The sequence below is a fragment of the Sciurus vulgaris genome (assembly GCF_902686455.1).
Source record: "Sciurus vulgaris genome assembly, chromosome: 9".
Lineage (NCBI taxonomy): Eukaryota > Metazoa > Chordata > Mammalia > Rodentia > Sciuridae > Sciurus > Sciurus vulgaris.
The window spans coordinates 61,386,756-61,630,548 of NC_136469.1; the positions used below are offsets into that span (position 1 = coordinate 61,386,756).

Sequence of the window (243,793 nt, forward strand, 5' to 3'; positions counted from 1 at the left end):
TTACACATGTACCATGTATCTACATACTACTAATAAAAACTACCATTTAGTGAGCAGTGTGCTAAATATTTTTTATACATTATCTTACTTCATTTGACCTCATTTTGAATAACTTTGGGAGTTAGGTACACTGTCCTTATTCTACATGTCCAAGTTTACTGAGGCTCAGAAAGTCTGCACCCAAAGTTATATATTCATAAGAATATTTTGACATGATCATTTGAAGCAGACATTTTAATGTCAAGAATATTTTGGTGATCCAAGATGGTGGACTAGAGGGTGACTGCATCTCCAGTCATGCCAGTACCCAGGATTCAAGAAGGGGAGGCATTGAGAGACTCGGACTAAAATAGAGCCAGGGGGTGAGTCTCCCCCACCGGGTGAAGCTCGGCCTGGGTGGCAGGCCCGGATAGGGGTGGCTTATCAGAGTAGGGCAGGGCAGCTAGAGTCTTACCCAGGCAGCCCTGTGCACTCCGGCAGTGGCCTCCTCCTACATGGCCAGCTTCTCCAGCTTCTTGGAGCAGGCCCCCCAGTGAGAGCCTTTCTGCACAGAACCAGCTCCAAGTCTCGGAGCCTGCGCGGTGAGCTCTGGCCCGCAGGCAGCTTCAGGGACCAGGACAGGGCAGCCAGGGACTTCCCCAAGCAGCCCAGCTCCCTCCGGCAGGGGCACCTTTCAAGGCTAGCTTCTCGGAGCAGACCGCCCAGTGAGAGCCTTTCTACACAGAGCCAGCCACAAGTCCCCGAGCCAGCCAGCAGAGAGCTCCGAACCGCAGGCAGCCTCTGGGACCAGGGCAGGGCAGCAAGAGACTTCTCCAGGCAGCCCTGCCCCCTCCGGCCACAGACTCTTTCCATGGGGCCATCCAAGATGGTGGACTAGAGGGTGACTGCATCTCCAGTCACTCCAGAATCCAGGATTCAAGAAGGGGAGGCATTGAGAGACTCGGACTAAAATAGAGCCACGGGGTGAGTTTCCCCCACTGGGTGAAGCTTGGCCTGGGTGGCAGGCACAGATAGGGGCGGCTTACCAGAGCAGGGCAGGGCAGCTAGAGTCTTCCCCAGGTAGCTCTGCTCACTCTGGTGGTGGGCTCCTCCCACACAGCCAACTTCTCCAGCTTCTCAGAACAGGCCCCCCAGTGAGAACCTTTCTGCACAGAGCCAGCTCCAAGCCCTGGAACCAGTAGTGGGCTAGGGGCAGCTTTCTTCTGAAGCACTGCATTATCAAGTTAATCCAAGACTTCAGGCTACTGAAGGCTGGGAGGTGATACACTGGAAATCTACAGGGACACTATAAGCCAGGAGAGGAAATCTGCAATATCTCAGACTCCCACTGACATCTGACCAATATGAGAAAACAAGGGGAGAAAATGTCCCAAACAAACCTAGATACTATACCAATAAAACCCAATGACAGCACAGCAGAAGAAATGTCAGAAAGGAAGTTCAGAATGTACATGTTTAAAACAATCAGGGAAGCAAACGAAGAGATGAAAGAGCAAATGCAGGTATTGAAGGAGGAGAATAAAGAGCAAATGCAGGCATTAAATGATCGCACCAATCAACAGTTAAAAGAGCAAATACGGGAAGCAAGAGATCATTTCAATAAAGAGTTAGAGATACTGAAAAAAAAACCAAACAGAAATCCTTGAAATGAAGAAACAATAAACCAAGTTAAAAACTCCATAGAAAGCATAACCAATAGGATAGAACACCTGGAAGACAGAACCTCAGATATTGAAGACAAAATATTTAATCTTGAAAACAAAGTTGACCAAACAGAGAAGATGGTAAGAAATCATGAACAGAATCTACAAGAATTATGGGATATCATGAAAAGGCCAAATTTAAGAATTATTGGGATTGAGGAAGGCTTAGAGAAACAAACCAAAGGAATGAACAATCTATTCAATGAAATAATATCAGAAAATTTCCCAAATCTGAAGAATGAAATGGAAATCCAAGTACAAGAGGCTTATAGGACTCCAAATATACAAAATAACAACAGACTCACACAAAGGCACATTATTATGAAAATACCTAACATACAAAATAAAGACAGAATTTTAAAGGCCGCAAGAGAAAAGAATCAAATTACATTCAGGGGGAAACCAATAATAAATCAGCAGATTTTTCAATCCAGACTCTAAAATCTAGAAGGGCCTGGAACAACATTTACCAAGCCCTGAAAGAAACGGATGCCAACCAAGATTCTTATACTCAGCAAAACTTACTTTCAGATTTGACGACGAAATAAGATCCTTCCATGATAAACAAAAGCTAAAGGAATTTACAAGAAGAAAGCTGGCATTACAGAACATTCTCAGCAAAATATTCCATGAGGAAGAGATGAAAAACAACGATGCAAATCAGCAACGGGAAGAACTAGCCTAAAGGAATAGCCAAATAAAGGAGAAACCAAATCATGTCAAAAAACAAACATGAGTCAAATGACTGGGAATACAAATCATATCACAATAATAACCCTGAATGTTAATGGCCTGAACTCATCAATCAAAAAACATAGACTGGCAGATTGGATTAAAAAGAAAAATCCAACAATAAGCAGCCTGCAAGACACTCATCTCATAGAAAGAGATAGCCATAGACTAAAGGTGAAAGGATGGAAAAAACATACCATGCACACGGACACAACAAAAAAGCCGGAGTTTCCATCCTCATTTCAGATAAGGTGGACTTCAAGCTAAAACTAGTCAGAAGGGATAAAGAAGGACATTACATACTGCTTAAGGGAAGCATAAATCAGCAAGACATAACAATCATAAATATCTATGCCCCGAACATTGGCTCATCCATGTACATCAAACAAATCCTTCTCAATTCCAGAAATCAAATAGACCACAACACAATAATACTAAGCAATTTTAACACACCTCTCTCACCACTGGGTAGATCTTCCAAACAAAAATTGAATAGAGAAATCATAGATCTCAATAACACAATCAACAATTTAGACTTAACCGACTTATATGGAATATACCATCCAACAAAGAATGAATACACTTTCTTCTCAGCAGCACATGGATCCTTCTCTAAAATAGACCGTGTTTTATGCTACAAGCTACTGTTAGCAAATACAAGAAGATAGAGATACTACCTTGTACTCTATCAGATCATAATGGATTGAAATTAGAAATAAATGACAGAATAAAAAACAGAAACTTCTCCATTACCTGGAGATTAAATAATACACTATTATATGATGAATGGATAACAGAAGACATCAGGAGGGAAATAAAAAAATTCTTAGAAGTAAACGAGAAGAAAGACACACCATATCAAAATCTCTGGGACACTATGAAAGCAGTACTTAGAGTAAGATTTATTTCATGGGGCGCATTCTTCAGAAAGAGAAATTAGGAAAACTACCCCATTCACAATAGCATCGAAAAAAATAAAACACTTGGAAATCAATCTCACAAAAGAGGTGACAGACCTCTACAATGAGAACTACAGAACACTAAAGAAAGAAATTAAAGAACACCTTAGAAGATGGAAAGATCTTCCATGTTCTTGGATAGGAAGAATTAATATTGTCAAAATGGCCATACTACCTAAAGTGCAATACAGATTCAATGCAATTCCAATTAAAATCCCAATGACGTACCTTACAGAAATAGAGCAAGCAATTATGAAATTCATCTGGAAGAATAAGAAACCCAGAATAGCTAAAGCAATCCTCAGTAGAAAAGCGAAGCAGGGGGTATTGCAATACCAGATCTTCAACTCTACTGCAAAGCAATAGTAACAAAAACGGCATGGTATTGGTACCAAAATAGAAAGGTAGATCAATGGTACAGAATAGAGGACACGGACACCAACCCAAATAAATACAATTTTCTCATACTAGACAAAGGGGACAAAAATATGCAATGGAGAAAAGAGAGCCTCTTCAACAAATGGTGCTGGGAGAATTGGAAATCCATATGCAACAGAATGAAAGTAAACCCATATCTCTCACCATGCACGAAACTAAACTCAAAATGGATTAAGGACCTCAGAATCAGACCAGAGACCCTGCAGATTATTGAAGAAAAAGTAGGTCCAGATCTTCAACATGTCGCCTTAGGACCAGACTTCCTTAACAGGACTCCCATAGCACAAGAAATAAAAGCAAGAATCAATAACTGGGATAGATTCAAACTAAATAGCTTTCTCTCAGCAAAGGAAACTATCAGCAATGCGAAGAAAGAGCCTACAGAGTGGGAGAATATCTTTGCCAATCATACTTCAGATAGAGCACTAATCTCCAGAATCTATAAAGAACTCAAAAAACTCTACTCTAAGAATACAAATAATCCAGTCGACAAATGGGCTAAGGAAATGAATAGACACTTCACAGAAGAAGATCTACAAGCAATCAACAAACATATGGAAAAATGTTCACCATCTCTAGTAATAAGAGAAATGCAAATCAAAACCACCCTAAGATTCCATCTCACCCCAATTAGAATGGCGATTTCAAGAATACAAGCAACAACAGGTGTTGGCGAAGATGTGGGGAGAAAGGTACACTCATACATTGCTGGTGGGGATGCAAATTAGTGCAACCACTCTGGAAAGCAGTGTGAAGATTCCTTCGAAAAGTTGGAATGGAACCACCATTTGACCCAGCTATCCCACTCCTTGGCCTATACCCAAAGTACTTAAAATCAGCATACTAAAGAGATACAGCCACATCAATGTTCATAGCTGCTCAATTCACAATAGCCAGACTGTGAAACCAACCTAGATGTCCTTCAATTGATGAATGGATAAAGAAACTGTGGTATATATATACAATGGAATATTACTCAGCCATAAAGAATGATAAAATTATGGCATTTGCAGGCAAATGGATGAAATTGAAGAATATCATGCTAAGTGAGATAAGCCAATCTCAAAAATCCAAAGGACGAATGATATCACTAATAAGTGGATGATGACATATAATGGGTGGAGGGTAGGGTTAGTCTTAGGGTTAGAGTTAGAGTTAGGGAGGGGGGCAAGTATGGAGGAAGGAAGTACTGTATAGAGGGAAAAGAGGAGTGGGAGGGGTGGGGGGAAGGGAAAAAATAACAGAATGAATCAAACAACATTACTGTATGTAAATTTATGATTACACAAATGGAATGCCTTTACGCCATGTACAGAGAAACAATATGTATCCCATTTGTTTACAATAAAAAAAAATACATTATTAAATAAAAAAAATAAGTGTTGAAAACAATTCAAGAAGACAAAAGAATCACTCAATTTCACCACTCAAAGGCAGCCCTAGTTAATGTATCTGGTAAACCTAAACAGCAGACTCTGCTAATTGTCTAACAGATATCTATTCTCACCCTATTTCTTATTTTTTTTCAGTTAAGAACCTTTATTTTTTAATATTTTTTTTATTTTTACAGCCTGCATTTTGATTCATTGTACAGAAATGGGGTACATCATTGTTCCTATGGTTGTGCATGATGTAGATTCATACCATTCCTGTAATCATACATGTACACAGGGTAATGATGTCTCATTCCACCATCTTTCATACCCCAGCCCCCTCCTCCCTCTCATCTCACCCTATATCTTATTAGCAGATCCAAATTTTCGCTGGGATTGCATTAAAATACTAGACTCCCCAGATACACAGTGGCCCTCTTAACTAGCTCTAGTTAAAGATTTGCCAGTAGAGATAGCTGGACAGGCATTGTTGGAAAGGTGGCTGTCTTGTTTGGTAATCACCTTTTGCCTTTCTCCCCTTTTCTTCCTGTTTCGTACATGGAGTGCAAACATGCTAAGGGTAAAGCACACACTGTGCCCCAAAGGAAGAAAATTGCACTCAGTCTGGCATAAAGAAACCTGGGTCCCTGGTGGCATCATGGTCATTTGGTTGGTTCTGAGCTGCCTATTTCCATGCATTTTTGTTGTAAGGGAAAAACTAAAAACTCTGTGCTTAATCAATTTTAATCTTATTTCTTTTTATATATAACTAAATATAACCTTAATTGATGTACTATTTTTTCTGAAATAAAAGTAACTTTGTTATAACCTTATTATAATGCTTACTATAAAATGGTAACCTTATTATATAATTATAATTTTGCAGTAACTATTTAATTAACTATATGTCCTTCAGGAGGACATGATTATCTTCATGCCCAACCATTTATTCTAATTCTTCAATAGATTTCCAATTTTGTTTAGGTGGCACTTTGTTCAGTCCCTGGGATGAATCTTGATTGGTGCATATGTTAATTTTAGCTATCCATTCTCTTTGTCCATAATTTGTCTAGAAATGACAATGCAATGTCATTCTGGCTGTTTTAGTCAGATTTTTTGCTGCTGTGACCAAAAGACCTGACAATCACAATTAGATGAGGAAAAGTTTATTTTCGGGCTCATGGTTTCAGAGGTCTCTACACAGACAGCCAGCCCTATTCCTTGGGGCTCCAAGTGAGGCAGAGTATCATGAAGTGTGGCAGAGGGAAGCAGGTCAAGACATCACACCAGGAAGCAGAGAAAGAACTCATCTCAACAAGGACAAAATAGATACCCCAAAGTCAACCCCCCAGGGACCCCCGTCCTCCAGCCCCAGCCTACTTGCCTACATTTACCACCCGGTCAATCCTTATCACAGGATTAATTCATTGATGGGTTAAGGCTCTCATAATCCAACCATTTCACTTCTGAAACTTCTTGCACTGTCTCACACATGAGCTTTTGGGGGACACACCTCATATCTAAACCATAACACTGACAAGTGAGACCTACGACTAGGTTTACTCTACCATCCTGAAAAGAGACATGTGAGGAGACATTTTCCCGCTCCTTCACAGTTTCTGCTACTACAGAGTCTATTGCATGAAGACAGAATGTCTGGCACTATAGCAGCCACCTGGAAAACTAAGGGGAGATATCCCTGGAACTCTGATGATGAAACAAAGCAGAACATCTATGATGCTAACCAGGTTTTCCTACAACAAACCATAAGTGTATATGTTTTTTTTTTCTTTTTTTCTCTTTTTTTTATTGTAAACAAATGGGATACATGTTGTTTCTCTGTTTGTACATGGTGTAAAGGTATACCATTTGTGAAATCATAAAGGTTCTGTTATTTTTTATTTACAGACCCAACCATTCCTAATGATATATCTATTTAAAAGTATTATTATGTACCTTCTGTATGTCAGGTGCTGCACTGGGAAAGAATTAGCAAACAAAATAGATTCTTTTCCCTTCAGAGCTTACTTTTGGCAATACACATATGCAAACAGATAAATTATACCATAAGTAATTAAGTTATATTTTATATTAGAAAGCAATAAAGGCTAAGGAAAATGATAGAACAGGAAAGGTACTAAGGCAATGTGAGAATATAGGGTAGTCAGGGAAGGTTCACTGAGAAAGACACATCTGAGCAAATACTCAGAGTTGAAGAGAGAATGAACTTTGCAGATTTCTGGACAAGAGAGTTTCATGCATAGAGAATGGCAAATGCAAAATCCTTATGGTGCCGGGAATATTCAAAGAATGCCAAACTGTCCTCACTGTCTTGAGGAGAATGAATGGGATGAGAAATTAGGTTAAAGAAACAAGGGAGGACAAGGTTGTATAGCTCCATGTTAAGACTTGGGCTTTTGCTCAGAATGAGATGAATTTATTTAAGAATTTTGTATAAAGAAATAACATGATTCAGTTTATGTGAGGCCCTGGATTCAATCCCAAGCACCACTAAGGGGAAGAAACAAAAAAGAATTTTGTGGGCTGTTGTTTTGAAAAGACATGAAGGAAAATATAGTAGTTATGGTAAAGGATTAGCTGCTCAAACAAAGATAAATATAGAATATTAAATGAAATTTATTGGCTATATTCCGTGTGGTCAATCAGAAAACAGATTCCATTTAGTTTGTTTGCACCATAATTTAGGCATTATCTAAATTTTGCTTGTGTTCATGAGATTGTGACATCTTACAGAATGGGAAAAGAGTTTTCAGGACAAATTTCTTGCTATATAATACATCTTTTATACCCAAGATCAGCATAATATCCAATTACTTCCTTATACTACACTCTCAATACTAAAATTGCTGCCATTTTCAGTTTGATATATAATACTTATCTATTAAAATTTTTACCTAGGGCTGGGGTTGTGGCTCAGTGGTAGAGAGCTTGCCTAGTATGTGTGAGGCACTGGGTTCGATTCTCAGCACCACATATACATAAATAAATTAAATAAAGGCCTATCGACATCTAAAAATATTTTTAAAAAAATTTTACCTAGAAGGTGAAAAATGACATATTTTTGTTGTTTTAATTCCTATTTTTAATTTTTATCTGAAACCTTTTTTTCTTAGGTTACTGACCACTTTATTTTTAGCAAAGGAACATACTTTTTTCTTTTATGTTCTATTGGAAACTGTAATTAAAAAATTTAATCCTGCTATATAGTCTAATTTTTTTCCTCAAAGCTATTTAAGGCCCCCAAACCAAGTCAGAAGTCATTGAATTCTTTAAAAAATGCATCCCTTTATGCCTCTGGGAACCTCAGCAGATAATGAGCAGCAATTGAGGCTATCTATATAAGTAAGGAAAAGAATTATTAAAAAGCATAATATGTTAGAAATTTGTGAAATTACCAATTTTGCTTTTGTTTATATTTTACTGCCCATAACTAAATAAATCCTCAGATTTTCATCTTCTAAAAAGAAATGCCTCCCTTTTTGTTTATATCTCTTTATTAAAGAACTAAATGATAGGGGTTCAAGACAAGGTGGAAGTTTAGAATCTTCTGATGGTTAACTTTGTGTTGAGGAAAGAAAAGCTACCCACTGATTTAAAAATGGACATGTTACAGTGCAGAGACCCACCATGAAACTGAGGCAGTGTGGAGACCCTCTCTTCAGACCCTGATTCTTGCAATCATGTCAGAAAGATTTCAGACATGTCACTTAGAGTAAGAGGCATGAGTTTATTAGAAAGGTATGGAAAAGTAGAAGGGGGGTACTCTCAAGGGAAGGAGTGGGTCCTCTCAGAGAGGAGAGGGTCAGTGCCTCTGTCCTGCCCTCCAGGAGGTCCCAGATATTTTCCAGCAAGTCCCACCCAGGTTCATCTCTTGACTTTTGACTGACAGCAGGATGACATCAGACTTTCACCACTGCCAGAACAACTTTAGGTCACTTTGGCACATGCTGAACAGTTCTAATTGGAAAGTTTTTAGAGATTTTATGGTTAGGGGAGATTATCTTTACTAATGTGCATTCTGGGATCTGGTCTGTGTAAGTATCATAGTCTTCTCCCCCTTTAGCGTAACTTGTGCTGTTTTTATTGGCATTTTGAGTCTGCATTTCTTTGCAGACCAGTAGTCTGCAGAAGAATGTAACATACCCTGTTGACTTAAGCCAGGTAGGGATGCAGATAAATTACTTTTTAAAAAAGAAAGCATGTGGGGATCAACACAGTGGGCCCAGTTTAAGGAATTGTTCCCTTAACCTCATGTTCCCACCTCTCATGTCTCTGTTCCCTATCAGAATAGAACAATTTTCTGTGCATCTGGATAGTTGAAAAGACACAGGCATGCTCTTCAGAAATTCCAAGTGAAAGCGGAATGGAAATGTTTCGTCATGGGGCAGCTTTCCCAAAATTTTATTGCTCCATCAATATTTGCAAAGTGGAAAGTAATATACAGAAATTTGAACTATTGGTTTCAATTTTTAAAGTCTTTTGCTCATGGTGAGAAGATTACTCTTTTTGTCTGATCTGTCGAGAATCCTCATTTCTTAAACATGTTTTCCCTTCCTTAATTTTCCAACATAACCTGAGCTGTGAGTTTTAACATTTGACTTTGATAACAACATGGAGAACATAACAAAGAAAATGGGCAGGACTCAGAGAGAACAGGCTCAAACCCTTTCTTGGGAATCTCCTGCTGAGTTCCTTTTTCTCATTTGTCTTGCTTTATTGTGACAGAAGTTTGTTCTCTGCTTATCCTTTGCCTGCTCTTGTTTTACCTGGACAGTTTATTTCTCAGTGACAACCTCCTACTCCTCCCCAAAGTTCAGACTCCTAACTGCTCCTAGCTATAAAAGAAAAAAAACAAAAAAACAAAAACACTCCCCCCCCCCCCCCCCCGCATCTACCTAAGAACAACCTTTCAAGCCCTTTTTTTCTTTGTCATGAAGTCCTGCTCTCAAGCAGGTTAACAATAGGAACATGATGCAGTCTCATCAAAGTAAACCCCATCCTCTGAGATGTGGTTTTATCCTTTGGTTTTTTCCCCATAAGGAGTGCTCTGTGGTACACTAGGCAAATTTGGCTTATTCAGTCTTTACAAATGCCAGGTGTGGGCCACAGGAATATATGACATTGATAGCAGTCAAGGCCAATCTGGCTGCTTTACAGCTGCTTGGTGTAAATCAACCTGCACAAACTGCCAGTTCTTCTTTTGTCTTCCTGATTTATTTGAGCAACACAAGTTCACACACACACACCCTAATAGCAATAATATATTGTGTATAAATATATCTCATTGGAAACTTCATTTGCTGTAGATATAGATTTGGTAAAATATATACCTACCTCATTTATGTTACAAACAGAACTTCAAATTTCTCAGTATGAGGAGTTTAACTCTCTACCTTTTAGTAGGTGGAAACTTTTAAGTTTAAGAGTAAGGGACATGGTTTGGGCTATATGGTTCAGTGATAGAGTGCTTGCCTCACATGTGTGAGGCATTGGATTTGATTCTCAGCACTGCATATAAATAAATGAATAAAATAAAGGTCCATCAACAACTAAAAAATTTTAAAAAGAGTAAAAGAGAAATACTGGGGAATAATATCAGACAATTTATAGTTATATCACATGTATATGAATATGGGAAAACAAATCCCACTGTTATGTATAATTATAATGCACCAATAAATGTATGGAAAATAAAATACAAGCTATTCGGATATTCAGAAGAGTAAGAAACTTGTAAGTTTCAATGCAGCAATTGTCAAAGGGGGCCCTCTTAGAGAGTGTTCTGGAATTTGCGAGGTGCTTTTTTCTCACAATGATTGGGTGGCACTACTGGCATTCAGTGATTGGGAGCAAGGCATGTTAGATATCCGGCACTGTGAAAGACAGTCTCACTCAACAAAGAACTGCCCTGTCTTTTGCATCACTTTTAAATGTTCCACTGCATATTCATGAGTTGGAAAGCCTGCTTATAATTTTCTGAGCCTGAAATCCAATACCATTTTACATGTAAACAAAAGTCTTTTCAGTAGGTTTTTATGCTTGGGTTTTTCTTCAGGAATGCAACTACTGGGTAAATTGGAGGAAAACTGCTATTTTTTTCTCTGTAAACCTCACCCAGAATTGTTTATTATTGTGGAAAATCATGTCACTGACATCCCATACTCTTCATGCATCTAAATTGCTAGTATGACTTACTCTGATAGGTTTGCGTTTGTTGTTCTTTACATGGTGATTTCAAATGTCAAGCAAAAATAAAGGTGTCAACCATATTCAATTGAATATTTCCTTTGGTTTTTTTAATGGCAAATTATTCAGTGTAAGTAGGTATAAGCATTTATTTACTTTCTATGTGTTCTTGTCTAATGGTGTTCATACATTTACAACAATAAGACGTTATTATTTTTAATTAAATTCTTTTTTACTGCTTTTTTTTGGTGAAATGATGTATTTGTTGGTTATGCAACCAACGAATTTCATTTTAGATGATGATAAAGTGTTTATTTTAAAGTATTTGTTCTGAAGAATGAGTATTGATTATGACAGAACTAAGGAGTTCTAAATCACTGGGTAAAAGTTGTAGCTAAATGGTACAGTGATAATCTAGCATATGGGGCCCTGGGTTTCATATATAGCACTGCAAAAAAAATGTTATAAATTGTCTAGATATCCATTCTCAATTTAGGATTACTTCATTATGATATGAATAATGCTTCTTAAGATATTCTCAACCTAGTTGGGGAGGTGAAACAAATATAAGGAATATCAGAACAATGAGGGGCTTGTTGATACTTACTGACCAATGCTTTCTCCAATTTTTTGTTATTTCACAAGTATAGGAGATGACTATGCAACATGACCAAAAAAAACCCAAAAAACAAAAAACAAAAAAACACTTGACAACCAAGATTTCAGAACTAAGCTCCCATGGAATTTGCAAAAGTAAATTCAACACATACTTCATCATAATGTATAATTGTTATTGCCCAGGAATGATAATTAGGAATCCGTAGTTAGCAATTTTTAAAAAATGATTGTAATTATATTACTGTTATAAAGTCAAACTACTTTTCCCCTCTCTATTTTTTCTTATACAAAGTATTTAAAGAGACACATCTGTATAGAAAAATACTCAGCTTGTAGCTCATCCTTTAAAACCAGAATAGTCAAGTGAAAGTTAATACAGATTATTTTTACTTTTTTTTTTTTTTTAACTTAAGAAAAATCAAATGTATTCATTGGAGTTGAACAACTATGCTATGCTTTTTTTTTTTCCTTTGTAGAGATATGACATACATGTTTTCTGGTCAGTAATACTTTACCAAACATTGTCCTAAACCATTAAACACACAAATGATGAATAAAACTGTTCACTACCTTCTACTCATGCTGAGCTACCCCAGGTGGGATGCCATTTTGGCAAAGATTTTTTGCAGAAATTGCAGAGTCCTTATTTATCCTAACGGAAAATCAAACAATCTACTTCATACAAAGTGGATGGTAAGCAAATGTGCACAACACACCTAACATGCTATGAGAACTGAACAGTTTTTAGTCTGTTTCTAGGTCAAAATATAGCCTAGCACTAACAACTAAAAAGCATACAACATGTAATACTTCAATCTTTAAGTGGCATATTTGTTTTCCATATATATTTTTATAACTAATATCTGAGATCATCAACTTATAAAGATAAAATATTTATTTTGACTCACAGTTTTGGAGATTTCAGCCCATGATCAGTTGCTGCTGTTGCTCTGGGACTTGTGCTGAGGCAGCACATCATGATGGGGAGCTCATGACTGAGCAAAACCACTCACCTCAAGGCTGGGAAGCAAAGGGAGGAAGAGAAAGGGACCGGGATGCCACAATTCCCTTCACAACATGCCCACAAAGACTTCAACATCTCCTACTAGGCCCCACTTCTTAAAAGTTCCACCATTTCCCTAGAGTATCACCCTAGGGATCAAGCCTTTTGCACAGGCTTTGGGGAACATTTAAGTTCTGACTACAGCAGGTGGGTAATCATGAAAGTTCTAAGATCATATCTACCAGGTTAGCCTGAGTATCATCTAATATAAATATATTGTAATAATATATATGTATATACATATTTTAATAATGCTTAAAGCTGAGCACAGTGGCACATGTCTGCAATCCCAGCTAATAGGGATTCTGAGGCAGGAGGATCACAAATTCAAGGCCAGCCTGGGCAACTTAATTAGACCCAGTCTCCAAATAAAATAAAAAGGGCTGGGAATGTAGTTCAGTGGTAAAGTGCTTGTCTAGCATGTGAGGCCCTGGGTTCAATCCCTAGTACCACACACACACACACACACACACACACACACACACACACACACACACAAATGCTTAAAGAGCTTTCTAGAAATAGTAGGACTACATCAAGACCAGCAGAAGACATATCAATATAAGGACTGTGGTTGTAAGACTAATAGATGATTTTCAAACTTATCTTTTAGGTAACAGACAACTCTTCAGTTGATTCCTACAGGTAAGAGAAGCTATGATTATAGGTGATTCAGAAATCTTAGGACAGGCATCAGCCTTAAATGAGTGGAGAAGAGGAGCTCTGGGATTAATGTTACAAGAAGGTGTTTCAGGAGAAACAGATTTAGAAGAGCCAGGTCATTTTTTTTTTTTTTTTTTTTTTTCGGTGCTGGGGATTGAACTCAAGGCCTTGGCTTGCAAGCACTCTACCGACTGAGCTATTTCCCCAGACCTCATTTTGGTTTTGATCCATCAATACTTAACATGAAAGACTGAGGATGTAACTCAGTGACAGAGCACTTGCCTAGCACGTGCAAGGCCTTGGGTTCAATTCTCAGCACTGCAAAGATTTAAAACCAAATAATGTGAATGAAGTGAATGAAGAGTTGTAGAACAGAGTCATTCTTTCCAAGATGTGTTTTGTCATTCTCTGAGCCTACTAGGATGATAACATTCAAAATAATTCCATTTATTGCCTGGAGGTGGGAACTAGTATCACAGATTGTTCTGGGAAGCTGATATAGAAGATGATTTGCACAATGAACTCACTACTAAACCACCACTAAAGCCCTTCTTTTTCTGTCCTCAAGTCCAGATTTTTTTTTTTTTTTAAGCCAGAAAAACTATAGATGTGAGCAGTATGTCAAATATGTCATTGAGCTACCTCATCTTTCTGGTGGTGTAATGTTGTTGTGAAAGCCACCATGTTAAATCTGGGAATCTACTCCAGGTTTCCAATGTACTTTCTATCAAATATATATAGTGGGGTCTTGCCTAGCATTTGTGAGGTCCTGGGTTTCTACTCCATGCACCAGATTTAAAAAAAAAAATGGGGGCAGCAGGGAGGGAGGCATGTAGGTGAATTTATTAAATTCTGTGTCTTCAAACTCCTGAGAATACTTGTCCATAAAATTTATCTTTCATAACTGAAACTTGTCATCCATGACAAGGTCTCCTATATATCCAACCAAATTCTGCATCAGAGGCAGAGGACAATGGGAAGCTCTCTTCCTCTGAGGCTTCTACCGCAGCCTGCCACTTCTACTGCCTAGGCCAGCTGGTGAGGACCTTCTACCTTGCCTGTAGCCCCTCCCAGTTGGCTATGATTGGGAGAGCCACCACGTCATGCACCCAACCGAGGTCCATCAACTAACATTCAGGTCCAGAGGAGACCTCCCCCCCAGTGAGGTGGGTGAATGTGAGACCTGTCTCAGGTTGGGGCCATATACTGGCCAGGCCTCCAGATGCTGCCTGGCTGCCTCGTGCCAGCAGCTGCAGTCCCTGCCACCACCACCATGGATCCCAGTGTTGCTTTCGCTCTCTTTTAAAATCAATTTTCCTGATATTTTTGAATAAAAATAAGTATTAAAAGTTTGTCTGACCCTATCAGTAACTAAAACTTGATCACACTCACAATAACATTTCAAAATCTAAGATCTTGGATTCCTAATTTACAGACTTATGGGTATTAAGTGGGCCAACATCTCATTTGTTTTTTGAGTCATGTCTCAGGGCAGACAAAATGACATTGCTCTTATGTGTATCTACTGATAAAGGTGACCTCTTCATACAAAGAAGAGGAGCAGATGAAAAGAATAGCTCACAGGGAAAGACCAGGGTTGGGATACAAAGCATCAGGATTTTCATTCATTCTTTCATTCACAAATATTTGTGGGCCCTTTTTAATGCTAGTATTCAAGCATTTGCACATGTCTATTCTTTCCTTCCTAGAAGGCAGCACAGGTGGGGTTGGGAAGCTGTGGGTATACACCCAGAGTTTGAATATAGGTCTTGCTCAACTTTTCAAAACTACAAGTGCCAGCTATTGTTTTTAGCTGCCAAGTACATTGACCAAACCACTGGCCAACTCCAGTTCCTTCACAAAGGTACTATCCCTGGGGACTAGATTAATGAGGATACTTCTTCCTCTGTTCAGGTAGGTTATGTGACCCTGTTCACATTATTTCACCAGGATTATTGTAGATGGAGCTAGCAAGAAGGGCCTCGCTTCCAATACCAGAATTAGAAGTTTATAAAAATAGATGTTAGTAGTCCCATTTCTAGGTTTTAAGGAGAATGCTTGTTTGCAGTAGGAGATAATAAAGCCACCAGAGAGATGGCAGAGATTAGAGAAGAGAGGTGTTAAATGCTGTTTCCAGGTCTCAGGTTCTAAAAGCTAACAACACTCCTCAAGGGTGTTAGTTGATGAAAGATTCTGGGCAGAGGAGGCTGCCGCCTCAACTCTGCATGACACTTCACCATCTGGAGCTCAAAGCAGTATTGTTCCTGCTCCGGGCTCAGAATGTGTCTTATATAAAAGTTCCTTCAACCTCTGGTCCCAGGTCCTTATCTTATACTAGCCATGTCCTCAACACACCTCCTGAGAAAAGCAACCATATTCAGGCATAGAGGAGTCTTAATCTCTGGGGAGATGTTCCCAAAAAGGAACCAAATCTGTGGAAATGTGACTCTTGCCTACAAAGTAAATAATCTTTTATATCATTAAACAAAACCATTCTTTTTCCAGTATTTTCTGTATGCTTACATAACAAAAACATCCAAGAGGTTTAATCAGAACAAAGGAGTCTTTTGTCCCAAATCTGTTTCCATGTTTTTGTGGAAACAAAACAAAAGAAAACAAAACAAAAAACTCCAAAACTGCTGGCAGCTTTGAAGTGGCCATTTTTTTTTTTTTTTTTTTTTTTAGCTCCCACTCTGCTAAACCTAGGGGCCAAGATTCAGTGCAAGCTCAAGCTTAAATTACCCTGTACCTTTCTTCCTCCTAGTACTCAGTACAAAAAGCTCTTCACAGTTAATTCCCCACAAATGGGAACTGAGCCCACAAGGGTGGCGGTGCAGGTGACTTTCTTTTCCATTTTGATCCAATATCACTATAATGTTTCTGGGAAGATCATAAATTTCTGAGTGGAGTTACTGTGTAAGTAGTTAGAAATTTAAGACTGAAACGTAGTGAAATGCCAAGGAAAGAAATAGAAATTTTCCAATGGAGTTAGGAGTTGAATTAATCTGTTATGTGATAGGTTCAGAATACTGTGACTTTGAGAGCAACTGTGGCATGTTCTTGCAGGTAGGGACAGAAGCCTTCAAAAGAGACCAGGTTAGAGCCTAATGCAGTCAAAATAGCTCTATTTGATTGTACCTCAAGCATTCCTAATTCCTTGCCCATCTCTTTGCTTCATGCTAAAAAACAGCTGCAATGTCCATCAGCCCCTTTCAACTTGAGTTCTCATCATAGCTCTCTCCTTAGTGACAGTGTTTTGCCACTTGTCTAGATTCCTGAACTGACCCTACTCTTCATTTGACTCTTGCTATTGGTATCGATAGAATAAAAGGGACTTTGACCTACTATATGACATGATATATGACTTAAGACCGTTTAAATTTGTTTCTATGGTAAAAGTGTTTGGGCATTTTAAAAGAAAGTTTCATAATAACCCCAATTAAGTTTGTGTTGGAAAGTTAATAGGAAACTTAGCTGCTATCAGGGAGTGAGAATTAGTGGTTGGATTGGTTTCAGCCTTCCTCCAGTATCATTTTGTTGTTCAGTAAAAGGCTAGAAGCACACACTGGAAAAACTTAGGGTTGGGTGTATGGCATAGGCTTCTTGCATAGTTAGGGTGTTGAACTGTTAGAGATGGCTGTATTCAATATTGTCATCTTGGAATCTAGTTGTATCAGATACTAATTTTGGCTCACATAATGCTCAGTCCACTCCCTCCACTCTCCATCTGCCTTTCTTCTTCTTCTTTTTTTTTTTTTTTTTTTTTTTTTTTTTTGATATGAACCATATCCTCAGCCCTTTTTAATGTTTTACTTAGAGACTGGGTCTAGTTGAGTTGCATATGGCCTCGCGAAATTGCTGAAGTTGTCTTTTTTTTTTTTTTTTTCTTGCAGTGCTGGGGATTGAACCCAGGGCCTTGTGCTTTCGAGGCAAGCACTCTACCAACTGAACTGTCTCCCCAGCCCCTGAGGCTGTCTCTGAACTTGAGGTCCTCCTACTTCAGTCAACAGAGCTGCTGGGATTACAGCTGTGCACCACCACTCCTGGCCTGCCTTTCTTCTTTACCTGACTATTATTGTGGCTGTAAAACTTAATTCCTTTTTCTAGCCTCTTAAAATTAAGGCAGCCATGTGATATGATCCAGGGCAAGAAAATACGAGCAGATGTGATTTTGTGCCACTTCTTCCTCTTCTTTTTGGCTGGCTTGTGGTTTTGAGTCCTAGAGGCATTGATGCCATTTGGTACCATGACAGTTGGTACCAGGTAGGAAAACCATTGAGAGTATGGTAAAGATGGCAGAGCCCAATGGCATTTTAAGTGCCAGCTCAGGACTGCCTTCCCTGGACTTGTGAAAGGTGAGTACTCCAGTCCTTTAAGCCAGTGCTTCTTGTCCTTTTCCATGTTACAGCACATGTCTTCATATGCTATATGTAGGAGTGAAGATACTCTCCCATAACTCAAGTGGCCTACTCCAAGACTACATGATCAATGTCTAAGCTTTTAATCTTTTGCAGCACTCAGATAATTCGGATTTAAGCTACTTTTAAAAAGTATTTGTTCTTTTTGTACATGACAGTAGAATATATTTTGACATATTATACATACATGTGTGTATACATGGGAAATATAACTTCCCATTTTTTGTGGTTGTACATGATGAGGAGGTACACTGGTCATGTATTCATATAAGAACATAGGAAAGTTATATCCAATTCATTCTACTTTCCTATTCCCATCACCCCTCCTCCCTCCTTTCCCTTCATTCCCTTTTGTCTAATTTGGTGAAATTTTATTCCACCTCCCCACCCACGCCCATCTTATTCTGAGTTAGTATCTGTATATCAGAGAAAACATTTGGTTTTTGGTTTTTCGGGGATTGACTTATTTCACTTAGCATGATAGTCTCCACTTCCATCCATTTACCAGCAAATGCTGTACTTTCATTCTTCTTTATGGCTGAGTAATATTCCATATGTATAAGTACCATATTTTCTTTATCCATTCATCTGTCCAAGGACACCTAGGTTGGTTCCATTGCTTCGCTATTGTGAATTCAGCTGCTATAAACATTGATGTGGTCATGTCACTATAATATGCTAATTTTCAGTCCTTTGGGTATATACTGAGGAGTGGGATAACAGGGTCAAATGGTGGTTCAATTCCAAGTTTTCTGAGGAATCTCCATACTGCTTTCCATAGTGGTTGCACCAATTTGTAGTACCACCAGCAATGAATGAATGTACCTTTTCCCCCGCATCCTCACCAACATTTATTGTTGCTTATATTCTTGATAATTCTGACTGATATGAGATGAAATCTCAGTGTAGTTTTAATTTGCATTTATCTAATTTCTAGAGAAGTTGAATATTTTTTCATATATTTGTTGACCCATCTTATTTCTTCTGTGAAGTACCTGTTCAATTCCTTAGCCCATTTATTAATTGGGTTATTATTTGGTTTTGGTGTTACATTTTTTTGAGTTCCTTGTATGATCTGGAGATTAATGCTGTATCTGAGGTGCAGGTAGCAAAGATTTTCTCCCCTTCCGTAGGCTTTCTCTCTTGATTGTTTCATTTGCTGTGAAGAAGCATTTTAGTTTGATTCCATCTCATTTATTGATTCTTGATTTTACTTCTTGTGCTTTAGGAGTCTTGTTGAGGAATTCAGTTCCTAAGCCAAAATGATGGAGATTTGGGCCTACTTTTTCTTCTAGTAGATGCAGGGTCTCTGGTTTAATTTAAAGCTACTTTTAGATAATGTTTTCTCTTCTCTGAGGTTGAACACCTCATGGACCCTTTGGAGTTTGAAAAAAGTCTTGGGAGGCAAGGAGTTAACAACCTGAGAAGGAGGAAATGATTTGGTAACTGAAAGTCATGATAAAGGCACAAAGCAAGTCAGTCTTTGTGAGATTAAAGTGGGAAATGTTGGCAATTAAAAAGAAAATTCTGTTACAACAGGGGTTTCCAAGTTAAAGAATCTAAGGATTGGGCATTGTGACAAGATCTAAAGGCTCTGCAGGGGCCTGGCTAATGGAATGAAAAGGGAGATCTACAGTCAAAGAAGGAAAACAACATGAACTAAAGGAACTGGAACTGCCAAATTCTCTTCGGATGTAGCTGGTGGGTTAATCAGCTTTTTGTCACTTGTGACAAAATACCTGAGAAAAATAACTTAGAGAAGGAAAGATTTATTTTGGTGTACTATTTCAGAGGTTTCAGGGCATGGTGTAGGAAAGCTGCTCTCTTCATGGCAGATGGGAAGAATTGGGCCAAGGACAAGAAATACCTTGCCAGGACATGCCCCCAGTGACCTACTTCTTCCAACTAGGCCCTACCTTCTAAAGTTTCCACTACCTCCCACTAATGTCATCAAATTATTAATCCACTTATGGATTAATATTCCCATGAGGTCAGAGCTCTCATGATCCAATCATTTTCCAAAAGCCCCACTTCTGAACCTTGCTGTATTGGGGACCAAAGCTTCAGCACATGTGCCTTTGGAGGACATTCCAGATCCAAACCATAAGAGGTATTGGTGTACAGAAAAAAAATGTACTATTGTAAGTTGAAAATATAAAGGAGAAGGAATAGGCTTCTACTAGAGGAGAACTATAAGGCTGTGAATTGGAGGAAAGATGTAAACTAAGGATGTACATTTCAAGTGACAAGACTTGAAGGGAGGTTGCCGGCTCTATTGTCTGCAAGCAGCATTGGAAATCTAGGATAAACAGTTTTGAGGAATGGACCATATCTTTTTGTTTGTTTGTTTGTTTAATATTTTTAGTTGTAGATGGACACAAAACCTTTATTCTGCTTATTTAGGTTTTTTTTTTTTTTTAACCTAGTGCCTCACAAGTGCTAGGCAAGTGCTCTACCACCGAGCCACAACCCCTGCCCATGAACTGTTGGGACTCATGACACGTTAACTAACTCAGGCTGACTCCTTACTCCCCGGCGAGTGAACAAGATCAAGGCCTCAAAGGCGGTTTCAATAGTTAATGACAATAAATTGGACCACCGTCAGGGATTGGTTAACAACAGTTCCGGGAACGTGATCAGCTTGTGCTTGCCATATAGTCCTATGGGACTCTCACCTGCATGAACCTCCCATGCCTTGCTGACCTTTAAGCTGATTGGTTCCCGCCTAGCCTCCACCCTACATAAAAGCTGTGTGACTTCCTCAATAAACGAGATTCCTGCTGTGCCTCGTGCGCTGACAGACCTCCCGGCTCTGGTGTGTTTCCTTTGCCGCCACACTCATCATCCTGCTCGACCCTGTATTCTTCTCAGGTGGGCCCTGATGAGGTACATAGGACCTTGTTGCCCGACAGGGAGCAACAAGGAACCATATCTTTTTGCCTTCTCTCATCCTTGTTATATCCCTAGTCCTTCCCGCTTGACCTTTTCCTGCTCTTTCTTCCCTGATCAGATTATACTACTACAAATAAAATTAATACAGATAAAATAAAATATACTCTATAAAATATATAAAATAGCAGATTTCTCTGACTCATCTTCCCTGATTATGAATAAAAATTTAAAATAAGAATTACTATTGTTTTAAATTATAATATAGATACATAAGTACTATATATAATATATTATGTAGTACATAAATAATATAGGTACCTCCCAGAGGTGAGGGACCCACTTTCTTTCCATCCTTTTATGGGACTGATTAATGGCGTCATAAGTGGACTGGATCAAGATAGCATTGGTAGGCCAGAATTTTTTTTAGGGCCATAGATTACTGGGAGATGATAATGAGTCTTGGGTGAATAACAGGTCCATATAGTATCCTTTATGGCTGGAAACTGGTTTTACCTGGCTCCATTCAGTATCTGGTTTCACAACCACCTCAGAGATCCCAGATGTCTGCATGACTGGCTAGGTGGGGGTCTGGTATGGAACAGAACACTGGTTGGCAGAAAGGATTGTTTCTCTGGTTTTGAGAGGATGTTTGCCTGGTGACACAGATAATTACATTGTTGAATACATAATAGGTGTCTAACACAATCCAAAGTGCTAAATATGTATCAAGCATATAATCCTCATAAAAACCCAATCAACTTTGCATTAAAGAGGCATCAAGTATTATAATTTGTTGTGTGAAGGACAAAATGCTCTGAACAATTGAGATGATTTTATTTGGGCATTTGCAATGAGAAAAACAATGATTAATGAAGATGTCAGACACCTTAAAGAATAGCGAGGAGCTGGGGACTTATAGTGGCAGATAAAGCAAGGAGCCACAGGGAAGAAATGAGGAAGGATGGAGACACTTTGGAACATTGGAGGTCAGATTGTGCTTTGTAATTACGTTTCCCTGAACACAAAAGATTACAGGAATTTCTTAACAATTTCTGCTCAGAACACAGAGATAAGATAAAAGTTTAACACTGTCAGGCCACAGAATGAGAGGAGCATGACAACTTCCAAAATCTGTACCCCTAATTCAAACCCTTTGACATGAATTAAGTGCAAGGCCTATTATTCCACAAAGTCATCTAAAGTTTTCTGCTATTAAATTTCTGGGGACTGGAAACTTAAGATTATCCTCAGTGCTGTTTTTCTTTCTTCCCTTTTGCAGTACTGGGGACCAAACCCAGAGCCTCAGACCATGCTAAGCACTCACTCTACCACTGGACTCCATGTGCCCAGCACTCCGTGCTACCTTTGAAGAAAAGCCGAATATCTGATAGTAATTGGGAAGTAGTTATTTATGATACAGAGTGTTTGAAGTTGTGAAGAAGCCTCCCACTGATGTATTTTTGGTGTCAACAGTGAGAAGTTGGCCAAGAACTTAACAAGAAAATAAACATTGCCCTCTGGGAAAGCTACTATCTCTGTTTTTATGCTACTGAGAATTGGAAGCCAGGGGCACTCTACCACTGGGCTCTATCTCCAGTCCTTTTTAACTTTTATTTTGCGATAGGTTCTCACTCAGTTACTCAGGCTGACCCCAAACTTGCCATCTTCCTGCCTCAGCCACCCAAGTCGCTGGAAATACAGGCATGTGCCACAGTACTAGACAAAAACTATTCTTAATAGCATGAAACAACAACAAGAGACAGGAACTTTGCCTGTTTAGGTCATAGGTTATATTCCGAGCAACAAATAGTGCTTCATATAGAGTAAGTACTCAACTATTTGTGTAACTTAGGGACTTTGTAGGAATAAACTTGGAGATTGTATAGCACTGCAAGACCAAGCATTTCAGAATATCCCAAACTTCAATCAAAATAACTTGCATGTAGGCAGGTCTGAAATATAATCACAATTTAATAAGTAAAGCTCCATTTAGTAGTTTTGTGCCTTAGTTAGAAAAACCGTAAACAAAAAGGTAAGTTCTATTTGGAGTAGAGAAAATGGAAACCGAAAATGAGCAGTTGCTAATAGCCATTCAGGGATCTTGGAGGTAGGAATATTCAGACAGATGAAAATGGCCTGGGGAGGTGAGAGCGCCCAGCCTTAACCTGATTCCATTAACCATTCGAATTGTATAACTCATGCTCCTATTCGAATTCCATGCTTATTAAGCATTATTGTCATTCTAATTTGGCTTCCTGTGGCTGTCAGAGGAACAAATCTTGGATGTAGTCAAATTTGTATTGTCTGTACTAACCATGGCAGAATTGAACTGCAACCATGCATTTAGCTATTTCTTTACAGATATATCATTAACTACTCTACCTTGGAAACTGAGCAGCTGAGAAACCCAAGCAGTAATTTGACTGGAATTATATTTTAGAAATACATCTCAGGCTTTAGCGTGAAGACAGGATTTAAGAAATACAACACTGGAATCAGGCAAACAAGGTAGAAGTGAATTGCTGAGATTGTCCAGGCAGGAGATAATGAGGACCTGAATTAGGGGTGTGTAGGGCTGTAAGAATGTAGAATAAAAACAGGAAACATATCTCAGTACCCTTACCAGAACTGGGTACTATTTTCTAAACCTTCCTCTTATAGGTGAACAATGTAATCTCATTGAGACCTTAATGTCTCTCATTATTAAAAGATGATGAAAATATATTACTTGGTTAGTTATTTTATTTATTTTATTTTATTATTTCTGTGTGTATGTGTGTGTGTGTGTGTGTGTGTGTGTGTGTGTGTGTGTGAAGGGTACTAGGGATTGAACCCAGGGTTTCACATGTTAAGCACATGCTCTTTCACTGAGTTATATCCCTAGGCCCATGTTTAATTTTTTTAATTTAAATTTTGTTCCATAAATTTTTTAGACCTTATATTTATAAGAGGTTTAAACTACCAAGAACAATCAATACTGGCAATAGGAGCACTTAAACATGCAAAACCAAACAGAAAAATTGAAATGCAAAGCAATTCTATTTTCCTGTAATGTAATGCATTAACTTTGGTGTGACCTTCAGCTTTGATTTACACAAAGTTGCCTAGGAGACAGAATTTACTGACTCAGCACAGAATAAGGGACTTGTGTTGTAGGAATCCAAAAAAATTATTTCTAAGGAGTGGAGTAAGATCTTCCAGAATTCAGTTTTAAGGCTCAGGGGGAAAAAAAATTATTCAAAGAGACTAGAAAAGCAATACATAAACAAATTCCAATAATATTATTCTTCCTGGTGTTATTTACTGCAAATATTTTAGCAATCGTCAAAGCAAAGATAATAGCAATAAAGGACTTTTTTTATTGTAAACAAGTGGGGTACAGCTTGTTTCTCTGGTAATAAAGGACTTTTTTAAAACAAAAAATCTAAATCATCCACAATCCCATCACCATAATGCACGGCTCATTTTAATTTTCTTATACTTTAGCTTTTGTGTTTGTGTAGTGGTGTGAGTTTGATGCCTTTAACGATGTTTGGGAGTTTGGTCAAATGATTTCTTCCCTCTTAAATGCCTCCTAAATGCCTACCTCCACAGAAACTGCTGGATTTTCTGGAGCAATAATAGCCCCTATTCCATTATAACTATAATGATAGGCTGAACAATTTCTTTCCATGGACCAAAGATTTTTACAACCCGAATTTAAATTTGAAAGATGTGCAAATAACATCTTTTAATCACATTACAAATCATTTTGCCCTTAGTCATTTCCTTTTCTTCTGTAGTTCTCAATACTTGTATTATGAAAGTAATGGTGTAAGCACTGTAGCACTGTGAAAGTGTTGCAGAGGAGATCTGTCTGTAGAGCCAAAGGGAACCATGGGGATCCACAGTCACTGGTTCTTGTGATCCTGCAGAAAGAATTCCAAATGAGTCACAGAGTACAGGAAGGAGATTATTAGAAATTGAGAAGTGGGAATAATGTACAGAATAGGCACTACGTAGACTGCTGCTGGAGAGAACGTGCAAAGCGTTTACAGAGTCTGGGGTTTTTAAGGATTTTGGGTCCCTTTCTTCTTGTCCTAGTCTCTTATACCATCTTAAGTTTCTTAACCCTTTATTTAGCCCTCAGAAAAATTTTCTCTAGGAGGGTCATGATGACCTAGTCACAAGGGTGGGTGTGAATGGTTTCAGTGGTGACCCTTCACAAGAGGGGCACTGTGAAGACCTGATCACAAGGAGTGTGTGTGACATGATCTTGAAATAATAGTTCTCTTAAGGGGTTGTAATTAACTATGGCCGGGAAAGGTTTGGCATACTAGTTCCCATTTTCCAGATGTTTTTCTGTTTCAATAAAGTTCCTTGTGATTCCCAGTCCTGTGACCTATGGACATTCTGATGAAAATGTCTGACACCCTTCTTATAAGTTCCTGCCCTTCATTGTCCTTTCTCCACCCATTTGCTCATGGCTGACAACTTACCTAACAAAAAGAATTCTGGTATCAGATCTTAACCACATGATTTATAAAGCACACACTTAGAGTAATATTTAGTTTTCTCATCTGTAAATAAAAAACAAATTTTTTCTAAGGTTTAGATAGTGCCAAATCATGGCTTATATACTTAGTGAATTTTAATTCAATTTTAATTATGAATTGTTTTAAAACATGATTCTCTTTTATGAATAGATGTTATGAGTATAGTCAAAGAAATCAGTGCAGAAAAATCCATGCGTACTTCAGCTTTCCTAAGTACGTGTAAGACTGCCCTGTGATTAATGGCTACATTTGATATCTGAAATACTTTTACCTATTTTTTTCAGTACTATCTCCAACTCTTAGGCTTTCTTGATCGACAGGAAAACAAAAACAAAAACAGGGGTTGGGGTAGTAGCTCACTGATAGAGCACTTGCCTCACACGTGTGAGGCACTGAGTTCGATCCTCAACACCACATAAAAATAAATAAAATAATAAAGGTATTGTGTCCATCTACAACTAAAAATATTAAAAAACAAATTAAAACATAAATTTAAGCCTATAACAAAGAGGAATTTATGAGATTTGAAAATTTTTGAAAATTATGAATACAATACTAATTATCTTTAAAATTTCTTAAGGTCTTCTCGTTTATGTCATTCATTTGTTGTGAATATTATTTTTTTTCCCGCTTGGCACTAGGGATGGAATCCAGGGGCACTTTTTACCCCAGACCTTTATTTAATTTTGAGACAGGGTCTCTTACGGTGGGGATATGAGGTGAACCCCCAAAAGCTCACTTGTAAGACAATGCAAGAAGGTTCAGAGGAGAAATGATTGGTTTGTGAGAGTCTTAACCCAATCAATTAATCTCCTGATGGGATTAACTGAGTGAGATTGAAGGCAGGTAGGGTGTGGCTGGAGGAGGTGGGCATTGGGGTGTGCCTTTCGGGTATATATTTTGTATCTGGCAAGTGGAGTCTCTCTCTCTCTGCTTTCTGATCATCACGTGAGCTGTTTCTCTACCACAGTCTTCCACCATGATGTTCAGCCTCACCTTGAGCCCCGAGGAATGGAGACTGCTATCTATGAACTGAGAACTCTGAAATTGTGAACCCTCGAATAATGTAGACTTTTTCTCTTAAAGCCTGCAACTGATTGAATGAGGCCCACTCACATGCAGAATAATTTGCTTAACTCAAAGTCCACTGATTTAAATGTTAGTCTAATCTTTTTGAAAAACACAGAAACGTATAGAATAATATTGGATCAAGTACCTGGTTACCATGGCATAAGTGAACTGACACATAAAATTATCATCACAAGAATCAACAGAGAGCAACATATGTGCACAAAAATTATTGTAGTAATCCCCCAGGTTACACTTTCTTCTGTTTCAGTGACCTGAGGTCAACCATAGTCTAAAATTATTAAAAGGAAAATTACAGAAAGAGACAGAATGCCACATTCACATAAATTTTATTACAGAACATTGTTGTAATTGTTCAATTATTAGCTATTGCTCTCTTATTGTGTCTAATCTGTAAGTTAAACTTTATCATAAGTATGTATGTATGGGGGAAAACGATTGTATGTGTAGAGTATAGTACAATCTGCAGTGTCAGGCATCCACTGAGGGTCTTAGAATGTATTCCTGTGGATAAAGGAGGACTATTGTATAACTCAAGGTACAGACAACTGTATTAGTCTGCTCAAAATGCCATAAAAAATATCATAGACTCAGTGGCTTTAACAAGTGAAATTTTTCAGGGGCTGGGGTTGTGGCTCAGTGGTAGAGCGCTTGCCTAGCACGTGTGAGACACTGGGTTCGATCCTTAGCACCACATAAAAATAAATAGAAATTCTTCTCATAGTTCCAAACGCTGGAAAGTCAAGAACAAGGTGCCAACTGGGCACAGTGGTACACGCTTGTAATCCCAGAGATTCAGGAGGCTGAAGCAGAATCACAAGTTCAAGATCAGACTGGACAACTTAGTGAGACTATCTTAAAATAAAAAATAAAAGGTCTGAGGATGTAATTCAGTGGTAGATCACCCATAGGTTCAATCCCAGTACTGCAAAAAGGAAAAACAAAACAAAAACAGCTGGTTTTGTTTCCTGGTGAGGCCTCTCTTTTCATCTTGTAGATAATCACCTTCTCACTTCATCCTTATATATGGTAGGGCCTGGGGAGAAAACATCCTTAGCCCTTTTTTGTATTTAGTTTAGAGACAGGGTCTTGCTGAGTTGCTTAGGGCCTCATTTAATTTTTTTAAAAAATATTTTTAATTGTAGATGGACACAATACCTTTATTTTGTCTATTTAGTTTTTTTTATGTGGTGCTGGGGATCCAACCCAGTGCCTCACACATACTAGGCAAGTGCTCTACCGTTGAGCCACAACCCCGGCCCCTCATTTAACTTTTATTACTACTTAAAAGTCCTGTCTCCAAACACAAGCACATTAGGAATTAGGGTTTCAGCTTATGAATTTTGCAGGAACACAATTCAATCCATAGCAAAAGAGTACTATTAAGAGAAAATGAAAATGACTTCTAATTAATCAATAACATATTAACCTTTAGGCAGGAAGGAAGAAAATTAAAATCAGGTATTTGGAAGAACTTCCTACTGCTCTATAAATTTTCATTTGTATCTGTATTTTGCCTTCCCAACCAGTTTATCAAATTCCTTCTGGCAAGGAACCCACAGTAAGATTATGAAGAAAAAAGAAAATCACAACATCACTTGCTATGAAGAGGGATTTTTAACTAAACTCAAATAGTTTTACCAGCAAAGAGACAGAATATACCCTTTCCCATGATCAATTTGTCCCTTCACATGAATAGTATACTGTTTTCTTTCCTTAAAGACTTAAAGGTAGACATAGTTGATACCATATCACAGTCATGGGAGAAGTGTCTCCAAAGAAAGTTCCAAGGAGTTCCTGCAGAAAAAGAGGAACTCAACTGAGAGCTAGAAGGGTCCTTGGCATATGTGATGGAAAAGAATCTCAGGAGGCATCAGTCAGAGACACAGAAAGAGGTTTACTTAGAAAGTAAATACACATTCAAGGGAGAATACTGGCAATCTCAGAAGAGAGATACCTATGGGGGTAAAGCAAGGGATATGCATCCAGGGGAGAATACTAGCCATCTTGAGAGTGAGAGATGTGTTTGGGGGCAGGTTCCCAGCTTTTGTTTTAAAGGAAACTCGGCAAGAGGTAGATAATGGGAAGGTATATAAGAATAGAAGTCTTGTGTTCTCAAGATGATTTTTGGTTGTCTGGTCAATCTCCAGATCCTCAGGTTGATGTGATCTTCATTTATTGATCAGTAGATAGCACTTAAAAGTCCCCTATATTAAAGGTTTCTCAAAAATATTGCATATCTCTTTACTTAATTTGTTGGGGATTTAGTAAACAGTGCACAGGTAAATTTATGGACTTCCACAAAATTTGGTAATAAAAGGCCTATATATCTCCTTTTTACCTATTTCACATTTCTTCTATCCTACCTCTTTTCTGTCATATTTAAGGATAAGATCTTGCAGTCATGAAAATAAAGCAATTTGAATTAGGTCTTACTATCTGTGATAATCAAAGACCCAGAACTAAGATAGAGAGGGACCATCTTCATTAACTGAAAAACATGCATTGAGGACTTCCTGAGTGTTGGGTCTTAGAAGACATTGGATTGGAGATGCGATGATAAACAAGAAGACACCATCCTTAGTGTCAAGGCTCTTATAGTCTAGTCAGGGGGAGGCAAATGGTAGACATTGGATCAAATTCATTCGATGATCTCTTTTACCAATTGTCTCATTGTAACACAATCACACTCATTGGTTTTTGTATTGCCAAGATGATTTTCCAGTGAGAGTAGCAAGTTAAATAGCTACAAAAGAGACCACAGTGCCTGCAAAGTCTAAAATAAACCATTTAGCTCTTCACACACACACACACACACACACGAACCCTTCTCGTTCCTGGTTCAATGACTTATTGCTTCCATGCTCACCTAATGGAAATTATTGCTGTTACTTTTATTTTTTAAAATATCAATGTTATTAAGCATTAGTAACATATTTTTAAGTGTATTGAAAATATTAAATATACAGAAAAAGTTATAAGGACTACAAAAATCTCATAATTTTTACTCAGATACAATTTTTAATATTTTGACATATTTACTTTCTCTGTGTGCCTGTGTGTGTGTGTATATATATATTGTGTATATATATATTGTTATTGTGTGTATATATATATTGTTTTCATGAACCATTTGAGAGAAAGGTATTGGCAGCATGTCCCTTTACTGCTGAATGCTTCTCTATGTATGCATGTGTGCATGTTTACTTTATTGTATATATTTTTTTTCCCCTTGGGCTAGAGATCTACATCCAGGGCCTTCCACATGCCTTGTGAGTACACCACTGAGATATAAGCCCAGCCCTAGGTTTATGTTTGATTTTTATGTCTCTTTTTTCCCCTTTAATCTAGAAAAAATCATTAACCTTTCATGACACTGATATTTTTATAGGATATTCCTCAGTTTAGATTCATTTGATGTTTCTTCGTGATTTAATTTAGGTTTGCATTTTTGGCAGGAGTACTTTGCAATATTGTGTTCTTATTAGTATTTCTAATCAGGAGGCACTTGACGTCAATTTGTCTTATTATTGTTGATGTTAAATTTCATCATTCAATGAAGGTGATGTCTGCTAGGTTTCCTTGCCATATGGTTACTGGTTTTCTTTGTGTAATTAATTGGCAATTTGTGATTAGATACTTTGAGACTATATAAATATCCCCTTTTTATCAATAGAACACTTTTAGCTATAATAGTTATCTAAATCAATTGTTACCCAATAGACATTTTACTTTCCATTGCAGGGGAATGACTTAAGGGTCAATAATAGGAGCTACTTGGACTCATGCCTTATCTGTTTCTGATGACAATTAAGTTGAGAACTTTAGGAACCTTACATACCTAAAATGAGAATTATATTGGATATTTTAAAGGAAACATTTCACATTTAGAAGAACCTGCTGCTGTCATGGACTATATGATCACTAGTGCAAAGATGCCTACATATTAGTTTACAACAATTGATAAAATCATTGAATTCTACTCGAAAGAACTCACATAAACCAGTGGCAAGTAAATGTTTCTTAGACAAATCAAAGAGAATAGAAGAAATGTTAGGGCTAAGTGTTTAGCTTAAGATTGAGTCTTAAAATTTATCTGAAAGGAAAAAGAAGCCAGGATAGTAATCCTGGCCACTTGGCAACCTGAGGCAGGAGGATCATAAGTTCAAGGCTAGCCTCAGCAACTTAGCAAGACCCTGACTCAAAAAAAAGGATTGGGGGTATAGCTCAGTGGTAAAGCTCCTTTGAATTCAATTCCCAGTTCCAAAACAAAACAAAAAGGAAAAAAAAAAAAAAAAAAAAGGAAAAAAAAAAAGTGATCAGAAGTCCAGGGCCAACATAAACCCAACCCAAGATGGAAAGAGGCCCTTAGGTGGTTTGTGCTAGATAGAAAAAGAAGATGTTTGCAAGTTACTAGGCATAAGAACTAAAATCCATCCCAGCGTGCTAGAACCTAGTTTTACAGATAATGCTGGATATTCTTTTCCCTTTCGCTCTATGAGATGGGCTGCATATACAATATCTATAAGGCTCCTTCAAGTTATATCCAGTGTGACTGGGCACAGTGGCACATGCCTGTAATCCCAGCAACTTGGGAGGCTGAGGTAGGAGAATTGCAAGTTTGAGGCCAGCCTCAACAAGATCTTATTTTGCAAGACCCTAAACAACTTAGTGAAACCCTGTTTTAGTCAGTTTTTTTGCCACTGTAACTAAATGACCCCACCAGTACAATTGTAGAAGAGGAAAAGTTTATTTGGAGGCCTACAGTTTCAGAGGTTTCAGTCCATAGACAGCCAGTTCCATTCCTCAGGGCTCAAGGTGAGGCCTGAACATCATGGTGGAAGAGTGTGGCAGAGGGAAGCAGCTCACATGGTGATCAGAAATCAGAGAGAGAGACTCCACTTATCAGATACAAAATATACACTCCAAAGGCGTGCCCCCAATGCCCACCTCCTTCAGCCACACCCTACCAGGCTTCAGTTACCACTCAGTTAATCCCATCAGGGGATTAATTTGCTTATAGGGTTAAGATTCATAATCCAATAACTTCTCTTCTAAACCTTTTTGCATTGTCTCATACTTGAACTTTTGGGGATATCTCATATCTAAACCATAACAGTCTGTGGTCTACCTGGCAGATGTTGGACATGCCAGACCATACAATTTCTTAAAATATATCTCTCTCTGTTTCTCTGGAGACACTAATATAGGTTTTTTAACTAGCAGTACATGTTTACTTACCCCTGTGCTTGGGTGGGCTTTCATGAGTGATTATTCTTTCACTCTACTTCCATAGGAAATCAACACCTTTTTCTTTTTTTTATAGACACATTTGGTCTTTGCCTATGCTCATATATCCAATAAGATCTTGCTGACCTGACTGGGCAAGAATTCTGTCTTTCAAGCAATTTTGCCTATGAAATCAATCCTATGAAAGTGCATACTTTTATTTTGGAGGACAATCTTATTTACCCAATATTCAAATTCTTGTGAAACCACCCAATCCAACACTCTACTGACAAATGTACAAAGTAAATTAATGTTTTACTCACAGCTGCACTTGAGGTTTGTGCATCAGCTTTTTCCTGGACATCAACAGCTCTTCTGATTGTGTAAGATGGTGTTTTAGGAGATCTCTTAAGCATTGTTCTTCCTTGTAATTATTTCACTTTGAGCTTAGGTACCCTGCTGTTGTATTATTTCCATGTGCCCATATTTGCATATTTCTATTGTGATAAACATCTGCATGCATCCTTACTTCCTTCTTTCCTGTCTCATAAGATGAAGTGTCCCTCCTACTGCTCAACCCACTGCAATCTGGCTTTTGCATATTCCCCACCTGCTTCACCCTAAAACTGAAATTATCTTTACTGAAATAAAATAATATACTACACTGGTCAAACTCAGTGTAGCCATTAAAAATCTTTATCTTATGGCATCTCTCTTCTGCTTTTTATTGTTGAATAATCATTTCTCAAAATTCTATCTTCTCTACTCTTGGCTTCCCTAGTATTATCTATCCTAATTTTAATCACATATGCCCATACCTAACCAATTTTATTATTTTTCTATATAGGCTCCTCCTCTTTTGCCTACAAATCTTTAATCCTGGGTTCTTCTTCATTTTTTTTTTTTTTTTTGTCTTCAGCCTCTGCTTTTCTTTCATTATCTCATGTTGAGTGATCACTAAAATGGTTTTACTGACTTTTGTATGCAGACTTCCATACCCATATCTTAACTCTGATCTTTCCTGTACTCAGACTTAAATTACTTACTTGATCCAAATTCCTAGTATTGATAATGGAGATGAGATCATAGTTGGGCTCTTACCAGATTGCCTTGTGTTCTCAGGTGTTTTGACTTGGCATGGGAAGGTGTCAAACAAGATATGAAACTTAGTAAAAGTAAAGCAAAATTTTTTAGAAGATGAAGAAAGAGAAAACACTCTCAAGGGACAGAGTAGGTCCTCTCAGAGAAAGGAGTGACAACTCTTTCCTTGTGTCTCAGCTTTTATTGGGGTAGGAGGGAGATTGTTAGAAGGTCCCATGCAAATATCATTTCTTGGCTCTGGATTGACAGGCTACATCAGCTAACAACCTAAGGGCAATTCTGGGTCATCTTGGTCTAGCTGACAGGTCCTAATTGGAACTGGTTTTGGTCTCCAGTCTAAATGTTCCTGCTTTCCTAGGTCTGGGAATCTCTGATCGGTGTTGTTTATATAGGGTCTTTCTTAAGACATCTTAGCATATTAACCAGGTATGGTAGTGCACACCTATAATCCAAGAAACTTGGGGCACTGAGGCAGGAGGATCACAAAGTTGAGACAAACCTCAGCAACTTGGTAAGGCCTTAAGTAACTTAGTGAGACTCTATGTCCAAAATAAAAAAAAAGATTAAAAGGGCCAGCAATAATAATGTATCTCAGTTGTAAAGCGCCCCTGGGTTCAATCCTCAGTACCAAAAAAAGTGTTTTTGAAATTGGGACCTTCTGGGCAAACATATCTCGGCACTCCCCTAAATTTATCTATCTTTCTTGTATTGTAAGAGGACTAGTTTATAAGACTGAGATCAGGCAAGGGTCCTGAAATAGCTATCTTATTAGTCCTGGATGAACCCCTGAGACAGGACTGTTCATTACTGATTTACTGTGTATTAAGTATTTTCTCCTGATCCACTGCTCTAACTGCTACCTAACAATACTGACAATATTTTAATATTTCATACTATAATAATAAAACATCACTTTTGTTGAAAAACACTTTAAATTTCTCAACCATATGCATTGACATTAGGTAGAAATTCTTAATGTCATCACAGAGCTATCTGCCATATAATCTTATTTTGAATTTGTTCAATTTATTTAGGTATGTGGATTGAAAAAAGATTAGATTTTTTTTTTTTTTTTTGCATTACTAGATACTTTTTTTTTTTTTTTTTTTGCATTACTGGGTATTGAATCCTGTGGTGCTCTGAGCTACATCCTTAGCCCTTTCTATTTTTTATTTTTAAGAAGGGTATCATTACGTTACTCAGACTGGCATTAAACTTGCAATGCTTCTGCCTCAAGCTCCCAATAGCTGGGGTTATAGATTTGCACTACCGTGCCTGGTCTAGTTGTTTTCTTAAACTTGTGAGAAATAAAATATATAACCATAATTGGATGTATTTAGATTAAAATACATTTCCCAAGATAAAAGGAATAATAACTTAATTCAAGCACATACTGAGACTTATGTTTATTATTTTTGAAAAGTATCAATTTGATACTGTATCAAACACACCTGAGAATACAATTGATGAAATGTGACTACTTAACTTTATCATTATTATAAAAGCAACTTTTCCTTTCCTCTTAAATGCAGTTTATTAAATATAAGAATATAATAAATTTATATACCATATATTAGATTGAAAATTTCTTGAGGTCAGAGAATGTGTCTTTGGTAGTGTTACATGTTGAATTGTGTTCTTGATACATTGAATTCTTCACCTTTGGTACCTCAAAATGTGACTATTTGGAGACAGGGCCATTATGCAGGTAAATAAGTTAAAATAAGGTCATTAGGGTGGTCCCTGATTCAATGATTGGGGTAGTTATAAGAAGAGTAACTTTGGGCACATACACACAGAGAAGATGATGTGAAGAACCCAATGGAGAAGATGACCATCCTTAAGGGAAGGACAGAGGCCTGGACAATGGCCTTTCCTCATAGACCTCAGACGAAATCAATCCTACTGGCTCCTTGAGTTTGGACTTTAAGTCTCCAGAACTGTGAAACAATATATTTCTGTTGCGTCAGTAACCCAGTTGTGGTACTTTGTAATAGCATCCTTAAAAAGTACAACAATTGGGGTATATACAAGATTGGTTTTTGAAGCACAACAATTGCTTCATAACTGGTTATTTTTAAGTTGAAACATCTCTTTTTGTTCTCTAAACAACCATTGGCTTCTTTGAAAATTAAGTAAAGCAATCAGACAAGATGATGGGAAAAAAATAATCTGTCAATATAAATTTGCTCTGTTTTTGTTTTTGTTTTGGTGCTGAGGATTTATGCCAGGGGCACTTTACAACTGAGCTAAATCCCCAGCCCTTTTAAATATATATATATATATATATATATATAGTTTTAAATTTTGAGAGTCTTACAAGTTTGCTTGAACTTCATTATGTTTCTGAGACTGATCTCATATTGCGATTCTCCTGTCTTATTGAGTAGCTGGGATTCTACTGCCAACTGAGTAGCTGGGATTACAGATGTGCACCACTATGCCTGGCTCAATTTGTTCTATCAATTGATTGGTTGCAACATGAATTTATGACTGAGTAAATTATTTTATCTATTTCTTAATATAGAAATTTGATTTCTAACATAGCAAAGGTATAATACTTAAAAAGAATTCTCTTTTTGACAGTTTGGTGTACTTTAAGATTGAACCATTTTAGGTAATAATGTAACAATACAATTCCATTGTTTGGTTCTAATATTCAAAATTTTCAACATTTATCCCTTACTATACTTTAAAAAAAAAAAAAAAACTTTCCATTTTTTCTTGATTAGCTCTTTTCATCCTGAACATTGCTTCTTTGTTTTGTATTTTATTTGGGTTCATGTCCTCTTACTGAATAATTACTATATCTCATACACTATGTAATTTGTAGTATAATTTCATATTTTGTATCATATTTAGTCCTTGCTATAACCCAGATACTTGGTTATTATTATGGCCACCATTTAATTGAGGAAATAGAAGCAATGCTCTAACATTGAGCTACAACCATGATTGTTATTTCTAATCGCTCATTTCACTGTCTAGTGTTTTTTCAACTAAAATGTGTTGTTAGATATAATTGTACTAGTTTTAAATAGATAGCTCATCAGTTAAAACATCTTACCTGTAAATAACAGCAACCCTGACTCAAATAGGTATGAATCTACATCTTGTACAACCATAGAAACAAAATGATATTATTTGTGTTCAATGACTCAAAATGCAGTCTGTAAAAAATAAAAAATAAATAATTAAAAAAATAAATAAAATAGAATAGAAAAAAAGATATTTTTTATCTCACATATCAGTAATTCCAGAGGTAGGCTTGGCTTCAGAAGTAATCTCTTCATTGTCTTATGAGGATGTAGATTTGCTCCAATGTCTAACTGTTCCAATTTATAATCTATATGTGTCCTAAACATTATTACCAAGTAGGGTTTATTTTATGATTTGTAAAGCTGATTTAGTTTCCACAAAATCCATCAACATAATTCTTTACATTTTAAGTCAGCTTTAGCCATAAAGTCCAGACACAGCAACACCCAAAGAAAGAAGAGACACCATTTTATCCTGTGACTCTTTCTTAGAATTAAGTAAAATTTCCCCAGAAACCCTAACAGACTGTATTTTGCCACTCTTTTGTTACCGTATTAGTTTCCTATTGCTGTCATAACAAATTGCTGCAGGTTTAGTAACTTAAAACAACACATTTTTTACCTCACAGTTCCATAAGTTGGAAGTACAGAGGGGCTCCATTGGGTTCTCTTCACAAGTCAAGGGAGAGGTGAGACTGACCAGGGCTTCTATCTGGAGGATTTGAGGAAGAATCTACTTCCTAGTTCCAACAGGTTATGGACAAAATCAAGTTCCTTGTGGTTATAAGACTGATGTCCCTGTGTCTTATCAGTTGGTGTTACTGAAGGCAACTCCTCAGGGTTGCCTGCATTCCTCATCCAGTGGTTCCCTTGAATCCTTCTTGTGCTTCACCTCTGTCTGGCTTTCCCTTCCTTCTGCATTTAGCTAAAAAAATCTCTCTGCTTTCTAGTGCTTTTGTGATCAGATTAACCCACTCAGATATTCTCCCTACTTTAAGGGAAACTTTTCCTTATATCATAATCTAATCATGGCAATGACATCTCTTTACATTTAGTTTTCAAGGATGAGTGTGGGATATCTTCGTGGGGTGCATTTTAGAATTATCGCTACCACAGCTGCAGTTGAATCACATGTCCTTTTCTGAACTAATCACTGACAAGGGGAACGAATTATTGTAATTTGCTCAGATAGTCTTCTGGGATGGAATGGAAACACTGAGGAATAAATCACAATGTTCTTTATGTACACACATGAAAATGCTTCTCTTAAAGAATGCTGGCTTCTGGATATAGAACTCTATTTTTCCCTATATTTTTCTAATGCATAGTACATGCTACTTATGGTATTGGTTAAAAATTATTCTAGGGGAGACAAATAAGAGAGACTTTTTATTTTAAATCTAGTGTTTGAGAATGAAAAAAGTCTTTTTCCTGTCCTATACTGGCCAATTATCTTAAAAAGAGAGAGTATTGATAAACTCATTGATAAATGATAACAGTGTTGTGGCTACAATTTGAGTTTTCTTATAGGCCTTTGTGTAAAACTTGTAGTAGAAATACAGCAGATATACAGAATATTGGTTCAGCTGTTATAGGTCAGATGTATAATAAGGAGACATAGAGTAAGGGGATGTTTCCTATATGAAAATACTCTCCACTTAGCATTTCTAGAGAAGCACTTACAGACTTAGACTCAAACTTCAGTGGTCTTCAGTTCTGATTTCAGAGTTCCTCTGCAGGAATCATCCAACTTCTTTTTTCCCTCCTTCCCTGTCATGCTCTACCCTTCTCTGTCTAGTTTGTTGGAGTGTAAGGAAAATCTGACCATAGCACGTCACTCCATTAATATCCAGTGTAGCTTGGGAAGTATAGCTACCAAGAGAGATGCCATTTTTCCTCTTCACATATGATTTTCAGAAATTGTTCCTTTGCCTGACATGATGACTTTCTTCACCAGCCCAGAGTATATTTTCATCAGGCAAGAGCATCTAAGATTGGGCATTTCCCTCTTAGAATAAGGTTTCTACCACTGTTTGTTTTTTTGTCCCCCACCACTCTTAATTGCACCATCTGACAGGAGAGTTCACCAAAAGTGGTTAGGCAGGACAGCTTCGAGATTCTGAACTGGGGGCAGGATTTAGTATAGGTGAAGTGTACATTCTGCTTCTTGGGCTGATGTGCTATGACTTATATGCCAAAAGGTTGTTCAAGAGCCAATATACTTTTTGAAGTATAAGTAATTCCAGGAAATGATATGAAAATGAAAAAATTAGAACGATCTGGAACTTTGGCTATAATCATGGAACTTTTAACAAATAAATAAAGGTCAACTGAATGCTAAATCTGGTAGATCATTTCCTATTGTTTCTAGATTAATTTTTTTCATATAAGTTTTTGATTTGGGATATTTAAATTATTCACCCAGTGTTGGAGCTGTCATTACTGTGTTTGTGAATAAAGACATAAAACATTGCATATTAGAAGTATTACATCCTAGGGGGATGCTATAATGCACACCTGTAATCCCATTGACTCAGGAAGCTGAGGCAGGAGGATGGCAAGTGACAGGCCCACTTCAGCAACTTATCGAGAACCTCAGCAACTTAGGGAGATCCTGTCTTAAAAAAAAAAAAAAGAACTGTAGGTGTAACTCAGGGTAAAGTACTCTTAGGTTCAATCCCCAGTACCAAACAAATAAACAAACACAAAAAAGAAAGAAATATATTCTCAAGAATGCCTACTATTAATTGTTATGTCAAATTCTATTAATTATTATGTTGAATTATTCAGGTAAAACTATTTATGGGGCTTAATTATTTTGTATGTGCATTAATAGGAGGATGAATACTTTATTAGTATAAATTGGTGAAATTGTGCCATCTAGTGCCCTTTACTAAAATAAGTATTTTCTTAAGATTTGTTTTTCAGTTGCTAGAATCTTAAACATAACAGATTAAAATATGTCTAGAAATTTATTTGTTTTATGCCTAACGTTGCAGATAAATAATATGAGTACAATAATGAAAATAAAATTAGGTCATAGGTTACTGAAAGAGTGTTTTGGAGGGACAGGAGAAAATCTAGCCGATCCCTAAGAATTAATGTGGTCATTCCAAAGCACTTCCCAAGATTAGTTTACTACATCGAGTGTAACATTCTCTATGGACTGTGTGTGTTAGTGAGGAGAGGAGTGAGAAGATGTGATGAGACTGGATAACGATATTCATGGTGGTTGATGGTACAAGGGAAGGAAGATCTCCTAGTGGTTGAGGTTTCTTCCCCCTTATTGGCCTCTTCCCTGACAAATGTGTTGCCACTCAAGCTCTATCCTGAGATCTAGGGGAATCAGAGTTGTGCTGTGTTCTGATAGGAGGAGAAAAGAGGAGTTACAGGTTGCACTAGGATAAATGGGGGAATGTGAGAAAGAGTGTGGAGAAAAATGACTTTTATTTTTTGCGCTGGTAGCTGCAGTTGATTGTTAGAGCTTTATTCGTTTACCCAGGTTTTGCTTTGTGTGAATTTGAAATTACCTGATTACTTTTGGAGACCTATTTTCATGTGCTAACAAAAAGTCTATGCAGAAGAGAAAAGGGTAAATCAGTTACCTTATAAAATAGTTGTGCATAAACAAAATGAATTCTTCGTAATCATAAATATGTTAAAAATTTCTGCAGCTAACCACCTATATATATGGGATCTATGAACACCATTTGTGTTAGTCATTATGCCTGTTCATTTAGGCCTAATTAGGTTATCTAGTAACTTTCACAAATATTAATCATATACTATCTTGTGACTTTTAATTTTTTTAACATTGAATTATATAACTTAGATTCAGTGACTCTCCAGAACCTTTTCATCTTGCAAAACTGAAACTCTATTCTCCTCAGACAGCAAGTCCCTATTTTTCTCTTTTCAACCACAATTTTACTTTCTGTTTCTATGAATTTGACCCCTTTGGATACCTCATATAAGTGGCATAATATGGTACTTGTCCTTTTGGTGACTTATTTATTATACTTTTATTAGGATTAGTTCATGTTATATCTTGTGACAAGATTTCCTTCCCTAAAGCTGAATAATACTCAGGCAATTCATTTTAAGGTACTGAAGTTGCAGTTGGAAGACTTATTTAATCAATGAGAACTATAAATCAATTTAGTGTGGTGCACATACATACATGACAGAAAAATACAGCTACCTTTATTTACTAGAACTCAGCACAAAGCTGAGACAGAATTCCAACAATCGATAATCTAAAACTATAATAAACTCCTTTGGGACCATTATGCAAGACAATAATTTTTAAAAAATACTATGAAACATGTTCCTAAAATTTTTATTAACATTTTTAAAGCTACAAAATTTCAGTCACCTGAGATTTTTTTCTCAATACCCACTTAGTTTTCATTTTTTAGCACAAATACATATCAATTCACCAATTTTCGTTTTTAAAAGTACATGTCATAGTTTCAAAGTGCTTCAGTTAGTCTTTGTTTACCTCCTTTGAAAGAAAATTAAAATGCGGCACACTTTTTTTAAAATTTATTTTTATTTAAACAATGGGATACATGTTGTAAACAAATGGGATACATGTTGTTTCTGTTTGTACATGGAGTAACAGCATACCCTTTGCGTAATCATACATTTACATAGGGTAATGATGTTTGATTCATTCTGTTATTTTTTTCCCTTTGCCCCACCCCTCCCACCCCTCTTTTCCCTCTATACAGTCCTTCCTTCCTCCATTCTTGCCCCCCTCACCCCCCATTATGTGTCATCATCCGCTTATCAGTGAGATCATTCACCTTTTGGATTTTTGAGATTGGCTTATCTCACTTAGCATGATATTCTCCAATTTCATCCATTTGCCTGCAAATGCCATAATTTTATTATTCTTTATAGCTGATTAATATTCCATTGTATATATATGTACCACAGTTTCTTTATCCATTCATCAATTGAAGGACATCTAGGTTGGTTCCACAATCTGGCTATGGTGAATTGAGCAGCAATGAACATTGATGTGGCTGTATCTCTGTAGTATGCTGATTTTAAGTCATTTGGGTATAGGCCAAGGAGTGGGATAGCTGGGTCAAATGGTGGTTCCATTCCAAGCTTTCTGAGGAATCTCCATACTGCTTTCCAGAGTGGCTGCACTAATTTGCAACCCTACCAGCAATGTATGAGTGTACCTTTTTCCCCACATCCTCGCCAACACCTATTGTTGCTTGTGTTCTTGATAATCGCCATTCTAATTGGGGTGAGATGGAATCTTAGTGTAGTTTTGATTTGCATAAATTGTAGTACACTTTTTAAAAGAACTAGTACCTTTACTTTACCAATACATTACATTTGATAATGTAATACCAATACATTTGACATTGTTTCCCTTATAGTCATATTATAAATAGTAAATTACCAGTAAATTATGAATTGGAATTACCCATCCTAGGAAGACCTAACTCATGAAAAAGGACAGGAAGAGCAACCAAAGGATCAAGTTGTTGCATTTGCCTTGATTTCAAACACAATTTCCACAGAGCACCAGAAGAACAGCAGTTGACATCTGTTGGAGGTAGATGATTTACTATTTGCATTGGTTTTGATCAACGTTAGTAAAGAAACATTATAGCTGGCCTTTTCTGAGGTACTCCTAAGTGTACACACTTCAATGAACTCATTTTTTCATAACTTCAGGTATTTCCTTCTTAACTCCATGCATTGTAGTAAAACCTCTCCCAATGGCCTTTGCACATCTGCCACAATGAATTACATGTGACTTTGCCTTAATTATTGTTTACTTTATTTGACCTTGTTTTTTTTCCCCATTATAGTGTCATGAATCTGATGGCATGAGACCTTACTTCCCAAATCAACCCACCTATGTTTATATGGTACAACATTTATTGCAAATTCTACTGATTTAAGTCTTGCTATGTTCTCGCTTTACCTTCCTTATGGCAAGGAAACAATACTAACATTTCACAGCTGTAACTACTTTCTTTCCCTGTTTTGTATCTTTCAACCAAGGCTTCACACACCAAATTTCATTAATCTTGAAAAATTTCTCCCATTTTACAAGCAACACATAAATGTGATTTGTTTATTCTTTTCTCATGGTATCTTCCCCACCTCTATCTGTTTTTTATGTGTGTTTTAGGTAATGTATATAAAAGCTCAGCATGCATCCTTCTATACTTTTCTCCATGCCTCCTAAATAATAACTATATATCTACAATACGTTTGACATGTAGTAGTTGTTTTTTCTTTCTTTCTTTCTTTCTTTCTTTCTTTCTTTCTTTCTTTCTTTCTTTCTTTCTTTCTTTCTTTCTTTCTTTCTTTCTTTCTTTCTTTTTTGTAATTCCTTGATTCCAAAATACTGTATCATATATACTTTTCTGAATCTTGCTTTTCCCCATCATACATCATTGTTAGTCAGGGTTCTCTAGAGGAACAGAATCAACAGGAAGCATGATTATAAAAATGGGATTTATTAGATTGGCTTACACAATCAGAAGCTGAATAGTCCACAATGGCTGTCTGCAGCTGGAGAACTGGAAGAACCAGCAGCCGTGCAGTTCAAAAGGCAGAAGCCCCAGAACAAGAAGGATCAACATTGCTACCCTAGTTCAAGACCAAGGCTTCTGGAAACTCCCTGGAGAATCACTGGCAGAGTCCACTTTGGAAGAGTGGAGAAGCAGGAGTCCAATATCCTCAGAGGATTGAAGCAGCAATCCAGAACCCGGTCAAGAAGAGTCGAACTTGCATCTGCATCTGCTTCCTTGTTCTTCCAATGTTTATTCCATCCAAGCTACCATCCTATTGGGTGGTGCTGCCCACACTTAGAGAGGGGACCTACTTCAGTTCACTGAACCACATTCCGTTCATTCCTAGGCACACCCTCATTGATACACCCAGAAACCTCTTAATCATCAGCATCTTTTAATCCAATCAAGTTGACAATTCAAATTAACCATTATAGAAATCATGCCCATTAACTGGAAAGATGAATCTTTAAAATGTCTAGGTAGTGTTTTGTGTTGAGTCTTTCACCTTATTAATGGGCATTTCATTTGTTTCCCTTTTTGACATTTTACATGAGCAAAAAAAAAAGTATGTTTAAATATATGTGTATGAATATCACTTTATGATAGAGTACTGCTAAGGTGTATATAATTTTGAGTCGCTCTTTATGTATATGATATATAAATATAATATATATTTTATATATATATATCATATAACTTTCAAAACTGATAGCAAATGAAAGAGAAAGTAAAAGAAATGACTATAGACCTCAATGGATCAGAGATGCAGCAGAGGGGCACATTTTCAAGAGGAAAATGGCAACTTGCTACAATAGGGGTCTGAGTTTTATAGGGTTCAGTGAGACCAGGTCATAGTAGAACACATCAGTTGGGCAGTCAGGGGAACAGTCGTAGATACTAGAAATTGTGAAAGTCCAGAGCACATTGTTCTCTTTTTCTCACTGGTGGCTGTTATTTTTCATATCCTTCAAAAACTAATAACTCATGTTTCTATCATGTATAACTATGAATTTAAAATTTTCCTGTGTTATCCCAGAAAGTAGATTTTATTTGTAAATTTGTTGGATTAAAAAAAAAGTGACATTTCATTGTGATCCAGATATAAAGTTCTTCACTGCTAGTGGGACAAATATATATTTTTGGTTATTTCACTTAGGTTCTCTTTATATTCCTTTCCATTTTTCTGCTGGGTTCTCTTTCTTTTTCTCATACTTGTGAGAACTATATGATTACCGTGGCTTGTATATAGTTTGAGTGTGTACCTCAAAGGTACATGTATTGAAAGCTTAGTCCCCAGTGTGGCAGTGTTGAGGTGACAGAAACTTTAAGAAGGTGGGACTAAGTGGGAGGTGGTTAGGCCACTGGGGACAGTACCCTTGGAAGGAATTAATAGTTCTAATAGTTTCTACAAGTTTGGGTTGTTATAAAATAGCAGGTCTGGCCCCTGAATCCCTCTTGTTTTGTGTCTTTCCATGTGACTGCATTCTTCTTGCATGCATTTCCACCATGATGTCATCCGCCATATTGTGACAGTAAAGAAGGCCCCCACCAGAGGCAAGTATATGCTGGTAACCTGCTTTTAAACCTCCAGAACTGAGAGTTAATGAAACCTCTTTTCTTTATGAAGTACTGACCTCCAGTATTTTGTTATAGCAACAGAAAATAGACTAAGACAATGCCAGTACAGATATTAAACTTCTTTTGCCTGTTGTTGAGTGCAGTTTTAAGAACAGATCCATCACCACTGAGAAGTCCAAATATGAGAGTCTTTATTAGCCAACTGGCTGACTGCCTCACACAATGCACAAAATGGTTATTTGGAGAACAACCCTGACCATAGGGTTGTAGGGGTTTTTATACCATAAGTCATCAATCATAAGTGTCTGTTGCTATGATTCAAAAACTGCAAACTAACATCATGAGATCTAAAATCATTAACAGAGAGGGAAGTGGATCAAAATGACCTTTCTTAGGTACAAATTAAAGAATGGTTACTAACATCTAGACAGTCACTGTTGACATGGTATATTGTTTAGGAAAAATAAGAATCAAATAGAGAACAATTTTTCATTATATAAGAATTGCCATTTTGTGTTGCCAAACATGTCATGCTATGCAACTATGAGGGGTACAGAGGTGGGATGTTCCCATGGGAGAAGCATTTCCTGCATAACATGGAGTCTCAGGGTAAAATGGAGTCTGTTTAGTTATTGCCCATATAGTCCAGCCTATAACATTTCCAAGGAGTCAAATATGTCAGTTCGTCACACTTCCCACTGCATTCATGTAATTTTTCCAAACTTGCTGCTTATCTGTTGATTTTCATTTATAGCATTTATGTAATGCTAAATTAAAATTTTTTGATGTTGTCATAACTTTTCTCTTGAAGCTTCTAAGTTTCAAGAGTTAAGAAGCCCTTCCTTGCTCATACATATGATTTTCTAGATTTTTTTTGTGTGGCATGGGAGATTGAACTCAAAGGTGCTTTACCATTGAACTACATTCCCAGCACATTTTAATTTTAATTTTGAGACAGTGTCTTGATAAGTTGCTAAGATTGACTTCAAACTTGGGATCCTGTCTTAGCATCCCGAATCACTAGGATTATAGACATGTGCTATCAAGGCTGCCTTAATTTTTTAGATGTTATGCATGAATTTTATTGTTTCATTTGTTATATGTAAGCTTTAAAATATTTGGAAATTATTTTTCTAAATGTACAAAATTTAGATGAATTCTATTTTCTTATAAATATGCAGTCAGTTGTGTCAGCAGAGTTATGAGAGTTCATTATTTTCTAATGTAATAAAAGTACTATCTTTATTGGGAAACATTCTGGATTGTTTCGTTAGTACTCCTGATTGATTTGTCTATTTCTGTGTTAGTAGTGTATTGATTTGATTATAGTCACTTTATAGACTCTCTTCTGATTTTGGGAATGGGAGTTATTCCTCACCATCCTATTTTTTCATAATTATTTCCCCACATTCATTATAACAAAAAGTCAACTGAGGTTTTAACTGAAATTGTATAATATTGTATATTGATTCTAACTGGAATTTGATTATTACATTAAAATTTTTTAAATTGATGTTTTATTATGTTGTTTTACTATTTAACTTTGGTGTGTCTCCACTTTTTTGTATCTTCTTCATGTTTTTGTGTCTTTCATATTGCATAATTCTATGTAATTATTCTTATTACAATGGAATATTTTTCCAATTTCACTTTTGAGGTACATGTTAAGATAAATAAAGTTACTGCTTTTTATATATTTAAGTTGAATTTAGTCACTTCATTTAATTTTCTTATTCATTCTAAGGTAATTTGAATACTTTTTTTTGTGCTTTTTGGTATTCAATCACATCATAGACAAGAAGAAAAATTTTTAATCTGCTGTTTTTAATTTAGTAACAGTTATTCTATTTTGTTGTCTCCAGTGGTTACATTATTATTAAATTTGCTGTTTTAAATTCTGTAAGTATTTTTTAGTAAATAGTACTCTTCAATTTCCATTATATGTAGAATTCTTGTTAAGAACACTTTCAGGGTTGGAGTTGTGGCTCAGTAATAGAGTACTTGCCTAGCGTGTGTGAGGCACTGGGTTTGATCCTTAGCACCACACAAAAATAAATGAAGGTATTTTGTCCACTAACAACTAAAAAAAATTTTTAAAAAAGAATACTCTTTCATTATATCAAATGCCTTTTCTGCATCTATGGGTGTGAACATATACAATTTCCTCTGACAATTTGTTAATGTAGAAGATTATATTAATGGTTTTCTGAAATGGAATCATCTGTCTAAACAATATAGCTGTTTAGTTTTTAATGTATTATACTGTAAAATCATTGCTGGATTGTTTGCTATTATTTCATTAGAATTTTTGCATATGTATTTATGATAAAGATCAACTTTTGGTAGAATATTGATCATGTTTTAGTAGTAAAGTTATATAGACTCATGGAATGAAATGGAAGGAATGTATCTCTGTGATATGGAATATTTTGTTACGTTGGAATCACCTTTTTCTTTTAGGTTACCTAAGACTTAGCTGTGATTTTTATTTGGTGTTTATGCCTGCTTTTTAAATAAATTTTTAAAATTTTAAAATAGTTTTAGATTCCCAGAAAGGCTATTTCCCCTATGATTAACAACTTATTAGCAGGGCATATAATTAGTGAACCTATGTTGATACCTTTATTATTAGCGAAAGTCCAAATTATTTGGATTTCTTAATTTTTTAATTTATTATTCTTTTTCTGTTCCAGAGTCCCATTCAGGATACCATATTCCATTTGGCTGTTATGTCTCTTTAGTTCCTTTAAGTTGTGATAGTTTTTCATATTTTGATTATTTTTGATGACCTTGACAGTTTTGAATACTGCTTAGATATTTTGTAGGATGCTCCTCAATTGACATTTGTCTAATGATTTCTTCATGTTAGGATGTGTTAATAGATTCTGGGGAAGAAGCTCATAGGTGTGAAGAGACATTTTCATCATCTCATATGAAAGGCACATTCTATCAACATAACATCACTTTGATGTTAATCTTGATCAACTACAGTTGTAGTATTTATCAGGTTTTCTAGGATAAAGTTATTCTTTTCCTGTTTCAATAATGTATTCTTTGGGAGTAAGTCACTTTGTACAACTGGACTTAAGCAGAGGAGAACTATGCTTTCTCCCTTTGAGGATAGTGTGACTACCCAAATTATTTGGTGCATTGTAATAATTTTACATTTGAAAAATTCTTAAGGTTTCTTTGTGGTCAATGAAAATTTTTAAGTATAAAGTTTAGTAATTTTATTATTTAATATTTATTTTCTTTCTATATGATCTATCAGTTCTGGAAGAAGTACACTGAAATATCTATAAATATCCATTGTAATTGCCTTTTTAATCAAGTTCTTGTATTAGACTTTGCTTTATGTATTCATGTGTTATGTCATTTGATGCATACAATTTTATCATTGTTGTATCATTCTCATAAACTTGGTTTATGTCACAACCAGGTATCTCTCTTAGTCTTGCTTACTTCTTTTATTCTTAAATTCCCTATAGTCTGCTACCTTGCTTCGATTTTGTTTGCATTTTCCTGATATAATTTGGTCTGTTCCTTTATTTTCAACCTTTATCAAAGCGTTTTAGTGATCCTTGTGAAAAGCATCTGAGATTTTAAAAAGAACTCAGTCTGTAAATTTCTTAGGGTTTACCCAGTAATTATTATTCATCCTATTTTTTTCCCTTGTCAATGTAGAAGTTCTACTCTAAAGTTTTCATTCTATTGGTTACTTCTTTTCCTGTGCTCAAAATCAGAAACATATTTCTTTACTATTACTTGCAACTAAGATATTTTTTCTCTTACTAAGATTTTTATTTCCTTCTTAATTGTCTAAGAGTCTTTAGAATATTTTCATTTTCTCCATTCTCATCTCTTCTTCTTTTCCTTATCAGCCATTATGTTTGTGCCACCTCTTTCTGCAACTCCTTCACATTCTAGTTTTTAATCCAGTATTATTTATTAGACTATAATTAGTTTTTTATAGACCATGTCTTTTAAATTTTTTGAATCCTTACTTAGACATATTTACGTAATTTTGGTCCATCTGTTATCATATATTTATATTTAGATATTTAGTAGTGTGTATGTCATTCCTTTGCCCACTACCTTATAGTGTTGAAGGTGAGGACTCTGATTCCATTCTGATCTTTTCTCTTTATATGTAACTTATTCTGCCAGATTTTATATAAATTTTTCAGATATGTTCAGATGTATGTTACCTCTCAATAATTTCAACTCAATCTTGGTCACTTTAGTCTGAAGTTACAGATTTTGTTCTCAGAGATGTTTTTTACTTTTTTCTTACTCCTGCCTATCTTTTCTGCTTCTATCTTGCCTATTATTTGCATATTCATTCTTTTGGACCTATCTTCCAAGTCTGCTATTTCTTCCCTTAAATTTCTGTGTTTTTATATTTATTGCTTTCTATTTTGACATATTTCCTCCAACTAGTCTTCTAAGCTAACATGGGTCATAATGATGACTAACCTTCTTTCTTGACTAACTTTCCTTCACTTAGTGTATATAATTGTTCATCTGGGAAATCATGTTTAGCTCCAGAATCCCTTTCCTGGGTTGCACTGAAATTTCTTTTCTTTTTCTTTTTGGTACCAGGGATTGAATCCAGGGGATCTTAACCGCTGAGCTGAATCTCAATTTTTTTTTTATTTTTTATTCTGAGACAGGGTCTCACTAAATTGTTTAAGGTCTCACTAAAGTGCTGAGACTGACCTTGAACTTGTGATACTCCTGTCTCAACCTCCCACGTCACTGGGATTACAGGTGTGCCACTGTGCCTGACCTGCTGCACCAAAATTTCTTAAGTGCTCTTCTTATTTCGCTAGTTGTCATCTATCTCCTCTAGCAACTTTATTTCATATTCTGAATTTTATTTGTCAAAAATCTTCCTCTCTTTGGAAATGACCTTTCTTTATTAGCAATAGGGTAAGACACGCTTGTTGAAACATCCTCAGTGGCAGTAGTTTTGAAAATGGTGGAAGGTAAGCCTATTCCATATGAAGGGAAGCTTTTCTTTCATTGCATCTGTTGGAACATTTTGAGAACTTAAGGCTTCATGGCTCCCAAAGGCCTTGGAAGCAGTTTTAGAGGGTCAGATACATTAAAGTTGATAGGGGAGGGGAGGAAGCCACATTTAGATTACTGTATTCCCAGATTCTCTGTGTTAGACTCACTTTTTCAATTACTTTTTAAACCATATGATTTCATTGGATTTCCTAGAAATTCAATTTAATTTAATAAACATTTATTAAGCTTTCTATTACACTCATAAGACTCATAATGATAACAATAAAGTAAATTAGTATCATCAGCTGATTCTCTAATACATTTTTACTTAAGATATATGACCTCGTATATCTTCATATTAATAATCGGTAGTTAACTGGTACATGTGTACTTATTGGCATCGACATACTTGATACAGCTGGATAAGTAGAAAATGGATTCTTCATGCTACTTATAAAAATCTGGCTTCCTAAATTTCCAAACTTTTTTTTTTCTTGGTTTCTTTGTCTACGTTCATTAAACAGAACAGTATTTTTTTTAAAAAGCTAACTATCAGAAAACATGGATGATTATGAAGATTTCTGGGAGATGAATTAATGACTAAATATGATTTATTCTGTTTTTGAAGGAATAGCTACTTGTTTGATCTCAAACATTTTCCTTTTTTTTGCGGTGCTGGAGTGACAGAACCCAGGGTCTCATGCATACTAGACAAACATTCTACCACTGAACTACACTTCCAGCTCTGTCTCATAATATTTTAAAGAATTATCTATTTTTCTCTAGGTGCATTGGTGCATGCCTGTAATCCCAGCAGCTGGGGAGGCTGAGGCAGGAGGATCATGAGTTCAAAGCCAGTCTTAGCAAAAGTGAGGGATTAAGCAACTCAATGAGACCCAGTTTCTAAATGAAATATATAAAAGGACTGGGATGTGGCTCAGTGGTTAAGCACCCTGGGTTCAATCCCTGGTACCAAAAACAAATATATATAAAATTGTCTGTTTCTCATAAAACTTAAAGTACTAAGCTGGCATCAAAAGCAGTATTATTTGGCTTGTATTTCCTTATATATTTTGTTATACTTCTAATCATTAACTCAAAAAGCATTAAAAATAAACTTTTTAAGCTGTGCCATGCTAAATGCTATGAAGAAATAAAAAAATAATATTCTCTATAGTTAAGCATTAATAGATGACAAGAAGAAAAAGGGTACTTCCAAGCAGAGATTCGTCCTGGACAAAAGCACCTGTATGGGAAAAGCAAGGTTTACTTGACCAATATATAACTTGTATGAAAGCAGAATAGTGAACAATACAGAATAGAAATGTATATTGGCTTGCTTTAAACACCCAATGCTAAACTTACTTAGAGAGAAACAGGAGATTTTTGAGCACGAGAGTGACACTGTCAAAACTGTATTTAGGAAGATTAACCTAGTTGCATTGTGTGGGATAAAGTCCAGCAGAGAGATTGGGAGAAGGAATTCCAGTTGAGATATTAGAACAGAACAAATCAGGAGGGTTGAGCGCCTCAACAAAATGACAGTAAGAATGGGGTGAGGGGGTGGATTTCAGAAAGATTGCAGAGGTGGAAACAATAGAACTTGGCAGCTGTTTGGATATGGGAACAAAGGGAAGAGGAGTCTAAAAGATTTCAAGCCTTATGTATGGGAAGATGTTGCTCTTTTCAGGAGAAATAAGGGGATGAGAAGGAGGACAAGGCTTTCCTGAGAGAAAAGTAAATTAAGGTTTGGGCATATTCCATTTGAAATGATGGTAAAACACTTACTTTAGTTATTAATCAGACACTTGGAAATGCATGTATCTCAAAGGAAATACATGAATTATAAGAATGGCTAGAAGGTAGAATAGTCAGACTAGGAAACAGAAAGACTTCTTGAAAGGGAGGAGAGAAAACTTGTTCTCCCTTTCTGCTGGCTAGAAAGGCTAGAACTCCAGGAAATAGTTTTTGGACGATGAAAAGCTTTCAAGAATGGAAGCCACACATTAAGACATGGAGCACGATGATGGAGCATCCTGGTTCTCCACCACCAAGGGGTTAACACACCACTCTTGAAATGCTACCTCTAGACATTTTTGTTTTTCAGAAGAATAAATAAACATGAAGGAAAATCCAAATAAGAATTGAAGAAAAACACGATTTGGTGTTTAAGTAGAGCACAGGTGGAGACATTTCTCTTAACAGCTATGGAAATAGGTTCTGGAGTCAAACTGATGGGCTTTACATCCAGCTTCATTATTCATTATGCAACAATGGGAAAGAAAGTTCATGACTTTTACGGTTCAGAATCTTCCTAGATGGAGTGGAGATATTGATAGAATCACCCCACCCACTGTGTGAGAAATGAGTTAGATTATTCATGTTAAGTGCTTCACACAGTGTCTATCTCACATGTGTCCATAAATGTAAGTGAAAAAAGAATCAGGTGGTCATTGATAACATGGCATGTCAGGTGGAGGGTGAGGCTGTGGTCTGGGAAGCAAGGTTCAGGATCCAACAGTTGAAAGAGGATGGGCGGCATGGTTGGAATATTGGTCATCATTTATTCAGAGGCAGCAAGAGCTCCTAGCCAGCCCTGAGTCAGTTCCATTTAGCATGAGTCTTTGCCATAGGCCTTTTTTACTCTTTATATCCAAGCCAAAGAAGGCGCACTGTGAACAGGCCATATAAGTGGGTGCATGCTCACAAGTAAATGTTTGTATATATGCTGACTTAGCCTGTTTATGACCTTGACTACGTGCTACTCATAACATAGCCAATTCATGGCCTAGGTTACACACTAAAAACATAACTTAGCCTGCTATAAATCTCTGTGAGGGAGTCTGACTATAGTCATTTTGGGCCTGCCCCAACATGGTGTAATTAATTTGTAAAACACATTTTCCGATTTGGTAATTTTGGAGTCATTGAAAGTCTAGGTAAAAGAAACACAAATTTATATTGAACAAAATAATATATGTAAAATATATTTATAAACTTCAAATCATTAAATTTTTACCATTTAAACTGGACTGAATATCATTTTACTGTCACTTCTAGTAACATTCATGAAGTATATTTAGTTGATTTTGTTACATGCCATATGTTTTATTATCATTAATTTTTTTATAAAAAGTAAAACAATGGAAAATCAATGCACTGTAATGGGTCAAATAAAGTAGTTTTGAAATCAGTTTGGTTTAATAATACTTATAAAGTATTTAGTGACTTTTTAAGGCAGAATCCCACCCTTTGTTTGATACTTCAGATATGTTATTTATATCTTCAAAGAGTTAAAATGAAAAAAGGTATTGTTATGGTTTAGATGTGAGGTGTCCCTCAAAAGCTCATGTGTGAGAATGCAGGAAGGTTCAGAGAAGTGATTAGGTTGTGATAGTCTTAACCCAATCAGTAAATTAATGACCTGATGAGATTAATTGAATGGTAATCAAAGGCAGGTGGGGTATGGCTGGAGGAGTTGGGGCATTGGGGGTGTGTGATTTTGGGGCATATATTTCGTTTCTGGCTAGTGGTGTCTCTCTGCTTTCTGATCATCATGTGAGCTGCTTCCCTCTGCCACATTCTTCTACCATTATGTTGAATCTCACCTCAAGCCCTGAGGAATGGAGCTGGCCTTCTATGAATTAAGACCTTTGAAACCATGAGCCCCCAAATAAATTTTTCCCCCCTAAAATTGTTCTGGTCAGATATTTTAGTCACAGCAGTGAAAAAGCTGACTAAAACAGGTATTGATTGAGTTCTTCACTGCAACTCATTTAACAAATAATCAATTTTATTTCTTGAAGCTTTCTCCTATTCAAGTTTCATCTTAAGTTTATGCCTAGCTGGGAATGGTGGTACGTGCTTATAATCACAGTGACTCCAAGAGGATGAGCAGGAGGATTGCAAATACGAGGCCAGCCAGGGAAATTTAATAAGACCCTGTCTTAAAATAAAAACAAAAAGGGCTGACGATGTAGCTCAGTGGTAAAGCACCCCTTGGTTCAATCCTGATGCCCCCCGCCCCCCAAATTTAATCTGGAGGGAAGCAGCAGGTAGAAATGAAAATAACCCCAATTTTGAAGTCAAATAAAATCTTAGTTCAAATATATGTTCTATCTCTTATTAATACTGTGGAAATAGTCAGCTAATGTGTGGTTAATTAGCATTAAAATAGTTTTGCAGGAATTATGAAGTACTGAACCAAAATTTTTGTGTTTGTAGGTTATTATGTTTTTTAGGGGCACACTCATTCCAGAGTATCCAAAAGGTATTTACCACAATGAAAGACAATGGAAATGATTTACTTTTTCTCATTTAAAAATATTTTCCAAACTTGAAATACTGCATACCATTGTGGTTACTGAGTCATAAGAAGGAAATAACAGCTGGTAAATATGAAGAGCAACCACAGTGATCAAGTAAGTAGTTGTTTTTATAATATATATATATATATATATATATATATATATTTGTTTGTGGATTGAAACTAGGTCTTGCTAAATTGTGGAGGATGACTTTGAATTTGTAATCCTATCTTGGCCTCCCATGTCACTGGGATTACAGGCATGTGCCACCATGCCTGGCTCTCAAATCTTTAAAAAGACTTTTTGTTAAATCTCTTAGAATTCTATGTTCTTAAGAGATGATGATAGGCTAAGTATTACAAAATTAGATGTGTCTGCAAGTGGTATAATATTTCAGTTGTGTGATATTCAGATAGAATTTGCCCAGAGAATCCAGAATCACTGAAGTTCTGCCATTGATGAGTTACCCATTTCTGTGAAGTCCTTGAGGAAAGAACATTGACTCAGGAGGCAGGGAAGATGTAAAGAACCACTGTATTTCCAGTTGGCATTTCAGATGCAAATTTCCTTTTAGAAATCTATGAATGAGCTAGGAGAGACCCTATGAAGAACTCCCTTGTCTAAGTTAGCTTAGGCTCAATGGTCAAAAAATCAAATTAGAAAGCAGATAAAGCATTACTACTTCCATTTCTAATTTTAAACCCAAATGTATCAAAGGAAAGAGTAATCTAGGTTGAATAGCCAGAGAAGGGTGTTAGTCTGCACCACTGTTTATAGAAACTGTTTTGACATGAATTTGCTGAATTGATAGTTGTGTTTGAGTCAAGGGTAAATGAGGTTCTAAGGAATATCCAATAGTATAAAACAAGCACTACTGCATCATCCTCTAAAGCATATGGATTCTTCTCCTTTAAGCTCTGTGACTTTTTCCTCATATGTCATAGTAAATACATTCTAGATTTTCTCAGTGGGTATCTGGGGCAGCTTGGGAAGATAAGGTTAAAATAACATGGGAGAGAACTATAAGGGTTTCTGTAAGAATACAAGAAGAACTGAAGTCACTCACAAAGAATTACTGATCATTATCTAGCTCCTTAGTTGGAAGAGGTTTCTAAAATAATTGCGATACCGATTCTCTTACTATTTTATACACCTCACTTGTTACCTCTTCTTTTGGATTATTAAATGGGTTTTTCCTCATTTGAGAATGTCTGAGAACAGGGTCTTTCTTATATCTTTGTAACCCTATAAGTTAGCAGGGTATGGAACCTATAGAATACACCAAGTGTTTTTTAAAATGAGTAAGTAAATTATTCAGGTAGCTATTGAATAGGAAAATAGGTATTAAGAGACACATCTTTTAGAAGCACATAGGCTAGTATGTAGAGTATTCTAATACATGGAGAGTATTCTATATAATTGTGGTACAAATAAGCCACAGTAAATAAGGCACGGAATTGAGAAGTAAATTATGTATTACAGAGTATAAATGCATTAAAATTTGTAGTAAGGACAAATTAAAATATTATAGCTCTTCAGGTAGCAAGGCATGGTCGAGGGGTGTCTTTAAGGTATAAACCTTTAAGGATGTTTAGAATCGAGATTAAGAGCTTTTGGCGGGAAAACTGCTTGAGACAAGTAGAGGTGGTTTCTCACACAGACTTCTTAAGCCCTTTGCAGAAACCAGATTCCTTTCACTTAAGGTTGGGTGATTTATTGGTTTAGTGCGAGTGGACTGGGAGTTTTCTAATGGCTTCATTTTGCGGAGATAAGTCAGTGTTGCTATTGCCTGGCATTTGACAACAGAAAACAACTTTCAGTGGTCTGCGCTTGCCGTGCCTCAGTTGGTGAACTTTTTTTCTGGTTCCTGATTTCTTGTCACCCATCTCCCCCACCCCACTTCCCATCCTCGTCTCCCCGCGGGGGTTTCTCTTAGCAGTTTGGATTAAGGGTTAAGATCAGAGGTGCTTTTCCTCGGTGGGTGCAAACAGCTGTAGTAGGAGAGGAGGGCGATCTTGTGGAATCCAAGATCTGCACTGCGCTACCGCTTTTTTTCTATAATTTTTGACGAGTCTCTTCCCAGCCAGTCTTAATTAAGGAAAAATATGAAGTCCAAGCTAGCCCTCAACTCCTGGACTTTTATGCACACTGAAAACACCGGGACATACAGCACTGACAGTGGCAAGAAAAGCTCCAAAACTCCGTACGACCCCTTAAAAGAGCGGAAGGATCGGAGGTGTCGCGAGCGAGTGCGGAAATACTCAGTGCGCATATGCTCAGTGCGCATGCTCCCAGGCTTTGGCCCGGACAGTAGCGCCAGTCCTTTCTCCCGGAGTCGGGGCCCGCCCCCAAACTTCCGGGGCAGAGAGAAGTAGGCGGGACAAAGGCCGGAAGCACCTGGGTGGGCCCTTATTCCCTGGAGTTCTTCAGAGGGGTACTTGAGTTCTTGGCTGGTGAACAGACGCCTGTGTGGGTAGCCTAATCTGTAGTTGTTCTCCCCTCAACCTTACCATGAGGCTCGAAATCGACTTTGAGGAAATCTGACACCAATAAGCGGGTCTGGAGATAGCTCCTACGCTAGCTCCTTGGTTTACGTGATTTCTTCGCGGACCTCAGACTAGTGGCCGCCTCCTTTTGCTCCACACTTTAGCCAACTCGTTTTCACCCTCTGCAGCCCCGCCCACTCTCGTTATGTATGACCGGGCTCCCCGTTTGCTCAGGTTGGCTGAAGGTGGCAGCACTGAGGAGCATGTAGGTCCTGGATCCTACCAGGTACCTTCCCTGAAGCGGCAGGCAACAGGTAAGATATAGGAAAGGCCCATTTCCTGCGACAGCCAGCCAACTGCCTAGCCTGCTCGGCTTCTGTGTGCCTGTGAGTTAAAACAAAGCGAAATGGTGCCACTTAAAAAATGGGAGAAAACTTTTAAGTAAGCAGGGAAAATGCTACATGTAGGAGTTCGGTTTCCTGTCTCTGTTGATTATAAAATCCAAATCCTGTGTACACGCTCTGGCTCTGTTTTCTTTGAACGCCTGTGTGCCTCACACACCTTTACTTCCATTAATCAGATATTTACTTACAAAGATGTAACTTTTACATTCCTATTTCGCAGTATTATTTAAAGACAGTCGTATCAATTTTTTCAGACAAATTATCTGACCACCCTATCCTTTAGTCAAACATTTCATGAGAAAGTTTTTTTCTGTATTCTGTAAAGAAGTTATATTCTTGAGAGGTGGAGTGGGGATCGATAATTTAGTTGTTTGCAGTTAGTGACTTAGGCCACTTTTAACAATATATGTCCAATTTGCGTTCTACTTTTTCTAATTGTTGGAAGCCTGATACCCTCTAAATGGTTATTTTTTCCTTCGTTGACCCACATTTTTTCCCCGATAAATTCACTATACCTGTGTTTTTAAACAGATGCCAGAATCTCTTTTTCCTGTTGACATGAGTTGATCAGCCTGGGGTTGGTTTAGGTTTCTTTGGGTGCAGTAAAATTTGTCAGCTGTTTGTATTTTAAATCTTGAATTTTTCTGCTTTTCACCATCCAATTTCAGTATTTTTGGAGTTTGTTATGCCTAATATTTTAATGCAGTTGAGCTGTTAAAAACATTTACTCCCCAACAACCTACTGGTGACCAATGACTGCCCAAAATGCTTACTGCTATGATACTTTTTGACCCTTAATACAATTGATCATTTTCTTCCTAGAAACACTTTTTCCTGAGGCACCTCTAACAGCATTCTTTCTCTTGGTTCTTTTTCCTACTGTTGTTTATTCTTTTGTGCCAATAATTAACTTATCACCTCTCAGCTCCAAATCTATGGTTCACTGCCTTGCTTATAATAATGATGCCGAACCCTGTAAACCTTTCTTCTTTGCTAGTTGGCAGGAGGTTCAATTTAGTAGAAGGCCCTGGAGGAAGGATCTTCATTTCCTGACTACTGCGTTCTTGCTTCCAAGGTGCTCATATGTGAAGAACACCCAACAGTGCTCACCGCAACAGGTTTCAGGGGTCACTCCAGTGGGCACCTTCCCAGATAAGGTCTTGCTGTGCCCCAAAATCAATTGCTGTTAACTTAGTAGCAGCTCTGTGTATTGCTTCCTATTTGTTTACCTTGACCTTCAGCAGCTCTCCAAACACCTTCAACATCCAGTGGAGACCTCTTGTGTCATTCCTTTTTATGTTATGGTCACCATTGGTTGGCATGGTTGGTTTAGATGATGGAGTACCTTCAACTTGACTTGTATCTGAGCATGGTTTCTTTTTTGGCTCAAGAGTTCCCAGTTTTCTTATCCACAGCTAGGAGAAAAATAGTCTGTTTTCCCAATAGTTTTCTCTACAACATCATCAAAGACCTCTGCATCCAGTGTGGCAATGAAGTCTCACTTTATTTCTTGATTTCTGGAGGTGGCTCTGTTAATGAATCTGCAAGACCAAGGTCAGCCATTCTATATTGCTCAACTGTCCACGATAAGTTACTACTATTCACTTTTTTTCCCTCACATTTCTGGGAGGGATACAGTACATGTGATATTGCTCTTTTTATTAATAAGTAAAATAAGTACAGAAAATTGTTGACTTATTCAAAGTTACAGCCAGTAAGATGCAAATTGAGTTTTTTGATCTTAGGTCATACCCCCTTTCAACTAGCCCATACATCTTCATTTTCAGATCATGTCCCAGAACAGTTTTTGAAAGAGTATACAAAAAGAGGTCAGAATACTTTCCATTAAAAGATATTATCAGGCAAATAAAATCACCTGACTGAAGACCAAGCACATGTGTTTTCTTGAAGTGAGCACTGCTTTCATCAATCACTCGGAGATATCTCTGTCAACAAAACCACAACAGTTAGCACTGCTGGCATGAAAAATACAGACATTCCCTGAATTAGGTAGGGAAGGTGGCCATGAGCATTACCATATTTATAGATACATTGCTTTTAATTTTAAACATAATCTGAAGTTAAGAAGTATAATTGATTATAGGCAAAACTACAGGTGACTAGCCTAGAAAATAAAAAAAAAAATCATGTAGTGAAAGGAGCCAACATTCATACAGTCAATTAAATGCCTACTACTTAGAGAATATAAAAATGTTCAGAGTACTGTCCCTGCTTTCAAAGAGTTAAATAGAAACTCCAAGACACTTTTAAGGATAAGTTGACATATGAGCTATGCTGTTGACTAGGTAAATGTAAGTCAAATATCAGTCCTTAGCTGAATTGTGTAACTTCCCTTATTATTTTGGAAAAGTACCTGACATATGATTAAATAATGAATCAGGAAATCATTTTTCCCCTTTTCTTATCAATCCTTCATAGTCTTCTTTAAAAATTTTATTTTTTTCCAAATATATTAAAAATGTTTATATACTATACGTTTTGCTTGTTGCTTTTCTCAACATATTTTCTCATATCTATAAACTCAACTGCTGTTCACATTCTGATTCTGATCATTCAGGTGAAATTCTTGTGATTTAGATGATATAGCTGTCCAAGATGTGTTTTCTCTTGATCTTAAGGCCTTTAGCATTGTTGTTATTTTTCTGGACATATCAGTCTGGATGGTCTGTGGCATCTAAAATTCCAAGTGTCTGAGCTCATTGTTTTCCCCACCAATATTGGCCCCTTTAAAAAAGTTCCCTTTTTATTCACCTATTGTACACTTTAAGCTTTGGAACTGTTCTAGCCTCCTCCTCTGCCTGATCATTCCTGTTGATCATTAAGACCTACCCATTCTATTTGCATAGTCTTTCTGAAATTGGTTCCCTCTATTTAAATGCCCCTTAGTTCAAGTCCTCATTATTTCTATTTTGAACCAAACCAATACATTATTATGTGTTTTCTTCTATTTTAGTCTCCAATCTGTCTTCTTTTTGTGGCTAGAATGATCTTTCTGTGATATACTATTTATTTGTAAAAAAACAACCAAACCAAACAACAACAAAAAACCCAACTTCTCTCACACCAAGTTTAAAAATTAGAACTCCTTAATATGATAAGTAATGTTCTTCATATTCCTATCCCTGACCTGATTTCCCACTTAACCTGATATCTCCAGGCACCAATTCCTCCTACATTTGAACTACATTTCACCAGTTCCAACTTTTCAGTTTTCATAAGTTCATGTGTGCTAACTTCTGTGTCTTTGTACCTGTTAATACATATTCCCAGTATACTCTGCCTTCTTCACCTGGTTAATTCCTGTTTATTCTTTGAAACTCAATAGAAATGAAGTTCTCTGACTCTATTCCATAGTAATATTTTTTCTTCTCTGACTTCTTAGAGAAATATATATTTATATATTAGTTGTGGATAGACATGGTATCTATTTAATTTATTTATTTTTATGTGGTGCTGAGGATGGAACCCAGTGCCCCACATGTGCTAGGCAAGTGCTCCACCACTGAGCTACAACTCCAATCCCTTTTCTGACTTATTAATGACTCTTTTCATGGCACTTTAATTTTATGTTGTAATTTCTGTTAATATATCTGAAAGTTCCACTAAAATGTGTTGCTTGAGGGCAATATTCATGATCTCTACTCCATTATTCTCAGTTAAAACTGGGATAGTTGAAAAGCCCAATACTTTAACATAAAATTGCACAATTAAAAAACAAATGAACCACATATAGTAGAATTAAAAACTCTGATAACTGTTAACTCTGATAACTTACTGCTTAGAGGGCAGTAAGTAGTGTGTGGCCAGGCCCTTCTTATCCTGTTTTAAAAGATGTACCTTGTTGACCTATGAAAGAAACTAGGAAATTCCATGCTTGGGAACTGAACAGTTTCATTGTTTTAATGATACTCGGCGATAACACAATGATAATTGATTGGTAGAAGGAACAGATATCTTTTTAGTCATTTCTCTGCCAGATTCCTTGACAAGATAATTTAAAAGTTACTATTATCTCTTTCCTACGTATATTCATCTCTGCTGTCTTTAAGATCAGTAGCACACTGGACTATGCAGAAGTATGCTGTTACTTCATTAAGAATCAGATGGGTTTTCAGCATATGGTGTGAGAAAGACAGATACTGGAACTTTTATGTAATTTACTTCTTAAGTTAAATTTCACAAGAGGAGAGGATTTTAGATGAGGATTTTCAGAGAGGATTTGGAGATGCAGATACTCTTTGTTCCCAACTTCTTTCTCTCCTCACTACTGCTCTTTTTACTGTAGCCTGCTTTAGTTAGTCCTCCAGTGTAATGGCTCCACATTTTCCTCAGGAAATTCTTTCTATTTTAATTTGCAGACCCCATTGCCTTGGTTTTAGGCTAGTTGATCAGAGAGACTCTTCCATTTGGGATTTGCAACCTGAAAGGGACAGAACTGAACTGCTCTGCTTTCATGAGTAGAAGAGATGATGGATATCTGAATTCTAGATTAGTGAGAGTTGTGCCTGATTTTCTCAATTATCTGGAAAAGTAGTATAGCTTATGAAAGCAAATTTTCCTTCAGACAACTAGGCTAGTATGATGTGATAAAAACATATTTCTTACAATAATAAAAAAAACAAAAACAAAAAAACCCATATTTCTTGTAATTATGTAACTGCTCCTGGTACTGTTAAGGAGTATTTTGTTACTTTTAAAGTTTATTTACATATTAAATGACATTCCACATTGGCTATCTATTAGTTATCTGTATTAGTTCTGTTTTAGCAATCAAAACTGAGTGACATCACCTCCTAAATATTTTCTTTCCCAGATTTCTTCTTTGATAGTGGAGCTTTATTTGATACTGAAGCAAGAAGGATCCGTCGTCCTCTACATGTGCTTAAATGCTTTTTCCAAAAAGAATGATTTCATCTTATTAACCAATCAACATTTAAGAGAGGCCACATCAGGGAATGAAATCTATCTTTATTTACCTTGACTAATTAATTAATATGCAAGTGATTACTGTATATGTTTCAAAGACTTAGTTGTTTTTTATTTGTGAAGAATGTCCTTTGTGACTGTCATTGTGGGTATAGAATTTGTCTTTTAATCATATACTGCCCAGTTTCTTCCTCAGAATGGACTTTTATTGCTTCATGCCAGTTTGATTTATCTTTTGCTGTTGGCAATTCAAACTCAATATATCTCAAACTGAATTAATCTTTCCTCTCAGATCTTTCCTATATTCTTAATTTCTTCTTTCTCTTTGATTTATGATTTATAGTTGGCATTTCATGTGTCAGTTTATCTATATATGTGAAATCAAACTCCACCAACCCTAATTCCCCAGAACTCTTCTACATTTTACATGTTAATTCTTGGCAGCACTGTTTGTAGTATAGTTATTTGTCTAATTTCCTCATTTTTTCATCTTCATTATTGTACTTTTACTGTCTAATACTTGTACATCATAAGTAAAATAAAGAATTCAGTATTGTTGAGTAACTGACTAAAGGTGTAGTTTAGAATGTCAGTTATTACTTTTGTATTTATTGTTTATTATTTAGAGCACTGTGATAAGGCGATCAACTATCCTGGTTTGTTTGGAACTATTCTAGCTTTAGCACTAAGTCCTGTGTCCAGGAGAAGCTGGAACAGTTGGTTACTGTAACTGTAAACATTAGGTACACAGCTGCAAATTAAAAAAATAAAAGTCCTTTCCCTTGTGGAGCTTATCATTTTAAAAATTTTAATATTCTTGAATTTTTACTTGTGCTCAGAATTTTGTATGTACTTTCAGTTTATTGACAGAAGTCTTTGTAATTAATTTTGTATTACCTCAGTGAGGGTGTTATGAATATTGATTCTTTATTGATTGTTTCCCTCATATGTATATAGAGTATATTTATTCTGCCATCAATAATATGTTGGATACAGGAGGCTATGTGCTTATTTTTCAATGAATTTCTGTACTTTCCAATTAATTTTACATTTGTTGGGTATAATCAGGGGCTCTGCAGTATTCTGATTGACAATTGCCTCAGAACTAGCCTTGAGCTTAGCTTTCTTAGTTTTCATATTTGTTTATCTCATATTACTTTAATGAATGTAGGAACTTAGAAATATACCTTTAATTGTGAGATGTAATAGTGCTTGTATAGATATTTGCACAAAATATAGAGCTTTTTTGGTGAAAAGTCAAGATAAGAAATAGAATATTGCCAAACTTTCCTTTTCAGTCATAATCATTTTCTCTACAGGTAAGCACTATTCTACAGATAAGTACTTCAGGTAAGCACTATTTTGATTTTTATGGTATTGATTCCTTGCTTTTCTTTACTAATAGTTAAACCCTTTTATCATTATGAATCATTTTTCTTTGTCCTGAAACTCCTTGTTCTAAAATCAGCTTTGTTGGGTTTTAAAATAGTCACGCTAGCTTTCTTTGATTCTTGGATGCATGATGTATCTTTCCCATCATTTTTATTTTATTTTATTTTATTTTTTAAAAAAAATTTAGTTGTAGATGTACACAATACCTTTGCTTTATTTTTATATTTATTTTTTATGTGTTGCTGAGGATTGGACCCAGTGCCTCACACATGCCATGCAAGTGCTTTACCACTGAGCCACAGCTCAGCTCCTATTTTATTTTATTTTTGAGGTACCGGGGATTGAGCACAGGGCCTTGCACATGCTAGGTAAGTGCTCTACCTCTGAGCTATCCCCTATTCCCCCTTTTAAATTTTATTTTGAGATGAGAACTTGCTCAGTTGCCAGGATGGCCTAGAATTTGATATCCTTCAGTCTTAGTCTCTTGAATAATAGCTTGGATCACAGGTGTGTGCCACCACACCTGGCTTCCATTCTTTTATATTTTAAGAAACTCTGTGTCTTTATGTTTTGAGAGGGTTTCTTATTGATAGCATAAAGTTAGGTTTTAGTTATCCAATGTGATAATCTCTGCCTCTTAATTGATTTATTTAGAACTTCAACATTTAATTTCATTATCGATACTATTGGGTTTACAGATACTCTTTTACTATTTGTTTTCTTATTTATTCCATTTGTTCTTTGCTTTCTTTTCCTACCTTTGTTGTATAAATTGAGTTTTTAAACAAGTGATTCTTTTTTTACTCCAATTATTGGCTTATTTGCTACCTTTTTCTCATTTATCTATTTTAAAGTAGACAATATATTTCAATGTCACCCATTCCAATCAAAAGAAGGAAAGATACATAATTGACTAAATGGACATATAGCACCCAAGTTTTATTTACAGGAAAAGTTTCGTTCAGTTTATGTGCACACAACACAGAAATATTTTTAGAGATGTTTTTGAGGTACCTGTTTTTTCCCATTAATCCACTTTGCTTTATTTTTAAGTAGTTGCCTAGGGTTAAAATATGTTTCTTATATTGTCTTCAAATAATATTTTACTATTTTGCACAAGTACATGAGCTTCTCAACAATGTTTCCCTTTCCCCATCTCATCCTTTGGACTATTGTGATTGTACATTTTACTTTTACATACATTGTAATGCATATGTAATAATATGCATATGTGAATTTCAGATTATTTTTGTTTTAAAAGTTTATTTTCAAAGTGGTTAAAGATTGAGAAAAATGTGTTATTAACATATCTGAGATTTTTTGTTAATCTCATTCAGTGTATTTTTCACATCAGAAGAGTGATATGAGTCCTTTTTATATCTTCTCATCATGTTCCTCTTTCCTGTCTTGTTGAATATATGAAGAATATTTATAATAGATACTTTAATGCTCTTGTCTGCTTATTTTACCTTCAATTTTTGAATCTATTTTATTAACTCTCCTCCTGTGTATAGGTCATATGTTCCTGGACACTGATAATTTGTGTGATTCACGTTATGTAATCTGTATTTTGGTTTGTGTGTATATAAGTGTGCATTTGTGTGTGTTGGAATGAAATCTGTATCTTGATCTCTGATTACTTACTCTGATTTGTAATGTTCTACTAGTATGCTGGGGTTCTCAGCTCTACCAGAAAACAGTTGTCTTTTTAAGATGAACCTTGGATTACTTTTAAAATGTTCTTGTGGTCTTTGTTACTTAAGTTTATTTTTTTTCCGTCCACTCCCTTTTTCTTCGGTTCATCTTCTTTCTTTTCTGCTGCTTTGGGATAGTCATCACCCAGATGATTTTGTGTGCATGTGTGTGTGCTCGTGTGTTTGCATTGGGATTTGAACTAAGGGCCTTACATACCCTTAGTATATGCTCTACCGCTGAGCTACACCTCTAATGTCAGATTAACACTGAGTTTTTTTTTTTTTTTTCCCTTCTTCCTTTCAGTATTGAGGATTGAACTCAGGGCCTTGTGCAGGCTAAGCAACCTTGCTATCTTTGTGTTACATCACCAGTTCTTTTTATTTTGTTTTGAGACAGGGTATAACTAAGTTACTGAGACTAACTGCCAGCTTGTGATCTTCCTGCCTCAGCCTCCTCAGTCTCTGGGTTTACAGGCAGGTACCACTGAGCCAGTGGTACCCACTGATGAGCAATACCTATCATCATCATTCATGAAGATTTCCTAACCACCTCGATGTGGAGGAAGATGTCCCTTCTTTTTAAGTTTCTAGGAATTTGTTTTGGGATGCTTATCTTTGTTTTAAATTATTTTAATTTTTAAAAATGCTTGTAAGAGTTTTTAAAAACTTTTTTTAAAAGAATGATGTCTGTAGGGTGGAGGAAGGGGATCAGGGGAAGGGAGGAAGTGAGGGATCTGGAGAAAGTATTGGGAATTAAAATGGAGCAAATTGTTATATTCATTTATAAATATGTCAAAATGAACCCCACTATTACATTTAGATATATTGCACTGATAAAAACATAAAAAGATAAAAAGGTGTCTGTATTTTTCTTACATTATTTTAATGCTGCAAAAACCTAAAATAAATAATTCTTGATTCATTTGCATTTTAATACATGTGGGCCTCAAAAAATGTTTAAATTAAGGTATCTTTTACTATTAACTGAGAGTGACAGGATTTTATTATAACTAATAATCATAATAAATTCTTGTAGTAGCATTAAATTTTTCTTTAGTGTACCAGATTTAGTGTTCAAATTATGAGTGCTCACTATTAAATATAACTGTTTATTCTTTCTTATCTTTTAAAATGCACATGTTGCTTAAGCTATATTCTCAATACAGTTCATACATTTTTTATAAATTAATTTTTTAGTAGACTACACAAATTTGTCTGATTTTATGATTGCTTGTTCCAATGAAGTTTGCATCTTAGATTTGTAAATCTTTGTTTAGAGTCCAGGATTCAAAAAATATTACTGAGTACCAACTAGGTGCTAAGGCAAGGAGACAATATCAGTTAGCTGCTGTACATCTACTTGAAATTCTTTTCATATAGTCTGTTTCTATAAGTTTATATATGCTATTTTCTATAAATAGTATATTCTATTTCAGATAGAATCTGAGTGATCTTCTGAGGATAAAAATGTTAAATATAAATACCATTTTCATTCCAACCAAATATAATTAGAAGACAAAAAGTCTTTTATATTTTATTTTCTTTAGCCATTTTTTCTGTTGTTCAGTAAGAATCTTAAGGTATCTTATTTTAATATATTAATAAAATCTGATATTATATAATAACTTTTGTGGCTAGCCATTAGTTCTGAAAATATAGTCTTAATGTTAAGAGTACTAAATGATCATATGTATTTTCAGTGTTTTTTTCCTCCAAATTCTTTGGTGTTTTAACAAATTTGCCAGTGATGCATTTATTTTTTTAATTTATTATTTTTTAATAGGTGGCTGTGCACCATTTCTTTCTTCAAGTACCAGAGAAAGTACTTTTACTATTGCCTCTGACACTGAGAAAGCTGTTCCAGGTCCAGGGCACTATAATGTTTCCAAAGCCCAGGTATATTTATGAAGTTATTGTTACTGTCTTGGTTAATAAAAGTCATATTTCTTCCTCTAGTAGTATAAAATGTCATTTGACATATTTTATTTTATCCTTATCATCTTCTTATTTTTCTTTTCAATCTATATTTTATAATTCAAAGAAAAGAAATAATTGCATTTGATGTTGGTTGCCTGACTGGTAATCTCCATTGTTCTACATATTTTCTATAAGACACAAAATATTGTTACGTGCTGTGTGGTCCATGAGATAAAGAGATTGGGACTCTTGAGTGAATTATGACTCCTTGAAGAGGTCCTGGTCAGATTCTTGAGATTTTGCAGAACAGGAGACAGTGGAGACAATGGCAATGATGATAGTTTTAGAGTATGACACAAAAACCAAATTTTGGTGAAGACACATAGAAGAGGGATGGCAGTAGAGTGAAGAGGTTAGTTTTTGTGCCATAGTCTAAAGCTATAGTCACTGCTATTATCTTATCTGTGTCCTGTTTTTTGTATAGTCTCAATAGTCTATGACCAGAAAATCTTTGAGGGTCCTCATTCATGTTCATAAATGATGGCTGTAATGCCAGTATCCTCATAATCATGAATATCATCTTTTATCCTTTTGGAATTTTATTTAAATTAATTGTCTATTAGTTGATAATTCTGAAGAATCTGCATATGTTCCATGATGAATGTTCTATGCATTAAACAATGTTTAAAACTAATGTGAGCATAAAATCAAACTTTGCTGGAAATGATCATTATGTTATCTATGAAAATAACTGATCCTAAGCAAGCTTGGAAGGTTTGCTTTTTCACTGCAATATGAATGTCAGCATTAAATTCATTTCAGAAACATGTATTCCAGTGGCCTACAAAGAATATACTCTATTCCTTCTCTACAACTTTGGAAATTCCTGCTTTTGATTTCTGTTTTTAAAGTGCATTTTCTTGTATTGTCTTAGAGTGCTCTAAGTACAGTATATTTTAGTTTGAGTTCAAAGTTAAAATTTGACAACTCATTGTCCTCTTTTACTACAACTGTGTTTTTAATTGAAGGTCTTACCTTTCTCAGGGTGGGGTTTTTTTGGAGTTTTTTTTTTTTTTTTTGGTGTTAATAGGAATTGAACTCAGGACCTTACACATGCTAGGTAAGCATCTACTACTGGCCTATATCCCCAGCCTCTCCTCTATTTTCTGGTTGTGTTTAAAAGCTGTTTGTTTATAATATTAATACTTATCAAATAGGAATTAATTATAAAGTATTTCTTTTAATTATTTCATAAATTATTTTCTCTCCAATTTAGTATAATATAAAAGGAGGTCGTAGTCTACAAAACCGAGAGAAGCGTTTTAAGAAATTTATTTCAGATAATCCAGGACCTGCAAGCTATGATCAGTCTTACCCTGGAACATTAAATATCCTGAACAGAAAGGTACTGGAAGCTAAAATGAGTTTTCAATCAGTATGTTGCTATTTCATATTATGATTTGAATGACATTGCTTTTATTTAAAATAAAATTGAATAGGTTTAATGTTTTATGTGATGTTAAGTACATTTTAAAAAGATATACTATAAAAATTAGTAGATATGCTAGTATCCATATTATAGTTTGTAATTAAATGCTCATTGATGTTTGTAAATTTTAGTTTTCAAGAGTTTTATTATCTGACTTCATTTTTGCTCTTAATAAATGTGTAATCATTTCAAGTGGTTTTGGTGAATAGGAAGAAGGTGATTTTAAATATCACCTGTTTAACTATATATCGAATATTTATATGGAAAGTATTTACCTGTATATAGAAGAGACTGTTCAACGTACTGTTAATAATACAGAGAAATTAAGATATCATATCAATTAAAAAAGGTTAAGATTTAGATGGGTAGCTTCTAATTTAAGGCTAAATGAATGATCATATCATTAAATGTCACGGAAATTTAGAGAAGGATTACTGTGTCATGGGAAAGTATAGTTTGTAGAGAATTTATAGAGGAATTTGGTCTTGTGTTTGGCCTTGAAAAATGGAATTGGTGTATGGATTCCAGACATGGAGCACTATATGAATGAAGATACAGAAGAGGGATTTTATGAGAGGCAGTGGGAAGATTATTTTAATTGGAGTGGAGAATTCGTGTTAGGAGACTAGTAGGTGATATGTTTGGAAACATAAAGAAATATTTTATACCAGTGGCCTAACTTTCTGAAATAAATAATATTTTGTGGGTTTGGTCACAGTTTATTTACAGTGGTTCCCTTCTCCTTATGTCATAATATCTTTACATAGCTCACATTTATTATATTTTAATTGGTTCGCTAAGAGATTATATTTTAGGGATGAGTACTCATTTGAATATTGGCTATACAATAATAATGAGGTTAAATATTCTAAGTACTTAAATGTCAGATATTTTACATGTAGGGAAAAAAATGAATATTTATTTACTAATGTAAGGGTTTATCAAACATATACTGATTGACTATGCATATAGGACATAGTGCTAGATGCTGATAATACATAGAAGACAGATCACTGCTTCTGAGATTTATAATTTCAACAGGGAAGTAATGAATTACATTTGGTACAGTACAGTTTTTGAAATGATATCTTAGAGCCATAATACAATGTTCACTGGTAGCCTAAAATAGAGTCTTTGGAGGGACTAGGAAAAAGAGTTGAACCTAATTTTAAAGAATGATTCACTAAGAGACATATGACCTGCCCAAATTGAACCAGGATGATCAGTTTCAAGTAATGAAATTGAAGGTGCTATTGAAAGCCTACTCAACAAAGAAAAGCCCAGGATCAGATGGATTCTCAGCCAAGTTCTACCAGACCTTTAAAGAAGAACTAACACCACTATTACCAGTCCTCAAATTATTCCATGAACTAGAAAAGGAGGGAACATTCAAAACTCATTCTATGAAGCTAGTAGCACCCTGGTAGCAAAACCAAACAAAGATACATCAGGCAAGGAAAACTTCAGACCAATATCCTTGATGAACATAGATACAAAAATTTCTAATAAAATATTGGCAGACCACATACCAAAGCACATTTAAAAGAGTGCACCATGATCAAGTGAGTTTCATCATAGGGATGCAAGTTTGGTTCAACATATGGAAATCAATAAGCGTAATTCACTACACAAATAGATTTGAAGACAACAATCATGTGGTTATCTCAATAAATGCAGAAAAAGCGTTTGCCAAAATAAAGTATCCATTTATGTTTAAAACACTAGAAAAACTAGGGATAGTAAGAGTGAATTTTAATACTGAAAAAGTTGTATATAGGCCAACATCATTTAAAAGAAACTGAAAGCATTCCCTCTAAAAATTGGAATAAGACAGGGATGCCCCCTTTTACCACTTCTATTCAACATAGTTCTTGAAAATCTAGTCAGAGCAATTAAAAATAAAGAAATTAAAGGGATACAAATAGGAAAAGAAGAGCTCAAACTGTTTGCTAATGACATTATCCTATTTAGAAGACCCAAAAAACTACCGTAAAACTTCTAGAACTCATAAACGGATTCAGCAGTGTAGCAGGATACAAAGTTAACACCCACAAATCAACTGCATTTCTATATACCAATGATGAATCAGCTGAAGGAGAAATTAGGAAAACTATCCCATTCACAGTAGCTTAAAAAAAGAGTCTTTGGAATCTGGGAATCAGTTTTAAAAAAGAGGTAAAAGACCTCTACAATGAAAACTAGAGATCACTAAAGAAAGAAGTTGAAGGAGACCTTAGAGGAAGGAAAGCTCTCCCATGTTCTTGGATAAAGTGCCATATAGATTTAATTCAATTCCTATTAAAAATTCCAATGACATTCTTTCATTTAAAATTTTTTTTCATACATGTGTATAGGTAATGATGTCTGTCTCATTCTATTGTCCTTCCCATTCCCTACCTCTCCCCTCACTCCCCTCTCCATAATCCAAAATTCCTTCATTGTTCCATCCCCTCTCCCCCAACTATGCATCAGCATCAGCTTATCAGAAAACATTTGGCCTTACATATTTTGGGTTGGGCTTATTTTACTTAGCATGATATTCTCTAGTTCTATCCATTTACCTGCAAATGCCATAATTTCATTCTTCTTTAAGGCTGAGTAATATTCCATTGTGTATATGTAACCACATTTTTTTTTATCCATTCATCTGTTGAAGGGCATCTAAGTTTGTTCCATAGTTTAGCTATTATGAATTGAACTGCTATAAACATTGACGTGGCTACGTTACTATAGTATGCTTATTTTAAGTCCTTTGGGTATAAACCAAGGAGTGGGATAGCTGGGTCAAATGGTGGTTCCATTCCCAATTTTCTGAGAAATCTCCATTCTGCTTTAATGGTTGCACCAATCTGCAGTCCCACAAACAATATAAGTATATCTTCTCCCCCACATCCTCACCAACACTTCTTATTGCTTATATTCTTGATACATGCCATTCTGACTAGAGTAACTGGGAATCAATCTAACAAAAGCTATCTCTAATAGCTAGAGATGATGAATGTTGTTTTTCCTGTGTTTGTTGATTGATTGTATTTCTTCTGTGAATTGTCTGTTTAATTCCTTAGCCCACTTATAGATTGGGTTATTTGTTTTTTAGTGTTAAGTTTTTTGTGTTCTTTTTATATCCTGGAGATAAGTGCTGTATCGGAGGTGCATGTGGTAAGCATTTTCTCCCATTCTGTAAGTTCTCTCTTCACGTTATTGATTATTTCTTTTGCTGAGAAGAAGCTTTTTAGTTTGAATCCATCTCATTTATTGATTCTTTCTTTTACTTCTTGCGCTTTAGGAATCTTGTTGAGGAAGTTATGTCCTAAGCTGACATGATGAAGATTTGGGCCTACTTTTTCTTCTTTTAGGCACAGGGTCTCTGTTCTAGTGCCTAAGTCTTCCATCCACTTTGAGTTGAATTTTGTGCAGGGTGAGAGATAGAGGTTCATTTTGCTACATATGAATTTCCAGTTTTTACAGCACAATTTGATGAATAGGCTATCTTTTCTCCAATGTGTATTTTTGGCACCTTTGTCTAATATGAGATAACCGTATTTATGTGGGTTTGTCTTTGTGTCTTCTATTTTGTACCATTGGTTTATATGTCTATTTTGGTGTCAATACCATGCTGTTTTTGTTTCTATTGCTCTGTAGTATAGTTTAAAGTCACATAGTGTGATGCCCTCTGCTTCACTCTTCTTGCTAAGGATTGCCTGGCTATTCTGGGTCTCTTATTTTTTCAAATGAATTTCATAATTGCTTTCTCTATTTCTATGAGGAATGTAATTGGGATTTTAGTAGGAATTGCATTGAATCTGTATAAAACTTTTGGTATTATGACCATTTTGACAATATTAATTCTGCCTATCCAAGAGCATGGAAGAACTTTCCACCTTCTAAGGTCTGCTTCAATTTCTTTCTTTAGTGTTATGTAGTTCTCATTGTAGAGGTCTTTCACCACTTTTGTTAGATTGATTCCTAAATTTTTTTTTTTTTTTGAGACTATTGTGAATGGGGTAGTTTTCCTAATTTCTCTTGCAGTGGATTTTTTGCCTATGTAGAGAAATACATTTGATTTATGGGTATTGATTTTATATCCTGATACTTTGCTGAATTCATTTATGAATTATAAAAGTTTTCTGGTGGAATTTCTTGGATCTTCTAAATATAGACTCATGGCATTGTCAAATAGTGACGGTTTGAGTTCTTCTTTTCCTATTCATATCTCTTTAATTTCTTTTGTCTGTCTGATTGCTCTGGCTAGAGTTTCAAGGATGTTGTTGAATAACATGGTGAAAGAGGGCATCCCTGTCTTGTTCCAGTTTTTAGAGGGAATGCTTTTGTTTCCATTTAGATTGATGTTGGGCATGGACTTAGCATAGATAACTTTTACAATATTAAGGTATGTCCCTACAGTCCCTAGTTTTTCTAGTTTTTGAACATGAGGAGGTGCTGTATTTTGTCAAATGCTTTTTGTGCATCTATTGAGATAATCATATGATTCTTGTCTTTAAGTCTTCTGATGTGATATATTATGTTTATTGATTTCTGTATGTTGAACCAACCTTTTAATTTCAGGAATGAACACCACTTGATCTGTTGTACTCTCTTTTTAATATGTTTTTGTAAGTGATTTGTCAGAATTTTATTGAGAATGTTTGCATCTATGGTCATGAGGGATACTGACCTGAAGTTTTCTTTCCTTGATGTGTCTTTGTCTGGTTGTGGTATCAGGGTGGTACTAGCCTCATAGAATGAGTTTGGTAGGATTCCCTCCTTTCCTATTTCATGGAATAATTTGAGGAGTATTGGTGTTAATTCTTCTTTGGAGGTCTTGTAGAACTCAATTGAGAATCCATCTGGTCCTGGGCTATTATTGGTTGGTAGGCTTTTGATGGAGTCTTCTATTTCATTGCTTGAAATTGATCTGTTTAAATTGTGTATTTCCTCCTGCATCAGTTTGGGTAGATCATATGTCTTTAGAAATTTGTCGATGTCTTCAATTTTTCCTATTTTAATGGAGTATAAATTTTAAAAATAATTTTTAATTATCTTCTGTATTTCAGTAATATCTATTGTGGTATTTCTGATTTCATAATGAATTTTAATAATTTGAGTTTTCTATCTCTCTTTGTTATATTTTTTTCAAAGAACCAACTTTTTGTTTTGTCAGTTTTTTTAGTTGTTTCTTTTGTTTCAATTTTATTGATTTTTAGCTCTGATTTTAATTATTTCCTGTCTTCTGTTGCTTTTGGTGTTGATTTGTTCTTCTTTTCCTAGGTCTTTGAGATGTAATGTTAGGTCATTTATGTGTTGACTTTTGATTCTTTTAGTGTTTGAGCTCAATCAGTGAATTTTCCTCTTAGCACTGCCTTCATAGTGTCCCAGAGATTTTGATGTGTTGTATCGGTGTTCTTATTGACCTCTATCTATGTATTTTTTGTTTCTTCCTTGATCTTCTTTTATCCATTCATCATTCAGTAGCATGCTATTTAGACTCCAGGTGTTGGATAGCTTCTATTTTTTTTTAAGTTTATTGTTGATTTCTAATTTTATTCCATAATGATCTGATAGAATTCAGGGTAGTAGTTCTGTTTTTTTGTATTTGCTTAGTTGTTCTGTGGTACAACATGTGGTCTATTTTAGAGAAGGATCCATGTGCTCCTGAGAATAAAGTATTTGCGTGATGATGGATGAAATACTCTAAATATGTCTGTTAAGTCTAAATCACTGATTTTATTATTTAGTTCTACAGTTTCTTTGTTGGTTTTTGTGTGGAAGATCTATATAGTGGTGAGAGAGGTGTGTTAAAGTCACCTAGTATTATTGTGTTGTGGTTTGATTTTTGAAGTTAGAGGGATTTGTATGATCTATGTAGATGCTCCACTATTAGGGGCATATATATTTATGATTGTTATGTGTTGTTGGTGTATGATTCCTATAAGCAGTATGAAATGTCCTTAGTTATTCCTTCTGACTAACTTTGACTTGAAGTCCACTTTGTCTGATATGAGAATGGAGACCCCTGCTTGTTTACACAGTCCATGTGAGTGATATGTTTTCTCCCAACCTTTCACCTTCAGTCTGTGGATGTCTTTTCCTAGGAGGTGAGTCTCTTGAAGACAGCATATTGTGTCTTTTTTTTTTTTTTTTTTTAATTCAATCTGCCAGTCTCTGTCTTTTGATTGATGAGTTTAGGCCATTAACATTCATAATTATTATTGAGATATGATTTGTATTCAGGGTCATTTTGGTTTATTTTTGGGTTTTATGTTGACTTAGTTTCTCTTTTGATTGAACTTTCCTTTAGTGTAGTTCCTCCATTTGCTGACTTGCATTTTTTCATTTCTTCCTCATGCAATATTTTGCTGGGATTGTTCTGTAGTGCAGGTTTTTGAGTTATGGATTCTTCTAACTTCTGTTTATTGTGGGAAGTTTTTATTTCATCTTCAAATCTGAAGTTTAATTTTGCTGGATATAAAATTCTTGGTTGGCATTCATTTTCTTTCAGAGCTTAAATATGTTATTCCAGGACCTCCTGGCTTTGAGTGTTTGTGTTAAGAAATCAGCTGATATCCAAATTTCTTTTGCCCTATATGTGATTTTTTTTTTCTCTCACAGTCTTTAAAATTCTATTGTTATTCTCTGTGTTAGTCATTTTCATTATAATGTGCCTTGGTATAGTTCTGTGTAATTTTGAATATTTAGGGTCCTGTAAGCCTCTTATAGTTGATTTTCCATTTCATTCTTTAGATTTGGAAGTCTTCTGTATTATGTCACTTAAAAGATTGTGCATTCCTTTGGTTTGTATCTCCACTCCTTCTTCTACTCTGATAAATCTTAAATTTGGCCTTTTCATGTTATCCCATATTTCTTGGAAGTTCTCTTCATGGATTCTTACCATCTTCTCTGTGTGGTTAACTTTATTTTCAGGAGTATATATTTTGTCCTCATTGCCTGAGATTCTGTCTTCCATGTAGTGTAGTCTCTTGGTGATATTTTCCATTAAATTTTTAATTTGGTTTATTATTTCCTTCATTTCAAGGATTTCTGCTTGATTCCTTTTTTTTTTTTTTTAAGTTGTTGACCTTTATTTCATTCATTTGTTTTTATGCGGTGCTGAGAATCGAACCCAATGCCTCACACATGCTAGGCAAGTGCTTCACCTCTGAGCCACAACTCCAGCCCTGCTTAATTCCTTTTTATAATCTTTGCCTTGTTATTAAGGTGAGCTTTCACTTCCTATATTTTCTCTTCAATACCATCTCTTATTTTGAAGATCAGTCTAACCACGTATTTTCTAAACTCCTTCTCTACTGTGTTGTCTATGGATTCTATTGTTGGAACATCTTGGTTTGTTTGAGGCACTTTTTCCCTTGTTTTTTTTCATGTTGTTTGGGTGTCTGTCATCTTGCCTTATGGAGCTGAGGCAGTACAGTTTCTACCCTGTAGTCTTTTAGTGTTCCTGAAGGCTTCCAGTACCTCACCTTTAAGGAGGAGATTAATGCAAACTATATACCACCTTAAACCAAATGACTTCTATTAGGCATTTCAGTTTTGTCACAATAGACAGAAGTGAAGTGTTTTATTGTTGTCTACAATATAAACAGTAAGTTTGCTAAAAGGGTTTACCATTTCAAATAGTAGACAGTGAGGGAACAGAAGTAGTGTAAGATGTGATGTTTATGAGACAGATGGAGAGAAGATAGAGGTAAAAATTTATAGTAAGAGCAAGGGAGGAATTTTAGAGGATGGCTGTTAGTATGAGAAGTGAGAAAGAGAATCTAGGGAAACAGGTGGGTGAGATTAAAAAATGTACACATTTTTTGTAAAAAGTAAAATTATAAGAATACACAACGAAACTGTCATATAATATTCAGATATCTATTCCTTAATAAATTGATGCATGAAAACTATTTGGATTCAAAGATGGTAGAGGTGTGAGACAGAGGGTGGAAAATAAATAAAGGAGGAAAGACTCAATAGAAAATTGAACAATTGTTTCCTTTGGCTTTCAAAAATGTTCTCAGCTTCCTTTCTCCTCCAATAGGTGTGGTTGTCTGAAGTTTGATGTTAGCTCAGTCCAGTGGGCAGGTTGGGAGGGTTAGGCAAGATGCCCTCACACCCTCTTATAGTCTTCCCATCTTATAGCTGTCCCCTTCCATCCCTGCATACTTCAGGACTCACTGAGCTGGAGAGAGCCCCGTTTTTTCCAGTTTCTACAACCTGTGTTACCCGAGGGAACTGCCTCTAGTTTCTGGCTTTCCACAGGCTTTCCAGACCCAGACTGGCCCACACAAACTCACCCGCAATCTGATGGACCTAAGTTTCAGCTTGCCCAGACCCTGTCTTGCTGCAGTCCCAAGATCTCAATACCCTTTCAACTTGCAGAGAGACCACCAGGGATGCACTCACATAAAAGAGTGACCCTGCAAAGAGGCAGTCAGATGGCAGACACTACCACACTGAGTAGAAAGACCTCAAGTGCAACCAGACCTGCAGGTACCCCTATAATCTCCATGCCCTGGTCTGAGTCCCCAGACTGAGGTGACTACAACCCTAAATGGCAGTGGCCAGCAGTGGCGAACCTGTAGGCCCTGGCTATTGTCCTAAGATGGTGGCAACTGCTTATAACCAAACCTGGGGGTACTGTGACAATGGACTTCCAGGCAACAGTGGGCAGCAGGCAATCTGCTGGTGGTCTGAAGGCAGTTGCAGGCTAACAGTGGAGGATTATTAGATGGTTGTTGGACAGTGGGTGATGGGTAGGTGAAAGGTGGGCAGTGGGCAAATGGGAAAATGGCCAATGATAGGCAGTGGTCAGTGAGCGATCTGCACTCAAAAGTCTGTTAAAATGCTGGTAGATGGCAGCTTATTGCAGTGAACAAATGGAGTAAACATTAGGGGATTGGGCAGCAAAGACTGTCTTGAAGAGCAACAGTATTTTCTCTGTTTGAGTCCCAAGTTATGGAGCTACAAGGAATGCAGCCTCTCTCTAGTCTATAATCTTGGATCTCTTCCCAATGACATTTTTCACAGAAATAGAAAAAGTAGACATTTGGAAAAATAAGAGGTTCAGAATAGCCAAAGCAGTCTTTAATGAGAAAAACAAAGGAGGAGGCATCACAATACTAGGCCTTAAATTATACTACAGTGCTCAAGTAACAAAAACAGCATGGTATTGGCATCTAAACAGGCATGAAGACCAATGTGATAGAATAGAAGACACAGAGACAAACCCACAAAAATACAGTTATACTAGACAAAGGTACCAAAAACCCACTGGAGAAAAGATAGCCTATTCAATAAATGGTACTGGGAAAACTGAAATTCCATATGTAGTAGAATGAAATTAAACCCCTATCTCTACCCTGCACAAAACTCAAAGTGGATCAAAGACCTAGGTATTAGACCAGAAACTCTGCACCTACAGATTATGTAGGCCCAACACTCCAATGCGTTTGTTTAGGAGTTGACTTCCTTAATAAGATTCCTAAAGTGCAAGAAGTTAAATGAAAAATCAGTAAATGGAATGGCATCAAACTAAAAAGCTGCTTTCTAGCAAAGGAAATGAGAGTGAGAAGAGAGAGCCTACAGAATGGGAGAAAATCTTTGCCACCTGCACCTCAGATAGAGCATTAATATCCAGGATATATAAAGAACTCAAAAAACTTAAAACCAAAACAACAAATAATCAATAAATGGGCTAAGGAACTGAACAGCTATTTCACAGAAGAAATACAGTCAGTCAACAAATGTATGAAAAAATGTTCAACATCCCTTGCAATCAGAGAAATGCAAATCAAAACTACACTGAGGTTTTATCTCCAATTAGAATGGCAATTATCAAGAAAACAAGAACAAATGTTGGTGAGGATATGGGGGAAAAGGGTATAGTCATATATTGCTTGTGGAACTGCAAATTGGTAAAACCACTCTGGAGAGCAGTATGGAAAGTCCTCAAAAAAAAAAAAAAAAATAGGAATGGAATCACCATTTTACCCAGTTATCCCACTCCTTGGTATATATTCAAAGGAATTAAAATGTGCATATTACAGTGACATAGCCACATCATTGTTTATAGCAGCACAATTCACAATAACTAAGCTATGGAATCAATCTAGGTGCCCATCAACAGATGAATGGATAAAGAAATTATGATGAATAATTATGAATATTACTCCTTCATAAAGAATGAGCCAAGTGTTATGGTGCACACCTTTATTCCCAGCAGCTCAGGACTCTGAGGCAGGAGGAGTTCAAAACCAGTCTCAGGATCTTAGGCCCTAAGCAACTTAAAACCCTGTCTCTAAATAAAATATAAAAATGACTGGGGATGTCGCAGTAGTTAAGTGCCCTTGAGTTCAATCCCCGGTATAAAAAAAAAAAAAAAAAAAAAAAAAAAAAGAAAAAAAAGTTGCTTTTGACATTCGCTGGTAAATTGGTGAATTTCGAAACTATCATGCTAAGTGAAATAAGCCAATCCCAAAAAACCGAAAAGCAAGTGTTTTCTCTGATATGTGGAACTAACCCAGAGGGGAAGAATAGAAGTTCAATAGATTAGACCAAGGTGGGTGAAGGAAAGGGAGTGGGTGTCGGGGGTTCGGCCACATCCAGAGAGGATGAGGGAAGGAATAACTATTGGAGGATGGTGCTGGCTATAAATCAATTACTAATAGGATTATTTATTCAATAAACCAAGAACCAATACTCTTTTCAAATGGAAGGAGGTGTGGCAGATAGGGCCATACCAGATCTGGCCTCCAGTAAGATAGAGAACCACACCTTCACCTTTATTTGTAGTCACAAAGGTAAAGGGGCCTGGACAGGAGGGGCTTCTTCTGTGAGGAACAGGATGGGGTGGAGTTAGGGAAGCCATTTGCTTAGGGAATTAGCACATTCTGAGAAAGTGAGCCACTCTACACAGGACCTCTTACTCCCTGGGACCTAAAACAGTCTCCTATGACTGTCAGTCAGTTCCTGGGAGTCAGACCTTTGTATCCCATGGTTCAGCCAAACCTGATTCTGCTAGACATGGATGGCTCCCCACAAAGGGGATAGAAATTGGAAAGATAATGAAAAGAATCTGACATAATTTTCCTATGTACATATATGAATACGCCACAGTGAATTCCACCATGTGCATCCACAAGACTAGGGCCCTAATTAGAATAACATATATTCCATGCATGTATAATTTTATCAAAATGAACTCTACTGTAATGTATAACTAAAAAGAACAAAAAAAAAAATAGAAAAGTATGATTCACTAAGTAGTTAGAAGAATGGCTAGAAACAGTCTGAGAAATCCACATGGATGAAGACTTTGAGGTGTTTAGTAGCGTGGTATGTTCAGGGCAATACAGAGTTCTTTGGAATATTTGGAGTATAGTTTTTAGGGAGAGCAACAGGAAGTAGGGGATGGAAAAGGAGATAAGGGCTATATTTTGGAAAGCCTTGACATGCCCCAAATACTTTTCAAGTACAACTTGGTAATTAACCTCAAATCATTAAAACCACTTTTCCCCCCCTGTTTCCATGTAGACATATTGTAGACATTTTCCAGCTATGTAGCCTGCATAATTAGTGTATTTATATGAGGCACTGGTAATGTGGAGATGAGTCAGGAGTTTTGAGGAATGAAGCCAGAAAATGTTACTGAAAAATAGTTTGTTTTTCTATGGCAGGTACTATAATAACGTTTGCTTATGTGGCTTTTTTTTAATGAAATAAAAGAAATTTAATTTCAGAATATTACATGAATAGAAAAGAAAGACAATGCATACAATGTTTCTTTACAATTACACACACACACACACACACACACACACATGTATATATAGTAAATAAGAATGAATAAAAAATGGTGAAACTTTGTCTTAAGAAACCTTGCTTCTGTTGTTGAGCAGGTTCATATAGTGCAAAAACAACCCTTGCTATGACAATAGGACAGTAGGACCCTGGGGTGAGGATGTTTTTCCCAGCAGGTTCTGCTGGTCCCTAAATATGTAAGGGGCAAACTCAATGGCTCTTTGGCTCAGGCTGTGGCCTCACACACTCTGGTTTCCATGGTAACCCAAGCATTGGGGCTATTTGTGCTCCACCTTCTCACTAGCCCTCCTCCATCAAGATCTTGCATCAGCTGTCTGGAAACGCCAGCTTTCTACAGCTGAGTTTGCCATGGGGCTAATTACCACTGGTGCAAGAGTTTGTGCATCTTAGGAACCCAAATCTGCCCCAAATTTTGGAATATCCTGCTGGTGTCCAGTTTTAAATCTAGGTCTTATCCTTCAGTGTGAAGGTTTCAGGGCACAGGAGGAAAGGGATGAGTGCAATGTACAAAGTTGCTCTCCCTGCCCTTTCTGTTGCAGTCATTTCTCCCGCCTCCCAACTACTGTCAGTCTGTGAACATCCTAGCTAGCTATTGGTCCCCTGTTAACCCGGTGGAATTCAACTGCTTCACGGTAGCTACCTGCCATCTTTTCTCTTTCTTTTCTCTCCCCCTGACTTGCTGTCTCTCTCCTCCTCACCTTTCCACTCTTTCTTGGCATGCCCTTTCTCTTTCCCTTTCTTTTCCTCTCATTTTCTCTCTTACCCTGCAGGGAGACACTCTGTTTGCTCAATAAACTCCCTTATGTGATTTCCCGTGTCCTGTGTGGTTTCCGTGGGATCTCTTACAATGAGGATCTCTGCTGGGGAAAGTTTTATACAGATAAGACCTCTGAAGGGAGCCATCAGCTTCCAGCCTCTGTATGGGGCCTTGTTAAGAAGTGACAAAGCAGGGCATGTTTTTTCTTTTTGAATTAATATTTGCTTTACTAAGCAAGACTCAAGTGAGACAATTCTCTTATGATAGTTTTAATACTAATAGCATATATTCTTGTAGTTTGTAAGTTTAGACTTGAATTCACTCCTTTAAGTTACATTTACTAAATAAACATTTTTGGTTTAATTTTAAAAATATTAGGTTAATATTTGTAGTTGCCTTTTTATAACTTTTAATATTTGTTTCTTTTCATTCCCTTTTTGCTTGACTTTGAATGAAAATCATAAAATGTTTTCCTTAAAGAAAATTTCAAGAGCATCTACAATTAACAGAAGCATTGATGTTCCTTCAATTCCTTCTTGTGGGCAATCATATGGTTATAATATTAATGAGGATGGCAGTATTATAAAACGCTTTCCACCTGCTAATGACCACACACTAGGGCCAGCGTACTACAAACCTCAATTTGTAAGTATAATCCAGTTTGGAAGTTCGTTTATAATTGTATAGTTTTCAATTCATGTAACACTAACAAATACACCTGCAAATTTCAGTGGCTTCATACAGTTGAATTTCTTTTTCTCATGCATATGGGCATCTACAGTCAGTTAGCAGAAGAGGATGAAGGTTTATGAGTGAGAGGTTTCTGTAGGCAAGGCATATGTACATATAGTCTCACTATATATCCAGGTGGCAGAACAAAGAAGTGTAAATTCTAGAAGTTCTTGTCATGATGTATAATCATATGAAATACACAGATAATATTTTCTTGAATTTGAAAAGGAATATGAGCATTTCATTTATAAAAGAATATAAATTATAAAAGAATATAAACTTAATATAATCATAATTTATTTCACAAATGATTATAAAAAATATAAGGAGCTTCTTTTTGATTGAAATATCAAACATAGTATAGCAGATCTATCTTGTTGAGAGCTTAAGTTTCAAACCTAGCCAGAGTTGAGTCAAGATTTCATTCAGTCAGATAAATATATATTAGTCCTCCATAAACAGATAATAAAGATAGATGGTATGTTGTGTCTTACTCAGTTATAAGACAGAAGTACATAATACTTTGAACTTATTTTTATGAGGTCTTTTATGAGGTCTGGAAGAAGTAATCCTACCAAGAAAAATGGTAAAAATTAGGCATAGATTTAATGAAAGTCAGAACAGACACCTTGGGCAAAGAATAGATATTCTTAGGATTTGATTTAATCTTCATTCTCAGTGCACTACAGTTATTTGTATGTGTTTTTGTCTTTGGATGTAGGCCCAAGCACCTTCAGAAACTATTTGGATTATGGTAGTTGATATTTTGGGGAGTCTTGGGGTCTGATATCCTTTGAATTGTTAATAGCTTTTTCTTAAAATATTTTTATTGTAATTTATATAATATATGAAAAACAGATAATGCAACAGGAAAATGGCATCAGTGGGTACACACGGCAGAGAATACAGAATTTAGAGAAGTAGTACAGGCAGATCACTAAACAAGCAACAAACCCTGGGTATGGGTGGAGTTCTGATTTTTAGAGTTGTTACATTATATTATAAAAATGTCTGTTTCAACAAAAAGTTATGAAACACATAAAGAATTGAAATATGGCCTATATACATAAGAGAAACTGTTCTTGAGGAGGCCAGGTTGTTGGATTTACTAAACCAAGTCTTTAAATCAGCTATTTAAAATATATTCAAAGGACTAAAAGAAATTATATCTAAAGAACTTAAGGAAAGTATAAGAACAATATATCACCAAATAGAATCAATAAAGAAGAGAAAGACATTATAGAAAAAGAAAATAAGTGGAAATTTCAGAATTGAAAAGAAATAATGGAAATGAAAAACTTGCTACAGTAACCCAACAGCAGATTTGAACTGGGAGAGGAAAGAATCTGTCAACTTGAAGAAAAGTCAGTTGATATTATGCAATCTGTTAAACAGAAAGAAAATAGGATGTAGAAAAATACACATAGTTTCAGAGACATGTGTTTGACTGTTGAACATATCCACAAAGTTGTAATGGGAATCTTAAGGAGAGGAGAGAGAGGGAAAGGGACAAGCGAATACTGAAAAAATAATGTTTGAAAGCATCACCAATATGATGAAGAACATTAATCTAATCATACAAGAAACTCAACCAACTCTTAGTAGGATAAATATAAAGAGATGTGATCAGTGATTAACATTAGGAACTACAGAAGGCTGTAATGTGTTAGTCATCTTTTTGTGACTATGACTAAAATACATGACAAAGAACAATTTAGGGGAAGAAAATTTTGAGTTCTGAGTTTCAGAGGTTCAATCCATGGTCAGCCAGCTCCATTGCTCTGGGCTTGAGGTGGGGCAGAACATCCTGGCAGAAAGGAAACTCTGGAGGAAAGCTGCTTACCTCATGATAGCCAGGAAGCAGAGAGAAGGAGGAGTCTGGGACAGGAAATAATTTTCAAGGGCATACCCTCATTGACCCACCTCCTCCAGGAATGCCCTACGTGCATGCAGTTACTACCCAGTAAAGTAGTCCTTTCAGGTGTTTTAACCCATCAAATGGTTCAATCCACTGATTCGGTTATAGCTCTCATAATCTAATTATTTAATGCTGAACATTCCTGCATTAACACAGGAGCTTTTGGAGGATACCTCATATTCAGACTACAACGTGTGGGATGGTATAATCAAAGTGTGGGAAAAAAGACTGTCAATCATGAATTTTATTATCAAAACTATTCTGTGAAAACTACTGAAAATTAAGACATTCCTAAAGAAATGGCAACAGAATTTTTTTCTTTATAAGAAATACTAAAAAATTTAGGTGGAAATGAAAAGTTATTAGTAACTCAAATTCACACAAAGAATTAAAGAACAATGATAAAATAAATATATAAGGCAGTATTTAACTTAATTTATAACTTTTTTATTCCTATTAATTATGGAAGAAATTAGAAATGATATATTTTGTGTTCAAATATAGGTAGTCTGATATTTTAAGACCTAATGAACTTTCTACATTTTGAAACCTTTGAACAACTTGGTTACTTCTGGTAAACTATAGAATAAGGACATTATAAATTGTATAATAATTTTTCTGTTCCATCCTGAGAATTCCCACTCCTTTCTGGTAATGAGACTTTTGTCTCAAGAATATTTCACTTTCCCTCTCTATGCCAGACCTAGTCTTTTAGGCATTGACAAGCCAATCACCTGTTAATAACAACCTAATTATTAGTTCTTACCAATAGACAGTGGCAAGTATCTTAGCTATTCGGTTAAGATATGCCTTAACAACAGAGATCAGTTTTGTAAAAATTACAGTGAACTTGGTAGAAGTGCTATGGTCCTGATATCAGGATATTTTCTACAAGGTGAAAGATAAGTAATGAGCAGCAGTGTAATGGAGCCAGACTGCCTGGGCTTGTTTCTGGAGTCCATTATCAAATATTTAATGGCTCATTGTCAAATTATTTAGCATCTTTGTGCTTAATTGCCTTATCAGGAATATTCTTGGGAAAAACTATAGTCTGATATACCAGAATTATTATTTAGTTTTCACAATAGCCATAAATTTTTGGCATTAACTTGAGTAATTCCCCGATTCCTCTTAACTTAAATTTCAAAATATAATTCTTGCTCTAAAATTATATTATTATTTTTTAAAAATGATTTCTTTGTTTTGTAATAATGTGTCATTAATTAGAAGGCCCAAATAATGCCTCCAAGCTTCATTAGATATATAAAACCTTTTTCCCATAAGACTAAATATTACTTTGATTATAAACTTGATTTCTTTCTGGATAAATTATTCATAAAAGACAGAAGAAAAAGAAAATTTATTCCATAATATTAATAGGGCCAATTTATTTGATAATCTGTTTGAGTAATTTTTGAGTCAATCCAGTTTGTACTTCCTAGAATAAAAATCCAATTCTAATTTAAGAAAACACGTTATGTAAAAACATAGATTAACATATGAATTAAAGGCATAGTTCTTAATATTCAGGACTGTTCAGTGAAGTTTAGTTGGAATTGAACTGTGATATTTTATGAAATTCCCATCTTGAACTGAGAGAGGAACAAGAGGTAGGGTGTCGAAGCTTAGTGGCTAGCAGCTTGATTTTCTTCTATTTCACCTGCAGAACAAAAGATTCTTCACAGACTATTGCATAATTAATTGCATAATAAACAAATCTTATTTCTTATAATTTTGTGGAGCCCTTTAGGTGCGTTTTGAGACTATACCTATGTGGGCTCAGTTTCTAGATGTGAATTATTAGTAGGAAATTAAGAAAATAATCTAAAAGATGAGTAATTATTGTGGTTCCTCCCTAATTGGTAAGTCACATCTACTGAAGGTATCTGATAAAATCTTAAGTATAGAATCCAGTGTTCTACAAAAACTTAAGCAAAATTTAATTTGTAAAGAGATTATTTTGTATAATATTTCAACTGATAAAATTTAGCTTTTCTCTTTTTTTCAGAATAGTCCAGGAAACTGTTAGATATCCATTTTTTCAGGGGTGGATTTTATAAGCAAGATCTGCAGTTGGAATTATGATACTGACAGATTTGGTAATGATAGCACGCTGTGAACTACCTGTGTGCTGCCTAACTGAAAAGCAGTCCATTAGTGATTAAATTGATGTACTTTGGGACTTTTAATTTTTTACAAATTCTATTTCCATATTTAATTGTGGAAGGATTTGGGGAGGGTAAAAGTTACATAGTCCCTTCTTCATTCATTTAATTGTCAATGAGAGTGGCAGTTAGTAATTCTTCTTGAAGTTTTATTACAGCATTCATTTAAAATAATGCAGCTCCATGCTGAGTTTGCTTCAATTAAGTCATATTTTATTTGCTAATGACTTTCCAAGTTGACAGTGACCTTGGAGTGGGTATTGTCAACACTTCTTGACATCATAGAGGGTGTGATTTAAAATCAAGTGTATCAATGTGTTCTTCATTTTCTGTCTGAATTTTTAAGAGGTTTTTAAATTGAATTTTAGACTGAGCATTTACCTGAGTAATGTAGAGGTTGGTCAGTTAAGTAGTCATCAGCTCACATGGTTTAAATGAGATTAATTTTACTATATACAAAGAAAGAATTTTGCTAATGTCTTGAATTTTGTGTATATGTATGCACATATACATGTATGCATACATACATGATCTTTTCTTTGACTCTGTTACTTTTTAAATTGTTCAATAGCTGAACCATAAAAATCTCAATAATGTAAATGCAACTGAGGAAAGCTTCTTGGACACAATTCGCCTCAAGGTCCTGAATTGCTGTGTTAAAATAGTTACTATAAAAGCTTACCATAGGACTGGAGGTATAGTTCAGTGTTGGAGCACTTGCTTAGCATTAAAAAAGCCCTTGGTTTGATCCCTAGCTTAATTTGTTGTTTTATGCTTAAAAAAAAAGGATATAAAAGATGACTTAACACAGTGCTCTTTTAAAATATTCACTTTTTTGACATATCTCTAGACTACAATAAATATATTAGACATGTTTCTGTATGAATTATGTAAAATATTTAATATATTCAACATGGCTGTATTATAGAACAGTACAGTAGAATAAATCTGCACAATTAATGAAATTCTGCTTTATTTCTAAGTAAAAATAAAGTACAATATAAATGGTGAATATTTTTTTCTGTCATCAAAACTGCCTGTGTACTTTTGGCAAAAGAAAGGTTTGTGTGGTGAGGCACTGTATCTTCAAGCTCTATTGAAAGTAGTTGAATGTAGCAGTCTAGACTTAGTACTGACCTTATAGGAACAAGCAGCTTTTCAGCTGCTCTAGTGGATGCCCTGGTTTGTGCCAGTATCTGTCTACTAGCATTTGCTTCTGTGTTGAATATGTCAGGCTCTGCCTCTTTTCTGTGCCATTCAGTTAGGTGTTACAGCATTTGCATGTGCAACCCCAGACCCTTTGGATTGTTCATCTGTCTTATTTCCTGTTTTGTTATTGTTAGGAGTCCCAAAGCAGTGTGTGTGTGTGTGTGTGTGTGTGTGTGAATGTATACTCTATGTCTTAGAGTTTGGTGGGATAGCTCTTTGAATTCTTCAAATTTTTACTCATAGCCTTACACCTTCAAGGAAGGGGCTGGGCTTTAGAATCATGTATTAATTAGAATTCCTACTCATAATAATAATGACAATGATATCTTACTCTGATGTAGTGCTTTCTAGGACTGAATCATCCATCACTCATGGTGTTGAAACTAAAATGTCCATGGTGAGGAGAGGAAAATACCACTCTGTTCCTTACATTATAATGCAGTAGAAGAAATCTGCAGATAATAATCCAAACACACTGAGACCATGTACAATGCTGGAAATATTTCTAAAAGAAATAAGGATTCATCCTTTTTTAAATTTAATGTTTTCCATGCTTCATTGTATTACAAGTAATGAAGAAAATAATAACAATAATAATGTTTGTTGGTCAGACAATTTTTTTTTTTGTCTCCACTTACCAATGTAGAGGACCTCAAGCTTTCTATACAGTTCCTTTTCCCCAGATATTTCTAGAATTCCTCAGGGACTGTCCCAACCATGCTCTTGAACAAGTCTGTTTCCACTGTGTAAGGCTGCTGCTCCACCAGGCATTTGTCTCTTGCCAGATGGTGCTCTCTGCTGGGCATTTCCATCAGTGTTCTCTAGCACAGCTAAAACTGCAAGATGACCTGGGGTGAAGTGAAGGGGATAATACCCTTCTTTCCTTGTGTTATGCTCTAATAGAAGGGTCTAAAAGTAGCAGTGCTTTTAATGAAATAGTTCTTTTAGATTTTTTATCATAACACAATTGCATACTGTAAGAATACAGGCATAAATCCAGTCTGTGTTAGGAGGCAAATTCAACAGAAAATTCTTAGTATTTATTTATTTATTTATTTATTATTTATTTATTTATTTATATTGTGTTGCTGGGAATCAAACCCAGGGCCTTGGGCTTGCAAAGCAAGCATTCTACCAACTGAGCTATATCCCCAACCTTAGTATTTATTGTTGCCACTCTTGACACAAAGATTTTCTCACTGGGTGAGAGTCATCATGATTAACTGTGGATTAGTTTTCACCTTCTGATTGGTTTGCTCTTAGTTCCAAAAGATCCCAATACATAGCTGAATCCTACCTGGACAGAGCTGGTGACTCCATGTTTCTTTATCTTCAGCTCTAACATCCAGCTGTGCCAACTTCTGTTTGTATTTTGTCGTTGCATCCCATAGCATTTTAGAGTAGTGTCTAACTAGAGATTGCTGCTTACTCACTGTCCAAGAGTCTCTCATTTTCTCCAGTTTCTGTCTTTCTGGGAATGTTAATAAGAGTTCAGCTGAAGTTTCTTTCACATGTAGTAGGGTCCTTTTTTTGGTTCTAGTCTCTATTGTGCTGTGTCTTAGAGAAATTCCTTAAAGTTGTCTGGCATGTGAATGATAACTTCTAGTTTTAAGCCCTGATAATTTGTGCCTATTTTATATACTTCTGAAATTTTGTAGTGAGGTGGAGCTTGGGTTTGAGCATGGGTTTGAATTGAATTTATGCTTTTTATCACTAATATGTACCATTTACTGAAGTCTGTTTGATTATCCCTTATTGCAGTAACATTATTTATAATAGTAATCGAGAGAAGTTAATTCTACTGCTTTTAAGTAGTGAACCAGAATGCCTGACACTATATGTTTGCTATGCTAATTTTATTCAGTATATATTGTTCTAACAATTCAGGCTTGTTTTAATGCTGTATTTTTATAAACATAGTTTTTCAAATGCATTGAAAAAAGTAAAATAGAGTTTCTTCTACCATTAGTTAAAAATGATTTTTTAAAAAAAATTCTTATGGTTGCTTAATTATGTATTAGTTCAAGAGAAAATTCCTTGAAAAGTTGCTACTATTATTGCATTGCACTTCATAATTTTAGTTTCTGCAGAAACCAGGTGCTTTAACTTTTCATGGTTCATGCATAATTTTGGCATTTACTATAGTAAATGTAAGAATGTGGAATAATGGTTGATTTCTCATTTTACAAATCATTTATTTGGTATTAAAAATACTGATTCTCTTCAAACATTAGCATAACATGAACTGGGTAGGCATTTCTCTCTCTGAGAATCCTGACTGATGTGAAATGGGATGGGGCACCTCAGTGACAGTGTAGCTTAGGATCTGTCAAATAACACAGCATTTACCAATGGAACCCTTTTGACTGAGGCTATCCTTGCTTTAGATTTAGACTTAAGTACAATTTGAATCTTGTTTCAGAACTTACTTAAATTATGTCTCATCTTTGCTTTTGTGTTTTTAGGGTGTTTCCAATGCAACTTTGAAATACAAAGGTATACATTTTGGCAACTCTACAGGGAGATTAGAGTTACCTAAAACATCTGGTCCTGGCCCTGGACAATATGATATAATCCAGTAAGTATATGTATAAAAAAGTATGTCTTTAATGTAGTGCTTGAATATAAAGCAATCTAATTTAGACTAGGCTATCCTGTTAAGAAAGGCAAATTAGTATGAAGAACTCAAAGAAGTATTATATTTTGGAATAACCTATTTGAAAATTATTGATTTTTTTAAATGAGTCAGATCCTATGTCTCTTATTTTATATGTATTACCTTGTTTAATCTTCACAAGTCTCTGTGTGGTTACTGTTGTTATATGTATATTTTGTCAGTGAAAAAAATCCAAGGATCAGAGAGGATAAGGAACACATTCAAAATCATGTGTCCATTTAAGTGGCAGAGCTAGACTTTAACTGAGGCCTGTTTGATTACACAGCCTATGTCATATCTAAGTACTAAAATATACTGTACGTAATGTAAAGTAGATGAAAAGTCAGAGAAAATATAAAAGATGACACAGGGATTCCCCCCATTATCCCTGGCTCTCATCTCCGTTCTTCTGATTATAAAATGGTTTTAGAAAGCATTTTCAGTCATTGTGAATCAGATCTATAACATTAGGTTCAAGGTAATAGTTACAAAGATTAACTAAGTAAATTTCTAGTAAAATAACTCTACCTTTGTTTTCTGCTACTATGGAAGGCAAAATTATCAACTACCATGTTGTTCTCATACTCTGTTACTTCTTCCTGTGATTATTTTTTTAAAGATTCTGACTTAATTTTTACTTGATTCTCTCTCAGCATGAGTTTTCTCCTGAAAAGTCCCATAATGTTTACCTATTTAATTAGTTTACTTGACACAGTGAGACATCTCTATGTCTCAGCAATGGACATAGCTTAGCTTTTTCTTTAAACTCCCTTGCTATATTTAATTCATTGAACAAACATTGTTTGAATATGTATTGTGCATCATACCGAACCTAGTAATTGAGAATAAAAAGACTGAAACATCACCCTGTTTTTGATAATTTATACTCTAGTCCATTTCCTTTTCCTTCTCCTAACATGAAAGGTACATCTTTGTATTTTTATTTTTGGAGTAGTAATACTGGAAACTGAGTATGCATATTTAGCTTACTGGAGTCTATACTTATATCATTATCATTATTCCAAACAAGATTAGGTCTCTGGGTTATTCTAACTCTGATCATTCCTTTTTTAACATAAACTTTTGTTGTTTGATATTTTAATCCTATCTTTTTCTTCTCCCCGATTAGCTGGTTTGCCCCTTCTTCTTTCCCTACTGTCTCATTGAGGTTTAAATAACATAAAACAACACTATCTAATCAGTGTTAGCTTAGCTTTTGCTTAAAAGTTTTTCCTGCCGGTCCTTTTCCATTCTCTTACCTCATCCCACTTCTGTTCTCCCTGTTTCGTGCTATTCATGCTCTTCTTTCCTTTGATCTTTCTTGTTTCCTCTATTTCTCCTCTTCCATTTGTATTTTCACTTTTGCATACATGAATGAATTAATGTAGACTGTATTCCTGCTGCTTCAGTTATTTCATCATTTTCATTATTTTGTTTGGTGCCTTCACTGTATCTTTTTATTTGGAGTTGTCTTTGTTCTTTTCTGGCAGTTGATGTTTTCTCCCTTTTTTTTTCTTTAACTTTTTGTTTTATTGATTGAGTCAGAAGTATTCTGAGAGACTTTATAGAGTATCAAGGAGGAGACTCTTAGTCACCTAAATGGAAAGATAAACATAGAGGCCTCATTTTGGGAAAGACACAGACCTAAATTATATCTGACAATTCTGATATTCTAAGTATATATTTGTGATTGATAAACACACTTGAGGTTTTGAAAACAAGCTCACCTGTTGAATTTTGAGCAAATAAAAACTCACTGAAAAAGTGAGTATTAAATAGTATAACTGGGTTGGTAAATGCATATTTAAGTTAGCACTCCTGAACAAAGAAAACAATGGCAATATTATGAAATTGAAACTTTTGTTTTATGTTTTTCTATTATATATTTTTTAGATTTTTTTAAAAAAACATATTTTTTGGTTGTTGATGGACCTTTATTTTATTCATTTATTTATATGCAGTACTGAGGACTGAACCCAGTACCTCACACGCTAGGCAATTGTTCTACCACTGAGCCACAACCCCAGTCTCCATTATCTATTTTTAATCTTTATATGTTTAGTTTGTTAGAAATGGAAATATCATATTCTTTTAAAATTCCATTTAAGAAATAGTAAAAATAGTATAGTCAGTATAGCCTGTTTATATATAACTTTTGAAACGATTATAGCTAGTAGTTATTGTGGGCTAATTATGGGCAATGTGTGGCACTAAGTAGTTCACATGTATTTTCTATTTTAATCATTGCATTCATGAGAATTGGCTATTAGTATTTCAAATTACAGATGAAGAATCTGAGGCTTAGAGAAATTAGGAGATTTATATAAGATTATACAGTTAATAGGTAGCAATGCTGGGATTTCTATTAGACTGTCAGACTCCAAGGATTTATGGTAAATAGAATATACAGGAAACTTTTTTGCATCTCATATCTCATTTTGTTTTTGGAATCATTGAAACAGGTTTATAATAATGCTTTGAATTGGAGAAGTAGAACCAATACAAAAATACAATTTTACAAAATTTTGAATATGTTAGTCTAATCTAACCTATTGATCTTATCACATACTTTTAACCTAGGAAATGTTACTGTATTCTCTTTGCTTATGTAAATGTTTTTATGTTTACAACTGAGAATTGTCATTTCCTATCTGAATTTTCTAAAGGGAAAAGACTTTACATTGTGAAAATATTAATATCAAGAAAGATCAACAGCAAAATTATTGTTCATTTAGTCCAAGATTTTATGAAGTAATAATATTGCAGGAGGAAAAAAAGGTAAGTTGAAAAGAGCCTATTTTACCTATTTTCCAGGTTTTAATGTCATTGAGCCCATTGTTGTAAGGTTAAAGTTCTCTTAGATCTACTGTGTCTTATAGCTTTTGTTGCTCAGTAAATATTATAGAAGAAACTGTTAAATATCTCTGCTTGAGCACTTCTTATTATAAGAAACTCAACTACTAGTAAGTTTTCTGGTTTTAGTAGAAGACAGCTCTTTTCTTAAACTGTCCTTTTCAAATGGACCTAAAATTTCCTACTTCTGCCTACTTATAATTTTCCCTTTTACTATGATTTCGTTTTAGTTTTTCCTTCTTCTTTAGTAAGGATGAATGTTCTAGGTGCATTTGACTTTAATTTACTTTCATGGTTACTCCTATCCTTTGAAGTCATATAGGGACTGCTTTTTATTTGTGAATTTGTCTCTTAGTAATAATATTCTGCTTGTGCACTGTACATAGTGAGATTCTTATCTTCTTCATTCTGAATAGTGTATTTTTATTAACATAGCCCATTTTAATGTACATTCCATTTTTTTGTAGCTATAATTCAGTTTATTCATTTGGAACTTGTAGGTGAATAAAGTCTGGATTTTTCTTTTTTTTAATTTAAAGTTTAAAGATTATAATATAAAAATTTAAAAATGGATACATTTAGACTAAAGAAAAATGATTCTCTTGAAAAGTCAATAACTATTTCCATAAGAGTTTTCTTCAAAATTTCCCCTGAATTCTAATCAGCAATGAAAAATATTGTGTATCAGAAATGACATAATACAAGAAAAAGATGCATCAACAAAATAACAATACAATAATTTTCATTGAGTAACAACTGTAAATTTCAAAGCAGATAAAATATTAATTTGAAATAAGTAGAATTTAATGAACATAATAATTTCAGAATATACTCAGGAAAAGGTGAAAATGTCTTTGGTTTCACAATAAGATTTTATTCATCAATAGTATTTATGTGTAATATGCTTTGAATATAAATACACAAAAATTAAAGTAAGAAAATTTTTTTCTGTTATAAATTGATTTTTAATGGAAACCTTAGTTATTTAGAAATATTAGTTATATTTTTTAAAAACCTTCTTTCATAGTGGTACCCTGCATTTTTAGAAAGGAGTTATTACATGATTTTCAAATTAATATCAGTGTGCCTGTACCATTGTGATCATTGCATTGTTTACTGTGTTGTTGATTTCTATAGCCTGAGATAATTTTCTTTGGAAATTATAGAATAGTAAACATAATAACATGAAGAATTATAATTGATAGCAATGAAATAAATTTAACTGATTTTTAAATATTAGCATCTATGTGCTTTTTCTTATTCTTTTCTTATTAACTGTAAAATCTCTACTTGATTGTATTTCCTGAGCATGGAGATTTTGCCTGTAGTATTTAGCACAGTATTTAGGAATAAGGGCTCAATCAGTAATTGACAAATGTATGATTTTTCAAACACATTGTTTTATATTTAATAGTAACAGATGTTTTTAAAACAAATATTTTCTGTATTTGTACAGAGATTTTTAACCTTTTAGTTCATTTTCAGAAAAATAATTTTTGAATCTGATAGACCTTTCTCATATTCAGGTACTCCTGTCATTACCATTTTACTTTTTCCTCTTGAATTCTTTTCCATTTATAATTATTGTAAGTCAAGTCAAAATATTATCTCATTATTATTCTATTATATATCATTGTTATTTACTGCACATAGTAAAACTCTAGAAGATAATGGATGGAAATACTAGAAATCTTGTTTTGTTCGGTGATTGAGTGTGAGGAGATGTGCACGTTCTAAAGAGTTAAGATTTTATTGCTTCTTGATGTGTTCTTTTCTACTGAGATCTAATATCCATTTTAGATTTGACTATATTTAAGGGTAATTTACTTCTGATTATATCTATTAAAATACCTTTTTAAAAAATGTGACTTTACCCAGGGGTTTACGTATCTTTTGTTTGGTATTTGCACAATCACAGAGGGCAGGGTAATCGAACCTGGGTCTCCCGCATGAGAGTCAGGCACTCTACCACATGAGCTCTATGGCCAGCACTTATCTTTTGTAATTATATGTAATGTGAGTCTTACTCTGAAAAATTGAATCTGTGGAAACAATTCAGACAAAATCAGAATTTTGAAGTACTAAAAGTTGTTTGCAATTAAACTGACAATGTAAAAGTACTGTTATTTTCTGCATGTTTGATATAAAACTAATAAATGTTTTGTTCAAGTTGATATGTGCAACCACTTTTTTTTTTTTTAGTCAGAACATCCTCAATCTAGGGAAATAAAATCAAAAGAATTACTTTTTCTGTAATCCCAGCTAGTCAGGATGCTGAGGCAGGATGATTGCAAATTAGAGACCAGCCAGGACAACTTAGTGTGATCTGGTTCAAACTAAAACTAGATAGATAGATAGATAGATAGATAGATAGATAGATAGATAGATAGATAGATAGATAGATAGATAGGTAGGTAGGACTGGGGATCTAGCTTAGTGGTGCAGTGCTTACAGTGCATGCCTAGCAAGTATAGTGGCCTGGGTTCAATACACAGTATGTGAAGAAAAAAAAAGGTGAGTCACCTTTAAGTATAAAAAGAATAAGAAATTGATTGAGGTACTTGAAATATAGGAATTTTAATGTGTGTGTCATTTGTGAATATTTTATTGTCATAGCAAGTATTTCTTCCTAATCTATAAGTTTGAGTTTGAATGTTAAGGTAATGAGGGAAGATGGAGTCTGCCTGTTATGATTTAGATGTGAGGTGTCCCTCAAAAGCTCATGTGTGAGATAGTACAAGAAGGTTCGGAGGAGAAATGATTGGGTTGTAAGAGTCTTAACCCAATCATTGATTTAATCCCCTGACAGGGATTAAGTGAGTGGTAACTGGAGTGGTAGGATGTGGAACTGGGGTGTGACTTTGGAATATATATTTGTATCTGGTGAGTGGAGTCAGTATCTCTCTCTCTCTCCTTTCTGATCATGATGTGAGCTGATTCCCTCCTCCATACTCTCCTGCCATGATGTTCTACCTTACCTCAAGCCCTGAGGAATGGAGCTGACCTTCTATGGACTAAGACCCCTGAATCTGTGAGCCCTCAAATAAATCTTTCCTCCTCTACAGTTGTTCTGGTCAGGTTCTTTAGTCACAGCAGTGAAAACTGACTAAAACACTGCCATTTCCTAAACTACAGATTTCTTGGCTCACATCATGCTAAATGGTGGTTTTATCAATGATTATTATAACACAGAATTACTAAATTTTCCATTATTTTGTTATGTTCACAACCAAATCCTGACTCTATTTTTAAATGTAAGCAAGTAGGAAAAGGCAGCTTACTAGAGATGACTTGTAAGTATTGAGTTTGAATGACTGTTGTCATTATCAGAGATGGTTATCACAGAAGCTGCTTACTGTGATGAACAGATGATGAGTTCAATTTCAGACAGTTGAATTTGGAGAAAAATTACTCACAGTGGCAATTTGAAAATAGAATTTTTAATACATATTAGGAATAGAGATACAGATTTATCAGTTGATCTCATGAAGGTGACAAAATGATGAGATGGCTACAGAAGAGAATGCAGATGAGAAGAAATTTTGGAACAAACTTTGAGGAACACTTAAGAGTTGGGAAGTGAGGAATGATAGAAGTGCCAGAAGAGAAATAATTAATGAAGTAGGAAGTGAGTTGGGGAATTTAGATACCAAATGATAGAGTTTCAAAAAAAGAGGCATAGAAATGTATTTATTTCTATAGGATAGTGGTCCTGATAAATCATTAAACAAAAAAGCAGGTTATAAATGGTATACATATTATGATTTCTTTAACTTTATAACTATATGTCCATGTAGTCATAATAAAATATTTATATTGATTAAATCAGAGTGGTGAGATTACGACTGATTTTTTTTTTTTTTTTTTTTTTTTTTTTGTCAACTTTTGTTTTCCTCTATTCCAAGCTTGACTAGTACTTTAGTTTTGTTTTTGTGGTGCTGGTGGTAATCAAAACCTGGGCCTTGTGCATACAAGTGCTACACCAATGAGCTATACCCCAGCTTTATGAGTGATTCTAATTTCTCCTCTTTTGCATGGTTAAGTTTTCTATTATTCTAAAGGCACCTGTAGTGTAATTTAAAAAGAGATAATAAAACTGCAAGAAAGGTTTTAAAAGGAAGAGATAGATGCTGGAGAAGGTGCAGGTCAAGAACAGCCTTTGTTAATAAAAGGAATTTTAAGAGTAAGTATTTTAAGGATTGTTGAATATTGAGAGAGCAGTTATGGTGGCAGATGCAAGTTAGACTCCATGCAAATGGAATCTAAATGGAATGGTAAATGGGGTCAGGCAGTAGTAGCATTGAATAGATATTAATATTATACTTTCCAGAATTTTGCTGCTAAAGGGGAGAAGGAAAACTAGAGTAGATAGCACAACAGGGGACAGTTTATTTTTGAATGGATGTGTATTCTTAGAACAGTTGAAGGATGCAAGGGAAATAGATATGCAAAAATATGTAGATGAGATAATTAGTATAGTAAGTGTGTACAGAAACATAATAAGCAAAGGAATTCAAGGCATAAACAGTTGGTTTACATTAGAGAGGAAGAGAAATACCTCTTTCTCTATGAAAAAGAGAAAAATTGAATGATAAAATAAGTCAGGGATCAGAAATCTTTTTCTGTAAAGGACCAGATAGTAAATATTTAGTGTGGAACATATAGTCTCTTTCACACATATTCAACTCTGCTGTTGTATGAAAGGAGCCATAGACAGTGTATAAACCAATTGTGTTCCAGTAAAACTTCCGAGTACAAAAGCAGACAGGTTAGTTTTCACTCACAGGCTATAGTTTGCTGACCCCTGAAAGAGAAATATTGATGAGTATAGGAGACACATTCAATAGTTTATTTGGATGGCTTATATTATTATTATTTTTTTAAAATTTTTTTATTGTAAACAAATGGGATACATGTTGTTTCTCTGTACATGGCATAAAGATATACTATTTGTGTAATCATAAATTTACATAATGTTGTTTGATTCATTCTGTTATTTTTTCCCTTCCCCCCACCCCTCCCACCCATCTTTTCCCTCTATACAGCCCTTCCTTCCTCCATTCTTGCCCCTCTCCCTAACCCTAACTCTAACCCTAATAATAAAATAATAACACACGTAAAACTAAAGCTGCTATAAACATTTGTGTATAAGTCATAACCTAGATATAGGTTTACATTTATCTTGAGTCTGTACCTATAGGTGGAATTGCTAGGTAATATTGAGGTTCTGTGTTTAAATTTTTGTGGAACTCTTTTATAAATCAGTGGTCCTATTTTACATTATGTTCAGCAAAGTATGAAGATTTTAGTTTTTGCAGTACTTGCTATTATTGTTTGTCTTTTATATTATAGCCATCCAAGTGTACATGAATGAAGTCTTATTGTGGTTTCAATTTGTATTTTCCTAAAAACTAATGATATTGAATATCTTCCATGTATTTACTTGGCATATTTATATCTTCTTAATAAAAGTGTCTAGTCTTTGCCCATTTTTACATTGAATTATTTGTCTTTTATTATTAATTTGTGTTCTATTGATTTTTGTATGAACTTACAATTAATAATATTGAATAACATTTCTTGTAAATGTAATCTTTTATTGATGTTTATGTGCCCAATTAAAATGTAGTTCTTAGGGCATAAGATTCTTGTGTTATATTTGTATACCTATAGTTAGTGTAGTACATATGTTTAATAATTTTTTTTTTTTTTTGTGGTACTGGGGATTGAACCCAGGGTATTGTGCTTGTGAGGCAAGCACTCTACCAACTGAGCTATCTCCCCAGCCCAATAATGATTTTTTTTGAATGAATTTATTGCAGTTCCGAAAAATAGTAGTTGTATTTTCAAATTGGAATTAGGGAAAGAACTCTTAGGATTTCTCTTTCCTCCCATTTATACTATTTCCTTAGAAATGTAAATGTTAAATCAATAAGATGATTTTAGAAGTGTTGTTTTATCTTTGGATTTAAACACTTTTCTGATTTCACAAAATCATATGAATATAATTTAATGAATGTGTTTTAATTATCAAAAGTATCCTTGAGATCTGTTTTATTCTGTTACACGTACTGGCTTTGTTCAATACATTTTTTTGGAAATAGATAACATTCTGATCTACCAACATCTGTTAAAAACACAAATATTAACTTTCATTCAACCTGAATATTTTCCTTAGGAGTTCATCTTGCCTTTGGTAATGAAAAATCATTTTAGCATCTTACTTAATATGAATGGAATCTCAAAGAAAATTCTCCACTTTGCAGAACATTGAAAAGTTGCTTCTGTTGAAGTGCTTTGATTTGGTAATACAAAATGCATGAAGTATTAACTTTTTAATTAAAAAAAATTCAAAAAACAGTAAAATCTCACTAGGTGGCGCCAATACTTTGAATCTTTACTGACAAAACCTATTCAATTTCTTACATTTATTAAAACATTTAAAAATGGTATGGCAAGATTTAAAAATTTGCCTTGTAATTCATTTGGGCAAATATAAATTGGAAATTTTAGTTCTCTTAGAAATTCTGGGGCAGTGGCGCCATCTTATGCCTGGGGCCGGTGGGGAGGCTAGGGAGGGGGCCTCGGGCGGCGCAGGGCACTACAGGAAAGGACTGGAGTCTGAGGAACTGGAGCCCGAGCCAAAGAGGAGCCGCCCCAGACCCCCTTCCCACCACCCAATCCAGCTTCAGGCCCTGGGCCTGGTTCCGGAGGGCAGCCAGGAGGAGGAGGAAGAACCAGGACTGGTCGAGGGTGACCCAGGGGACCGTACCGTTGAGGACCCGGAGCTTGAAGCTTTCAAAGCTTGAGTGAGGGAGATGGAGGAAGAAGCTGAGAAGCAAAAGGAACTACAAAACGAGGTAGAGAAGTAGATGAATATAAGTCCACTTCCAGGCAATGCTGGCCCAGTGATCATGTCTGTTGAAGAGAAGATGGAGGCTGATGGACGTTCCATCTATGTTGGCAATGTGAACTAACTGGTGCAACAGCAGAAGAGTTGGAAGCTCACTTTCATGGCTGTAGTTCAGTCAATCGTGTTACCATACTCTCTGACAAATTTAGTGGCCATCCCAAAGGGTTTGCGTATATAGAGTTCTCAAAGAGTCAGTGAGGACTTCCCGGGTCTTAGATGAGTCCTTATTTACAGGAGACAAATTAAGGTGATCCCAAAACGAACCAACAGACCAGGGTTTCCTACGTGCCCACTACCGTGCCTAGACTACCAACTACAACAGTTCCTGCTCTCCATTCTATAGTGGTTTTAACAGCAGGCCCCGGGGTCCCGTCTTTAGGAGCCAGGCTAGAGCAACATCATGGTATTCCCCTTACTAAAAATAGTGTGTATTAGGAAGAGAGAGAGGAAAAAAAGAGGAAAGAAGGGGGGAAAAAGATAAAGAAAAAACGAAAAACAAGATGAACTTGATGGAAAAAAAATATTTTTTTAAAAAAAGATATACTGTGGAAGCTGGGAGAATCCCATAACTAACTGCTGAGGAGGGACCTGCTTTGGGGAGTAGGGAAAGGCCCAGGGAGTGGGGCAGGGGGCTGCTCATTCACTCTGGGGATTCACCATGGACACTTCTCAACTGCGCAACCTTTTCCCCATGTTTCCCTGCCCCACTTCATCCCCTTGGGGGCTACTCAAGGGTAGGTGGGCATGGGTGGTAGGAGATCTTTTTTTTTTTTTTTTTAACCCAGGGCTCTGGAAGGACACCAAACTGTTCTGCTTGTTACCTTCCCTCTGTCTTCTCCCTGCCTTTCACAGTCCCTTCCTGTCGGCTCCTGTCTTGCCAGGTCTACTACCCATCCCACCCCTTTCCGGCTCCCTGCCCCTCCAGATTGCCTGGTGATCTATTTTGTTTCCTTTTATGTTTCTTATTCTGTTTTGAGTGTCTTTCTTTGCAGGTTTCTGTAGCCTGAAGATCTCAGTTCTGGCTCCAGTGTAAATTCCCCTTCCCCCTGGGGAAATGCAATACCTTGTTTTGGGGGGTTTTGGGTGTTTTTTTGTTTTTCAGTTTTTTGGTTTTGTTTTCTTCTGCCTTTTTACCTCTTTTATTTGGAGGGAATGGGTGGAAGTGGGAACAGGGAGGTGGGAGGTGGATTTTGTTTATTTTTTTAGCTCATTTCCAGGGGGTGGAAATTTTTTTAAAATATGTGTCATGAATAAAGTTGGTTTTTGAAAATAAAATTGGCCTGACACCAAGGTCAGACGTTGCTGAGCCCGCCCTCCACACCGAGGTCAGTCAGACCCTGAGCCAGCCTGCCCGCCTGCTCACTTACTGCTGAGGGACACTGCGCCTGCCTCCTTACTGACGCAACACACCCTTGCTGGGCTCCCCAGCTCCTTTGGAGGCTGGTCAGGCACTTTGAATTATTCCTGAGGGTGTGGCCATCATCATTGAAAAGGCGGCTCCCTTCCTGTGACTCCTATAGGAGACTGGAGGCCCTTTGAAAGGTACCTCTATTTACTCACTTATATCCTACACCTTTTCCCTATCCTCTTGTTCACAACTAGAAATATTGTAAATAGTAATTGAACTGATCCTGTTTATTTTAAAAATGTTAAAGTCTTTATAGGGGCTATCTGGTTCAGGACTGCATTTTCTCTGTATTGGGTGCTACTGGTATTGATCTCCCCTTCAAAGGAGAGGTAGTGGAAACTGCAGGGTCATAATAAGCCTGCAGGGAGCAAACTTCAGTGTCTCTGATCTTCTCTGCTAAAGGGGAATATACAGAAACAATATGAAAAAACAGGGGAAGAAAGTGTCCTTAACAGACCAAGATGCTATTATGATAGACTCCAATGACAGCATGGCGGTTTAGAATCTGCATGATTAAAATGATCCAGGAAGCAAAAGACAAGAGAGCAAATGCAGGCAATGCAAGACAGTTAAAAGAGTAAATGCAAGAAGCAAAATAACACTTCAATAAAGAGATAGAGATTCTGAAAAAGAACCAAACAGAAATACTTTAAATGAAAGAAACGATAAACCAAATTAAAAACTCAATAGAAAGCATCACCAACAGAATAGACATCATGGAAGACAATCTCAGAAAATGAAGACAAAATATTCAATCTTGAAAATAAAATTGAATAAACTGAGAAGTTGTTAAGAAGTCATGAACAGAACCTCCAAGAATTATGAAAAGACTGAATTTAAGAATTATTGGTATTGAGAAAGGCACAGAGATACAAACCAAAGGCATGAAAACCTGCTGAATGAAATAATATCAGAGTATTTCACAAACCTGAAAAATGAAATGAAAAATCAAATACAAGAGGCTTACAGAACACCAGGTGCACAAAACTACAACAGATTCACACCAAGACTCTTTATTATGAAAATACCTCACATTCAAAATAAAGATAACAATTTTAAAGGCTGCTAGAGAAAAGCATCAGATTACATATAAGGGGAAACCAATATGGATATCAGCATATTTCTCAGCATAGACTCTAAAAGCAAGAAGGACCTGGAACAATATATTTCAAGCTCTGAAAGAACACGGATGCCAACCAAGAATACTATAACCAGCAAAACTAACCTTCAGATTTGACAAAATAAAATCTTTCCATAGTAAACAAAAGTTAAAAGAATTTACAAATAGAAAGCCTGCCCTACAAAACATTCTCAGCAAAATATTTTGTGAGGTGGAAGTGAAAAACAACAATACATGTCAGCAAAAGGAGGAACTGCCCTAAAGGAAAAGCCAATCAACGGACAAGTAAAAAACTAAAAAGAAGTCAAAATGAGCAGGACTACAAATCATATTTCAATGGCCTAAATTCAATAATCAAAAGACATAGGCTAGTAGATTGGATTAAAAACAAAGACCCAATAATATGCTGCCTTCAAGAGACTCATCTCATAGATAAAGACATCCACAGACCAAAGGTGAAAGGATGGGGAAAAACATACCATGCACATGGACCCAGTAAAAAATCAAGTGTCTCTGTCCTCAAATCAGATAAAGTGGACTTCAAACCTAAGTTAGTCAGAAGGAATAATGAAGGACATTTCATACTGCTTAAGGGTAGCATAAAATAGCAAGGCATAACACTTTCAAATATTTATGCCCCAAACAATGGAGCATCTACATATATCAAACAAACCCTTCTCAATTTTAAGAATCAAATAGACCAAAACACATTAATAGTGGTGGACTTTGACACACCACACCTCCCAAACAAAAACTGAACAAAGAACTATAGAACTAAATAATACAATCAATGATATAGACTTAACAGGCATGTGCAGAGTATTTCATCCATCATCGAGCAAATATACTTTCTTCTCAGCAGCTCATGAATCCTTCTCCAAAATAGACCATATGCTATACCACAAAAAAGCCATTAGTAAATACAAAAAAAAAAAAAAATAGAGATACTATCCTGTATTCTATCAGACCATAATGGAATGCAATTAGAAATCAATGATAAAATAAAAAACAAAAACGATTTCTACACCTGGAGACTAAATATTATACTATTGAATGATGCAATGATAACAGAAGACATCAGGGAAGAAATAAAATTCTTAGAAGTAAATGAGAACAGTGACACAACATATCAAAATCTGTGGGATACTACAAAAGCAGTACTAAGAGGAAAGTTCATTGCATTGAGCTCATACATTAGAAAAATAAAAAGCCAACAACTAAATGACCTAACATTACACCTCAAAGCCCTAGAAAAAGAAGAACAGATCAACACCAAAAATAGTAGAAGACAGGAAGTAATTAAAATCAGAGCTGAAATCAATGAAATTGAAACGAGAAACAATTCAAAAAATTGACAAAACAAAAAGTTGGTACTTTGAAAAAGTAAACAAAATCGATGAGCCCTTAACCACACTAATGAAGAAAAGGAGAGAAAAAACTCAAATTACTAGAATTTGTGATGAAAATGGAAAGATCGCGACAGACACCATTGAAATACATAATGTAATTAGAAGCTACTTTGAAAATCTATACTCCAACAAGATAGAAAATATCGAGACATTGACAAATTTTTAGAGACAAACTGAATCCCAAACTGAATCAGGAAGACGTACACAATCTAAACAGATCCATTTCAAGCACTGAAATAGAAGAAGCCATGAAAAGCCTACCAACCAAGAAAAGCCCAGGACCGGATGAATTCTCAGCTGAATTGTACAAGACCTTTAAAGAAGAACTGATACCAGTACTCCTCAAAGTATTTCAGGAAATAGAAAAGGAGGGAACCCTTCCAAATCCATTCTATGAGGCTAGTATCACTCTGATACCAAAACCAGACAAAGACACATCAAAGAAAGAAAGCTTTAGACCAATATCCCTGATGAACATAGATGCAAAAATCCTTAACAGAATGCTGGCAATTCACATACAAAAATATATTAAAAAGATAGAGCACCATGATCAAGTGGGTTTTATCCCAGGGACACAAGGTTGGTTCAACATCCGGAAATCAATAAATGTAATTCACCACATCAATAGATTTAAAGTTAAGAATCACATGATTATTTCAATTGATGCTGAGAAGGTGTTTGATAAAATACAGCACCCCTTCATGCTTAAAACACTAGAAAAAAATAGGAATAGTAGGAACATATCTCAACATTGTAAAGGCTATCTATGCTAAGCCCACAGCCAACATCATTCTTAATAGAGAAAAACTGAAAGCATTTCCTCTAAAAACTGGAACAAGACAGGGATGCCCTCTTTCACCACTACTATTCAACATTGTCCTTGAAACACTTGCCAGAGCAATTAGACCAATGAAATTAAAGGGATACAAATAGGAAAAGAAGAACTCAAGCTGTCACTATTTGCTGATGACAAGATCCTATAAATAGAAGATCCAAAAAACTCCACTAGAAAACTTCTAGAACTAATAAATAAATTCAGCAATGTAACAGGATATAAAATCAATACACGTAAGTCTGATGCATTTCTATTCATAAGTGATGAATCCTCTGAAAGAGAAATTAGGAAAACCACTCCATTTACAGTAGCCTCAAAAAAAAAAATACTTGGTAATTAATCTAAGAAAAGGGTGAAAGACCTGTACAATGAAAACTACAGAACATTAAAGAAAGAAATTGAAGAAAACCTTTGAAGATGGAAAGATCTCCCATGTTCTTGGATAGGCAGAATTAACATTGTCAAAATGGCCATTCTACCAAAGACACTATACAGATTCAATGCAATTCCAATTAAAATCCCAATGACATTCCTCATAGAAACAGAGAAAGCATACATGAACTTCATGTGGAAGAACAAGAGACCTCGAGTAGCCAAAACAATCCTGAATAGAAAAAATGAAACAGGAGGTATCAGAATACCAGACATTAAACTATACTACAGAGCAATAGTAACAAAAACAGCATGGTATTGGCATCAAAAGAGACAAGCAGACCAATGGTACAGAATAGAAGACATAGGAGAGATCCAAGATGGAGGACTAGAGGGAGGCTGCATTACTTGTTGCTCCGTAACGCTGGATTCAAGCAGAGGATATCTGTTTCTCGCTGCCAGCAGACTGACCGCAGACTGCCAGTGGAACACCAGCTGCCTGCTGTCGCCTGGAAGTTCACTGTCACAGTACCTGCTGGTTTGATTACATGTGGCTGCTGCCATTTTGAGACAACCACCAGGCCCTGTAGGACCCCTGGCTGGACTGACTGAGCCCCATCTCCAGGATCCCTCAGCCTGACCGATCACTCCCTGCCTCTGGGGCCCTCACATCAACTGACTGCTCCCTGCTGCCAGGACCCCCAGACCAACTGACTGTGCCCTATCACTGGGAACCCAGACCGACTGCACCTGGCCTCCAGGATCCCACAAGTACAGCAAACACACCGGACCTCCAGGACCCCTGCTGGACCAACTGCATCCTGTCTCCAGGACCTCCAGCTGACCACATCCACCCCTGAGCTGCAGCTCCCCATTTGTCAACACATTTCGAAGCCAGAGCGGCCATCTTGGATAATCCTGGAAGCCGTAGCTCCAATCTTCGGGTGGGGCAAATCCCATCCTGTTGGAGGCTTGAAGATCATTGTCAGGTACCTCTCATGCATCAGGCTACTGAACACTGGGAGGTTTCATTAGTATATGACTGTTATACAGTAGATTTTCTTTTTTCTCCTTTTTAAAAAAAAATTAAGTTTTTATTTCTTTACTTTTCTTGCTTTCTTTTCCTTTTGTTTACCTGTTCCCTCAGAGTCTCTTTTTCCCTTTTTTGCATGCTAACATCTGATTTCTTTTGATTACACTCTCACCCTTTCTATTTTCTAGAACTTCTGTATATTCTTTCCTTATCCCATTAACAGCCATATTCTACATCCCTCTGCATCCTCTTTGTCCTCCATTAGAAACTGCAGACTTTTTGCAAACCTGTTTGTTTGACTGAAGATAACATTTGAACTCAAATTTTGTTTATTATGACAATTTTGTTATTGTCCCCATAGGGGCTATTTGGTCTAGGATTGCATAGTGTCTGATTTGGGCACTGCTAATATTGATCTCCCCTTAAGAAAGGGTTTTGGAAACCTATAGGGCCACTATAAGCCTATAGGGGGAAATCTGCAATACCCCAGATCTGCACTGCTAGAGGGGAAGATACATGACCAACATGAAAAAACAAGGGAAGAAAATGATCCAAACAAATCTAGATTCTATAGTAATAGAATCCAATGACAGTATGTTAGAAGAAATGTCAGAAAAGGACTTCAGATTATATGTGATTAAGATGATTCGCGAAGCAAAGGATGAGATAAGACAGAAAATGCAGGCAATGAATGATAATACCAGTAAGCTGAAAGAGCACCTTCAGGAAGCAAAAGATCATTTCAAAAAAGAAATAGAGATTCTCAAAAAAAACCAAATGGAAATCCTTGAAATGAAGGAGACAATAAACCAAATAAAAAACTCAATGGAAAGCATCACCAACATACTAGACCACTTGGAAGACAGAACCTCAGACAATGAAGACAAAATATTTAATCTTGAATATAAAGTTGCCCAAACAGAGAAGATGGTAAGAAATCATGAACAGAATCTCCAAGAACTATGGGACATCATGAAAAGACCAAATTTAAGAATTATTGGGATTGAGGAAGGCACAGAAATACAAACCAAAGGAATGAGCAACCTATTCAATGAAATAATATCAGAAAATTTCCCAAACCTGAAGAATGAAATGGAAAATCAAATACAAGAGGCTTACAGAACACCAAATGCACAGAATCACAACAGATCCACACGAAGGCACATTATAATGAAAATGCCTAACATTCAAAATAAAGATAGGATTTTGAAGGCCGCGAGAGAAAAGCATCAGATTACATATAGGGGGAGACCAATACGGATAGCAGCAGACTTCTCAACCCAGACTCTAAAAGCTAGAAGGGCCTGGACCAACATATTTCAAGCTCTGAAAGAACATGGCTGCCAACCAAGAATCCTATACCCAGCAAAACTAACCTTCAGATTTGAAGATGAAATAAAATCCTTCCATGATAAACAAAAGTTAAAAGAATTTACAAATAGAAAGCCTGCACTACAGAATGTTCTCAACAAAATATTCCATGAGGAGGAAATGAAAAACAACAATGGAGATCAGCAAAGGGAGACCTTAGAGAAAAACCACTCAAAGGAGAAACCAAGCCGACTTAAAAACCAAAAATAAGCCAAATGACTGTGAATACAAATAATTTCTCAATAATAACCCTGAATGTTAATGGCCTAAACTCCTCAAGCAAAAGACATAGACTGGCAGAATGGATTAAAAAGAAAGACCCAACAATTTGTTGCCTGCAAGAGACTCATAGAAAAAGACATCCACAGACTAAAGGTGAAAGGATGGGAAAAAACCTACCACGCACATGGACTCAGTAAAAAAGCGGGGGTTTCCATCCTTATATCAGATAAAGTGGACTTCAAGCCAAAGTTAGTCAGAAGGGATAAAGAAGAACATTTCATACTGCTTAAGGGAACCATAAATCAGGAAGACATAACGATAGTAAATATTTATGCCCCAAACAATGGTGCATCCCTGTACATCAAACAAATCCTTCTCAATTTCAAGAATCACATAGACCACAACACAATAATTCTGGGTGACTTTAACGCACTGCTGTCACCACTAGATAGATCTTCCAAACAAAATCCAACCAAAGAAACCATAGAACTCAATAACACAATCAATAACCTAGACTTAATAGACATATATGGAATATTCCATCCATCAACGAGCGAATACACTTTCTTCTCAGCAGCACATGGAACCTTCTCGAAAATAGACCATGTGTTATGCCACAAAGCAGCCCTTAGGAAATGCAAAAAAATAGAGATACTGCCTTGTGTTCTATCAGATCATATTGGACTGAGAGTAGAAATCAATGACAAAATAAAAAAAGGAAATTACTCCAACACTTGGAGACTAAATAATATGCTATTGAATGAAACATGGATAACAAGAAACATCAGGGAGGAGATTAAAAAATTCTTAGAGGTCAATGAGAATGATGATACAACATATCAAAATCTCTGGGACACTATGAAAGCGGTACTAAGAGGAAAATTCATTGCATGGAGCGCATTCCAGAAAAGAATGAAAAGTCAACAATTAAATGACCTAACATTACAGCTCAAAGCCCTAGAAAAAGAACAGAATAAAGTAGTAGAAGACAGGAAATAATTAAAATCAGAGCTGAAATCAATGAAAATGAAACAAAAGAAACTATTCAAAAAATTGAAACAACAAAAAGTTGGTTCTTTGAGAAAGTAAACAAAATGGATAAACCCTTAGCCACACTAACAAAGGGAAGGAGAAAGAAGACTCAAATTACTAAAATACATGATGCAAAAGGAAATATCACGAGAGACATCACTGAGATACAGAACATAATGAGAAGCTACTTTGAAAATCTGTATTCCAACAAAATGGAAACTACCAAAGACATTGACAAATTTCTAGAGACATATGCTCCTCCCAAACTGAACCAGGAGGACATACACGATTTAAACAGATCAATATCAAGCAGTGAAATAGAAGAAGCCATTAAAAATCTACCATCCAAGAAAAGCCCAGGACCAGACAGATTCTCAGCCGAGTTCTACAAGACCTTTAAAGAAGAACTCATTCCAATACTTCTCAAAGTATTCCAGGAAATAGAAAAGGAGGGTACCCTACCAAACTCATTCTATGAAGCTAATATCACCCTCATACCCAAAGCAGGAAAAGACACATCAAGGAAAGAAAATTTTAGACCAATATCCTTGATGAATATAGATGCAAAGATCCTTAACAAAATATTGGCAAACTGTATCCAAAAACATATTAAGAAAATTGTGCACCATGATCAAGTAGGGTTCATTCCTGGAATGCAAGGATGGTTCAACATTCGTAAATCAATAAACGTAATCCATCATGTCAATAGACTTAAGGATAAGAATCATATGGTTATTTCAATTGACGCAGAAAAAGCATTTGGCAAAATACAACACCCCTTCATGCTCAAAACACTACAAAAAATAGGGATAGTAGGAAAATACCTGAACATTGTAAAGGCTATTTATGCTAAGTCCATGGCCAGCATCATTCTTAATGGAGAAAAACAGAAACCATTCCCTTTAAAAACGGGAACAAGACAGGGATGTCCTCTTTCACCACTTCTATTCAACATTGTCCTCGAAACTCTAGCCAGAGCAGTTAGGCAGACTAAAGAAATTAAAGGGATATGAATAGGAAAAGAGGAACTTAAGCTGTCACTATTTGCGGATGACATGATTCTATATTTAGAGGATCCAAAAACCTCCTCCAGAAAACTTCTGGACCTCATCAATGAATTCAGCAAAATAGCAGGCTATAAAATCAACACACATAAATCCACAGCATTTTTATATGCAAGCGATGAAACAGCTGAAAGGGAAATGAGGAAAACAACTCCATTTGCAATAGCCTCAAAAAAAAAAAAAAATAAAATACTTGGGCATCAATCTAACCAAAGAGGTAAAAGATCTCTACAATGAAAACTACAAAACACTGAAGAAAGAAATTAAGGAAGACCTTAGAAGATGGAAAGATCTCCCTTGTTCTTGGATAGGCAGAATTAATATTGTCAAAATGGCCATACTACCAAAAGTGCTATACAGATTCAATGCAATTCCAATTAAAATCCCAATGATGTACCTTACAGAAATAGAGCAAGTAATCATGAAATTCATCTGGAAGAATAAGAAACCCAGAATAGCTAAAGCAATTCTCAGTAGGAAGAGCGAAGCAGGGGGTATCACAATACCAGATCTTCAACTATTACAAAGCAATAGTAACAAAAACTGCATGGTATTGGCACCAAAATAGACAGGTAGATCAATGGTACAGAATAGAGGACATGGACACAAACCCAAATAAATACAATTTTCTCATACTAGACAAAGGTGCCAAAAATATGCAATGGCAAAAAGATAGCCTCTTCAACAAATGGTGCTGGGAAAACTGGAAATCCATATGCAACAGAATGAAACTACATCCCTATCTCTCACCCTGCACAAAACTCAACTCAAAATGGATCAAGGACTTTGAAATCAGACCAGAGACCCTGCATCTTATAGAAGAAAAAGTAGGTCCATATCTTAACCTTGTTGGCTTAGGATCAGACTTCCTTAAAAGGACTCCCATAGCACAAGAAATAAAAGCAAGAATCAATAACTGGGATAGATTCAAACTAAAATCTTTCTCTCAGCAAAGGAAACTATCAGCAATGTGAAGAGAGAGCCTACAGAGTGGGAGAATATCTTTGCCACTCATACTTCAGTCAGAGCACTAATTTCCAGAATATATAAAGAACTCAAAAAGCTCTACACCAAGAATACAAATAATCCAATCAACAAATGGGCTAAGGAAATGAACAGACACTTCACAGAAGAAGATGTACAAGCAATCAACAGATATATGAAAAAATGTTCAACATCTCTAGTAATAAGAGAAATGCAAATCAAAACTACACTAAGATTCCATCTCACCCCAATTAGAATGGCGATTATCAAGAATACAAGCAACAATAGGTGTTGGCAAGGTTGTGGGGAAAAAGGTACACTCAAAGATTGCTGGTGGGACTGCAAATTAGTTCTGCCACTCTGGAAAGCAGTGTGGAGATTCCTTAGAAAACTTGGAATGGACCTACCATTTGACCCAGCTATCCCACTCCTCGGCCTATACTCAAAGGACTTAAAATCAGCATACTACAGAGATATAGCCACATCAATGTTCATAGCGGCTCAATTCACAATAGCCAGACTATGGAACCAACCTAGATGTCCTTCAATTGATGAATGGATAAAGAAGCTGTGGTATATATATACAATGGAATATTACTCAGTTATAAAGAATAATAAAATTATGGCATTTGCAGGTAAATGGATGAAATTGGAGAATATCATGTTAAGTGAGATAAGCCAATCTCAAAAATCCAAAAGAGGAATGATCTCACTGATAAGCGGATGATGACACTTAATGGAGAATGGGAGGGGGACAAGAATGGAGGAAGGAGGGACTGTATAGAGGGAAAAGAGAGGTGGGAGGGGTGGGGGGGAAAGGAAAAAAATAACAATGAATCAAACATCATTACTCTATGTAAATATATGAATATGCAAATGGTATACTGTTACTCCATGTACAAACTGAAACAACATGTATCCCATTTGTTTACAATAAAAATAAATTAAAAAAAAGAATAGAAGACACAGAGACAAAACCACATAAATACAGTTATCTCATATTAGACAAAGGAGCCAAAAACATACAATGCAGAAAAGATAGCCTGTTCAACAAATGGTGCTGGCAAAACTGGAAATTCATATGCAGTAAAATTAAATTAAACCTCTACCTCTCACTCTGCTCACAACTCAACTCAAAATGGATCAAAGACATAGAATTAGACCAGAGACCCTGCACCTAATAGAAGACAAAGTAGGTCTGAATCTTCATCATGTTGGCTTAGGATCAGACTTCCTCAACAAGACTCCCAAAGCACAAGAAATCAAAGCAAGAATCAAAAAATGGGATGGACTCAAACTAAAAAGCTTTTTCTCAGCAAAGGATACAATCAAGAATGTGAAGAGAGTGCTTACAGAGTGGGAGAAAATCTTTTCCACACGCACTTCAGATAGAGCACTTATCTCCAAAATTTATAAAGAACTTACAAAATTTTGCAACAAAAATACAAAGAACCCAGTCAATAAATGGGCCAGGGAACTGGATAGACCCTTTACAGAAGAAGACACACAGGCAATTAATAAATATATGAAAAAGTGTTCAACATCTCTAGTCGTTAGAGAAATGCAAATTAAAACAACTCTAAGATTTCATCTTACTCCAGTTAGAATGGTTTTTATCAAGAACACAATAATAGATGTTGGCGTGGATGTGGGGAAAAAGGCACACTTTTACTTACATTGCTGGTGGAGTTGCAAATTAGTGCAGCCACTCTGGAAAGCAGTATGGAGAATCCTAAGAAAACTTGGAATGGACCCACCTTTTGACCCAGTTATCCCACTCCTTGGTTTATACCCAAAGGACCTAAAATCAGCATACTACAGAGATACAGCCACATCAATGTTCATAGCAGCTCATTCATAATAGCTAGATTGTGGAACCAAACTAGATGCCCTTCAACAGATGAATCGATAAAGAAACTGTGATATATATGCACAATGGAATTCTTTTCAGCCATGAAGAAGAATAATATTATGGCATTTGCAAATAAATGGATGGAATTAGAGAATATCATGCTAAGTGAAGTAAGCGAAGCCCAAAAAACCAAAGGCTGAATGTTTTCCTTGATAAGTGGAGGATGATATATAATGGGGGTGGGGGTGGGAAATGAGAGAATAACGGGTGAACTTTAGAATATGTAGAAGAAAATGAGAGGGAGGAGAGTATGAAAAATGGTGGAATGAGACTGACATCATTACCCTATGTACATGTATGATTACACAAATTGTATGAATCTGCATTGTGTACAACCATAGAAACAAAATGATGTACCCCATTTGTGTACAATGAATCAAAATGCAGTCTGTAAAAAATTAAAAGCTAAATAAAAATAATAAAAAAAATTGTTTGGTCTTTTGTCTGTAAAGATTAAAAAAAAAAAAAAAAAAAAAAGGAATTCTGTCTCATGGAAATACCCTGAACTATGCATTTGCAATTTTTGTTTAAATTCTGTGTTAATTGTTTAGATATGAGGTATCCCTCTAAAGCTCATCTGTGATATAATGCAAGAAAGTTTAGAGGTGAAATGATTGGGTTATGAGAACTTTAAGCTAATTAGTGCATTAATCCATGGATATGGATTACTGTAGTCCTTACTGTAGGCAGGTAGGGTGTGATTGGAGGAGGTGGGTAATTAGGGCTATGCCTTTTGGATGTATATTTTGTCCTTAGTGAGGGTAGTGTCTCTCTTTGCTTCCTGATTCCATGTTCTGGGCTCCTTTCTTCCACAGTGCTCTTCCCCCATGATACCTCTTCTTGGGCCTAGAGCAGGGGAGTTGGCCATCTATGGACTGAGACCTCTGAAATTGTGAGCCCCCCAAAAAACTTTTCCTTCTCTAGTTGTTCTTGTCAGATCTTTTGGCCACAGCAGCAAGAAAGCTGACTTGAACTTTCAAACTAACTCATTCCTGTTTATTTTTTATAAAAATTTTTCCCAAAATTGTGAGTTTTAAAAGATTTATTTTAAGATGTAATTAATAAGCCAGTGTTTTCTCTGGATTAGAATAAGATTACCTAAACATAGTTGACTAATATTAAGTAGATCTTAGGAAGTTGTAGTTCTTAAATGATTTATATTATGATTTTAAAAAACTTTAGTCATAAGGACATAAAAGGCAGAAAAATTCGTAGCCTTTTTTGGATTTTTTGGGGTTTTCCATTATGAGTAGATTGTTCTATTATTCATGAAGTACAAGTTTTACTTTCTTGATTATCATTGCTGATCTTTAATACTTATTGAATTACTTGATTGCTTGACTTTATAACAGGCACTTAGCAATTTATTGCAGTTAGAAATAGTTGTGGCCTTGAAAGAACTTGGCTTTTAGAATGAACAGATTTAAGAGGACTTGCACACAGTTAACTATATTTTCCTCCTAACACAATTATTTGTTCATGTTAGAGTTACTGCCTTCAAAAGGTCTAAGGGTTTACTTTTCTCTATTATCTAAGAAAACTTTTATAGTACGTAAGTTATGGATTTCAAAGAGGAGAAAAGAGATGGGAGGAAAGAATTGAATCATTGAGGGATAAAGGGGCAAAATCATGACATAGCAAAGAGTGAAGAAAAGATTGAAAATATTTATTGATTAACAGAAATCCAATACCCTTTGTAAGAGTACCTGATGTCTGTTAAGTCTAGCTGCAAAATAGTTTGTACCATCACTGATAAATTTAACACATTGACGTTCTGTGTCCTCCTCATGAAATATTTTGCTGAGAATGTTCTGTAGTGCAGGTTTTCTATTTGTAAATTATTTTAACTTTGCTTATCATGGAAAGATTTTATTTCATTGTCAAATCTGAAGGCTAGTTTTGCTGGGTATAGGTTTCTTGGTTGGCATTCATGTTCTTTCAGAGCTTGAAATATATTGTTCAGACCCTTCTTGCTCTTAGGGTCTGGGCTGAGAAATCTGCTGATATCCCTATTGGTTTCCCATTATAAGTAATCTGTTGGTTTTCTCTTGTTGCCTTTAAAATCGTATCTTTATTTTGTATGTGAGGTTTTTCATTATAATGTCCCTTGGTGTGGATCTGTTGTAATTTTGTGCATTTGGTGTTCTGTAAGTCTCTTTTATTTTATTTGATTTTCCATTTTATTTTTCAGGTTTGGGAAATTTTCTGATATTATTTCCTTGAACAGGTTTTTTATGCCTTTAGTTTATATCTCTGTGCCTTCCTCCATCCCAATAATTCTTCAATTTGATCTTTTCATGATACCCCATAATTCTTGGAGGTTCCTTTCATGATTTCTTACCATTTTCTCAGTTTGGTCAACTTTATTTTCAAGATTAAATATTTTGTCTTCATCGTCTGAGATTCTGTCTTCCACGAGATCTATTCTGTTGGTGATGCTTTCTGTTGAGTTTTTAATGTAGTTTATTGTTTCCTTCAAGTATTTGTTTTTTTTTTTTCCAGAATCTCTCTCTTTTTTGCTTCCTGAATTTGCTCTTTTAACTGTTTATTGAAGTGATCATGCATTGCCTCATTTGCTCTCTTATCTCATCTTTTGCTTCATGGATAATTTTAATTATGTAGATTCTACACTCTTTTTCTGTCATTTCTGCTGCTGTCATTGGATTCTATCAAAATAGCATCTTGATTTGTTAGGGACACTTTCTTCCCCTGTTTTTTCATATCATTTCTATATATTCCCCTTTCTGTGTATTCCCCTCTAGCAGTGAAGATCTGAAGTACTGCAGCTTCCCCCCTATAGGCTTATTGTGTGACCCTGCAGGTTTCGAGTACCTCTCCTTTGAGTGGAAGATCAAAATTAGCAGCACCCAATACAAACGATATGCAGCACTAAACCCAATAGCCCATATAAAGACTTCAACAGTATTGTAATAAACAGGATAAGTTCACTTATTATCTACAGTATCGCCAATAGGTTTGCATAGAGCTCTATAACTTCTAGTAGTAGATGAAGAGGATGGGGAGGGGTGTAGAATGTAACTGTTAATGGGAAAAGAAGTGAGTAAATAGAAGTACCTGTTCAAAGGAAGAGTGAGAGCAGGAACAAAAAAAGTTGGCTTTTAGTATGAGAAAAGGAAGAAAGAGACTCTAAGGGAATAGGTGAATAAGAGGAAAATAGTGAGAAAAAAGAAAGAAATAAGATATTAAAAATTAAAAAAAAATTTTATGGTTCACAGTCATCCACCACTCAAACCTCCCAGTCCTCAGTATCTCCATGAGAGTGCTGTACCTGTCAAAGGGGCCTTCAGTCTCCTGTAGGTGTCTCAGGAAGGGAGCCGCTCCTCAAGTGGCCATGGTGGCCATGCCCTCATCTGCACCAGCCTGCAAAGAAGCTGGACAGCCACAGCTTGGGCAGGCGTGCCAAGTTCTGGCTGTGGCAGGGAGTGGGCAGTCACTTGAACTGCTTTTTAAGGGAAATATTGGATTGGTGGAGAGTAGATGAGGACATTTCTAGTAGGAGTTGAAAATAAAACATATGTATAGCTAGCAGACTAATGACTTGGTTAAGTATGAATAATGCAAGCTGGAGGAGTCCAGATTTCATATAAATTATATTAGTCATTCTTAAGCAGAAAGATGAAGTTTTTCATGTTTTTTATTGTGATAGTGGTTTGTTTTAAAGAACTTCTTTATTTTTTATATCTAACTCATTCCTAAAGACATGTTGGAAAGCAAATATTAGGGTATCAGGATTCTGTATTAAGAAAATAATTTATCTGGCCCATGCAGATTTATACCTTATGCACATCTATATAATAGTTGCCCAAGGATATCTGCAAAGTGTATAGAATATCATTTACTTAATTTTTCAAGAAACCTCTAGAGCTCACTTCTGTGTTGTTCCAGTTGATTCTATTCTCAGCAGAAGCAAAAACTGAAACCAGTGAAGTACTAATCTGGAGGAGGTGAGGATGGGAGAAGGTGGGAGATGATAATTGTAGCAATGTGTACTGTACTTTAAAAAAATCAATCAGTAGTGCTTTTATCAGGAAAAAAGCTGAGGTGAGGCTTGAAACCACTTTACAGCTCTTGCTTAGATTCATGTAAGGTGCAATATTTTTCTGGCATGCATCTGTAGTTTCATTATAGTATATTGAATTTTGATAAGTTTGGCAAGTTGTTATTTAAATATTTGGATTCAGGTAGTGATAGCTTGGGTAGTGATAGAGACCTATATTTAACTATGTTATTTTAAAAATCAAATAAAATGCTAATGATTTTTTTTTGTGAAGTTGTGGGTTTAAAAATTTGCCAAATCTTGTTATTTTGAATATATAAATAAGCAGAGTTATTTCTTACTATTATTTTTTTTGTGTGTGTGTGGGACTGAGGATTGAACCCAGGTTCTTCTGCATGGTAGGCAGGCACTCTACCACTGAGCTATAGGCCACCCCCCCCTTTTTAATATTGTATAATTTTAAAAATACTTTTTATGCCTCCTTTTGATATAAAGTCATGAAATGAAAAACTAGTATGAACTTTATGGAAGTCAGATTTCAGTTTGAGTTTTACTCTGATAATTGCTAGTCATGGGCCTTGAGTAAATTACTTAGCATTTTTTTTTTCCTTTTTGTATCAAGGAATGAATCCAGGGGCCCTTAACCATTAATCCACATTACCAGATCTTTTTATTTTTAATTTTGAGACAGGGTCTCACTAAGTTGTGTAGGGCCTCACCAAATTGTGAAGTCTGGCTTTGAACTTGATGATGATTCTACTGTGACCTCCTGAGCTGCTGGTATTAGAGGTGTGTGTCACCCATGTCTAACAAATTACTTGACTTTTATAAGACTTTCTTGTGACATGAAGAGTATCTCATAGCTTGTGAGAATTAAAGAATGCAGGAGATGTGCATACAATAGTGCTTATTTTAGTGATAAATATGCTGCTGAAAAAATATTGTTTTCTATAATACCAAAATATAGTAAGTTTCAAGACTAAGTATGTGTAAAATTTTATTTTGGATTGTATCTACTTATATGCATTCATTTAATTTAACTGAATCAAGGTGATATGGTTGGGTTTTTTCACTTTAATTTTTTTTTCTTTGTTAATCTGATCTGTTGCCTAATCCCTGACCTAAAACTGTTTTGTATTTATGCTGGAACAAAATATTAATAAAAGGAAGATGAGAACTGTGATGCCCCTGATCTTGCCATACACAACAATTATCTGTAAGTTGATCATAGACCTAAATGTAAAAACTGAACTGTAAAACTTCTGGAAGGAAAAATATGGGAGAAATCTTTACAACTTTGGAGAAGGAATATATTTTTAGACCACACAGAAAGCCATAAAAGGAAAAAATTGATAAAAATTTCAAAATTAAATACTTTTGCCCATTGATTCACTGTTAAGATAATGGTAAGACTAGTTCTGAGTGGAAGAAAGTATTTGCAAAACATCTATCTGACAAAATAATTGTATCTAGAATAAAAAAAGAACTGTTACAACTCAATAATGCTAAGAGCAAAGACTCATTAAAATATCACCAAAAGATTTGCACTGGCACTTTATAAAAGAGAACAGAAGAATGGCAAATAAGAAAAGTTGCTCTAAAGTATTGGTCAGTAGGGAAATGCAAATGACAATGCAAAACCACAATGACTTGCCAAATGTCCCCTTATTTGAATGGCTAAGATTAAAATCACTGGCAATATCAAGTACTTATGCTTAATATGCAACTGGAAATCTTCATACATTGCTGCGGAAATGTAGAATAATAAACCCACTATGGAAAATATTGGACAGTTTCTTAAAAGTTAAAATATACATACTATATGATTTAGCTACTCCATTCCTAAATATATAGCAAATAAAAACAAAAGTTTATCAAATACTTGTACAAGTATTTTTATAGCAACCTTTGTTCATTACTGTGAATATTTAAGAACACTGGAAACAACTCAAATGTCATCACTAGATGAATGGATAAATAATTTGTGTGATATTCGTACAATGTAATGCTATTAGGTACTGGAAAGAACTGTTCATAGAATGACTCATTCACAAAACCACATGGTCAATCTCAAGAACATACTCCTGAGGGAAAAAACCCATTATATTTTTCCATTTATGTAAAACTCTAGACAAGACTAATCTGTAATAACAGAAAACAATTTAATTGTTGCCTGACGCCTTTGTGGAAGAATCATTTGAGAAGTAGCACAAGCAAACTTTTTGGGGTAATGGAAACTTTCTATATCTTGATTTTGATGATGGTTACAGAAGCTGTGGATCTGTGAAAATTCTATATATTGTTTTAAGTTACATCATAGGGCTTGCAAATTGTATAATATATATACTGTTTACTAGAATGTAAGCTAAGAAGGGGCATAGATTTCTGTATTTTTAATTTTTATTCACTATATCCTTACTTCCCAGACTAGTCATTCTGTGCCTACAACATCATATATGTGAAGAATGATTTGATAAATTTGATAGTATTTACTTGAATAACCTAAAAATATGTTTTTCAGTATTATTTTCTTATTATTATTTTTTAGTTTGTCTATCTTGAATATTTTTCCCATTAGGGAAAATTATTGTTATTTATATACTAAAAATTATTTTTGATGTGTTAGTTAATGCAAGAATTCTTATGAATTAAAGAGTTAAACTTCACTAATAATTTGCTTGGCCTGATCACACTAAAAGGAAATTGATATCAGTGTGATATTTATATCAATTAATCCTGATATTCCTAAACACTTAATAGTGAATCTTTGTTATCTTTTCACTGGAATTTAAATTCACAGACGATTTACTATTTATTTTTCAGAGTTTCAGCTTAAGAACCTTTATTGAATGTGTGGGTTTCTAAGATGGGGAAGTGCAGGACTTAAAAGACTAGTGGGGCTGTTGTTCAATGAGGAAGGGAAAATGGTGTAGAATGATACAGGTAGGGAGAGGCCAAATTAGGCAGGTTTTATAGGCCTTGGCAGGAAGTTTTGATTTTATTCTTATGGTAATAAAGTGTTTCATGTAGGGGAATAACATGATCTTTCTGCTGCAGGGATACTAGAATGGAAGGGATAGTGGCACTACAGATGAATAGATTTATTCAGGGTACAATTTGAATTGTGATAGAGGGCTTTGTATGTCAATGTAAGGACTTTGCACTTTATTGCATTGGCAAAAGGGTGAAGAGTTTATCAAGGAAGTGCCATGATTAGATCTGTCATTTTTAAAATGTCTACGGTGAACTTGCATAGGGGAGAGATGGGGAGAAGAAAGGCCAGGTACAAATTTTCTTTTAGACCATATAAGAAATGTTGCAGCTCTGAAGTCTTAGGTATGGCAGTAGTTCTGATCTTCTCTTAAGGATAAATCAGGTCTGAAGATACTCATCTTTACAGTGGTTACAAAGTAGTTAGGACCTAACTTAGATTGAACTTATTTTCAGTGCTATGATGAGATAGGTGTCCCTTAATGTATAAAGTGCATTCAAAATAAAGGATAACAAGTAGATGCTGGAGAAATTCCCTGAGGCATTAGAATAGACTATAGTTGCAGAGCTGCCTTTGTGTTCCAGTGGCCTCAGTGGTAGTAGGTGAGAAGTGTACTGGTAAGGATGGCTCAACTGTCTCCATAACTTTTTCATAATCTTACTTCCTCCTCTTTGATAGTGCTTCACAGTTCTCAATGCTTGACTGTGTCTCTCAGTAATGGCTAAACTATTTACCATGAATCTGCTTCTCATACCTTAGAACTTGCTTTTGATTTCTGTGCTATGTCTATAAAGATCAGGTTTTGATCTCAGCCTCCTATATTTTAGTGTTCTACATTGGAAGATTTTCTAGCATGCTAGCTATTTTCAAGATTAAAATGTTTTCAAGGATTGAAAATACTGACTTCTGGACAGAGAATCTAGTCCTTATGGCAAAGGGATAGGGGAACTTGGCCTATGAATACAAGTCATACCCCTAGAAAAAATTGTTTAACTGCATCTTTAACTTCTAATAAAATTTGATGCTTTATAAGAATAGTAGATCTTGTAAAACTGAATCAAAGGTATTCAGAAATTCTTATCATTATTTCTTGTGCTTTATTTTGATATTTTTGGAATGATGGACTGCCTTTAAACTTTTTTAAAATTTAATTTTGAAGAATGATTTATCATGATCTGTTTTAGTCAGCTTTTTTGCTGCTGTGACTGAAAGACCTGACCAGAACAATTGTAGAGGAGAAAAAGTTTATTTGGAGCCTTACGGTTTCAGAGGTCTCAATCCTTAGACAGCTGGCTCCATTACCTGGGGTTCAAGATAAGGCAGAACATCATGGCAGAAGAATGTGTTGGAGGGAAGTAGCTCCTATGATGATCAGGAAGCAGAGACTTCACTCAACAGATACCAAATAAATACCCCAAAGGCAGGCCCTTAGGGTCTTACCTCCTCCAACCACACCCTACCTGCCTTCAGTTACTTCTCAGTTAATCCCATTAGGGGATTCATTCACTGATTGGGTTAAGGCTCTCAAGACTCAATCATTTCACCTCTGAACCTTCTTTCATTGTCTCACTTTTGGGGGACATCTCACATCCAAACCATAATATGATCTCAGAAGATTACTACATTACTTTTTAACTTTTATTTACCTTGCCTCATGTATCCAGAAATGAGAAGGTCAATGGACAATGATTACCTTGTGTGTGTGGGGGGGAGGAGTACATTTTCTGGCTTTGAAGAAGCTGTAGTGTCAGGAGGTAGGTTCAGTACCCTCTGACTCAAATCTGATGTCATAGATAAAAGGATGGACTAGAGAATTAGAGTTTGAGCAGTATAGTAGTTCTTTTTAAAAATATTCTATGCTTTCAGCTTTCAATGTAGAATCCTTAATTCCATGGGAACATTCTGTCTCAGCTTCCAGACTACTCTGTCCCTCACAGAACACCATTCACTTCAGTTGATTCTCTGATCTGAGAAGCTGGCTTATTTGGTAATGCCCTCAAAGCTAAAGGGATATGGCAGAGGGCAGCATCTTTGAGAGTCAGAGCAAAAACATTAACATGGCAAAGGTTGCATCTGAAATATAGATAAGTGTGGGGGTCCTCCCTGCCACGTCCTACACAGAGGAGAATAGGGTTAACTGCCGGAGGAGGATATTGGCGGTTTTTCTATTACCCACAGACTTCTCTACTCTATGAACACACAAAAGCCAATACTCTTTATGAGAGAGAGGGCTTGACGGGTCTGGCCATACCAGCCCTGGTCTCTTATAACAACAACATGGAGTCACCCAACTCTCCTTTATTTATAATATACAGGTAAAGGGGGCCAGGACCAGAAAGAGCTGCTTCTGTGATGGGCAGGATAGGGTGGAGTTAGGGAAGCCATTCTCTTTGGGGGAAAATTCCAGAAGGAGACAGGGAACCACTCTCATGCAGCGCCACATGCTTCCTGGCAGTTCCTAGAAGCCAGGCCTCTGTGTCACATGCCTCAACTTAGTCTAATTCTGCTAAATAAGGATAGCTTCCCACGCATAAGGAGGGAAGAGAATGTACAAAGGTAGAAATGACTATTGGTTCTGAGGAGTGAAGTAAGATTGTAAGTAGGTAGGTAAATAGCTAGTAATTTAGTATCTGGGAAGATCAACAATTAGTTGGTAAATATAGTATTTTATGGCAAATTAGTCAGGAAACAGACATTTTAGGTAGAGTCAGAATAGAGAACATGAATAGTATAAACATGTTGAGTTTCATTTTAATGCAGTACTGACTATATATTTTGAAAATGGCAACCTTTAATTGCCTTAAAGGTTACAAAAACCTTCCACTGAGCTCGTATTTCACCTTCTGTTTTTCAAAATTATGAATACACCAACCTGTTTTCCATTGTTTCTACTTCCATTTATTATTTGAAATGGGTGTCCTTTGTTGATACTATATATATATATAGTATATATATATAGTATATAGTATAGTATATATATATAGTATATATAGTATATATATAGTATATATATATAGTATATAGTATAGTATAATAGTATAGTATATATATATACTATAGTATATATATATACTATATATATATACTATATATATATATAGTATCAACAAAGGACACCCATTTATATATATATACATTTATATATATATATACACCCATATATATATATATATATACACCTTAGTACTTAAAATTGATCTATGCCATGCTATATACATTTCGCTAGAAGACATTGAACATTTTCCAGGTCTTTTGAGATTGAATAGTCTTCAATTTTCTGTCAAAAAATTATCTTTAAATAATGTAGTTAATTATTTTGACTTGAGATTTCTATGCCTCATGGGAAGACTTCCTTCTTCAGATGGACAAATGAAAATCATATCTATAAATGGTATACCACATGTTTTGATATATATGTATATATATTTTATATGTATACATACATACATATATACATAAATAAATATTTTATCTCATATACCTTTTTTTTAGTTATTAAGGCACTTAAAATCTACTCTCTTAGCGATTTCAAGTATATGATATATTGTTATTAACCAACCAAAGTCACCATGCTCTACAATCTATCTTGTCAACTGTTCTTCTTGTCCAAATTAAATTTTGTACCATTTGACCAACATTGTTTCCTTACTTCTGAGTACCTCTAGTAACCAGCGTTCTATTTTCTTATGTGTTTCAGTTTTATATTCTACATAAAAGTGAGGCCACATGCTCTTTGTCTCTCTGTGCCTGACTAGTTTCACTTAACATAATGTTCTCCAAGTTTATCCATGTTGCAAAAGACAGAATTTCTTCTTTTTTATCTCATCTTAATTAAACTGGAATTCCACATACATCAGGAGGGACCTTTATTCCTGTTAGGTCTCGGAAATTGTAGGCCTATTCTATCTCTGAAAGTCCATGAAACTCAAACTTAGTTAGAGAAGAGGGCAGGGGTTGTGGTACAGGGCACATAGTCAAATATTTGGAGGCACCACAAAGAAACTATAGAACAAAAGTCATGTCAAGTCTAGCTGGACAATTTAAAGCATTTTTGAACCAGAAAGAGATTCTTAGGAATTAGATTGCTTTCAGATCTATTCTTTTGTAATTATATTCCAGTGCCTTGATGGAAAGCTTCTGGTATCATGCTATCTACACTTTTTTTACCTGCCCAGATCTCTCTATAATATCTTTACCTGCCAGATCTGTACCAGATCTCTCTATATTTTCTTTACCTGCTCATAACCTTGACATATAGATCATAACCTTGTCTGTAGATTACACACTGAACCTGCTATTAAATTTCTAAGTTTTAGAAGAGACCCTACAGTCTCCTGTTTTTCAGTTTTGGAAGAATTATATGTGGCTTGGACTATTGAAACTTTGTTAGGTTTGGAAATAAAATATAAGCAAATATGATTTGAATGAAGATCTTAGGTGTTTGAAGAATAAATAAAACCTTATTATTTTGTCTATAAGATATTTCTTATACTTAAAGATATTTTGCTCTTTGGTATTTGAACTGCTTCATATACACAACTAAATAAATGGCCATTAAGCAAGTGAAGTGTTGCAGTAAAACAAGGCACAATTATGGTATAAATCAAATAGACCTCACTTTCAACTTTGAAATACAGGAAAGAAAGACCATGAAGATTATAAACTAGAATGATTGAATGTGAAATTTTGCTTATTTCCTATTTGTAGGTATGAATGTTGAAAAGTAATTTACTTTCTCTGAGTTTCCTAAATTTAAAAGATGGGAGTTATGATACTTCCTACTTTATAGGATTCTGAAAAATGAGATAAAGCATATGAAGTCACCCATTGCATTTAAGATATTACATAAATATTAATTGTTGCTATTTGAAAAAAAATCCATGTCTACTTTTCTAACTGTAATAGCCTCGGGTTATTTAAGTGACATGAGCAGTCTTGTATAATTTATCTTTGTTCATATTTTTAAAGATAGAAGTTTTAAGAGCAACATAATAGCCTTTATATGATAATATTACTACTGCATGCCTTAATGTTATTATTTTGCTGTGTTTAGGATTATACTTTGAGTTTGCCAGACTTTAAATTGAGTGGTCCAATTCTCTTTTCCTCTTCAGAATATTTACATTTAGTTTCGTTAATGGATAGTTTAGATTTATATAGCCTAAAGGAATACCTTTCACTGTAAAAATAATTACTGGGGTAGTGTGTGTGAGTATGCACGTGTGAGTGCGCGAGCATATATGCGTGTGTGTGTGTGTGTGTGTGTGTGTGTGTGTGTTTTGTGCATCTGTTCACATGAATTGTTACTGTTAAGGATTGCAAGATAACCTCAGTGAAGTTCAGTAAGTTGCCCACTGAGGTCTAGAAAGCCAGGCATGCAGCCTAGACTGGAGAGTGAATCTGGTGTGCAGAAAACCTAAAGAAGCATAAGGACACAGTATGCACCAAGAAAATAAGAAGCAGAAGTCATCGGGACAGTGAAGATATTTAGCAAAAACATTTAAGAGGGAAAAATATAATAATATTAGTTTAGTGATACATTTTTACTATAATTTTTGATACTAGTATAAAAGTGAATTCTGTAAATAATGATATGGGTATATTTAAGGGAAGAAAGCTTAGAATTTTCAGACTCCATTTTGTCTTTAGAACCCTGCATGGGGTCGGTTCACAAGGGGCATTACTGGCCAGTACCTGAGTCGTAACAATTTATGTTTGGGGCAGGTGGGCAAAGCATCCATGTTGAGGAATAAAGCCCTGCTTCCTGATGTTAAAAAAAAAAAAAAAAAAAAAGCCCATTCTAGTATGCTGATTTGCTTGAAGAATAAATGAATAAATTGTCCCTTTGTGATGAGATAAAGTTATCTTAAATCTCCATATAGAAAAGTTAAATTTGTAACAATATAGTTTAGAAACTCCTTCAGACTTAAAACTATTTTACATTAAGCAGCATTTCTCATAGTTTTATTTATACGTAAAATGTGCATATATTTAAAAATCTTGCACATTTTTTATTTTTGATCACATATATTTTCTTTTCATATATAGTAATTTTTCTGAGAACCAATTTTAATAGCATCAGATTTTTCTTTTAAGAACTTTGGTATGATATAATACGGATTTTATTCTGAAAAATAGCATAATTTGTTTTATAACTATGCAAATATTTCATAAATTGGTTCCTATAAGTGAATGTTCTTTTTGGAATCTGGAATGAATATTTCAAAGAAGCTAGTGACATTTAATAATATTTCGATAGAAACATTTTAGCGAAATTGATATTAATTATAAAATGACATGTAAGTGTATTTAAAGAGATTTACGGCAGGAAAATATTACCTTTTGTGTTTCATATGTGTAGTACTGCTCTATCATAATATAGAATTGATAGTTTGTGAGTTAGTCTATGCAGAAATTTAGGAGCAATTAGTTTCTCAAAAGTGCTAGCAAGGTTATTTTAAAAGACTTAGTCTAATAAATAATAGTAATATTTTTCTAAGAATTGATAAAGACAAGTAGTATAGAGTCAGTATGCAAGAGAAAGGGAGAGCAGTGTCTTGGTAAGACTAATGAGTGCCTGAAATACTCATCTTTGCTTTTCAAACTAAACCTTTTAGAGCACCAATCAGTCAAGGGTGGCAGGTAGTGACCATTAGGTGGATTCATTAACACCCTGCAGTCTGCTTGTACAGGGTGACCCACATCTGTCTTCATTAGAAGTTTTCTTGTTGCCAGTAGTGAACAGATGGGTCATTATTACCAACACTGCTCTCTGGACCTACCTGGAGGACATGCAAAGTCATCCCATACAGAACACATGTCCACATTTATACCTACTCTGATGTGAGAAAAATATTTTGAGTATTGGTGATTAAGATATTTTAGCCATTAGACTGCCTATGTAGATTCATATTTGTCAACAGTTTGCAAAAGTATTATTTTGGAGGAGAAGGAAATTATTTGATGTAATTATATATTATAGATATTCAGAAAAGTTAGGCTGTACTTGAATTGTAATTTGGGAATACTTTGGTTATATGTTTTTTATTCATATTTCTTGAATTTAATAGTAAAATTGAAAGACTTTAGTAGAGGCATAATATGTATGAATATGGTTATGATTGGTGACACTTCTATATAAAAAATACCACGTATTTAATGATTTTCTTCATTGATCTAATGGACTTCTAGTAGGACTATACCATATAACGTGATCCAATTTCAAAATTTAAGCTATTAAAAGCTTATATATATATTTATATATATATAACTTGTCTGATTTAAATAAAAGGCAAATCATGCTTATAGTGTTATAACATGCACTTTTAGCATTGAATTTTATCTTTAAAAAGACTTTCTTTCAATTATAGCAAGCACTTTTGTTAGAGTAAATTAAATATATTCATTGTAACATCCTGAATGTAGATGATAAGATATTGACTGTGCACATTTATCATTGTACTCCTTCTTCTCTTTTTATCTATTGAGAGATTTTGTTCTTTAACGCTCAGGGTCACCACAAGTGCAGCCTACCTGTATATACTTAGAACACTGAACAATGAAATGGTGTTACTCTTCTTGTAGTACTGTAGAGCAGTGTTGTAAATCTAGCATTTTTATTTAAAAATTTGGAGGCTAGGGTTCTGGGGAATTGGGGTATTAACAAATTATAGAAATTTGTTTTTTCCTTAAGTATAGCTAATGGGTTTATTTTCTTTCATGTAAATTTATGAGAGAAATGTATGATATCTCTCAAATTATAATAATAATACTGAAGGGCTAGATTAGCCTTTATTATTTTCTTAGGTGCAGATATTCTTTGCCCGAGGAGTCTGATGAAGAAAATTATGCCCTACTTTTCATTAAAAAGTTTTTTTTTTTTGTAGTCACTTTAGAGTGGGAAGAGAAACAAAGATTTTTAAGAATCATAACATTCAAATTCTGTGTCTGAGATAAAGCTTATTTTATTTTCAGGGTAAGTGCTTGCATTGATTTTCAAATTATGCAAGGAGCAAAGAGAAAAAAAGAATAGGAATATGTTGGAGCACTTGCCCAATATGTTACTTACACCATCATAATTTTCACTGAAGCAGCTGAAAATGACAAGAGATCATATCAATAACATGAAAATCTTTCATTCTGAGAGTAGGAACTTCAATATTGATGAACTTTGCTTTTGGATTTAACTTATTTTATTTGGTATTTGGATATTTAGGATTTATTATTATAATGTGACAGTTTTTACTGTTTTTATCTTGTGTGATATTTAAATAGTTCAACAAATGTGTAATATTTCTATGTTTTATCATTTTATCTCTTAATTTATATGTTGCACAGTACTGGCTCTCAAATACTTTGGCCTCAACATTTCCTTATACTCTTAAAAATATTAAGAACATAGGTGCTGACCATATAGCCCATTTTGTAGAGTGCTTGCCTAGCATGCTCAAGGGCCAGGGTTCAAATCCCTAGCACCTTGGAGGGGAAAAATATTAAGAACACAAAATAATTTTTATGTTGGTTATATCTATTGATACTCATTGCTAGAAATTGAAACCGAGAAAAACTTAAAATACAAGAATACTCAAACTGGGCATGGTGCACACACTTGTAATCCCAGTGACTGAGAAGGCTAAAGTAGGAGGATCGGAGTTCAAAGCCAGCCTTAGCAGAAGTGAGGCCCTAAGCAACTCAGTGAGACACTGTCTCTAAATAAAATACAAAATAGGGCTGGGGATGTTTTTCAGTGGTTGAGTGCCCCTGAGTTCAATCCCCAGTAACCGCCCCCTCAAAAAGAAGAGTACTTACGTATCTGTAAAAGGACAAAAGTCAAATAGGTAAATAGTTTTAATATTGTGAAAATAATTTTGGTCTTGAGAGTTCTCTGAAAGAATAGCAGGAACTCCCCAGGAATTACTGTAGCAAGCTTTGATAACCATGACTGTAGTATGTTTAAAGTTAGAGGTAGAATCATTTGTGTTTGTTGGTTAAATGCCTAGACCAGAGAAGAATCCTGTAGTACAGATTCTATTACCACATATGTTATTAAGTTGCGTTTTAATATATATAGTTTTTAATAAAACTATTTTATAGTTTAAAAGTAAAATTGCATCTTTTCTCCAAATATACAATGAAAGTATAATTTAGAATGAGTAAATGTTTCCTAACTATACCTGTTAGAATTATAGTGACCTTTAGAGATATTGCTGACATTTGCAACCCTTATATCAAATGTCTTCTAACATTATACTGTCAGAAGAGAATATGAGGATTGACTAGTTTGAAATGGCAGTCTTAGGGAAAGTCATAAACTTTGAAATACCCATGACTTCTTTTAATGTCAAGAATCACACATGGTAAATCTCAATATTTATTTTAATTCTTCTAACATCTCTACAAAATTTCAAAATTACACTCTAAGGAGTATCTTCATTTTTTATTTCTAATTTCTTTATTTAAAATTGGCATATAAGATTGTATTTATTTATAAAACATGATGTACTGCAGTATATATACCTTGTATGTGGTTAAGTCTAGATAATTAACAAATACATCACCTAGTAGTTACTGTTTGGGAAATAAAATCTCAAAATCCACTCTCTTGGCATTTTTCAAGCATATATTATTATTAACTATAGTCACCATGCTTTACAAAAAATTTCTTGAAGGCACTCATCCTATCTAACTGAAAATATATATCTTTTGACTGATCTCCTCCCACCCCAAACACTTAGTGATGACTACCATTCTGCTCTCTTTTATTTGTCATCCTTTTAGAGTCTCACAAGAGTACGATCATACAGTGTCTTTTGTGTCTGGCTTATTTCACTTAACAGTGTTCTCCAGGCTCATTGATTATTGTAAACAACAGCATTTCATTCTTTTTAATGGTTGAATGACATTCCATATACTTACACAGTTCTTCATGAGAACAGTCCTGGTACAAAGTGCCTTTTAATGTCTCCATGTATGTGGAAATGTGAAAGATTTGTGGAGAATTGTCTCCCAAACATCTAGAACTAGAACTTTGTTCTTCAAACACCAAATTCTTTTAGCCACTGAATTTCAGCCTAGAAACCATTACAAGTTATTACTTTTCTTTAGACATCTGTTAACAAACTTTCTATTATGATACTGAAGCCCACAGAAAATTAAGAGCTGATTTGGGGGACACTGAACACCACAGGTTGTGATTATGGATAGGGAGAAGGTAATTCTTTATAAATGACGTATAAGAATTTAAAAAACTTCTCAAAAGAAACTAATTAAAAGTTTCCAGTATTCTGGAAGTACCCCAAACTGGACTCTCCACAAGGGTAAAGAGATTTGATAAACCCTTTCATCAGAAACTCTTGCTATTTCATCAGGGTTGGTTTCTGAAGATTTATCTTGTTTGGAGCATCTTTGCCTGATTGTTCATTTCCCCTGACTCTCATTTTTGCTGAATTGGTGCATTTGTAGGGAAAAGGAGGTCAAGAGCTTCCAACTCTGCCAACCAAGAAAACTCTACCTGACAATATATTTTCTTTAAAAATAAAAGGGAAATAAAGATTTTTCACAAACAAAGTAAAGCTGAGGGAATTCATCAACCAGTGGACCTGCCTTATAAGATTTGCTGAAGGGTATGTTTCAAGTTGAAATGAAAGAACACTAAAACAAACATGCCAGCATAAGAAAGCATGGAACTTGTCAGTGAATGTACATATATATAAAAAAAAAAAAAAAAAAAAAAAGCCTCTTCAACAAAAATTGTGCTGGGAAAACTGGAAATCCATATGTAGCAGAGTGAAATGAAACCTCTGTGTCTTACCCTAAACAAAACTCAAAGTGGATCAAGGACTTAGGCACTAGAACAGAGACTCTGAGCCTTATAGAAGAAAAAGTAGGCCCAAATGTCCGTGTCCACCTAGGACATGACTTCCTTAACAAGACTCCTAAAGTGCAAGAAGTAAAATCAAGAATCAATAAATGGGATGGAATCAAACTAAAAACCTTCTTCTCAGCAAAGAAAACAATCAGTAACGCAAAGAGAGCTACTGAATGGGATAAAATCTTTACCACATGCACCTTGGGTAAAGTATTAATCTCCAGGATATATAAGGATCTAAAAACTTAACACCAGAAAAACAAATAACCCAACCAATAAATGGGCTAAGGAACTGAACAGACAATTCGCAGAAGAAGAAATATAATCAACAATTATATGAAAAAAAATGTTCAACTTCTCTAGTAATCAGAGAAATGCAAATCAAAACTACACAGAGATTTCATCTCACTTCAGTCAGAATGGCAATTATCAAGAATACCAGCAACAATAAATGTTGGTGAGGATGTGGGGAAAAAGGTACACTCATAAATTGCTATAAGTTGGTACATCCGCTCTGCATATTGGTGAAACCACTCTGGAAAGCAGTATGGAGATTCTTCAGAAAACTTGGAATGGATCCCCCATTTGACCTAGTTATCCCACTCCTCAGTTTATACCCAAAGGACTTAAAACCAGCATACTATAGAGAGGCAGCCACATCAATGTTTATAGCAGCTGAACTTACAATAGCTAAACTATGGAACCAACCTAGGTGACCTTCAACAGATGAATGGATAAAGAAAATGTTGCTTATATACACAATGGAATATTAACCTTAAAGAAGAATGAAATGGCATTTGCTGTAAATGAATGTAGCTGGAGAATATTGTGCTAAGCAAAATAAGCCAATTCCAAAGAACCAAAGGTCAAATGTTTTCTCTGATATGTGTATGCTTTATTCACAATAAAGTGGGGGACTAAAAATGAATGAAGGTACTTTGGATTAGACGGAGGCGAGTGAAGGGAGGGGAGGAGGTTTGGGGGCAGGAAGGATAGTAGAATGAATTGGACATTGTTACCCTATGTGCATATATGATTATATGACCTATATAATTCTACATCATGTATAACCAAAAGAATGAGAAGTTATACTCCATTTATGTATGATGTGAAAAAATGCATTCTCCTCTGTCATGTATAATGAATTAGAACAAATAAAATATTAAAGTAAGAAAAAATAAAATAGATAAATAAAAACTTCTCAGAGCTATTTATTGTGGTGGTAGGGCTCATATATCAGTCATTCTTGAGACAGTTACTATTCAGTGTCTATAATTCAGTAAAAAACACAATTATTTTATGATTACTTTCAATTACGTAGAAGATATATGCATGTGGAATACCAAATTCTCCAGTGATGAAGAACAAAGTAGATATTATAGTGCAAATGTCTTTTAAAAATGATAAATACACTTATAAATGTCCAATTATAGTAGGATGAATGAACACTCATATCTTTGAAAATAATTTCAAAAAATTCAAAGATGTTTGATGTTCATTCATATTCAGAAAAACAGTACCACATGGTGGTTATCACTCTAGTTACACTGTACACAATTTCTGGTACTCATTGTGAGTCCAGACTCAGAGAGCCTGTAAACATGGATAGTTTTTTCTTCTCTTGATTCTGGTTCATTTTAATATTTTCATGAAACTTGGAAGCCATTTAGATGGGGAGCCATTTTCAAATATTTGTGATTCATTCACAGATTTATCAAACAGATATTGTTTCTACTAAGTTCCAAGTACTGAGCTAACTTGCAGAGACAAAACGGTGAACAAAAGTATGTGTATTCTCTGTCCTCAGAGATTTTATAGTCAGTCTATCAAACAGCATGCTTCTGTGGAAACAAATCTAAGGAGAAGAGGTACCCAGCATTTTGAAAGTTTAGATAAAGAAATTTGGTCTCGTCATGGATATGAGCAGAAAGGAGGCTGTTCATTAGAAGTGAGGTTTGGAGCTTTGATTCAGGAGAACATAAAATAGAAGAAGGGGCAAGGAAAGTATATAGCAGCAGAGGAAACATCAACAGCCCTGTGGTAGAAAGAGGCATAAGGTAGTCAAAGAAACACAGTCTAGGAGTTACTTGATATACATAAGAAGATATTAAGAGATTATGCATAGTTGTAAAATCAACACCTTGCAAAATGATAGATTTAGCCATCCTAAGTCTTCTTGAGCACAACATCGAGAAAACTTATCAGAGAAGTGAAAATTAAAAACAACCAACAACCCTGCCTTTGTTTTCTTCTAACTCAATAATAAATGACTTATTGGATTCTGGATGATGATAGAAAAATATGGGTTTAAGAAGAAAATGGTTCTTATATATAATAACCAATAAAGTGTAATAATAGCAGGGGTTCAAGTACCAAAACTAAGTTGGAAGTACTCATTGTTGAAAACCTTTCTAAAATGCATTAGCCTTTCCTGCCATCTGTTCTTAACTGTATATGTAATAAGTTAATACACATAATTATTTAAGTCTGTGCTCTTTATATAAAATGAGATATCAAACATATTTTAAATTTTGGTATTGCTCTCTTTCTGCTCCAACAACTTTGTGAAGGTGAAATCTTTTTGATATTATTGACTGGAATACTATAAAGACAACCTATTTTAATATCAGAAGCACATTTTCCCCCCTTCTCTCACATCTCTATTATCTTTGAATTCAATTATTTTTCATGCATCAATTTATTGAGGAGTGGAATGTCCAAATAGTATATTACAGTTTGGTCATGTATTCTTATGTTTTTACAAATCTGTACATATTTTTTTCTCTCACCTGTCTCCCTGGATTCTCTTTCTCACTTCTCTTGTAATAATAGCAAACCTCTATTAATTCCTTCCTTGCTCTTACTATAAATTTTTACCTCTATCTTCTCTCCTTCTCCATCATAAACATCACATCTTACACTACTTCTGTTCCCTCATTGTCCATCATTTGAAATGGTAAGCCCTTTTAGCAAACTTACTGTTTATATTGTAGATAGTAATTGAACACATCATTTCTGTTTATTGTGACAAAACTGTAAATGCCTTAATAGTAGAGCTATATGGTTTAAGGTTGTATATTGTTTGCATTGGGTGCTTTTAATATTGGTCTCCCCCTTAAAGGTGAGGTACTGGAAGCCTTCAGGGACACAATAGAACTACAGGATAGAAACTTTATTGCCTCAGATACAACCATAGATGGGAAGACACACAAACAACATGAAAAGTCAAGGGAACAAATCACCACAAACAAACCAAGATGTTCCAACGATAGAATCCATAGATAACATGGTAGAAGAAATGTGAGAGAAGTTTGGAAAATACATGGTTAGATTGATCTTCGACATAAGGATGGTATTGGAGAGAAAAATACAAGAAGTGAAAGATCACTTCAATAACAAGGCAGAGATTATAAAAAGGAATCAAGCAGAAATTCTTAAAATGAAGGAAACAATAAACCAAATTAAAAATTTAATGGAAAATATCACCAACGGACTACACCACATGGAAGACAGAATCTCAGACAATGAAGAAAAAATATATACTCTTGAAAATAAAGTTGACCACATAGAGAAGATGGTAAAAATCCAAGAACAGAGCTTCCAAGAAATATGGTATAACATGAGAAGATCAAATATAAAATTATTGGAGAAGATGAAGTGGATATACAAACCAAAGGAATGCACAATCTTTTAAATGACATAATATTAGCAAACTTCCCAAATCTAAAGAATGAAATGGAAGATCAACTACAAGAGACTTACAGGACCCAAAACGTGCAGAATTACAGCAGATCTACACCAAGGCATATTTTAATGAGAATGACTAACATACAGAATAAAGATAGAATTTTAAAGGCTGTGAGAGAAAAAAAAAATCACATGTAGGGGGAAACCAATTTGGATATCAGCTGATTTCTCAACACAGACCCTCAAAGTCAGGAGGAATAACATATGTCAACATATATCAACCTCTGAAAAAAAAATGGATGCCAACTGAGAATTTTATATCCAGCAAAATTAAACTTCAGATTTGAAGATGAAATAAAAACCTTCCACAATAAACGAAAGTTAAAAGAATCCATAACTCAAAACCTGTACTACAGAACAATCTTAGCAAAATATTCCATGAGGAGGAAATGAAAAAAAAAAAAAAAAAAAAAAAAAAGAAAGCCAACAAAGGGAGGAACTACACTAAAGTAAAAACCAGAGGAGAAACTAAATTAACTTAAAAACCAAAAATAAACCAAAATGACCCTGAATACAAATCCCATCTCAATAATGACTCTGAATGTTGATGGCCTAAACTCATCAATGAAAAGACAGAGACTGGCAGATCAGATTAAAAAAAAAAAAAAAAAAGACACAACAATATGCTGTCTTCAAGAGACTCACCTTCTAGGAAAAGACATCCACAGACTGAAGGTGAAAGGTTGGGAGAAAACATATCACTCACATGGACTGTGTAAACAAGCAGAGGTTTCCATTCTTATGTCAGACAAAGTCGACTTCAAGTCAAAGTTAGTCAGAAGGGATAAAGAAGGACATTTCATACTGTTTACAGGAATCATGCACCAGCAACATAACAATCGTAAATATATATGTCCCTAACAGTAGAGCATCTATCTAGATCAAACAAACCCTTTTCAACTTCAAAAAACAAATAGACCACAAGACAATAATACTAGGTGACTTTAACATATCTCTCTCACCACTGAATAGATCTTCCACACAAAAGCTAAACCAAGAAACTCTAGAAATAAATAATATAATCAATGATTTAGACTTAACAGACTTATATAGAGTATTTCATCCATCATCATGCAAATACTTTCTTCTCAACAGCACATGGCTCCTTCTCTAAAATAGACCATATGTTATACCACAGAACAACTCTCAGCAAATACAAAAACAAACAAACAAACAAAAAAACCCAAACAAACCCAGGAATACTACCTTGCATTCTATCAGATCAAAATGGAATAAAATTAGAAATCAATGATAAAATTAAAAAAAATAGAAACTACTCCAACACCTGGAGTCTAAATAGCATGCTACTGAATGATGAATGGATAAAAGAAGATCAAGGAAGACTAAAAAAATACATAGATAGAGGTCAATAAGAACATCGATGCAACATATCATAATCTCTGGGACACTGTGAAGGCAGTGCTAAGAGGAAAATTCACTGCATTGAGCTCACACTAAAAGAATCAAAAGTCAACACATAAATGACCTAACATTACATCTCAAAGCCCTAGGAAAAGAAGAACAAATCAACACCAAAAGCAGCAGAAGACAGGAAATAATTAAAATCAGAGCTGAAGTCAATAAAATTGAAACTAAAGAAACAACTGAAAAACTGACAAAACAAAAAGTTGGTTCTTTGAAAAAGTAAATAAAATTGACCAACTATTATTCACACTAACAGAGAGAAAACTCAAATTATCAAAAGTCATGATGATGAAGAAAATATCACAACAGATACTATTGAAATACAGAAGATAATTAGAAATTATTTTTAAAATTTATACTCCAATAAAATAGGAAAACTTGAAGACATCAGCAAATTTCTAGAGACCTATGATCTACCCAAACTGATGCAGGAGGACATACACAATTTAAACAGATCAATTTCAAGCAATGAAATAGAAGATTACATTAAAAGCCTACCAACCAAGAATAGCCCAGGATCAAATGAAGTCTCAGCTGAGTTCTACAAGACCTTCAAAGAAGAATTAACACCAATACTCCTCAAATTATTCCATGAAATAGGAAAGGAGGGAACCCTACCAAACTCATTCTATGAGGCTAGTACCACCCTGATACCACAACCAAAGACATGTCAAGGAAAGAAAACTTCAGGTCAGTATCCCTCATGACCATAGATACAAACATTCTCAATAAAATTCTGACAAATCACATACAAAAACATATTAAAAAGAGAGTGCAACGCATCAAGTGGTCAAGTGGTGTTCATCCCTGGAATTAAAGGTTGGTTCAACATACAGAAATCAATAAACATAATACATCACATCAAAAGACTTACACAAGAATCATATGATTATCTCATTAGATGCACAAAAAGCATTTGACAAAATACATCACCTCTTCATGTTCAAAAACTAGAAAAACTAGGGATCCTAGGACCAACCCTCATCATTGTAAAAACTATCTGCTGAGTCCAAGGCCAATATCATTTTAAATGGAGAAAAATTGAATGCACTCCCCTTAAAAGCTGGAACAAGTCAAGGAATGCCCTCTTTCACCACTTCTATTCAACATAGTCCTTGAAACTCTAGTCAGAGCAATCAGACAGATGAAAGAGATTAAAGGGATATGAATAGGAAAAGAGAACTCAAGACTATCACTATCTGCCCACAACATGATCCTGTATTTAGAAGATCCAAAAAATTCCACCAAAAAACCTTCAGAACTCATAAATGAATTCAGCAAAGTAGCAGGATATAAAATCAATACCCATAAATCAAGTGCATTTCTATACATCAGTGATGAATCCACTGAAAGAGAAAGTAGGAACACATTCACAGTAGCCTCAAAAAAAAAAAAATCAGGACTCAATCTAAGAAAAAAGGTGAAACATCTCTGCAGTGAAACTACAGAACTCTGAAGAAAGAAACTGAGGAGGACTTTAGAAGGTGGAAAGACCTCCCATGCTCCTAGATGGGCAGAATTTATATTGTCAAAATGACCATTCTACCAAAGGTGCTATACATATTCAATGCAATTCCTACTAAAATCCCAGTGACATTTTTCATAGAACTAGAAAAGCAAACATGAAATTCATTTGGAAAAATAAGAGACCCAGAATAGCCAAAGCAATCCTTAGCAAGAAAAGTGAAGCAGGAGGCATCACAATACCAGAGCTTAAAGTATACTACAGAGCAATATAATAAAAATAGCAAGGTATTGGCCCCCAAATAGACATGTAGACTAATGGTACAGAATAGAAGACACAAAGACAAACCCACATAAAAACAGTTATCTCATACTAGACAAAGGCACCAAAAACACTGGAGAAAAGAAAGCCTCTTCAACAAATTGTGCTGGGAAAACTGGAAATCCATATGTAGCAAAGTGAAATTAAACCTGTATCTTCTCACCCTGCACAAAACTCAGCTCAAGTGAATCAAAGACTTAGACAGTAGATCAGAGACCCTGTACCTAATAGAAGAAATAATAGGTTCAAATCTTTACCATGTTGGCCTAGGAACTGACTTCCTTAACAAGGCTCCTAAAGCATCAAGTAAAAGTAAAGAATTCATAAATGGGATGGATTCAAACTAAAAAGCTTCTCAGTAAAGGAAACAATCAATAACATGAAGAAAGAGCCCACAGAATGGGAGAAAATGTTTACCACGTGTACCTCAGATAGAGCACTAATCTCTAGGATATAAAGAACTCAAGAAACTTAACACCAAAACAAAACAAAACAAAACAAAGCAAACAAACAAACAAAAACACCCAGTTAAAATAAATAGGCTAAGGAATTGAACAGATATTTCACAGAAGAAGAAATGCAGTCGATCAATAAATATATGAAAAATGCTCATCTTTAGTGGTTAGAGAAATGCAAATCAAAACTAAGATTTCATCTCACTCCAGTCAGAATGGCATCAAGAATACAAGCAACATTGATGTAGCCTTAACTGTGTACTTTTAAAGAATTAATTGCATGTCAATAAAAAAGGATTGCAGTAGTTACAAAAAAAAAAAAAAAAATACAAGCAACAGTAAGTGTTGGTGAAGATGTGGGGAAAAATGTACCCTCATACATTGCTAGTGGTACTACAAATTGGTGCAAACCCTATGGAAAGCAGTATGGATTTTCCTCAGAAAACTTGGAATGGAACCCCCATTTGTCCCAGCTATCCCACTCATTTGTTTATACCCAAAACACTTAAAATCAGCATCTACAATGATGTAGCTACAACAATGTTTATAGCAGCACAATTCACAGTAGCTAAACTTTGGAACCAACCTAGATGCCCTTCAACAGATGAATGGGTAAAGAAAAAGTGGTACATATACACAATGGAACATTACTTAGCCTTAAATAAGAGTGAAATTATGGCATTTTCAGGTAACTGGGTGGAACTGGAGAATGTCATGCTAAGTGAAATAAACCCAACCCAAAAAATGAAAGACCAAATGTTTTCTCTGATAAGCAGATGCTAATCCATAATGCAGGGAGGTGGGTGAGGAAGAATGAAGGAACTTTGAATTGTGCAGATGGGAGTGAGGGGAGGGTAGGAGTTGTGGCGATATGCAGGATGGTGGAATGTATACATGTTGATTACATTATAGGTATGACTGCACAACATTCAGCCAGAGGAAGGAGACCTTGTGCTCCATTTGTGTACAGTGTATCAAAATGCATTCTACTGTCATATATGACTAATTAGAATAAATAAAAAAGTAAATAAAATTTAAAAAATATTGGAAACACAGGCTTTCTGGCTTTAGATGTATAATAACAGGAAATAGCATTAAAAAGGATGGATCAAATATTAATTTTTAAAAGCTAAATAACCCTAATTGGCTCATTGAATTAATTTTTTAAATTGAATATTGTAGAAGCTATATTAATAATTCTATTGTTAGTTTTTTCAGGCTCATTTAATTTCTATGGTGTTTGCATTGTGGAATTTCAAACTTTTATTGAGCACTTATTTGAAATAACAGTTCCAGAAATGTTATCTTTTAAAAGCATCTTCCCGAGGTTTTTCCATGGGGTGATCCAAGATGGCAGACTAGAGGGTGACTGCATCTCCAGTTGCTCCAGAACCCAGGATTCAAGAAGGGGAGGCATTGAGAGACTCGGACTAAAATAGAGCCTCGGGGTGAGTCTCCCCTACCTGGTGAAGCGCTGCCTGGGTGGCAGGCCCAGATTCGGGTGGCTTATTAGAGTAGGACAGAGCAGCTAGAGTCCTCCCCAGGCATCCTGTGCACTCTGGAGGTGGGCTCCTCCCACAGGGCCAGATTCTCCAGCATCTGGGAGCAGGTCCCCCAGTGAGAGCCTTCCTGCACAGAACCAAGCTTCAAGTCCCTGAACCAGGGCGGTGAGTTCCTGCCCACAGGTTGCTTCAAGGACTAAGACAGGGCAGCCAGGGACTTCCCCAAGCAGCCTGCAGCCCGGCCCCCTCTGGCGGGAAGCGCCTTTCCAGGCTAGCTTCTCAGATAGACCCCCCCAGTGAGAGCCTTTCCACACAGAGCCAGCTCCAAGTCCTGGAACCAGTAGAGGACTAGGGGCAGCTTTCCTTGGAAGCACTGCATTATCAAGTTACTCCAAGACTTCAGGCTACTGAAGGCAGGAAGGTAATACACTGGAAATCTATAGGGACAATATAAGCCAATATCACAAAGTCCCACTGACATCTGACCAATATGAGAAAACAAGGGAAGAAAATGTCCCAAAGAAACCTAGATACTATATCAATAAAACCCAATGACAGCATGGCAGAAGAAATGTCAGAAAGGGAGTTCAGAATGTACATAATTAAAACAATCAGTGAATCAAAAGAGGAGATGAAAGAGCTAATGCAGGATTGAAGGAGGAGATGAAAGAGCAAATGCAGGCATTAAATGATCGCACCAATCAACAGTTAAAGGAGCAAATACGGGAAGCAAGAGATCATTTCAATAAAGAGTTAGAGATACTGAAAAAAAACCAAACAGAAATCCTTGAAATGAAGGAAACAATAAACCAAGTTAAAAACTCCATAGAAAGCATAACCAATAGGATAGAACACCTGGAAGACAGAACCTCGGACATTGAAGACAAAATATTTAATCTTGAAAACAAAGTTGACCAAACAGAAAAGATGATAAGAAATCATGAACAGAATCTACAAGAATTATGGGATATCATGAAAAGGACAAATTTAAGAATTATTGGGATTGAGGAAGGCTTAGAGAAATAAACCAAAGGAATGAACAATCTATTCAATGAAATAATACCAGAAAATTTTCTAAATCTGAAGAATGAAATGGAAAACCAAGTACAAGAGGCTTATAGGACTCCAAATATACAAAATTACAACAGACCCACACCAAGGCACATTATTATGAAAATACCTAACATACAAAATAAAGACAGAATTTTAAAGGCTGCGAGAGAAAAGAATCAGATTACATTCAGGGGGAAACCAATAATAAATCAGCAGATTTTTTAATCCAGACCCTAAAAGGTAGAAGGGCCTAGAACAACATTTTTCAAGCCCTGAAAGAAAACGGATGCCAACCAAGATTCTTATACCCAGCAAAACTTACTTTCAGATTTGACGATGAAATAAGATCCTTCCATGATAAACAAAATCTAAAGGAATTTACAAAAAGAAAGCCAGCATTACAGAACATTCTCAGCAAAATATTCCACGAGGAAGAGATGAAAAACAATGATGCAAATCAGCAACGGGAGGAACTAGCCTAAAGGAATAGCCAAATAAAGGAGAAACCAAATCATATCAAAAAACAAAAATGAGTCAAATGACTGGGAATACAAATCATATCACAATATAACCCTGAATGCTAATGGCCTGAACTCATCAATCAAAAGACATAGACTGGCAGATTGGATTAAAAAGAAAAATCCAACAATATGCTGCCTGCTGGAGACTCATCTCATAGAAGAGACACCCATAGACTAAAGGTGAAAGGATGGAAAAAATCATACCATGCACACAGACAAAAAAGAAAAAAAGCTGAAGTATCCATCCTCATTTCAGATAAAATGGACTTCAAGTCAAAACTAGTCAGAAGGGGTAAAGAAGGACATTATATACTGCTTAAGGGAAGCATAAATCAGCAAGACATAACAATCATAAACATCTATGCCCCGAACATTGGCTCATCCATGTACGTCAAACAAATCCTTCTCAATTCCAGAAATCAAATAGACCACAACACAGTAATACTAGATGATTTTAACACACCTCTCTCACCACTGGATAGATCATCCAAACAAAAATTGAATAAAGAAACCATAGATCTCAATAACAAAAGCAACAATTTAGACTTAACCGACTTATATAGAATATACCATTCAACAAAGACTGAGTACACTTTCTTCTCAGCAGCACATGGATCCTTCTCTAAAATAGACCATGTCTTATGCCACAAAGCTACTGTTAGCAAATACAAGAAGATAGAGATACTACCTTGTACTCTATCAGATCATAATGGATTGAAATTAGAAATAAATGACAGAATAAAAAATAGAAACTTCTCTAATACCTGGAGATTAAATAATACACTATTATATGATGAATGGATAACGGAAGACATCAGGAGGGGAAATTAAAAAATTTTTAGAAGTAAATGAGAACAAAGACACATCATATCAAAATCTCTGGGACACTATGAAAGCAGTACTTAGAGGAAGATTTATTTCATGGGGTGCATTCAACAAAAGAAGTAGAAATCAACAAATAAACGACGTAACACTACAGCTCAAAGCCCTAGAAAAAGAAGAGCAGACCAACACCCAAAGTAGTAGAAGACAGGAAATAGTTAAAATCAGAGCCGAAATCAACGAAATTGAAACAAAAGAAACAATCGGAAAAATTAAAATAAATAAATAGTTGGTTCTTTGAAAAAATAAACAAAATTGATAAACGCTTAACCACGCTAACAGAGAAAAAGGGAGAAAACTCAAATTACTAAAATTCGGAATGAACTAGGAAACATCACAACAGACACGAGTGAAATACACAACATAATTAGAAGCTATTTTGAAAATCTATACTCCAACAAAACAGAAAACCTCAAAGACATCAACAAGTTTCTACAGACATATGAATTACTTAAACTGAATGAGGAGAACATACACAACTTCAATAAATCAATTTCAAGCAATGAAATAGAAGAGGTCATCAAAAGCCTACCAACAAAGAAAAGTCCGGGACCAGATGGGTTCTCAGCCGAGTTCTACAAAACCTTTAAAGAAGAGCTCATTCCAATACTTCTCAAAGTATTCCATAAAAGTAGAAGTGGAGGGAACCCTCCCAAACTCATTCTATGAAGCCAATATCACCCTGATACCTAAACCAGACAGAGACACATCAAGGAAAGAAAATTTCAGACTAATATCCTTAATGAACATCGATGCAAAAATTCTCAACAAAATTTTAGCAAATCGCATACATAAACATATTAAAAAGATAGTGCACCACGATCAAGTGGGTTTTATCCCAGGGATGCAAGGTTGGTTCAACATCCGGAAATCAATAAATGTCATTCACCATATCAACAGACTAAAAGTTAAGAATCACATGATTATTTCAATAGATGCAGAAAAAGCATTTGATAAAATACAGCATCCCTTCATGCTCAAAACACTAGAGAAAATTGGCATAGTGGGAACATTCCTTAACATTGTAAAGGCCATCTACACTAAGCCCATGACCAATATCATTCTAAATGGTGAAAAACTGAAAGCATTCCCCCTAAAAACTGAAACAAGACAGGCATGCCCTCTTTCACCACTTCTATTCAATATAGTTCTTGAGACTCTAGCCAGAGCAATTAGACAAACCAAAGAAATTAAAGGGATACAAATTGATAAAGAGGAACGCAAACTATCCCTGTTCGCTGATGACATGATTATATATTTAGAGGAACCTGGAAATTCCACCAGAAAACTCTTAGAACTCATAAGCGAATTCAGTAAAGTAGCAGGTAACAAGATCAATGCTCATAAATCCAATGTATTTTTATACATAAGTGATGATACTTCAGAAAGAGAAATTAGGAAAACTACCCCACTCACAATAGCATCAAAAAAAATCAAATACTTGGGAATCAATCTCACAAAAGAGAGAGTTCTACAATGAGAACTACAGAACACTAAAGAAAGAAATTAAAGAACACCTTAGAAGATGGAAAGATCTCCCATGTTCTTGGATAGGCAGAATTAATATTGTCAAAATGGCCATACTACCAAAAGTGCTATACAGATTCAATGCAATTCCAATTAAAATCCCAATGGTGTACCTCACAGAAATAGAGCAAGCAATTATGAAATTCATCTGGAAGAATAAAAAACCCAGAATAGCTAAAGCAATCCTCAGTATAAAGAGCGAAGCAGGGGGTATCGCAATACCAGATCTTCAACTCTATTACAAAGCAATAGTAACAAAAACGGCATGGTATTGGTACCAAAATAGACAGGTAGATCAATGGTACAGAATAGAGGACTTGGTCACAAACCCAAATAAATACCATTTTCTCATACTAGACAAAGGTGCCAAAAATATGCAATGGCAAAAAAATAGCCTCTTCAACAAATGGTGCTGGGAAAACTGGAAATCCATATGCAACAGAATGAAACTAAATCCCTATCTCTCACCCTGCACAAAACTCAACTCAAAATGGATCAAGGACCTTGGAATCAGACCAGAGACCCTGCATCTTATAGAAGAAAAAGTAGGTCCAAACCTTCAACTTGTTGGCTTAGGATCAGACTTCCTTAACAGGACTCCCATAGCATAAGAAATAAAAGCTAGAATCAACTACTGGGATAGATTCAAACTAAAAAGCTTTCTCTCAGCAAAGGAAACTATCAGTAATGTGAAGAGAGAGCCTACAGAGTGGGAGAATATCTTTGCCACTCATACTTCAGATAGAGCGCTAATTTCCAGAATCTATAAAGAACTCAAAAAACTGTACACCAAGAATACAAATAATCCAATCAACAAATGGGCTAAGGAAATGAACAGACACTTCACAGAAGAAGATGTACAAGCAATCAGCAGATATATGAAAAAATGTTCAACATCTCTATTAATAAGAGAAATGCAAATCAAAACTACCCTAAGATTTCATCTCACCCCAATTAGAATGGCGATTATGAAGACTACAAGCAACAATAGGTTTTGGCGAGGATGTGGGGAAAAAGATACACTCATACATTGCTGGTGGGGTTGCAAATTAGTGCAGCCACTCTGGAAAGCAGTATGGAGATTCCTCAGAAAGCTTGGAATGGAACCACCATTTGACCCAGCTATCCCACTCCTTGGCTTATACCCAAAGGACTTAAAATCAGCATACTACAGAGATACAGCCACATCAATGTTCATAGCTGCTCAATTCACTATAGCCAGATTATGGAACCAACCTAGATGCCCTTCAGTTGATGAATGGATAAAGAAACTGTGGCATATTTATACAATGGAATATTACTCTGCCATGAAGAATGATAAAATTATGGCATTTGCAGGCAAATGGATGAAATTGGAGGATATCATGGTAAGTGAGATAAGCCAATCTCAAAAAACTAAAGGACGAATGATCTCGCTGATAAGCGGATCAGGACATATAAGGGGGGGGTAGGAGGGGTTAGCGTTAGGTTTAGGGTTAGGTTTAGGGTCAGGTTTTAGAGGGTGGTAAGAATGGAGGAAGGGAGGACTGTATAGAGTTAAAAGAGTGGTGGGAGGGGTGGGGAGAAGGGAAAAAATAACAGAATGAATCAAACAACATTGCCCTATGTAAATTTATGATTTTTAATTAAAATAAATAAATTTAAAAAAATAAAAGCATCTTCTCTTGATAAACAAATGTTTAATTTTAGTCTCCCATTGTATAATTATTTTCATCTGAGGTGAACTAGACTGATGGTTTAGATTCTCTAAGAGGAGAGATGTGAGAAGGAAACATTTCATTAATGTCCTGTTACAACTGATGAGACTGTGTTTGAATAATGAATGTTTTGATATCCATAAATGCTAAGCTCTTAAAAAAGGAAGTGAATTTCTTCAGGTTTCTGCATGCATGTTATATTTAGTAAAAAGATGTATAACTGATATTTATTGTCAGAAATAATAAACTTGTGAATAAATAAAGACGTCACTTATATGCTTACAGATACAGAGAATGAGGTGATTTGAGAACATGTGAAACAATGGTGAAAGTGATTTATGGATATTATATCTTACTGACTCACAGATGGAAACATTAATAGTTGGTCTAGTCAAAAAGGAACTTTGCTATCACTAAGAGTAAATGAGATTCTCCCACCTAGACACCAATATTAGCATCTCCTCCTTTATTTGCAACAAAACCAAAAAACAGAAAACAAAAACAACAAAACTCTGCTCCCTCCCAATCTTTTTTTCCTCACATATTGCCTTGGACATTTGGGTCCAAGGTCTGAAAGTCTAGCCCATATTGTCGTACTTTCAATTTGTCTACTCAGAAGAATGCAGCACAGAAACCTTAGCTTGGCAGCATAGCACCATCAGGCATTTGTCTTCTTACAGTCTCACAGCAATACAACTCAGGTGCAAGAAAAATAAATCCACATTGTGTGGGTATAGGATTTCTGATATATAAGCCTATGTCCAGTTGGAGTCCATATCTCTTTAGCAACTTCATAGGCATGGCTTTCGAGATCACCATTAGGGACATAGTTATAAGAGATATCATACTCAGGGAAGCCCAAAGCCTGGGATCCCCATCAAATATTTGTAGTTCTCATTCCAGATACAATGTATAATCAGGTATCATTTTTACCCAAAGTAATATTACCTGCAACATAGTTGACTATACTTCTTGTGTTACCAGTGCAACAGAGCCTGACTTCTGCCATTTTTGCACTTAACCAACAACCCTATGGGATATCTCATTTATCCTAACATTCTAGAACCCATTATACTACTTCTCATGAAATAAGTACCTATATTTTTATTTTAAATATAATAATATTAAATTTAAAGAGGATTTCCTGACCCTTCTTGTCACAGTAATAATTATGCATTACATTGCTATTTCTTTTATCTCTTCAGTCATTCATTATGCATTACATTACTATTTTATCTCTTCAGTCATTCATTCCACTCTGTGTTCAGCTTGTTTTGAAGTGCCTATTCTATATACATCTACATTTCATAGCAAAGATCTCATTCAGTTTCATGGCTTTGGATACCATTTATGTGGTGACTACTCACAAATTTCTTTTCAATACCCTCACTCTTATTGTAGATGTATATATTTTTTATTGTACTTTCAACATCTCTGCTTGGATAGACATCCTCTATCACCCATGTCCAAAGTAGAATTCTTTTCCCTGTATCTGTCTTTCCCACCCAATCCTGCAAGTCTGTCATTATATAGTAGCAGCGTATTTTTCTAAAACACTTAGGAGTTTTAATTGATCTCTCTCTGTAGAATCTGTTACCGTGTCCTTTCAACTTCTGTTTTTATGATATATCTCTAACATGCTCTTATCATTTTTACAACTGTTATCTCGGTTGAAGTCATAATCATTTCTTTTTCAGATTATTCTGATAGTCTTACAAATTTTGCCCCTTTCCACACTACACCCTCTTAAGTATTCTACATAGAGCATTTAGATATCTTTTAAAAATAACATCAGATCTTGTCCTTCCCTTACTCTAAACCCTCTTAATTCTTACCCTTAGGATAAAGTCCATCTATTTTATTATGTTTATTAGGTCTTCAATTTCATCATTTGCTACTTTTCTCCTAATTCTTTTATATTCCACTGACCTTTTTTCATTTTCTGTGAACATGGCAAGCTGTTTCTGTCTCTAGCTATTTTAAAATTATTATTCCTTCTGCTTGGAATGCCTTTGTTGTTAAAAGCTTTCCCCCTCATTTCATTCAGATTTCTGCTGAAGTATTACCCCATTAGACAGGCCTTCCTTTACCACTCACTCTAGTCACCCACCCTTATATAACATTTTTCATTGTTCAACATTATATATACTTTTATGCACTATATATTCACATATATATAGTGTTTAAAATTCTAGCTCCAGGAAGACATTTTATTTTGTTAATTTTATTTAGAGCACTTAGGAAGAGCCTGGCCTATAGTAGATTTTTACTAAATATTTGTTAAGTGAATCAAAGAGTGATCAAGGATAGGGAGTTGAGTTATACTATAAAATGTCCTGTCTCCTTGTGGGACTGAAACCAATTTTACTGGATAACCTAGGGAGGAGAGGAGTATGGTAGTAGTAGGTATTTCACAAGGTAAAGATACAGTAGGTAAAGTTTTGCTGCATAACTTTTAATTGTTTAAAAGCAGGGTTTTAATATGCTCTAGACCTGTACAGATTTAGTTCTGAACTACTTAATGAGACCTGCTGTATTGTTATGGTTTGCATTTAGAATGTCCCCCAAGGGTTCATGTGTTGAAAGCTTGGTCCCCAGTGCAGCAATGTTCAGAGGTGGGGATTATGGGAAGTGATTGGATAATGAGGGCTCTGGCCTAATTGGTAGATTAATCCATTGATGGTTCAATGGACTACAGGGAGGTGGTGGAATCTGTATGTGGTTGGGCGTGGTTGGAGGAATAGGTTACTGGGGGCATGCCCTGGAAAGGTATTTCTTTTCCCTGACTCCTTCCTTTCTCTGTCTCTGTTTCCTGGTTCATGAACTGAGCAACTCTCTCTGTCATGCTTTTCTACCATGATATTTCTGTCTTGGAATCAGCCTACCATGGATTGAAACCTCTGAAACTATGAACCAGAGTACAGCCTTTCTCCTTTAAGTAATCTATGCCAGGTATTTTGATCATAGTGATGTAAAGCTGACAAATAATACATGTAATAGACACTATGATCATCTTGATATGTATGATTTCTGATCTTCCTCTTCATTCTCCTACTTTTACTACCATGTGTCTCTTTATGCTCAGAGAAAGCTTCATGAGTGTCAACCAGTGTGGTTGCACAGAGCCACATAATGAGAGGGTTGCAAACATTTTTTAATTTCTCTACTGCTGCTGCCTTGAAATTTTAAATGATTTTTGAACAAAAATCCCACATTTTCATTTTACAACTTAAGAGTGGTTAAAATTTTTTAATAAAAATATAGTTAAAACTTTTTTAAGGAAATAGATGATTTGTCAAGAAATTCTGAGCTTTAAATATCTAGAGAGGGCACAGTAAATAGCCCTTAACAAAAGAAACCTTTTATGTGGATTACTTTTGCTCATAGTAATGCAAAGATTATTTTCCCTCACATTCATAATTGTTTAAAGTATTCCTTTTAAAGAACAACTTTTCTCATTTATATTTTGGTCCTTTGAAGTAAATTGTAAAAAATGTGAAGCACGAAACTAAACATTATATGGAGTAACATCTGTGCTTTCTGTACCCTATTCCATGGGGTTATGCATTTTAATTTGATTTCTTGCTAAGTATCAGCTGTTTTACATGAAAGTTATGAAAACATAATGATCATGAAAGGATGGTGAAAAGCAATAACTGGAACATAATCTAATCTGTTTATTTTTAAAAATTTATGTTCTGAAACTGTGATATTTCTCCCCTATATCATAAAATTTTAGTTTGTTTATAGGGACTATATCTTACAAAGATCAGAGAAAGGATTTAGCTACATGTTAGAGACTTTAGGATAAACTAAACAAGTAGATAATAAATTTGATTTGAATCATGATCAAAGCCCAAAATTGAAGACTAATTAAAAAGTCCTTAATGTTTCATATATTGGAAGTATATCATCCAACAAATGAATTTTCAAATTAAAGAATCTAAAACATCAGATATATATCTATCATTTCCTATTTAAAAAAATAAGATGTATGCATAGGATTTAAAGATCTTTAGCATTAAGGAGAAATAACAGCATTCTTATCTCAAAATGATGTCAAAAGAAGATAATCAGTACTTCTATAATTATGTCTCAAGACAATTCATATAATTCTTGTGAAGGACAGATAAACTTATTTATTTGTCATCTAAGCTGATATACAGAATTAAATGGAGAAGGAAGCCCATGATGACATAGGTACTTAATTCTTTAGTCAGGAACTGCATTTATTTATACCACGATTTTGATTTTTCTATTATTTGCTCATCCAGGTATTTGGAGATTGATTTTTAAAGGTTTCATAGGTATAATTAGTGGCTCTTTTATAGTCAGTCCCTGCTAAATGTTTCTATAGAAACCAAAATGTTAAAAGATATGGAGTGCTATGTATTTGTACTCTAAGCAAGGGTTACCAAAGTATGATCATCAAAAGATGGGTTATCACAAAGTTGATCTCCAGTTACCTTTTCTCTTTTGGTTTTATTAAAATTAGTGACATTCTAGAGAACTATTCTGATGATACTGTAGGAGAGAAGGTTAATTGAAAGTACATCCTATTCTGTGGTCAACAAATATATGAAAAAATGTTCAATATCTCCAGTAATTAGAAAAGCAAATTAAAACTACACTGAGATTTCATCTCACTCCAGCCAGAAGTAACAATAAATGGTGGCGAGGATGTGAGGAAAAAGATACACTCATTCATTGCTATAAATTGGTGCATCCACTCTGCAAATTGGTGCAACTACTCTGGAAAGCAGTATGGAAATTCCTCATAACTTGGAATGGAACCATCATTTGACCCAGTTATCTCACTCTTCGGTTTATACCCAAAGGACTTAAAATGAGCATATAACAATGACACATCCACATCAATATTTTTGGCAGCTCAGTTCACAATAGCTAAACTATTGAACCAACCTAGGTGCCCTTCAACAGAAGAATGGATCAAGAAAATATATGTACACACAGTGGAATATTACTCAGTCATAGAAATGACTTTATGACATTTGCTGGTAAGTGGATGGACTTAGAGGCTATCATAGTAAGTGAAATAAGCCAATCCCTAAAACCAATGGTTGAAAGTTTTCTCTGGTATATGAATGCTAACCCACGATATAGTCAGGGGAGAGGAAGAATATATAGTTCAGTGAAGAAGATATAGTTCAGTGGAGCCGGTTATGGTGGCACATGCCTGTAATCCCAGTGGCTCAGGAGGCTGAGGCAGGGGGATCAAGAGTTCAAAGCCAGCCTTAGCAAAAGGAGGTGCTAAGCAACTCAGTGAGACCCTGTCTCTAAATAAAATACAAAATAGGGCTGGGGATGTGACTCGGTGGTCAAGTGCCCCGAGTTCAATCCCAAGTAACATAAAAGAAAAAAAAAAAAAACTTTAGTGGATTAGACAAAGGGGAATGAAGGGAAGGGAGGGAGGATAGAAATAGAAAACAGAATAAATTTGATATAACTTTCCTATGTACATATATGAATACATTACAGTGAATCTCACCACTGTGTACATCCACAAGACTGGGATCCTAATTAAAATAAGATATTCCATGTTTCTATAAATATATCAAAATAGATTTTGCTGTCATTTATAACTAAAAAGGACCAATAAAAAAGAACATACTATTGAGTTTTTGAAAAGTTATTAACAATACAGCAAAACCATTTAATTAAAAGCTCATTTATGTGTATATATGTACATATACACACATATATGCTCAGATAGAGGTATGAAAGGATATTTACTAAAATGTTAATAGTGGTAAGTTATTTGAGATGGGGTGATGGGAGGAATGGTAATTCAATGAACTGCCAATATTAAGAAAAAATTAATAAGCAATTTTCATTTAAATACAGAAGACTAAGGCCGGTGAACCAGAGCTTTATTTGAGGAGTTCAAGGATATTTAAATTCCCTTCTCATATCAAGATATAAATAATAGGAGCAATAAGAAATTTTTCTTCAAAAGATATATCAAGCAGTAAGTTCCATGCATATCCTAAAAGAACAGCTGCCAGTTCTTTCTTACCTTTCAGTTTCTTCTCTCTTACCTAAGGAATTTTAGGAAGAGATAGATTTTGTACACACCATTTATAGTTCAATGTGAATTTGTTTATCTTTTATGGATAACAAACAACCCCTGTACCACCGTGATGGTATCAAGCAATTTTTCTCTATTCTTCTCCTTGATATCTGCACAAAATTTCCAAAACCACTGTGTCACATTTACTTTTCTTCTGTTCCTAAAAAGAAAAAAATGTTTTTCCAAAGAAAGATAAAATGACATCAGTATAGAAAATAATTTAGATTACAGTTTTGATAGAATCATCTTTAACTTTGATAGAATCCCTTTTAACTTTGGCAGGTTAGACAACTTTCTCAACATCTTTAGCCATCTAACTCTGGTGGGATCTATAATTTAATAAATGATAGACTTGAACAGGATTCAGTAGTTGTTTGAATCTTTTAAGAAACTTCATACATTGATTATCCATTCTTCTGAATTGTCTAAAGACTGAAGGAGTCTTGTATAAGGAGGAGGACATGGGACCAACTGTTTGCATGGACCAATGGGATACTTGGTTGGTAATGATTACTGGTTAGTAATAATGCATGTTCCGTTGCCTTGTAGTACAGTACATTGTATACTTGTCACTTACAGAGATTTTTTTTTTTCTAGTCCTGGTAAGGCTTGACTAAACCATATGCATCCGTGATGAATTCTTTCTAACTAGTGCCTGCATTGTATATTTACAGTTATTGGTTAATGTTTGCAGGCTTTACACTTGCAGATTTTACAGACAATCTTTACCAGGTGGAAAACTATTGTCCACAGCTAAACCATGGCCATTAGATCTGCTTCTTTTTGTTTAGGTGTGTAAACTAAAAATTAATTTTATAATTTTTCTAGGATTATAAAATAATACAGAAGACTATTCAACAGAGGCCTGCAAAGCCTAAAATACTTCTTTTTGGCCATTTACAGAAAAGTTTTTCCCACTTCTGATCTATGTAATATGACCCTGGAATAAATTTCTTGAAGCAAATTACAAATACATTGACCTAGTATGTGAACAAGCGTAGCAGGTATGCATCCCTGAGACTAGTCTCTGAGAAGACTAAAATGTTTCCTGTTCTGAATGGTTTTGAACGTTTCAGTCTAATCATCCCTTCTCTTCTTCCTCCTCCTCCTTCTCCTTTTTTTTAATGTTATCAATGCATAAGACGAGCTTCTTACATGGAATGATGACCACAAAATGTTGATATTGAATTTAGTCTCTGTCAGCTCCACCATCAAGTATTGTTGTCTATCATTTTTGCATAGTAAACCCATCCTCAAAGCTCAAGCATCTTTCCATTTGTCTTAGTCTGTTTTCTCTGCTATAATAGGATGTCACATACTAGATAAGTTATAAATGATTGTAGTTTGTTTGGCTCAGTTTCTGGAGGCTGGGAAGTCTGAGATCAAGGGGCTGTACCTTCCTACTGATGATGAAAGAACATGCAAGAGCAAGAAAACGAGGGCTGGATTTATGTTTTATTACAAACTCATTTCCATGATAACTAACCTGCTCCTATCAAAACAGCTCTGGGGGGTTTGAGAAGGTGGCAGAATGGAATAAGGCAGTGAGTCCCCATCTCCTCACAACATGAAAAGAAGGCAATGAAGGAAAAGCAGAATTGAGAGGTGGGTGACAAAACAAATCCTCTAAGACTCAGTTTTACAAAGTTTGAGATCTGGAGATCTGGAGAGACTTAAAGAGTGGTTAGCAGAGTAGAAAATAAGTGTAGAGTTCCCTAACTCTGAAATCAAAACAGGGTGGGTGAAGTGGGGAGGAGCAACAAAGGGAGAAAGAGGAGTGGCAAAGCTCTGAAGCTCATCTACTTTTAAAAGCATTTGGGAAGGCAGACAAAATTAAAGCCTGAATCAAACAGCACTTTCTTTGAGGCAGAGCAATTTAAAACCAAATTTTGAATAGAAAGCTGTGCTGGGGTCTGTAGCCATTTTCTGGAAGCCTCAGCCAGCTACTCACCCCTTAATCAACATGGCATCTTCCTGTGTCCACAAAGTTGCAAAGTAAACCAGATGATGTCTCCTGTGGCGGGATCTCTTAAGAATCTGGCTACAAAGAACTTCTAGAGGGATTGACTAGCTGAAAATTGCTGAAACTTCCTCCCCTGAACAAGGGGAGTGGGAGGAGCAGATCTGTGAAGGCAAGTGCAGCAACCCAGGCAGAGGCAAAATGTTCTGTGCAGCCTCCTTGGATCCAGGCAGAGATGGAGTGGCAAGGTAGTTTAGCTCTGATCAGAGGAAAGCAGATCCATCAGGACCACACCAGGCCTGAACACTGACATTGCAGGGAGGCACCATGGGAAATTGCCTGAATGCTAAGAAACCTAGAGGGACTGTCCCCTCATTTGTGAGGAAGCTGCCTGAATATCCAGTGATATAGAAGTCCGGTTCCCAGATGGTAGCAGCTAGAAGAAGGTGGCTAGGACAGGTTGCCGGAGTACCCAAGGAAGCTTAAGGGGAAGGCGCCCAGATCGCTACCATAGGCAGAGGAAAGTCAGTCAAGCTGGAAAGTTACCTGGTCTGAGGCAGCAGTGAGCAATTGCTCCCAACCTGACCCATGGTCACAACTGGTGAGTGAAAGGAAATTGAACACTGGACCTTGTATCAATCAAAACCAACAGAAGGAACTGGCACCTGCCATTCACATCCTGGTCAGTAGAAATTAGAACCAAGGTGAATCACCTGAGTCCATTTACTACAGTAACCTTGAGAGTGGCATCAGCCAGGGTAACACTTCTGTACCATAGAACACCTGTGGAAAATCCACAACCAGAGGACCTGTGCTTACAGACAGCCACCAGGCTCTATATCATGATGAAAAGGGTCCTGTAGAGGGGAGCAGATACATGGAGACCCACAGCAATTTTAGGGACACTCCAGAGCCCTGCATTCTGAACTCCTGCATACAAAAGAAGTAACCAAGACACAGTACTGCCCAATTAGAGCAGTCAGTCATAGGCCCATGAGCTGACAGACCACCACTGACTGGTGGATCATCCACAGCAACTAGGGTGTGCTCCAATAACTGTGGAGAGATCCACAGCCAAAGAATGATGGAAATCTGTTAAATGTCCCAAATCCTAATGGAATCCAAACCAAGATTCAACAAGAATTTTCTTCGCCTTGGCATGGTTTATTATAAATAACTCTAAAATCAACTTTGATCATATATGTCACTCTTTGATTTGATTGTTACCCTAATAGCCAATATTGTTGTATCTTCAAGCTTGTAATAGTTTAAAGCATTGTAATAATTTTTTGTTTTTCTACCTGTAGTTTATATTTACTCCTTTTACCCCTTGCTTACCATCTTACATCATCTGCTATTACCCAAAATTTGCACCTTTGTTTTCTTTTTACTTGGTGTATATTATTATTCTCTGTCTCTTTTGCCCAATATTTCTTCTTCCCCTCTTTAGCTCTAATTTAATATTATAGCAATTTTGCTAAATCATTTTTTGACCTATTCCAGATTTTACTACAAGTTTATACCTCGATTGAGGAACTATGGAAAACAGTGTCAACAAGTTTTTTATTTGTTTGTTTGTTTGTTTTCCATAAGGTTGAATAGGATGAGACTTAGCTCTGAAATAGTAAATAGGGTTGAATGGCATCTCTTAAAGTGCTGCTGTTACTGGGATTAGCAGAGGTCACACATTAAGTTAGAGTATCAGTATCTGGATATTTGCCCAACACTTAAGGGCTCTTAAGAGAAAGAAGTTCACAAAGTAGTCCCTTCCATAAAAGAGGAAGTGACACCTATCCCCATAGATGTGTAGACATACAAACAGTGTGGAAAAACAAGGGAACAAACAACCCCAAACAGCTCATAATGCTATAATAACTGATTCCCTTGACACTAAAGTGGAGAAATGTCAGAGAGAATTTAGAAAGTTGATAATTAAAATGTTCAATGAACCAAAACAAGATGTAATGAGTAAAATTACAGAGAAACTACAAGAAGTGAAATATCACTTCAATAAAGAGATTGAGATTCTGAAAAAGAACAAGGCAGAAGTCCTTAAAATGAAAGACTCAAAAAACCAAATTAAAAATTCAATGGAAAGCATCACCAATAGATTAGACTACTTTGAAGATAGAGTTTCATGCTTTGATGACAAAATATATACTCTTGAAAATAAAGTTGACCATAAAGAAATTATGCTAAAAGACCATAACAGAATATTCAAGAAATCTGAGGTAACTTCAAGAAATCTAAGAATCATTGGGGTAGATGAAGGAACTGAAATACAAACTAAAGGGTTGCACAATATTTTCAATGAAATAATAGAAAAATTTCCATATCTTAGAAATGAGATGGAAATTCAAATACAAGAGTTGCATAAAACTCCAAATAGACAGAATCAAAGCAAATCTACTTCAAGAACAATTGTAATGAAAATGCCTAACATTCAGAATAAGGATAGAATTTTAAAAACTTCAAGAGAGAAATGACTGGTCACATTTAGAGGTAAACCAATGTGAATTTCAATTTATTTCTCTGCCCAGACAGTACAATACAGAAGAGCTTGTAATAATATATACCAAGCTCTGAAACAAAATGGATGTCAACCAGGACTACTGTAGGATTGAAAACAAAATGAAAATCTTCCAGGATGAACAGAAACTAAAAATTCATAACCAGAAATCTTGTACTACAAAATATACTCAATAAAATAGTTCATGCAGAAGAAATGAAAAATAAAAATGAAAACCAGCATAGGGATGAATTATGCTAGAAAAATAAAGGAGAATCAAGAATGATTTAAATATTAGGCATATATCAAAATGGAACAAAATAAAGATCTATAATAACATTCAATGGAAATCATCTAAATAATCAAAAGATAAGTTGATAGGTTGGTAGGTTGGATTATAAAACAAAACCCAATAAAATGCTGTCTTTAAGGGACTTACCTCACAGGCAAAGACATCCACAGACTAAAGGTGAAAGAATGGGAAATATATGCAATGAAAATGTTACTCATAAAAAAGCAGGGGTTGCTATTTTCGTATCAGGTAAAGTGGAATTGAAACCAAAATTAATCAGATTAGACAAAGACGGTCGCTTCATACTGGTTAAGGGAACCATATAACAAGAAGATATAAGTATTGTAAATATACCCTAAACAGTGGTGCACCTATGCACATAAAACAAACCCTTCTCAATATTAAGAATAAAACAGACCACAGTACAATAATGCTGGGTGACTTTAACACACCAATCTCACTACTAGATAGTTAATCCAGACATAAATTAAGTGAAGATTCTGAAGAATTAAAAAATACAATTAATAATATGAACCTAACAGACATCTATAGAGTATTCACCCATTAGTGAATGAATTTACTTTCTTCTCAGCAGCACATGGAACATTTTCATAAACAGACCATATGTTAGGTCTCAATGCAAACATTAGCAAATACTAAAAACACCACCTTGTATTCTATGAGATCATAATGAAATGAAATTAGAAATCAACGATAAAAAAGAGAAACTAACACCTAAATAATAATTTTTGAGTGATGAATGGTAGCAGAAGAAATTAGGGGAGAAATAAATAAAATACAGAAGTGAGAGTAGTGATACAACATATTAAGATCTCTTGGATAGTATGAAGACAATTCTAAGAGGAAATTTATATCACTGAGTTCATACATCAAAAAAAAAAGATACCAAATAAATAATCTATTCAAATTATAACTCAAGGTCCTATAAAAAAGAAGAACAAACCAATACCCAAATCAGTAGAATACAGGAAATAATTAAAATCAAGACAAAATTAATGAAATTGAGAGAAAAAAAAAACTACCAAAGATCAATGAAACAAAGACTTGGGTTTTTGAAAGGATAAACAAGGTTGATAACCCCTTAAGACAAACTAAGCAAAAGAAAGAGAATATACAACTCAACAAAATTAGAGATGAAAAAGGAAATGTCACCATAAACACTTCCGAAATCCATAGGATTATCAGAAAGTATCTTGAAAATTTATATTCCAATAAGCTAGAAAACCTTGAAGATATTGACAAATTCCTTGTGGCATATGTCTACCCAGATTGAACCATGGGAATATAGAACACTTTAAACAGATCAGTGTCAGTAAAGAAATTCAAGCACCTATCAAAAACCTTCCAACAAAGAAAAGCCTAGAACCAGACAGATTCTCAGCCAAGTTATACCAGACCTTTAAAGAAAAACTAATAACAATACACCTCAAATTATTCCATGAAATAGAAAAGGAGGAAATGCTGCCAAACTCATTCTACTAAGCCAGTGTCACCTGATACCAAAGCAGACAAAGACATATCAAGGAAAGAAAACTTCAGGCTGTATTCTTGATGAACACAGATGCAAAATTTGTTAGTAAAATAATTGGCAAACCATGTACCAAAACACATTAAAAAGATAGTGCACCATGAAAGAGGAATGAAACAGGAATGCAAGTTTGGTTCAACATGCAGTCATCAGTAAATGTAATTCACCACATTAAATAGGCTTAAGAACAATTATCACATGAACTTCTCAATAGATGCAGAAAAAGTATTTGACAAAATGCAACACATTCATGTTTAAAACACTAGAGAAACTAGAGGTAGAAGGAACTTGCTGACAATGTGAAGATTCAAAAACCTCCACCAGAAGATTTCTAGAACTGATATTTTATTTAGTAAATTAGCTGGATACAAGATAAACACACTAAAACTGTTTATGTTCCTAGACTCCAATAATGAATCTGCTGAAAAAGAAATTAGGAAAACTATCCCATTCACAATCACCTTAAAAAAAAAAACAAACTTGGGAGTCAATCTAACAAATAGGTAAAGGCCCCCTACAACAAAAGTTCTAGAACACTAAAGAAAGAAATTGAAGAAGGGCTTAGAAGATGGAAAGACCACCCATGTTCTTGGATAGGCAGAATTAATATTATCAAAATGTCCATACTACCATAAGTAATAAAAAAAATACCAATGACATTCTTCATGGAACTAGAAAAAAACAGTTGTGAAATTCATTTGGAAAAATAAGAGACCCAGAATATCCAGAGCAATCCTTAGCAAAAAAAAAGCAATCCTGGTAGATCCAAGATGGTAGAATAGAGGAGGTCACATTCCTGGCTGCTCTGAGGCATGAAACCAAGAAAGCAGACAGGCAGCTTTACCACAAGCGAGGTACTGGAAACCTTCAGGGACACTGTAACTCCACAGAGTAGAAGCTGTACTGTCTTAGATCCATACTGTTAGATGGGTAGACAAACAACATGAAAAAGCAAGGAAACGAATTACCCCATGCAAACCAAGATACTCCAATAACACAATCCATCGATACTACAGTGGAAGAAAAGTCAAGAGAAGGAGTTTAGAATGTACATAGTTAAACTAATCTGTGAAGTAAAGGTTGATGTAAGAACACAAATACAGGCAGCAAAAGATCACTTAAACAGAGATTCTGGAAAAAAAATTAAACAAATCCTTGAAATGAAGGAAACAATAAGCCAAATTAAAAATTCAATAGAAAGCTTCATCAACAGAGTAGATCACTTGGAAGACAGAATCTCAGGCGATGAAGACAAAATATATAATCTTGAAAGTAGAGTTGACCACAGAGAGAAAATGTTAAGAGACCGTGAACAGAACTTCCAAGAATTATGGGATAACATGAAAAGACCAAATTTAAGATTTATTAGAATAGATGAAGGCATGGAGATGTAAACCAAAGGAATGCACAATCTTTTCAATGAAATAATATCAAAGTTTCCCAAAGCTAATGTATGAAATGGAAAATCTAAAACAAGAGGCTTACAGGACCCCAAATGTGCAAAATTACAACAGATGTACATCAAGGCACATTATAATAAAAATGTCAAGCATACAGAATAGGGTAAAATATTAAAGACTGGGAGAGAAAAATATCAGATTAAATATAGGGGGAAACGAATTCGGATCTTAACTGATTTCTCAACCCAGGCCCTCAAAGCTAGGAGATCCTGGAATAACATATACCAAGCTCTGAAATAAAATAGATGCCAGTCAAGACTCCTATATCCAGGAAAATTAAGTTTTAGATTTGAAGATGAAATAAAAACCTTCTCTGATAAAGTTGAAAGAATTCACAACCAGAACATGTGCACTTCAGAATATTCTCAACAAAATATTTCATGAAGATGAAATGAAAAAAAAAAAAAAGTGAAAACCAGTGAAGGGAGGAAATACACTAAAGGAATAAATCAACGGAGAAACTAATGCAAATTAAAAACTAGAAGTAAACCAAAATAAACCAAAATCATATCTCAATAATAACCTTGAACATTGATGGGCTAAACTTATCAATCAAAAGACAGAGACTGGTAGAATGGATTAAAAAACACGACCCAACAATATGCTGTCTCCAAGAGACTCACCTCATAGGCAATATCCACAGACTGAAGGTGAAAGGATGAAAAAAAAATCACTCACATGGATCATGTAAACAAGCAGGGTCTATCCACTAAAATAGACCAAGTTATGTAAACTATGTAATTGTAATTATACAATTGTAATATTACCTTAATATATTTTTAGCATGTGTAGGGTTGTTTTGATAGCTCCATTTCTATTAGTATTCTTTCTTGCTTTTTTCTTGATTAGACTTGTTAGATTTTTATCAACTTTTAGCTGTATTATTTCTTTACTGTTTCACATATTTCTGCTTCTACTCATTTTTTTCCTTCCTACTACCTAATTTTGTTATTCTAGTTTCTTTCTGATATAAATACTTTAAGTTATAAGTGTTCATCTGAGTACTCTTTGGTCCCAGAAATTCTGATATTTTAAGCTTTTATTGTCACTTAGTTCAAAGCACTTTTTATTTACTTTTCTTGTGCTTTCTTCTTTGATCTGTGTGATATTTATAAGTGTCCATTTAATTTTGAAGTAGCTGAGACATGGGGTGGGTGGGGTTCTATCTATCTTAAGATGATAGATTTCCAATGTGATATATCCATTATGCAGGAAACACTGCATAATTTCAAATTTTTGAAATTTCTCAAGGCTTATTTTATGATAAAACATAGTCTATCCTTATTAATTTTCTACTTGTAATTTTTTTGTATAGTTCTCTCTAACTAACAAGTAGGTCAAGGTGGCTGATAATGCTGTTAAGACTTGTATATCATTACTCCTTCTAGCTAAGTGAGGGGGCTTAAAATCTCCAAATATCCAGAAGGCAGGGAACATTGTGAAGTAGAGCTGCCTGGCAAGACACCCCTCCCCCCGCTGGAGCAGTGAACTTGGACAACTGGGAGCAGCGTAGAGGAGGCCAGTCAGCACAGCACTGGGACTCAGAGCAACTACTGGGGCTCCGGGCGGCGGCCCAGAGGAGGGGCTGCGAGAAGAGCTGTTTGGACTCAGAGCGGCCACTCCTGACACCGGGACCTGCCCGGAGGAGGAAGAGGAGGAGGAGGAGGAGGAGCAGCAGTGTGGCGAGGCGCTTGGACTCGGAGCAGCTGCACCAGAGCTACAGGTGGTTGCCAGAGGAGGAGCTGCGCGGTGAGCTGTTTGGACTCAGAGAAACCACTCCTGAATGCCGGGGCCCAACGCAGGAGGAGGAGGAGGAGTGTGGCCGCTTGGATTCGGAGTGACTAGACCAGAGCTACAGGCGGTTGCTGGAGGAGGAGCTGCGTGGCAAGCTGTTTGGACTCAAAGCGACCGTTCCTGAACACCGGGGGGGGGGCTGCCTGGAGGAGGAGGAGGAGGAGTGCGGTGAGTCGCATGGACTCGCAGTGACTGCGTTGGAGCTCCAGGCGTCTGCTCAGAGGAGGAGGCGAGTGGTGAGTTGTTTGGACTCAAAGCGACTGCTCCTGAACACCAGGGGGCTGCCTGGAGGAGGAGCGTGGTGAGTCGCTTGGTCTCGAGTGGCTGCACCAGAGCTCCGGGCGGCTGCCTAGAGGAGGTGTGCAGTGGGTCATGTGGACTCAGAGTGACTCAGAGCGACTCAGAGTGACCGCTCCTGAACACCTGGGGGGCTACCTGGAGGAGGAGGAATGGGGCGGGTCACTTGGACTCGGAGTGACTGCCTAGGACTACGGGCAGTTGGCGGGAGGAGGAGGCGCGCAGTGAGTTACTTGGACTCCTGGTGACCGCACCAGAACACTAGGCGGCTGTCTGGAGGAAGAGGCAAGTGGCGGGTCTCTGGGACTCGGAGTGATTGTACGGGGCTCCAGGTGGCTGCTCAGAGGAGGGGCCGCATAGCCAGGCAATTAGGTGCAGAGCAGGGTCCCAGGACCTAGGAGGCTTCTTGGTGGAAGAACCACACAGAGACACGCTTAGGGGCGGAGCGAAGGTTCCAGGACTGCGGGCAGATTCTCTGAGGAGAGGCAGCCTAAGGAGACTTACGGCGAAGGGTGAGGCTCCCAGGCCCAGGAGATAGGTCCGAGCCCCTGGGAACGTTGCAGAGGAAGGCAGCCCAGCCCAGGTGGTAGCTGTAGATTGAGGGGAACCTCTAGGTGGGTAACTGAACAGCGAGACCTCCAGACCGAGGAGTCTTCCCTGCTGGGTGAGGTTTTCCCACAAGGATGGTAAAATCAGAGACACAGGCCCAAACAGGCCTTGCCTCAGCCAGCAGCCTAGTTCCCCTTTGGATGACCATTGGTCAACAAGTGGTGGTACCTCTGCCCACTAGCAGGGAATATACCCCACCTGAAGGCCACCACCCCTAGAGAGGCAGCTTCCTTGTGGAGCACTGCACTATCAACTTCCTCCAAGACTTCAGCCTACTGAAGGCTAAGAGGGGATATACTAGAACTCTTCAGGGACATTATAAGTCAATAGAGGAAATCTGCAATATCTCAGCGGTCCACTGATACCTGAACAATATGAGAAAAGGAATGAAAATGCCCCAAACAAATCTAGATGTTACATCAATAAAACCCAATGACAGCATGGCAGAAGAAATAACAGAAAAGGAGTTCAGAATGTACATAATTAAATTGATCAGGGAAGCAAACGATGAGATGAAAGAGCAAGTGCAGGCACTAAATGATGAGATGAAAGAGCAAATGCAGGCATTGAATGATCGCACCAATCGACAGTTAAAAGAGCAAATACAGGAAGCAAAAGATCATTTCAATAAAGAGTTAGAGATATTGAAAAAAAAAAAAAAAAAAAAAACCAAACAGAAATCCTTGACATGAAGGAAACAATAAACCAAATTAAGAACTCCATAGAAAGCATATCCAATAGGATAGAACACCTGGAAGACAGAACCTCAGACATTGAAGACAAAATATTTAACCTTGAAAACAAAGTTGAACAAACAGAGAAGATGGTAAGAAATCATGAACAGAATCTCCAAGAACTATGGGATATCATGAAAAGGCCAAATTTAAGAATTATTGGGATTGAGGAAGGCTTAGAGAAATAAACCAAAGGAATGAACAATCTATTCAACGAAATAATATCAGAAAATTTCCCAAACCTGAAGAATGAAATGGAAAATCAAGTTCAAGAGGCTTATAGGACTCCAAATACACAAAATTACAACAGACCCAAACCAAGGCACATTATAATGAAAATACTTAACATACAAAATAAAGACAGAATTTTAAAGGCTGTGAGAGAAAAGAACCAAATTACATTCAGGGGGAAACCAATACGGATATCAGCAGATTTTTCAATCCAGACCCTAAAAGCTAGAAGGGCCTGGAACAACATTTTTCAAGCCCTGAAAGAAAATGGATGCCAACCAAGAATCTTACACCCAGCAAAACTTACCTTCAAATTTCACAATGTAATAAAATCCTTGCATGATAAACAAAAGCTAAAGAATTTACAAAAAGAAAGCCAGCATTACAGAACATTCTCAGCAAAATATTCCATGAGGAAGAGATGAGAAACTGAGAAGCAAATCAGCAAAGGGAGGAATTATCCTAAAGGAATTGTCAAATAAAGGAGGAATCAAGTCGTGTCAAATAAATAAATAAATAAATAAATAAAATTTAAAAAATGAACCAAATGACTGGGAAACCAAATCATATCTCAATAATAACCCTGAATGTTAATGGCCTGAATTCATCAATTAAAAGACACAGACTGGAAGATTGGATTAAAAAGAAAGATCCAACAATATGTTGCCTGCAAGAGACTCACCTCATAGAAAAAGATACTCATAGACCAAACGTGAAAGGATGGGGAAAAACATACCATGCACTTGGACTCAGCAAAAGAGCTGGGGTATCCATCCTCATTTCAGATGATGTGGACTTCAAGCCAAAGTTAGTCAGAAGGGACAAAGAAGGACATTTCATACTGCTTAAGGGAAGCATAAATCAGCAAGACATAACAATCATAAACATCTATGCCCCAAACAGTGGCTCATCCATGTATGTCAAACAAATCCTTCTCATTTTCAGAAACCAAATAGGCCATAACACAATAATACTAGGTGATTTTAACACACCTCTCTCATCACTGGACAGATCTTCCAAACAAAAATTGAACAAAGAAACCATAGACCTCAATAACACAATCAATAATTTAGACTTAATAGACATTTATAGAATATACCATCCAACCAAGAGCGAATACACTTTCTTCTCAGCAGCACATGGATCCTTCTCTAAAATAGACCATATATTATGCCACAAAGGTAATGTTAGCAAATACAAGAAGATAGACACACTACCTTGTATTCTATCAGATTATAATGAATTGAAGTTAGAAATTAATGAAAGAGTAAAAAACAGACACTATTCCAACACCTGGAGCATATTAAACAATATGCTCTTATATGATGAATGGATAACAGAAGATATTAGGAAGGAAATTAAAAATTCTTAGAGGTAAATGAAAACAAAGAAACACCATATAAAAATCTCTGGGACACTATGAAAGCAGTACTTAGAGAAAAATTTATTTCATGGAGCACATTTAATAGAAGAAGTAAAACTCAACAAATAAATGACCTAACACTACAGCTCAAAGCCCTAGAAAAAGAACAGACCAGCACCAAAAGTAGTAGAAGACAGGAAATAGGTAAACTCAGAGCTGAAATCAATGAAATTGAATCAAAAGAAACAATACAAAAATTGACAAAATAAATAGTTGGTTCTTTGAAAAAATAAACAACATTCATAAACCTTTAGCCACACTAACAAAGAGAAGACGAGAGAAAACCCAAATCACTAAAATTCAGAATAAACAAGGAAATATCACAACAGGCACGATTGAAATACAAAACATAATTAGAAGCTATTTTGAAAATCTATACTCCAACAAAATAGAAAATTTTGAAGACATCAACAGGTTTCTAGAGAAATATGAATTGCCTAAACTGAACGAGGAGGACATACACAATTTAAATATACCAATTTCAAGTAATGAAATAGAAGAAGTCATCAAAAGCCTACAAACAAAGAAAAGTCCGGGACCAGATGGGTTCTCAGCCGAGTTCTACAAAACCTTTAAAGAAGAGCTCATTCCAATAATTCTCAAAGTATTACATAAAATAGAAGAAGAGGGAACCCTCCCAAACTCATTCTATGAGGCCAATATCACACTGATACCTAACCCAGACAGAGACACATGGAGGAAAGAAAATTCCAGACCAATATCCTTAATGAAACATCAACACAAAAATTCTCAACAAAATTTTAGCAAATTGCATATAAAAACATATTAAAAAGATAGTGCAGCATGATCAAGTAGGTTTCATCCCAGGTATGCAAGGTTGGTTCAACATCAGGAAATCAATAAATGTCATTCACCATATCAATAGACTTAAAGTCAAGAATCACATGATTATTTCAATAGATGCAGAAAAAGCATTTGATAAAATACAGCACTCCTTCATGCTCAAAACACTAGAAAAAATAGGGATAGTGGGAACATTCCTTAACATTGTAAAGGCCATTTATTCTAAGCCCCTGGCTAATATCATTCTAAATGGTGAAAAACTGAAAGCATTCCCCCTAAAAAGTGGAACAAGGCAGGGATGCCCTCTTTCACCACTTCTATTCAACATCATACTTGAAACGCTAGCCATAGCAATTAGACAGACCAAAGAAATTAAAGGGATACGAATAGGAAAAGAAGAATTCAAACTATCCCTATTTGCTGATGATATGATTATAAACTTAGAGGAACCAGGAAATTCCACCAGAAAACTTTTAGAACTCATAAGTGAATTCAGTAAAGTAGCAGGATATAAGATCAATGCTCATAAATCTGATGCATTTTTATAAATAAGTGATGAATCTTTGGAAAGAACATTCAGGAAACCTACCCCATTCACCATAGCCTCGAAAAAAATAAAATACTTGGGAATCAATCTCACAGAAGAGGTGAAATACCTCTACAATGAGAACTACAGAACACTAAAGAAAGAAATTAAAGAAAACCTTAGAAGATGAAAAGATCTCCCATGTTCTTTGATAGAAAGAATTAATTGTCAAAATGGCCATACTACCTAAAGTTCTATACAGATTCAATGCAATTCCAATTAAAATCCCAATGACGTACCTTGCAGAAATAGAGGAAGCAATCATGAAATTCATCTGGAAGAATAAAAAGCCCAGAATAGCTAAAGCAATCCTTAGCAGGAAGAGTGAAACAGGGGGTATCGCAATACCAGATCTTCAACTCTACTACAAAGCAATAGTAACAAAAACGGCATGGTATTGGTACCAAAATAGAAAGGTAGATCAATGGTACAGAATAGAGGACATGGACACAAACCCAAATAAATACAATTTTCTCATACTAGACAAAGGTGCCAAAAATATGCAATGGAGAAAAGATAGCCTCTTCAACAAATGGTGCTGGGAGAATTGGAAATCTATATGCAACAGAATGAAACTAAACCCATATTTCTCACCATGCACGAAACTCAACTCAAAATGGATTAAGGACCTCGGAATCAGACCAGAGACCCTGCAAATTACTGAAGAAAAAGTGGGTCCAGATCTTCAACATGTCGGCTTAGGACCAGACTTCCTCAACAGGACTCCCATAGCACAAGAAATAAAAGCAAGAATCAATTAACTGGGATAGATTCAAACTAAAAAGCTTTCTCTCAGCAAAGGAAACTATCAGCAATGCGAAGAAAGAGCCTACAGAGTGGGAGAAAATCTTTGCCAATCATACTTCAGATAGAGCACTTATCTCCAGAATCTATAAAGAACTCAAAAAACTGTACACCAAGAAGGCAAATAATCCAGTCGACAAATGGGCTAAGGAAATGAATAGACACTTCACAGAAGAAGATCTACAAGCAATCAACAAACATATGGAAAAATGTTCAACATCTCTAGTAATAAGAGAAATGCAAATCAAAACCACCCTAAGATTCCATCTCACCCCAATTAGAATGGCGATTATCAAGAATACGAGCAACAACAAGTGTTGGCGAGGATGTGGGGAAAAAGGTACACTTATACATTGCTGGTGGGGCTGCAAATTAGTGCAGCCACTCTGGAAAGCAGTGTGGAGATTCCTTAAAAAACTTGGAATGGAACCACCATTTGACCCAGCTATCCCACTCCTTGGCCTATACCCAAAGGACTTAAAATCAGCATACTAAAGAGATACAGCCATATCAATGTTCATAGCTGCTCAATTCACAATAGCCAGATTGTGGAACGAACGTAGATGCCCTTCATTTGATGAGTGGATGAAGAAACAGTGGTATATATATACAATGGAATATTACTCTGCCATGAAGAATGATAAAATTATGGCATTTTCAGACAAATGGATGAAATTGGAGAATATCATGCTAAGTGAGATAAGCCAATCTCAAAAATCCAAAGTTCGAATGATATCGCTATTAAGTGGATGAGGACACATAATGGGGGGAGGGAGGGGTTAGTGTTAGGGTTAGAGTTAGGGTTAGGGAGGGGGGCAAGAATGGAGGAAGGAAGGACTGTATAGAGGGAAAAGCGGGGTGGGAGGGGTGGGGGGAAGGGAAAAATAACAGAATGAATCAAACAACATTAGGTTACCCTATGTAAATTTATGATTACACAAATGGTATGCCTTACTCCATGTACAAACAGAGAAACAACATGTATCCCATTTGTTTACAATAAAAAAAAGAATTAAAAAAATTTTTAAAAAAATCTCCATATATGATGTGGATTTATCTTTCTAGTTTTAATTTTTAATTCATGTATTTTGAAATTTTGTTATTAAGTATGTACACATTTAGGTTTGTTATACTTTCTTGAAGAAGTTATCCTATTATAGTTGCGGTTATGAAATGTTCCCCTTTATCTCTGAAAATAATTTTTCTTGAAATTTATTTTATATTAATAGCTCTACTTCAGATTTCTCATGCTTATTTTCCCCTTCTTTTGCTTTTTTTCTCTTTTCACATTTTTTTAAAATTATTCATTTTTTATTTTTTACAGACTGCATTTTGAATCATTATACACACATATGGTATATCTTTTTGTTTCTATGGTTGTACACGATGTACATTCATACCATTCGTGTAATCATACATGTACATAGGGTAATGATGTCTGTCTCGTTCCATGATTTTCATACCCCCCCTTCTTTTGCTTTTAACCTTTTGGTGTATTGATATTTAAAGAGTGACATATGTATAGAGTATATAGTTATTGTTTGCTTTTTACACATGTTGAACATGTATATCTTTTAATTACAGTACCTAGTTTATTTATATTTAAATTAATTATTGATATATTCTTTTAAAAAACACCTGATATGAAGATCAGTAGAAAATTGGTAAATCATAGGTTTGATGATATAATATTTTAGAAAGTGGGTTGAATAGTCCTGCTCTCAGCCTCAGAGAATACTGTTCATTCTCTCATTTATCATATGGTACACAACAAGAGATTTATTTTATTGTTAACATTTTTTATTTTGCAAATAAAAAGTAAGATTTTATAAATAAAATAGGCTATCTATTAGGTATCCCATTATGGTTTTAATGTGAAATTCTCTAACAGCAAATAATGCCAGGTATTTTTGCATATGCTTATTTGTCATTTGATTATCCTCTTCAATGAAATATCTGTTTATGTGTTTTGTTAATTTTTAATTGCATTATTTGCTGTTTGTTAATGTTTAATTGCATTATTTGCTGGTACATGGTATTGGCACCAAAACAGGCATGAAAATGAATGGAATAGAAGATACAGAGACAAACACACATAAATACAGTTATCTGATACAAAAGTGCTAAAAACAGACATTTGAGAAAGATAGCCTTTTAAACAAAAAACTGAAAAAACTGAAAAAACTGGAAATCCACATATAGATGAATGAAATTTAATCCCTGTGTCTCACCCTAAATAAAATTCAACTGAAAGTAGATGAAAGATCTAGGAATTTGACCAGAAACTCTCAAATTGCTAGAAGATGTAAGCCTATATTCCAGCATGTTGGAAGAGGAACCAACTTCCTTAGCAAGATTCCTAAGTAACAGGAAATAAGATAAAAAAATCAGTAATTGGGGTGACATCAAACTAAAAAGCTTCTGCACAGCAAAGGAGACAAGAGTGTAAATAGAGAGCCTGCAGATAGGGGGAAGATCTTCGCCACTTCCTCCTCAGATAGGGCATTAATATCCATAATATACAAAGAATTCAAAAACTTAACACCAAAAACCCAACAACCCAATGGGCAAAAGAACTAAAATAAACTTCTCAAAACAAGAGATATAAATGGCCAATCAATACATGAAAATATATTCAACATCCCTAATAATTAGGGAAATGCTAATCAAAATTGCACTGAGGTTTCATCTCACTATACTCAGAATGGCAATTATCAATAATACAAATAATAATAAACATTGGTGAGGATGTGGGGAAAAAGGTACATTCTACATTGCTGGTGGAACTGCAAATTAGTGCTACAGCTCTGGTAAACAGTATGGAGATTCCTTAAGAAACTAGGACTAGAACCACCATTTGACCTGGTTATCCCACTTCTTGCTATGTATTCAAAAGATTTAAAATCATCATACTGTCTGTCCAGTTCCTTGGTCCATTTATTGATTGGGTTCTTTGTATTTTTGGTGTAAAGTTTTTTAAGTTCTTAATAAATTTTGGAGGTTAGAGCACTATCTGAGGTGCATGTGGAAAAGATTTTCTCCCACTCTGTAGGCACTCTTTTCACATTATTGATTGTATCCTTTGCTGAGAAAAAGCAAAAAGTTCTTTGAAAAACTAAACAAATACGATAAACCCTTAGCCACACTAATGAAGAGAATGAGAGAGAAAACTCAAATTACTAGAGTTCATGATGAAAAAGGAAAGATCACGAGAGACACCATTGAAATACATAACATAATTAGAAGCTACTTTGAAAATATATACTCCAACAACATAGGAAATATTGAAGACATTGACACTTTTTAGAGACCTATGATCCTACCAAATTGAATCAGGAAGACATACACAATTTAAACATACCAATTTCAGGCACTGAAATAGAAGAAGCCATCAAAAGCCTACCAACCAAGGAAAGCCCAGGAACAGATGAATTCTCAGCCGAATTCTCCTTTAAAGAAGAACTATTACCAATACTCCCCAAAGTATTCTAGGAAATAGAAAAGGAGGAAACCCTTCCAAATTCATTCTATGAAGCTAGTATCACTCAAATATCAAAGCCAGATAAAGATGCATCAAGGAAAGAAAACTTTAGACCAATATCCCTGATGAACATAGATGTAAAAATCCTTAACAAAATTCTAGCAAATTGCATACAAAAACATATTAAAAAAGATAGAGTACCATGATCAAGTTGGGTTTATCCCAGGGATGCAAGGTTGGCTCAACATCTGGAAATCAATAAATATAATGGATCACATCAATAGACTTAAAGTTAAGAATCACATGATCATTTCAATAGATGCCAAGAAAGTGTTTGATAAAATACAGCATGAAACACTAGAAAAAAATAGAGATTGTAGGAACATACCTTAACATTGTAAAGGCTATCTATGCTAAGCCCATGGCCAACATCATTGTAAATGGAGAAAAACTGAAAGTATTCTCTCTAAAACCTGGAACAAGACAGGGATGCCCTCTTTCACAACTTCTATTCGACATTGTCCTTGAAACACTACCAGAGCCATTAGACAGACCAAAGAAATTAAAGGGATGTGAATAGGAAAAGAAGAACTCAAGCTGTCACTATTTGCTGAAGACATAATTCTATATTTAGAGGATACAAAAAAACTCCAATAGAAAACTTCTAGAACTAATAAATGAATTCAGCAATGTAGCAGGATATAAAATCAATATGCATAAATCTAACACATTTCTATTCATAAGTGATGAAATCTCTGAAAGAGAAATTAGGAAAAACCACTCCATTCACAATAGCCTCAAAAAAAAAAAAAAAAAAAACCCACTTGGGAATCAATCTAACAAAAGAGGTGAAAGACCTCTACAATGAAAACTATAGAACACTAAAGAAAGAAATTGAAGAAAACCTTAGAAGATGGAAAGATCTCCCATGTCTTGGATAGGCAGAATTAATATTGTAAAAAGTCCATTCCACCAAAGGCACTATACAGATTCAATGCAATTCCAAATAAGATTCCAATGACATTCCACATAGAAATAGAGAAAACAATCATGAATTTCATCTGGAAGAATAAGAGACCTCGAATAGCCAAAACAATCCTGAGCAGAAAAAGTGAAGCAGGAGGTATCACAATACCAGACCTTAAACTATACTACAGAGCAATAGTAACAAAAACGGCCTGGAATTGGCACCAAAATAGGCATGCAGACCAATGGTACAGAATAGAAGACACAGACAAATCCACGTAAATGTAGTTACCTCATACTCAGCAAAGGAACCAAAAACATACAATGAAGAAAAGATAGCCTCTTCAACTAATGGTGCTGGGAAAACTGGAAATCCATATGCAATAAAATTAAATTAAACCTCTATCTCTCACCCTGCACAAAACTCAACTCAAAATGGATCAAGGACTTAGGAATTAGACCAGAGACCCTGCACCTAATAGAAGGCAAAGTAGGCCCAAATCTTCATCGTGTTGGCTTAGGATCGGACTTCCTCAACAAGACTCCCAAAGCACAAGAAATCAAAGCAAGAATCAATAAATGGGATGGACTCAAACTAAAAAGCTTTTTCTCAGCAAAGGATACAATCAATAATGTGAAAAGAGAGCCTACAGAGTGGGAGAAAATCTTTTCCACATGCACTTCAGACAGAGTACTAATCTCCAAAATTTATAAAGAACTTACAAAACTTTACACCAAAAGTACAAAGACCCCAATCAATAAATGGGCCAAGGAACTGGACAGACACTTTACAGAAAAAGATATACAGGTGATTATAAATATATGAAACAGTGTTCAACATATATAGTAATTATAGAAATGCAAATTAAAACAACTCTAAGATTTCATCTTACTCCAATTAGAATGGCTATTCTCAAGAACACAAACAATAATAGATGTTGGCATGGATGTGGGGGAAAAGGCACACTTTTACATTCTGGTGGAGTTGCAAATTGGTGTAGCCACTCTGGAAAGCAGTGTGGAGAATTCTCAGAAAACTTGGAATGGATCCACTTTTGACCCCGTTATCCCACTCCGCGGTTTATTCCAAAAGGACTTAAAATCAGCATAGTACAGTAACACTGCCACATCAGTGTTTATAGCAGCTCAGTTCATAATAGCTAGATTGTGGAACCAACCTAGATGCCCTTCAACAGATGAATGAATAAAGAAGCTGTGTTATATATACAAAATGGAACATTATTCAGCCATAAAGAATAATAATATTATGGTATTTGCAGATAAATGGATGAAATTGGAGAATATCATGTTAAGTGAAATAAGCCAATCCCCAAAAATCAAAGGCCACATGTTTTCCCTAAGTGGATGATGATATATAATGGGGGTGGAGGATGAGAGAAGAATGAAGGAACTTCAGATTATGTAGAAGGAAATGAGAGGGAGGTGGGTTATGAAAAATGGTGGAATGAGACAGACATCATTACCCTATGTACATGTATGATTATACAAATGGTATGAATCTACATTGTGCACAAACATAGAAATGAAAAGATGTTCCCCATTTGTGTACAATGAATCAAAATGCAATCTGTAAAAATAAAAAAATAAAAATGAAAATAAAAAAACAAAATGCAGTCTGTGAAAATAAAAAATAATAAAAATAATAAAATAAAATCATCATACTACAGTAATACAACCCCATCAATGTTTATAGCACACATTCACAATAGCCAAGCTATAAAACCAACCTAGGTATCTTTCAACAGATTCATGAATAAAGAAATTGTGTTATATATACACAGTGGAGTGTTAGCCATAAGGAATAATGACTTAATGGCATTTACCAATAAATTGATGGCAATGGAGACAATCATTCTAAGTGAAATAAGCTAGTTCCAAAAAGTCAAAGGTGAACGTTTTCTCTGATATGCAGAAGTTAATCCAAAATAAGCAGGGGAGGGGTGGTGGAGAAAAAGAAGGAGAAAGGGGGAAAAATGAAGAGGGAATTCCATCAAAATATAGAAAACTTCATTACAGTAGATGAAGAGGATTTGGGGAGGGAGGAGGGACAGAATAATGGAAGGATACGGAGTGAATCTGACTGAATTTTCATATGCACATACATGAATACATCACAGTAAATTTTAACATCAAGTATGTCCAAAATACACTAATTAAAAAAATAAGTATAAGTAAATTGTGAAATATCAGTAAAGGAAGTGCAACAGGGGGAGGGAGGAGAATGAGTATGGGGAAGTTCTGGGGTCTGAATTAGAGTGAATTATATTCCATTCTTTTGTGATTATGTCAAAATGTATCATAATGTTATGTGTAATTAAAAAGAATGAATAAAAAACTAACAGCCCTTCCCTCATGACCTAATCACCTTTTAAAATTTTCACCTCCCCAAACTGTTAGGATGGCAGGTAAATTTTTAAAAGAATTTTGGAGGGGACATTCAATATATAGTGATACTCCCTGAAACCCTTCTCACTTTTTGTAAAAAGTAAAATCTTTGGTATGGATTTTTTTGTTAACATCACATTTTGATATTTTATTTTATCTGTACTGGCTCAAGGTGTAAACCTGATAGATGAACTTCTACAGCTCTTTCTTGAGCTGGTCATCTTTTGACTGCCATGAGAGTGGTAGAGGATGCAAGAAGTCCTCTGAAGGGTGATTTTTTATTTGCAAGTCTTGCCAGGGGGGAACAGAAGTAGATCCCAACTTCTAAAAATTTAATTTTGTATATTTATTAGTATGTGCCAATTTTAATGGGACTCTAGGTGATATTTCAACACATGAATACAGTGTGTATTGGTCAAACTATTGTAATTAGCCCTAATCTCTCCTTATGATTTTTTTTTTTTTTTTATGTTTGGAGACTTTCAGCCAATGTCTTCCAGATTTTAACATATATACTTCTATATTTAATATGTATCATATATAATGTTATATATATATAATGTTATTTTAATCCTTTTGTTATATAGTAGGTGAACTATATATCATCTCATTGTTCTGTGGAACACCAGAAGTTGTTCCTTCTATCTCACTGTTTTAGAACCTGTTAAATAATGTCCTGTTTTTCTTTGCTATGACTAAAAAGTCTGACAAGAACAAGAGAAGGAAAAGTTTATTTTGGCTCATGATTTTAGATTTTCAGTGCACAGTTGACTGACCCCATATCTCTGTCCCCAAGATATCATGACTATCATGGCAGAAGTGCTTGAGGGGGTCAATGTTTATAGCAGCTCAATTCACGATAGCTAAACTATGGAACCAACCTAGGTGACTTTCAAAAGATGAATGGGTAAAGAAAATGTGATATAAATATACAATGGAATATTACTCAGCCTTAAAGAAGAATGAAATTATGGCTTTTGTTGGTCAATGGATGGAACTGGAGAATATTATGCTAAGCAAAATGTCAATCCTTAAGAACCTAAGGATGAATGTTTTCTCTGATATGTGGATGCTAATTCATAATGGGTAGGGAAGAATAGGGTACTTTGGATTACACAGAGGGGAGTGAAGGGAAGGGAAGAGGTATGGAGTAGGAATGATAGTAGAATGAATCTCATGTTACTACTCTGTGTGCATATAGGATTACATGACTTGTGTAACTCTATCATGCACAACCAGAAGAATGAGAAGTTATACTCCATTTATGTATGATGTGTCAATGTATTCTACTGTCATGAATAATGAATTAGAACAAATAAAAAGAAGTGCATGGTGGAGGAAAGAAAGCAGCTCAAGATATGGCAAATAGTAAGGAGAGAGAAGGAGAGGGAGAGGACTGCACTCACCAGAGAAAAATTGCAAATCCCAAAGACATGCTGCCAGTGACTCACCTTCTTCAGCCCCTCCCACATGCCTACTGTTACCATCCAATTAATCCATATCAGTGAATTTATCCACTGATTGTGTTGCAGCTCTCACAATCCAACCATTTGACCTACAAACATTCCTGCATTGTCTCACATGTGAGGTTTTCAGGGACACCTCATCTCCAAACTATAACATCTCTTTATCCACTCTTACCCTGACTCTCATTTTCTATTAAAAAGCTTAATGTGAATAATATAAACATACAAAAGTGAGGAGACTAAAATAATGAATCTTCAGTATCCATCACTGAGCAATTTTCAACTTATGGTTAATCATATTTTATTTATTCTTTCTCCTGAATTATTTTGATGTATATACTAGATGTCATATTATTAATCTGTATGCATTTCAGTATGTATATCTGAAATATACAGAGATACATATATATCAGTATGTATATCTGAAATCCCATTACCACATCTGCAAAATGAAAATAATACACTCAGCTAGGCATTAGGTATTTACATTTTACAAATTATCTCATATTTTTAAAAAGTTTTACTGACAACCGCTGCTTCTTTGCCCGGCTGCTCTAAGTGGCTCTGCAACTGCTTTTCTTACGGCCTGACCAGCGGGATGAAAGATACGTACACTTCAGAGGTTCATGAAGCAGCTTCCCGTTTATTCAAATAAAACCCTCAATATATAAGCAGTCTCATGCATAAGCAATTGTAACCAGATATGTCCATCCAATCCTGTTAAAGGTCAAGCGATCACTCCCTCGAGCAGACATGTAAAGTATATCTGTCCACGCGCTAGGCGGCAGAACTGATTATCATACAGCCAATTGTAAATGCTTCCTGCCTCTCTCCAGGCAAAATCAGGATGCCATTTGCGCTCTGCCAGTCACCATCTTTAGATGCACGTGGTGTAACCCTGGGCCCTGGGTTTCACCCGCCACAACTCCCCCTTTCTCTTTATAAAAGGGACTGTGCCTGTCTTAGGTTGTCCATTGCAGAGCAACAACCTTACCCGTCATTGGACAATGAGGCTGTAGCCCTTATTTCCTGTCTTAGGTTGGTATGAGCTCCCCATGAATCTTACCCGTCATTTGCTACCGGTCCAGCATATTTAACCAGACTTGGGGGGATGGGCCAGCATCAATTGCAACGAGAGCTTGGCGAATAATATCTGTTTTTCTGCGCGGATGTATATGCATTTTGTATATGCACAGGACAGATACAACACACAAGAGACCTCCCCTGGACAAAAACCCAAACCATTCTTTTCCCCATAGAACAGCGGACTGCAGAAATGTGGCCAAATGTAAAAATAGGAGGATATAGAATAGAGGAGTTGTTAAGGGGTACAGGATAGGGCTACATCTTCACTATCCTCCATAGTTCACGTGAGTCTCCTCCATTTATTTGGTGAGAATTCGCCAGCACCATCAGCGGGAGAAGCCTCCTTATCTTCTTCCTGTTTTTGGGTCTCTGTTGAGGCCTTGATCAATCTCTCTGGCACCCAAATTGGCGATTGTGCATCCTGTGGGAAAACACAAACAGACCCTCGGGTCCAGATTAATACCGGATCTGGGCCTTTCCATTGTCCTGATAGGATGTCCTTCCAGAGCACTTGAGGTAGATGCTTTTTATTAGGCTCTAAATGATGGTCAGCAGATGATCGGCCCTCAGAATCAGGATTTAAAAAATTTAAAATGAACAAGACAACAGACAATTTGTCTTATGGGGATCTGTATGATGCCCCTATTCCCCCTTTTTGTTTATAAAGCATGTTTTTAAGTGTTAAATGGGCATGCTCAACAATGCTTTGTCCAGTAGGATTATAGGGAATTCCTGTGACATGTCGAATACCAAAGGTGGAACAAAATTGTTTAAAGGCCTGGGACGTATATCCAGGACCATTATCTGTTTTAATTTGTTTGGGAACTCCTAGGATGGAGAAAGAGTGTAAACAGTGTGTTATTACATCTTTGGTTTTTTCTCCAGTAAGAGCAGAGGTCATAATAAATCCTGAAAAGGTATCAATAGACACATGAATGAATTGTAGTTTTCCAAAATCTGAATAATGAGTTACATCCATTTGCCAAATATGATTGAGCTGAAGCCCTTTTGGATTTACTCCTAACAAGGGGTTAGGAATAAATGTAACACATTTAGCACAAGACTTGACTATGTCCCGAGCTGTTGCCTTAGTAATTTTATAGTGTGTGCATAGAGTGGAAGCATTTACATGAAATTTGGAATGAAAAGTTTTGCATTTTCAAGCGTATTAAAGATGTATGGGTCTCTAGTGGCCGTATCTGTTAAATCATTGTGTAAACTTAAAGGACCTGGAAGGCCAGTATCCCGAACATGCCCAATAAAAAAAGGATTTTTTTCTGTCCCAAATAAGTTTTTGTAAACTTTGCAAATATTTAGTAATAGTGAAGGTGAGGGAAATCATACCAGTTAATTCTAAATTTTGAACAGCATTAACAACGTATTTGCTATCAGAGAATAGGTTAAAAGGTTCATGGTGGGTTTTGAATACTTCTATAGCTACTAATAGTTCCATTTGTTGTGCAGATAGAGTATTAAACAACAATGTTTCTGTAACATTATCTATAGTAATAGCACCCGTACCATTTTTTGATCCATCAGTAAATATAAGGGTAGCTCCTGTAATAGGTTCTTTTCGGGTGACTTTAGGAAAAATTATAGGATGTTGACTCCAAAATTGGAGAAGAGGATCAGATGGCAAATGATTGTCAAACACAGCAGAAGTACTAGTGAAGACTACAGCCCATGAATTTGAATTATTATTAAGATATTGTATCTGATCAGTAGTATATGGAGTAGTGATAGTTGAGGGATGTGATCCAAAGGTGGAAAGGGATACTTTTAACGCCTTAAGGATTAATTCTGCCACAGATTCAGTAAACAAGGCTAAGACCTTGTTAGGGGCATAATTCATGTGAACCCATAGAATAGGACCCTTTTGCTACAACACTCCTGCGGGTAACTTATTTGTGGCCAAGACAATGAATGATAAAGGCTTAGTTAGGTCAATACGATCAAGATGAGCCTTTTCCATAGCTGTTTCAACAAGCTTGAGAGCTGTTCGAGCCTTAGGGGTAAGCACTCGCTTAGAAAGAGGGTCAGAATCACCTTTAAGAATATCAAACAGGGGGCCCAAACTTGAGGTGGGTAAATGAAGGTAAGGTCTAATCCAATTAATATCACCCAAAAGTTTTTGAAAATCATTTAAAGTTCTAAGCTCGTCCACCTGAATGGTAATTTTTGCGGGTTTAACCATAGTTTGATTTATGATGGATCCCAGGAAGTTTTTTGGTGTCTGTGATTTGTACTTTATTAATGGCAATATGTAAGCCCCATCTTTCAAGTGACTTTAGTAATTATAAACATTGCTCTAAGACAGGTTTTTCCATTGCTCTAAAGGAATTATAACATTGCTCTAAGACAGGTTTTTCCTTATGAGCTAGCAAAATATCATCCATATAATGATAGATTAAAAGTTGAGGGTTAATTTGTTGATACACACCAGGGTGGAAATTAATCTGATTACCTTGTCCTTCATATGGTTCTTGGCCTGTCAGCATGTTTAGATTCCATTGAGGATTGCCCGCAACTGCATTATGTCGGGTAGTATCAGAACATAACTCCTGGTTAGCCACCTTCCATTTTAATATGGCTGCGCTTTTGTTAGAATTGGAAGCTATACCCAATCCTCTTTAAGTCTGATCTGCCTGTTGAAGTGGCCAGGCTTTTGGCCATTCTGTAATTTTGATAATACTTTTGTCAGCCCCAGTATCTAATAAGACCTCAAAACTTTTGCCTTCTATCACTAACTTTGTCATAGGCCTATCTTTTAAACCCCATGTTAACATGACCATATTATGGCCAGTAGAACCTAATCCTTTATTTCCCCTAATAATATTTTTGATGGATATTGATCATAGCAACTGGGTAAGACCAACAATTGTGCTATGCAATCACCCTGAGTTATTATTGCTACACCTCTTGGTGAAGGAGCAAGGATTTTTATTTCTCCTGTAAAATCAGGGTCTATAACTCCAGGGACAATATTTAATCCTTTTAAAAGCAGAAGAACTCTCCCCAGAACTAGTTCCACTGTTCCTTTAGGTAATGGGCCGACAGCTGAAGTAGGAATTGGCTGTACTCCCATCTCTGGAGTTAATACTGCTCTGGCAGAGGCACAGAGGTCTATATCTAATATTTGTTGATATCTCTGATTGTTTTGATCTTCAAATACTGGGAGTATTGGGAACACTGATCGAGATTCTACATCAGCCCACTGTCTGGGGGCCTCCACTGTGCAGCAAGTACATGCGCCCTTACAACTTGAAAAAGAGTGATGATCTGGATTATATGCCAGAGAGTGTGGTGCGGTAGGGGTTAAATGCCACTGAGGTAACTTCTTTTCCGGCTCTGTCTCAGATTGCTCCTGTTCCTCAGAGTCTGAACATCTACTTTCTCTTTCAGAAGCTTGATTTGATTGTTCTTTTTTCTACAATTTCTAATATCTTTTCTCCTTCTCTTAACTGTTTTTGAGATTTTGGTTTTTTGGAAGTCAGACAGAAACAAACTAATGTCACAACAACAACAACAAACAGAAACCAAACAAGAAAAGGTAACACAAACAGCAATTTACACATATTTGTTATGAGATGTCCTTTGCTGTCTCTTGGGACAGCCTTTCAATATATTCTCTCTCTAGGAGAATCTTCCATTAATAATCCCTCTCTAGGGGACTCTTCCATTAAAACCTTAAGGTAACCATTTCCTCAAATAGGGAAACTTTCTCGTTAATTACGCTAGCGAAACTGTCTCTTATTTATCTGAGCGCTCACCAACTCCAAGTTCGATCCTTATTTGATCCCAGTCTGGACCACCACTTACAGAAAACCGCTGCTCCAAGCGGCTCCACTTACGGAAAACCGCAGCTTCTTTGCCTGACTTGCTCCAAATGGCTCTGCAGCCGCTTCTCTTACGGCCCAACCAGCGGGATGAAAGACATGTACACTTCAGAGGTTCATGAAGCAGCTTCCCGTTTATTCAAATAACACCCTCAATATATAAGCAGTCTCATGCATAAGCAATTGTAACCAGATATGTCCACCCAATCCTGTTAAAGGTCAAGCGATCACTCACTCGAGCAGACATGTAAAGTATATCTGTCCACGCGCTAGGCGGCAGAACTGATTATCATACAGCCAATTGTAAACGCTTCCTGCCTCTCTCCAAGCAAAATCAGGATGCCATTTGCTTCTGCCAGTCACCATCTTTAGATGCACGTGCGTAACCCTGGGCCCCGGGTTTCCCCCGCCACAAGTTTGTTTCAATTATAATTCAAGTAATAACTGCATTATAACTGGTTGATATGTTTCATTTCTTTTAATATTATAGGGTCCCTATCCATCTCTTTATACTTATAGAAAACAACCAAGTTATTCTTTTCTTGAATTTCCCACAATCTGGCTTTGATAAGTATGTCCCACTTATATCTTAATATGTTCCTTTGTCTTTTGTAGTTTTTATAATTTTTAGACCTAGCAATATAATCAGATTAATGTTCAATTCTTTTAGCAGGATTACTCCATAGGTAGCATTGTGTACTCATTTCAGGAAGCATGGAATTTGTATTTTTTCTCTTTTTGTGATATTGGTGGCTCTTAAGGGTGATAATCTCAATCTAGTTATTTATTAGGGGTTTCCAAAATGGTAATAGCCTGTAATTTTATATTTTTTTATTAGTTGAAATACATACTACTGGTTGCTGTTGGAACTGTGGTATAGTTTACAGATGAGGCAAGCTAAATGTTTGATTCTTCCATTTATTGTTTCTCAAAATAATACAAAATAGTACATTGTTTCATAGTATCCTCCAATGGGGACCAATGATTTTTTTCCAGAATACCTTTATGAATTCATGGAGTTAACCATGTTGTTTATATTTTAATCAGCATTCTTATTGCTGCTCAACATATTCATTCCTGGTAGTTAGGAGCTGATTTAGTCAGCTTTTTCACTGCTGTGACACAAAGATCTGACAAGCACACTTAGAAGGGGAATAGTTTACTTTGGAGCTCATGATTTCAGAGGTCTCAGTCTATAGAGAGTGGCTGCATTTCTTGAGGCCTGAGGTGAGGCAGAATATCATGGTGGAAGTGTGCGACTGAAAAAAGCCGCTGGGAACATGGCACCCAGAAAGCCAAGAGAGCTCTGCTCAACAGGGATCCACCTCCTCCAGCCATACCCTACCTACCTACAGTTACTATAGTTTACCAGGAGGGGTGGGGGGGTCATGTAATGAGGGGTGAAGGGTGCAGTGTCAATAACCACCCAGACACCGGGAGCCAGGTAAGAGTAGGTGAGAGCTGCTGACTCATTTATTGCAGAAGCTTCTTCTTCTTTTATTGAGTACCTATCCAATTGGAGTCAATCAGCATGTCACACCACTCGAATCCACCAATCATTTAGTCTCCTAGAGCCACCAATCATTTGAGGGTTTTGTATTTTGCACCAATGGGAATATATTACTCCACAACTGTTCATTTCATTCCTGTCTGGATTAAAGCACTGATTGGGTTAAAGTTCTCATAATCCAGTAATTTCAACTCTAAAATCTTCTTGCATTGTTTTACACATGAACTTTTGGGGTAAATCTGTAACAGTAGCCTATTTGACTTAGCTCCTAAATTCTTTTTATTCAAACCCAGCAGTCTTTGATTCCTTTCTTGCTTTCTGACATAATATAATATTTACTGTAATCCTCAGTGTTTACCCTTGTTTTATAGCTGAAGAAACTGAAGCTTATATAGGTTAACTAATATGGCCAAGATTTTATAGCTATTAAGTGATGGTTTTGATATTTTGACCCAAACCAAATTTATTCCATTACAGACTCTTGTAACCCCCACACTCAATTTTTATTAGCATTGTTTAATTAACTTTTGACAAATTCCACTTTAAGGCAGAAAGGAAGTTGAGACTTATGTGTACTTTCTATTGCACCAAAAAAACCTACCTATAACTTACTGCTCTTCAATTTTTTAGCTTAAGATAAACTTTGTTATTCAACTAGGATAAATTGCTTTGCTGCTATCTCTAATTATACCAATCCTTATCCAGGATACTGTCTTTTTATTTTCAAGAATCTAGAGTTCCTCTGTATACTCTTGTACCTATTTTATTTTCTTTTATCTTATGGGTTAAAATAGAAGGCCAAGAGAAATTGGGCTAGACTATAATGTATTGCTTCATCCTTTCTAGTCTTGAAAATTAATCCTCCTTCCCCCTTCTTCTGTATATTCCTAAGTGTCCTTGTTTTTTAACAGGGGATGTGCATTAGAATAGTACTTTTTAAGAAGATATACTTTGTCACTAACTTCTCGTTCAGTAGGGTTGGTAGATGGACTTGTAGATTTTGGAGAATTTTTCTAGTGACACTGATAACCATATCTAATTGAGACTATTATTTAAAAAAACTTTGTAATATCCATGAAAATTTCTTCCTCACCAGGAATAATTTTAACTACAATCTTATATCACTATTCATTCGCCTTTGAGATCATGCTTAAAATGTACTTCATTGACATTCCAAACTCTCAGAATAATTTTTAATTTTAAAGGGTAATGTAACAAAATCTGTATATTCAAAATATAGAATCTTGCTTTGGTTATATTTTAAAATACAAGTCATACCTTCTCCCCCTGGCTGGTTTTAGTAATAAAACCAGGATTCCAGTTTCTCCCTGAAAGGAGTTTGCATATTGAATACTGCCACTTTTAAAGTCTCTACCTGAATGACTGGCTCCTAAATCATCTAGATTTGGGATCTGACAGGATGACAGAGAACAAAGAGGTGGGTTTAAACAGGGGCATGAGCACTTTCAACAGCTATTCCCCAGGTATAAAACATAGACAGTGAACAAACATAAACTCCCAGATCCCAATTTCTCTCTAGAAAGGTTTTGCACGCTTTCCTAGTTGCTGCCCAAAGATTGGGCTTCTTAACTAGCCTACATCTGGGAGCTGATTGTGTAGGTAATTAGTAGACCTCTAGGATGCATAAATGGATGTGTCCAGCCTTTTTCTCTTCTTCTACCTCCATTTTTACCAGTGATAAAATCAGGTCTACGGTTTTCTCCATACTGAGTATTCTGGATAGTACTTCTAGACCTCCTGAGTACTTTCAGACCTCCTATGTAAGATCTGACTCCTGAAGAAGCTAATTCCGGAAACTAAATGGGGGCTTGGCATTCATGAATCCCATGAATTTTCATGTTAACAAACGAGAACATAGAGGTAGGTTTAAACTGGTATGGTGATCACTTCCAGTGGCTATTCCTCTTGCTCAGCACAGAAAAACAAACAACAAAACAAAAAAAAAAAAAAAAAAAAAAAAAAAAAAAAGGAAAAAACATACCCAGTTCCTGTTCTTCTCCTTGGAGAGGGTTTGACAACACATCCACTGTCCTGATATTTCCAGCTGCTTCTGTTGGTTCATCATTTAATATGGCAGTTGACAGAGCAGTCAGCCAATAGTCCTTTCAGAGCCCAAATGTGTGTGTGTGGGCATTTCCTACAGCTGTACCCCTGCCTTGCTCCAGAAATAGAAATAAGCCTTTTAGTTAACCACTTGTCTCTCAAGTGCTGATGGGTGCTGGGTGGTGACAAAGAATAGGAACCTGGAGGAAGCAAAGAACAAAGCAACAGATTGAAAGAATGTGAGGTCTGAATCAGAATGCAGGGGCCTGTCACAGATTTCTTTCTCCAGTATAATGCAGATTGACTGGGAGATAAAACTCGCTACTGCTTCTCCCTAGAAGAGAAGGAACAGAAGCACAGATTTAACACCCCACCTTTTCTAGTTGCATCTTGAGAAACTAGCTTCTATCTTGCCAGCTTTGGGACAGTGATTGGATTTGTCACGCCCTAATCCCCTCCTCAATAAGAATAGACTCAGTAGTTTAGACAAACACAAAGATTGAGAGGCATCCTGGAATCTCTGGCCAGGCTAATTGGTGAGGTTAATCTCCTACACACTAATAGTCAGATAAGACTGAGAATGTGGCAGTCTAATCTGATAGGTAGAAATCAACAAAAAGAGACAAAGAGGATGAAGAAACAGAGAAATATATTTCAGATGAATAAACAAAGTAAATCTCCAGAAACCAACCCTAATGAAATTGAGATAAGTGATTTACTCGACAAAGAATTCATCAGTCATCAAGATACTCAGTGAGGACAGGAGAGCACTACATGAACAAAGTTAGAATTTCAACAAAGATATAAAACATAAAGAACCAAAGAGAAACCATAGAGCTGAGAAGTGTAATAATTAAACTGAAAAATTCAGTAGAAGGGTTCAGCAGTAGATTAACTCAAGCAGAAGAAATAATCAGCAAACTCAAAAGAGGTATCACTGGAAAGTGTCCAATCAGAGAAGCAAAGAGAATAATGAATAAAAAAAGAGTGAAGACTGCTTAAAGGACTTGTGACCACACGAGAATCAATATACACAGTGGAACTTTAGAAGAAGACAGAAAGGGACAAAACTTATTCAAAGAATTAATGGCTGAAAACTTTCCAAAGCTGGGGAAAGAAATGGAAATCTATGTCCAGGAAGACCAAAGGACGCCAGTTAGGATGAATTTAGTGGGCTGGGGAGATAGCTCAGATGGTAGAGTGCTTGCCTCGTGAGCATAAGGCCTTGGATTCAATACCTAGCACTGAAAAAAAAAAAAAAAGATCAATTTAAGGAGATCCAGCGATCCAAGATGGCAGACTAGAGGGTGACTGCATCTCCAGGCGCTCCAGAACCCAGGATTCAAGAAGGGGAGGCATTGAGAGACTCAGACTAAAATAGAGACATGGGGTGAGTCTCTCCCACTGGGTGAAGCTCAGCCTGGGCAGCAGGCCTGGAGAGGGGCAGCTTATCAGAGCAGGGCAGGGTAGCTAGAGTCTTCCCCAGGTAGCCCTGCTCACACTGGCAGTGGGCTCCTCCCACAAGGCCAGCTTCTCCAGCTTCTCAGAGCAGGGCCCCCCGTGAAAGCCTTTCTGCACAGAACCAGCTCCAAGTACCGGAGCCAGCGCGGCGAGCTCTGGTCTGCAGGAAGCTTCAGGGACCAGGACAGGGCCGCCAGGGACTTCCCCAAGCAGCTTGGCTCCCTCCAGCGGGAGGCACCTTTCAAGGCTAGCTTCTTGGAGCAGACCGCCCATTAAGAGCCCTTCTACACAGAGCCAGACACAGGTACCTGAGACAGCGGAGAGCTCCGACCTGCAGGCAGCCTCTGGGACCAGGGCAGGGCAGCCATAGACTTCTCCAGGCGGCCCTGCCCCCTCTGGCCACAGGCTCTTTCCACAGGGCAATCCAAGATGGCGGACTAGAGGGTGACTGCATCTCCTGTCACTCCAGAACCCAGGATTCAAGAAGGGAAGGCATTGAGAGACTCAGACTAAAATAGAGCCATGGGGTGAGTCTCCCCCACCGGGTGCAGCTCGGCCTGGGCGGCAGGCCAGGATAGGGGCAGCTTATCAGAGTAGGGCAGGACAGCTAGAGTCTTCCCCATGTAGTCCTGCTCACTCTGGCGGTGGGCTCCTCCAACATGGCCACCTTCTTGGAATAGGCCCCCCAGAGAGAGCCTTTCTGCACAGAGCCAGATTCAAGCCCTGGAACCAGTAGCGGGCTAGGGGTAGCTTTCTTCAGAAGCACTGCATTATCAAGTTCCTCCAAGACGTCAGGCTACTGAAGGCTGGGAGGTGATACACTGGAAATCTACAGGGACACTATAAGCCTATAGAGGAAATTTGCAATATCACAGAGTCCCACTGACATCTGACAAATATGACAAAACAAGGGAAGAAAATGTCCCAATCAAACCTAGATACTATATCAACAAAACCCAATGACAGCATAGCAGAAGAAAGGGAGTTCAGAATGTACATAATTAAAACAATCAAGGAAGCAAACGAGGAGATGAAAGAGCAAATGCAGGCATTGAAGGAGGAGATGAAAGAGCAAATGCAGGCATTAAATGATCGCACCAATCAACAGTTAAAAGAGCAAATACGGGAAGCAAGCGATCATTTCAATAAAGAGTTAGAGATACTGAAAAAAAAAAAACATAAATCCTTGAAATGAAGGAAACAACAAACCAAGTTAAAAACTCATAGAAAGCATAACCAATAGGATAGGACACCTGGAAGACAGAACCTCAGACATTGAAGATAAAATATTCAACCTTGAAAACAAAGTTGAACAAACAGAGAAGATGGTAAGAAATCATGAACAGAATCTACAAGAATTATGGGATATCATGAAAAGGCCAAATTTAAGAATTATTGGGTTGAGGAAGGCTTGGAGAAACAAACCAAAGGAATGAACAATCTATTCAATGAAATAATATCAGAAAATTTCCCAAATCTGAAGAATGAAATGGAAAACCAGATACAAGAGGCTTATAGGACTCCAAATATACAAAATTACAACAGACCCACACCAAGGCACATTATTATGAAAATAAAGACAGAATTTTAAAGGCCACGAGAGAAAAGAATGAAATTACATTCAGGGGTAAACCAATAAGAATATCAGCAGATTTTTCAGTCCAGACCCTAAAAGCTAGAAGGGCCTGGAACAACATTTACCAAGCCCTGAAAGAAAACGGATGCCAACCAAGAATCTTAACCCAGCAAAACTTACTTTCAGATTTGACAATGAAATAAGATACTTCCATGATAAACAAACGCTAAAAGAATTTACAGAAAGAAAGCCAGCATTACCAAACATTCTCAGCAAAATATTCCATGAGGAAGAGATGAAAAACAACGATGCAAATCAGTAACGGGAGGAACTAGCCTAAAGGAATAGCCAAATAAAGGAGAAACCAAATCATGTCAAAAAACAAAAATGAGTCAAATGACTGGGAATACAAATCATATCACAATAATAACCATGAATGCTAACGGCCTGAACTCATCAATACAAAGACATAGACTGGCAGATTGGATTAAAAAGAAAAATCCAACAATATGCTGCCTGCAAGAGACTCATCTCATAGAGATACCCGTAGACTAAAGGTGAAAGGATGGGAAAAAATATACCATGCACACGGACACAGCAAAAAAGCTGGAGTATGCATGCTCATTTCAGATAATGTGGACTTCAAGCCAAAACTAGTCAGAAGGGATAAAGAAGGACATTACATACTGCTTAAGGGAAGCATAAATCAGCAAGACATAACAATCATAAATATCTATGCCCCAAACATTGGCTCATCCATGTACATCAAACAAATCCTTCTCAACTTCAGAAACCAAATAGACCACAACACAATAATACTAGGCGATTTTAACACACCTCTCTCACCACTGGATAGATCTTCCAAACAAAAATTGAATAAAGAAACCATAGATCCCAATAACACAATCAACAATTTAGACTTAACCGACATATATAGAATATACCATCTAACAAAGAACGAACACACTTCTTCTCAGCAGCGCATGGATCCTTCTCCAAAAGAGACCATATATATATTTTTTTTATTGTAAACAAATGGGATACATGTTTCTCTGTTTATACATGGCATAAAGGCATATCATTTGTGTAATCATAAATTTACATAGAGTAATGTTGTTTGATTCATTCTGTTATTTTTCCCTTCCCCCCACCCCTCCCACCTTGCTTTTCCCTCTATACAGTCCTTCCTTCCTCAATTCTTGCCCCCCTCCCTAACCCTAACTCTAACCCTAAAACTAACCCCTCCCTCCCCCCATTATGTGTCCTCATCCACTTAATAGCGATATCATTTGACCTTTGGTTTTTTGAGATTGGCTTATCTCACTTAGCATGATATTCTCCAATTTCATCCATTTGCCTGCAAATGCCATAATTTTATCATTCTTCATGGCAGAGTAATATTCCATTGTATATATATAGGCTTTTGATGACTTCTTTTCTTTCAGAACTTGAAATTGGTCTATTTAAATTGTGTATGTCCTCCTGATTCAGTTTGGGCAATTCATATGTCTCTAGAAACCTGTTGATATCTTCAAAATTTTCTATTTTGTTGGAGTATAGATTTTCAAAACTTCTAATTATGTTTTGTATTTCAATCCTGTCTGTTGTGATATTTCCTTGTTCATTCCGAATTTTAGTGATTTGGGTTTTCTCTCTTCTTCTCTTTGTTAGTGTGGCTAAAGGTTTATCAATTTTGTTTATTTTTTTGAAGAACTAGCTATTTATTTTGTCAATTTTTTGTATTGTTTCTTTTGTTTCAATTTCATTGATTTCAGCTCTGAGTTTAACTATTTCCTGTTTTCTACTACTTTTGGTGCTGTTCTGTTCTTCTTTTTCTAGGGCTTTGAGCTGTAGTAGGTCATTTATTTGTTGAGTTTCACTTCTCTTATTAAATGAGCTCCATGACATAAATTTCCCTCTAAGTACTGCTTTCATAGTGTCCCAGAGATTTTGATATGATGTTTCTTTGTTCTCATTTACCTCTAAGAAATTTTTAATTTCTTTTCTAATATCTTCTGTTATCCATTCATCATATAATAGCATATTGTTTAATCTCCAGATGTTGGAGTAGTTTCTGTTTTTTACTCTTTCATTTATTTTTAACTTCAATCCATTATGATCTGATAAAATACAAGGTAGTGTGTCTATCTTCTTGTATTTGCTAACATTAGCTTTGTGACATAATATATGGTCTATTTTAGAGAACGATCCATGTGCTGCTGAGAAGAAAGTGTATTCGCTCTTGGTTAGATGGTATATTCTATAAATGTCCGTTAAGTCTAAATTTTTGATTGTGTTATTGAGGTCTATGGTTTCTTTGTTAAATTGTTGTTTAGAAGTTCTGTCCAGTGGTGAGAGAGGTGTGTTAAAATCACCTAGTATTATTGTGTTGTGGTCTATTTGGTTTCTGAAATTGAGAAGGATTTGTTTGACATACATGGATGAACCACTGTTTGGGGCATAGATGTCTATGGTTGTTATATCTTGCTGATTTATGCTTCCCTTAAGCAGTATGAAATGTCCTTCTTTGTCCCTTCTGACTAACTTTGGCTTGAAGTTCACATTATCTGAAATGAGGATGGATACTCCAGCTTTTTTGCTGAGTCCATGTGCATGGTATGTTTTTCCCCATCCTTTCACCTTTAGTCTATGAGTATCTTTTTCTATGAGGTGAGTGTCTTGCAGGCAACATATTGTTGGATCTTTCTTTTTAATCCAATCTTCCAGTCTGTGTCTTTTGATTGATGAGTTCAGGCCATTAACATTCAGGGTTATTATTGAGTATGATTTGGTTTCCCAGTCATTTGGTTCATTTTTTAAATTTTATTTATTTATTTATTTATTTATTTATTTATTTATTTATTTATTTATTTATTTATTTGACACAACTTGGTTCCTCCTTTATTTGACAATTCCTTTAGGATAATTCCTCCCTTTCTTTATTTGCTTCTTTGTTTTTCATCTGTTCCTCATGGAATATTTTGCTCAGAATGTTCTGTAGTGCTGGCTCCCTTTTTGTAAATTCTTTTAGCTTTTTTTTATCATGGAAGGATTTTATTTCATCCTCAAATTTGAAGATAAGTTTTGCTGGATATAAGATTCTTGGTTGCCATCCATTTTCTTTCAGGGCTTGAAAAATGTTCCAGGCCCTTCTAGCTTTTAGGGTCTGGATTGAAAAATCTGCTGATATCCGTATTGGTTTCCCCCTGAATGTAATTTGATTCTTTTCTCTCACAGCCTTTAAAATTCTGTCTTTATTTTGTATGTTACGTATTTTCATAATAATGTGCCTTAGTGTGGGTCTGTTGTAATTTTGTGTATTTGGAGTCCTATAAGCCTCTTGAACTTGATTTTCCATTTCATTCTTCAGATTTGGGAAATTTTCTGGTATTATTTCATTGAATAGCTTGTTCATTCCTTTGGTTTATTTCTCTAAGCCTTCCTCAATCCCAATAATTCTTAAATTTGGCCTTTTCATGATATCCCATAGTTCTTGGAGATTCTGTTCATGATTTCTTACCATCTTCTCTGTTTGTTCAACTTTGTTTTCAAGGTTAAATATTTTGTCTTCAATATCTGTGGTTCTGTCTTCCACGTGTTCTATCCTACTGGATATGCTTTCTATGGAGTTCTTAATTTGGTTTATTGTTTCCTTCATGTCAAGGATTTGTGTTTGTTTTTTTTTTTTAAATATCTCTAACTCTTTATTGAAATGATCTTTTGCTTCCTGTATTTGCGCTTTTAACTGTCGATTGGTGCGATCATTCAATGCCTGCATTTGCTCTTTCATCTCATTATTCAGTGCGTGCATTTGCTCTTTCATATCATCATTTGCTTCCCTGATCAATTTAATTCTGTATATTCTGAACTCCTTTTCTGTCATTTCTTCTGCCATGCTGTCATTGGATTTTATTGATGTAACATCTAGATTTGTTTGTGGCATTTTCTTTCCTTGTTTTCTCATATTGTTCAGTTATCAGTGGACCACTGAGATATTGCAGATTTCCTCCACCAAATTACAATGTCCCTGAAGATTTCTATATATACCCTCTTAGCCTTCAGGAGGCTGAAGTCTTGGAGGAAGTTGATAATGCGGTGCTCCACAAGGAAGCTGCCTCTCTAGGAGTGGTGGCCTTCAGGTGGGGTATATTCCCTGCTAGTGGGCAGAGGTGCCTCCACTTGTTGACCAATTGTCATCCAAATGGGAACTAGGCTGCGGGCTGAGGCAAGGCCTGTTTGGACCTGTGTTTCTGGTTTTACCGTCCTTGTGGGGAAACCTCACCCAGCAGGGAAGACTCCCCGGTGAGGAGGTCTCACAGGTCAGTTACGCTCCTAGCGGGTCCCCTCAATTTACAGCTACCACCTGGGCTGGGCTGCCTTCCTCTGCAATGTTCCCAGGGGCCCCCCTATCTCCTGGGCCTGGGAGCCTCACCCTTCACAGATGAGTCTCCTTAGGCTGCCCCTCCTCAGAGAATCTGCCCGCAGTCCTGGAACCTTCACTCCGCCCCTAAGCGTGTCTCTGTGTGGCTCTTCCACCAAGAAGCCTCCCAGGTCCTGTGACCCTGCTCTGCACTTAATTGCCTGGCTATGTGGCCCCTCCTGTGAGCAGCCACCTGGAGCCCCGTACAACCGCTCTGAGTCCCAGCGACCCGCCGCACGTCTCTTCCTCCAGTGTTCTGGTGCGGTCACTAGGAGTCCAAGCAACTCACTCCATGCCTCCTCCTCCCGCCAACCACCCGTAGCCCTGGGCAGTCACTCCGAGTACAAGTGACCCACCCCATTCCTCTTCCTCCTCCTCCAGGTAACCCCCTGGGAGTTCAGGAGTGGTCACTCTGAGTTGCTCTGAGTCCACGTGACCCACTGAAGCCTCCTCCAGGCAACCCCCCGGTGTTCAGGAGCGGTCGCTTTGAGTCCAAACAACTCACCACTTGCCTCCTCCTCTGAGCAACCGCCTGGAGCTCTAATGCAGTCACTGCGATTCCAAACAACCCACCGCGCTCCTCCTCCTCCTCCTTCTCCTACTCCTCCGGGCAGGCCCTGGTGTTCAGAAGCAGTCTCTCTGAGTCCAAACAGCTCTCCTCACCTCTCCTCCTCTGGCAGCCGCCCGGAGCCCCAGTGGTTGCTCCGAGTCCCAGCGCTGTGCTGAGCCGCCTCCTCTATGACGCTCCCAGTTGTCCAAGTTCACTGCTCCAGCAGGGGGAGGGGTGTCTCGCCGGGCAGCTCTACTTCACAAAGTTCCTTGCATTCTGGGACTACCGTCCCATCCGGGATGCCTCCCCAATGGGAGAGGCTCACCCGGCTGCTTTGAGTTGGTCCCAAGTCTCTCAATATCTCCTCTTTTGAATCCTGAGTCCTGGAGCAACATGAAGTGCAGCCACCCTCTAGGCTGCCATCTTGAAATCCCCCAAAATAGACCATATTTTATGCCACAGAGCTACTGTTAGCAAATACAAGAAGAGAGAGATACTATCTTGTATTCTATCAGATCATAATGGATTGAAATTAGAAATAAATGACAGAATAAAAAACAGAAACTTCTCCAATACCTGGAGATTAAATAATACACTATTATATGATGAATGGATATCAGAAGACATCAGGAGGGAAATTAAAAAATTCTTAGAAGTAAACGAGAACAAAGACACATCATATCAAAATCTCTGGGACAGTATGAAAGCTGTAAGTAGAGGAAGATTTATTTCATGGGGCGCATTCAACAAAAGAAGTAGAAATCAACAAATAAACGACTTAACACTATGCCTCAAAGCCCTAGAAAAAGAAGAGCAGACCAACACCAAAAGTAGTAGAAGACAGGAAATAGTTAAAATCAGAGCTGAAATCAACGAAATTGAAACAAAAGAAACAATTGGAAAAATTAACAAAATAAATAGTTGGTTCTTTGAAAAAATAAACAAAATTGATAAACCCTTAGCCACACTAACAAAGAGAAAGAGGGAGAAAACTCAAATTAAAAATCCGGAATGAACAAGGAAATATCACAACAGACACGAGTGAAATACAAAACATAATTATACTATACTCCAACAAAACAGAAAAATCTATACTCCAAGAAAACAGAAAACCTCGAAGACATCAACAAGTTTCTAGGGACATATGAATCACTGAAACTGAATGAGGAGGGCATACACAACTTACATAAATCAATTTCAAGCAATGAAATAGAAGAGGTTATCAAAAGCCTACCAACAAAGGAAAGTCCGGGACCAGATGGGTTCTCAGCCGAGTTCTACAAAACCTTTAAAGAAGAGCTCATTCCAATACTCCTCAAAGTATTCCATGAAATAGAAGAGGAGTGAATCCTCCCAAACTCATTCTATGAAGCCAATATCACCCTGATACCTAAACCAGACAGAGACACATCAAGGAAAGAATATTTCAGACCAATATCCTTAATGAACATCGACGCAAAAATTCTCAACAAAATTTTAGCAAATCGCATACAAAATATATTAAAACGATAGGGCACCACGATCAAGTGGGTTTTATCCCAGGGATGCAAGGTTGATTCAACATCCGGAAATCAATAAATGTCATTCACCATATTAACAGACTAAAAGTTAAGAATCACATGATTATTTCAATAGATGCAGAAAAAGCATTTGATAAAATACAGCATCCCTTCATGCTCAAAACACTAGAAACTAGAAAAAATTGGGGTAGTGGAAACATTCCTAAACATTGTAAAGGTCATTTATGCTAAGCCCATAGACAATATCATTCTAAATGGTGAAAAACTGAAAGCATTCCCCCTAAAAAGTGGAACAAGGCAGGGATGCCCTCTTTCACCACTTCTATTCAACATCATTCTTGAGACTCTAGGCAGAGCAATTAGACAAACCAAAGAAATTAAATGGATACGAATTGGAAAAAAAGAACTCAAACTATCCTTGTTCGCGATGACATGATTATATATTTAGAGGAACCTGGAAATTCCACCAGAAAACTCTTAGAACTCATAAGTGAATTCAGTAAAGTAGCAGGTTACAAGATCAATGCTCATATATCCAATGTATTTTTATACATAAGTGATGAATCTTCAGAAAGAGAAATTAGGAAAACTACCCCATTCACAATAGCATCGAAATAAATAAAATACTTGGGAATCAATCTCACAAAGGAGGTGAAAGACCTGTACAATGAGAACTACAGAACACTAAAGAAAGAAATTAAAGAAAACCTTAGAAGATGGAAAGATCTCCTATGTTCATCAATAGGCAGAATTAATATTGTCAAAATGGCCATACTACCAAAAGTGCTATACAGATACAATGCAATTCCAATTAAAATCCCAATGACGTACCTTACAGAAATAGAGCAAGCAATTATGAAATTCATCTGGAAGAATAAAAAGCCCACAGTAGCTAAAGCAATCCTCAGTAGAAAGAACAAAGCAGGGGGTATCACAATACCAGATCTTCAACTCTATTACAAAGCAATAGTAACAAAAACGGCATGGTATTGGTACCAAAATAGACAGGTAAATCAATAGTACAGAATGGAGGACATGGACACAAACCCAAATAAATACAATTTTCTCATACTAGACAAAGGTACCAAAAATATGCAATGGCAAAAAGATAGCCTCTTCAACAAATGGTGCTGGGAAAACTGGAAATCCATATGCAACAAATGAAACTAAATCCCTATCTCTCACCCTGCACAAAACTCAACTCACAATGGATCAAGGACCTTGGAATCAGACCAGAGATCCTGCATCTTATAGAAGAAAAAGTAGGTCCAAACCTTCAACTTGTTGGCTTAGGATCAGACTTCCTTAACAGGACTCCCATAGCATAAGAAATAAAAGCTAGAATCAACCACTGGGATAGATTCAAACTAAAAAGCTTTCTCTCAGCAAAGGAAACTATCAGTAATGTGAAGAGAGAGCCTACAGAGTGGGAGAATATCTTTGCCACTCATACTTCAGATAGAGCGCTAATATCCAGAATCTATAAAGATCTCAAAAAACTGTACACCAAGAATACAAATAATCCAATCAACAAATGGCCTAAGGAAATGAACAGACACTTCACAGAAGAAGATGTACAAGCAATCAACAGATATATGAAAAAATGTTCAACATCTCTATTAATAAGAGAAATGCAAATCAAAACTACCCTAAGATTTCATCTCACCCCAATTAGAATGGCGATTATGAAGAATGCAAGCAACAATAGGTGTTGGCGAGGATGTGGGGAAAAAGGTACACTCATACATTGCTGGTGGGGCTGCAAATTAGTGCAGCCACTCTGGAAAGCAGTATGGAGATTCCTTAGAAAGCTTGGAATGGAACCACCATTTGACCCAGCTATCCCACTCCTTGGCCTATACCCAAAGGACTTAAAATCAGCATACTACAGAGATACATCCACATCAATGTTCATAGCTGCTCAATTCACCATAGCCACATTGTGGAACCAACCTAGATGCCCTTTAGTTGATGGAATCGATAAAGAAACTGTGGCATATATAAATACAATGGAATATTACTCTGCCATGAAGAATGATAAAATTATGGCATTTGCAGGCAAATGGATGAAATTGGAGAATATCATGCTAAGTGAGATAAGCCAATCTTCAAAAAACTAAATGACGAATGAACTTGCTGATAAGCTAATGAGGACATGTAATGGGGTGTGGGAGGATTTAGCGTTAGGGTAGGGTTAGGTTTAGGGTTAGGATTAAGGAGGGTGGTAAGAATGGAGGAAGGAAGGACTGTATAGAGTGAAGAGAGGGGTGAGTGGAGTGGGTGGGAAGGGAAAAGAAGAACAGAATGAATCAAACAACATTACCCTATGTAAATTTATGATTACACAAATGGTATGCCTTGACTCCATGTACAAATAGAGAAACAACATGTATCCCATTTTTTTACAATAAGAAAAGATAAAAAAAATCCACATTCTTAACACATTAACACATTTTGATAAAATCACCAAAAGATAAAAATTCTGAAAGCAGCAAGAGAAAAGCAACTTATATTCAAGGACTATCAGTGAATACCTATGACTATCAGTGGATTTTTCAGCAGAAAAAATTGCCAAAGTAAACTTGAGAAAGAAGAAAAAATTGTAGATTTCACAGTTTCTGATTTCAAATTATACTACAAAGCTGTAGTTGTTCAAACAGTGTGGTACTGGCATAAAAAACAGACATATAGACCAATGAAACAGAATGGAACTGAAATAAATCCAAGTATATGCAGTCACCTAGTTTTCAACAAGAAAACTAAGAGGTCATAATAGTTTTAGAAAAATCACAAATCCACTTGCAGAAGAATGATACTGCATGCTCATTTTACACACTGCACAGTCATTAACTCCCTAAATTAAAGGTTTAAACATTAGTCCTAAAACTTTCAAACCACCCCCTCCACACTTAAAAGAAAACATAGGGGATAAAGCTCCTTGACAGACTTTGGCAATGTTGTTTTGGATATGATCTCAAAAGATGAGGCAATAAAACTAAAGTAAATAAATTGGATTATAGCCCATCAAGAAGTTCTTCCACAGCAAAAGAAACAACACAATGAAAACGCAAATTATGAATTGTGACAAAATATTTACAAACCACATATCTGATAAAACATTAATGTCCAAGGTATATAAATACCTCATACAACTCAATAGCAAAAAGCAACCTGATTGATAAATGGGCAAAGAATCTGATTGGACGTTTTTCCAAAGAAGACATGCAAATGTCAATGGGTATGTAAGACGATGCACAACATCACTAGTAATTAGGGGAATGCAAATTAAAAACAAATGATACTCATATCTGTTAAATTGGTAATTATTAAAAAGATAAAAGATAAGTTGCAAGTATGTGGAGAAAAGAGAAATCTTGAATACTATTGGTTGGACTATAAATTCATGCAATCATATGGAAACGGTTTTGAAGATCTTAAAAATGCAGCACACTGAAAGGGTCAAATACCATGATCATGTAGAACTTATTGGAATGTAAGTATACTTCAGCATATCAAATCAATAAATGTGTTACCATATTACCAGAACAAAAGATTAAAACCACCTCAAAATATTCAGAAAAGGCATTTTACAAAATTAATTCAAAAATTGATTAAAAAAATCTGCAATTAAGTATGGAAGAAGTGAACCTCAGCTTCATAAAAACCATGTATGACAAGCTCACAGCTAACATCAAAGTCAGTGGTGAGAATTGCTAAAACTTTTTCCTCTAAGATCAAGAGCATGGCAAACGTGCCCACTATCCTAGTTGTAGCCAATATAAGCATTCGAAGTATTAACTATAGCTAATATGAATATGTTCAAGTTGCAATCAATTATTGAATTTTTAAAATATGGACAATGAAGACCACTTAAAAAAAGAATGTTGACCAAAGGACAGATATTAGATGAGCTATTAAAATTAAATATAAAGCTAATGTCAGTAAAGGTCATTAAGATTTCTTGTGGTCTTCTCATATGGTGTATTTGTATCTTCAGTGGCTTGAACTCATTACCTGCAGACCAAAAATCACTGGGTTTTAATGTTGAAGATATATTCTCAGGGCTTTTGAAGGTAATAAAATGGCACTACAAGTAGTTTGTGTCTGAAATTTGGACTTTTTCTCAGTTCAATGTCTTTTTGGGTCTTTGAATAAAGAAACGGATGATATATTATTTAATTAATATACACACCACTTCCAAATGTTGCAACAAAGCATGAGGAAATAATTCCCAGGACTGAAAACCATTTAAAAGTAGATTAGAAATCTACTTAATTGTTGTCTTCCAAGTTGAAACACCCACCTTCCAATTTTTACCTCTAAAATGTTACAACCTATCATTTGTTAGAGTGCTGACAGTGATCTTTAGTGAGCCATCTCTCCATACTTTCTGGCCCATTTGTGTTTAATATGAATATTGAGCCATATCTCACAGCCTCTAAACTCTTGGTATGATTTATAATGATATATAATTGTGAATTTAAAATTTCAGGTTTAATAGAAGCTAGCATGATAAATGAACTGCAAATATAATCTAAATTATGAATTAGCCTCTCCATCATTGGTTTGCATAGAGCCTTGAAGCAAGAGTGCAAATAATATTATCCTTCACATTTGAAATAAAACATTTCATTACTAATTTTAAAAATGTGTGCTTAATTTTTATAATCAATAAAATTAAAAAATATATTTCAAAAACATTACCTAAAATTGATGACAGTAATGTTCACTGATTGATCATTAAGGAGCATGTAGGTGTGAAACTTCAAGAAACACTATTATTGAAGCTATAGACAAGGAATTTCCTTATCTTAAGTATTAACTGCTGTCTCAGTTCATTTTCTTTTGCATAAATAATATATGAGACTGAATAATTTATGAACAAAGGAAGTTTATTTTGGCACACAGTTAAAGAGACTGGAAAGTCCAAAATTGAGCAGCCACATCTGGTAAGGGCCTCAGACTTCTTCAACTCATGGCAGAAAGTGAAAGGACAAGTAAGTATGTGCAGGAGAAAGAAACAGGGCCAAATTCCCATGATAGCTAACTCCTTCCAGTGAGAAAGGCATTCACAAGGGATCCACTCCAGTTTCTCCACCCTCTACCCCACTAGGCACCACCTCTTAACACTGCTGCATTGAAGAATTAAAATTCTAATAGATAACCTTTTGGGGCACACACTCAAATCATAGCAAATACCGTTTTTGTTTCAGTTATCTTAAATATTGTTAAGTAGCCTCAATTTAGGGAATCAGAATTTTCCCAGCATCTTCTCGATCCTACATCCATAGGAAATTGATATGGACATTCCATCTGAGTCAGAGAAAGAAAATTCTTATTCTGGTGCTTTTATGACTTGACTTGATCTTCTACCTTATTCATCTGCTCTCTAAATCTGGTCAGCTGAGCCTACTTTCGCACTTCATTTTCTGATTGACACCAACCCTTCCTCCATTCACTTCTGAGGACAGAAGCATGGAAAATTTTAATTTTCTGGATTCACTAACTTGTGAATATAATAGGAAGTTCAATATTCTGTCTCATAATGATGAAAATTGTGAAGACAAAATCAACCTCTTTATAGAATAATGCAATGTTTGATGTGACTCAGTAGTCTTATCACTACAATAATCTAGCGAAAGTAAATATTAGTAATTGGACCCCTTTCCTTCACAGCATTTCAGAGATTACTTTAGTCCTAGACAATCCTGGTTTAGGACCTATCACTGTCTATAAAGATCATGAATCTTTGCTGGCCACTTGTAATTATGAACATTATAATTTCACCATGATAATAATATAGACATAGAAAGCTGACACTCATTTGTCAAACCTCTTTAAGACTTTGATTTTATAAAATCTAGAGATAGGTGCAGGAATTTGTATTTAGAGGTATATTTTAATGTATTTTTACTTAGATATTAAAGAGCCGAATGTGGAATCCATTGGCGTATGAGATGAATTTAATTCATAAGTATATTATATGACCAATTTATAGTTGTTAAAAATTGAATGAAGTTGTCAACATTTTGTGGCTTGTGGTATTTCATATATGAATCCAGATTTTCAGCTATTTTTTAAATGAAAAAAGGTTAACAACATTTAATTGAGGCTGAGTAAATGCTGTCCCTGGGGAGAAAGATGAATGATTTTCAGTATGCTATTTTCCAGTCAACACCTTTTCACCATCCTGGCCCCAGTAGGTATTTGAATTCTCTTTGTGAGTATAATATCAATTAATCTTATACTGGTTCTCCAACTTTATTTAAGATTTATAGTCCTTAACATTACTTCATTCAGATGTGTTCAGTTGTCTGTGTATTATTAATTAAATGATAACATTATTTGCAATTTAAAAAAAGATTTTGGATTATTTATTTATTTTTGTGGTACTAGGGATTGAAACTGAAGGTAATCTACCACTGAGCTACACCCTCCATTCCTTTTTATTATTTTTTTTTTTATTTTGAGACAGGGTCTTGATAAGTTGCTGAGGGTCTCACTGCATTGCTGAGACTGGCCTCAAACTTGCCATCCTCCTGCCTCATCCTCTCAAGTTTCTGGGATTACAGGCATGCACTACTGTGCCCAGTGGAATGTGGGTTTTGAAAAGCAGATTATACTCACACACGGAAGTTCTTGTTTCATCATATAGTAATAAATGCTAATAAATTCTAAATATTTACATAGAACTAATTTATTGAAATAGTTGTTCTAAATCTTGACCATTACTAGAAAACCTACCACCTTTGAAATATAACAATTATAGGAAAACCATACAAACTATTTGTATATGGTTTTTCTTGGTGAAAAAAGAATAGCACAAAAATTTCTGTAATTCTCTTTTATTATGGTGAGATATCCAGGATGGCCACATCTACTCGTATTTACTTTACCTTAGAACTTGATAGTATGGCTTCAGACTTGTATTAAATTTTTAACTTAGTCAAATTGCTCATACCAGTGTTGACATAATTGTTATGTAATCTAAATAACTTTTCATCAGCATTAGTTTATTTCTTTTTTAGCTAGTTGATGCTTCATATTATAGCTCTCTAGTCCAAGCAATAATACATAGTCAAACTTAGTAGCTTACATTTAAATTTTGCCTTTTCTAATTTACTTGCCTAGATTTACATAGAAAAGCTACTTTTGTTTTCTATTTCTGTTACTGAACATATGTTCAGCTAACTAGTATGTGATTTATCCTACAAAACACTTCCTGTCACTAATTTTCTCATTTGAATGACATATGTTTATACTGAAATTCTGCAAATACATGTAATAGACATATGTTCTTTTCTTTAGTCTCAGATCAAAGTTATTTATTACTCTGTTTAGCAATGATGAGGGTTGGAGTCACTTAAAAGTATCAACTGTACATGGGGCATATTTTAAAAATATATTTCATTTAAAATGAAAAGGCTTTTTTTATGAGTGTAATACTGAGAATTACATAAATATTACATAATATTCATAACAGTTTTCTCTTCTTTCTCTATGTAGTTTCCCTAGAAACTACGTTTAGTTTTATGGTTTCAGATATTATTTGTCTATACTGCACCACTTCCAAATACAAAGATCATTTCCAATGTGTATTTTACAGCCCTGATCTATCCACCGAGCCCCAGTCCTCTATGAATTATTGTCTGTGTGCTATTTCCACTTTGATGTTTTATAGGAACTACAAAACTAACATTTTAAAATTGAACTAATCTTCCATCAGCCTCTCTCCTGCTTCTAGTTTCTCTACCTGAAAATACCTTTTGATTGGTAGCCAGGATATTTTCACACAGCCACCCCTATCTAGAAGTTGGCTAGGAAAAAGGAAGTGGGGATTGTGCTAGTAACAAGTAATATCTGGCTCAACCACTTACAAGCTATGTTGCTTTTAGAAAAATTTAATTTCCTTGTGTCATGGTTTTCTTATCCATGAATCAAAATAGTGCCTGGAAAATAATAGATGTTTAGTAAATGTTAGCAGTTGTTTTGCTATTTGTTGCTGCATAGTCAATAATTTCAAAATGTAATGCCTTAAAATAAAAATTTGTCATTTTTCAGGATTACACTAGTAGTAGCAGACAGGATTTTGTTACTAAAGCAAAATGACAATGTGAACATCTGTAGTTTATTGTAGAAAAATAATCAAATAGCAACAGCATAATTAAATTAATTAAAGGCTGTTCTTTTTTTAAATTGTTTTTTAGTTGTTGATGGACCTTTATTTATTTTTATTTATTTATATGCGGTGCTGAGTATGGAACCTAGTGCCTCATGCATGCTAGGCAAGCGCTGTACCACTGAGCTATAACCCCAGCCCCCTAAAGTCTATTCTTTATAGCCAAATGCTTCAAGGGTTTCAAGAGGACAGGAGTGATCTCTAGTTGTCTTCCCTTTCCTGACCATACCAGTACTTACTTTCTCTTGCATTAGAAATTGTTGACATATGCATAGAACACCTTAGAACCAATGAGTGCAAAGTGGAGTCTTGCCAAATTTTCTTATATTCTGCTGGTCCTGTAGGCATATTGTTACCAGGACCAACAGTAAAAAATCTCCTTGAGTCTCACTGACAGTGTATACAAATCGATTGTCCATCTCACTCTTGTTAATTAACAGTACTCAAAAACTGATATAAACCACTCCCAAACTTACTGGACTCATAATTACCAACAAGGCTGTTCATAATTTCATGCCTTAACCAGGGATTAGTTGTTCTGTAGATAGTTGAGGAAAATGGTTCTTACTGATTCCAAGCCTGCTGGAATTGACTTTCAGGGTTCTTTGGGTTCCCTGGGCTCAGTTAGGTAGTTTTTTGATTCATGTGGTATTAGCTAGAATGACTCATTTGACATTCATTTGGGGTTGGAGCTGGAATATCCAAGATATTTACATGCGTAGCTCCTCAGATGGGTTGACTCTAGCAACTGGGAGATGACTGGGCTTCGATTTCCTTCCAGGTAGTTGGACATATTACATGGAGGCTCAGGACTCTTAGAATGTGAATGTGGAACATATAATGCCTATTAAGGCCTAAGCTCAAACGAAACGCTGTAATTTCCATTCTGTTGTCTGTCATGCCAAGTCATAAGCCTGCTTCAATTCAAAGAAAGAGCAATGGACTCCATCTTTTGATAAGATAAGTCGTGGAATTACAAGATTAGGAGGAATCTTTGGTGGCCATCTTTATAGACAACTTATCTTGACTTCTCGTTATTTTAATTATCATGTTATCATCACTACAACTTCTCTTTAGTCAAAGAATTCATTGTCCCTTGCCTGGGTTTTTGAAGTAGCATTATAATTGATATCTGTACTTCCAATCTTCTTCCTTTACTCTTCGTAGTTAGTTAGATTTATTTTCTTAAAATGTAGCCTGACAACTCCTCTCCAAAATAGGCAAAGGACATGACTTGGTATTCTCTAAAGAAGTATACAAATGGATAGTTAACACATGAAGATATTTCCCCAAATCATTTATCATTAGGGAAATGTAAATAAAAGTCATGGCAAGATATTATCTCACATCTACTAAGATGGTGTGTTAGTCAGCTTTTCATTATTGTGACGAAAAAAAAAAAAACCCTTAAATGATCAACTTAAAAGGACAAAAGGTTTATTTTCACTCATGGTCTCAAAGGTTTTCATGGTTCCTTGCCCTATTGCCTTGGGCCTGTGGCAAACACTGTACATCATGTGTAGCAACATGAGGCCTGTTTTCCTCATGGTGGCAGGGAACCAAAGAGAAAAGACACAGAAGGGGCCAGGGTCCTACTATCCCCTTTAGGGGTACATCTCCAGTGACCTTTAGCCACTCAACCCTCTGTCCTAAAGGTTCCAACAACCCCCAATAGTGTCCCAGTGGCAAAAAAGCCATTGACACATAGAGCTTTGAAAGACATACAAGATCCAACTTATAGCAGTTGACTTTACCAAAAAATTTTTGAAAATGGAAAATAACAAGTGTTGGTGAGGATGAGGAGAAACTGGAATCTTTATTCCATTGCAATTTACATTGCTGGTGGGAATGTGAAATAGTGTAACCTGTATGGAAACTTGATGGCTCTTCAGTTAGCTAAGTGTAATTTTACTCCTAGGTATAAACTTCTTCCTCAAGGCCTTTGTGTATGCTTTTTATTTTTGACACTGGGGATTGAACCTGGAGGAACTTTACCACTGAGCTATATCCCTAGTTTTTTTTATTTTTTAGAATTTGAGATAAGATGTCACAAAGTTGCTGGGGCTGGCCTGGAACTTGTGATACTTCTCCTTCAACCTCCCAAGTGACTGGGACTATAGGTGTGTGACACCATGCCTGGCTGCACATGCATGTGCTTTTTACTCTACCAGGAATGTGATTCTGACCAGTTTCCCCATGGCCTTTTCATGTGCTTCCATAATAGAAATGCTAATCTCTCCATTCATTTTTAAGAGAATCTCCTTGTGTTTCGGTTTCAGCATAAAGTATCTTTCCTCTCCATATTCTAGTGTTATTGTCTATTTCAGCAGTTTATATCCTTTGTGGCACTAATTAAAGTTTGTAATTTATTATTTATCTGATTAGATGTTATTTGTCTGTCTTTTTACCTGGAATTTTCATTTTAAGAGGGTAGATCTCTATCTTGTTACCCATCCAAACCTAGTATGTGCCTGACATATTAGATAGTTCATTAAATACCTTAAAAAGAATAAATATACAACCAAAGAAAATTTTCTCTGAAATATAAAACAGGAGGTATTATTAATAGGTCAATGAACATTTAATATATTTTTTCAGTCATTCTTTTCATAATTTCTGTAATATTCGCACTTTGTAATACTTATTGAAAAGGAGGAGGGGCTTTGTAATTAGTCAAATCTTAGTTTGATTTCTGTCTTTACTGGTTGTGATTAAGTTACTTAATCTCTAGTAAACTTCGGAATATGTTGTATACTTGCAGGCTTTTTGAGGATGAAAGATCACATAAGAATGTATCAAGTATAGTGCCTGCCACAGGATGGTGCTCAGTAACTACAGGAATAATCTTTCTTCATTCATTAGGACAGAAGGATCATAAATAGGAAGAACTATAAACATTATCTGATTATCAACTGCAGAGAACTTTATAGACTAATAGAAAAATCTAATCTAAAATAAAACTTTTTTTGTAACACCTAGATTGATGCTAGTAAAAAAAAAAAAACCCTTTTAAATCTTTTTCTATACCCTTTCTGTAACATTATTGCATTATATCTTTGATATTAGTTAAATTATACTAGAGAGATCAATAATTAAGTTAGGTATGAAACTATAATATGTAGAAATGAAAATCTTAAATGAAAATCTTAAAGTTAGAATTCCTTCTGTATCTTACTGCACCAAACCACATTTGGTAATCATTATAATTTCCTTAGTTTTAGTATTTTTTATTTAGTTCAATATTTGAATAACCAGTCCACTGCATAGTTTTAGGTACTATATCATTTTATGAAGTTCTGTGTGAATATCAAATCTTGAAAAGTATCTTCTGTTATTTGAAACTGAGAAGCAGAAAAGTCAAGAGTCATGGAGCTAGAGAGCCATGGTATAAGTTCAATTTGAGTCTGAAGACCTAAGAATTGAGAGTGCTGTGGACAGAAGATTGATGTTCTAGATCTAGCAGTCCAAAAGGGAGATAAAGATAGAATGTGCAAGCACTCTCTCTTATTCCACCTTTGCCTTCTAAATTACTAGCTTGAAACATCTTGCTCTACTAGAAAACAAAGAAGTACAGAAGAGTACTAAGATCATGTGAAAAAAATTGAGACATATTCAAATATGTATTCACTGGTGAGAATTGGATAATGTGAGCAGCAAAGAGCAATACAACTCCAATAGATTGAAAAAATTCAAGTGTATTTAAATCCCTGAGTTTAAATTAAAAATTTAAAAAACTCATTAATGAGTATTGGAGGATGCACAGGTCTTGGTACTTTGAAACTGCAAAAGGGGGAAAAAGCATTTATTTTGCTTTTCTTATATGAACTGCTCTTTGAGGTAACTAGAGTTGATGAAGGAAGTCAATCTTCATAAAAGTGTTTCACCCAACAGATGAGAAGTTATAATGGAATTATAAATTTCCATTCTGTGACCCAAATGAATTAATAGAGGTAATCAATAATCATCAGTGGAGGATTCAAGATGGCGGACTAGAGGAAGGCTGCGTTTCAGGTTGCTCCAGGACTCAGAACTCAAGAAGAGGAGATATAGAGAGACTTGGGACCAACTCAAAGCAGCCGGGTGAGTCTCTCCCGATGGGGAGGCGTCCCGGATGGGGCGGTAGCCCCGAACACAGGGATCTTTGTGAAGTAGAGCTGCCCGGCGAAACACCCCTCTCCCCCGCTGGAGCAGTGAACGTGGACAACTGGGAGCATCGGTGAGGAGGCCACTCAGCACAGTGCTTGGACTCGGAGCAACCCACACGGGCTCTGGGAGGCTGCCCAAAGGAGGGGGTGCGCGGTGAGCTGTTTGGACTGAAAGTGACCACTCCTGAACACCGGGGGCTGCCCAGAGAAGGAGAAGCACGGGCTAGGCACGTTGCTTGGACTTGGAGCAGCTGCACCAGGGCTCCGGGCGGCTATCAGGAGGAGCAGTGTGGTGAGTGGTTTGGACTCAGAGCATCCGCTCCTGAACACAGGGGGGTTGCCTGGAGGAGGAGGAGGAGCACGGTGGGGTGCTTGGGCTTGGAATGACTGCGCCAGGGCTACGGATGGCAGTCGGGATGAGGAGGTGCACAGTGAGTTCCTGGGACTCGCGACGAACGCACCAGATCTCTGGGTGACTGCCTGGAGGTAAAGGAGGTGCGCGGTGGGTCACTTGGACTTAGAGCGACCGCACGGAACAGCAGGCGGCTGCTGGAGGAAGAGGCGTGTGGCGGGTCACTGGGACTCGGTGTGACTGTAAGGGGCTCCAGGTGGCTGCTCAGAGGAGGGGCCACATAGCCAGGCGAGTAGGTGCAGAGCAGGGTCCCAGGACCTAGGCGGCTTCTTGGTGGAAGAGCCGCACAGACAAACTGAGGGGCGGAGCGAAGGCTCCAGAACTGCAGGCAGCTTCTCTGAGGAGAGGCAGCCTAAGGAGATTCGTCTGCGAAGTGCGAGGCTTCCAGGCCCAGGAGGTAGGTCCGGGTCCCTGGGAACATTGCAGAAGAAGGCTGCCCAGCTCAGGCGGTAGTTGTGAATTGAACGGAACCTCTAGGAGGGGAACTGAGCAGCGAGACCTCCCCACCGGGTGAGTCTTCCCTGCCGGGTGAGGTTTCCCCACAAGGATGGTAAAACCAGAGACACAGGCCCAAACTGGCCTTGCATCAGCCCACATCCTACTTCCCCTTTGGATGACCACTCATCAGCAAGTGAAGGTACCTCTGCCCACTAGCAGGGAATATTCCCCACTGGAAGGCCACCACCCCTAGAGAGGCAGCTTCCTTGTGGAGCACCGCATTATCAACTTCCTCCAAGACTTCAGCCTCCTGAAGGCTAAGAGGGGATATACTAGAAATCTTCAGGGACATTATAAGTCAATAGAGGAAATCTGCAATATCTCAGCGGTCCACGATACCTGAACAATATGAGAAAACAAGGAAAGAAAATACTGCAAACAAATCTAGATGTTACATCAATAAAACCCAACGACAGCATGGCAGAAGAAATGACAGAAAAGGAGTTCAGAATATACATAATTAAATTGATCAGGGAAACAAATGATGAGATGAAAGAGCAAATGCACGCACTGAATGATCGCACCAATCAACAGTTAAAAGAGCAAATACAGGAAGCAAAAGATCATTTCAATAAAGAGTTAGAGATATTGAAAAAAAAACCAAACAAATCCTTGACATGAAGGAAACAATAAACCAAATTAAGAACTCCATAGAAAGCATATCCAGTAGGATAGAACACGTGGAAGACAGAACCTCAGATATTGAAGACAAAATATTTAACCTTGAAAACAAAGTGGACCAAACAGAGAAGTTGGTAAGAAATCATGAACAGAATCTCCAAGAACTATGGGATATCATGAAAAGACCAAATTTAAGAATTATTGGGATTGAGGAAGGCTTAGAGAAACAAACCAAACGAATGAACAAACTCTTCAATGAAATACTATCAGAAAATTTCCCAAATCTGAAGAATGAAATGGAAGATCAAGTACAAGAGGCTTATAGGTCTCCAAATATACAAAATTACAACAGACCCACACCAAGGCACATTATAATGAAAATACCTAACATACAAAATAAAGACAGAATTTTAAAGGCTGCAAGAGAAAAGAATCAAATTACATTCAGGGGGAAACCAATATGGTTATCAGCAGATTTTTCAATCCAGACCCTAAAAGCTAGAAGGGCCTGGAACAACATTTTTCAAGCCATGAAAGAACATGGATGCCAACCAAGAATCTTATACCCAGCAAAACTTACCTTCAAATTTGATGATAAAACAAAATCCTTCCATGATAAACAAAAGCTAAAAGAATTTACAAAAAGAGAGCCAGCGTTACAGAACATTCTGAGCAAAATATTCCATGAGGAAGAGATGAAAAACAAAGAAGCAAATCAGCAATGGGAGGAACTATCCTAAAGGAATTGTCAAATAAAGGAAGAACCAAGTCATGTCAAAATAAATAAATAAATAAATAAATAAAATGAGCCAAATGACCGGGAATACAAATCATATCTCAATAATAACCCTGAATATAAATGGCCTGAACTCATCAATCAAAAGACATAGACTGGCAGATTGGATCAAAAAGAAAGATCCAACAATATGTTGCCTACAAGAGACTCACCTCATAGAAAGAGATACCCATAGACTAAAGGTGAAAGCATGGGGAAAAACATACCATGCACATGGACTCAGCAAAAAAGCTGGGGTATCCATCCTCATTTCAGATAATGTGGACTTCAAGCCAAAGTTAGTCAGAAGGGACAAAGAAGGACCTTACATATTGCTTAAGGGAACCATAAATCAGCAAGACATAACAATCATAAACATTTATGCCGCAAACAGTGGCTCATCCATGTATGTCAAACAAATCCTTCTCAATTTCAGAAACCAAATAGACCATAACACAATAATACCAGGTGATTTTAACACACCTCTCTCACCACTGGAGATCTTCCAAACAAAAATTGAACAAAGAAACCATAGACCTCAATAACACAATCAATAATTTAGACTTAACGGACATTTATAGAATATACCATCCAACCAAGAGCGAAAACACTTTCTTCTCAGCAGCACATGGATCCTTCTCTAAAATAGACCATATATTATGCCACAAAGGTAATGTAAGCAAATACAAGAAGATAGAGACACTACCTTGTATTCTATCAGATCATAATGGATTGAAATTAGATAAATGAAAGAGTAAAAAACAGAAGCTACTCCAACACCTGGAGATTAAACAATACACTATTACATGATGAATGGATAACAGAAGATATTAGGAAAGAAATTAAAAAATTCTTAGAGGTAAATGAGAACAAAGAAACATCATATCAAAATCTTTGGGACACTATGAAAGAGGTACTTAGAGGGAAATTTATTTCATGGAGCCCATTCAATAAAAGAAGTAAAAATCAACAAATAAATGACCTAACACTACAGCTCAATGCCCTAGAAAAAGAACAGACCAGCACCAAAAGTAGTAGAAAACAGGAAATAGTTAAACTCAGAGCTGAAATCAATGATATTGAAACAAAAGAAACAATACAAAAAATTGACAAAATAAATAGTTGGTTCTTTGAAAAAATAAACAAAACTGATAAACCCTTAGCCACTCTAACAAAGAGAAGACGAGAGAAAACCCAAATCACTAAAATTCGGAATGAACAAGGAAATATCACAACAGACACGATTGAAATACAAAACATAATTAGAAGCTATTTTGATAATCTATATTCCAACAAAATAGAAAATTTCAAAGACATCAACAGATTTCTAGAGACATATGAATTGCCTAAACTGAACGGGGAGGACATACACAATTTAAATAGACCAATTTCAAGTAATGAAGTAGAAGAGGTCATCAAAAGCCTACCAACAAAGAAAAGTCCAGGACCAGATGGGTTCTCAGCTGAGTTCTACAAAACCTTTAAAGAAGAGCTCATTCCAATACTTCTCAAAGTATTCCATGAAATAGAAGAGGAGGGAACCGTCCCAAACTCATTCTATGAAGCCAATATCACACTGATACCTAAACCAGACAGAGACATATCGAGGAAAGAAAATTTCAGACCAATATCCTTAATGAACATCGACGCAAAAATTCTCAACAAAATTTTAGCAAATCGCATACAAAAACATATTAAAAAGATAGTGCACTACGATCAAGTGGGTTTTATCCCAGGGATGCAAGGTTGGTTCAACATCAGGAAATCAATAAACGTAATTCACCATATTAATAGACTTAAAGTCAAGAATCACATGATTATTTCAATAGATGCAGAAAAAGCATTTGATAAAATACAGCACCCCTTCATGCTCAAAACACTAGAAAAAATAGGGATAGTGGGAACATTCCTTAACATTATAAAGGCCATCTACACTAAGCCCATGACCAATATCATTCTAAATGGTGAAAAACTGAAAGCATTCCCCCTAAAAACTGGAACAAGACAGGCATGCCCTCTTTCACCACTTCTATTCAATATCGTTCTTGAGACTCTAACCAGAGCAATTAGACAAACCAAAGAAATTAAAGGGATACGAATTGGAAAAGAGGAACTCAAACTATCCCTGTTCGCTGATGACATGATTATATATTTAGAGGAACCTGGAAATTCCACCAGAAAACTCTTAGAACTCATAAGTGAATTCAGTAAAGTAGCAGGTTACAAGATCAATGCTCATAAATCCAATGCATTTTTATACATAAGTGATGAATCCTCAGAAAGAGAAATTAGGAAAACTACCCCATTCACGATAGCCTCAAAAAAAATAAAATACTTGGTAATCAATCTCACAAAAGAGGTGAAAGACCTGTACAATGAGAACTACAGAACACTAAAGAAAGAAATTAAAGAAAACCTTAGAAGATGGAAAGATCTCCCATGTTCTTGGATAGGCAGAATTAATATTGTCAAAATGGCCATACTACCAAAAGTGCTGTACAGATTCAATGCAATTCCAATTAAAATACCAATGGTGTACCTTACAGAAATAGAGCAAGCAGTCATGAAATTCATCTGGAAGAATAAGAAACCCAGAATAGCTAAAGCAATCCTTCGCAGGAAAAATGAAGCAGGGAGTATCGCAATACCCGAACTTCAACTTTATTACAAAGCAATAGTAACAAAGACGGCATGGTATTGGTACCAAAATAGAAAGGTAGATCAGTGGTACAGAATAGAGGACATGGACACAAACCCAAATAAATACAATTTTCTCATACTAGACAAAGGGGCCAAAGATATGCAATGGAGAAAAGATAGCCTCTTCAACAAATGGTGTTGGGAGAATTGGAAAACCATATGCAACAGAATGAAACTAAACCCATATCTCTCACCCTGCACTAAAGTCAACTCAAAATGGATTAAGGACCTTGGAATCAGACCAGAGACCCTGCAGATTATAGAAGAAAAAGTAGGTCCAGATCTTCAACATGTCGGCCTAGGACCAGAGTTCCTCAACAGGACTCCCATAGCACAAGAATTAAAAGCAAGAATCAATAACTGGGATAGATTCAAACTAAAAAGCTTTCTCTCAGCAAAGGAAACTACCAGCAATGCGAAGAAAGAGCCTACAGAGTGGGAGAATATCTTTGCCAATCATACTTCAGATAGAGCACTAATCTCCAGAATCTATAAAGAACTCAAAAAACTCTACACCAAGAATACAAATAATCCAATCAACAAATGGGCTAAGGAAATGAACAAACACTTCACAGAAGAAGATCTACAAGCAATCAACAAACATGTGAAAAAGTGTTCAACATCTCTAGTAATAATAGAAATGCAAATCAAAACCACCCTAAGATTCCATCTCACCCCAATTAGAATGGCAATTATCAAAAATACAAGCAAAAGGTGTTGGTGAGGATATGGGGAGAAAGGTACACTCATACGTTGCTGGTGGGGCTGCAAATTAGTGCAGCCACTCTGGAAAGTAGTGTGGAGATTCCTTAGAAAACTTGGAATGGAACCACCATTTGACCCAACTATCCCACTCCTCGGCCTATACCCAAAGGACTTAAAATCAGCATACTACAGAGATACAGCCACATCAATGTTCATAGCTGCTCAATTCACTATAGCCAGATTGTGGAACCAACCTAGATGCCCTTCATTTGATGAGTGGATAAAGAAACTGTGGTATATATATACAATGGAATATTACTCTGCCATAAAGAACGATAAAATTATGGCATTTGCAGGCAAATTGATGAAAGGAGACCATCATGCTAAGTGAGATAAGCCAATCTCAAAATGCTAAAGGACGAATGAGCTCGCTGAATAGTGGATGATGACACATAAGGGGGAGGGTGGGAGGAGTTAGTGTTAGGGTTAGAGTTAGGGTTAGGGAGGGGGGCAAGAATGGAGGAAGAAAGGACTGTTTAGAGGGAAAAGAAGGCTGGGAGGTGTGGGGGGGAAGGGAAAAAATAATAGAATGAATCAAACAACATTACCATATGTAAATTTATGATTATACAAATGGTATGCCCTTAACCCATGTACAAACAGACAAACAACATGTATCCCATTTGTTTACAATAAAAAAAAAATCATCAGTGACTTTTAGCATTTCAGAATGAGAATCAGCTTTCGGGATGAAGTACATATCACCACCTATGAAGTCATCTTGCCAAAGATAACATATTGAATTAGAAAGTGACCAAGTCTTTATAACAAACTGTTTTTATGGTGCTTAGAGGACAGGATACATCAATATATTTAATCAAGATAATACAAACTGTGGGAAACTTAAGAAATTAAACAAAAACCCCTAGCTTTTTCAACAAATAAAAGGAAAAAAAATGGTGTGATAGAAAAGAAACCTATAGATTATAAGAGACTTGAAAACATATTGACCTTTTATAATGTGTGGATGTTCATTGGGTTCTGATTCAAACAGATATTTGAAACATATATATATATACTTATATTTGACATACATGTTTTTAACATATATGTACTATGAATCAGTCACAAAATGAACTGAATAATTGAGGAATCAAATTGTTGATTTTTTAAAGATAGAAAAATTATTTTGTGGTTGTATTAAAATTTTTTAGAGATACTTTTAGAATATTTTGGATGAAATTATGTGAAATTTTAGATTGTCTCTAGATCATTGGGGTGAGAATTGGGAAAATTGGAAGAACTGGGAAACAAACTTGGATGTGAATAGAGTATTATTGACCTTGAATGATGGGTAAATGGAAATTCTTGTACTATTATTTATACTTTTGTGTGTGTTTTTAATTTTTCATAATTAAATGTAAGAGGAAGAAAATGGAGGAGATAAGTGGAAGTTTGTATTTAGAATGGGGACTCTCTCCCAATTCCAGGAAATTTTCCCTGACTTGAAAAAAGATTGGCAGTTGGGGACTCTCTCATATAAAGGCTGAGTTGTGATTCTTTCACAGACATAATGACGTTCATTAGATTTAAGTCACATCTACTCATGTATGAAATTTTCTGTACCTTTTTTAGTGGGCCACTCTTGAATCTGATTGAGGAGCAAAGGATGACCAGATATTTGCAGAAACACTCCAACATGAAACACAAAGACACACAAACAAAAACCTAATACTAATGAAACTGACAATAGAGAACAGACAACAGAGAACAGAATTATAATTAGGAATTACAATTACTATCCAGAAGTTGGAGGATAATGCAGGAATGAAAGAAGATTTAGACCACAAGTGTGTTTGAAAATTGAAAACATGTTTATGGAAGCTGAAATTAAAGAATAAGATGTAGGAGTAAGAAATCCATAGCAGCTTGGTTCACTATGCCCTTGTTGCATGAAAGGGACTTCCGATACTAGCAAACGGTGGTAGTTTACAAATCTGAAAGAACTGTGAAAAGTAATTGTACTGAGTGAGGGTAGCAGTTTTAAATCTCAGTCCTGGTTGTGCATTAGAATCAACCACAGAGCTTTTACCCCCAGGTAACTCTCTTGTGCAACCTGGATTGAAAATGAGTAATTTAGTGTGAGCTTCTTAAAAGCAAAGCTCATGCTTTATTTATTAATGTATACCAGTGCTTTGCACAAAGTAAGCTTTTGGTATTTTAAAAAATGAAAATCATAATCATTACTGATGATAGCTCCTTGTTAGAGGAGTAAAGGTAAAGCCATATGGCTTTCCCAACTTCCAGATTCACAGCACATCTGATCCAATGGCAATTATACCTCACATTTTAAAGAAAGAAGGCCATTCTTATTATGTTGCAGATGAAACATGCTATAAACAATTTGTTTCCATAATTTTAAACCTGTTTCCATGGCAAAATACTCTCAAGATCTGGGCCTTCTCCCTTGTTATGGATATGATTAGGAAATGATGCTGTGGTAGCAACTCCTTTTGGACTTGGGTGTGATTATTGTGTACTAGAATCAACTTTGGGGCTTATTTAAAAAAAATTTAAAAAAGTAGATTCTTGGACCCAACAAGATTGTGATTCTCTAGGTCTCAGACAGGATGGTGGTAGGCTGTGTCTTTAAAGGGTTGATTTCAATGCAGAGTAGAGTGAATGAGAGAGTGAATTGTGGTTTGTTGATCACAATTTGAAAAAGCAGGGTAGGCACCACAGCATTTTCAGCCTGTGTTCAGGACTTGTTCTTCTCAAGGTCTTGATGCCTTCCTTATAATGGTGTAAAGAGACCCACCCTTCAGCGGTCAAGTTCACAAACCTTGGAGCTTTGCTTATTAAATTCTAAGTCAAACTGTTTTGGAGAAAAGACCTAATTATAGTGCTCTATCTGACTTTAGCAAAGCAAAGTTCAGTAACATCAGCACCTTTATGAAAAAGGAGACAAGGAAAAGGAAGTATTTGTTGATGGATTCATGATTTCATTTTTACTTTTATGTGAAATATTTCTCCTAAGACTAAGTATACTCACTTATCCTATTACTTAATCTTAGTATTTTCTTTATGATTCATAGTAATGGCCACTTACACAACTGTTGAAGACAGTGGGAACATAATCCTTATTTGTTTCTGATTATTTTTTTACCTATCTACATAGGTAAAAGACATATATGTAAAGTTCCCCAAAAATAAGTTAATAGTGAATATTTTAAGTTATGTTCCCTACAGTTCTTTATTTGATACATATTTAGTAGGTTTATATAGAATAAGATTATTTTTCTATAAAGAATTATGTAGGGGTCGGGGATTTAACTCAGTGGCAGAGTGCTTGCCTTGCATGCACAAGGCCCTGAGTTCGTTCTTCGGCCCTGAAAAAAAAAAAAAAAGTCTAAAAGAATTATGTAAAATTTCTTCCAAACTTAATTTATTTCAAGTTCATAGATAAAAACTATCCCATGCCATAACTGAAGTGCATCTTTACTAGCCACCAAATAGTGGCATAAATTTGTTCATTTGGACAAACTATCATGTATCTTTGCTTAACTTTTTAGAATCTAACCTTTTTATAAGAAGAGGTATGTCTGTATGAGTTTCTCCTAAAAAGTTAAAAAAAATCAGGTTTCTTTTTATATGTGGGCTTTAAGTTTTTAAGATTTTAATTACAAGTGGCTAATACATTATTTGGATCCTCATTATTTGCAAAAGAAGTATATCTCTGAGTTCATAATGTAGTCAGTAAAAATGTAGGATTCAACTCATGCATTCATCCTTCTGACAAATATTAAGTGAACAACTATACAACAATGTGAAAGGGGCAGGAATTATTCATGTGAGATAATGAAATTTTAGATTAGGTGGTCTAGAAGTGTCTTATTGAGAAGGACACACTGGTGAGTGACCTGATTGAAGTAAGGGTGTGAGCCACAGAACTCTCTGGGAGAATATTCCAGGCAGAAAGAATGCTAAAGGTCGAGGACCTAAAACAGACATATGACTGATCTATTCAAGGAACAGAGTCGAGTGAATGAGAGGGTAAAGCAGCAGGAGATGAAGTAAGAATGGTAATAGTATGATTGGGGGTGGAATTCAGATCATAGTAAGGGCTTTGGTTGACATTAAAGGTTTGTGTGAGACTGGAAGCCACTGAATGCGTTTGAGAAGGCAACTGATGAAACCTGGCTCAGGGTCTGAACTGGACCCATCTCTGGCTGCTGTGTGTTAGACTAGAGATGGTCAAGGGTAGAAACAGGATTCATTAGGAGACTTTCATAATAATTCAGGTAAGAGATGGTCATAGCTTGAATCAGAGTGATAGTTGTGGAAGTGGAGAGAAGTGATTGGAAGTGGACTTATGAAAATGAGGTGATAGGATGCTGATTAAAAATGCATACATCCAGTTTATAAACCAAGTATTCAATTCCTAAATATAGTGGTAATTTTTTAAGCTTTCTAGAAAAGTAGGTAAAGTTTTGAAGCACAAGATTTTTTTGTTCATTCTTTTAAAAAATTTTAAAATTTGTTCTTATTTGTTGTACATGACAGTAGAATGCATTTATACATTTTCATAGATCATGTATACAGGGAGTGTAATTTTTCATTTTTCTGATTGTATATATTTGTAGGATCATTTTGGTCATGCAGTCATATATGTATAAGAGATAATGTCTGTTTCACTTGGAATGGAACCACCATTTGACCCAGCTGTCCCACTCCTCAGTTTATACCCAAAGAATTTAAAATTAGCATACTACAGTGATGCAGCCACATCAGTGCTTATAGTGAAACCATGGGACCAACCTAGGTGCCTTTCAACAGATGAATGAATCAAGAAAATGTGGTACATATACACAATGGAATATTATTCAGCCTTAAAGAACAATGAAATGGCATTTGTAGGTAAATGGATGGAACTGGAGAATATCACGCTAAATGAAATAAGCCAATTTCAAAAAATGAAAGGCCAAATGTTTTCTCTGATAAGTGGATCTGATCCATAGTGAGGGGTGGGTGGGTAGGGAAGAATGAAGGAACTTTGGATTGTACAGAGGGGAAAAAGAGGAGGGGTGGAACTGGTGGGGGAAAGGAAGGACAGTAGATTGAGACAGACATTATTACCCTTTATACATGTGTGAAAAGAATTTTTTAAAATAAATATTTATCACTGTCTAAAAAAGTTAATGAAAAAAAGTTAAAAAAAATAATGTGTTTCACTCTACTATCCTTCCTACCCCCATACCCTTTCTCCTCCCTTCACTCCCCTCTACCTAATATAAAAGTAACTCTAGTCTTCCCTACCCTGCCCCACCCTCCACCATTGTTAATTAGCATCCTTATATCAGAGAAAACATTCAGCCTTTGGTTTTGGGGGTTTGGCTTATTTTACTTAGCATGATATTCTCCAACTCCATCTGGTTACCTGCAAATGCCATAATTTCTTCTTTAAGGCTTAGTAATATTCCATTGTGCATATGTACCACATTTTCTTTATCCATTCATATGTTGAATGGCACCTAGATTGGTTCCATAATTTAGCTATTATGAGTTGAACTGCCATAAACATTGCTGTGGTTATCTCACTGTAATATGTTGATTTTAAGTCCTTTGAATATAAACCAAGGAGTGGGATAGCTGGATCAAATGGTGTTTCCAGTCCAAGTTTTCTGTGGAATCTTCATACTCCTTTCCAGAATGAAGCACAAGATTTTAATCTATTTTATTTGCTTATTGTCTACTACAAATATACTTTATTAAGGTAGTTTTAAACTAATTGATGATGAATAGCACTTTTGATGTGTATTTAATTTATATTATTAAGTTAATAAAGAACTGGAGATCAAGGATAGTGGATTAGAAAAAGGGTGCATGTCAGATGGAGACTCAGACCCTGGGAAGCAGAGTCAGGATCTAAGCAGGTGGAAGAAGTTGTAAGATGCAGTTGGGACAGTAGACATTTTTATTCAGAGGTGGCAGCAACCCCTACCTTCCAGCTCCAGCTTTATTTAGTCCCAACCAGTTCCTTTTAGCCCAGGCAGTTCATTTAACTCCCTGAGTCATTTCCATAGGCCTTTTTTATATGCAAGGCAGACAAAGAAGGCATATTTCCAATTGCTTACATAGGTGGATGCATGCTCACAAGCTAGTGCTTATGACTTTGAGTACATACACTGAATCAGAATGTTCATGACCTTAGTTATATACTAAAAACATAACCTGCTGGAAACCTTGGTGAGGATCCTAACTAGCCATTTTGAGTATGCCCTACTATCCACCCCTTAGGATTCCTCACCCTACAATCTATACATTTGAGGTCTTCTGTGATGATCTCTTAGTAAGAGTGCAGAGCTGCATCCACAGGCCACAACAACTATATAAGCTGCACACCATATAACCAGAAAACAAGCCCCATCATCTAGGGTTACTAAAAACCATTGCCGGTTTCATCCCGTATTGAGGTGGCAATAAATGTGTTTCTCAGTCATGTCCAATTGTCCATGGACATAGCCCAGATTCACCAGCGTAGTTTAGCAGCAGAACTCACAGGCACTTCAGAGTGTACTCAGTAGGCAGAGGTATTTGCTACCCTGGCACTGGCATGTCCCAGTTCAGATGGTGTTGTCAAGGACACACCTATGGATGCAAGGACAAAGCAGTTATAGGAACTAGTACAGGTAAATCATGTCCATCTGGAAGAGTGCATGCACATTTGTTATTTCCCTTTGGTCAATTATGAATTCCCCAGTGCTTGTACACAGGAAGGCTGCTAAGTTCAGGACCAAGCTATGGAGCATGTTATCACCACCCAGGGAAGCCACCACAGGCAGCCACTGTGCTTTTCCAGTACTCAAAGCTGGCATGCACTCTTCCAGACAGGTTACATAAGTGCGTGCATTCTCAAAAGCAAATGTTTACGACCTTGAATGCATATACTGAACCTGGGTATTCATGACTTTGGCTATATACTAAAAACATAACCTGCTGGAAACCTTAGGGAGCCTAACTCTAGCCATTTTGAGCTGCCCTACAGTGCCCTTTCCAGATACTGTATGGTTTGAGATTTAAGCAGTGAGAGTACTGCTTCTTAGTGAGGTGGGTGGCAGAGGTAATTCACTGAAATTCAATATCAGACAGTTAGAGAATCATAGAGACATAGAAATCTTTTTGCTTTGAACAGAGGACTCTGGAACCAAGCTGGTGGTGCCAGTGCACTATAGAGGGGTAACACAAACTGAAATAGAAATGTGGTAGACAAATTTGGCACGGGAAAAACCTTTAGAACAGAAAAGTAGTTGGAACTTAAGTTGAACCAGAGACTACACAGAGAACTGGTGTTCAAAAAGTGCTTTGTGCTGGGTGTGGTGGTGTATGCCTGTAATCCCAGTGGATTGGGAGGCTGAGACAAGAAGATCAGGAGTTCAAAGCCAGTCTCAGCAATGGTGAGGTGCTAAGCAACTCAGTGAGACCCTATCTCTAAATAAAATACAAAAGAGGGCTGTCTGAGGATATGACTCGGTGGTTGAATGCCCCTAAGTTCAATCCCCAGCCCAAAAAAAAAAAAAAAAAAAAATTGTTCTGTGTTTCTGAATTGGCAAGCAGAGAACTAAAGTATGGAACCATCCTGAAGAGTCCACTCTATAGTTTCCCCAGAGGTGCTAGGGATGTACTGGGATACATTAATCAGCTTTTTGTTGCTGTGATCAAAATACCTCAAGAAATGCACAAGATTAAGATCTCCAAAAACATGAGGAAACAGACAAACAAGCCCTCCTTCCCTAATTTACAGTTCTACAAAAAGATATTGAAGGGAATGAAATTCCAAATAAGGACTACAATATATGATTGTTAAAATGATTAATGAACTAACAGGTGATCTAATCAATGAATTAGGGGAGAAAATATAAGAGGTAAAAGACCATTTCAACATAGATATTCTGAATAGAAATTAATCAGAACTCCTAGAAATGATAGATACAATAAATAATGTAAAAAAGTTCAGTTGAAAGTATTAACAAGAGATTAGATTTTGCAGAAAACAGAAATTTAGTCCTCAAAGGGTGTGTGAACTTGAACACTGCAAACAGTAAAGAAAAAAAAAAAAAAAAAAAGACCATGATAAGAATATATAACAACTCTGGGAAAACATTAAGAGAACAACTTTAAGAGTCATTAGGATTGGAGAGGGCATAGAGATACAGGCTGATGGAATAAAGAACCTAAAAAAAAAAAAAAAAAAGAACTTTCAAAGAATGAGAAGGAACCCTATATCAGGTTCTATACCTACAGAATGCATATAGAAACCCACATAGATAAGATTAAAAAGAGAAAACTTCTATCTCTCACAAGCACAAAACTCAAAGTGGATCAAAGACTTAGGCAGAACAGAGACCCTACACTTAATAGAAGAAAAAGTAGGCCCAAATCTTTACCATGTCAGCATAGGAACTGACTTTCTTAACAAGATTCCTAAAGCGCAAGAAGTAAAATCAAGAATCAATAAATTGAATGGGTTCAAACTACAAAGCTTCTTCTCAGAAAAGGAAACAATCAATAACAAGAGAGAGCCTACAGAACAGGAGAAAATCTTTACCACATGTGCCTCAGATAGAGCATTAATCTCCAGGATATTGAAGGAACTCAAAAAACTTAACACCAAAAGAACAAATAACCCAAGCAATAAATGGACTAAGGAACTGAACAGACATTTCATAGAAGAACAAATACAATTGATCAACAAATATATGAAAAATTGTTCAACATCTGTAGCAATTAGAGAAATGCAAATCAAAACTAAGGTTTCATCTCACTCCAATTAGAATGGCAATTATTAAGAATATAAGTAACAACAAATGTAGGTGAGGAGGTACACTCATACATTGCTGGTGGGACTGCAAATTGGTGCAACTACTTTGGAAAGCAGTATAGAGATTCCTCAGAAAACTTGGAATGGAACCACCATTTGACCCAGCTATCCCACTCCTTGATTTATACCCAAAGGACTTAAAATCAACATACTACAGTGACATGGCCACGTCATTATTTATACCAGCTCAGCTCATGATAGCTAAACTATGGAACCAAACTGGAGACCCTTCAACAGATGAATGGATGAAGAAAATGTGGTAATATACACAATGGAGTATTACACAGCCTTAAAAAAGAATGAAATTATGGCATTTGCAGGTAAATGAATGGAGATGGACAATATCATGCTAAGCGAAATAAACCATTCCCCCAAAACTAAAGGCCAAATGTTTTCTCTGATATTCATATGCTAACCCACAACAAGGGCAGTGGTGGGGACTAGGGAAGAATAGAGTTACTTTAGGTAGAGGGGAGTGCAGGGAGGGGAGAGGTACAGGGGTAGGAAGGATAGTAGAATGAATCAGACATTATTACCCTAGGTAAACATATGACTGCATGGCAGGTGGGATTCTACATCATGTACAACCAGAAGAATAAGAAATTATACTCCATTTATGTGTGTTGTATCATAGTGCATTCTACTACCATGTATAACTAATTAAAACAAATAAGAAAGTTAATAGAAAAAAGATAAAAAGAACCTTTCCAAGACATATCAAAAAGTGTCTAAGAGAGAATAAGAAGAACCTTTCCAAGACACATCAAAAAGTGTCTAAGAGAGAATAAGGATAGAATATTAAAAACTACAAGAGAAAAATATCAGGTTACATTTAGAGGTAACTAATCAGGTTATATTTAGAGTCTCTGCTCAGACTCTGAAATCCAGGAGGGCTTTCAAAGAGATAATTCAAGCTCTGAAAGAAAACAATTAATAGCTAAGGCTGCTGTATCCAAAAAGCTATCGTTTAGAATCAAAGAAGAAATAAATACTTTCCAAGATAAGGATGAATGAAAAGAATTCATGACCAATAAGCCAGAATTACAGAAAATACTTAATATAGAGCTCAAAAAGAATCCCTAGAGCTTCAGAATGGATGATGCTTACTAGAAGAACAATTTTAAAAAATGAAAATTAAGATCAGATTAAATATATGAAGAAAATCAAAATGGCAAGTAATAAAACATCTCTTCATAATAACTCTGAAAGCAAATGATTTCAACTCTCCGATTAAAAGACATAGACTGGCAGAGTGTATTAAAAAACATGGTACATACTTGTAATCCTAGATACTCAGGAGACCAAGGCAGCATTATCTCAAGTTTGAGGCCAGCCAGTACAACTTAACAAGACTCTGTCTTGAAATAAAATAAAAAGGACCGGGAATGTAGCTCAGTGGTAGAGCACCCTGGGTTCAATCCACAGTATCACAAATAAAACAAACCACAAAAACAAACCATGACCCAACTATATGCTGTTTTTAAGAGATTCATGGGCAAAGAAATTCACAGACTGAAAGTAAACAGGTAGAAAAAAGATTCTATGCAAATAGATTAAGAAAATAAGTTGGAATAGCTATTGTCATATCAGACAATGCATGCAGATTTCAAGCAAAAATCAATCAGAAGAGACAAGGAAGGTCATAATACTGGCAAAGGGAACAATTCAACAAGAAGATATAATGATAGTAAGTATTTATGCCCCAAATATTGGTTCACCTAATTACATAAGCCAACACTTCCTGATACATACCCTTCTCTCATCCCACACAAAAATCAACTCAAAGTGTTTCAAGGACCTTGGAATTAGGCCAGAAACACTGCAATTGCTTGTAGAAAATATAGGGTTAACACTTTAACATATTGCCACAGACAGACTTTCTTAATTAGATTCCCAAAGCTCAAGAAATAAAATTAAGAATCTATGAGTGGGACAGCATCAAATTAAAAAGCTTCTGCACAGCAAAAGGAACAATTAAGAGCATGAAAAGAATGCCTGCAGAATGGGATGAATCTTTTCCAGGTACTCGTTTGAGAGGATATTAATATCCAGAACATATAAAGAACTCAAAAAACTTGACCCCCCCCCAGAAAAAAAACCAACAAAAAACAAAATCAAAACAATAACCCACTTAAAAAATGGAAAAATGATGTAAACAGATTTTTCAGAAAACGAAATACAATTGACTAACAAATATATGAAAAAAATCAACATCCTTAGCCATCAGGGAAATGCAAATCAAAACTACAGAGATTTCATCTCACTCCAGTTAGAATGGCAATCATCAAGAATACAGATAATAATTGCTGGCAAGGATATGGGCAAAAGAGTAATACTAATACATGTTGATGGGACTGAAAATTGGTACAACCACTTTGGAAAGTATTATGGAGTTTCCTCCAAACACTAGGAATGGAATCACCATATGACCCAGCTATGTCACTTCTTGGTATTTATGCAGAAGAACTAAAGTGAGCATACTCTAATGATACATGCATACAAATATTTATAGAAATGCAATTCATAATAGCCAAGTTAAGCAACCAGTCTAGGTACCTGTCAACAGGAAAGTGAATAAAGAATGTTGTATATATACACAATGGTGTTTTGCTCAGCCATGAGGAAGAATTTTGTCATTTGCTTGTGATTGAATGGAACTGGAGAACATCTTGCTAAGAAAAATAAGCCAGACAAAGAAATTCAAGGATTGAATGTGTTCTCAGTAGAAGCTAGAGAGTGAAAAAAATAAAAAAGAATTTAAAAAAGGGGATCTCATAAAAATAGAAGGGAGACAATCAGAGTAGATTAAGGGGATCCCAGAGGAGGAGGGCAGGGCATAGGAAATTTTAGGGAACAAAATTTGCTGTGTCCATGTATTAATATACCACAATGAATCATATATATATGATTATAAGATATAATAATAAAATATAATAATACAATAATAAAATATAATAATAATATAAATATAAAATAATAAAATATAATAATAATAAAAGGGAGGCCAGCAGAGTAGAGTAAGTAGACCAAGAAGAAAGTGGGGAAGGAGAGGGAAAGAATGGTACTGGGGATTGAGACTGATCAAATTATGTGCATGTATGTATATGCATGGTGAATTCCACTATTATGTGTAATTATAATGTACCAATAAAAAAGAAATAAGATAATAAATAACAGGATTTATAGAATTATTTTTCATCTATTTTAAGGTATTTAGTTAAAAATATAATGTGGTACATCAAACATTTGTGGTTAAAATGTTTCCTAAAGCTTATTTGTTGGAAAAAACAGCAGATTATTGATTAATGGAATTTGAAAAGAGTAAAACTTTTGTTGTTGCTGGGGATTGAACCCAGGACCTTAGGCGTGCTAAGCAGGAACCCTCCACTGAGCCCTAGCCAGACAGTAATTTTTTTAATGAGAAAACTAATTGTATACTTTTAAGTGGAAGGATTATAGAAGTCATTTTAAAATATTTCTTCATTTTGGTATTTAATCATGTAAAGAGGGCAGATAATTTTTCCAAGCTTTATCAGTAGAGGGCAGCAAAGTTTCAGGTAGACTTTCAGATTCAAGGGTAGCTTGGCTAAGGAAAATTTTCTTTTTTGTTGCTCTTAAGTAGTTTGTTCTGGCTTGGCTTTTGACGAAGTGGTTTGGTAATATCATATAGGAATTTGCTTAAAAACTCTGTAGCTTTGGTTCGGATATTTATTCAATCCTTCCCTTCAGGGCTATAGATTCTTTCTTAATGAGAACTTGTATTTCTCTCTTCCTGTAATTTAGGGAGTACCGGGGCCTGGAAGATATGACATTAAAAGTCAATTTCAGAAGACTGAAAGTGTGACACCAAATGTAAATGATACATCTCCTGCTTTTCTTTCTCAATCCCAGGTAATGGTCTGTAGCTGTTTTCAAATATGAAGTGTAATAGGCATAATGTGAGGCCAGCAACAAATTTAGTGGTGTTTAAGGGGATTATAAAAAGAAAAGTAGTTTTAAGCAAATTGGAAGTGGACACAGTCTGTGCAAAACAATGCCTAAGAATGTGGGTAAAATGAAGTAAAATAAGATTAGAATATTACCACAGGTGAATATTTGAATTAAAGCATCTATTAAATATTTTCTAATAAGCAGATTTGCATATGTAAGCAGTCAAATCAGATTATAAGAAATGTATATTTTACTCTGAATTTTAAAATACACTTTGCCAATGAATATGTGACCTATGAGGGCATGCATATTTTTCAGAGTAGGTTCTGTAGAGCCTGGCCACAGGTCATATCCACAGCTGCCACTGGGACCTCCTTAGTGATGCTGCAGTCATAGCATATATTCTGCAGTAACCATTTTACATTCTCCAAGGAACATACTAAGCGATCTTGAATGCAGATAAGATATTTCTTAGGCAAGACTGTTAAAATACTGGTAACATTTATGACGTGGCAGCCTCCAGACCAAGGTAGTTGTGATATTTATTTATCTATACTATGTACAGTTCTGATTATTTTATTTAACATGGGAAGGTTATTAACCTTCAGGTGACTATAGTCTATAGATGACTGCTTTGGTTTTATTATACTAAAGAGATACCTCCTGGGAGACCGATAGATTGCAGGTATATTTTTAGATATAATTAAGATGACTATTTAATGGGTTTTATGTTGTAGTGAGGGACTGGGAAGAATCAAGAATGAATATTAGGTTTCTACCTTGAGTAACTTAATGGTACTTAAGGCACTATGCAAATGGGCCTGTAGGGGACAGGATTTTTTTTTTTTTTTTTTTGTTTCTGTGTGTATGTGTGTTCTTGATTTTTTAAAATACAGTTTCATAGCTAGCACTCTGTATTTATTTCTGTTCATCACATATATATCCCTAATTTTTTTTATTACTTGGCAACAATCATGTCTTAAAAATATTTTCAGAAATGGAAAAGAAAAAATGATATCAGTTTTGTTTAAGAGGATATGTAGAAAACAATAATTGTCATAAGGTGAAAGATTGGAGGAGTTAACACCAATCATGACTGTCTGATAGGAAAACCTTAGTGTTTAATTGAACATGAGCAGCTAAATAATGCAATTAACAATGTAGACTTAGGACACAGAATTTTCGGTTTATAACAATAAAGATAGATATGTTTCTAGGACACTTTAATCTTTGATTTAAGGATTTGTCCAGCATTTTACATAAATGCACTTAATTACATTATGTCTTCAAGTGTTAATTTTTCAAACATTTTTTTTTACAACAATGGTTCTCTGCTCTGGATGTGTATTAGAAATAACTGGGGGAATTTTAAAACATTCACATGCCCACGTGCTAACCTGCCTTTTTACTCTTTCTCACAGAGAATGATTCAATCGGTCTAGGATAGGGTCCAGGTACCAGTATTTAACACCTCAAGTACTTCTATTCTACTATGCGTCTGGGGGTTGGATGATCATTTTTAAACATTGTACTTGGTATATGAATAATAAGATGGTATTTAGAAAAAATTTAAATAGTTCTTTTTGATACTTACAGTAATAAATTATTTTTGATAATGTTAGTATTTGCCTGCTTTACAAAGTACAAAAGAGCACATTTGATAGATATGCTTACCTTCTGTGTAAGAAAGAACGGAGAATAGGAAAGCATACAAATAACCACTTGTCTTTATATAAATACAAAATAATAAATCAGTTCCCTATAAGGGGTGGTAAGGAGATGGTAGTGGAAGCACTGCTGTGCTGTAGCTCACTTGTACTATTTCAGAAGCCAAGTGTTGATTTTTCAGGACTTTCATAAGTTGGTTGATTTTTTGTTGGCAGTATGAAAATAACCATTGCTATGGGCATTTTTACTTCATGGAAATAAGAAACTGTTACAAATTGAGACTTTTTTTTTTCTTTTTTGCCAGTGGTTCAGCATCCCATGGGACAGAAGAGAAATAGGAGAAAGCAACACTTCTTTTATTGTGTTTTTATCTTTTATGAATATATATTTGTCTTTTGGAGGCATATCAATGTTTCATACATTAAAAAATGAAAACAAATCAGTAAGAATGGAAAAGGGTTTTAATCCTTTTTTTTTTTTTTTTTCAAAAAACCCTCAAGAACTGAAAGAAAATGAAAACAAATGAGTGGTTGCATTCCAAATGAATAGCTTTAACCAAACTAAAATGGGGGTGGGATAGAGGGACGAACGATTAATCCAGGTATCCACATATTTGACTTTATCAGTCTTGGATGGGATGAGAGGGATGGGTACTGAGTGTGAGATTGCAGATAAATTCTGAATTATTTTCAGTAGGTTATTTTATTGGAATGGTTTGGGTGAAACAATCATTTTAGATATAGTACAGTTTTGAGCAAAGTAATTGTTATTATGAGTTAGGGTTGTTAATGCAGAAAAAGGTACATACAGATATGGATTGGGGGGATGTGGAGAAAACCTGTGGGATAGATTTGAATGAAAGATTTCGATATGAACTTATGATTTCTAACATGTATTCATGTATATGTATATATGTATATATGCATGCACATATAAATGTATGTATATGTCTATGTGTCCGTGTATATTTGTGTATGCATATCTTTGTAGTTTGGTCTGATAAATTGATCAAGGAACAGAGACACCCCAATATCAAGGAATATTTCTAATATCAGGATCTTGGTCACTATTTTCCTCCTTAAAAAGGAAAAGAATTCCTCTGAAACATGACTGATTTTAGTGTAGAAAGAAGATGAACCTATAATATCTTATTGGATCAGAAACTAAGTTCTAAGAAACAAATGAAAAGTGAGAGTACATCATAGGGACATAGGAACCAACTTGAAACCTTCCTCACCCCGCCCCACAATGGTCCAAAGTTCAGAAGTGAATTATAAATCATTAAAACTGGCATCCATCAGACCATATGGACAATAAATAGGTAAGTAGATAGATAAATAATGAAAAAATAATTGGATAAGAAAGCAGATCTTTTGCTTATAGTAGAATGCTGAGTGCTTGCTGATAAATGTAGAGGGAATGTTGGATTTGATCAAAATTAAAATCAGTGATGACGATCAAAGACTGTCATGTACCTCCAAATATGACACCCTTAGAAAGCCACATTATCTGTTTTCTGTTCAATCCAAGAAGACATAATCTGGATACAATCATGAGAAACTCTAAGATAAATTCCAAATAAGGAAGTTTTGTTTTACCAAAGGGGATATAATGTTCTTCCAAAATGTTAAAAGTCTCAAAACTCAAAGAAAGACTGTGGAAATGCCTTTACATTAAAGGAGGCTAAAGAGACATGATGTCTAAAAGCAATATATTATCCCATACGAGATCATGTATTTCAGGGCAAAAAAGCAAAGAAGGCATTTTAGGCAAGTTTGGATTCTGAATGGTAGAACAGAAGTATTCTATCATTGATATGTTTGCTGAATTCAATAGCTGTATTATAGACATATAAGGAAACATTCCAATTTTTTTGTGAACACTTACAAGAGTGTTTAGAGGTGAAGGATCATTGCTTATGTATTTTTCCATGTATGTGCATAGATACGCACACATACGTGTGTGTGTGTGTTTATATATAGAAGCTGGTAGACAAAAAGAATGGGCAAATAAAAAAATTTAAAAAAGCAAATGGGGATGTTAACAATAAGTGAAACTAGGTAAACTTTCTACAGTTATTTTCCATGTTATTTAATTTTTAAAACTTTTTGTGAACTCAAAATTATTTCAAAATAAAAGTTAAAAGTATCATACAATATTTTATGAGTTCACAGTTATACATATAGATACATATATAGTTAATGTTAATAAGTTTATTATTTATAAACCACTTGAATCTAACTTTTATTTTTCTTAAGATATTTAATAGTATTGTTGCATTGAGTATATGTGTTGAAGAACATTTTTAATACAGTGTAATTTGTTTATATTAATCATACTAGATTATATCATTTTTATTTATGATCTTAATTTGCAGAATATTTTAAATGTTGACATTGTTCATATACTATCATCTAGAATCTCATATTAAGATTATTTCCTTCTGAAAGTTTATATGCCTTGATAAGGCACTTGATACACTTGTTTTAGTATATAGGTGACTTGACTAAAAACTAAATGTTTTGTTTTGATGGGTGTAAGATCATAATTCAACTACATTTTCTTCACTCTATTAAGAAATAAATTAACTCTATTATATACTCAGTAGCTTAGCTTTTAACTCGTGAAGTATCAAAATGTTCTACTAGTTTCTCAATGGCACATTTTCCTGTTCTTCACTAGAGATTTGTACCTATGAAATCAATCACCCCAGCTCCTGGCACATACAATGAAACTAGAACTGCTCTCAAGTACTCAAAGAAAACAGGACAGAAAAGTACCCCATTTGGTCAAAGAGCTGCCCGTTTCACACAGGACTTCAAGGCAGAGGAAATGCCAGGTTAGCAATTAATCCATGTATTTCTACTCTTTAGTTTTATGTAACTTACTATTCTTAACAAGATGAAAGCACCAGAGAGTACATTTAAAAAAAAATCCCTATGATTGGTGTTATCATTTTAAGTTGATATTTTTTAATGTATCAAGTATGCACTAAACACATATAAGTCAAAATAAAGTACAGTTTTGTTAAGATTTCACTTTTAACATGTCACACATCTTAATTGTAAATTTTTTCTGTTTTTCTTTACTCAATAAATTCCCTAATTTTCCTCTTGGTAGATATATATATATATATATATATATATATGTATGTATATATGTATGTATATATGGATATAGATATAGATATAATTTACTCCCCACCTCCCTGTTATGTATCATCATCCACTTATTAGAGAAAACATTCGACCTTAGGTGTTTTTTGGGATTGGCTTATCTCACTTAGCATGATATTCTCCAATTCTATCCATTTAGCTGCACATGCCATAATTTTATTCACATTTATGACTGAATAGTATTCTATTATGTATATATATATATATATATATATATACATGTATGTATATCCCAGTTTCTTTATCCATTTATCTATTGAAGAGCATCTAGCTATTGTAAGTTGAGCTGCAATAAACATTGATGTGGTTACATCACTGTAGTATGCTGATTTTAAGTCCTTTGGTATAGGCTAAGGAGTGGGATAGCTGGGTCAAATGGTGGTTCCATTTGAAGTTTTCTAAGGAAGCTCCATACTGCTTTACAGAGTGGTTGCACCAATTTGCAGTCCCATCAGCAATGTATGAGTGTACATTTTTTTCCCATGTACTCCCCAACACCTGTTGTTGCTTGTATTCTTGGTAATAGCCATTCTAATTGGGGTGGAATGAAATCTTAGGGTAGTGAAAACTCATTCTTGAGAGGTCATGCATAGGTGCTTAAGGCATTAGCCCCAATCAAGCCTAACTCAGAGGTATTTATCAGGAATCTGAAATCTAAATTATTTATAAATATTAATTTATTGAGTAACCCAGTTGCTTTAAGATTGTGTGTTACCTTCCATTTGATAGTCCAATATATTGTAAATAGCGAGTTAGAAATTCTAATGGTTAGTTTATTTCTAAAGGGTGAGTTTAAAATTAAGAATCTTCTAAAATCAAATTCTGAATCTTACATATTTTAAGGATTAATAAGAATGATCCTATGGAAATTTGATTTCTTTCAGTGTAGCTATTAGAGTACAGTAATGAATTAGACCTGTCAACCAGTTATGGGGTGGGTTTGACTACTTACTGGATAGCTGCAATTTACTGCTAGAAGTCACCCCTAAACTTTCTAACTCTCCCTTAGCAGATCTGATCAAGAATTTCTGGACATTTCCTTACTAAATGATCAGAAAATGAATATGTGAAACTTTTTATTTGAGTGAATCATATGATCAGAATGACTTTCTAAGTCAGAAACTTAAAAACATAGTACCTTTGATGTATATGCCATGGATCTCCCTAGTCCTGAGGTCAGGCTGTGGTTAATTACTTAAGCTTACCTACAAAGTGTTATGTTATGATCTTGTTCCAGAGTGGATATAGATCTGACATATTTGTCTTTTAAGTACCTTAAATGGTGGTACAAATAGTTTTTATTATACTTTATTTTTATCTTCCTAAACATTACCAGTGGAAGAAATATTGGAAGACAACAAGAATAATGTAATTGACACTTAGGTTTTCTTAGAATCGATACAACAGAATTTTGGTAGAGACATTTAGTGTATAGACTTTAGAACTGGAATATTTGAAAACTTGGGGAGAGTTTGCTGCTTCAGAAAAACTTTGAATATCAAGAATATGAAGGATTTGCCTATATGGGATAATTTGATCACTTTAAGAGCTAGAATGATCTAAAGTATCATTTAGCAACTCAGAGAACCCTTTGTCAATTGTTTGTTTCCTGCCCATGATAAGAAAGGAGATTGCACGAGTGTAAATCACTGCAGTGATTTCTTCATCAAGGAGTTGTTAAAAAATGCTTGGTGAAATGGTAAATTTACAATTAGTTGTAAGCTTTTTATCTTGCAGATTCATCTTGGAGAGAGACTAGTCCACAGATCACACTTTGAGTAGCTTGATTTAGTCAATTTCTATTATTTTTAGATGATGAACTTGAAGCCCAGAAAAATAAGCTTTAAGTGTAGTCTCATACCTTTCAAGTTACAGAACTAATTTAGTAAAATCAACATGAATACAACCCAGTTTAGTGCTGACTTTCAAGTAGATAATATTGCATCTAATAGATATTACTGCTTACTGCAATAGATTATTTTTAAATACTGAATTATAAAGAACAAACTCAAATGTTTGCTTGAAATCTTTGAGTATATTAATAAAAAATTTTTCAATAGCTTAAAATTATATTATTTTGAATGAAAATATTAAAGAACTTTATTCAGACTGCCACTGTAGATAATATTCCAGGTTGTAATGGTGCTCTCAAAGGTAAAGGGCAAAAATTAAAATAACTGCCATGATAAGGCAATCAGATGATAAGTGATTTTAACTTTTATTGTTTTTGTCGAATTCACTTTAATGCTGCTATGTCAACCTTTCAGCACTTTTCAACTTTGAAATTTCTTTCTTTCTGTTATATTAAAGTATAATTTACACACAATAAAGTCCATTCATTCTGAGAGTATATTTGATGATTTTTTTAGTGAATGTATGTAGTTAGCTGTCATCCAAAGAGATTCAAATGCTACGTTAAGCAAAAAGGCATTTACATGGAATCTTAAAATAGCAATTCAGGGAGTACAAATTCTATTAGAGACCAGGATGTGTTTCATTAGGTAGAGGTTTAGAAGATTCTTTTGAAAATAAAGTGATAGTTTTAAGTGGGTGACTTAATTTGCTTGTCAAGAATTTATGACTGGGATAAATTTACTTCTATAGCTCATTGTTCTAGCCCAGACCAGCTCAGACCATATCATTGTTACCAGGGAAAAGTTCAGTTCATACAATTCTCAGAATCTTCCTTTTCAGCAAATAATTTTCTTTTGGCATGTTCAGGAAGTAGATAGGGTAGTTGCCATGGCACTATGTGGTATCTGGGTCACAAAAATGGAGTCACAGGTGTCAATATTTTTTAGACAGGTAACCACGGTTACAGTCAAGTTTTAGAACATTTCCATCATTCCTTCAAAAGTTCCTTCATGCCTCTTTGTATGGTCTCTACCCCTACTCCTATCAGGCTATTTCTGATCCTGTCAATTTTTCCTTTATAAAATTTTATATAAGTGGACTAATATATCATCCAGAAGTTTGTGACTGCGTTCTTTTACTTAGAATCATGTTTTTGAGATTCATTCCTGTCATTGCATTTATCTTTCACTTTTTTATTGCTGAGCAGTATTCCATTATTTGGGTATAGTATTCTATTGTTTTGTTTACCTATCCATCAGCAGATGGACATTTGATTATTACCATTTATTTTTGGAAATGCCTAGGAGTAGAATTTCTGGGTTATATGGCAAGAATATGTTTAACTTTACATGAACTTGACAGATATTTTAAAAGGGTCTATATATTTTGCATACCAGTCAGAAATATATGAGGGCTTTTTCTAAAAATAGTTTCTTAATTTACTCAGTTAAAAAAGTAAATACCTGCATATTTATTCTTATACATAATATTCTTTATAATTTCAGGTCCTGGGTTTTATAATATTCTAAACAATACTATAATTGCCAGTGTCTGCACCAAGAAACAAAAGAAAAGTGCATTTGGTTCTTCTGTTCCTCGAGCCTTGCTCCTGGTTCAGGAAGAAGCTTACACTACTCCTGGGCCTTCTGATTACCAGGTATTTGTTAATACAAAAATAGTATTTTTCCATCTAATATCAAACCTTCAGTAGTTTTAAAAAATTATATATGATAATAGAACTAGTAGACAAGGACATTATGATTATGTTATTATGATTATTATGTTATTATGATTATGTTCCATATGTTAAGGAAAGAATGAGCATATTTTATATTAGGAAAATAGCAGAAATAAGAAGATACAAATAGCAATTCTAGAGATGACAAATACAACATTTGAAAAAACGTGCACTGAGAATGTGTTAGGTAAGGGTGATCAGAATGGTGAAGGCCTACAAATTCAAACCAGGAAATGGAGATATTTAGTATAGATGAGTGAAAGTGAATACCTAGGAGCTGCCTTTTTTTTGCATTACTAAGGATTGAACTCAGGGGTGCTTTATCACTGAGCTACAATTCTAGTCCTTTTTACTTTGAGATAGGGTCTAAATTGTTAAGGCTGACCTCCAACTTATGATCCTCCTGTCTTAACCTCCTATGTATCTGGAATTACATGTGTCAATATGTCTGACCAGAGAATGGCTTCAAAATGGTAAATTTTCTAATATGGAAAAGGTTCTGTGTGACATAGGCCAGAAGATGAGAGTGGTGGTTTCAGATTTCAATGCGGTGGAAGTAATGACTAGATTTTGACTTAGTACAGTTTTAAGATGTATAATGATTTTAAGATGAAACCAATAGAAACAACAATAAAAACAAAAGAAAACAAACTAGAAAATAGGAATTGCTATGTAGTGGTTTAAAATCTGATGCCCAGAATTACTGATACATGAACTATTTTATGTTTTATTGTATAAAAATTATATTTTGAGGTTAAGTTTTAAATTTTTAGATCTTTTCCAAGTTTTTAGCTTTTATTGAAGTTTATTTTTCAGAGATTTATTTTCTACATAAACATCACACCCAAAAGTTCGTTTTCTATAAAAATATCTATTTTTATTGTTTTTATTATTAAGATACAGTTCTCTGTATTTTGTTTTCTGAACATTTTTTGCTCAGGACTCCCTTTTCATGGATGATTGTGTACTAAACAGCCTTCAAGGATCTAGTATCTCCCCCGCAAGCAAAGAACATTTTTCTTGCTCATTATAAAAGATTTGGGTTCCTTAAGTTCTTGTTTTTCTCCCATAACAGAGCCATTACTTTTGTAGGTATCCATTTTTTACCATCTATCTTGCCTTCATTAGGAATTGAGGGCAAGGAGGACTGGTTTAAGTATGCTGATGGTCATGCAATATGTCATGCCATGAGTAATAATGTCCTTTGTCTCTGACTCAACAGTCTGTTGTCTTCTGCCAGCATCCATGAAACTGGTTGTATTTGGTAATTTGAGGTGGGGTAAAGATCTCAGACTCCTCATATTTCTTTTCTTTTTTGAGGGGCGGGGGTGGTACTGGGGATTGAACTCAGGGACACTCGACCACTGAGTCACATCCCCAGCCCTATTTTGTATTTTGTTTAGAGGCAGGGTCTCACTGAGTTGCTAAGCACTTAACTTTTGCTGAGGCTGGGTTTGAACTGAAGATCCTCCTGCCTTGGCCTCCTGAGCTGCTGGGATTATAGGTGTGCTCCACTGCTCCAGGCTCCCATCATAGTTCTTGATGTCTGTAGACATCAATCTTTAGATATTTTTTTTTTTTTCAATTTTTACCAAAGTTTATTTGATCTGGAATTCAGATTTAAAGAAACATAAAGGTGAAAAGGCATTTTGAATATTAAAACAATTATCAGAGGAGTTCAGTTATTATTAATAAAAACAGCAATGGACACATGTTAAAAAGACAGCAAAATCAACTGGATCAATGATATTTACATTTTACATGTACATATATAAATATATAAACATTTTATACATTAAAAATAATTGTTCACATAAATAAAAATAAAAATATAATCAATTTTTTTTCCTATGCAATCTAAATACCCTTTAATTGATAAATGTGACAAAAATTTCTGAGCATACAAATGGTTTTTAAATCAAGTTGAACTTTATCAATTACTTTAAATTAATGATAAAGGTTTAATTTATAAATACATATATTTTGTTAGAGCTGTGCAACAAACTTGACTTTTTTTTAATTTTTTTTTATTTTTTATTTTTTTTTTTTATTGTAAACAAATGGGATACATGTTGTTTCTCTGTTTGTACATGGCGTAAAGGCATACCATTTGTGTAATCATAAATTTACATAGAGTAATGTTGTTTGATTCATTCTGTTATTTTTTCCCTTCCCCCCACCCCTCCCACCCCTTTTTACCCTCTATACAGTAGTTCCTTCCTCCATACTTGCCCCCCTCCCTAACCCTAACTCTAACCCTAACACTAACCCTTCCCTCCCCCCCATTATGTGTCATCCTCCACTTATTAGTGATATCATTCGTCCTTTGGCTTTTTGAGATTGGCTTATCTCACTTAGCATGATATTCTCCAATTTCATCCATTTGCCTGCAAATGCCATAATTTTATCATTCTTTATGGCTGAGTAATATTCCATTGTATATATATACCACAGCTTCTTTATCCACTCATCAATTGAAGGGCATCTAGGTTGGTTCCACAGTCTGGCTATTGTGAATTGAGCAGCTATGAACATTGATGTGGCTGTATCTCTGTAGTATGCAGATTTTAAGTCCTTTGGGTATAGGCCAAGGAGTGGGATAGCTGGGTCAAATGGAGGGTCCATTCCAAGTTTTCTAAGGAATCTCCACACTGCTTTCCAGAGTGGCTGCACTAATTTGCAGCCCCACCAGCAGTGTATGAGTGTACCTTTCTCCCCACATCCTCGCCAACACCTGTTGTTGCTCGTATTCTTGATAATCGCCATTCTAATTGGGGTGAGATGGAATCTTAGGGTGGTTTTGATTTGCATTTCTCTTATTACTAGAGATGTTGAACATTTTTCCATATGTTTGTTGATTGCTTGTAGATCTTCTTCTGTGAAGTGTCTATTCATTTCCTTAGCCCATTTGTTGACTGGATTATTTGAATTCTTGGAGTAGAGTTTTTTGAGTTCTTTATAGATTCTGGAGATTAGTACTCTATCTGAAGTATGATTGGCAAAGATATTCTCCCACTCTGTAGGCTCTTTCTTCGCATTGATATTTTGTTCTATTATTTTTTGCTCCTGCAGGCCCCAGTAGTACCTGGCAGCTTCTTCAAAACAACTTTTTAGTTTCTGAAAGTTTAATTTATTTTGTATTAAACTCACCAGTCTATTATTGAGATGCTAAAATAAGAACAAGTTTAACATGCTTACATATACTCAAAGTCTTTATTTATTCAGATTGCTAGATTTTCTAGACTTTTAATTTTGAGCTTCTTTTTGTTATCAGCCTTTGACATGTCTTTAACTTTTATAACTCAGTTTGACATATACACATACATATGTCAAACTGAACTAAATTCATATATATAAATGAATATATAAATGAATATATATACGGTAGCTATATAAATTGTGATATAAAACATTAAATTTATCATATTAACAATTTTAAGTGCTGATATATGTATATTTTAAATGCATCATGAATGTTATTCATTTTTGGGACATTTTTGCTATGCTTTGTGTAAAATGTACTAATTGTTCATTATTTTTAGTAATGACATAAAAAGTATTATTAAATTATAAGATGCAAGAAATGAAAAAAGAACCCCTTTATTATAGTGTATTTTGCATGTGAGATATTGAAAAGTATAGCATCATAATTTTTGAGCATGGTCTCTGGAGTCAATGCTTGAATATACTTTTTTGTTTTGTCACTGACTTTGTATAAACTCTTTAAATTCATTGGGTTTAGTAAAATGGAGATCATAATAGTACATACTTCAAAGTTTTACTGTGAATACTAAATAATCAACATATAAAATACTTTGAATAGCTTTTAGTCCACAGTAAGGACTGAAATTTTTCTATTTTTTTACATGTATAAATAGTTTGTTTTATTTGAGCAAGTGTATTTCATTAAACAGATATACCACTTTTTCTTTATCCAGTCACACACTGAGAGGTATTTTAGCTGTTTCCAGCTTTTGACGATCATGAATAAAGCTTCTATGAACACTCACATACAGGATAATGTGGGCAAATAAGGTTCATTTCTCTGGGATAAGTACACAGGAGTGGGACTGCTGGGACATATCATAAGTGTATGTTTAACTTTATAAGAAACTGCCAATCCTGTGAACCTGCTAAACTGTTTTGGAGGCAGTACCATTTTACATTCCCACCAGCTATGTTAAAGTGATCCAGTTTCTGTGTATCCTTAGTATTTGAATTGCTGCAGTATTTCATTTATTGTTTTTTAATATTATGTTTTAAATGTTTTTACTTGTGCATTATAGTCGTACATAATAGTGAGGTTCATTGTGACATAATCATACATGCATACAATATAATTTGCTTCATTTCAGTCCCTAGTACTTCTTCTTTCCCTTTCTTCTTCCCTCCTCCCATTCCTAGTCGAATACTCTACCGGTCTTCCTTCTTTATGGGTATATTCATATATGTATCTAGCATAATTAAGTCAATTTCATTCTTCATTTCCTCCTGTTTTAGTCATTTTTTTCTCTGCTGTGACTAAAAGGATCTGACCAGCACAATTGTAGAGGACGAAAAGTTTATTTGAGGGCTCATTATTTCAGATGTCTTAGTCCATACAAGGCCGGCTCCATTTCTTGGGGCTTGAGGTGAGGCAGAACATCATGGGGGAGTGTGTGGCAGAGGGAGGCAGCTCACATGAGATCAGGAAGCAGAGAGATCTCCACTTGCCAGATACAAATATATACCTCCAAACCATGCCACAATTCCCGCCTCTTCCAAACACACCCTACCACTTCAGTTACCACTCAGTTCATCCCTACCAGGGATTAATTTACTGATTGGGTTAAGACTTTCTTACCTTAATCATTTCTTCTCTGAATCTTCTTGCATTGTCTTGCCTGAGAGCTTTTGGGGGACACCATATCTAAGCCATAACATATCTGTTTTCCTATCTCTCCTCATTCCTTCCCCTTCTATTTCACTGATCTCCCTTCTATTTTTATGGGTTCACTCCCCTTTCCCCCCTTATTTTGCTCTAACTTCTGCATATGAGAGAAGACATTCAACTCTTGACTGAGTCTATCTTATTTCACTTATCATGATTTTCTCCTGTTCCATCTATTTATGAGCAAATGCCATAATTTCATTCTTCTTTAGGGCTGGGTAAAACTGCATTGTGTATATTTACCACATTTTCTTTATCCATTCATCTGTTGATAGGGACCTAGATTGGTTCCATATCTTGGCTATTGTGAGCTGTGTTGCTACAAACATTGATATACCTGTATCAGTATAATTTTCTGACTTTAGTTCTTTGGGATAAATACCAAGGAGTGGGACAACTGGGGATTCTATCCCTAATCTTTTGAGGAATCTCCATACTGCTTTCCAAAGTGGTTGTTCTCATTTGCAGTCTTACCCACAATGTGCGAGTGGACTCTTTCCCCCATATCCTCACCAACATTTATTATTATTTTTATTCTTGATAATTGCCATTCTGACTACAGAGAGATGAAATCTCAATGCAGTTTTGGTTAGCATTTCCCTAATTATTAGGGATGTTGAATATTTTTTCATATATTTGTTGGCCATTTGTATTTTTTCTTTTTAGAAATGTCTGTTTAGTTCTTTTGCCCATTTATGGAGTGGGTTATTTGATTTTTGATGTTTTTTGAGTTCTTTATATATTCTGACTATTACTCCCATGTCCAAGGTGCAACTGGAAAATATTTTCTTCCATTCTCTAGGCTCTTTCTTTATGTTCTTAACTGTTTCTTTCGCTCTGCAGAAGCTTTTTAATTTGATGCTGTGCCACTCATTGATTCTTGGTTTTATTTATTTATAAGCATTAGGAATTTGGTTAAGAAAGTCAGTGCCAATGCCAATATGTTGTAGTGTTGAGCCTATGTTTACTTCCAACTGTTGCTATGTTTCTGGTCTAAATCCCAGGTCTTTGATTCACTTTCACTTGACTTTTGTGCAAGGCCAAAGATAGGGATCTAGCTTCATTATTCTACATATGGATGTGCACTTTTCCTAATACCATTTGTTGAAAAGGGCATCTTTTCTGTAATGTATGTTTTTTGTACTTTTGTCAAGTATCAGATAACTGCATGTAAGTGGTTTATTTCTGTGTCTTATTCTGTTTCATTGGTCTTCATGTCTTTTTCAGTGCCATTACCATGCTGTTTTTGTTTTTGTAGCTTTGTAGTATAATTTGACATCAGGTATTGTGATGCTTATTTTTATCAAAGTACCTATGGTTATAACTCAGAATCTGGTAGATTATAGAAAATTTAACAAAATTCTCCAGTCAAGAGTGAAAGATCATAAACATGTCCATTTAAAAAAAATTTAGTCTGATATCTTTGTGTGTAGTTGTAATAGTAACCCATTTATACTTAATTTGATTATTCATATATTAGTGTTGTGTATACACAGACACCCCCCCTCACTCCATATTATTGGACATACCATTATGGCCAGATTATTTTGAAATACTTCTCTCAGTATTTTTTCCTATTAATACTTTATTGTGTTTTATGTACCTCTATTATACTTTTGGTTGTGCATTGTTTTACTATTTTTAATGTTTGTCATCAAATTATGATGGCATCCTTTAATGAAAAAAGATGAGTTTTACCATTCCCTCAATAATGCTTAGAACATTTTAACTCCATTTTGCTGTATCCTGTTTTTGTTTAATTATTGTCATACATTTGAAATTTACATCTTAAAAACCATGGAATATTATTGTTTTGTATGCATTTATATGTATCCATACATTTACACTTTGTGTTGTGCTTCATTTCTTTTTGCATTTCCATGTTTTAATGTGACGCTATTTTTCTTCTGTCTGCAAAACTCCCTTTATTGTTGGTTCAGGTCTGCTGCTGATGAACTATCGTTGTTTGATTTGTACGACAATGTTATTATTTCATCATTTTTGAATAATTTTCTTGAATATAAATTCTTAGGTAGGTAATTTCTTCCAGCACTTTAATGATGTCATTTCATTTTTTTTTTTCTTTTATTTCCATTGAGAAGTAAGTTGTTAGGTATATTTTTCTTCTTTGAAAGAAACTGACTTTTGTTGTTGGACTTTTTTCTTTGTCTTTGACATATTTTGTTTATAATACATTTTCCTGAGGTTTGCAGAGACTTTAAATCTCTGGGTTGATGTCTTTTATCAGGTTGGAAGAATTCTTGATTGTTACTTCATACTTCTTTTGTCCTATCCTTTGTTACTATCTTTCTGGATCTCTCATAAATATATGTTAGATCTATATATCATGCCCCAAATATCTCTTAAAATGTCTGTATTGGCCTTCTTGTTTCTCTTCATGCTTTGGTCTAGATATTTTCTACTGTATTAGCTTTCAATTTACTAATGTTTCAACTGCTATTGAGTCACTCTATTGAATTTTTAATCTCAGTTATTCTATATTTTCATTCTAGAATTCTTTCTTAATGGGCTCACTTCTCAGGTAAAAGTCTCCATGTTTTTCTATATTTTCCCTCTGTTTTGTTGAGCACATTAATCATAGTTATTTTAAAATTAAATTTTCTTTCTTTCTTTCCTCCCTCCCTCCCTCCCCCCCTCTCTCTCTCTCGCTTTCTTTCTTTCTTTCTTTCTTTCTTTCTTTCTTTCTTTCTTTCTTTCTTTCTTTCTTTCTTTCTTTCTTTCTTTCTTTCTTTCTTTCTTTCTTTCTTTCTTTCTTTCTTTCCTTTCCTCTCCTTTCCTTTATTAATTTTGATACCAGGATTGAACCCAGAGGTGCTTAACTACTGAGCTACATCCCAAGCCCTTTTTATTTTATTTTTTTAAACTTTGAGACAGGGTCTCCCTAAGTTGCTTAGGGTCTTGCTAAATTCTGAGGTTGCCTTTGAACCTGTGATCCTTCTGCCTCGATCTCCTGAACTGCTGGGATTACAGGTGAGTGCCAGCACATCTGACTAATCATAGTTATAAGTCCTTGTTCATTATAATATGTCATTTTATTGGTCTACTGTTTATTCTGTTAATTTTTTTCTCTTGATATTTAATCATATATTCTCTCTTTAGGTATGTCCTATAAATTTTAATAGAATACCATGTATTGTGTATAAAACAGATTCTAAATCGTGTTATTTTCTACTTGATAGGCTTCATACTTTCCTATGTAAGGCATGTAAAGGTGAGAGAACAGCTTAATTCAATCATGTGGTATTGAATACATTTTTGCCAGTGCCTCATTCATTTACCTCTGGTTGTTTCATTTTCTTAAGTATAATCCCTCTGGGGACATCCATGGTGAACTTGATGTATTCAGGACCCTTCTTTCTGGCAGATCCTGAACTTCATCTTTGATGCCTTTGTGTTTCAGTTTTTTGGCTTACGTTTTTAACTTTGCCCTGCTTTTACATCTTGGGAAATTGTGATGAGAAAACAGGTGTTTCTAGGCACCTCAATTCTGTGATTTTGTCATTTTGTCCCAATAAAAGATAATAAGATAATTTCTGGGTTCCTTAACAGCATCCTTGTGGAAGGCCTCAACCCAGATTCCTATTGTGTTATCTAGTCTATTACTAGCAAATGCTCCAATGAGGAACAATATGTATTTTGACAGTTCAACACCCAGAGGCTCTACCCTATTCAGAATTTTAGCCCTTTGATCTGTGCTACTTCTAAAACTCTGTGAGGCCGTTCAAAATGAGAATTTGTTGTATTTTATCTGGATTAATTTTCAATTGTTTATGGTTAGAAATGTGGTCCACTACAAACTACTTATTCTCTCAAAGTCAAAAATCATTCAAAGGGGAATTCATTATTATTATTTAAGCTTGGATACTTCTCCTCCCTAAACAGTAAAAATTGTGGAATGTTTTGGAACTTTCTTGTAGCATAATTTCTAGTACCATGTACATGACATTAATAATATGTTTATAAAAATAAATTATTTTCAACTGAAAAAATGTAAAAGCTGCACAATAATTATACTGGCTCATTATGTTCTTTATTTGAAGGCTTTTGCATTTTTAAATGATGTGTCTGTGATTGTTCTGTTTCCAAAAGTGATAGAATCTACCTATTTTATTTTTTTTTTTGAGTGACTATATAGAAATAGGATGTGAAAAAGAGTGGGGAAGTGACAACTTGCACATTTAGGATAAAGAACTCATAGTGTCACAGATATAGTATATGGGGGATGGACTTTTTTCCCACTAAATTAATGTTAAAAATGTGAACAGTGAAAGAGATAAATGTCTGTTTTCTATTATGTGTCAAAATATGAAATATAAAAGATGAATACAAAATTATAAGTATGTAAAAACAGAAGGTATATGAGAATGGGAAATAAATCCTATCCTATCCCTTTTGTGTAAACAGTGTTGCTGCTATTTATACAGCTTAAATTATTAAATGAATGCAAATGAATAAATTATGATAAATCAGAGAGAGTATATCACAAGGGTTAATTAATTGCTAATTAAAGTTTTAGATTACCAGCTTCCTCTAGCCTATTAATTTATATCTTTAATGCATGAGGGATTATGATATTTAAGAGCATTGATCACTTTGCATAGAAAATGTATTAATACAGAATTGCCACATAATTTAGTTATAGCTAATACATTTTATTTTATGTATTAATAAATCATTAACAGATAATACTATATAATTGTATAAATACATTATACTCATATATTATTGAGATTAAAACTTGCTGGTTATAAAATGGAACAAGAATTGATGTCTGAATTGGATATTAGAAGATAGCTAGAAATTCACCCCTAATATTTTTACATAATGTATGAAGATCCATCATACTTACCTACAAGTTCATATAATTAACTGTTTCCGTTGTAATATTTCACTGACTTAAATCTTTTTATTTCTATATTGTATTTAAAATTTTATTTTTTTGTGAATACATATCTATTTCTATTTAATGACAGAGCAATATTGGTAAACTTCATTGCAAACAATTTTTATAGTGGTGCATTTGTTGATAAAAACAAATGGTATGATAGTTTTAACCATTTCTTTCAATCTGCCTTTTGGAATTCATAGGTTGGTGGAATTTTTGATGAATTACCTAACTTGACCAGCCAATATGCTGCCTTCTTGTCAAGAACAGAAAGAACTGCTAAAGTATCAGATACGGTAAGAAGAATTTCATAATTAGACATTTGTAGTTTAGGAAATGTGGAAGAGACCGCATAACATAAATATTATATTATGACTTGATAGAGGTACCTGGTGAAATCTTTGCTAACCTGATACTTCCATATTTTTAAAGTTGAACAAAATTCTTGAGGGTTAGTCAAAGTCCATCATTTTTTTATGAGGTGATATTACATGAGGCATCACTTATAGAACCAGAGGGACCTTCATTCTTAGGTTCATATATGAAATCTGAACCTAAGTGTGTTGAATGTGGAGTAGAAAGTTTACTTTAGGTTCAATGCAGTTTACACATAGTATACATTTTTTCCCTCTTCAATTTAAGTCCATCTTGAAATGTAAAACAAGGAAGTTATTTTTCACTCCTGTTAACTTATATTATAAACTATATTATTAACCTATATTATAAACTCTGTTGATATGAAAGTTTAACTGAAGTATCATTATTTTACAAATAGCTAAACTTGAGTAAATTAAAAATTATAAAAGATTACATTTAAAAATGAATAGTGACTATTTCATATTGGATTTACAAGAAGATCAAGGTAAAATTTATAGTGAAAAAGTTATACCCACAGATAATGCTACTGTAGTTTGAATGTTTATCTCATCATCCCTAATTCATATGTTGAAATTTTAATACCCATGATGATAGTATTAGGAGGTAAGACCTTCTGGGAGGTAATTAGATCATGAAGGCAAATCCCTTTTGAATAGGATTAGTGACCTTATGAAACAGGCCCAAGGAGCTGCTCCTGTGCCTCTTCTTCCATGCAAGCTCACAGGGAGAAGGTGCTAACTGTGAGGAAGGAAATGTACACCAGACACTGAATCTGCTTGTGCTTTGGTCTTGAACTTTCTAGTCTCCAGAAATGTGAGAAAAAAATTTTTGTTATTTATAAGCTACTCAGTTTATGGTATTTCATTATAGCAGCCCAAACAGAATAAACATATGTCAGTATAGTCCTGTTTATAAAGTACCAGACTATATTCACAAGATATTATTAATAACGAATGATCAAATCAGGATCAGTAAGCAGGGTTTAAAATGCAGCTGAACATGTGTACCACAGCATTGCTTAGTGAAATAAAATACTGCTAGATGAGACAACGCCAAAAGTTTATTTATAATGTTTTTAGTGGCAAAATCAACGGTATAAGATCAGGATGAACTAATTTAAGGAAAGGATAAATGTACTGCTAATTAATGTAACTGTGAAATGTAAGGGATTAGATTAATTTAGTGAGAGACATTCAGGAATGGATTTTTTTCTGAGGCACTAGCTGACTGAATTTGAGATAGAGTCAAAATTAGTATCAGGTTCTTGAGATATTTTTGTAGCTATAAATTCAAATGATAGGTTAAAACCATCTAGCAGTATTCTTTTTTATATTTTCTTTTCTTTTTTGGTACTGGATATTGAACCCAGGGGCACTTAACCACCAAGCAACATCCCCAACTCTTTTAAAAAAATATTTGATTTAGAGACAGGGTCTTGCTGAGTTGCTTAGGGCCTTACTAAGTTGCTGAGGATGGCTTTGAACTCATGATCTTTCTGCTCGCAGCCTCCACTGGGATTACAGGCATGTGTTACCACTCTCGGCCACTAGCAGTATTCTTGACATGTAGTATTTTTAAATAAGTGTGTTATTTCACTAGATCATTTTTCTGTGCCAGGGAATTCTTGTATTGGATTGTATTTCTTATTGTTGCACGTACCTCAGGGTCTGTGACATATGTCAGTATTTTAATACTAATAAAATTATTTTAAATTTATGAATATTTAGATTGGATTCAAAGTTATTTCTTTGATAATATTACAAGTACTATGAAAGGAAAAGGGAAATCTCTGATGGCATCCATATGTATGTTATAGTTTATACTATTTACATGTTATACTTTATAGTAGAAAAAGATAGTACAGATTTCTAAAGGAATTAGAGTTGTTCCACCCATTGTTTTCACTTAATTTAAATTTTTCTGACTTCATCTGTCTTTGCATATGAAAACTCCTTTTTAGTGATCTCTCTCTACTATCTTTTGGCAAAAAACATTTGTAATTAAAAATATTGGGTAGGATCTCATTTCCCAAGAAGCAAAATAGTTTAATCATATAGAAAACCTGGGTTTTTTAATCCCTTCTGCAAATGACAATACCATTTGAATAGGAAAGTATAGATTTTGAACAATTCAAATGATGATCTGAAAACAAAATTGAAATAATTTTTCAAATGTATGAAGCAATGGAATTAATTTTATAATTTTAATTTCACATGAATACTAGAAAATTTATTTTCTGTATTTTAGGTATTCCATATATGTATATATGTATACTGCAAACTTGAAGGAGGTTATACTATTCAAATTATTAACTTGTGTTTTTATATAAAATATAAAAATCCCCCTGACTTCTGATTTAATATGAGCCTATCAGTATACCCTTTTTCCTTTTATAAGGTCCCAATGTAATATTTTTTCTTTTAAGAGAACTAAAACATAAGCATTAGCTGAATATAAAAAGATTGAAAATATGAGAAATGGAGGATGAATGCAAACCAAAAATCTATTTATTAGGCACTCTAGAAGCAGAATGTTGAGAAAATAGTTGGGAATATTTGATATAAAAACCAATTATCCTAAGTTGAGTGAAAACATAAGTGTGATTTGAGGAGCTCCACAAAATGCCAAAGAGAATGAATTTTAAAAGACCTGTACTTTTTTCACATTCTTCTATATTTTCAGAAGACCATAAATAAAGAGAATATTCTTGAAGCTTCCACAG

General features: G+C 35.6%; 1 protein-coding gene and 1 pseudogene across 4 annotated transcripts; both read left to right on the forward strand.

Annotated features, from left to right (window-relative positions):
• The first annotated feature begins 55,905 nt into the window (after positions 1 to 55,905).
• On the forward strand, positions 55,906 to 241,384 carry STPG2 (sperm tail PG-rich repeat containing 2). 3 transcript variants are annotated; one of them, XM_079153827.1, is made up of 10 exons: positions 55,906 to 56,307; positions 66,214 to 66,326; positions 67,624 to 67,752; positions 80,894 to 81,058; positions 88,903 to 89,015; positions 91,760 to 91,871; positions 222,275 to 222,382; positions 226,772 to 226,928; positions 230,625 to 230,776; positions 240,897 to 241,384. In XM_079153827.1, exons 1-10 carry the CDS (start codon positions 56,199 to 56,201, stop codon positions 241,005 to 241,007), a joined length of 1,269 nt encoding a protein of 422 aa, XP_079009953.1. In that variant the 5' UTR covers positions 55,906 to 56,198; the 3' UTR covers positions 241,008 to 241,384. The 3 variants fall into 3 exon arrangements, with proteins under 3 accessions (XP_079009953.1, XP_079009955.1, XP_079009954.1); XM_079153828.1 differs by lacking the exon at positions 55,906 to 56,307 and adding an exon at positions 62,716 to 63,104; XM_079153829.1 differs by lacking the exons at positions 226,772 to 226,928; positions 230,625 to 230,776; positions 240,897 to 241,384 and adding an exon at positions 224,394 to 224,639.
• LOC306669714 (polyadenylate-binding protein 2-like) lies at positions 97,668 to 99,326 on the forward strand (annotated as a pseudogene). The gene has a single exon. The product of its transcript is annotated as a polyadenylate-binding protein 2-like (transcript).
• Positions 241,385 to 243,793: the final 2,409 nt, after the last annotated feature.

Excerpts from the sequence above, each read along its gene's own strand:
- STPG2 (XM_079153827.1), top strand. The coding sequence starts at position 56,199 with ATGTATGACCGGGCTCCCCGTTTGCTCAGGTTGGCTGAAGGTGGCAGC. Across the intron at positions 56,308-66,213 it reads CCTGAAGCGGCAGGCAACAG|GTGGCTGTGCACCATTTCTT; the intron begins GTAAGATATAGG and ends ATTTTTTAATAG. Across the intron at positions 89,016-91,759 it reads GGACAATATGATATAATCCA|GGAAAAGACTTTACATTGTG; the intron begins GTAAGTATATGT and ends AATTTTCTAAAG.